This window comes from Crinia signifera, chromosome 11, assembly GCF_055691185.1.
Source record: "Crinia signifera chromosome 11, ASM5569118v1, whole genome shotgun sequence".
In the NCBI taxonomy this organism is placed as follows: Eukaryota; Metazoa; Chordata; class Amphibia; order Anura; family Myobatrachidae; genus Crinia; species Crinia signifera.
Window position 1 is genome coordinate 76,948,717 of NC_139227.1, and position 288,358 is coordinate 77,237,074.

The 288,358-nt window shown below is 45.3% G+C and overlaps 7 protein-coding genes and 1 pseudogene across 21 annotated transcripts in view; 2 read left to right on the forward strand and 6 right to left on the reverse strand.

Moving 5' to 3' along the window:
• Positions 1-849, reverse strand: part of LOC146045063 (kinesin-like protein KIF19 pseudogene) — a 1,290-nt pseudogene extending 441 nt beyond the window's left edge.
• A 17,524-nt stretch (positions 850-18,373) lies between these two features.
• PPP2R5B (protein phosphatase 2 regulatory subunit B'beta) lies at positions 18,374-96,863 on the forward strand. Of its 4 annotated transcripts, none has more exons than XM_083165125.1 (14): positions 18,374-19,509; positions 21,572-21,910; positions 30,492-30,688; positions 57,139-57,240; positions 58,519-58,611; positions 63,878-64,008; positions 67,762-67,821; positions 80,296-80,404; positions 81,274-81,327; positions 84,834-84,884; positions 87,995-88,114; positions 90,213-90,340; positions 92,187-92,288; positions 93,663-96,863. In XM_083165125.1, exons 2-14 carry the CDS (start codon positions 21,718-21,720, stop codon positions 93,796-93,798), a joined length of 1,476 nt encoding a protein of 491 aa, XP_083021251.1. In that variant the 5' UTR covers positions 18,374-19,509; positions 21,572-21,717; the 3' UTR covers positions 93,799-96,863. The 4 variants fall into 4 exon arrangements, with proteins under 4 accessions (XP_083021251.1, XP_083021252.1, XP_083021253.1 ...); XM_083165126.1 differs by having other exon boundaries at positions 18,374-19,242; XM_083165127.1 differs by having other exon boundaries at positions 18,374-18,830.
• A 3,471-nt stretch (positions 96,864-100,334) lies between these two features.
• GPHA2 (glycoprotein hormone subunit alpha 2) lies at positions 100,335-116,145 on the reverse strand. Of its 2 annotated transcripts, XM_083165134.1 has the most exons (4): positions 116,020-116,145; positions 106,380-106,487; positions 105,146-105,330; positions 100,335-101,170 (listed from the first exon to the last, which is right to left on the reverse strand). In XM_083165134.1, the coding sequence occupies exons 2-4, from the start codon at positions 106,474-106,476 to the stop codon at positions 101,069-101,071; spliced, it is 384 nt and encodes a 127-aa protein (XP_083021260.1). In that variant the 5' UTR covers positions 106,477-106,487; positions 116,020-116,145; the 3' UTR covers positions 100,335-101,068. The 2 variants fall into 2 exon arrangements, with proteins under 2 accessions (XP_083021260.1, XP_083021261.1); XM_083165135.1 differs by lacking the exon at positions 116,020-116,145 and having other exon boundaries at positions 106,380-107,161.
• On the reverse strand, positions 115,945-141,052 carry MAJIN (membrane anchored junction protein). 3 transcript variants are annotated; one of them, XM_083165133.1, is made up of 9 exons: positions 140,962-141,052; positions 138,841-138,970; positions 136,824-136,869; positions 135,668-135,743; positions 134,755-134,868; positions 121,971-122,008; positions 119,841-119,886; positions 117,946-118,057; positions 115,945-116,305 (listed from the first exon to the last, which is right to left on the reverse strand). In XM_083165133.1, exons 2-9 carry the CDS (start codon positions 138,951-138,953, stop codon positions 116,260-116,262), a joined length of 591 nt encoding a protein of 196 aa, XP_083021259.1. In that variant the 5' UTR covers positions 138,954-138,970; positions 140,962-141,052; the 3' UTR covers positions 115,945-116,259. The 3 variants fall into 3 exon arrangements, with proteins under 3 accessions (XP_083021259.1, XP_083021258.1, XP_083021257.1); XM_083165132.1 differs by having other exon boundaries at positions 140,898-141,037; XM_083165131.1 differs by having other exon boundaries at positions 140,893-140,968.
• A 19,296-nt stretch (positions 141,053-160,348) lies between these two features.
• BATF2 (basic leucine zipper ATF-like transcription factor 2) lies at positions 160,349-175,517 on the reverse strand. Its single transcript, XM_083165151.1, has 3 exons — positions 174,596-175,517; positions 165,252-165,356; positions 160,349-161,291 (listed from the first exon to the last, which is right to left on the reverse strand). Exons 1-3 carry the CDS (start codon positions 174,662-174,664, stop codon positions 161,091-161,093), a joined length of 375 nt encoding a protein of 124 aa, XP_083021277.1. The 5' UTR covers positions 174,665-175,517; the 3' UTR covers positions 160,349-161,090.
• Positions 175,518-182,232: 6,715 nt separating this feature from the next.
• LOC146045988 (uncharacterized) lies at positions 182,233-222,802 on the reverse strand. Of its 6 annotated transcripts, none has more exons than XR_014465710.1 (4): positions 211,833-212,961; positions 210,510-211,541; positions 198,040-198,159; positions 182,233-182,887 (listed from the first exon to the last, which is right to left on the reverse strand). XR_014465710.1 is itself a non-coding variant. In XM_083165146.1 (2 exons), exon 2 carries the CDS (start codon positions 211,496-211,498, stop codon positions 210,479-210,481), a length of 1,020 nt encoding a protein of 339 aa, XP_083021272.1. In that variant the 5' UTR covers positions 211,499-211,541; positions 222,634-222,802; the 3' UTR covers positions 206,636-210,478. The 6 variants fall into 6 exon arrangements, 4 of the variants coding, with proteins under 4 accessions (XP_083021272.1, XP_083021271.1, XP_083021270.1 ...); XR_014465711.1 differs by lacking the exon at positions 182,233-182,887 and adding an exon at positions 197,651-197,731; XM_083165146.1 differs by lacking the exons at positions 182,233-182,887; positions 198,040-198,159; positions 211,833-212,961 and adding an exon at positions 222,634-222,802 and having other exon boundaries at positions 206,636-211,541.
• Positions 222,803-222,879: 77 nt separating this feature from the next.
• Positions 222,880-251,407, forward strand: SNX15 (sorting nexin 15). 4 transcript variants are annotated; one of them, XM_083165147.1, is made up of 8 exons: positions 222,880-223,088; positions 231,973-232,008; positions 235,602-235,722; positions 239,622-239,737; positions 239,821-240,007; positions 241,943-242,083; positions 249,905-250,150; positions 250,899-251,407. In XM_083165147.1, exons 1-8 carry the CDS (start codon positions 222,990-222,992, stop codon positions 251,003-251,005), a joined length of 1,053 nt encoding a protein of 350 aa, XP_083021273.1. In that variant the 5' UTR covers positions 222,880-222,989; the 3' UTR covers positions 251,006-251,407. The 4 variants fall into 4 exon arrangements, with proteins under 4 accessions (XP_083021273.1, XP_083021274.1, XP_083021275.1 ...); XM_083165148.1 differs by having other exon boundaries at positions 222,881-223,088; positions 239,824-240,007; XM_083165149.1 differs by having other exon boundaries at positions 222,883-223,088; positions 249,926-250,150.
• A 5,013-nt stretch (positions 251,408-256,420) lies between these two features.
• The window catches only part of NAALADL1 (N-acetylated alpha-linked acidic dipeptidase like 1), a 46,100-nt gene continuing 14,162 nt past the window's right edge, over positions 256,421-288,358 (reverse strand). Inside the window, exons 5-19 of the mRNA XM_083165152.1 lie at positions 286,873-287,062; positions 284,242-284,335; positions 278,074-278,175; positions 275,156-275,241; positions 274,160-274,279; positions 271,659-271,744; positions 269,348-269,411; positions 267,685-267,752; positions 264,599-264,693; positions 263,232-263,322; positions 261,281-261,362; positions 260,779-260,952; positions 260,447-260,534; positions 258,347-258,439; positions 256,421-257,358 (exon numbers count right to left, since the gene is read on the reverse strand). Coding sequence (XP_083021278.1) covers positions 257,175-257,358; positions 258,347-258,439; positions 260,447-260,534; positions 260,779-260,952; positions 261,281-261,362; positions 263,232-263,322; positions 264,599-264,693; positions 267,685-267,752; positions 269,348-269,411; positions 271,659-271,744; positions 274,160-274,279; positions 275,156-275,241; positions 278,074-278,175; positions 284,242-284,335; positions 286,873-287,062 — 1,617 coding nt within the window. The 3' untranslated portion in view covers positions 256,421-257,174. The remainder of the gene's footprint in view (positions 257,359-258,346; positions 258,440-260,446; positions 260,535-260,778; positions 260,953-261,280; positions 261,363-263,231; positions 263,323-264,598; positions 264,694-267,684; positions 267,753-269,347; positions 269,412-271,658; positions 271,745-274,159; positions 274,280-275,155; positions 275,242-278,073; positions 278,176-284,241; positions 284,336-286,872; positions 287,063-288,358) is intronic.

Below are 288,358 nucleotides of genomic sequence, written 5' to 3' on the forward strand. Positions count from 1 at the left end.
TCCCATGATGCAGGTTCTTAGAGCGAGAAGGGAGCGGTTGATGTAGCCTCCCTCTTTCATGGTCTGGCGACTGTTTGCAGTCTGGCCTGCCCGCTCTGATCCTGCCAGGTCTACCATGTACAGCCTGGCTGTGCTCACACCATCGATGTCCTCCTGCTGTATGGTGACCTGCAATACTGCATGGGAGCGGGATGAGGTCTTATTAGCGGCAGTGGGAGCTTCAGAGCGCCGCTTATTCCCCTTCTCCAGCAGGGTCATGGCCTCCTCAGGATTGTTAAGGGTGAACTCGGCAATCCCTTCTATTTTGGTGTTGCCATTGGGATCCTCTCTGAGGACCAAAGACCCAGAGGAAGGTCTTAGAAGGTCCCGGACTCTTTCATTGTAGATCTCAGCATATGACAATGATACAGAGAAGTTTTTTCTATTTCCAGTCTCCTCAATGGCATTAAACAGGTCCTTCAGGGTGCGATACATTACTCCGGGCTCACGGGCCTTGCCCATCATAGTAAAGGTCTTCCCGGTGCCTGTTGGGCCGTAGGCAAATATGGCAGCATTGTACCCGGATAGGAGGTCACCCACTAAGGGCCTCACTGTGGAATTATACACAGTCTCCTGGGTCGCTGCCTGGTCAAACACTTGGTTGAATTTGAATGTTGTCTCTTTTGTCCTGGTCGAGCGCCGCAGGACGTATTTAGGGTCCTCACCAGGGTCCTGCAGTAGCACTGTCTGCGGTCCCAGCTGGTGGGCAATGCATTGTGCGCGGTTCTTAGTCTCCATTTTATTAAATGGACGGATGCGCAGAGCGACAGCCACTTGATGATCTGTAGCTTTGTCACTTTTAGTCTCCATCTTATTCAATCGTCAGTCTTCAGAAAAGAATGAGAAATTATATGTGTTGGCTCTAGTCCAGCAATATCAGTTATGAGCCAGGAAGCAGCAAGCGGATGGTTTTATACAGCCCATTGTGACATCACAATCTGCCCACAGCCCATAGTGACATCACAATGTGCACTGTGGCAGAGGGGCCCTGCTGTGTATCTCATCCAGGGCATGCTGGTACATTGGATTCTAACAAAGTTGTATTCCTGTATTACCTATCTGGAGGTGATCCCAGGAACCTAGGGTTAACACCTTATCCCTTAAATTCCGAACACACATTAATTACACAGGTTCTGTGGCTGATTAAAACACAGTTGGAATGAAGTCTGATGGCTGTTTAAAAAAAAAAAAAACAGTTGAAATTGAGTGTTGAAGTGAGCCAGCCACAGAACCTGTGTAATTAATATGTCTCCAGGATTAAAGGGATGAGGTGGTCACCCTACAGGAACCGAATACATAATACTCAAATATAAAATTATTTATACCCAATAAAATAGATGTCACCCGGTCAGCTTCATATATAGAGGAAGTCAAAGTGGTTGCTTATATTTAACGGCAGCATAACTGCAGGTCACAGATGTTGCTGCTAAATTACCTAAATAAGCCACAAAAGTGATTGTTATAGTTCCCTTGAAATCTTACTTGACCCCATCTATGTTACAAAGGTTCATATAAATGGGTTTAACCCTGGTAACAGTTTGCCCTAAAATAGGGCATGTAGAGAAGAGAGTGATGAACTTTCCTATGACTACAAGGCCCATTAATAAAATGGGCTGCGCACGCCTATGACTAGGTAGCACCTGCAGATTACCCTGAGGGGGAAACAACCTGTTCGCAGGGGGGTGGGGGGTGGAGCCGCCGCTCACCTACACCAGTTGGTAATGGTTGATTGGGGGGCGTGTGCTGTAGCCCTAGCTGTGGGTGGGGGGCGGTGTTTTCAAAGGGGGTGGGGATGTGTATAACGCTGGTCTTTTCCCTAGGGGGGGGCGGGTTTGTGTATAACGCTGGGCGGCAGGGCCACGGGGGTGGGTGTGTGTGTGTGTGTCCTAAGGCAGAAGCTATGTGTGTATTAGCCATTCAAGTGTGAATGGGCACCCCCGGCTGTATTTGCCAGCAGGTAACATTTCAAAGGCGCATAACAATTTTAAAACCTTTTTGATTTGTTAAAATACTCTTTTATGATTTAGCAAACCTACATTTATGCAAATGTGCCACTTATAATGGAAGTGCAAAGATTTATGGGAAAACTGTCTACAGGGGTGCAAGGGTTTCCTCCATATGAGGATGGATCCAAAAGTCGGTGCCCTGACCATGAAAACCATAGAAATTTAAGTTCAATGTCATTTATTTTTCAACATAGTCTACATTTACTTTAATAAATTTCTCCTACTGATGCTTCAAGAGAATACATATTGATTATGGGTGGTACACTCAAGAAGGTACATATTGAATATGGGTGGTAGGCCCAAGAAAATACATATTGTTTATGGATAGTAGTTTAAGAAAATAGATATTTTTATTAGAGATGTGCGGCGGCCACTTTTTCGGGTTTTGGTTTTGGATCTGGATCTCCCTTCGTGTTTTGGATCTGGATTGGTTTTGGCAAAACCACCCTTGCGGGTTTTGGTTTTGGATCTTGATTTTTACGAAAAAATGCTAAAAATGGCTAAAATAACAGAATTTGGGACTGTTTTTGCCCCTAAAGTATTATTAACCTCAATGACATTAGTTTCCACTCATTTCTAGTCAATTTTGATCACTTCACAGCTCACAAAATTGTGTTCATTTACTGTAGTTGGGCCAAAAGGTTATACCGAGGTAGCTGGATGACTGAGCTAAGCAACAGCAGTGGGCATCACATACATGTGGACCTTACACTTCCAACCTGGCACATCTTGGAAGCAGAGCGGCACTGCAGGGGCAGACAGGGTGGCAGTTTAATAAATTACCCCAAGAAAAGAGAAATGCTCCAAAGAGCAAAAAATACAAGTATCGGCCTTGTCATGACTGGTGGTAGGAACTTCAGCACTTCTATCAGGTTGCTGATCTCCCACTATTTCCTCCTCCATCATCCTCCAAAAATGTGTTTTTATTTTATTTATTACTTTTATTTATTTTTCTTACTTAACACTGGACACAGCCTGTCACACTGGACACAGCCCCTGGACACTGCCCCTGGACACAGCCCGTCTGCCTGGACACAACCCCTGGACAATGGACACCGCCTCTGGACACCGCCCCTGGACACAGCTCCTGTACACTGGACACAGCCGTTCACACTGGACACAGCCCCTGGACACTGCCCCTGGACACAGCCCGTCACCCTGGACACAGCCCCTGGACAATGGACACAGCCTCTGGACACCACCCCTGGACACAGCTCCTGTACACTGGACACAGCCGTCACACTGGACACTAGATATAGCCCGTCACACGGGACACTGGATATAGGCCGTCACATTGGACACTAGATATAGTCCGTCACACTGGACACTAGATATAGTCCGTCACACTGGACACAGCCCGTTACACTGGACACTGGATATAGGCCGTCACACTGGAACTAGATATAGTCCGTCACCCTGGACACAGCCCGTTACACTGGACACTGGAAATAAGCCGTCACACTGGACACTAGATATATGCCGTCACACTGGACAGTAGATATATGACGTCACACTGCCCAATGGATATATGCCGTCACACTGGACAATGGATATATGCCATCACACTGGACAATGGATATATGCCGTCACACTGGACACTGGATATAGGCAGTCACACTGGACACAGTCCGTTACACTGGACACTGGATATAGTCCGTCACACTGGACACTAGATATATATGCCCTCACACTGGACACTAGATATATGCCGTCACACTGGACAATGGATATATGCCGTCACACTGGCCAATGGATATATGCTGTCACACTGGACAATGGATATAGTCCGTCACACTGGACACTGGACACAGCCCGTTACACTGGATACTGGATATAGGCCATCACACTGGACACTAGATATATATGCCCTCATACTGGACACAGCCCGTTGCACTGGATACAGCCTGTCACCCTGGACACAGCCCCTGGACAATGGACACAGCCCCTGGACAATGGACACAGCCCCTGGACAATGGACACAGCCCCTGGACACAGCCCCTGGACAGTGGACACAGCCCCTGTACACTGGACACAGCCCCTGGACATAGCCCCTGGACAGTGGATACAGCCCCTGGACAGTGGACACCGCCCCTGTACACTGGACACAGCCCCTGGACAGTGGATACAGCCCCTGTACACAGCCCCTGTACACTGGACACAGCCCCTTGTATTATGGACACTGCAGCCCCTGTACACTGAGTGTACAGTCAGCAGCACTGCAGCCCTAGCGTGTGAGCACTGCAGCACCTAGTTTACAACGAAATACAAAATCAGTCACTAAATAAATCACAGCACAGGGCACGGGGCACAGAGCACAGAGCACGGAGCACAGATCCCAACCACCCTCTTCCCTCTCCTATAATGGAGTGAAGATGGCGGGGCGCGCATGCGTCTTATATAGAATCCAGATCCCGTGAGAATCCGACAGCGCGATGATGACCTTTTGCCTTGTTTTCGGTCTGGGAACTCCCAAGCCGACTCGGATCCTGACTCGGATCACCATATTCGTATCTTCCGGACCCGCTCATCTCTAATTTTTATGGGTGGTAGGCTCAGCACCCAATTTTGACCCATTGTCCCTTTTAATTTGCGAGTACATACATACCTGTATGGCACAGTATATATACGTATTATACACTATCGCTCTAAAATTTGGGGTCATCCAGACAATTTTGTGATTTACATGAAAACTGACTTTTATTTATCAAATGATTTGAAAAAATGAATAGAACATTTAGTCAAAATATTGGCAAGGTTAGAATAATGATTTTTATTTGAAATATTAATTTTGTTCTTGAAACTTTGCTTTCGTCAAAGAATGCTTCTTTTGCAGCAATTACAGCATTGCAGACCTTTGGTATTTTAGCTGTTAATTTGTTGAGGTAATCTGAAGAAATTTCACCCCACGGTTCCTGAAGCACCTTCCACAAGTTGGATTGGATTGATGGGCACTTATTGCGTACCATACGGTCAAGATGCTCCCCCAACAGCTCAATGAGGTTGAGATCTGGTGACTGCGCTGGCCCATCCATTACGGAAAACCAGTTGCCTGCTTCTTCCCTAAATAGTTATTGCATAATTTGGAGGTGTGCTTTGGGTTATTGTGCTGTTGGATGGAAATTGGCTCCAATCAAACGCTGTCCACAGGATATGGCATGGAGTTTCAAAATGGAGTGATAAGCTTCCTTATTCAAAATCCATTTTACCTTGTACAAATCTCCCACTTTACCACCATGCTTGACAGATGGCGTCCGACACTCTTCCAGCATCTTTTCATTTGTTCCACGCCTCACAAATGTTCTTCTGTGTGATCCAAGCACCTCAAACTTCAATTTGTCTCTCCATAACACTTTTTTCCAATCTACCTCTGTCCAATGTCGGCATTCTTTTGCCCATATTAATCTTTTACTTTTATTGGCCAGTCTCAGATACGGCTTTTTCTTTGCTACTCTGCCTAGAAAGCCAGCATCCCGGAGGTGCCTCTTCACTTTAGACATCGACACTGGCATTTTGCGGGTACCATTTAATAAAGATGCCAGTTGAGGACCTGTGAGGCATCTATTTCTCAAACTAGAGCCTCTATTGTACTTGTCTTATTGCTCATTTGTACACCGGGGCCTCCCACTTCTCTTTCTACTCTGGTTAGAGCCTGTTTGTGCTGTTCTCTGAAGGGAGAAGTACACACAATTGTAGGAAATGTTCAGTTTCTTGGCAATTTCTCGCATGGAATAACTTTTATTACGAAAACTAAAATAGATTATTGAGTTTCACATGAAAGTTCTCTCCATTTTGAGAGTATAATAGAACCCACAAGTGTGATGCTCCAGATACTCATCTAGCTCAAAGGAAGGCCAGTTTTATAGCTTCTCTAACAAGCAAGCCAGTTTTCAGTTGTGCTAACATAATTGCACAAGGGTTTTCTAATCAAACATTAATCTTCTCACTCAATTAGCAAACACAATGCACAATTAGAACACTGGAGTGATGGTTGCTGGGAATAGGCCTTTATACACCTATGTAAATATACCTTTAAAAACCAGACGTTTACAGCTAGTAAAGTCATTTACCACATTAACAATGTATACACTGTATTTCGGCGGAATATGTTATAGCGGTACGCCGTACCACCCCGTACCGCCACACTTTCACCACTGATGCTACCACAGCATACCTCCCAACAGTCCCGATTTTATCGGGACAGACCCGATTGTCAGGGCCTGTCCCGCTGTCCCACCCGCGGGCGGCAGTGTCCCGCGGTGTGGGGGGGCTGTTGGGAGTCCCCCCTGTCAGCTGCTAAGCAGCGGGGAATAAACAGAGCCTCTGGGTCATGCCCCCATAGCGGCAAAATGGGGGCGTGGCCTCACGGAAGAGCCGCAAGTATAGGCCACGCCCCCAAATTAGGCGACCACCCCCCCCCCCCCCCCCCGAAAATTTCGACGCGCCTCCGGCGCGCAGCAACAGCGTCCCGACTGCTGAAGTGCCAAAGTTCGGAGGTATGCCTCAGTAACTAACACAGACTACAGTATTACCTAACAGAAGCCAGCAGGCCTCAGAGTGATGAGTCATGGACTGTATGACATTGTGCTATACTGGCATCACCCATAGACACTTGTTTGCTACATGACTTTGGCTTCATCTATTTGCTGGAACCCATGACTGCCCTGTCCAGTTTATCAGCACCTGAAAGGAACTATAATACTGTCCCGGTTACACCCCTGTGGCTGGATCCAGTATTGCAGTAGCCATTTATTGTTATAGACAGCAGTTCTCCAAGCCGTTTGCTTGTTTAAAATGCACCTACATAATCAATTGGGCCCCAACGTAATCGTACGATGAAGACTTAGGGACACTGTTCCTGGATGCAGGAATACGGGGGTTAACGCCAATTCATACCATGCACAGTTAAATGTTATTCTATATTTGATCATATATTGTCTTGTAGAGAATTGCTCATATGATAATAGTTTTCACATAAAATGCAAAGTAATTTTTGAATATTTACAGTATTAGCAAAGAATTGAATTGGTTCCTATTTTAGTGAACAGCTTGCTTGTAGCATCCAACAATCAGTATTCATCAAATTGCAATTGTCTATAATAAATCTGTTCTCTGCGGAGGAAACTGTTTAACATACCCCTTGCCTCAACTGATCTTCCTTACCTCTCTGAAGAGTGGAGAGAATCTGAACCAGGCCCGGAAACCCAGGTAACGAGGTAAAGCCACACAGTTGCCATTTCATACCACTCGTGGGTGTCACACTTGAATCACAGTTGTACAAGTACCCAACGCGTTTCGTCTCATGGAGACTTCATCAAGGGTACAACTTGATTTAATACAAGTTGTGATACATTTCACTTAAATACAAGATGACTTCACATACAGTATGTGGAGAAATCAATAACTCCAAAAAATAGGTCCTTTTGAAGATATTTTTAGTATTCGACAATTCAAATATCCAAAAATTCAAATGAATGGTGGTGCTCTAGTACCTTAAAACACTTGGATCATTATGTCCTATAGGGAATGGTGTTCACAAAAGGATGAAAATGTAATACCTCCAAAGCAGTGCACACTAGGCAACCGCCACAGAAATATTACTAGTGTGCACTGCTTTGGGGGTATTACATTGTCACAGTCACTTCTATATCCCTGTCACCCCTGCCTCATCAGTCACCTACTATCTCCCTGTCACCCCTGTCTCCTGAGTCACCTACTACCTCACTGCCAGCCCAGCCTCACCAGTCATCTACTATCTCTCGTTATCTCCTTGTTCCCTTGGGGGTACCATACAGAGACCATGCCCTTTTTTTTTTTTTACAACAAGCCAATGGCGCATATTGCCTCTATAAAGGGACTCCAAAACCTATATTCGCTTACCAATTTTTTGGGGTTAAGGTTATCCTGAGTAGAGTGAGGCATTTAGAAGGGAGTAATGCTGCAGGGTGGGGGTGTAGGTTTGGGAAATGGGGTGTGGGAATTAGAGTTAGGCACTAGCAGGGAGGGTTAGGATCAGGCTGTGGGGGGTGGAGCATTAGATTCAGTTTGCAGGAAGGGAGGGTTAGGGAGGGTATGTATACTTATGCATATGTTGGGATTCCCTCCATCTGTGACTTCTGTGACTTTTTTTCACAATTTATTAAATAAACCCATATGCATGACACATTAAATGAAGCTTTAAAATACTATACCTACATAAAACATTCACATTAATAAATGTAATTTATTTTTATTATTTGCTACAATAAATTAGGGTGTAGTCCACCATATTGCTGTGTGACAGCTCTGACCACTGTAAGTACCTGTACAGTTTACTCTGGACCTTGGTGCAGTCAGCTGTCAAAGTCATTAGTGGGCTGGAAGATGTTCTCCTTGTTGCAGTGAGCCAACGCCTGCTGCTGTGAACCAGAGTGTACCGGTCTAATGTCAATATTGGTACAGAGGTGACAAGCAGAGGTCCCAGGGGACGCAGTTATCAGCACCCATGTAAGGAAAGCCCAGTGTCACATAAGAGGCTGTAGGATAAGAGCTGTAGCAAGTTGCATCCACCAGTATATTAAATGTTAGATGTCTTGCACCTTTTGGATGGTCTTCCACAGGGAGCAATCAGTTTATCAAAAGCAATGTTTTTACCGCTTTGCTATAGAGCAGAGACGGGGAACCTTCGCCCATCCAGCTGTTGTTCAACTGCACATCCCAGCATGCCCTGCAAAAGATTTGCTATTTAGCCATACTAAAACTGTTGTAGGGCATGCTGGGATGTGTAGTTCAACAACATCTGGAGGGCAAAAGGTTCCCCATCCCTGCTATAGAGACACAAAGCATAAAACCTACCATTAACTGTACCTTACTCCTCCCTATAACCAAACTTACCAGTTGGAGATCTCATCCATCTCTCCACCAGCCACATCAGTGATCAGGAAGCAGACAGGTCCTGTCAGGACAGTTAGAAAAGGTCATCAGAAGGCCGGGGGAGACATGGGGCATGCAGCCTATTGCTGCAATATGCTACTGAAAGGGGATAACTATATAGTCAACTGGCCAACTGGGATCATGCTCCAGCTCCCTCGCTGTTATTCCTTGCCCACCCCCAATTGCCCAGCTGGCATCTACTGAAAGCTTTATAGAACTCCAGAAGAGTGAAATGTTCCTGGGTGATACTGTATGTCCTCTACTCTTCCAACACATTTTCCCGTCTCTCCTTCCCTTTTATCATTTTCTTTTCTAATGATTAATATTTCCTTCCCTACAAACAATAAAAACTCCTTACAAAAGCTAATAAAAAAGACTGCATATATAAATGCTTTCAGAATGTACTTTATTTTGATGCGTTTGTTATATTGTTACAATGTCATCTTAAAATAAAACAATTTAAAAAATAACAATAATATAGTGTCTTGGAGACAAAAGCTTGATATATTCATCTGTGGATTTATTTCCGAGAAATGTGTTCCATTGAAAGATACAAAGAAAACAGTAACTGCACATAAAAAAGTTCTGCAAAATGGTAACCAAGAAACAAGACAAAGTGTGATCACAAGATAGAAGTGGTGTAAAATGACCCAAAGATAGTTGAGACTTTGGCCCTTATTCTGATCGGTGCGGCCCGATCAGAAATATGCGGTGATGTCCGTCTTGGCGAATCCCCGCCTTCCATACGGATCGCCACCTCCGTCCGTATGCGGATATGTGGCGGTCCGCATGAATGTGGATGGGGATACGCCTCCTCCATGGTGGGAGCAGCCCCTGCATTCGATGGTCGCCGAACATCGAATGCAGGGCCGCACGCTCCACCAGGTCCCGCAACACAAGACCACACGGACACTTGTCCGTGTGAAATCTTGTATGGGGGCGGGCAGCTGACATCCGGCGATGTCAGATGCCCGCCCCGTACCCACGCGTCACGGCCTCATTACCATGCATACGCCCCGCGTTTGCATGGGAACGCCCATGAAACGCGGGGCGTATGCATAGGGTAATGAGGATAAGTAGCCCCTCACGCCCCTCTACGCCCCCTGTGCGGCGTATAAAGAATCCATGCGGCGAAATCGCCTGCACATGCGCAGAGTGACCTCTGCACATGCGCAGACGATAAACATCGGCGGGCCGTACGCAAGCGGAATATCCGCACCGATCAGAATAAGGGCCTTAAAGACAAAACTGCCAAAGTTATGGGAAAATAGGTGGTGGTAACATTGGACATTGAAGAGGAATGATGATGGGTTCAATTTTGGACATGTTGAGCTTAAACGAAGACCCCCTTGGGGTCCCCAGCTAGGGAATAAGAGACAGTAGGGCACAAGGAATAATATATAAGAAAAGGAAGAGGAAAATCCGGGTAACAATTCTTAGTTTTTTTTGTTTTGTTTTTTAAATCTAACAAAGCCCCAACAAAATATATGGACTACAGTTTTATCTCATTTTACCAGTATTTTATTACAGCTTAGGGGTGTTTGTTAACCCTAGAATTGCCAGCAAAGGGCTCATTTTTCAGTGGGGGGGGGGGGGGGGGCGCAGAAGGGGGTCTGGAGACACAATTTTTTGCAGGTCCAATTCTACTATAGAAAGCATTCCAATTCTGAATAGACTGAGGCTGCTGGGGCTCATAAATTAGGATCAATGCACTGTAAGCTGCTAGCCCAAAGTGCCCTCATGCTTTCTGTCCAGTGTCACATATGAGATTAGGACAAGACGCCAAAGATGTGTGGATTTAAAATCTCCCCACATCACAGGTAGGTGGGTCTCAGCCTTCAAATTACTGGATTTGATATCTGGCGATATTGAGGCCAAACTCACCAGATCACCTGTATACAAAATTTACTCTGGATTTAGGCGCTTCCCTAATAGGCACTATGAGAAAAGGATAACTATAAAATACTCTCCTTTCGTGGTGTTTCAATGATTGATCCTCCGTCTCTACGTTCCGCTTCCTTCCACTCTTTCACTCGAAACCCGTCCAAGAATATATGGGTGAGATGGTATATTCTCTATTTTATAGTTATCCTTTTGTCATAGTGCCCATTAGGGAAGCGCCTAAATCCAGAGTAAATTTTGTATACAGTTGTTCTTGTTGGGGGATTAAGGGTTATATCCCCATACTCTGAACGGGCGAATCCCAATCACAGTAGAGCACAGGAAGTCTTCTACCTTCCACGTCTATATCACCAGATCACCTATTGGTGCTGGATAATTCTTTGTAGATCAAAAAGATGGAGGCTTAACATCAATGTATTGATTTCAGGGGCATAAATCAGATCATTATAATAAGTATATATCCTTTGCCATTGACACCTCAATTGTTTCATCAATTAAAAGGAGCGACCATGTTTTCCATGATTTATCTCTATGCAGTTTATAACGTAACATGAATTTTTTAGGCGTCAGTAATGCTGAGTATTGTATCATGGCTATATTATGCCTCTTCAGTTTTCTGGATTCATTCAGGTGTGTAACTGTGGCACTACTTGGACACATTTCTTATTGTTTATCTCGGTGGTTCCCAAACTTTCTTGAATCACAGTATCCTAGAACAGTGGGCTAAAAATGAAATTCCTGGGGGTAATGGATGGTATTGCTGCTGAGACACAGCCGGGCATGCATATAAAATATATTGTGTCTTGGCAGCATGACCATCCATTACCCCCAGGAATTTTATTTCCCTGCGTTAAGCCGCCTCCAAGACCGCCTGTTTCTTCAGTAGAGTTGACTAGTTGCTGCACCAACTTGGCAGAGCGCAGTCTGTACTGCCGCTGTGGTGCTGAGTTTCTTTGCCTGGTTATAGGCTCCTGTCTAGTCTAGGGGAAAATATATGCACAGACTGTCACTATATCATCTTGAAATACTGACACTAATAGCTGCCTGGACATCACATTATCAATGGCTATAACACACACACAGCCTGGCAGCCATTGATGATGATGATTACCATGTACTTTATGGCGGTGTGTGGTACAAAATTTGTATCACACACCGCTATACACGGTAATCATCTTCACCATCATCAATGGCTGCCAGGCTGTGTACCGTACTAGCAGATATATTATACATTTATGGGGTACAGTGTGTATTACAATTATATGATTTCCTTTCTTTCAAATCAAGGGGGTAACGTTGGCGTATTTCAATATATATTGAGGTAAAAGGTAAAAAGTTCCCTGACCCCTGTCCTAGAATATCAGCATTTTGTTCATGGCACCTTGAGGCCTAGGTCTGATGACAGGATGGGAACAAAGCAAACTCCTATGCAGGGCACTAAAGATCAGGGAAACAAAATATGCCGTCATAGATAGCTTTGAAATTATTCTGGGCCAGATTCTCTAAGTTTCAAAAGTGATAAAATGGAGAGTGATAAACAGCCAGCCAATCAGCTTCTGCCTGACATTTTTCAAACACAGTCTGTGACATGGCAGGCAGTAGCTGATTGGATGGCTGTTTATCACTATCCAATTTATCACTTTTCAAGCTTAGAGAATCTGGCCATTTGTCTGGATGTGGTATAACTCCAGTTCAGACTGCTAAATCAGAGACAATATCTGCCTCCCAGTCAATCCGATTATCTGTGCCTTCCAGAATTGTCAACTCAGTTGCCAAGCTCATATCATCGGTTCCATCCGATTATTCAAATCATCTGTTTAGTCCGATATCCCCAACTCGTTATTCTAGTTCTCTTTCTGTATATAAGCTTCTCTTTGAGTTTCCTAGCTCTCAGCCCAGTCTCATTACTTCTGAGTATCTGAATCCAGTCCAACTTATCGAACCCTGGGCGTGTTTCAGAGTTGATCACTGATGTGCAAATTCACAGACGAAGCGATTATCAAATGACTGTGCATGCGAACAGATTAGAGAGTGCATGCACAAGGGAAAAAAGTGACAGAAAATTCATATGGATCATTATTGCAAACCCCCCGCGTTTGGGTTTGGTTTCAGGGAGTGTCCGAAAAACCACTGTCCAGGCGTTTTAACGGAGGGTCTGTGACATCAGCGACATCAATCAGCCTGTCTCTGTCACAGTTGACTGGTAAGCTGAGCTTTTACGCACATTTGAAAAATCTTTCGATGGTTCGCTGAATTGCATATGGATTTGCAAGTGATTAGCGATAATTTCGCTATTCATTGGCAGATTTACACGGGTCAGTTTTTTTGTCTGGGTGGCAACTATCTATGGCAACTATCTACTTTCATAAGAGCAATAAGGTCTGAATCACGCCCACGAGACGCTGTATCTACTAGTTCCAGTTCTAGGGTGGGATGTACTAAGGGGAAAATGCGTTAAAACCCCTGTTTTACCGCATTTTCCTATGTATTAAAACCCTGCCGCCTCGTTACCGCAGGGAAGGGTATCGCCACCTTTGGGTGGCGATACCCTATAGAAGCCTATGGGCTTCTTTTCGCCGCCCGACGCCTCTGCCGCAAACCTGCCGACCCCCCTCTCCCCCTCTCTCTGGCTTACCTGGTCCAGGTCCTCCTGGACCTGGAAGGTAAGCCCCTCCTCCCCCTAGTAACGCAGCTGGACGTCCTTCCGGCTGCAGGGGGGAGGAGAAGGCATCGGGGACAGTCTCTTTACCTGTCCCCGGCATGAGGGTAGAGCCAGGCGGCAGGGAGATGATGGAGACCCCCGCACACCAGAGTACAGGTATCGCGGGGGGGGCTCCGTCTCCGCATCGCGATGCCAGCCGCACACAGTATGTTAGTATATATGCGCTGGAATCGCGGCGAAGGACGGCGATGTATATTAATACATCCCGCCCCTAGTGCCTCTGTTAATTTCCATCAGTGATTTACTTCTTGGTTTTACGCAACTTATCTTTTGGTTTCAGGGGCTAATTCAGGTTGAAATGCATAAGTGATCCATCCCGCAGCATAAAGATAACAATGAAACTGCTCACACACTGTACCCATTCTACACACGTGCAGGACAGGTCTTGTGACCGCATCTAAAAAATGGCATCACCTTTACCTGATTGACAGAGGCATTCACAATGAAGGGTCAGGAGAGGCTGGCATTCTGGGAAATGTCATCCCCATTTCCCAGATGTGGTGAGGCAAAAGAAAATGCATTCAAGTTCAGACTTACTCAGGCTTTAGTCGCAGATGGACATCGCTCTGTAAAGTAATGCGGAATATGTGTGTGCTATATAAATACCTTGTAATAAGTAATAAAAACACAATCTTCTGTCAAAAGTGAAAAATTACTGTATGCAGAGCCATTCCTAGACATACTGTAGGCATAATAGGAAAATGCTGTGCTGGGAGAGGTGTAAAAGGTGCTGTGATATGGGCTGGGCTGGGAGAGGGGTGCTTTGCTGAGGGAGGGGTGATTGGGTCTGTGCTGGGAGAATGGTGATAGGTGCTGTGAGGGATTCGGTATGAAATCCCGGTGGTCAAAATCCCGAATGGGTCAAAATCCCGACACAAAAAATCCTGACAGGGTCAAAATACCGACATATAGAATGTACAGGTGAAACAGTCAACATGACTTTGTGTCGCGAGGTCGACATGGGTTTTTTTCACAGTTTTTTTGACCCGAATGTCTACACGGTCGACATGGACACAGTTGGAAGTGAACCGCAGCTCCTCGCATCGCTCGTTTAGCTCGCTATGCTTTGGGCACGGTGCCTCGCTACGCCCGGCACACTATTTTATTCTCCCACCACGCCCTAGTGGATGGTAGGGCATGAAAAACCACCTGTCGGCACATGTCGGGTCAAAAAACAGTGACAAAAACCATGTCCCATGTCAACCTAGAACCATGTTGACCTTTCCCCATGTCGACCTAACAATGTCAACCCAATGCTTGTCGACTAACATGCTGTAGACCAAATGATCCCAACCCCTATGGACACCATCTCACCCAGCTATTTCCGGAAGAGCTGTCCTTTGTGATACTAATCGCATATGTTAATCATACCTCCCAAATGTCACGCTTTTTGCGGGACGTCTTGTTTTTTTCGCACAGCTGGGAGACCCTTATATATCAGTCCCTGCAGCCATAGCATTAACACCCCAACTAGTCAGCCCTGGCCGAGGTCCCTGGGGAAATGGGGACCCACCCAATAATGGGGTCCCCCTCTCCAGGGCACCCAAGACTGGAGCTATCCCCAAAACCTCTGGGCGATGGGTGTCAAGTTGAGCTTTTTGGTGTGAAATGATATTGTTTTACTGTAGAACTAAAAGTCCCATCAAGCCTTCCCCACATGCTGGTACTTGGAGAACCACAGGTATCAACATTGTCCTTACTTTAATATATGTTTTACTTTGGAATTACAAGTGCCAGCGAGCCCTTTGATGACTCGTGTGCTGGTACTTGTGGATCTGCAAATACCAGCATGCGGGGAAGGCTTGCTAGGACTTGTAGTTTCACAGTAAAACACAATATTATTTCTAATTTTTCCCCAAAAAGCTATTAACTCAGCACCTAACACTCAAGGATGCCAGGGATAGCCCTGGGCTTCATCCCTTGATGTCCTGGAAGGGGGTCCCTTTTATTGGGGGGTTCCCACTCACACGGGGACCCCGACCAGGGGTGAGTAGTTGTGGGGCTAATGCCACAGCCCCAGGGACAAATATCCTGGCTGTCTACTGACCTTACTGACTACTGGAGCCAGTTGCTGGTTTTAAATTGGAACCAGGACTGGTCAAAGACCCTGGTGCTCGTTCTTCAAATACAGGTAACCCCTATGAAGTTTTTCCCCTTTTTTTGAACCATCACCTGTTCTTACCAAAACATACTGCACATGATCATGTCTCTGGCATAAAAATGTGCCATTTTCCTTGGTCCCCCTAATGCAAGTGCCCCTGGTCACTGCACATTCTCCACCCATTAAAGATATGCCCTCTCTGTGACTTGATGAGCATTAGATATGTTTTGACAACTTCATCTTAATGCCCTAAAAGTCCACAATTAATCTAGATCTACATAGGGAATTTGTGGTGCCACTGCTCAGGTACAGTATGTGAATTTTTGTGAATGATGTATAAGGCACTACTTGTATGTTTGCTGCATTTCCCATACTATAAAGCTACATACACAAACCCTACCAAAGCTTGTACCCAATAGGCAATGCAAATTATAGATGGCATCATAGGTGCCGATTCTGTGGGTGCTTGAGGGCCCGAGCATCCATGGAAATTGATGAGCACCCACCCGCTCAGCAGCGGCCCACCAGCCCATGTCCCACTGCACTCCCCTTTATGTATTTTGCACTGTTGCCATAATTTGAATATTGGAGACAACTGTGCTGTGTAATATAAATCAGTATTATATTACATGACTTTGTGTCGACAGGTCACGAGGTCGACACTGTTTTTTTTTTTTTTCAGTTTTTTTACCCGAATGTCGACACGGTCAACATGGACACAGTTGTAAGTGAACCGCAGCCCGTCGCATCGCTCGCTTCGCTCGCAATGCTTCGGGCATGGTGCCTCGCTGCGCTCGGCACACTATTTTAGTTACTCTTTACCTAGAAGGGCGCCAACCGCGGTGATCGTGGGCATCGCGGGCAGTACATTAACGGCCGCGACGCGATGCCCGCGATCACCGCGATTTCCCATAGGGGTCAATTTCCCATAGGGGTCAATGCGAGCGCAGCGAGCCACCGAGGCCCGAAGCGTGGCGAGCGGACGCGGATACCTTCACAGTTATACGCGTCCCCTCGCGGGCTTCACAGGTGTCCAAGGGACGCGTTTACCTGTGAAGGTATCCGCGTCCCCTCGCGGGGCTCGCTGCGCGCGCCACGCTTCGGGCCTCGGTGGCTCGCTGCGCTCGCCACACTATTCTATTCTCAACTCCACGCCGACGTGGATAGTAGGGCATGAAAAGGTCGGAGGACGCGTACCGCCGCCCCTCGCGGGCTCGCTGCGCTCGCCACGCTTCGGGTTGACGTGGATCGTGGGGTGGCGTTAAAAAATTGGGGGGACATTTAAGGGTTAATTGTGCCTATTTGGGCTCTGTAGCCCATTTAACATTGATTCCTATGTCCAAATCGCGGGCATTGAGGCATTTTACATTAAAATCGCGGTCAATCAGCCTTTTTAACATTGTTCCCTATGGGAAAATCGCGGTCATCGCGGGCACCCGATTTTTATGTACCCGCGATTTACCCGCGATGCCCGCGATGACCACGATTTTTTACCCCCGACACCCGCGATTCCAATCGCGGGCGCCGTTCTAGGTAAAGAGTACCCTATTTTATTCTCCCACCATGCCCTAGTGGATGGTAGGGCATGAAATACCGCCTGTCGGCACATGTCAGGTCAAAAAACAGTGAAAAAAACCATGTCGACCTCGCAACCTGTCGACACAAAGTCATGTTGTCTATTTCACCTGTACATTCTATATGTCGGTAGTTTGACCTTGTCGGGATTTTAAATGTCGGGATTTTGTCCTTGTCGGGATTTTAAATGTCGGGATTTTGACCTTGTTGGGATTTTGTCCTTGTCGGTATTATGACCCATTCGGGATTTTGACCGTCGGGATTTTGACCGTCGGGATTTTGACCGTCGGGATTTTGACTGCATCTCTTCTACACTATCTGCAGAATTCTCCTGAGAGGGATCCCGCTGGTGAGTACTAACCGATACTGGGGGTCGACAAACGATGGTAGCGGCGGGGAAGTGAGGGCCATGCTACATTAACGATACGCTCCATCGTCTGAATGCACAGACAACGGAGGGGGTCATAAATGACCTGTGGGATCGTGCATCAGCCGTCAGGTGCAACATGCACACGGTGCGATAAAATGATCAATTTCGCTCAGAAAGGCTAAAATGTGCTCATTCTATGACACTGTGTGTTCGCACCTTTAGAGTACATATCTAATCCTATGGTTTTCTCTGTTAAAATCCCTATTTTTTTATCAGCTAAATAGACATATATACATAGAATTTTAGTTTGCTAGTTTGCGTATATATGAAGAACTTGAATATACATCTGTAAATGTATATTTATTTGTATAGCTTTTCATATACAAATCAACATATTAATCCAGAAATGCATTTCAGCTGCAGTATTTTGCATATATATTAGTGACTAATAGAAATACCTTTTAATAATGTGCTTTAAGAAGCACAAAATAGTCATTGACAAAAACAAAGGTACATACAGTGTATGTACATGTACTATAAACATATATATATATATATATATATATATATATATATTATTTACACACTCATTCTTCTCTTCATACAGCCTCACTGGCAGCACAGGCAGCTGTCTCTTTAAATCCAGCATGACTGCAACCAATGGTTTTATAGAGAAGTGACATCACCCCCCAGCAGTGACGCAGACCCTATTATTAAAAGGCCAATAGACCTGCTCATTCATGGTCACATGACAATTGGGAGAAGTGCAGGGGGGAGGACTAGGTTTGGGTTTTGTCATTGTACTGATCCTGCAGCTATAGATAAACCCGGGCTGCTGTTACTGAGGGGAAAAAACAGAGAAATCCTACTAATCCCATAGAAGCACTGAATCTGCCTGTTAACCGGAGACACAGAAACTGCAGATCTTTCAAATGAGAGGAAGACGGTTTCCCTAGATCAAGGGCAGGATGACAAAAAGGAGGGTCATGGGGGCCTGATGAAAAACCTATAAAGAAGGAGATCCTAAAACTAGCATCCCATTCTCCGCAGACATCCCAGCTGTGCCGGCTCCTTGCTTAATTGCCATCCTGCAGGATTTTCCATAATTGCAGGTCCCACGAGTGAGTCTGTGTCTAATTTGAATATAATGCTAGAATTATTCCATGTTCTTCCACCTGATCCCATGGGGAAACTAGAAGAGAAAAGGTGATTTTTTTTTTAAATCAATTAAGGAACTGGAGTCAGCCCGGACACATTTCACATTGCGAAAGGACTTTCAGACCGTTGCCTTGGGTTGACAGAAGGCGTAAAGGGTTAATGCAGAGACTACCAGGCCTCACATCCTAATAAATAATAGGAATGCACTGGTCCAGCACACCACACCGCCTGCCAATTTCAATTTCCTGAATATATTATTCTGCTGGATTGTACAGTGCCCTTACGTTCCTCCCACTGTAAGCGCATGTCCTAGAGAGAATTTCTGCTGCTGGGAAGACTGGATGCTGCACACAGCCCGTGGATGTATTATTAACTCTATACGCCAGAGGGGTGATTTTGGAGCCTGGCAACTTTTTATTCCATAACCGGTTTATTGTTCACAGGAGAAATCTAGTACCAGGTGCATGTTGGTGCTTGCTGAAAAAATCAACTGTTACATTACAAATTCTTTTTCTAGCAATCCTGCTAAAAGGTGTAGATGCCCAGTGCCTGCTTTGGGGAGTACTCGGCTGCCTGGATAGTTATTTTGACTCTGTAAAATCTGAATTTGTCGCTGCATGATTGGGAAGGATTGTGGCCTATATTTGCATGGATTATTATAAAGATTGACTAGATTGCATACAAAGAGCGACAGAGGAAGGTGACTTATTAGCGACAGAGCCAATAGGTAAAGCTGGTTCTGTGAGGTCTACCTGTCAGGCGTAAACCGTAATATCATATTTAAGTTGCTTTATGCTAGGGCTCAACATTGCAGGATGCTTTCATGTTATCTTGTAAATGTCACTGTCATTGTTAAAATCATTGGTTAAGAAACATCGCCAGTCTAGATCCCGACCGTTGGAATGAATGAAGTTACACAGAAATTGTGCATGCGCAGCTGCAGTTTCATTCGCAGTAGACTTGTGAAAATATGGCATTAGCTCATACACTATCTTTTGCGCATAGATACCTATTCCCGGCATCTCACATCTGCCGCTCATGTACATTGGTGGAAACATTGGTAACATCTGGCACATCCAGCTATGAAGGAATTCCCAGTACCTGCCTAGGGAGGGCCCTGAAAACGGTCCCAACATTCCTGTGTTTTTCTAGCCACTCCCCTTTACCTCCCCTAATCACTGACTACTTGTCACTCAGTACAGTATGTAAATAAATCCTCTGTGCGTCCACAATCTCTAATCAAACTCCGCATATGCGCAGGGTGGCTTTGGCGCATGTGCAGTGGCAAATAAAAATCACTCCATTGCGCATAACATCGACATTGCATTTGCCTCTGAATCAGGCCCAGTACACACGTTGGAACTGCAGTTACCATGTATAAATATTTAAGCCGGTATACAGTGTTGCTGGTTGTAGCCTGTTATATTTTAAAGGACTAAGGGCCAGATGCACTAAGCTTCAAAAGTGATAAAATGGAGTTTGATAAACAGCCAGCCAATCAGCTCCTGTCTAACATTTTTCAAACACATCCTGTAACATAGCAGGTAGGAGCTGATTGGCTGGCTGTTTATCACTCTCCATTTTATCACTTTTGAAGCTTAGAGAATCTGGCCCTACTGTAATTCTGTGCATGTATATTACATCATAGTAAATGTGAATAATCGGGTGTACTGTACATGGGCCACTTACCACAGACATACTTTAGTGACACAGGCCTTATAATACAATTGTGCAGAGAATAATGTGCATCCATTCTATAGAGAGTAATGCTCTGCACACTGTAAATGACAGCGATATCAAATGTCACAATGGTAACCATATACTGTACAGGAACAAGGCCATAGGCTAAGTGCTTTTCTATACAGGTCACAGAAATCAAATGTAATATATAATTTACAGTAGTAGGTTCATCATATCTTCAAGTGATGACATCAGAATATTACTTGTGTATTACACAGATGTACCGTACATGTTGAATGAACATGATGACCAATAACTGTAACCTCCAGAACTAGTACAAAAGTATGTGAGTGCAGTATCACAGTCCATAGTATAGTCCCAATTCCTGGTCACAAGTTCTCATCATTGAGCTCTGTAGTTCTGATGGCACAGCCAGAGACCATATATTCCTTTCTCCTTTGGGTACAGTGGGGAAGCCGTATTAAGCCTTAACAAGTGATAAAGTGAAGAGTGGTAAAGAGAGATAAAGTACCAGTCAATCAGCCCTTGACTGCCATTTCTCAAACACAGGTGGTATCTTGACAGTTAGGAGCTGATTGGCTGGCACTTAATCACTCTCCACTTTATCACTTATTAAGGAGTAATACATCTTACCCAGTGGTTTTAAATAACTATTCATTTATGATCTGCAATTTTAGGAGGGTATTCAACCCAGGACTCTCAGGCCGTTTCTTTCTGACCCGACAGTAACTCGACAGTCAGAATTCAATGTTCCCACTGTCGAGTGCCGGAAAGTCAGCGAAAACGGGTGCAGATTGTCAAACACAGCCTTGAACTCGACAATCCATGGACATTTCCGACAAAACGGATTCCAAGTCGGATCAGACAGCCTTCAATGCTGTAGTTACCGACAGCATTGAATAGGCGAGTGCCGGCATTTCCCATCGGCAAATATCGACACAGATGAAATACCCCCTTAGACTTCTATCCTTGTACATTCCTTATATAGTCTCGGACAGAATTTTGCTTTGCTTCTGATTACATTTTATTTGGTTAGTTTTATTGTTCCTTCATTGATGAATGACTTCAAATATATCTTATTATTTCAGGCTCTCCACCTGCTGCCCATGGCTGATCCCACTTCCAATAGGACCCACCTGGGCCTAGATTACTAACAATTCCCCAGAGTCCGGCCATCATTTTCTGCAGCACCAACGACAACCGAGAACTTACTGTTGCTGTACCGCATAGACTAATGGAGACCAAACTTCCCGTCACCCCCACCAGTCCGTCCTCCCCGGGCCTCTCCCCTGTCCTGGCAGCCGATAAAGTGGATGGATTTTCTCGACGTTCTCTCCGACGCTCCCGTCAGCGCAGATCACACAGCTCTTCTCAGTTCCGATACCAGAGCAAGCAGCAGGAGCTGACACAGTTGCCCCCGCTCAAAGGTACGCATGAAAGAGTGGGGCAGATGTATTAAGCCTGGTGATAAAGTGGAAGATGAAAATGCAGCGGCCAGTCAGCTCCTAACTGTCATGTTTAAACCCAGCCTGTAACTTGAGAGTTACTGTAGGAGCTGATTGGCTGCTGCGTTATCACCTTCTACTTTATCACCACTTTATCAGGCTGTCCCTGTGTCTCCTCCGAGTGTATTGGATTTTTCATTAGGAGCCTGATTCAGAGGTGGGAGCTGCTGCAGCCGAGGCTGCAACCTTATGCTAATGCAGCAGCTGAAGGGATCCTACTGGGTTGCCCACCAGCTGTGGTGCACCAGCCCTATGGAGTGCAAATGGAGCAAAAGCTGTAACAGTTTGCTGCGACACACCCATATCTGGCTAACCACACCCTTTTAAGTCCCATGAATACCCAATGAAATTGCCTCTTTCTGTGACCATATGTCGTTCTGTACCCCCCCGGTGGTAACCATCAGGACATATATGCAGTGGACTCCGATGCATTGACTAGACTTAGGGGGTATTCAATCTCCCACCACTATTCCCAGGGATGAAAAAGCAGCGAGGCTCTATTCAATGCTGTCTTCCCCTGACAGCATTGAACAGGGATCTCAGCAGTCGGGCACGTTCTGCCGAGAACGGCCAGAAATTTTCAAGCTCCACAATTTCGGGCTGCGTCATGCGGCCACGCCCCCTTCTCGGTGGGACATAGAGGGGACTAGTCAATCCAGTGTCACGCCTGTAGGGCTAGCCGTTCTCGTCTGGCTCTGCGTCAGCATCAATGTCCCGCCTGCCAAAAAAGTTGGCGTGGTTATGAAATGTGTCTGAAAATTGCTGAGCTGCGGCTGGGAGCTTGATGATTCCTGGCCATTCTCGGCAGAACAAGCCCGACTGCTTGTAAAGTCGATCACGTGCTGCCGAAATCCCTGTTCAATCCCTGTTCCCTGCTTTCGGGGAAGACAGCATTGAATAGGGCCCCACTGCTATTTCCTCCGTCGGGAATAGCGGCGGGAGATTGAATATCCCCTCTGAATCCCACCTACACACTCCAGGGAGTGTATAGGCCCAACCAAACCCATAATATAATTATTAACACTTTGAGTGCCAACATCTGTGTGAGAGATGTGCAAAATATATGCTAACAATGCCAGCGTCGCTCACATTTGTTATATGAATTCAAATAAAAAATGGGTACTTATGTAATATCTGGGCTCCCGGTTTTCTTATGAGACCGTGTCCCCTCGCGGGGCTCGCTGCGCTCGCCACGCTTCGGGCACGGTGGCTCGCTGCGCTCGCCACACTATATAAAATCAACTCCATGCGTAGTTGGATAGTAGGGGTATGAAAAAATGGGGTGCATTTAACATGGGAGCCCAGATAATACATAAGTACCAAAAAATGTTGTGTAAAGAAAGACTATGGGCCAAATGTAATAGGGTGAGAGTTTCAGAAAGTGAGAGAGTTTTCCCATATATTTGAAAGCGCCAATCATTTATGTTGCAATACCAGGCTGATTTTGCCATGTAATTGAATGCTGCTTTAAAAATATGAGAGAACTCTCCCAAAATCTTTCCTGAACTCCATGGGGTTGATCCTATGTGGTGCGGATGATTGGCGAGTGCGAATCGTCACACCACCGCGCTGACTTGACGGCGGGCTGAATTTGCGTAAAAGCGCTCGCACCTCCATAGGGATGCAAGTGAATTCGGCCCAGGGAAGAGTGTGAGATCAGGCTGAATCAGGCATTTAAACCCTTGAAAATGGCACCACGCACCCTTCGGATATAATGGGATCGACCCCAAAGGGTTAAACTTGAATTGCTTGTATACTTTACAACCACAGTACACTGAGCTATGATACTGAATGCTCTCCTGTGACGCTCTAGCTGAGAGAGGCTTCAATGAGTAATATCACTGCCCCATTTTCCGACACCTTACTGAATCTGTCTGTATAGGCTGCACCTTCTTCCATTACAGGCATTCTGTACTGCTTCCCTACATATCTCTCTCACATTGCTTTCCCTTTCCAGCTCTCTCATCATCTCTGCCCATCCTTTCTCTCTGTCTCTCTCTCTCTCTCTCTCTCTCTCTCTCTCTGTCTCTCTCGCTGATGCTGGTCCTCAGATCAATAGCTCTAACTGTACAGATAACAGTATAATCTCTTATCATGTCATTATGGAGGATGGTCTTAGATTACCTCTAGTCTGTTATGTTCTCATATTAATACCTGCTGCTGTCCTACTGTATGTATACAGCGCAGCTTTATAGTACACCCCAATATCAGTGAGAAGCAGCATCTGGACATTATTCGTTGTTACACCAGAGATATTGTATACTCACCCTTACACTGAGCAGCCTGTTCAATATTAATGTACTGAATGGATGTTCATTAGTGTATATTCTGCAGATCATCCTATGTTATATGTCAGTGTACAGCACATAGATATGCATTATCTGCAGCTACATTTTATCGGGTACAAGTGAAAACCAGACCGGACAGGCTCCATTCATTAATATATGTAATTCTGGAGCTTGTAGTGTCCGGTCTGGGGGGGGGGGGGTGCATTTCCGGGGGTGTCCTGTCCGGTGGGATTGCTATGACACCTTTCACCAGGGAGAGGAAAAGGGGGAAAATCTCCCCTTCCCAACACTACACTACAAGCTCCGGAATGCAGAGTTTGATGTCCGGTCCGGCGTTCCGTGGTATTGTCCGGGTCCGGTTTTTACTTGGTCCCCATTTTATCAGTATAGACATAACTTTGCTCACTGTCTTTTCTTTAGTGTAATGGCAGTAAGTAACTATACTATGACAAACACGTTTAGATTACAGGACAGTTAGACAGTGCAGTGTGTGATATCACTGCATAGATATTCAGCACCATTATACAAGGCTGCCTATTCTTTATAATTGCTATACTTGCTGTCATCATATTCTGTATTACTGATACGTGCTCATTATCAGAAACTACAGTTATTGTATGATGATGCATGTTATTAGTGTGTATAGCCTGTACTATTAGAGATCATAACTTGTTATTGGTGCTCATGTAGTCATTATTCAGCGTATTGTGCTATTTTATAACATGTACTTGGCAGCGTGAAGCAGATGAGTTGTGTGAGTGAGGCATATGGTGACAGAGGCGCTCTGTGGGTGTCCTTGGTAACGGTCTCTGAAGGCATTCTCCCATGAGTTTCTGTCTCTGCCGTATGTCTCTCAATTCTGTTTTATATCTCTCATTCTCTCTCCATCCCTGCCTGTAACACGTGCGCGCTCTCTCTCTCTCTCTCTCTCTCTCTCTCTCTCTCTCTCTCTCTCTCTCTCTCTCTCTCACACTCACACTCACACTTACACTCACACTCACACACACAAAAGGGATGAGGCAGGGAGTAAGGGGTAGATTATGAAGCAGTGATAAGGGAGGAGAAGTGATACAGTGCCTGGTAATTTATCACTGGCCAATCAGCTCCTATTTAAACCCAGCCTGTAACTTAACAGTCAGAAGCTGATTGGCCAGTGATAAAGTACCTTGCACTTTATCCCTTCTCCTCCCTTATCACTGCTTCATAAATCTACCCCTCAGAACCTCATTTGTGATGTTACCTGCACTGATATGTATTGGTGCTGCTACATTGCTACCAATGTGCAACGGTTTGTTCAGCAAGGTGGCAGCAAATGCAGAACTGCATAAGTCTGTATTGCTGATAGGAGTAAAGTGGAGACGGGATACGGTCATTGGGTCACAACCATGTTGGTCGACACCATTAGGTCGACATAAGTCTAGGTCGACATGGGTTAGGTCGACAGGATCATTAGGTCGACATGGATTAGGTTGACAGTCAAAAGGTCGACATGGTTTTTCTTGTCGACATGTGCCGACAGGCGGTATTTTTTGCCTTACCAGGCGCATACTTCATGCTTCCAGGCGCATATTTACCTGCCCCCCGGGAAGGGTGGACAAGCCTCCTGTATCAGCCCCGGCACCCCCTCCCTCTGCCGGGGCTCAAATACCAGCATTCTTAATTCTTTGGAGAAGGGGAGGGGCTAAAATTATGCAAATCTCATCATTTGGTACCACCCCCTCCCCAAACAGCTACGAATCACGGCATCTACACCGCATCCCCCCCCCCCCCCCCCCCAAGGTGGTACCAGACTGCAAGGTGTATCACACAGGGCCAAAGTGCACCACAGACCCATTAAACACCATTATTACACATGCAGCCACTGGTAAAACTATTCAAATATGTAGGGTTGCTAAAGCTGCATTTCGAGAAGTGTTTCTTAGTTTGCAGAAGGCCATGGACTGGGGACAGTCGCACCAGTGCAGTGTTGGCAGAGATCACAATCACATTTTGTTATGCGGATGTGATCAATATTTTCCACATACTGTAAATTCAAAATAAACATTTTCACGCAAATACTGCTGCCAGGATACAGGCTATGGTAAGAGTCCATCCTGTGATGAGCTGGAAGCAGTGTGATCGCATAAAGCCGACGCCAGGGGGGTGTTGCCAGGGGCAGACGTAGACGCTTCCTCTGTTAAACTTTAAACATGCCATAGGCTGCCATATGGCAATGCCATCTAGAGATGGGATTATCCTATTGGGACCAAGCTTTGTAAATGCAGAAGCTCCTCCAACCCATTGCAACCTATAGGGCTTCAGATTCTGTCAGAAATGGAGGGACTACACAGATAATAGATATATCTGCTGCTAATTCATGCCGACGATCTCTCAAAAATGAGTTTTCAGGGGAATAATCCCAAATATTATTAAAAATTTCGCTTAGTGTGTCCTCAAAATCATTAATGATGTGCACCGCCACACATTGTTAAAGGCCCCAAACCAACGCCCCACCCTGTCCTCATCGTTTTCTGCATTGCATGTGCTTAACATGCTAACAGCAAGGCCAGATAATGGGTTTTTACCACATTTTGATATGCAGCAAAACCCGCACGGCTGGTATTTTGCTCTGGGGGGGTATCGCCAGACCTGTGACCTTCTCCTCCCTGCACTGAAAATCATCTTCTGGGTGCAGGGAGGAGAAGGAGAGCCCGCCTGCAGCAGCATCAAAATAGTCAGGTAAGGGAGGGAGGGGAGAGCCGCCGGGACCGGATACATCTCTGGCTCACCGCAAAGGACAGCTCTTAACGCAAGAGCTGTCCTTTGCCATAATTATATGTCTGCGGTAGCTGGCAATGTGCGGTGGACGAGGGGGAGCGGATGTTAGAGCATCCCGCCCAATGTCACTGAAGATATCATTTACCAATATCGTTCAGTGTGACAGTGCTGCCGATTTGCTTCGAATGTCACAGACCTGCACATACGCAATTCCTTTCCGGCATATGCACAAAGTAACGAACATCGGTACTCTGCAACATGCACCGCAGATTCAACGGGACCTGAATCAGGACATCTGTGCTCCTTCACATTTCCTACTGCCTGCACACTTGAAGTTTACCAAGGTGTCTCCTAAAACTAGAAGGTAGTTACACATCTTATGAATAACCTGGGCAGAATTATGGGGTGCCGGGGTCCCGACAGTCATTTACCCGACGTCGGGATCCCGACTGTTACAACAAAGACAGACAGGTTCCTGGCTATTCTCCCTCATGTGGGTCCACGACCCCCATAGCGGGAGAATAGAATAGGTGGTGACAAAGCCCCTTGTGGGCCCACAAGGGGCTTTGTCGCGCTCGCCATGCTGTCTTAGTCTGTCCAGTCGGGATCCCGATGTCGGGCTAATGACTGTTGGGATCTCGACTGTCTGTCGGAACCCTATACCACACCCGAATAATGTGATGTGCTGTGTGTATCCCAGTGTGCTTTATAAATAACTAAGTCCTCAGTCATACTAATGAATGTGCCCAGGCTGCACTCCCTCCCCTGTCATATCCGCCCCTCCTCTCTGCTCTTTCTCCGGCTCTAAATTTCCCTCTTCTCTTCTCTTGTTTCCATTCACCTTTTCCCCCGAGTATTATTCTAGGCTCATCTCACTCTCATTTCTTTCTGCTGTCAGCAAATCATTATCCAGCCACTCAGGAAATGAAATAAAACACAAACCGCGTCATACAGTCTATGCTATATTAGATTTTCCTCAAATAGATAGATGATTTGGTCTATCTGTAGAATGATGGAAAGACTGGAGAACCGGAGAGCCTGTATCTATGTGTTCTATGTGTATATACAGTATTATAATAACCCCAAGATGTAATGTAGATAGAGAAATGGACTGAAGAAAGGAAGATGGATGCAAGATTGTGAGATATATGTCAGCTGTTTTAGAATTAAAAGCAAAGCAAAAAATAGGATCAACTTTTCCTCTTGGCAAAAACATGTTGCAGGTGGGGCAGATTTAAAATGTGCAAAGGGATTTAGATTTAGGAGGAGCGTATCCAGTGGCGGCTCCAGAGCGAGGGTTGCAGAACAGTCCCAAATTCAAATGGGGAGCCAGTTGCAAATCTTTATTGTATTTTCCCTGCATGCAAAACGAAGAAAAAAATAGATTTTCGCCCCTTGTATTTTTATATTTCAGCATGGTTCACCTGGGTGCAGAGGGCCTTGTAGAAGCGCAGAGCCCTGATTATTGTGTGCATAAAGGGCCTTGCTTTCTTATCCGCACTTCCCCTCTGCCACTGCTTGATTAACAGGCAACAGCATTGAGGGGGGGAGCGGATGGCCTATATTCCCAGAAACTGGGTGGGACTCCTTGGCCATGCAGCCCCAGCTTCCATGGGCCAACTAAGCAAGGAGTTGGAGTTTACTTACAGTAGTTGGCAATTTGGGTGGATCATGATAATTACATTGCTGAGATCACAAGAATATGTAGGAGGCATCTCCTACTGAGACATCTCCTGCAAGTCCCTCCATCAGATCGGAAGGAAATACAATGCTGCTTGCATGCAACACTTCATTTCTGTCCATCTCTGAATCAGGCCCAGAGTTATTTGCTTTTTTTTCCTTACATGGTCACATGTTGTCTTCATCACCTGCATTAGAACAAGTGTCTTATGACTCTTCAGCTAGGGTAATTTTTAATTTGTGGTGCTTATGCTATATAAAAGTTATTATTTATTCAAGTAAACACCCATTTTGGGGGAACCTGTCAATATTAAATATCCTTCAGATGTAACAAAGAGGGACTGATGCTGATATCTCCAGTATGTGCCGCAGTCCCTCTATTGCTGACAGCAACAATAGTCTCCATGGATTTCTATGGGTTGTGCCGTGCTGCTGGATTAACCATGCTGACATCACAATCGATGAGTATGCTGGTAGCGGTAGTGAACGGTGAGGGATGGTTAGATTTGGGCTCTAGTGGGGGGGCTAAGGTTTAGGCTGAAGGGAGAGGAAGGTTAGGCTGCAGGGGTCAGAGTAAGCTTTGTAGGGTCTCCAGAATCTGGGAGGCACCCCTGAACCTATCACAAAATTAAGGATGACTCTGAGAGGCATCCTTCTTGAAATTAATGTAAATGGCAGGTGTTGATCTTCTAAGACAGCGGTTCCCAACCTTTTTTCTCTCACATACCCCTTGTTTCGGCTTTTCATATATGATTACCCCCTCCTTTCAATTTGAAATATCCGATGTACTTACGAGTGGAGTGGAAGTAAGCGGTATGCATGTCCTTATGGGTGTACTTATATTAAGGAGCAGTGGAGGAGTTGTGTCCAGTCAGGAATCAGGTTCCGCTGTATCTGGCCACCCGACTGTGAACTGTCCGCCTCTTCTTCTGCCATTACTTTCGAGTATCCACAACATGTCTGCAGCGTACCCCCAGGGGTACTCCAGCCTTATGTTGGGAACCACTGTTCTAAGACAATGGCCACTTTAAAACATAGGGAAGACTTACATGGAACCTGCCAATGCCCACAGTTTGAACCAGAATAAAGGCCATAGAGTAACCTGTTCAGCGATTAGTTATTATAAAGAGGAATTATCATACAGTAACTGCATCCAAAGCAAGATTTGATTGGCTGATGTGCTTGGTACACACTAGATTACATGCAAACAATATGATGTTGCTCATGGTTTCCCTTGGAACTCCCAGACAAATGATATTGTGCATACACACTGAACGATTTTGTCAGTCGACACTACCAAATTTCTGGATCTCTGCTAGGGGAGTCATGAGGGCCTCCTCCTCTCTACAGGGAGCGCCAAGTGGTGCTGAGAGCAGTAGGTTCCGCGCATGTGCGAACCTCTGCTGCATGGTTGAGTCTGAGAACTTGAGCGGTCAGGCTCCACTGCGCATGGCGCCATTTTTCCAAGATCCTTGCAGCTCCCCATCGTGCCTTCTCTTAGTAACGGGGTTCGGTTTATTTTCAGTGAATCCCCTGCCCGGCTGCCACCACTGTCGCATCTGTAGCTCCTGCTCCCATTAAAAATGTCCCACCCAAAATGGCTGCCTCCACCTTTAGCATCCTTAATAACTGTCTCCTGTGAGGTGATGCCCATTTTGGTAGGGACATTTTCACTGTAAATCCCTGAATCAGGCCCTTAGTAACAATAAAATAAATAGTATGCTCATTTATGTGAACTACATACCTCCTCTAATGGTTGTCTTTGCTTTCCTGTCCAGATGCTCCGGTCTCTGAGCTCCACGACTTGTTCTGTAAGAAGCTGCAACAGTGCTCAGTTATCTTTCATTTTATGGACTGCGTGGCTGACCTCAAAGGAAAGGAGATTAAGAGGGCTGCTCTGAATGAACTTGTTGAGTGTATTGCCACAAACAGGGGAGTCCTCATAGAACCAGTATACCCCGAGGTCATTAAGATGGTGAGTGATGCACATAGGTTGCCTTTATAACATAAGACAAACACCAATGGCACTTGCTGATGACCTTTTTAAATCATGCAAAGTACATTCAATGTAGTATTACTGGAAAGGTTGTTGGGACACCAGAATTGTAGAACAAGGACACAAGGAATGTCACTGCATTATAAATAGCCCAGTCACTGCATTATAAATATTAAGATGTTGTATGATTATGATATTAGAAGCTATATCCGCCTATATATGAAAAACAATACAGCCAGTTACCTTTTATATCCCCTGACCCGTGCCTGGACTATGGGTTTTATCTCATGACTCTTGTGCAGATGCTGTACATTAAGGCTGAGGCCACACATAGCGACCAATCGGGTCTCATTCAGCGCGACCTCCTTGGCTGCAATGAGGGTGTGATTGTCCACACACAGTAGTGTAGCAGGATCCTGCAGAACAGGCTCCAGACACTGCTGACCAGATTTCAAGTGAAACTTGTGAACACATACATATACTGTATGTTTTCACCTTGAAATACGGTCGTCCCGCTGTCCTGTTCTACCACCGCTAATGTGTGGGCGGCCGCATAGGAGCCTGTGCGCAGACTGTGCTGCTATGTGTGGCCCGGCCCTTATGTAACCGTCAACCAAGCTGTAAGGGAGAGGGAACAGTGTGTTCTGGGCAGGGGTGGATTGGCATGCCGGGACCACAGGGCGGTCACTGCTCATCCAAACCTCTTGTCTCTTCAGTGGCAGCACCTTACTATGGGGTGGATGCACTAACATCCGCTGCCCCACTTCGCCGCACATCACTGGCTACCGCATCGAAAATATTCGCATCCATAATAATCGTATATGCACTGAGATATGCGATTATTGTTGCATTAAGAGCTGCCCTTTGCAAAGCAGCCTGCGACATGTCAGCGGGTCCCTTGCAGCTCTCCACCTCCTCCTGTGTCCAGCTGCTTGCTGCGGGGACTCTGCCGGATCCTCCTCCCCTCCTGGAAGGGGAAGTACAGTGCTAGGGAGGAGGTGGTCACTGGTCCGGGCAGCACAGCAGGAGGCTGCCCTGACATCAAGTGAGGAGGAGCGGCGCGGACAGTGCTGGGTGGCAAAGGCTGTGAAAAGAAGCTCATAAGCTTCTATGGGTATCTGCAGCTTTTGATGGCGATACTCCCCGCAGTGGAAACCCGGCGTGCGGGTTTTAGTGCATACGAAAATAATGATAATGGGGGTTTACAGCATTTTCATGTTAGTACATCCCTCCCCCTAACAATATTGGGGGTATGTAAACGCTGTCGAAGTCTTTTATTTGGCGATATGTTTAGTTATATCGCCCGTAAATGTTGTTTTTGATGTCGCATAATCAATGTAATGTTTTCACCACTATCTTTAACACATCAACAGTTTTTGTTTTCATTTCTCTCGCACATTGAAATGTTGTTTTTGCGACTAACCAAGCCGATATGTGCTTGAACTGTCCATCTGTATCTTCACAAACCTATTCAATGTTCACTATTTCAGATGTTTACAACAGCTTACAAACACTTTTACGTCCATTTAATTTAGACAGTTTTGATTGTCGTGACAAGGGTACTTTGCCAAATGTAACTGTAAATTTAGATGTTCATGTTTTTACAGTATATCATGTATTTAGGCGTCTCCTATGTATCCTGCCTCTTTTTTTTTTTTTTGTTAAATTCCCTTCTGGAGCCATTTTATACTTTATCCAATAATATTCCCATTTCTGTCTTGTTTCCCTGATTGGGCTAATTATCCCATGATGCATTGTTGTTTGTTTTTGCCATGTCATGTTTTCCAAACAAATGCGAGTCTGGATCTTCACCTCCACCCTGGTGCTAAGCACGTGCTTATGCCGCTTATGTCGCTTATGTTTTCCAAAAAAACGACTCCAAGTTCTCGAAACTCCACTTCACTCCCAGCCAAATTAAAACTACCTCCTCCAAACTCAAAAAATGGCAGTGTTCCACGCAGTGCAGGCGTTTATGTATTATTATTGTTATTTATTTATTAACAGTTTCTTATATAGCGCACACATATTCCGCAGCACTTTAAAGAGAATGTTTTTTGAACATTCACATCAGTCCCTGCCCCAGTAGAGCTTACAATTTATATTCTTTGCCACAAGTACACGCACACACAGACATTTTTTTTTTTTAGGGTTAATTTTGTTGGGAGCCCATTAACCTACAGCAGTGATTTTCAACCTTTTTACCTTGCGGCACACTAAATAAGACTTTAAAATTGCTAAGGCACACCCTAAGATCCCCACAGGGCAAACACATTGGCCACCACAGGAAAAAAACAAACCTATTGGCCCCACATTAAAATCAATCGCACTGATCCCCACAGGTAACAAAAAAAAAAATACATTGGCCCTTTACATGTAAAGAAGAGACCAGTAAGTAACATTTGAACTGGTGTTGGCTGTAAATGGGTTTGGGCATCTCTAGATGTGGGGGCACACTTGAGAACAGCTCAAGGCACACTAGTGTGCCACGGCACACTGGTTGAAAAACACTGACCTACAGTATATTTTTGGAATGTGGGATTAAACCGGAGCACCCGGAGGAAACCCACGCAAGTAGGTGAGAATATACAATCTCCGCACAGTTAGGGTCTTGGTGGGAATCAAACCTATGACCTCAGTGCTGTGAGGCAGTAATGCTAACCATTTTATTAATTTTGAATTGTAGTACAGATGTGTTTTGGGTAGTACAGATGTGTTTTGGTCCTTCAACACAACATCAATATACTGTAGATCCATTTTCATAGATTTCAGATCAATGGAAATCATTGTACATAACCCCTCAAAAATGTACAATTTAAGGAACTTGTGGAAATTGGCAGCCATGATAGAAATTCCTAACAGTCTCTAAACAATGGCTTTTATATCACCCATCTATAAGAAAAGTATTGATCAGCAATAAAACAAAGAAGTGCCACAAAAATGATTACATTGGTGGCTTACACATCTGTTTGCCTATTTTTCTTACAGATGGTATAATGAAAAAGAGTTTATAAAATTGCCAGTAGAAGTTTTTTAAAGCTGGATCTCACATGTATATGTTTATTGAATATTAGTTTATGACCGGTCTTTGCTTTGGTTTGAGGAATAAGAAGCAGATAAAGATTATTTTATAGCAATTGTGTATTATGTGTTACTTTAACTTTTCTGCTGTAGGGGCAACATTACTCAAATTCTGTTGAGAAAGATGTCAAATAGCACATGATACCCTGTACTCAGACTCCATTTTACGCCAATCCTGATTCAGCCAGCAGTGTGGGCTGTTCGAAATCCATCAATGATGCATATTCCTCTTGGCAGCTTCCTGTTATGTTCCCATCTCTATCTTACTGCATAAGTCAGGCAGAAAGAATAGAGGTACCGCAGCATGGTACACCTCCCACTGCACTCTGACAAATTCTGAAAAGTCTGCGAGTTATATTTTCACATGTAAATGCAGTAGTGAGTGACAGCAACATGTGGCTGCATTCGCATACACCAGGCTCGGTCAACCTGTGGCTCTCAAGCTGTTGTGAAACTACATATCCCCTCATGCACTGCCAGTGTTTTAGCATACCCTAATAGCAATCCTGAGACTGGGCATGCTGGGACTTGTAATTTTACAACAGCTGGAGACGAGCAACAGGTTGGCCAGACCTGGCATACACAATTCCGCCTACCAATGCATACAGTACAAAAGGAGTCTATTTTAGCCGCAAATATTTCATCTCCCCAGATGTATGTAAGAAACTCATAGGTGATTTTTCATTTAAATTGTATTCTGAGAGACAAAATGCTAATTATATGCATGTATGAAGTTAAACCACTAGTCAGACTGCTTTGATGGTTCAAGGGTTAAGCTATTTAGTGGTGTGCTTGGTATGGCCTCATGTTTTTCTATCCTTGGCCATGGCTGTGGAAAGGGTGGTTGTTAAGGTGCCATCTTGGAGTTACAATGTGTGTGCACTCGTGGGAGGGTCGTTTACTTCTGAGGATTTTCCCAATCAACTGCCGCTATGTATTTTGTTAGTTTTCATGTTGGCTTTATACATGGTGGGAAAGAAATCAGCAGATGCTAACCGCCTTAAAGTCTTAGAGAGAGGAAGAGGGTGACAGTGTAAGGTTGGAGGAGGAGTGTAACAGTTACAAAGAGTGGATGACAGGGGAACAAAGTGGGTGACGGGAACAAGCACAATGTCCTGTGTGGTGTGGATAACAGGGGACATGTACCTTGGTGGAGGCAGGAACACAGTGGCCCCTGCTTTGTCTGTGAGAGGCCCCCACCCTTTCGCTTTCCTCAGTATGGCACTCAGTCAGACAAACTCTGACAGTGCCAATTACACCTGTTATGAGCTGCATTTAATCCACAGACAGAAGTAAATAAAAAAACAAATGTACAGCCTGTCTGTTGGTTAGAGGCGGAATGCAGGGGCGGATCCAGAAAAATCTATTTTTAAACCATTCCAGCGCTGCCATGTTGTCCCACAGCACTGCTCCCACCTCTCTCTGCCCCCTAGCACTGCTCCCCTGACCCGTCGTGCCCGCCCCCTAGCACAGCTCCTCTGACCCTGCATGCCCCCCCTCAGAATCAGACCCTCCTTAGCAGCAGCCTGGCTTCAATCAGCTTCAAGTGTAACCCCCACCCCCCATTAATTCCCCCCCGCACAGCTCCTTCCACCCCCCCCCCCCTCCACACATCACTGCTCCTTCCTCCCACCCCAGCACAGCTCATTTAGGCTCCTAGACACATGATCCCCAGCATCTATCCCTGAGCAGGTACTGACAATGAACTCCTGAGTCCTGTATGTCCAGCAGTGGCAGGGTTTAGTCCCTGACTCCCCTAGATGGATGGCGTCCATATGGTTGTTGCTGCTGCAAACTCCTGCACACGTGACCGTGGAGGAGCTCAGCAGCAGCAGCAACTACGCGGACGTCATCCAGTCATGAGCAGAGCTGGATTAAGGCTTTAGGGGGCCCAGAATACTTGAGAGGGGGGCCGTAGGGTATACATTTTAAATTGTGGTATCATCAATTACTAGAAAGAAATTTACAATTGAGTGGTAAATGTATAAGATTCATTCGGACCAATACCTTCTTAAATGGAATAATTAATATTTTTTACAAAAATCATGGCCGGATTAACAATGGGCCTGATGGAGCTACAGCTCCAGGCCCACTCTCCAAATAGGCCCATTTTGTAGATGAGGACTGTGGCTTTCCAACGAGCCCAGCCCCGCGTCGCTAGCACCCCGGGAACCAGAGATACCGCCAGGCAAAGCTGGAACGTTTTCCCCTTAGGATAACATGGGACCCTCTAATTCCAACCCCCACCCGGTTATGACGGCTGCCAGTTCCCCCCCCCCCCTTCCCTGGCATCACAGAAGCTTTGATCTCATTCGAACCCAAATCACTGGGCCTTCAGTCTACCAGGGAGGTCTGTATGGGTCAATTGGTTCCAGAGATATTGCGGGTACACCAATTTTTTTCATTTCATAAATGTAATTTCATGGCTGTTCATGTTCTTTGAGGGCAGATTTCTCTGGACCCAAAAGGCTCAGTTTCATGGGACCAAAATCGTTAGAAGCCCACTTAAAAGCTCTTCAATATGATACTGGTGTCATGTAAATGGGTCAGTTGGTTCTGAAGATATAGCCGGTTAAACAATGTAGCCGGTTAAAGGGGGGGGGGGGAGGTTCTCTCCCTCCACACCAGAAAATGCAGGGTCTAGGCTGGTGTAAAAGGGCCAGACCGGGAACATCCCTGCATGATCCTGGGACCATATTCCCGGATAAAGGGGTATTATTTCAAATAGCCGGGACCAGCAGTGCTCTGAATACAGCCGGGCAGCCCCCGCTCTCTGCCCGGCTGTCAGTGGCTGTCACTTCTGCCCGGCAGTGGCTGTCCCCCAGTTACCGGGAGCATGTATTCCCCTTGGCAATGAGCATGTAACCCCACATGACAATGACCATGGAACTCCTGGCAATGAGCATGTAGGTAAGCAGCACTTATGTAGCATAATTTTGAATAGGCATTATGGTGTTTGACATACTACATAATGGATATTATGGTGTGTGGTTTAAGATGTAATGGGCATTATGGTGTAAATTTTTAATGCGTGCCTTTGGCATGCAATGTCCCTGTTTGTGAAGCATAATGTGTGTATTTTGGCTGAATCCATGTGGAAAAATGTGAATTTTGGCTTAATCTGTGTGGCAGAACGTGAATTTTGGCTCAATCTGTGTGACATAGTGTGAATTTTGGCTCATTCCATGTGGCATAATGTGTAAGAGGCAAGTACAGTATAAGGGGGTTACTATTGTGTTGCATGATATGTATAAGGGGTATATAGTGTGGTAAATTTAGGTCACCAAATCAAAGGTGCTCAAATGTTGTCTACCAAGTTTTGGCTTTCAGTATTTTTTTTTTGACTGGAAAATGCTGCCTCACCCCGCAAGTATCTTAGGACATTGGCGTCCTGCGGGTGCACTTTTGGAGGGCACCTGGCAATATATCTCATACCCAAGAATGAGTTCAGAGTGCGCTAAACCTTAAAAACAAAAACGAAATACGTTCAAAATAGTATTTAATAAAAAAAATGCCCTCTGGGCTTAATAATGTGCATATAGGTTTTTTAGTACAGATTCTGATAAACAAAATAAAAGATCCTCTTATCGAGTGAACAAAATGATCAGTCAAGCAATGTAGTTTCCAATGCATTTCGCCATGTTGTTGACTTCATCAGGGGCAAAAGGGTACATCAGTTGTATAGGATGACCACACAATATTCTTATATGGAATGGGTTCCACAGAAGGATATGATAGTCCTACACACAATAGTCCTTTGGATAATATTGGTAAGTGGGACTGGTAACAGTTTGAGAGATGTCCACCTTCAGTAGATCTTCAAAGTTTAAAGGGGGTTATATTGTTCAGATTGGTGTAGCTGGGCGCTAAGAGGTTCAACTCAGTGGTCCAGTGAGGAAGGTGTGCACAGTTCAACTCCTAAGGCAGCATTCTTAGCGCCCTGGTCATGCCCCCCACATTATTAGGTGCTGGCCACAACCCCTATTATTGCGCATAATAGGCCCTTGATAATTTTCAGCTCCAGGCCCATTTAGGCCTTAGTCTGGAACTGACAAAAATCATTATATATACTGTATAAAGTAAGTAATGTCCAGCCATATAAGATATCTTGAACCGGTGTCCCCAGAACAGAGCTGGTCTGCACAATATAATATCATGTGTGGCCCTCCCATTATCCTCAATCATTTCTCTGACATCAGAATCCCAACGGCTAAATACCCGACAGTCGGGATCCTGACAGTCGAGTCGGAATCACAAAGGGTCTATTTTCCCTCCTGATCCGCCATAGAGGGAGAATAGAACAGGTGGCAACACAGCACGCCACCAAGCCCTCAAGGAGCTTCTATGTGCTCGTCCCCCTGTTGGACTACTGACAGTTGGGATTTTGACCATCAGAAACGCATAGCATGCCCTTTCTAGCAGCCTGACCATAACCCTCCTCCTGGCCTCAGCCTAACCATAACCCTCCCTGCTATTGCCTAACCTTACCTCCTGCACCCTAAACCCAACGCCCCTGCCCTACAGCCTAACTGTACAGTAACTTCTAAGTGCCTGAATATAACGCCCTTTCCTACCACCAACCGTAAATTCCACCACTAGTGCCTAATCCTATCTCTTTAACCCGCACCTCATACTCCTTGATCGGGATGCCAGCTGCCGGAATTCCGGCGTCGGCTCCTACTAGATTGTAAGCTCCTCCGAGTAGGGCCCTCTTCCCTCCTGTTGTCAAAGCCCACTTCTCTTCACATTTCACTCACAGCTCTCCTTTACTCCAACACTCAGTGACCATCTTCATACTCATCTCCATCATTGGCCTCAAGCCTCTAGTTGTATGTTGATTGGGTCCTCACTACTTACATTTAAGCTGTAATGTGTATTGAACTGTGGTGCTCTTTATTTGTACTGTATTTTTGTTATTTATTCAATGTTATGCCAAGTTTTGTCTCCCTGTATTGTTCCTTTGTACGGCGCTGCGAAACACTTGTGGCGCCTTATAAATAAAATTATAATAATAATAATAATTTAAACTGGATTAAGAGTCTCATGGGCCTGAAGCTGAAAATATTTAAGGGCCTATTATGAGAAGTGGAGGACGTGAGGCCAGTGACATGTAGAACCCATACACTGTACACCACAATGTCTAGCTACAGTAAGTATATAACACGTACAAAAATTGCATAAATGTGTAAAATAGGAATGCAATTTTAATACTTCTGATTTATGGCCCACTATGTCACCATCTGGAGATTATTATGTTGTCATGGTGATGGGCCTGGAGCTGCAGCTCCTTTCCGCCCCATTGTTAATCTGGCCCCGCACCCTTGTGAGCTTGGGTGGCGTATACGCTGATCAGCAATGTTTATACAGCAGTATGTTGTTGCTCTATATGGGCCTTATTCTAGTTCACTCTTTCTGACAAAATCCTTCTTAGATGGACAAAACCATGTGCACTGCAGGTGGGGCAGATGTTACTTGTGCAGAGATATTAGATTTGAACATGCTAAGAGAGCGACGAGAGAGAGAGGAGAACAGAACAGAGAGAGGGTGGGAATGGGATTAACAATAAGCCCTGGTGTTTAAATACACAGGCCCACCTTGGCGCTAAAGGCGCGCTCCGGAAAAGGGGGTGTGGACACTCAAAAGGGGGCATGTTCTTGAGTGTAGTGTACAACACCATATACAACTTCTACACATTATGCAACAAAATACTAGACCTCATTATACTTGCCCCTTACACATAATGCCAAATGGAATGAGCCCAAATTCACATAAAGCCACATGGATTGAGCCAAAATTAACAATATGCTTCATAAACAGGGACATTGCGTGCACTAAAGTAAGGGCCAGGTCCCTCAGGCAGTGTGACCCACCCTCCTCTCTCCACGCATTGATCCAACTTTGCCCAAAATGGTCTGCGGGATGGGCAGGGGATAACTTATTGCTGGTTCTGGCATCAGTGGGCTCCTTATACCCCTTTCACACTTGCAAAAATATCCCGGGTTTTTGCACATGAACGTGCATCAACCCGGGATTTAGCTCAGTGTGAAAGGGTCTTGAAAGAATATCCCGTGATGAGCATTCCGGGATTTCTACCCAGGTCCTGACCTGGGTAGATTCTGGAATCGACACGGGATGCGGTCAGTGTGAATGGTCCCGTACCCGGGATCGGGTACACGGGACTTTAAAAAAGCTGCTGATTGGAGATTTCTTGGGCTCTCAAATGCTGATGTCATCTTTCAGAGCCCTGGAGTCCATTTCTAATGACATGCTTATGTATTTGCAAGGATTTCCCGGGATCAATATGAATGGGGCTGTCCCGGTTGGACCCCAGGTCTGAGTGCAGTGTGAAAGGGTAAAAGGTTTTGTCTTTTGGATGAAGTAAAACTCCACCAAAAGTACAAAGTCCTGGCGCTTACTAGATAGTATGAAAAGGAGTATATATTGAGATTACTCTTCAACCAGCTGCAGCATGCATCAGATGAGTTCCCCTGAGCTCACAAAAAGGATAGACAAGAAATGCAACAGAGGGCGGTATTCAATGTGAATACCTGTGAGGTGCAGCGAATACTTTTTAGGATTCGCTGCACATTCGCCACGTTCCGGAGCCTGCGGGCTCCGGTATTCAACGTGTCAGGGGCTCGCTGCCCCTGACTGGCGAATATGAGCTCCTGCGGCGTATGCCGCAGGGAGCCTGAGGACGGTGCCAGGCAGAGAGATGGAAGTCTCTCTGCCTGCCCCAGAACGTTTGTGGGGGGCAGGTGGGCTCCCCGGGTGCCAGGCAGCACAGGCTGCCCCCCGGGGGTGCCAGCAGGGGAGTGTATATTCACTATACCCGATCGTAACATCGGGTGCAGTGAATATATGAATATGTAATGAGCGGCTTGGCTCCGGCGCCCCCTGCTGGCTGCTGTGTAAAAAAAAAAAATATTTTTTTTTTTCAAATTAAATATATATTCATGTGCTTACAGCACATGAATAAAAATAGCATGCCCCTCCTCAGAATAAAATTCCTGATTTTTTTACACCAAATGTAAAAAACAAAAGACTTTATTTTAAAAGTTCACATTCCACTTCTCCATAAAAAGATAGCGATTGCTACTCGGTGAATCATGGCGAAAAAACCTTCAAATGTATTCGCCATGTGGTCATTGAATAGGGTGATTCACCGTTTTTGTCAAAAATTCGCCAAACAGCACAAATTCGCCATAAAAACATGGCGAATCAGGCTCATTGAATACCGCCCAGAGTGATGCTTTACGCTGCTGGTTTAGTCTATTGCTAAATGTATCTGCTGAATAAAAATAGAACTGGACACACTGCTTAAATTGTAACAATTTTATAATGTTAAAAAGATATATCACACAATATAATGTACACATACAGTACATAATCATGAAAAATACAATAAAAATAAAAAATAATAAAAAATGCGTAGAAAAATACACAATTAGTAGGAGTAATCAATCTATATAGAGTGATATTACGAGTATGGGGTCTCCAATTAATAGGATAAGGGGTAATACCGGCAATACTGACAGTTCAATGTCTAGTAATAAGGGCTGCACATTCAGACATTGAGATGACAAGGAGTAATATATCACGATGGTGAAGAAAGCCAATCCTTTTAGCATGTGAGCATAACACGCATATAATGAGTTGGAGGCAGTCTGTTAGCGCTGTAGGCACTGTTTGTAGAAGTATTATCCTTTTAAGGTGGAAATAGGGAGCATAAGAAGTAGTAGATTGCTCACCTAGTATGTGCGGTATCCAGTCCTTAGCAGGCACAGATGATTGGCCCTTATTCTGATCGGTGCGGCCGGATCCGATTATGCGGCCAGGACCGTGCGTGCGAAACCCCGCCTTCCATACGGATCGCCAACTCCGTCCGTACGCGGTAAGAAGCTGGCCGAACGGACCGCACTTGTATTTTTCACGGAATACGCCTCCTCCATCTAAGGGAACCTCCCCCATCATTCGATGGTCGCAGACCATCGAATGCAGGACCGAGTGCTCCACCAGCTCCCGCAACCTCAGACCACACGGACATTTTTCCGTGCAAAAGCTGGGATCTGGGCGGGCAGCTGACATCCGGCGATGTCATATGTCCGCCCCCTACACGTGCGTCACGGCCGCATTACCATGCGTACGCCCAGCGTTTTCATGGGAACGCCCATGAAACGCGGGGCGTATGCATATGGTAATGAGCCCAAATAGCCCTTCACGCCCCTCTCCACCCCCTGTTCGGAGTGTTCACATATCATGCAGGATTTGGCCTTACGCCCCGCTCGCACATGCGCAGAGACGCCTCTGCACATGCGCAGACACAAAACATCGGCGGGCCGAACGCACGCGGATATATCCGCACCGACCAGAATAAGGGCCATTGTTCGGCTGTTGGTGGAAAGGAGCCGGTAAATGGATTTATGCTGCGCTGGTACAGAGTGTCCAGTCGTGTTAGCCGGGCAGTACATGATGTCTGTACTGTTAGTCTGTGAGCCGGCAGCCGCTCCAATTTAGGGCGCAGTAGGTAGCGTGTAGCGTGGTCCGGCTAAGTCTCGTCGGACATTCAGGAGACCCCTGAGGAGACCTCAGCAATCTACCGTGGGGTCTCCTGATTGTCCGACGAGACAAGCTAAGGACTGGATACCGCACATACTAGGTGAGCAATCTACTACTTCTTATGCTCCCTATTTCCACCTTAAAAGGATAATACTTCTACAAACAGTGCCTACAGCGCTAACAGACTGCCTCCAACTCATTATATGCGTGTTATGCTCACATGCTAAAAGGATTGGCTTTCTTCACCATCGTAATATATTACTCCTTGTCATCTCAATGTCTGAATGTGCGGCCCTTATTACTAGACATTGAACTGTCAGTATGGCCGGTATTACCCCTTAGCCTATTAATTGGAGACCCGATACTCGTAATATCACTCTATATAGATTGATTACTCCTACTAATTATTATTAGTATTTTTCTACGCATTTTTTATAATTTTTTCTTTTTATTGTATTTTTCATGATTATGTATGTGTACATTATATTGTGTGATATATCATTTTAACATTATAAAATTGTTACAATTTAAGCAGTGTGTCCAGTTCTATTTTTACTCAGCAGATACATCTAGCAATAGACTAAACCAGCAGCGCAAAGCATCACATTGTTGCATTTGTAGTGTGAAAGGGTACATTCCTGGGTAGTGTCCTGGGAAGCATCCGGGAACACATTCCTGGGTATGACCCGGCTCTGCGAGTGTGAAAGGGGTATTAGTCCTCAGGGGCCTTGGTGCACTGCTTCTGCTGTGCCAATCGAAGTTCTGCCTCTGTACATGACTAGATTCCCTTACTTTCCTTTTTGTTTTAAGAGTTGGAGACTCCTTTTCTGCTTTGACAGATGTCCGTACTATCCCAGCCAAGTACTGCGATCTGTAGATGAAGGACTATTAGCAGTACCTAGAATCTCTCATAATTTGATTGGGGGTCGAGTTTTTAGCCATGCGGGTCCAACTCCATGGAACTCCCATCCCCACACAGTTTGACATGCCCCCACTCTAGAATCCTTCAAAAACAGACTTCCCTGTTTTCTTAAGCATTTTTATAACTACCTAAAGTATCTCCATGCTCTACTATGTAGTTAATGAAAAGCTTTTCTGTACTTCATTGTTCCTGTACTGTATTACATTCATTCTATCTGTTAAGCACCTTGAGTCCTATTAGAGAAAGAGCGCTATATAAATAAAATAAATAATAATAATTTTTATTATTGTCCCTGGAAGTTAAAGAAGCCAGAAATACAGGTTTGTGTTTTATAATGGCCCTTATTCAGATCTGATCGCAGTACAAATTTGTTTTCAAACTGGACAAACCCATGTGCACTGAAGGTGGGGCAGATGTAACGTGTATAGAGAGAGTTAGATTTATGTGAGTTATTTTGTTTCTGTGCAGGGTAAATACTGGCTGCATTATTTTTACACTGCAATATAGATATCAGTTTCAACACACCCCATCCAAATTTACAGATCTGCCCCACCTGCAGTGCACATGGATCTGAATAAGAACCATTATGGGGCCAGATGCACTAAGCTTCAAAAGTGATTCAAATGGTGAGTGATAAACAACCAACCAATCAGCTCCTGTCTGACATTTTTCAAACCCAGCCTGTAACATGGCTGGTAGGAGCTGATTGGCTGGTTGTTTATCACTCTCGATTTTTATCACTTTTGAAGCTTAGTGCATCTGGTCCATGAACTGTAATTTCAGCTCTCGCATTATGAGCACAACACAATGCCATTGCAATTCCATTTACATTCCTTAATAAAAAAAAGTAATTTATCAGTTAAATTGCATTTTCTCTTAAGTGGGTGGCATTCTTAAATAATTATAACTTAGAACATGGTGGGAGATGCATAAAGCAGTAAAAAGAGTGGATAAATGAGCCAATGGAAACCAATCACCTGCTACATATAATTTTATAGAATGCACTTGATAAACATTACTTCAAGATTGGTTGGTTGTCATTGGCAACACTGGCACGTGTTTCCACTATTTATCACTGCCTTATACATCTTCCCCTGTGTGCTTGAACACAAAACAGGATTTATTATTAATAATGGCGATCAAAACATATTATAATAAAAAAATATATGTATTTCTCCTTTATTGCAGGGTAAGATATGTCTTTTGTAGAGTGTTCTGGGTGTTGTGGTGTGCTCAGAACCGACCTTTACCAATTTGATGCCCAGCAGCACAGATCACAGCAGCAGCCAGCAACACCAATCACCCCTCACCCATAGTAATCCTCATCCACAGACTATGATAGACATTTTGGTGCCCTGTGCCAGTAAGAGCATTGGTGCCCCACCACCATATTTTAAATAGGGATAGCATGTGTCATTCAGGTCAGGTGCCCTGCAAATCACCACCAGCCATAGGACTGCCGCACTGCTACCCACTCTTGGCTGCCCATGTGATCTGAGTTCTGATCGCAGATGCGGTAGCAACAGTCTCTGGCACAGAAACAAGTCTGCATACAGCAAGTGCCATACCACAAATGTGCACCTGTCCTAGGCCCTCAGGCATTACAAATACCCTAGGCATTTGCCTAGTTTGACTATGCCTAGTGCTGGCTCTTGGTGTGCTGGGTGGTTGTGGAGCCTCTTGATGATCGTTGTGCCTCATGATTTAGGTGGCGGCCTCCTCTAGCATCCTCAAAAACAATCTGCTGTTAGGGGCAGCCATTTTGTGATTTTCATTAGCAGGAGCCAGCCAGGAGGAGCGCCAGGACCGCAGACAAGTAGATCTGCGGGTCCCGGTGATGCTGGGGTAAGACAGGGTTGGGGGGATTTATTTTATGGGGGTATTGGCGAAATTTTTGGCGGGGGGGGGGCGCACATTATATAGTTACACCACTGGATACATGGGTACGAGCAGTTGAGCGTACACACTGAACAATATGGCTGATATATCAGCCAAAATATCGCTTATTGTGTCCCCGGCCTGAGGAGTGTTTGCACTCTGTTAGCAATCCCAGTTCACGTGGCTAAAAATCCTTGCCAAATTTTTGACAAGTCAGAAGTAGGTCTCATCTTTACTAATTATTTTCACCTTGAATGAACTCCGTTATCCACTCAAGTGACTGGTAAGGTATGTTGCAGATATATAATTTATGTGCATATGAAGCAAGTACGCTAACAAGGGTTTATAATCCAAGTACAACAGCACAAAAAAAGACCTATCTGTCCTTCCAGACTCAAAAGAACTCTGCATTGAGTAAAACACATCAAAGTGTCCAGTCATGCAGTTCTTAATGTAACATTACAGTCTGAGGAGAATAGTGATTACATCCCTCCCAACATTATCATTGTTCCAACAGGGACTACTTCTGAAAAGAGGGCGTGGTCTTGGCAAAAGGGGCATGGCTTTGTTCGATGATGTTCCGGCAATTCACGCAGAATTATTCTGTTCACTCTGGGCCTGATAAAGTGCTGATATGCAGGCCTCCCATCTGTAAAGGTTTTGGAGGTGCAGCCCTGCTTTTCGGGCAGTGGAAGCAGCATAGATGCTAGGATACGGTAATGCAGCAGGAGGCATCTGGTACAAGTACATACCTGTGTAATCCCCTGCTGAGCCTGCGGATGCAGCATCGGAACACTGGCAATCCCATTGAGGCTACACAGACCCTCCGCTGCGACTCCGTCGCTGAGAAAACTATCATAAGATGGAGCCCCAGCCTCCTGGCAACCATTGATTGTCATAGCACTGATGGCCATCCCTATATATATATATATATATATATATATATATATATATATATATATATATATATATATATATATATAATAGAGGAAGAACCGGCACTCGCATCCAGCAAAGCCTCAGCAACCGGGGTGCCTTCCAAGTCCAGAGTATGGAGGATAATAGCGGGGTGCCTCCGCTACACCCCGCTATATATATATATATATATATATATATATATATATATATATATATATATATATATATATATACTCCCGAATAAATTTCTTGACACCTGTCTTACATTAAGTCACATTTATTACTATTTATTTTGGTACTTGTGTATTATAGCGGCGCCCATCGCATCGTATACCATAAGGCATACGATGGTATGCGATGCGATATTGCGCGATTTTGTACAATGGCATACAATTTTAAAATTGTATGACATTGTATATGGCATAGAATGCCATACAATGCGATGGGATGCGATTATAAATTGTATAAGCACCCTAATGGGTGCTTACAATGTTAAATGCACCCTAATGGTTGCTTACAATATTAAATGCACCCCCACGCCACCCTCCACTATAAACGTGAACCCGAAGCGTGGCGAGCGCAGCGAGCCCACGAGGGGCGGCGGTACGCGTCCTACGACCTTTTCATACCCCCACTATCCACGTCGGCGTGGAGTTGATTTCATATAGTGTGACGAGTGCAGCGAGCCACCGAGCCCGAAGCATGGCGAGCCCCGCGAGGGGACGCGCATAACTTCACAGGTATACGCGTCCGCTCGCCACACTTCGGGCTTGGTGGCTCGCTGCACTCGCCACACTATATAAAATCAACTCCACGCCGACGTGGATAGTGGGGGTATGAAAAGGTCGTAGGACGCGTACCGCCGCCCCTCGCGGGCTCGCTGCACTCACCACGCTTCGGGTTCACGTTTATAGTGGGGGGGTGGCGTGGGGGTGCATTTTACATTGTACGCACCCATTAGGGTGCTTAAAATCACCCAATAGGGTGCTTGTACAATTTTTAATCGAATAGTCGTGTAAAATCGCATCGCATCACATGCCATCGGTTGTATGGCATACGATGCGATGCGATAAAAACATTGCACGACCAACATCGGGGGCGCCGCTATAATACACAAATACCTTTATTTTAAATTACACATTTCTTAGCAGTCACGCCCAGGTTTAGAACCCAGGAGGCTGATACCTTACTGATAAAGCTATTTGCCCCTGCATACTGAGCCTGCAGATTCTAACTACTGTATATGAAGCTGCTTACAGCTAGAAGTCAGAATAGATATAATTCTTAAGCTTCTTGTGCAATAGGTCAGGGGTTCTAATACTGAGTGCCACATGGTGGCTTGTGACTCCATTGCCTCCCAGACGTTGGATATATTTTCTGGGTTCGGGACCCCACAACCCAGTTTCTTCGGAGATCCACTAGTCTAAAGGTGGCCATACACTACTCCAACTTCTCAGTAGTGTACCCCCTTTGAGCAGCCCCTGGAATTTTACGGGGTGGCAGGATCGCATACGGTCGTTTTCGCATGTGATATTTTGCATGCGATCCCAGCAAGTGCTGCCGGAGGCTGTCTGAACTGACAGATCCTGTGTGCAGCACTTGCAATCTAGATGCTTCAATCTGAAGTACACGGACAATGCATTGGATTGGTTAGGACTCGGAGCAAACCAATGTAGAATAGGCGCTGGTTTCCTGTTCACTCAATAGTATAACTGTCTAATTGGCTCATATATGTTGAATATGAAAAGGAAACAAATGGACATTAATTAGTTGAAATCTGTGTGTGTGTGTATTGCACAAGAAGATAGTAGAGGGGCCAATTGAACCCAAAGAAAGAACTCCCAAACAAATTTCGTACCCTCACTCACACAGAGAGATGGGTGTACATACACATCAAGGTATCTTTAAGCTTGAGGAACACCTCCGTGTGTAGTAGATGGTAAAGATAAGTTCGTACCGTACTCACATGTACAATCACAGCGGTAATCCTATAAAGGTATCTTTAGGTCCCAAAATGAGGGTGGGGTTACACCAAGTGCCTCCTAGGAGTCCTTTATATGAATGAATGGATCTTCTATAAGGAGAGGCGTCAGTGGAGTCACCAGGCTGCTGCACCTTTTTGTTTATTGAATGCATTGGATTGGAGTGGATCTAAAATACATGCGATTTGCCCAACTTAACCCGATTTCATGGCCACATGTGTCGGAATCGGGTGAAATTCGGCAAAATCACAGAAGTGTATGACCACCTTTAATCTGACCCTGGAAAGCACACACCTAATTGACTTCCTCAAAATGTATCTTTCCTCAGGACAAGACAATGTTTTCGTTGTAGTGAAGGTGACTGTTGTGATTTAGGATTGCTGCCCCTGTGCCAAGACATATAAACCATACTGCACAAATGTGTTTAAATGTTAAGAGGTGTACAAACGGTGCAATTGCCTTGCTATTCAATCCTGGTTCAATCGGGTTCGAATCGCATGGCAAAGCAAACACATCAGATTTGGACCACAGATCTGTACTATATAGGGGTGTATTCACTGTTGGTCGTTAGGTCCATTCTGTCTAAAACAGCATATTTTACGCCTGAAAAAAAAGTCTAGATGAATTGTAGTATTCACTATCATTTTTTCTAGACAGTCTAAAGCATTTCACCTGTCAACTCTTTTCGTTTGCCTCGCCTGTCTAAATGAGTCATTTGGACTTTTTGTTTCACTTTGTCTAAACTCAGCCATGATAATCTGATTTAGCCTATTCAGTGTCTGATTGTCTAAATGGATTCTACAGTTTTCAGGCAGGCTTTAGACAAAGTGAACTAGACAATTTCTTCTGTCGGGACTAGTCTACAAAACATAAAATATTATTTAATTTATGTAGTTTTTTTAATTAATCAATGTAATTTATTGTCATTTTGCTTATAAATATATTATGTATGTTTATTATTGTCTATATGAATACATTTAGATTTTTTTCATTTTTTTTTTTACTCTACCCATGTAGCATTGTGTTTTACTGCAGTGTTGTACCCATGTGATGTTTTTACCCAAGATTCTGTTATCCCTCACTCCCATTTTGAGACTGTCAACCTTTTACGTAACCACCATGCCGACCTAACCACCTGTCATCCTAATGACCATGTCGACCTTCCACCATGTCGACCTAATGACCCTGTCGACCCTCCACCTGTCAACCTAACCCCCATGGTCTACCTAACCATGTCGACCTTCCACCATGTCAACCTTCCACCATGTCGACCTAATCCACATGTCAACCTAATCCACCTGTCAACCTAACCCCCATGGTCAACCTAATGACCCCGTCAACCTTCCACCTATCGACCTAACCACCATGCCGACCTAATGACCATGTCGGCCTTCCACGCGTCGACTGTCAACCTAACCCCCATGGTCGACCTAACCATGTCGACCTTCCACCATGTCAACCTTCCACCATGTCGACCTAATCCACATGTCAACCTAACCCCCATGGTCAACCTAATGACCCCGTCAACCTTCCACCTATCGACCTAACCACCATGCCGACCTAATGACCATGTCGGCCTTCCACACGTCGACCGTCCACCATGTCGACCTAATGACCCTGTCGACCCTCCACCTGTCAACCTAACCCCCATGGTCAACCTAACCATGTCGACCTTCCACCATGTCAACCTTCCACCATGTCGACCTAATCCACATGTCAACCTCACCCCCATGGTCAACCTAACCCCCATGGTCAACCTAACCCCCATGGTCAACCTAATGACCCCATCAACCTTCCACCTATCGACCTAACCACCATGCCGACTTAATGACCATGTCGGCCTTCCCACGCGTCGACCGTCCACCATGTCGACCTAATGACCCTGTCGACCCTCCACCTGTCAACCTAACCCCCATGGTCGACCTAACCATGTCGACCTTCCACCATGTCAACCTTCCCCCATGTCAACCTAATCCACATGTCAACAAAATCAGGTGCAGGTGGTCAGCAGGGGGGGGGGGGTGTGAAGGAGGCCAGCAGGGGGGGTGAAGGGGGCCATCAGGGTGGGGGGGGGATGAAGGAGGCCAGCAAACAGGGGGGGGGGGTGAAGGAGGCAAGCGGGGAGGGGGGGGGGTAGGCAGAGTACACAGATACAAGGGGAGGGAGCATACAGGCGGGCACTCCAGGAGGCATCCATGCCGAGATCGCGGCTGGGCTATCACAACCCCATATCACCTCCGTCCCCATCCACCCACCATGCAATGCCCGCTCTGCATCTAGTAATCCCCCACCTGCCCTGCAGCTTCTAATCCCCCGCAAGGTGTCTGCCCGCTGACCGGCTGCGCACAGCGTGCGGGCACTTCAGGTGGCTGAGATCGCGGCTGTGCTGTCCTCCTGCTGTCCGCCCACAGCGTCTACAATCCCCCGTGAGCTTTCCTCCTGCTGTCCGCCCGCTGCCCGGCGGTGGCAGCCAGGCAGACAGCCGCCGGGCAGCGGGCGGACAGCAGGAGGAAAGCTCACGGGGGGATTGTAGACGCTGTGGGCGGACAGCAGGAGGACAGCACAGCCGCGATCTCAGCCACCTGAAGTGCCCGCACGCTGTGCGCAGCCGGTCAGCGGGCAGACACCTTGCGGGGGATTAGAAGCTGCAGGGCAGGTGGGGGATTACTAGATGCAGAGCGGGCATTGCATGGTGGGTGGATGGGGACGGAGGTGATATGGGATTGTGATAGCACAGCCGCGATCTCGGCATGGATGCCTCCTGGAGTGCCTGCCCGCTGAGCGGCAGCCAGTCAGTGGGCAGACACCTTGCAGAGGGGGATTAGTAGATGCAGGGCGGGTGGGGGATTACTAGATTCAGCGGCATTGCATGGTGGCTGGACGGGAACGGAGGCGGTTGTACCCGGAGACCCAGCAGGGAGGGTGGGATGGAGGGATTGGTGTTAATTGAACTCCCCTGCATGTGCATGAAAAGAAGCAGGGGAGTTAGAAGAAAATAAAAGTTTACATTCACAATAGCACCTCTCCAAAAAAGCAAATGGAGAGTGTGTGTGTGTGTGTGTGTGTGTGTGTGTGTGTGACTGTCCAGGCCTGCAGGCGAATTGGACATGCCCCCTTTCGCCTCATTGGTTTTTAACGCCAGGAGGTGTTCTGAACTGATTTCACCCTGAATACACTAAATGGTGAAAGGGTGAAACACAATTCGCCTGTCTAGCTGATGTAAAAGCTAGAACAGGCGGAACTACATCAGCTAACGACGGACCCTGAATATGCCCCATAGTCTTCCATTTTTCTATTCGTTGTGGATGCTGCGCATTGGGATCAAATGTTGTTCTATTTCCTTTCAAATGTTGATTCGATTTCGAACTGAATAGAAAAATAGACCACATTGAACCGTGTGTACAAAGCATTAGTTATGGGAGGGGTTTCTGAAAATAGCTTTCCCGCAAATAAAATATCAGCTTCCTCTTCAAATGTGCCAAGTGCTGTTGTGTACTTTTGATGAGTATTTATAACAGTTTGCATTCATTATTACACTCTTCCTGCTGTACAGTTTTTAAAACAGGTTGAAAGAAACCATGTAGTAACAGAAACAGATTACGAGGCACCCATCTAGAGATGGTTTCCGGCCAATAGAACAACAGTGCCTAAGTGGCTGTCAAAAGTTCGACACCATATGGCCAACATGCACAAAATGTCGAAATGGCAGATGGGCTCCTTGAAGCAACCTCTAACCCTGTAGAGTTTATAGTGTGCGTCCCAGTCCGAGGGGTGTCTATGACAGCTGTCACCAGGGAGACGAGGAGGGAGAGCTAACAGCCTCTCCATGTGGTCCTGGCTATTCCCATTTTTACCTCATCACTGAGCCATACAGGGGGGCTATAATCTTTCTCTGCCTGGCGGCAGGTCATCAGACTGTCAGTGATTGACAGTCTGATGCCGGGAGGAGGCTGCAATGTATGAGGCCACGGTTGCGGGGAGGGACATGGGACGAGATCTGGATCTCTATCAGAGGATGGAGATTTCCAGGCCTCTTGCTTAGACCTGCGTGGTCTGGTTCAGATCAGTAATACATGCAGGAACTGTGACACCTCCTGCTGTATTACCATATTAGTGTAATTTCTGATGCTTCACTGATAGTGGGTGAGATGCAGGAAAGATTAAACCTTCGAAAATGAAGTGTAAAGGTATCATAATGCCCATTGCATATTATACCACATGCCGTAATGCCCATTGCATATTATACCACGTCGTAAAGCCCAGTACACAATATAACACACACTTTAATGCCTATTACATACTATACAATCTGCCACACGGCCCATTACATATTATTACACACACCATAATATTTATTACATACAGTATTATGTCACATAAGTGCCGCTTACCTACATGCTTGTTGCCAGGGGTTGCATGCTCAATGTCATGGGCTATATACTCATTGGGCAGTATGCAATGAAAATATTCATGGCGTGCAGCGAATCCTGTTAAGGATTCGCTGCACAGTCGCCGTGTTCCGGAGCCTCACTGTCCCACTGCTATCCCCGTAGTCAACGAGGCAGGAGCTCGCTGCCCCTGACAGAGAGTGTGAACCGCTGCAGGAAGCCTGAGGAGGGCGGTAGGCAGGGAGATGGAAGTCTCCCTGCCTACCCAGAACATATGTGGGGGGGAGGTGGGCTCCCCGGAAGCCAGGCAGCACAAGCTGCCCCCCGGGAGAGACAGCAGGGGACCAAATATGCATTGCTTCCGATCGTGCATATGTAATGATCGGGAGCAGTGAATTTAAGAATATGTAATGAGCTGCTCTCTGCTCCCGGCCCCCTGCTGGCTGCTATGTGTAAAAAATATATATGTTTTTTAAAATTAAATATATATTCATGTGCTATAAGCACATGAATAAAAATAGCATGCCCCTTCACAGAATAAAATTCCTGATTTTTTTACACCAAATGTAAAACAACAACTTTATTTGAAAAGTTCACTTTCCACTTCTCCATGAAAAGATGGCGATTTGCTACATGGCGACACACGGCGAAAATCACTTAGAAAGACGTCGAGAAGTGCACGTTGAATAGGGTGATTCGCTTTCTGACCCAAAAAATCACCTTCCAATGCGAAAATAGCACAAATTTGCAGTGAAACAGGGCAAATTATCCTCATTGAATACTGCCCATTGCCAGAAGTTTCTTGTTCAATGTCAGAGGTCACATGCTCATTGCCAAGGGATTACATGTTCCTTACCAGGGATTTCATGCTGGTTGCCATGGGGATTACATGCTCATTGCCAGGGGGACTTTATATGCTCATTGCCCAGGGGGATTACACGTTCACGCCTCAGCGCATTCCCGGCAAGTCTGCCTGATGTATTAAAGGGGCAATATTTTGAAAAGGGTTGTTTAATGTACATTTTCAACACCTGTTGCTATTGATTCTCATCATTTGTCCCTCAATATTTGAGATAAGTGGTGCGTATTGAAATCCATGGTCAGAAATTGTCTGGTTATCTGGGTATCATAAAACAGATTACTGCCCTCTTCATTCTGATGACCTTAAAGTCCAATGCCGAAGATTTTATCCTTGCTTTAGGCTTGTCATAATGTCCAATGAATCCAGACCACCTATGACTTTCATAGGTTGGATTACCGGTAGGGTGAAAATACATACTGGGATCTGTTTGAATTCCGCTGTCCATCTTCTGACTGCCTGTATGCTCTACCAAGCTCATTGACTGCGACTTGGACCCACAACTGCCTGGGACACCTACTATGTTCATTTTGTTTATACCTCTGTTGCGATGACAGACTCTGCTGCTTTCTGCTGTCTTAACTTGTTCCTGTTGGTTATTGTTATTATTGCACATATTATCATGGTATCATAAGGCCATACCATCAGATTAGTCACATCATATAAACTAGTCCTGTGGTCCTAACTGTAATTATTACTTCATGCATTATTGTTGCCTTAAGTTTAAGTATTGAGGGTCTGGAACTATGTAGATAACTTCCAGGATCCTGTTTGTTGGTTGTTTATTTATCACTAAGAGCCCACTTTAGCTTCTTTGAGGCCTTAGGTGGCACTTGGCCAACTGCTTCTAGAAGGGAGATGGACCTCAACAACATAGGCAAATCTAGAATTATGGTAATGGGTGGTCCCGGATCTAGACACAACAGAAGGTGGACCTTTGGGGCGTGGTCTCACAAAAAGGGGTGTGGTATTACACTTTAGACCATACACAGTAATGCCCATTACACATTTTAGCAAACTCCGTAATACCCATTACACATAAGGCCACAAACCATAATGCCCATTACACATTGTGCCACACATCATGATGCCCATTACATACTATATAACAAACCGTAATGCCCATTACATATTTGCCACATAAGTGCTGCTTACCTATGTGGTCATTGCTAGGGGGTTCTTGCTTGATGGCACCACAGTTCCCATTACACATGATGCCGCACACCATAGTACCCATTACACATGATGCCGCACACCATAGTACCCATTACACATGATGCCGCACACCATAGTACCCATTACACATGATGCCGCGCACCATAGTACCCATTACACATGATGCCGCGCACCATAGTACCCATTACACATGATGCCGCGCACCATAGTACCCATTACACATGATGCCGCGCACCATAGTACCCATTACACATGATGCCGCGCACCATAGTACCCATTACACATGATGCCGCGCACCATAGTACCCATTACACATGATGCCGTGCACCATAGTACCCATTACACATGATGCTGCACACATAATGTCCCTTACACATGATGCTGCACACATAATGCCCATTACACATGATGCTGCACACCGTAATGCCCCTTACACATTAAGCCACACATTATGCGCAATGCCCCCACATACCGCCACTTGTAGCGTCCCTTAAGCAATGCCCCCAAAAGTGCCACTTACTGTAAATTTTTATATGAGCCTTCGCTGCTGCTGCAGGGAGAGATGGAGAGCAGTGCAGCTGCTTCTATGGGGAGAGGAGCAGAGCGCAGCACAGAGTACGCTCCCACTCCCCTCCTGGTGTCCCCTCCAGCCAAGTGGACATTTAAAATATTGTGCGCGCTGTTGTTGTGCGCGACGTCGGGGGAGCACGCCGGGCACCGGCACCACATGATTAAAGGGGGGGCGGGCTGAGGTGAAAGCGGGGAGAATAATTGGAGCGGAAGCTGCAGGGGTGACAGTCATTGACAGCTGGGCAGAGAGCAGGGGGCTGCCCGGCTGTAGTCAGAGCACTGCAGGTCACGGCTGTTTGAAATAATACCCCTTTCACAACAGAAAATGCAGGGATTTACCTGGGAATATGGTCCCAGCATCATGCAGGGACATTGCCAGGCTGACCCCTTATACCCCATTCACACCAGAAATGCAGGGACAAACCTGGGAATTCAGTTCCCGGGACAAGCAGGGGCATTCCCGGGTTTGGACCCATTCACACCAGAAATGTCCCTGCATTTTCTGGTGTGAGAAGGGGACGGAAAGGAGGCCGGGAGGAGGTGGGATGGCGGCGGAGGTGGGGAGAATACTCACCCCGGTTGCTGGTCCTCCGTGCAGGCCAGGGATCCACACAGGCGGCGGTGCAAATGACGGGACAGGCTGCGGATGAAGATGACGCAGCTCTCCGGCGTCCTCACTGCTGCCGGAGAGCTGCGTCATCATCATCCACCGGCTGTCCCATCATTTGCGCCAGCCGCCTGCCTTAATTCCCGTTGGACAGGACACGGAGGACACGGCAACCCGGGTAAGTATACCCTGTACCTTTCACACCAGCCAGGTCCCCGGGTTGAACCCGGGAACAACCCTGGTACCTAGCCGGGTTGAAATTTGCCCGAGATTTTGTCCCGGGAACCTTTCACACCAGCGCTAGTACCGGGTTGTTCCCGGACTCAATCTGGGAATTTAGGCTGGTGTGAATGGGGTATTATACACCAGCCTAGTCCCTGCAATTTCTGGTGTGAGGGGGAGAGACAACCACTCCCCTCTCCCTACCCCCCTTTAACCAACCAGCTATATCTTCGGAACCAACTGACCCATTTACATGAGACCAGTATCATATTGAAGAACTTTTGAGTTGGCTTCGAATGATTTTGGTCCCGTGAAACTGGGCTGTTTGGTTCCAGAGAAATCTGCCCTCAAAGAACATAAACAGTCATGAAATTACATTTATGAAATATAAAAAAAAACGGTTTAACCTCAATATCCCTGGAACCAATTAACCCATATGGATCCAGCATGGTATCAGATTGAAGGCCCAGCGATTTGGGTTCGATTGAGATTAACCTTGAGCTTCATTGATGCCGAAGGGGGAACTGGCAGCCGTTGAACTGGGTGGGGGTTGGAATTAGCGGGTCCCATGTTATCCTATAGGGTAAACATTCCAGCTTTGCCTGGCAGTATCTCCGGTTCCCAGGGGGCTAGAGACACAGGGCTGGGCTAGTTGGTAAGCCCCATCCCTCAGCTACAAAATGCACTCCCTAGATTCGCCTATGCTCAACAATTAGGTGCAATTAGGGTTGGTATTGCTAAGTCAGAAATCGTAATCTCTTCAAGTAACTGTGTACTCTGCCTTCTATAGCCATGTACACACCGGGGGGGATTTGGCCAGGCGATTTTGACTAGATAGTTACCATCTCAAAAGGTTAGCCTGTGTGTGACCTGCGTATGATAGTGATGTGCGGCCCCGCTGCATCGCTATCGCCCTGCCAAATAGACTGTGCAGGCAATTCCAATTTTGACTAGATGCCGCACAGTTTATCCAGCTGTACACGCGGGCTGCGGCCTGGGATGGCAGTCGGCTATGTCCGACGGCTGCATCTTGGTAGTCAAAATCTCCCAGCCCGAGCCCATGTGTGCACCCTTTATTAGTGGTTGTACTAGAGAGGATAAACCCCAGTGTTCTCAGATCCTACCACACAGGATAGAGAGCCTACATGAAGCACATCTTTCTGGCTTAGGGGATAGGCCACATGCCCATTTAGCGAGGACCTTTCCCCGAGTGGTGGGCTGTGTCATTATGTTTCTAAATCATTTGATTTTCTGCCTTTTTTATCCACAGATCTCAGTGAATATATTTAGGACTCTGCCTCCCACTGACAATCCAGAGTTTGACCCTGAGGAGGATGAGCCAAATTTTGAGCCTTCTTGGCCACATCTTCAGGTAAAAAAAGAGGGTGGGCATAGCTGCCGTTCAGTAATACATCTCCCCCATATAAGATGAATATTTAGGGCGATATCCAATTAGCTGTGGTAGACTACAGCAGCTAATGGATCGGCATGGGGCTATCCACTTAGTCCCGATAGCCCGGCAGTAATCGTGGATTACGCTGTAGATGCCTCAGATATAGTCCATGATAAGCAGCCCTCGGATCCGCAATAACACATGGGTCCAGGAAGTTATCCCATCCCATGCCAACTCGGCAGGTCAACATTTACCTGCTCGCTGGGCTCTGAACTCTCACAATCCAGTGATCTGGTCTGAATTAGGCCCTTTATTTCTCCACTTTGTCGCTCTCCACAGTGATTAGCTTGTGTGCTTCCTAATGAACCACCTGTGTGGGGAATGTATTAGTGTAGGCACTGCGGAGGGTATGTAAGCAGGATAGTGACTGCCTAGTATATTGGATGGTGGTAATAGACATTTATTGGAGTGGCTTCCTGCTGGTAAGTAAAAACATTGCAGAATACCATTGGACAGTTAGTAAAAGTCCAGAGGCACTAGGCACCTATTCAGTGGCCATGAATTTGGAGTTTTCTGTTTTAAAAGGTTGATAAAGAAAATGTTATTTCATTAGATGTATTGTAATGTTTAGATATATGCTTGTGAATTACTGCATGTTCTTTCATATCAGGGAATATGTATTTTACAGTTACGGGCCCTTTAAGTTATCTTTAATGAGGTTGGCACATGTATACAGGATACATTTATCATGGCAACTGCTAAAGTAGAATCACTTACCTGTAAACTGTGACTAAAAGCATATTTATTTTATACATAAGAACCTTTTACCTCCATTTGATCCCTTCTACATGAACATCCACCGCAACTTGGCCCTTATTCAGATCTGATCGCAGTACAAATTTGTTCTCAAAATGGGCAAAACCATGTGCACTGCAGGTGGGGCAGATGTAACATGTGCAGAGAGAGATAGATCTGTGTGAGTTATTTTGTTTCTGTGCAGGGTAAATACTGGCTGCATTATTTTTACACTGCAATTTAGATTTCAGTTTTAACACACCTCACCCAAATGTCACTCTCTCTGTACATGTTACATCTGCCCCACCTGCAGTGCAGCATTGTTTTACCTATTTTGAGAACAAATTTGTACTGCGATCTGAATAAGGGCCCTTGTTCCAATACCTTTCTCATATCTGCTGCTATTCCTAATGTTGCGCTTCTTACTTACATTACAAATATTCCTTTTATGTCTCTGTCTAGCTGGTATATGAATTCTTCCTCCGCTTCCTGGAGAGTCAAGATTTCCAGCCCTCACTGGCCAAGAGATATGTGGACCAGAAATTTGTCCTCATGGTAAGTGCATCTCTCTATGGATCTTATAAAACTGGGTGACCATACACTGTAGCTTTGCCTACAGTATTTATACCTGTCCTCATACACCGGGAATTCAGTCATGCCAAACAGTGCCTCTCAGTGTGCCAGGTCCCGGGCACTTTGGCTGCACCAAGCATCTTTCTGGCTCAAAATGTAACTTATTCGCATAAATAAAACATATGCATACCTCTTAACATTGAATGGGAGGGAAGAGAGCGTGCATCAATATTTTGGGGCGTGGCCTCATGCCAAGGGTGCGTGACTTATTGCCATGAGGCCACAGACCCCATTATCACCACTGTGGGGGCATGGCTAGTGGCTCTGGGAGCTGCTGGTTATGTCCCCAGCCTGTCAGGCTGCAGGAATAGACCCTGTGCACATGCCCTGTGTCTATTCACAGGGGACAAGGGGAACTCCCAACTTAATTTTGTATTGCTGGATCCATGTGGATAAATGTACTGTGACACCTGATGATGGTCCGGATGGGACCGAAACGTTGCATGCAGTTATGATGCCATGCTAACCTTTGGTTCTGGTAGTAAAATTGCCTTCATTGTACAATATTATCTGGTGAATGCCCCATCAACAAAAACAATAATGCATGACCGCTGGCGTATCTATAATATGGTGGAGTGTGGTGCATGTGCAGCAGGAAATGCAATGGAAAATTTTTGCAGCTGCTACTTTTCTGGAGACCTGCGTATCGAGACTTTGGGACAGCAATGGAGTCTCCTAGTGACCCTAGTGTCCAGAGTATGGACACTGCTGGCTAGAGAGGAGGAGGTCCGAACGGAGACTGCACACTGGCTTCCTCCTTTCTAGAAAAATGACTGAATAATTCAATGTTTGCAAGTACTAGAGATGACAGAAACTAGAGAATGTGTTTTTCTGTAAGATAATAGCGTGCACAGATTGTTCTTCTCTGCTGGAAAAATGTGATCGTACGGTACATTACTAATACTTCTAAACAGGAAAAGTTGAGGTGCCGCTCATGCTGAAGCAGCCAATTAGATTTGAACTAATATTCATAATTTCTAAAATATGATAGTTTCTAGACTATATGTTAGAAAAGGTATTTGAATCCGCACAGACTTAAATCATCAATTAGAACATTTCAAGACGATCCATCTGTAGAACCAATATATTGGACTACCTCTCAACAGTTTTTGTATTCTTGGATTGGTGGTGCGCCCAACACATTTATACCCCTTTTACACCGCCGAAAAATCCGGGTCAGCGGCGGGTCAGACCCGGATCACCAGCGGTGTAATTAGGGTATATCCGTGTCCATTTACACGGGTCCTCTACCCAGGTCCTGACCTGGGTAGAACCCGGATAGGACCCGTGTAAATGCTGGTATAAATGGTCCCGCTGCGGGTCCACAGCGTGCAGCGCTGGGAAAGCTGTGCCCAGCTGCTGTGGGAGGGGGGGTCCCTGCGCCCGCTGAGGGGAGGGGGGTACCTGTCAGACTGAGGTCGATGTGCGGCGCCGCCGCTGCTGTCTCCGGGTGCTGGGAGGAGGGGGGTGTCTGCAGCTGCTGAGGGGAGGTGGGGGTACCGGTCAGCCTGAGGGATAATGTGCGCCGCTGCTGCTGTACCTCCCCCCGGCAGCCGGTCCCTGCGGCGAATGTACAGTCAGTGTCTGCGGTCCCTCCAGCGCATGGGAACTAGTACTAGTTCCCATGCGCTGGAGGGACCCCGGCACTGACTGTACATTCGCTGCAGGAACTTTGCGGCTGCGGGGGGAGCACCCGGGGACAGCAGCGGCGGCGCACATCGACCTCAGTCTGACAGGTACCCCCACCTCCCCTCAGCAGCTGCAGACACCCCCCTCCGACCTCAGGCTGACAGGTACCCCCCCAGCCCCTCAGCAGCTGCAGACACCCCCCTCCGACCTCAGGCTGACAGGTACCCCCCCCCAGCCCCTCAGCAGCCGCAGGGCCCCCCTCCTCCCAGCACCCGGGGTCAGCTTCCCCCATCCACCCCCCTCAAAAATGTTATTCAAGTAGTAGTAATATATATATATATATATATATATATATTTATTTATATAAATATATATATATATATATTATATTTATATAAATATATATATATTTATATAAATATATATATATATTTTTTTAACTCTTTATTTTCTAAGAGAATCAGTACATAGTAAAATCACATTAGATATAAGGAAAAAACCATTCTCTTTTTTTTTTCACATTGAAACAAGAACAAATAAGTAGGAAACGATAAGGGAGGGCACAGACAGGGAATGGGAGGAGTAGGAGGAGGAAAGGGGAGAGAAGGGAGAGACAGGGGTGAGAGAAAAAAAGGGGGGGGGAAGAGAGTCAGGGACAGGTACAAATATACATAATTTTCTTGTTTATATGACATGATTCAGGTAAATACAAGTTGTTGCAGTTTGAGGATACAAAAGCATAGGAAAGAGCTTACTGTGTAGAAAGAGGTGTAGCCCCGCGGGGACGTCGGGGCGGCTCGATACAGCAAAAGCATCCGCATCAGTCACAGAAGCGCACTAGGGGAGGGCAGAGGTTACAGGTGGAAGAGGTCCAGGGGCCATATGTAGGAGCCAACGACCCCAGACAATATCGTATTTATGGGGACAATCGTGGAGGTAATAGGTGATCTTTTCCATTGCAGCTATGGACCAGACATAATTAATTAGGGCGGATTCTGTAGGGGGGCAGGGGACTTCCAGTTTTTAGCAATAAGGGACTTGGTCGCGGTTAGAATATGGGATAGTAGCTTATTCAAGGAGGAGTCTAAGTCTGGGAAAGGACGAGCAAGTAGTAACGACCATGGGTCTAGGGGGAGTGGGATACCTGAGATAGACTTCAAGAGCAGAGCTATCTTAGTCCAGAAAGAGGAGATAGAAGGACACGTCCACCAGATATGGAATAGCGTCCCTCTATGGCCACAGTTTCGCCAGCACATAGGGGTAGAGGAGGGGCACATTTTGGAGAGCCTCACTGGGGTATAGTACCATCTATAGTATAATTTGTAAGATGTTTCTTTGAGTCGGGTGGAGATAGAGCTTTTAGCTATGCCTTCTCGTACTTCACCCCAGCAAGAGTCGTCAGGTGGTGGCCCCAGGTCCAGCTCTCAATCTCTTTCATGGCGGCTGGGAGAAACAGCAGTGGCTGTGAGTGTCATTGAATAAACAGAAGAGATCAAGCCCCTGCGTAGGGGGCAGTTCAGACATAGAGACTCAAATGGGGTGGGGGTTCGGAGCGCGTCAGCCTGGGGGAAAGACAGGAGGAAATGCCGGAGCTGGAAATACTCAAAGAAGGGAGGAGATAGGGAGGGAAATGAGTGTTTGATATCATCTATAGAGGCCCACGTGCCCTGTCCCGTAAGGTCATAAACTACTCGGAGGCCAGCTAAGCTCCATGTTTTAAATAGATGGGGGGAGTTACCTGGGGGAAAAGCGGGATTACTCCATAGGGGGTAATGGGGGAGCAAGCGGAGGAGAGTTTGTAGGGAGAATAAGAGGAATCCCAGATCGCCACACAGAATCTAAGAGATGGGAGGGGGTTAGCCAGTAGGGACCTGTGAGGCCTGGATAGACCCCATATGGAGGCCAGAGAGCGAACCCCTAGATAAGCAGCCTCCAAGTCAACTCAAGAGATAGTTCGTGGGGGGGCAAAGGTGGCCACCACCTGGCTCAAATGGCAGGCTAGGTAATAGTGCTTAACATCGGGGTAGCCCCTACCCCCCTCAGATCTAGGCATTTTAAGAGCAGAAAAGGCAATTCTGGGGGTCTTATCACTCCAAACAAATTTCAAGAGAGCAGAATGAACGTCATTGAGAACTTTAACAGGGATCTTTATAGGTAAGGTTTGGAACATGTACAGTAGTTGGGGTATCACATTCATTTTAATAGCTACGATCCTGCCCAGCCACGAGATAATAAGTGATTTCCACCTAGTAAGGTCCTGTTTAATCTTGGACAAGAGTCGAGGGATATTTTCAGAGTAGAGGAGGTTGTAATGGGAGGTAATATACACTCCTAGATATTTAATCTTATGGGCCTGCCAGTTGAATGGGTGGGTGGCGCTTAAGAGAGATCTCAAGTCAGGGGGGACATGGAGGAGCATAGCCTCTGATTTAGATAAATTGATTTTATAACCTGATAGTTCGCCATATTCTAGGATAATATCAGTAAGGGCAGGGAGTGAAGTTTAGGGGTGGGTAAGGGAGAGGAGGACATCGTCCACAAATAGAGAGACTTTAAACTCTAGGGAACCCACCTCCACTCCGCGAACCTTATCAGAGAGTCTGATCATAGCCGCTAGTGGCTCTATTACTAAGGCAAAAACCAATGGGGAGAGGGGGCAACCTTGTCTCGTAACGTTGGTCAGGGGGAAGGGGTCTGAGAGGAGTCCATTAGTGAGAACCTTAGCTATGGGGGTGGAGTATAGGGCAGATATCCCAGCAAGGAACTCGTCAGATATACCAAATGCTTGTAGGGCATTGAATAGAAAAGGCCAAGAAATGCGATCAAACGCCTTCTCAGCGTCTAGGGAGAGAATAAGAGAAGGGGACTGTCTCTTGTTTAGGATTTGAATCAGGTCAATCGCTCGTCTAGTATTATCCCTAGCTTGGTGGCAAGGGACAAAACTATATATATTATATATTTTATACCCCCTTGGCAACGAGCAAGTATTTTTAAGGAAAGGCAGGGCTGACCCAGGTTAAGTGTAAATGGTGCAGACCCAGGTCCGACCCAGGTTGAAGTGCTGTGTAAATGGGGTATAAAGCAGGGTCAGACCCTGGAAACTCCAGCGTTCAAAGACCAGGGTCCGACCAGGGTTTTTGGTGTAAAAGGGGTATAAGTATTGTGACTGAATAAGAAGGGGTTTGTTTGTAAGAGGCAAACAGAAAGACAAATGTGCCTTTTTAGGCGCACTCTTTTGTATATTAATTATATGATAAGATTAATTACTTAATCAAAAAGGCAAATTTGTCTTTCTGTTTGCCTCTTGCAAACAAACCCCTTCTTATTCAGACTATATTTGTTCACAGATCATGGAACCAGCATCACGCTGGTTCCATGATCTGTGAACATACAGTATATATTCTAGAAACTATCATATTCTAGAATTTATGAATATTAGTTCAAATGGAAATTGGTGAGTTTGGTGCTGAATTGTAAACGACAATCAGTTATCAAACTGGTTTTGACTGTGTGTTATATTTCTCTCATGTTCAACCTAAATATCATTGTGCTTTTGAAGCTCCTGGATCTGTTTGATAGTGAGGACCCCCGTGAGCGGGAATATTTGAAAACCATTCTGCATCGTGTCTATGGAAAATTCCTGGGACTCAGAGCATATATCAGAAAACAGTGCAACAATATTTTCCTCAGGTACAGTTTACAACAGAAATGGTTTATTTTATCATTCGTGGTAGCAGGTGACATGGATGGTTACAGATTGGTATAAAATCACAAGCACTGTCATTTAGGACAGTTGGGCCTCTACGGTACAGGCCAGTGATTTTCAACCTTTTTACCTTGCGGCAAACTAAGTAAGATTTTAAAATTGCCAAGGCACACCATGAGATCCCCACAGGGCAAAACACATTGGCTTCCACAGGAAAAAAAACAAACCTATTGGCCCCCATATAAAAAACAATCACACTGGTCCCCACAGGTAACAAAAATAAAATACATTGGCCCTTTACATGAAAAGAAGAGACCAGTAAATAACAGTTGAACTGATGGTGGCTGTAAACTGGTTTGGGCATCTCTAGATCTGGGGGCACACTTGAGAACAGCTCAAGGCACACTAGTGGTTGGTTCACACAGCCCTTCTCTATCTACCTCCAGGGCCCTATTCCTCCTTGCACAAAGCTCCAGCCCCTACAGTGTGTGGGTAGCAGACTGATTGCTCCTCTGGGACAATCCATGTGCCCATCTAACCACCCACTTCATATGTGCCTCACCTATATCCCATCAGCTCCTCTTTGTCCTACCTCCTCCTTCACTTATATGCCAACCCCCCCCCCCCCCAACCTTACCCTATTAAAACCAGATTAGATAAAATGTACCCTGTAAAGTCTCATTACCTTTCATGCTCAGCCTCAGCTGGGGTGTGAGCTGAGTGGATCCTATCTCTGTCTTCTGCATAAGTCACTCACAAGTTACAGTTATGTTTTTGGAGCATATCTATTATACACATTTTGTAGGAAATCATCTGAAAAATAGAGATACCCCTAAAAGTATTGCAGGGGTTCCGCAGTATAGACTGCCGACAGAGTGGCGGATCCGTCAGTATTTTTTGGCTACCCCTAACCCTAATTCCCGCCCCTCACTATCTCCCTAGCTCCTAAACCTAGGGTAATATGGTCAAGGGAGAGTAGACCATGTGTTACCAATTTAAGGTGTATAGTAAATACCTAATGTCTGCAAGGTACAGGGTCTGTCAAGAAAGTAATTCGACTTATTTTTTCACACCAAGCAGAATAAGTGCATGGCGGTGCTGTGGGGTGGGGTGGGTTGAGTGGAGGCCTTTACAGTGTACGGATCGATTTGTAATTGAAGTGTCCCTTTTTACCTTGGCCAAGGTTCGAGATGGAGCGTACCATCGAGCAATGGTATGCGATCAAGATTTGTGTTACACTCAGGAAATCGGGTACATAGAGGCTCGCCATGCTTTAAAAGGCCTTCAGGGAGGAATCCTTGTCCAAGGCGCAAGTTTACCGCAGGTTAAAATTCTTAAAGGAGAGCAGAGAATATGTTAAGGGTGATCCACACTCTGGACAACCTTCAACAAGCTGAAATGAGCAAAATGTGGACATTGCGAGTCCACCAAACCCTGTCCTGTGAATGCAGGGCCGCCCACCCCCCCTCGCACCACGGGTTAGAGCGCAAGGCATGCAAATGGATGGTTTACATAAACATCCATTCACCAGGGGGAAGCTCCCACATCTTTCCATGGTCACCGACCATGGAAAGATGTGGTGTGTGCACGCATACATAAAGTGACTCTCAGGTCACTTATATATGCGTGCACATTCAGGAGGATCTAGACGAGCAGCTGATATGCGGTGATGTCAGCTGCCTGCCCCCGGCACCCACATCACCCGGTGATTTCCATGGGAACGGCCATCGTTTTCATGGGAACGCCATGGGCACCGGCCTGCAGCCCCGCCCACCACCTGCAATGTTGGGTGCGTGCACCCAACAAACAGTCTGTTCACCATGTCCGCATGCACCCTGCGTCTGCCCATGCACAGAAATGCGTCTGCGCATATGCAGATGCACACCATCAGACCCCTTGCGATCGAAGAGGTCCGAACGAGCAGACCTGAATAAGGTCCAAAGTGCGCATTGTTTTGAACTCTGACCGTCGTTTAGTCTCATTAATTTCTGCACAGACCCTGAATATTAATCCTTACTTCTAAGGTGGCGAAATATTCATATGATACAAATAACGTGTATTTTGTTATATTGCTAACAATAGGCATTTTTGTTAGTTATTCTGATATCGTACTTGCAGCTTAACATGGAATGTATCTAATGTATTGGATTAATGCCTGCTTAATTATGTCACAGAGGTACAATTAAGCAATATTTACGGGAGATAGATAAAATTGGAGGAGATAAAATACCGACCAATCTGTTCCTGTCGTTTTTTTTTAAAACAAAGACTGTAAAATGTTAAGGTGTATACACATGGTGAGATTTTGGCTATGTACGATTTTGACTATGCAATTTCCCTTGAACTCCCCATAGTTCAGAACATACAAAATTGGCTATATTTGTTTGAGATTTTGACCATATTTACTTGAGATTTTGACTATGGTCGATTTTGACTATGCTAGAACCCTAGACTGTGTACAATATAGATAAGATTGTCTTGCCTGCACAGTCTATTTTTTCTTGCAGTGCTGATCCCACCGGGGTCCGTATCGGCTGTTCATATACAAGCTTTATACGCACTGCGAAAAACAGTGAAAAACCCATGTCAACCTTTTCACTGTTGACCTAGCCATTGTCGACCTAATACTTCCATCCATGTCAACCTAAGCCATGTTGACCTTTTAGTGTTCGACCCCAATGAATGTCAACCTTTGGTGTGTCGCCCTAACCAATTGCCCAGGTGTGCCGGTTGACTTTTACTGACAGTTATACATTTCCTTTGCAGAAATATTTTCAATTAAATATATGTTTTCTAGACTATGTCGGTCTCTTTTTCATGGTGAAAACGGAATGCCACATTTTTATGCGCACATACTGTAGTGCAATTTAAATATCTAACATCTTGACACAAACACGCATCAGCTGAAGGTAAAATACAACATAAATATGGATGAATAGCTTCCAATTGGTAACCAGAGATGCAGTAGATTTAGCATATCAGCAACAGAGAATACATGCAGTCTTATGAGAAGCTCGTGCATTTTGGGTGTTGTTTTTCCTCTCTCCATGAAAGTAATCTGAAAAATCATTGATTTCTTTTTCTACTGGTGCCAGTTTTATCAGATGGTTTTGAGTGTGTCAATCTTAAATTGGATCAAATCTATCTTGTTTGATGGCCTTGGATTTGTTCCCAGTACAGTTGTGATTCTTGGCAGTGTGGGCTCACTGGTTGCTTTCCACATTTCAAAGGTCAACTTTGCAACTCAGTTACCGCAAAACATATTAATATAATTTATAACATTTGCCTACTTATGCTTAAATGGATACACTTTATAGTTTTGTTACATTATATTATTTAAATGGTGGTCATTACTTTTATAAGATATATGTTACGGTTAAAGCTCAAACAAGCTCGAACGCAACTTAAGATCCGTACACACTGAGCGATTTTTGGCCCGTACAAGCAATTTTCACGGGGGAGGGGGGGGGGGGGGGGGCTATGGAAAGCCGTCCACCCCGTCACTCACCTGCTGAATACCAGGAGTGGTGGAGGGCACCGGAGGTGGTCAGAGAAGAGCTGTGGGGAGAGGGGATTATTTCTGTCCTGACGCTACCCGTAATAACTGCAGATGTCAGCCACACCTCCCTGCGATCCAGTGCACTGACTGGCACTAGCATCTATGGGTACGATGCATATAATTGTAATATTTCTAATGTTACTAATTGTTACTTTTTCTTGTTTTGTTTACATTATAGATTTATCTATGAGACAGAGAGGTTTAATGGTGTAGCGGAGCTGCTGGAAATCCTGGGCAGGTGAGTGATGGATACATAGACTCATTGATGACCCTGTGATTAGGTCAGGCTGGGCGCATATTGGGAACTTCCGGTAGTGCTGACATCACCTATATAGATAACTTGTGATGCTGGTGGGCGCAGTATGATATCCTGGTATAGCACATCACACTGATGTTATGGAATTGAATTCCCTCCTTCTTGTGCCCTTGTTACATGCACACAACTATCAACACTTAGAGTCTGATTCTGGTTCACTTGCAAAAGCAAATTCTCTCTCTAATGGAAAAAACCATGTGCACTGCAAGGGGGCAGATGTAACATGTGCAGAGAGTGTTAGATTTGTGGGGGGGTTTTACTTCAAACTGATGCAGTTAAAAAGAAAGCAGCCAGTATTTACTCTGCATAGAATCAAAATAACGCATCTAAATCTAACTCTCTCTGCACATTTTACATGAGCTCCCCCCCCCCTGCAGTGCACATGGTTTTGTCCATTAGAGAGAGAACTGTTTTTGCAATTGAACCAGAATCAGGCCCTTAATGTGTTACTGTACAGAATCTGTGACTATGTAGTGCTTCATTGTGTGCACAAATGTGTCTTCCACGTAGTATAGTTTGAGATGAATGACCATTTAACCATTGTTAAATGTAGGGTATGTAGGGTTCCACCGGAATGACCATGATCGTGCAACGATCATGAAACTATTTCCTTGAAATAGTACGATGGTCATACAATGGATTGGAGTATACGATGTGCACACAATCTATACCCAATCCAATATAGATGACGAATCTTTAGCGCAGCAGGTAAAATCTCCAAAGTGACCCAACGACTGCCAGGTACGTGCATCGGATTGAAAATGCATTGGAAACGTGAAATTCTGCTCCTTTTACATGTTACATTTAAGATACGTCAAAATTGGGGGAATTGAGCCCAAATCGTTCTGGTGTGTACCCAGCATTAGACTTGTTTAGAGATTTGCAGATCCAGACAAAATGCAGGTAGGAAGCCCAACCTCTAGCATCCTTAATAACAGTCTGCTGTGAGGGGGCGGCCATTTTGTGAGGGACTGCAGACAGGAAGCTGTGCTGGTCCCGGCAAGCTGGCAGCAAAAGTCTCGGCGGCAGCGGTGGCCCCATTAGCGGCAATAGCTTCCGCAGACCCCACGGCACCTAAACTTACCCAGCACCTCCAAGCCACCGTGGGAGCTATAGTTATGCCAATGGGTGGATCTGTATTTACAAAAGTACTATCCTGCTAATTTGCAGCTGGAAGGTATTGTGATAAGTTACAATCTTTCGGAAACTAAATGGGGTTACACATGATTTTGTCATGTGATTTTCACTAGACAGTCAAAGTCGCCTAGAAGGGTAGCCAAAATCTCAGTGTTTCCCCGCAGCCCAGCTAAGTCAGTATCGCCTAGCATAGAAAGACTGTGCAGGTAAGGCAATTTTAACTAGATCATAAACTATCATTACTTGGACAAAATCACTTAATCAAAATCTCCAGTGCATCTAGCCAAAATTGCTTAGTCAAAATTATCCATTAGCCATGTGTACATGACTTTAGATGTGGCAAAAACTTCAATACTTCAGAAGGAAATAGTCTATGCAACCTCCCATAGAGGAGGGTAAGCCGTCCCTTATTGACCTTTTAATCTCATTTTGGTTACATTGTTTTACACAATCAGATGACATTTTTGTATTCAGTTTGCATCTAGCTGCACAGTGGTTCCCAAGCTTTTATCTCTCCTGTACCCCTTGATTAGGCTTTTCATTTATGAGTACCCCCTCCTTTCAGTACTTACAAGTGATGGGGAAGTTTAACAGTATGCGTGTTCTTATATTAAGGAGTAGATGGATTGCTTGTCAGACAAAAGCGTGAATAGACGCTGATGACGCTGCAAACGGAACCGGAAGTGACACCGGTTAATCTCCACGGCAATGGGAGACTTCTTCCGCCATTACCAATATTATTTTCAAGTACCCCCAACCAGTATGCAGGGTACCCCCAGGGGTACTAGTACCCCAGGTTGGGAACCAGGGCCGGACTGGGACCAGAAATCGTCCCTGGTATTTTGAGCACACAGGCCCAGTCGCAGCAGGTGGGACCCTTGCTCGGCAAAGCCGTGCAGTGAAAAGGGGCGTGGCCTCATGGAAAGAATGCATGGTATCACAAAATGAAGGCATTACACATTATGGAACACACCGTAATGCCCATTACACATTATGAAACACACCTTACACCCCACAGTGCCATATAAATATGCCCCACAGTGCCAGGTACAAATGCCCCACAGTGCCAGGTACAAAGGCCCCACAGTGCCAGGTACATATCTCTGAGGGGCAGTGACTGTACTGGTGCAGGCTGGGATTAAGGTGGAGGGGGGGGGCAGTGGGATGGATGGGGTAATTGGCTGATTAGGGAGGAAAGTGAGCAAGGTAGCAGCTGACACTGGGGTGGTGGGGGACTACTGGGCTGAAAAAGTGGGGGGTTAGTTAGATGTGGAGTAGTATTGTGGGGAAAGGGGTTAGTTACACTGACCTGGAAATTGATTGCCTGGCTTACATACTTTGCAGCTCTGAATGTACCCTCAGCAGCCTCTGAGAGCTAGATGCAGCTGCTGTGATCTGGGTGCTGGTGTGATTCCACAGTCATGCCTCTCCGTGTGGTGTAAAGCCTGTGGCTATGCCAGCCCCAGTGTCAGCTCAAAGATCTCCACAGGCAGAGAAGATGATCAGTGAAGGGGGAGAGAGCCGATCACCACCTGAGGACTCACTGGAGTGTGAGCCTATATGGAAGGGAGCAGATCAGCAGCGCTGTGTTAGGGAGCCGATCAGCAGTGCTGTGTGTAGCCGATCACTGCTGGGGGGGGGGGGTGCTGTAGTAGTGCTCCCCCTGCACCAAGTGACTGGCTGCTGAGGGAGTTGTGAGTGCTGGCGGTGGCAGGTACGCATGCTGAATGCCAGAGTCCTGGCGGCTTCCTGCTTGAAATCTGCTGCCGGTCCGTCAGCCAGTCAAAGTCGGGGTCCGGCAGCTGCTGACGTCATGCCACTGCAGCGTCATGGCGTACATATGCTAATGATGCGGGGGCGGTGCAGCACACATTTGAAGCCCAGGACAGACTGAGGCATCAGCGGCGCTACTACACTGCTGCAGTCTTTACAAAAGATCGTCCCACAAGGCCATCGGCCCTTCTGGCATTTGCCAGAAGTGCCAGATGGCCAGTCCAGCCCTGTTGGGACCCAATGATCTAGCACAAAATTCCTTTGTCTTGTTCAATTCCTTGTTGGGGATTAACCAGGTGGGATTTAAGAAAATGTGAAGCTTAACAACTGATCTATCCTGCTTCTTTAATGCACATTCAGGGCCAATTGTAATAGAGTCTGAGCTCAGCGACCATGCAGGATGTTGGCCAACTCTGATTTTTTTTTTTTTTTAAAGGGGCAATCATTTACAAGGCATGGTTTTACTTGTAAATGATTGCCCCTTTAATAAAATTTGCGAGTTCAGCCGGCATCCTGCACAGCCTCTGAATTTGGACGCTATTACATCCGGACCGCAGTATTTTAGGGAAGAAATGCATTATTAGCTATTGGCCTTAATAATATGCGTCTATTAATTTCTGCCTCCCCCTTATGCACCAGCGTGTGACAGAGTACAAGCCCTCAGACGCTCACTTTCAGAGTCTGTGGGCAATGCAAATGTGTCGGTGGTTCTGAACTCTCCACCATCGGTGCAACTTCACACACCCGTCCATGTATGTGCTGAGAACTGCCAGGGCTTCTGCGTGTGTGCATTTATCATGACCGCAATGCAACGGGGCCATTTACGGTTCCTGGAGAATCCTGCCACAACTACAGGGAATTACATTCTCGATATTAGTAAGGCAACATCTCATCCCCCATAGAAACCAACTATTTTTCTATATTTCTTTTTTCTTTCTTTGATTTTCTTTTTGCTTTTTCTTTCTTTCTTTCTTTCTTTTTTTCAATATTTCCCTTTCTTTTTTGTATCTGTTGCTGTGCTTTTTGTCTTTTTCTTTCTTGTTTCTTTTTTTTCAGGTTTTGTATTTATTTTGCCTTCTTTTTTATTGTTTCTTTCTTTTTCACTCTTTCTTCTTTGTTTCCTTCTTTATTTCTTTGTATCTTTCTTTTTCATTGTTTCTTTTTGTTTTTGCTTTCTTTATCTCTTTTTCTTTTTCTTTTGTTTTCTTCAATTTCTTTCTTTATTTTTGATTGCTTCCTTATTTCTTTTTTTTCTTTATTTGATTTCCCTTTCCTATACTTTATTTATTTTGCTTTCTTTTGCTTTGTTCCTTTCTTTTTTCATTCTTTTCCTTTATTTTCTTACATTTTTCTTTCTCTTTCCTTTTTCTTTCCTTTTATTTTTTTCTTACTTTCTCCCTCTCTCCCTGTGATAAGTGATAAGTGATAATTGTTAAATGGTCCGCAAAGAGAGAGAGAAATAAAGAATTATTTCTCTCTCTCGCTCTCTTTGCGGACCATTTAATAATTAGCACTTTTAAAACGCAATCCTGGGTGCTAATAATGAGCCCAGATCGCATACCTCCCAACTTCTGTCCGGAGGAAATAGGGACACTCGCACGGCGAAGCCGCGCGAGCGCCCGAAAAGGGGGCGGGGGTAGATGCAAATGAGGGCGCGGCTTATGCTAATTAGCCGCGACCTCTTTTTCATACGAGAATAGACGCTGTGCGCATGCGCACAGCGTCTATTCTACTAGATTGGGGGGTCTCCCAACTGCCACCCCCCGCAGCGGGACAATGCCTGCCGCGGGTGGGACAGCGGGACAGGACCTGAAAATCGGGACTGTCCCTCTAAAATCGTGACAGTTGGGAGGTATGAGATCGCATTATATAATGCAGCCATATTAGCTGAATGTATTAGCTAATGTATGTAGCACCCACAAGGACAAATGCTCCTAAAGGTCCTGTCCCTGTATTGTGATGGCCACTGAAGATTCTGCGTAACTACGGTCATTGTGACCACCAAGCACAGGGCACATTTCCGTGTGCGGGTTTCTGGGGATCCCTGCCAGAACTACATCCCGCGATCTGTAGCCCATAGGCTACAATAAATTAATCTGAAGGTTGTGATGGCAGCAGGGGCCAATATTGCACTCCCAATATTGCTATCTAGGGCAGCATTGCAACCGCCATAGAAACCTATGAGAGATGCACCTACCAGCGACAATGGAGGGATCGGAAGTACCTGATGAGAACCCCTTCTTTTTACACTTGTGGGATACCTAATATTTGTGGCTAGATCCTGAAAACTGGTGTTTTGGGGGACATACTGTAGGTGTAAATGGGCTTCTCTCTCCTTTCTATCTATCTTTCTTTCTTTCTCTCTCTCTGGATTATTTAACAATTATCACATTTACAATGCAATCCTGGTGCTAATATTGTCCCTGGTCACATTACATAATACAATCATATCAGCTGAATGTATCACCTGACATAATAAACAGGGACAACGGCTCTGAAAGGAATTTTACCAACGTGTTTCCCCAGAAGTGTTTCTGGAGTTCTTTGGCAATACATTGATTACTATATCCTTTCGCGGTTTTACTTGTTAACCTCAAAGATGCACAGACCCTGCAGAAGACATGGTGTGAACAGTGCATTTATACTACAGTTTTAGCGAGAGCTGCTACCGTAGTCCTAATGGCCACACATCAGAACAAGCTCCAGGCTGCCTGGCCCGAAACACTACACAGTCTCGATGTGCTTGACGAAAAGCAGCTATGCAGTGTTATTTGTTAGTGATGGTAGACAGAAGAGCATATACCATAAAAAACATGCTCAAGGTATACCACAGCTGGAGACTGTAGTAGCTGGATGGTGTCTACCAATGAAAGAAACAGACCAAGATCCATTTTGGGACCTCCCAAAAAATGGCAATGGTGAGTGTTGTGTAGAAGCGGTCTCTGTTACTCTATATTATCTGTAATTTAGCCCACATGCTTGCAAATGGGTACCGGTTCCTACCTCCAGCTTGCATGACTGGCTTCTCAGCAATTGTACCCATCTGATCAGTTTGCTAATGCTTCCCACATACTATGTACTGATCATGCTTATGTATACTTGCCCTACTGTATATTCTATATATGTCCTCAATTAACCATAGAATTATAATAAAATCCTACATTATGTCTATATGTTATATGCAGTACCAGTGGCGTAAGTTCGTCCCAGTTGCCTGGAGGCATGATAAATATTGGTGCCCCCCAAATAGCTTAATCAATAAGGTGTCTGTCTCCAGTAAGAAAGGTCATAAGTACTAATACAGGGTGCGGCACTTGCAAAAACCATGTTAGGAGGTGGAGTCAGCCACAGAAGCGATATCGACAGCTTTCAATTAATTGATTCAGACGAGCAGGGGAGGAAAGGTGCCCCCTTGGGAGCAGGAGCCCGGCGGCAGATGACTCCATTGATTCCCAGAGTTCTGCCTCTGTGCAGTAGAGCATTTGATCGAGAACTGTGGGCTATTAGTTGGGATTTTAGCATCAAACCATTTTTTTTCACTTTTAAATAGCTGAATAAATGCATTCTACTACTATTCATTATTTATTGTTATACGCTACATGGAAGATGCTTTTCAGAGTCAAGTCTCTGTTGTTGAACATCGTCCCTGACCTCTGCCAGGAACCGCTAGCAGAAATTTTCCCTTTAATTATTAAGAAGCCCTGGTACACACACAATGTATTTTCGACTCTTAATGGCATAAGTGTTTTGTATTTGTAGTAACTTTAACTTTATATACCAACATCACAATTCACATGAAGCTGGTCAGATAAAATACATCCACTGGTATAGTGCTTCAACACACACTCCAATCCATAGGTCAACTTACAGCAGATACTGTAGGGCACCTGAACTTGGAGCAGCTCACACCCCCTCAGAGTTCAGAATCCCCTCCACCTCCTCCGCCACACCATGACAATTACCAGTGGCTGCTCTTACTGTTTTGGAGGAGGGGGCTACTGCAATGCCCCCCCCCCCCGCTGCCTCCCCTTCCACTGCCACCACCTCTGCATGGGGCCAGCGCATACGCAGTAGGTTCATGCATACTGCGCATGTGCTGGCCCAAGCATCCATGGAATGCCTTTGCAGCAGCCACTGGAGGCTTAATCTGGTTCCCGCGTCCGGCGCATGCGCAGTATGATCCGTGGTACTGTGCATGCGCGGAACCCATTTTGGGGGCTGCCGTGCATTTGTGCACAGAGAGGCATCCCGGAGGGAGGGAACCCCTCCCAAGGGGACTGCCTTGAGTGACTGGCAGGTCGGACTTCCAATAGGAAGTCACTGCCAGTCACATTGAAGACAGAGCAGTCTCACAGACTGCATCTGGCTTCACTACAGTGGCGGATTTTACCTGGGGGGGCTGCAACCTTGCAGCCCATAGGTAAAAACCACCACTGACAATTACACATTGTCTTTCTAGTTATAAATGAAAAGGCCCTTGTTACAATATTGTATTTTGGAGGTACCTTCCTTGCTGGACAATTTAGCAGCCATCCACAGCATTTGACTTTTGTACTGTCTGTACAAAATAATTTTTTATTTACACACTAAACAAAATATTGTGTGACTGTATGATATATCGTTCACGTCTGCATGCCAATGCATACCATAGTTTTCCGGGCATGACTCAGATCGGCAAGTAAAGGCCCATACACACTAAATAATGCAGGCATCGCAGTCGTTAACAATGGCCTCCATTGTCCGGACGTGCTTGTACAAGGGAGGGATTCATTAACGACGTGCGTGAGTGTGCAACGTTAAGGACAAGGAGCATACAAAGTAGGCAATATTGTCCACAATCTCACTCAGAAAGCCGTTTCTGAACGATATTGTGACCAATATTGTCTAGAGTGTATGGGGCTTAACTTGTGGGAGCATGTAGTAGTGGGTACAAACTAGACGATGTGCTTGATAGTCAGCTGCAGCATGGCCGCCGTTAATGAGAACCTCCCTTGTCTGAACAAGCAGGACAAGGGAGGGGGTCGTTAACAAGATTAAGTGTACACATTGGACAATATTGTGAACAATACTGCTCAGAAAGTGTGTATGGGACTTAAGTTTGCTTGTAAATTTCAGGCCCAAATAGAAAAAAATATTACCAAAAAGAATTACCTCTTATACCCCTTTCACATCGCTAAGCCGGGTTGGACGCTTCCGGCGCTTCCACACTAAACCCAGTTTAACTCTTCTTATCACCCAGGTCAAATTGACGGGTTGAACGACCCGGGTTATAAGCAGTGGTGCTTTTACACCGCACCTCAAACCCAAGTCCATACGTCAGCAACCCAGCAATAACCCAGGTCCGAGGTGTGAAAGTGGCATAATTAAAATGCAGCTCCTAATTTAGGGCGAGATTCTCTATTACAGAAATGCGGTAAAAACCCCGTTATCTGGGTTTTTACCGCATTTCTGTATTCTCTAACCTCCCTCCGCAGTGTCACCGCTGCGGAGGGAATCGCCAGCAAAAGGCGGTTCCCTGCAGAAGCCTATGGGCTTCTTACCGCAGCGGTGTGTGAGGGATCCGTCACGGATCCCTCCCAGCATGCCCTGCGGCCGGCGCGTCAGTCTGCGCATGTGCAGACGGACTTCCGGGTCGTAGACCCGGAAGTCCAGCAACGGCGCCGCATCGCAAGGGACAGCTCTTACCGCAAGAGCTGTCCCTTGCGTTAATGACCGCATATTTTAGAGAATATGCGGTCATTGGAAATGCGATGCCGGGCGAAGAGGGCTGCGGATTTTAGAGAATCCCGCCCTTAGTCTCTGAAACCCTCCACAGAAGCAAACAGCCTGCACATAACTTTCAGAAAGGAGCACGATCATTATGCAACAGCAATATATACTATATTTGAAAATCTATTAATACCTGTAACAGCAATAATCACACTATAGACTAATATATAAATACATACAAGAAAAAGAGAAATCTGCAAAGACCAACAATAAAGTCACATATCGTTTAATCAATAGGACTCTTGGATAATCCGGAAATGATGAATGGCCTCCAGAGCAGATTTCCATCACAGACCATTAAATCAATTCTGATCAGCCAAAGTATCCTTGATATAAAAGAATAGTTCCACGTGAAGGCAATAATAATACTTTTGTGTATCCACTTTTCGTATAGCAATCAAGAGTTAGCAGACACCATCACCAATAATTGGTGTCTTGAATAATTGCCATGGGAGTCTTTAACCCTTTGAGTGCCAACGATGCTGTGAGAGATCCTCAACATATCCGCTAAAAATGCCAGCGCCATCCACAGCGACTGTTCTTTTATTATAAATAAATACAAATACAGCCAAGTCAATTCAGTTCAATGTGAGCGGCACTAGCATTTTTAGTGGATAGTTTGAGGATCTCTCACAGCAATGTTGGCACACAAAGTGTTAAGTAGACACTATGCTCAACTCCTCCCTGTAATTCTGTAGCATAGTGAGGGCAAAGCATACAGGTCCCTTAGCTCTTTCCACTGCTTCTGATCAGTCATTTATATAGGCTGGTGACACATGGTGTGCAGGGGAGGGCGTGCTCCACTGTGAATGGCCTATCTGGCTCCATAACAGGCAGATCACTAGCGCATTTCTTCACTTTACCCTACATTGGCTTCTTCAAAGGGAATGATTGTGTGTGGTCTGGAGTCTGGGGTCGCTCACTCCATATTTAAGGTTCTATTTTCTAATCATATTGTTGCATTAATAATGAACACCTATGCACAGGTACTAGGCAAAAGGTTATTAGAAATTGTGAAAAGTAGGCCAATCCCCATTAACTTGTTAAAGGTTCCATTAAAGAATCCATGTACATATTTAGTATTTATTTTACAGTTTCTTATATAGTGCAGCATATTCCATTGCGGTTTACAATTGGAAAACACAGTGATTAAACAAACTGGGTAGAAACAAACCGACATAGAGGTAGAAGGGCCCTGCTCAGAAGCTTACAATCTATAGAAATAAACAAACATTTATTTATTTATAAAATAGTAAATAAGATTATTGTGCATTAAAAACAAGAAAGGCAGAGGTTCCCAAATACGGTCCTCAAGCCACCCCAACATTCCAGTGATGGCTCAACATAGAGTCAAATCAAATTGACTGAGACACAGTCACCTGTGGCCAAGTATGGCTATGCTTAAAACCTTGAGGACCAAGTTTGGGAAGCACTGAATTAAGCCAATGATATGGAATAGAATTATGGATTGAGAGTGTTATTAGAATTAAATATCCCACCATAGCTAATAAGATTTAATAATCTAGAAAGGTAATGCAGCGATCAAGTACAGATCCAGTTCAGTCCCCACTCAGGGGTAAATGTACTAAGATGTGAGTTCTATGGAAGATGGGATGTCACCCATGGCAACCAATCAGATGGTATCTAATTCCTTTAAGATGTTGCTAAATAAATAAGAAGTAGAATCTAAATTGTTGCTATGGGTAACATTCCATCTTCAATAGAACTCCCATCTTAATAAATTTACCCCTTAGTCTAAAATAATAGGACTTTAAATAGAACAAAATATCACACTAAGGGCCTGATTCAGCAATGCAAGTCCTGAAACGCCGCCTGGCCGAACGTTCCCCTGCCGCCGAATCCCTAGGGGCTATATATACGAAACTGTAAATAATAATAATGTACTCGAACACAACCCAAAGGGAAGAGAAATCCTTCGATGGTCGCCGACCATTGAATGATGTCTGATCTGACTTTTATTTCCACCGGTGTCCGCCAAAGAGGGAGTGGCCGCTGATGTCATGTGACATTAGCCACCCACCCCCGGCAGGTATCGGTCTACCTGTGTTCCAGGGGAACGCATATACGCACATACGCAGACCCCCCCCCCCCCCACTATCGGAACTGGGACAAATTTGGCCTCATCTGAGCCATAGTGAATCGCCCCCTAAAGTCTCGTTAGATAGGCATTAGGCAAGTGAGGAATGCAAAGGGGCAAGAATATTCCATATATTGCTAAATCATTAAACAACTCCCTTTCAGAAACACTTCAACTGAGCTATAATCCTGTGACCTGCAATAGCCTGTGCCTGCTGTGTCCGTCATTCTTACAGGCACAGCAGGTTCGGGGATGGAATCCGATCAACCTACAATTTTCTGCTCATTTGTGCACAAACTCTAGAAATAATCTCTTTAGTTAGATATTTGCGGAAAGATTATGATCTAGCTAAATACACACTGCTGTATACTAAGTCATGGGAATATTATATATTATTATTTATATACAGTTTCTTATATAGCGCAGCATATTCTGTTGCGCTTTATATTATATTCACAAAACATTGGGGCTGTAAGCTTAGTAAGCTGCGAAGATCACAGCCTACCGAGTATCTGAGACGCCACCCATCCAAATGCCCGCCCCCTGCCGTCGCCAGTTCCCCGCATGCCTCCAGTTGCAGGATAAATCGTTTGGCAGTTGCTGACCATCAAATGATTTATCCTACCTTCGCAAATAGAAGTTCGTGGAAAATAAATTTGGGCGTTCCCATGGGCGATCCTTGTCACCACCTTTGTCCATCCCCGGTCCGCCCCAATGCTTGCGAATGGCTCGGGAACTATGCAAGTGGCCAAAGCCATTTGCAAAGGGGAACTGCACATACACATAATAAACCACTCGCCTGTGCAGTGCCCAAAACATCGGGACAGGGTCGAACTCGCTAAATAGCGAGTGAACTAGAATCACCCCCATTGTTATTTTGACTAGCTAATCCAAAAACATCCCTATGCTAATAAACCTCAAACAAAGATAGGTAAAATAAATACGTTATCATTTGTTTTGCTTTCTTGGCAAATCATTTAATTCTTATTTGTGACCATTATCTCACAATGCAATAATTGGGTCATGATCTAGTGGCAGACACTGGTATATACATCAGTACCCAACAGTCTTCAGGATGACTCATGTTGTGGTAGGCAGAATGGAGTGAAGAAAAAATATACAAGTCTGCAATATTTCTAGTAAGAAGTAGATGTGTATGTTCTTTATTTGTACCACTCCTGTTTATTGCCATTGATATTCTTGGCACTCAGGAAGCTAAAGTTTATTGGACTATACCAGGGGTATTCTACCTTAGTCCCCAAAGTACCTCCAACAGTGTTCTAGATTACTGTCTGTGGAAACGGGTGAGTTAATTCAGCAGAATAAATGAATTCACCTGTGTAGTAAACCATGACCTATTGGGGGTACTTAGAATTCACTGTTACCTAATGATGTTAGGTCACACCTTTGGATTCCCTTTCCTGATCTAAACAGTCTCTTTTTGGTTATTCAGGGCAAACATTTTGACCAATTTCAATTAGAAAATATCTCAGATTCACAGGACTTTCTCTTGTATATGTGCATTGGTTTATCTACAGTGTATATGTGATAATACATGCACCTCACCAGTTACGCCTTCATAACACAAACTGATGCTTCGATTCTTTTTCATTTCACAGTATCATCAATGGTTTTGCTTTACCTCTAAAATCTGAACACAAGCAGTTCCTTGTCCGAGTATTGATACCTCTGCACTCTGCAAAATCACTCTCTATATTCCATGCCCAGGTAAGAGCCATCAACGGCAATATTGTTATGTACATGGGAAGGATACTGTATAGGCTGTCATCTCTATTAAGGCTTAGAGGGGTATTCAATATGTGCCAATGATTCCCACCAAATTTTCAGTCAAATTTATTTTCGCCCTATTAAATTAAATTAAAGTGTGTATTAAATGAAAGTGGCATTTTTTTCAACTGTTGGAAAAAAATCAGCAGTAGAAAAACACGTGGATCGGTGAATTACTCACTGATCCTTGTGTTGTCATTGAAATTGGCTCACGTTTCAACTTTTTTTTTTCTGTGGATGCAAATTCCACTGTAAATATAAACAAAGTTGAATCTACATCAGCAAAAAAGCCATCCGAAAACGGCTATCTGAAAAGATTGAATACTCACCTCCTCCTCTTGGTCATAGCAGAGAACCATGAGCACAGCCTTTAAAAACAAGCATAGCTGTAAACATACACAAGCAAAATTAGCTCAAAATAAGCCTTGCCCCAGATCCACATGAACTCTGATTCATCTAGAAGTTGCCATTTTTGAGGGATCCCCAGTGCCGGATTTATCAATAGGCATGTGAGACACGTGCCTAAGGGTGGCACCTACTGGGGGCGGCACGGCAGCTTCCTTCCCTGCATGATACACAGAGAAGCGCAGCTGGAAGAGGTCAATGCATGGAATCTGAAGGCAGCGTGGGTATTCCAATTCTCACTATAGGAGGGGCGGCTCATTATATCGTATACTATGGGGAGGGGAAGACACATTATACTCTATAATATAGGGAAGGGGAGGCTCATTATATTCTTTACTACGGCAAGCGGTGAGGGACATTGTGTCTTGCTTGTAGCATCCTGACCTAATATTTTCTCCGCTCAGCTTGCCTACTGTGCAGTTCAGTTCCTGGAAAAAGACTCCTCCCTCACAGAGCATGTAAGTGACACTGTTTCACCTATAATACCATATACTTACATTGTAAATGTTACTCCCTAATAAACATGAATTTACAGTTATTTAGACTGTGAGAGATTCGGGTAGTATTCAGGGTAGGAGGAATATTGTGCCACGCCATTGGTCAATATATGGAAAGACTCTAGAGAGGCAAATCCTTAAACCTTTGGAGAGTTAAATGAAACTCTCCTTTGTGTTTGCTGCATGCTTTCCACCTCATGCGTTACACTATGATCCATGTTTATGTGTATGCACACTTTTGCTGGATTGGCTTTTATCTGTAAATCAGGTACTCAGTATTTGTTAAGGCAGTAGAGGCAGGCCTGCTGTAGAACTAGCAATAGGCTGTACTGTTATTGTCAGTTACTGTACACAAATTATCCTAACACCCTGTGTACATTACCGATATGTGGTGCTGGTGGGCACATGCAGTATTGCTTCTGCTAAGAATATTATTTTATTATTATGCTACTACTGAGAATGCTATTAGGTACATACCATAAAAATACTATGTACCATACTTGCCTACTTTTGAAAAGCAAAATGACGGAGATTTTAGATGCTAGCAAAATGCACCGAGCGCAGCGTCGCGCACCATTAAAGGGGTGTGTCATGTTTTAACCAAGGGGCGTGTCTAGTGACACATATGGGAGTATCTATTTCCACCCAGGGGTGTGTCCTGCAGTGGCTGGTGAAAAAAATATATGAAGAGTCGCATACCACCAGAGCAAGTTTGTATATGGGCAACCTACAAACATAAACTGTACAATTGAAACCAGCAATCATGTGTGGTTGCAATGTGTTTGATGTCATGAAATATTTTCATATAAATAAGGGCAAGTTTTCAGTTAGGCTTAAAAATATTAATAGAAAAGCACATGGGCACGGAAAGACATAGCAGCATACCTCCCAAGTTTGGTGTGACAGAAGTTGTGATCTGCCACGCCAAAGGCGCGGCCAACTTTAAAGTGGGTTTGGCTCTGACAGTACCGACAGTAATGGCACTGCATAATGCCCGCATCAGTTGCAGACAGTAGTAGCGCTGCATAATGCCAGAACCAGTTGCTGACAGTAGTAGCACTGCGGAACGCCCGCACCAGTAGCTGACAGTATTAGCATTGCGTAACGCCCACACCAGTTACCCACAGTAGTAGCACTGTGTAACGCCCTCACCAGTTACTGACAGTAGCGACGCTGCGTAACGCCCTCACCAGTTACCGACAGTAGCGGCGCTGCGTAACGCCCACACCAGTTACAGACAGTAGCAGCACTGTGTAATGCCCGCACCAGTAGCTGACAGTATTAGCATTGCGGAACGCCCACACCAGTTACCGACAGTAGTAGCACTGTGTAATGCCCGCACCAGTTACTGACAGTAGTAGCACTACGTAATTACCGCACCAGTTGCCGACAGTAGTAGCACTGCTTAATAACCACACTAGTTGCCGACAGTAGTAGCACTGCATAATTACCACACCAGTTGCCAACAGTAGTATCCCTGCGTAAAGCCAGCACCAGTTACCGACAGTAGTAGCACTGTGTAATGCCCTCACCAGTTACTGACAGTAGCGGCGCTGCGTAACGCACGCACGCACCAGTTACTGACAGTAGTAGCACTACGTAATTACCGCACCAGTTGCCGAAAGTAGTAGCACTGCATAATTACCACACTAGTTGCCGACAGTAGTATCCCTGCGTAAAGCCAGCACCAGTTACCGACAGTAGTAGCACTGTGTAACGCCCTCACCAGTTGCTGACAGTAGCGGCGCTGCGTAACGCCCTCACCAGTTACTGACAGTAGTAGCACTATGTAATTACCGCTCCAGTTGCCGACAGTAGTAGCACTGCATAATTACCACACTAGTTGCCGACAGTAGTATCCCTGCGTAAAGCCAGCACCAGTTGCTGACATTAGTAGTGCTGCATAACACCTGCACCAGTTGCTGACAGTATGAACCTCTCTCACAAGTTAGTTACCTTAAAATCAAGCTGGCTGGCACTTCATCTACTTCGTTCTCCTTCCTTTCATTAGATGTGCTCCCATGTAGCTCCGCCCCTTCCACTTGTGTAGCTCCGCCCCTCCACTCCATGTAGCTCCGCCCCCTTTCCAGTACCTGCTGTCATGACTGAATACTGATGACATGAAAGGGGGTTGGAAGACAGGAGGGAGCTCTGTGCTGCCAGCGCTGCTGAGTCTAATGCAGTGTGACAGTGTACTGGCAGCCGGCAGCTACAGAGTCTGAGGACAGAAGCGGCCGGGGATGTACAGCAGGGAAAGAGCCACCCTGCGCAACCATACTCACAGTGCATGCCACACACAGTAGTGAGTGGGGGAGAGAGGCTACAGAGGAGTCAGACAGTTATACTTACTACTGCTGCTCCCGCTGCCCGGCCCACTCACTGCCACAGTGACAGGCTAATGCAGCTGCCTAGTGCGCGTCCCGGCTCCCGCTCACACTGCTGTGACCTCTGGTTTTAGCTGCGCCAGCTGCCGCACGGATACCCACACAGCCCCGCGGTAGCTGGCATGCTCAATGATGTCATGACGTCGTGCATTTAGGCCTCGCCCCCAAAACATGCCGTTCTCGCATGCTCAGTCAAATTTTGTGGGGGAAAGGGGACAAAAACAGGAGAAACGGAGGGATTTGCGGGGGTGCGGGAGGAGAATTGAAAAAACGGGAGACTCCTGCTAAATGCGGGAGGATAGGCAAGTATGCTATGTACTTGACAATGGGTGTGGTATGGTGGTCCGACAATTGGGATACCAACGGTCAGTATCCCAACATCGGAATCCCGACTGCCGGTGCTCTGACAGGGGGGCACAAAGAAGCTCCTTGTAGGCTATCTGCGCTCGCCACGCTGCAGGCTTGGTGGCTCACTTTGCTTGCCACAGGTTATATTCTCCCTCTATGGGGGTCGTAGATCCCCACAAGGGAGAATAACCCCTGTTAGCCGGGAACCCAACTGTCAGGAATTTAAACAGGCGGGATTCCGATGTCAGAGTACTGACCGTCAGAATCCCGACTGTCGGCCAGTCATCTGGCACCCCTTGACAATGGGCCTGATTTAGCTTGGATCGCATATGATAAGCGGCTTGCAGCAGCTTACATATGTGATCCTTACAATGCAAATGCTGGATGAGAGGCATACCACCTCCTGCCTACATTTGCGATTGCTAAAAACTGTGATGCAATGAAAGTTCCAGAGGAATATCATGACCATCGGTCCCAAAGTTCAGAGTTGCAGTCGCAGGAGGTCGTGCGAGGCCAAGGAACCTGCAAATTCAACACAGTCCTTGGCCTCGCCCCGCCAAGGAAACGGGGACAACACACTCCCATTCTCACAAACACCTGCCACCTCCCCACTGACCGTGGCATATGCTCATCTCACTCTGATTACCTGTAATAACAACAGCATTAAACTAAACTACTTGTTATTGCTAATGGGATGTGTATAAATAATGCAATCAACATACAATTTCTTTGCAGGTAATTCGAGGTTTGCTAAAATATTGGCCAAAGACCTGCACCCAGAAAGAGGTAAAACAATGCAATCATTACCGTTAGTATGCTATAAGTATATGGAATGTGAAGATATTCAGCAATTAGTGTTTATGAGCAGCCAATATTGCCAACGGTTGGCGGACAAGATTATTCTTTGAGTTGGAAACACGTGTTCTTGCTTCATTTCAACTCGATAAACACTTACCGGTACTTATGTAATATCTGGGCTCCCGTTTTTCTTATGAGACCGCGTCCCCTCGCGGGGCTCGCTGCGCTCACCACACTATATAAAATCAACTCCATGCGTAGTTGGATAGTAGGGGTATGAAAAAATGGGGTGCATTCAACATGGGAGCCCAGATAATACATAAGTACCCACTTACCTGGCTCAGTTGTATGGAATGTGAGTAGTCAACTGGGCTTTCGCTGACACCGTTGCACCACATGTGACCGTAGTGATCATATTGTTTGCATCCATCCTCTGGCTGTAACTAAGGAAATTGTAATGCCTGTATAATTGTGTATTAAGGTGCCCAGACACGGTACAATTATTGTATACAATATAGCATCGCATAGGTTTTGTGCAGCACATACTTTTTGAGCTGTGTGGTGTGATGGGAGCGCGCATCTCCTCATACCCAGAAATTGTACAGTGTATGGGCACCTTAAGTCTGTAATCTCAATTCACAATTAAAGGGACTACAAGGGTCATGTTCAAAAATATTGGCTGAATTGAAAAAGAATCAATAGCATATGCAGCAAGTTAATGCCAGACGCACTTACCCCCAGATATCCTTACAGACAACATGGACGTGAGCACAAGGGAAGCATCTGCTATTAGGATTCAGCTGCATAAGGGAGCAGAAATACGGATATAGTCATATGGACACTTTTTGTGTATAACTGTCCATATGCCCAACATAGCATGAGTCCCTGTGTGATTATTTTTGCAAGAATGCTCTTGCTTTAAGGTGAAATGCATGGATCTGTTGGCCAAACATTCTGATTGAGCAACTGAACTGCTCCAGGATTGTGCACACTACAGAATCAAACTCATACTTGTCATGCAATGAAGGCATAGCTGGGACGGGCTGTTCCTGCATAGGGGTGGGCATACATACTGTAGTGTTTGTATTCCTCCAACCAAACGTTTTATGTGTCATCTGAGCTAATAAAAAAACAGGCCTTCGTCCATGTATAGCATGAGAGACCTATTATACTTCCCAGGTGATTTCAATATGGTTGTGTACAGAGGCAGAACTACCATTGGTGCAGCAGGTGCAGTGCACTGGGGCCACTGAGGATTAAGGGGCCCACTGCTGCCCCATCACCCTTTTCCTGTCCTCTTTTTCCATGTCACAGTTTGCCTCCCCCTGCCTCTCCCTGTCACACTCTGTTTTTCCCTGTCACACTCTGCCTCTCCCTGTCACCCACTCTTTTTCCATGTCACAGTTTGCCTCCCCCTGCCTCTCCCTGTCACACTCTGTTTTTCCTTGTCACAGTCGGCCTCCCCCTGTTGACAAAATTCCAACACTTGTTGGAAACCAGAGCGCTTAGTACTCACGAGTCACTGCCTTAACTGCAGCTGCTGATTAGGGGATGGTCAGGCCCCTGATAACAAAAAAAAAAAAGAACAAAATGATAGCAGCGCTTAAATGATAGAAAGGGTGAATCAATTAAATTAAAAATAATTTATGAAAACATTAGTGATAGTGTAAACCTATAAATAAAATAGCAATAGCAGCAAAGTTTCCAGATTTTATGGGGAAATGAACTGATCCAAAATATATAACCTGCTCTGTCCACAGCGATAGCAGTCCCAATCTTTAGTGGAGTCCACATGGTGTAAGTTTTCCTGGAAGCTACCGAGGGAGTGGCCGTTTAGATGACTACAGCCCACCTCCAACCTCGCAGCAGAAAGTATTTGTTAGTCCCAGGTAGGTTTAGCCAAAGACATCCAGTATTTGAGGGGGGACCAAGTGGTCAGTCGAATCAGCAGGTAAGTCCAATGTAGGTCAAGAGTAGTCCAAAGGTCTGTAAAACCACTGATGCGTTTCACTGGACCAATGCCAGCTTTATCAAGGCTTTATTATGCCTTGATAAAGCTGGCGTTGGTCCAGTGAAACGCAACGGTTGCTGTCCAGACCTTTGGACTACTCTTGAACTACATTGGACTTACCTGCTGATTCGACTGACCACTTGGTCCCCCCTCAAATACTGGATGTCTTTGGCTAAATCTACATGGGACTAACAAATACTTTGCTGCGAGGTTGGAGGTGGGCTGTAGTCATCTAAGCGGCCACTCCCTCGGCAGCTTCCAGGAAAACTTACGCCGTGTGGATTCCACTAAAGATTGGGACTGCTATCGCTGTGGACAGTGCAGGTTATATATTTTGGATCAGTTCATTCCCCCACAAAATCTGGAAACTGCTATTGCTATTTTATTCATAGGTTTACACTGTCACTAATGTTTTAATAAATTATTTTTAATTTAATTGATTCACCCTTTCTATCATTTAAGAGCTGCTATAATTTTATTCTTTTGTTTTTTGCCTCCCCCTGTTACCCACTGCCATTTTGCATATTGTGAACTCGGGCTGGGGTGGACGAGAGGGGCACAAATAACATTTTTGTAACTGGGCTCACAACCCACAAGTTCCGCCACTGGTTGTGTACATTTCTATGGGCCTTTTGTTCAACTTATTTAAACACACAAAAGTGAGGCATACTAAAAGCAGTCCAAAAGGTTCCCTTATTCTCAGGATGTATCTAAAACACGGTTAAGACTTATCCAAGCAATGTTATAGATGAAAAAAAGGACAAGTTTAAAATCAGTCAACAGAGGTCCTAAATTCCCTGATTTGTCATGTGACATCATTTCAACCTAGTGCAGTTCCAGTCAGACCTCTGCACCCAACAAGGTTGTGCAGTGTCTTTGTAGATGCAACACAAGTGTCAGTAAGGAAGGTCTGCTTCTGATTCCTGTGTTTCTGTTGTGAGAATGTAATTCCAATAGTAGTTTGCAAAACAGCTGCCCATTCAACCTTGTGCATATACTGTATATTAGAAGATCATTTGAATTCAAACTGTTTGGTTAACCAGTGAATATTCCATTTGACTGTGTCATGGGTGATATATTCTTACAGGTGATGTTCCTTGGAGAGTTGGAAGAGATTCTAGATGTTATCGAACCTTCTCAGTTTGTTAAGATTCAGGAACCACTCTTCAAACAGATTGCCCGCTGTGTCTCCAGCCCTCACTTCCAGGTATATATGCTTCTAAGTGTTCTTGAGGGGGGGGGGGGGTGGAAAGAAATGTGCTACGACATAGGCCTTTGGTCATCCAGTACGTGTGGATCTGCCCATTGTTACCTACCAGTTCCAGGGCAACGCTAAGCCATTAGAGGGACCAAGTCATAAATCATGTCAATGGGAAACCTTGTGTCTGTATTATAGAAGCAGGATGCAGCTTGTTTCTTCAGAGTAATACTGTAACATTAGTATGTACAGTATGAGAATTGCAACGCACAGTTTTAGAACATCAGCTGTGACCAGGGACAGAACTTTGTGGAACCCATAGCAGTATTTTACAGGGACTCTCACCATAATATCACTAGGAGATACCTCTCTTTACTACACCCAATAGACGTGCCCTGGTAAATCTTTTACATTATTTGCAGATGATAAAGTGTTGAGTGCTCCATTGTTATTGGAAGGTTTTGAATCTAAAGGCCCCTCATACACTTATGCGATTTGGGCCGATTTCACCAGATTCCGAGGTATTGGACTGAGAAATCACATGACATCAGCCAAAATCACATGTGTTTGACATTAGATCCGATGCGCTGTCCCGTACACATCGGATCGGTGTTGGAGGTCGGACCTGCCTACACTTCCGACCTCCGACTAGGACCACCTCCCAGTGTCTGGAAACGGGACCACATGCGATGTATCCCGGGCTGCTCAATGGGGATTGGATGGCCATACACTGCTGCGAGAAATCAAGTAGTGTATGGTCACTATTAGATGACATCCCCAGGGCTTTAGACTGGGGACCTTATTCTGGTCCATGCGCACTGTTGCAAATTTGCATCGGTAGGTGATGTTTCCTTACACTTTAAAATTTGCAGCGCTGTGTGTCAACCAGAATAACCTCCTGAGAGTATTAGTTTCCAGTGAGTGTAAATACAGGGTAGGATGGAGTAAGGGGTCAGCAAGCTCCTACCAAAGGGGGATACTTCCTAGCACTGAAAACTCTACTTTGATTGGAGATCTTCTTTATTTTAGAACAATGCGCCAGATTGATATATGCGCAAACCTGATGGAATAGGTACATAGCCGATTGTTTTCTGATCAGCTCATGGGCAGGATCTGTGCTGTTCAGCTCTCTGCAGATCACAATCCTCAGTGTAATTTGGGGATGGGAAAGGGACTAGAAAACAGGGTGGTTTTAAGCCCTATATCCATACCATTAACACACCTTAACCGGCCCCAGCTGTGTGAAAACACTGGCCATCCTGAGCAACCTGAATGTCACTCAAATGCTGATTTTAATGCAGAAGTGATCTGATGCTGCATCTTCAGCTGTAGAAGTGGACCATAGAAGCCAGCAGGAGGCTTCCAATTAAACACAACATCTTCTGTAGCATTTGACATATTTTAGTACAGTCACTGCATACATAAAGTAACGGCTGTGCTACTGCATCCATCTTCCAATCAGATACCCTCTCCCTTTATGGGGCAGTCCTCATCTAGGAGCTAAACTTCCCCTCAGCTTACTGCTGCGATCAAGGAGAAGCCTACTCTCCGACAGTGTCATGCTGATTACCTCAGCTGTACCAGTGAGGGGGAGACAGGAGTGAAGGAGAAGGGTCAGCATGGAAGAAGGATCATATCAGTGTAAAGCTTTATTAAGAGCCATAAACAGAGACCACCACCTATATGAATACTAAGTAACCTTTTTCTGACTGGAAACCATTTGCTTAGAAGCCAATACTGTAACTTGATAGTTGGGTCCAGGGTCTCCTAAGCCATTAATAATAGCACCACCTCGCACCCTGGGCTATGCCTATGGTTAGACTTTGACTATAAATGGTGAGATTTAGGGTTTGGGCCAATGCTAAGGCAATGTATTATCTGTATTTATTGCCTTATTGATCACCAACAGTCTAATTAATCCATCCAGACATTATTACTAGAATGTATGCTGGGTGGACCATTGTCCAGGGCAGTTGCCGCTTTTTCCAATGAAAAAAACAGCCCTCCTCATCCATCCACACCCTTTATTTCCTAAAGCCATTTCCTGCTCTTGTTACACTATTTTCTTACATCGCAATCTCTCATTTTTCCTCATATCCTATCTCAGGTTGCAGAGCGAGCACTTTATTTCTGGAACAACGAGTACATCCTTAGTCTGATAGAGGAGAACTGCCACACCATCCTGCCACTGATATTCAGCACCCTCTACCAGGTCTCCAAAGAACACTGGAACCAGTAAGTGTTACATCAGGAAGGATCTGACTGCGGATTGGCTTTCATGTTTTCATTATAGGAAGTGACTGTTACTTCCGCGTGAGTCTTGCCATAACTGATTCCAAGCCGGAACATTTATCAAATTGAAAAAATTGGAAACAAAGGGGTACATTTATGAAGAGAGTTATATTGAAGATGGGATTTTGCCCATAACAACCAATCAGATTCTATCTTCAAGAAAGTGCTAAATAAATAAAAGTCGACTCTGATTGGTTGCTATGGGCAACACTCCATCTTCAATAGAACTCCCATCTTAGTACATTTACCCCAAAGTGTTCCTAAAGAGCATATTGACTATTATGAACAGAATACATTACAGACGTCTACTCTAAATCTAATTCAGTGGCACCACTGGTACTGTTGGCACCCAATGTCGTAAATAGAGACCCCTGCATGGGCCAAATAGGGGATTGGCTACATGGAGAAGGGGGCGTGGTCTCACAGCATGCCCTCCCTTTTTTCTTACCACAGGCAACCACCAGAGCCTTTCCCTGTACTACCAAATTCTCAGTGACATAAGCTGGCGGCTGCACTATAATGTGACTTTCTTGTGGCATTTTGCTGGCACCCCCTGGGAGGGTGACACCCAGCTGCGATCCACACCTCCACACTGTGACGCCTCTGGTTTTATTCAATGTCTACTACAACAAAACTACAATACAACTAAGAATGGAAATGGACATTACAAGGGGTGTACTAGATAGCTGTGTTCTTCTGCATCATGCCAAGGACGCATTTGTATCCATAATATACAACACATGAAAATTGTAGCACACAAAAATGATTCTTTTACATGTTAATTACAGTAAGAGTTGGATGTATCTTAGAATATGTGTAAATCCACATAGACATGGTATTAGGCTAGCACCAGACACATTCAGCATACTGGAGACACCAGATTGGTGTATGTAACAGTTGAAAGCGAAAAAATGAATTTGACCTGATTCTATATGCTGTGGACCCTGGACCTGCATCCTCATTCGGGACCACTCTAATCAAGATGTCAAAACATAGGGACTTCAACTCCCTACTATTCCATATTCCCCTTGACACTCACCACCTACTAAGTGTATGACCTTTTATGCTATCTGTATTTTAATATTGCAATTTTATATTTCTACATATGTCCTTGTTTGCCTGTTTTTTTTACAATAAATCAGGCCTATTTTCCTGTACTGGTTCTCTGCGCTTCTGCAAAATCAAGGCAACCGAAAACTAAACAGAGATGGTTTAAGGATATCATTGATTCCTATAATATACACAAAAAAAAGGTACTTATATGTTAGTTGGGCGCCCAATAAGCTATTTGCTTAGTTTTACGTGTCCCCTCGCGGGGCTCGCTACACGCGCCATGCTTCAGGCTCGGTAGCTCACTGCGCTCGCAACACTATATAAAATCAACTCCATGCCAACGTGGATAGTGGGGGTATGAGCGTACTAACTATAGTGGGCGCCCAACTAACATATAAGTACCAATAAAAATGTATGACGGATCATAATTAATGCTTATTCTATTTTCCATGACTTTCCTTCATGTATTAAGCAAAGGGCAGCCAGTGTCCCTATATCATATTAAACCGAGATCACCGATCCCTATTAAATCTCCATGTGACCTTTAATGGTGTAAGCTGAGAATAACATAAAGGTGACAAAGCAAAAGGAAACCACCTTTATATTATCCTACCCAGTTTTCCACCAAACCAATTTTCTGCGTTCCCGCTGTGACAAGCCAGTTTTCCTCACCTGTTATCCCCACGTTTACCCATTACATGTCTAGTATCGGTGACTCTTTCTGTATTTCCTCCAGGACAATTGTCTCCTTGATATACAACGTCCTTAAAACTTTCATGGAGATGAATGGAAAACTCTTCGATGAACTCACAGCATCCTACAAACTTGACAGACAGCAGTAAGTCACCTAATAGAAAAATTATAATAAAATGTAATTAAAATAAGGATAGATCCATGTGCGTAAAATACTGTGGAAATTGTGCCCTTGCTATTAATTATATTAAGAGTAAACGTATTTTATTTTCCACTGCATTTTCCAAAGGATACACTTGCCTTTTTGTAGTTTATGACCTGTACTTATTGTTATACAGGTTGAGTATCCCTTATCCAAAATGCTCGGGACCACAACCATTTCGGATAAGGGATCTTTACGGTTTTTGGAATAAATGTTTTTTAAACCTACTTACCTTCCCCTGGTGGTGCCCCGATGGTCCCTCGGTGTCCACGTTGTCCCCCGGCGTCCATGGCAGGCCTTCAGCACCGTCTCCAGCGGTCCCAGGAGTGCATTGCGTGAGTTTCCAGGTGTGCCGGTGACATCACCGGCGCGCACGTGCACTCGCTCAATGCACTCCTGGGACCGCTGGAGAGGATGCTGAAGGCCTGCTGTGGAGGGGGAAAAAAAAACAAAGGAAAAAAAATTTGAATTATTCCTAAAAACCACGTTTTTTTAAATAATTCCAATAATAGATATACGGATACGGGATACTCAACCTGTACTGCCACATTGTTAACATATGTTGGCTCTTTTATCATTCAAGCATTGTTTTCGTTTGGTTGTAGTTATAGATTTTTTTTATAAGTATTTATAATAATGTTTGTACTTTTTGTTAGATTTTTTAATTTTTGCAACTAAAAGTTTAATTATAATCTTCAATTTAAGCTGGATACTCAATTAGGCCGATGGACCGGCCGGCTTTTTGGTGCACCCACCTATCTGATGATCCGTAAGTGACTGTGCATACAAACTTACTGATCATCATATGTAGAGCCTGATTTCACCACTGGGCGGGTATTTAAATATGCCTGCCCACTTTTACTGTCAGTCACTAGTGGCCTCTGCAGCCAATGTACGGGTGGTCTGCAGATATATCAGCCATTGGCTGTGCTACAGGGCTGAAGCAATATATCTGTGAATGTTATTCACAGACAGGGTTACACACACGCCAAGCATGTCTGACATATTTGGCCAGTGTGTGCCCGGCATAACATATCACTGTACATGCATGAACCAGCCAGCCAGGCCACATTTACATATTGACAAAGATGAACCGTTCTTACTTCTCCTGGCCAGTGTCACTGATAAGAAATCATTGAGATAGGGGATTTCATATTGCTGCAACAAGTGGCAGTAGAAAACCAACCTTATCTTCATCAACATAAAAGTGTGTAATACATATAACGTTCTACCTGTGTATCAGGGCAAAGAGGACAGTTAATTATAACATATACGTACTGTAGCAATAAATGACGGATATGTTAATTTCTTCTACAGGGAGCTAAAACGAGAAGAAGAACGTCAAGAGCTTTGGAGGCAGCTGGATGACCTCCGTCTAAAAAAGATGAATTGCCTAGAGGAAGCGCAAATGAACCAGCTAAATTTACAGCACAGCCGAGCGAGTAAGAGTTAGGAGACCTCACCACCACCTTCCACTATTTACCAGAAGACCATTGCAGCAAATCCACACTCCCTCCTCCCCGTATTCAACCCTCTCTTTGTTTAGAATTCTCACGTCTTCCCTGTGCGGGAATAGCAGCGGTCTATGCTGTGATCCTGCAACCATCAACAGCACGTGGGATTATAACATTCCAGGAAAGTCTCCTTTTCATGTTGTAGTAGGTGTATTTCTTGTTCCTGGAGGAGCAAAACATGTTAAAGGCTTGTCTACAAATAACCATTTGCCAACTTATGTTAGCAAGAGTAAAAACTTCTGGGAAAAGCCATTGTGCATCTCTGTCACCTCTTATCCAATGACATTGTGAAGTCGTATGAAGATAGTTATCAGGATTCAGGACCAATCACTACAACACTAAAGGCTTCTCGGAACAGAAACACAGAAAAGTTCTATAACTTCCTGTCCAGTGGAAGTAGGGGCTTCTGGGAAGTTCCCTGGATCTGTCACTCCCTGTGAAAGTAAGGCTTCCGGGCAAGCCTGTCACTGATCTTCTTCAGTCATATTCTTCTGACATTGGGAGCTGAGGCTTCTGGGAAAGCCTTCTTAATTGTCAGCAATTCTCACTTTCTGTTTGTGAAACCAGAGGCTTCTGGAAAGGCCTGTGTCTCCTGTCTGTCACCTTCTGTTTGTGAGAGCAGAGACTTCTGGGAAAGTCTCTCTGCCAATCATATTTATCCCGTCAATAAGAGTCAGGGCTTCTGGGAAGCCTGTTCTGAACCACTCTTCTGACCATGACCGCGTCTGCCCTCTACCCACACACACCCCTATTCTATTAAACAAAAGATTCACACCAAAAAAAAAAAAAAAACGTATGAACTACAGTAACACCAGTCTGGAAAATTACCACCGTGCTGGATTCATGGGCGCACAGACTTCTCAGTAAGTCTGACCTGTCCCTATAGTAACCAGAAGCAGGATATCAGATTATGAACATATCAAGTCAGTTAAAAAGGCCGTTGAGTAGAAAATGACTAAGATGGAAATGATATGAACTCAGTTTTGTAGGAGTAAAGGAAAATAGTACGTAAAGGGAAAAGGAGCTTACATCCAATAACTTGCAAAGACTTGTAAAATAATTGACATTAGATACCTAAAATATGTGGCTTTTAAAGGTGTCATGCTGCTAAATAAGTGAAAATGGTTGGGCAATAGGATCCATTGGTGTTGTTCATGGAATACATACTGTAGGGGGCTTTTTTTTTCTTAAGAGCAAAAGTTTTATGTTTACCAGGCTTTCCCTATACTGTAGATTTGAAAAACTTTTCAGTCAGTCCCTTTGACCAGGTCCATCTAACAAATGACAAACTATTCATGGAAGATCACCAAACAAATAGGCATTCAAATTGATGAGTAATATAAACCTGTGGGAGAACCTGCAGGATTCATTTCTTCTTACCTTCAGCCGCTATTTTTTTTGTCTTTGGTTGCCCTCCACGAGGATTCTGGGTATCACAGCAGATAATTGTAAGGTGCTGCTGTCAGCCGGGCTGGCTGGACTGACTGGGAGGGCGCCATGCTGCTAGAAAACGAGGAAATAATGAACAGTGGCATTCTTTGTGAAAGGAAGTGGACCTATGTCAGTCCAGGAGGGTTTTGTTAGTTACAGTATCATTGCAATAAGCTGTTAACCAGGTGTCTATTTGGTTAATTCCTGAGTTAGACTATGTCTGTAATACTGCTTTCAATATCCCATTTTTCGGGTCTAGCAGGTCCGCAAACTCTTGGGTCTCACCGATCCATTGGCTTTCACATACACAAAAATTCCAGGTTGATGAGCGTTCACATGCAAAATCCCAGGATTGTTGTGCTAATGTGGAAGAGACATAAGTCTCACTACAAATGGAAGTGAAGAACATATTTAAAATATACCCTCATATGCGCAAATCCACCCAGAATCCTCTTCTGTGTAAAAATTGTTAAATGAAGCAACATGTGGGCATTGAAAACGTGCACCTTTTAAACCCCTTTCAGGATCTTTTCTTTCCTATTTATTTGCGTGTAGAAAGAAACCTGCCCCCAATACCAATGCAGAGCCCCCAATGCAGTTTTAAGTGTTATTCAAATCAATATAGATGAAAATCCTGGACGTCAACAGATAATGGTATACTGTATCTTACAATTAATGATAAACACAAAATTGATGTAGGCAAAAGAAACATTTTAGTGACGAATGTATGCAGCTGTTTTATGGCATGGTTTCATGGTTTTTGGCAAAGGATTCTGGGACAGAAACACGTGTGACAACTGTAAGCATGATCCAGACTTTGCTATTTCCTTAAAATAGGGTGAAATTAAATTCTGACTGACATCTTGCAACAACCAATGCTAAAAGATCCCAACAATGTCCTGCATATAAGAGAAAATACTTTTTGAGCGAAATGTTGCTCCTTTCATTATCAAGCAGCGAGACTTTGTTCCTCTTCTGTAAGAGAGAAATATCTATTAGCCCAAGTAAATGAGCAGGAGATTAAATATTTCTGCCACTCTTTTCACATATGTGTGTGCGTGGGGGTGGGACAGTGTTCCTCTTCCTAATGGTATGAAATAGCCTATTCTCAAGAAGTATATATAAATATAATGCGTGCAATGTTTTCATTTTTATTTTTTTAAACGATTATTTATGGTATTATTTATTTCGTATTTAATATGGTCAGCGTTTAATTTGTTTAGTTCACTGAGGGAAGGGGGAGGAGTGGGGTGAATATGTTATTTAACTTGTTCACTGCTGAATTAAATGCTGGGTCTCAGAAATATGTCCGGTTTTTCTATCTATACACTTTGATCAAAAAATCTTAGGATCATCGTCATACATGAATTAATATTCTGCTTCTCTCCATGATATGGCTAGCAAGATGCTTTGAAGCCTAGTTATTAAGAAGTCAGATTGTGGTCAGATGTGATCCTGTTAAACCTCATAATACTAGCAGATGTCTTTTTTTTTTGTTTTACTAATCATTGGTGAACATTTATAAGTGATAAGATAACTATGTAGAAAAGTAAAATCACCTTTATGAACCATTTTGGTTCTACCTGTCAATTTCTTTACTAGTTCAGAAAATCAAAGTGCATGTCTGGTTGCTATGGGCAACAAGTGAACACTAGTGACCTGTGAGATGGTATTCATAAATGTTCACAATATATTTTGCATGAATCTTAAGTGAAATAAGAGTCCATATCATGCCTAACGGATGGGTTTTTAATGTCATTATAATGCCAGTTTGCATTTCATACAGTGTTAGTCAACAGTGGTAGAACAACCCGGGTAATAGAAGACAGGCATAGAGGTAGGAACAGGGTTGCCTACCCAGAAATCGGTTTTTACTATTAGTGGGATTGTCACAGGCCTTCAGTAAAATAGTGGTTAGAAAGAATATAGAATATAGAAAGACCAACATAAGACCGGCAAACCTTATATATACGGCTGGGTACTAGGTTGGTGGTGCTCCCAAACAGAGTTCAACTGGGTAACTCATTTATTTGTGTTTGTCTAAGACAGAGGGAGAACAATTCTTTAAAAGTGTGCCCCTTTTTGTTTTCTGCCTCTGTCTTTCTTAGACAAACACAAGTAAATGAGTTACCCAGAAATCGGGTCAACCTCCCGGTCCCCTAGAAAGGTAGGCAAGCCTCCCGGTTCCCCTACCCCCTTGGCAGGGGGGTCCGTGGGAGCTTCTTTGTTGTGTCCCCCTCCCTCCCACTGTGCAATGCCTTAAATATCATCATTGCCGGTGGAGAGCGTGGCCTCGAGGACATGACCACTTTGACCACGCCCCCACCCTGATCGGCCACCCCACCCTGCCCTGTCAGTGGCCCTGCCCCCCATGCCTCACTGAACTGGCTGCCAGGAAGTCGGCAACCCTGGTTAGGAAGGCCCTGCTCATAAGCTTATATTCTATGGAGAGAATAGGCATTGATACACAAGGACAGGGGCCATCTATTGCAAAATGGTCCAGTCAGATTGCAAAGGGCTGTATGATTATAGTACATCACCACAGCATTGGTGGCCAGGGTCAAGAGGAAGTGAAGTAAATAAAGATCTATATGTAAGGTTATGTGTGGACTGTATATGGGGGATGCACTTGATTAGAATAGCTTATGAAGGCTATGTAGGCGGTTCTGGAATTTGATAAGCTTGCCTGAAGAGGTGAGATTTCAGTAAACACATGGAGGGTTGGACAGTGGCTGTTTCTTGAAGAAAGTCCTGCAATCCTGAATGGGAGCAGATAATGATGAGATGAGATATTGTGGAGAGGTCAGGTTGGGAGATAGTATGAGAAAAGAGAAGAGATTTATGATGGTGTACTTTGGTAAATAGTTTTGTGTATAAGTAATAGTATTTATATTGAATAGGGTAGAAAACAGGTAACCAATGCTGGATACATATGCACTTCTGCAATACCTACTAATAAATGTGTTCCAGTTTCCCTTTAAAGTTGGTGAAACAGAAAGCAGTTGTGTTAGGCAAAGTCAATTAGTTCAGACCTTGTTCTATATGCAAGATGACCAGTAATTCCAATGAAATTTTGACCAGTTTATGACAAATGCTAGTCATGTGTGTCATGTTTTGTGTGTTGTCATAGGCCATTCTGGCACCATGTTGATTTGTTGTTTCTTTGGACCTGACCAATTTGATGCCCTAAGCAAGATAGTGGCCATTGCCCAAATGTGTGGGCACCAGCCACTTGGGTAACCCCACATTTTCTTGGGTTTCACAAATGTGTAACCCCAAGAAAACGGCATTGCTCCGACGAAAAGGTCATGGTCACATGACAGTGAATGACTGGGGAGACAGGGATGTCAGTGTCTCCAGCCATGAAATCTCTTCTCCTTGTATCTTCAAACACCAAGTCTCCCCAAACTTGTGTCTCCAGGCATCAAATCTCTCCCCCTTTTGTGTCTGCGAGAATACATTAAATCTTCAGAAATACAATCTACAGGGTCGGATTAAAAGCCAACAAACATTGCCCGAACCGGTCCACTGTGCGCCCTCCCTAGCCAGCTACTAGCAGTATCACAACCTGTAATAGATATTTATTTTTTGGGATGGAGACAGATGTGTCTCCATCCCAAGAGTTAGTGTGCGTGATTGACTGTCAAAGCTATATCTACCCCCTTGCACACATAGGGCCAGATGCAATTAGCTTCAAAAGTGATAAAATGTATAGTGATAAACAACCAACCAATCAGCTCCTGCCTGACATTGTTTAAACACAATCTGTTAAATGGCAGGTAGGAGCTGATTGGCTGGTTGTTTATCAGTCTCCATTTTATCACTTTTGAAGCTTAGTGCATCAATGCTGCAATTCATGGGTGTATTACAAACGGGAAAAGGCCTTATGTAATAAGGTGCCTGCCCCCAGCAGAGACATCCACAGTTCAGACATCCACAGTTCGGCAGGTAGAGCCTCTGTTGCTCCTCCCTCACTTTCTCTTTCTTCACCTCTCTCTCTTGATACTCCCTTCAGTCTCCCTCCTGCTCACTCCCTCTCGTTTCTTTTCCTTTCTTGCTCCTCCCATTTATCTATCTTTCTCTCTCCCCCATTCTCTTCCCTCCCTCTATTGTTCTTCACCCTCTCTATCTCCTGTTCTCTCCACATCCCTCCCCTGGCTATGTCTGATTCTTTCATTCTCTCTATACCTGACACCCTCTTTCTTACCTCTCTCCCTGATGCACTCTCTCCTGCTCACTTCCCCTTTCTCTCGTTATATCCCTGGCACCACCTATCTCTTTCTCACTCCTCCCTCTCTCTAACACCCTCCCCTCTCTCTAACACCCTCTTTCTCTCCCTCTCTCTTCAGGCGCATACACATGGGGCAATATGATCGCTGGTAATATATTGGTAGCAATATATTGCTCAGTGTCCCATTTTCATCTGCGACCAGAGATGGTCACACACTGCCGGGAAAAGAGGCAGGGGAAGTTGCTGATCGATTTATAGCTGGTGCACACTTCAATCACTGGCAATATGGTGGCTCATCGACCATATTTCCAGCGATAAGTGCTCTGGCTCTCTGTCGTATCCTTCTTTACCCCTCTCTTTCTCCCCATGATCCCCTTCTCTCTCCCTCCCTCTTTTGCTCCTCCCCCTCTCTCCTGTTCACTCTCCATCCCTCACCCTCTCTCTTGTTACTCTCACTCTCTCTGTGTATCTTTCTTGCTCTCTCCCTCTCATCGGTTTCATGTTCTCCGCTGTGAATGATGCTGACATGACCTTGGGTCATGCCAACATCACACTGTGCAAAGGCACAGCAGTAGGACAGCCACTGGAGCTTAGAGTACAGCCGGCCCAGATGCCCTTTAGGCATAGACAGTATAGGCAATTGCCTATGGGTTTATGGAAAAGCCTGATGCCAGCTCAGGGACTTCCCATAGCCAGATATGTACATTTAGGCTCTGCACATGTGTCACCAACCTGTACACAGATACAGCAGGAAAGAATAGGGATCAATACGGATTCCTTACATACAAACATAGTTTTATTGTAAACAGAACATTCAACCATATTTATTATAAATACTTAAATAAAATAACAAAAATATTTAAGAGCAGGACTTGAATTTGTCACAAATTCACATATAATATTTTATATAAATATACTTAACATTTTACTTATAAATTAATTGTTCAAACACACTGCGGAAATACCGGGCATTTATGAAAACTGGTGCACATATGAAAGGTGGTGTTACCCATAGCAACAATCCAGGGATCGGCTTTATTTTTTTAAACTGTATTTAGTAAAACAATAGCTAAATCCAAATAGTTGCTATTTATAGATCACCTCTGACTTGTGCTCCGCTTTGTATACATGATTGAATGCCCCCATAGTGCATGGAGGATGGTGCCGCATGGAGGTTGGTGCCGCATGGAGGTTGGTGCCGCATGGAGGATGGTGCCGCATGGAGGATGGTGCCGCATGGAGGATGGTGCCGCATGGAGGATGGTGCCGCATGGAGAATGGTGCCGCATGAAGGATGGTGCCGCATGGAGGATGGTGCCGCATGGAGGATGGTGCCGCATGGAGGATGGTGCCGGCCTAGACTATAATTGTAGTCTAGTAGTGTGAAGAGCGAGGAAACAATAGTGGTTGTGCCTATAGCTTGTTATACTGTGTACTACACGTTCCACTAAGAAAGAGATGCCAGTACTTCTATACGTACTAACTATGCTCTTGGGTACCGGTGAAAGGCAGTCTGGCACTTGTAGCAGCATACAAATGGAAGCACCCTAATAGCGGGACAGCCGGCACATGTCACACTGGCATGCTTGAGCAGAACCAATCTCTATTTCCTCCCAACGAGAAGTGCCACAGAACAGTCGAACCTTTACCTGTAAGACAGAATGGTTATTCTTAAGTATCTTTTCTTTTTGTACACAGGCATAGTGTAAACATCTCTAACCAATAGTATCCCTCCTATTATAAGTAACTGCTTACGGGGAGTCAGCTAGCCTTGGTACTCAACCGGCCGGGGCTATTCAATTGAATATCCCTGATGCTGCACATTGCTGGTGCTGTTATCATGCTAACCCATACAGTAGCTCTGAATATATCCCAGAAACCTCCCCGGCAGGAAACGCTGGCCAACCCCCATTATCTAGCCCCCTGCCCACCTCCATCCCACCATCCCCTGTGCGAACACCTTGGTGACTGTGCAATCTGCCAAAGTGGCCCTACACATATGCGAATATACGCATGCACAGGGCCTAAACATTGGTACACTTTGCAAATACGCCGGGAACCGAGCAAACTAGACTCCCCCCCCCCCCCAGGGATAATGTCAGTAATAAGCTATTACATAATAATATAGTGTTCATTCTAGCATCCTGGCCCATTTACAACCCCTGCAGTTATTCTTTCCTGCCACGCACGCTGCTTCACTGCTTCAAGCACACTCTGGTCTGTATCTCAGTTCCGAAATGCAGAACTGAGATACAAATACTTATTATTTAATTTTTATTTTATTTACAGTTTCTTATATAGAGCAGCACATTCCATTGCACTTTACAATTGGTAAATACTTCACAGAAGGTATCTCCAATGAGATTCTACAAGCTGCAGCAAGGTCCCAGGATTGGCAGTTACTGAGGACCTCTGCTGACCAATCCTCTGTAATCATCTCCGCGGATAAAATATCAGATACAGGACTAGCAGCTCCTGACTGGCAGATACCAAAGGCATTAACGCCTTTATTCTGGTTCACTCGCAAAGGCAAATTCCTTCTCAAATGGACAAAACCATGTGCACTGCAGGGGGGCAGATGTAACATGTGCAGAGAGAATTAGATTTGGGTGAGTTATTTTGTTTCTGTGCAGGGTAAATACTGGCTGCTTTATTTTTTCACTGCAATATAGAACGCACTTTGAAGTAAAACCCCACCCAAATCTAATTCTCTCTGCACATGTTACATCTGCCCCACCTGCAGTGCACATGGTTTTGTCCATTTGAGAAGGAATTTGCCTTTGCGAGTGAACCAGAATAACCTCCTGAGTTTCCACCAGTTGTGATCCTACCAAACCCAGACAAATTCATTATAATTGATATAATTTGTAACCGATCCATCAAGTTCAAACTCTTACACCAATCCTTATCTTGTAAAGCTTTATAAAGTTAAAATAAATACATACATATTTCCTCTGATTAACCGAGGTTTTTTCAGACTGTATAAAAACATTCACCAATTTCAGTATGACATTGTAATCTATTTTGTTGAAAATATATCCAATATACCCTAACAATACATTACCGCTGTCTGATATTGCCTTGTTATTATGTAGAGTCTATTTAATAAAGTGGAAACGTCCTTTGACATAAAAGCAGGACTCCAAAGTGTTAAGTCACATTTCAAAGGTTTATTTACTGGACCAGAAAAATAAAATTGCCCTAAAAAACATTGTTACCCCATTTACAAAAGCATATTGAATGTGCACCACACTGTGCCTTGTATTTGCACCAGTGCCCACTGCACATGTTGGTGTACATGTGCGCTATAAAATGAATAAGCAGCGCAAAGGACAATCAGGACTGTATTACATATCCCTGATACATATCAGGGATATGTAAGGGAAAAATTGGGCACACAGTGCGCCTACCGAGTACTTTGCAATTACCGCCCTCGGGTCACACGCTGGCTGGTACAAAAAACTCTGCCCCTACACAGTCACCCTATGTGGTTTGGATGAATCTTCCAAAGAAGCTATCTTGCTGCTTTGACTATGTTGTGCTTTGTAAATGGGACTCAACATGTGTTACTATTTATGTATAAATTGGTAGAGAATATACAGTACAGGCAGGGGCGTAACCAGACCTTTGGGGACCCTATGGCTACATATTGAAGAGGCCCCTATCCAATAAGTCTTGAAAACACATCTCAGTAGTTATTAATTGTATGCCCCACAGTAGTTCTCTCATTTACTTTTAAGCACATGGTACCAATATTCCTCAGGAAGTGCACACAATCCATCACACGACCCCTCAAGATTGATAGGGCCTGATATTGTTCAGGTGTATGACCAGCTTAAGAATCGTGCTACTGTAATTCCCTAGTTTACATGATGTTACACTGTAGGGCTGCCAGTACACATTATGCCACACTGTATGCCTTATTATGAATTAGTTACTGTATACCGTGTCCCCAGATTCATATTATGCCACATTACAGTGCTCTGTGTTTATACCATGTCACATTGGAGTGAGCACAATTACAAATGATGCAACGGTTCAGATTATGACACACTACACTATAGTGCCTTCACATCATATTGTGTCACATTACAGTGCCCCGGTTCATATTATGACACACTACACTATAGTGCCTTCACATCATATTGTGTCACATTACAGTCCCCCGGTTCATATTATGACACACTACACTATAGTGCCTTCACATCATATTGTGTCACATTACAGTGCCCCGGTTCATATTATGACACACTACACTATAGTGCAGTGGTGGCCAACCTGTGGCTCTTGAGCCTCATGCGGCTCTCCCCCTTGTAAAGTGAGGCTCCTGCTCCCACTGCTGCCCGCCGCCAACCGTCCGTCCCAGTCCCCCCTGCTGCCGGTTCCCTGAATTCCTTCTCCTTCTGAGGGGAGTAGAGCACACATCGCGCATCTCTCCTACCCCTTACTGTGCATCCTTGTGACTGGGCCGTCCGCCAATCAGAGCTCTTGGGCCAGCAGCCAATCAGGAGCCGGCCAGCGAGCTTTGATTGGTGGACAGCCCAGTCACAGGGAAGTGAGGGGGAAGGAGACGCGCGGTGTGCTGTGCTCTCCTCCCATTAGTGACATGACAGGAGGACTGCAGGGGGACACCAGACTGTCCTCTCCCCGCCCGGCAGCAGCAGCAACAACGGTGAGTGCTGCTGCTGGGAAATTTGCACTGTGGGGGCATAGCAGTTTGTGGCACTGTGGGGGCATACCAGCTTTCTGGCACCATAGGGGCATACCCGGCACCGTGTTGGTGCATACCTGGCACCGTGGGGGGCATATGTGTATCTGGCACTATTGGGGGCATATGTATATATGGCACTGCACTATTGGAGGCATATTTGTATCACACCCACCCCAGGGGTCAAAATAAACTACACCCCTTTTTTTGGCGAATGCGCCTTCGGCGCGAGCATGATGTCGGCTCTTTAGCTTGACTACCGATATTTTTCGGCTCTTTACCTCTGACCGGTTGGCCACCCCTGCTATAGTGCCTTCACATCATATTGTGTCACATTACAGTCCTCCGGTTCATATTATGACACACTACACTATAGTGCCTTCACATCATATTGTGTCACATTACAGTGCCCCGGTTCATATTATGACACACTACACTATAGGGCCTTCACATCATATTGTGTCACATTACAGTCCCCCGATTCATATTATGACACACTACACTATAGTGCCTTCACATCATATTGTGTCCCCTTACAGTGCCCCAGATATTATTACGTAACAATATCGTGCCCTCCCCATTGCATTGAGCAGATTATGACACATTACAGTGCCCTCCAGTGCATTTTGTGATAAATTACAGTGGCCCTTACCATTATTACATCCATTATACACAGCTCTCACTGATAAAGGAATGTCTCACAATACAGACTGGGCAGTGGATCAGACCCAATTGCTTAGCAGGCACATCTGGTAAATTGGTCTGCAACTTTATAACCGGCGTCCATGCCTCCATAGCCTTTGTGCCCAATAGCAATGGCAGCTCTCACACCCAGTCTAGGTATGCCCATGAGTACAAGGAATATTAAGATTTCTCCCATGCAGGTTCTGTACTATCCCCTGTATAGGTATCTTACCTTCTGCAGCTTGCTGATAGTGCAGCACTGTGACACAGATGTGATATTGTGCTTGTATCCACTGGCAACTAACACCGAGTATTTGGAAGGGAATGCACTGGATTCGCAGTGTCCCACACATGCACTGATAACTTGGGTCCCTCTGCAAGTCCCTCTGCGATCACTTCTTATAGTAACATTAAATGCTGCAGTGGAATAAGAAAAGAGAAAAAAAAAATCATTTTCCTATATCTATATACACAGTGTATTTTATATATATATATATATATAGCCACAGACTGCAAACTGAAGGCACAATGAAGATGACTTCTTCCTCAATTTTCTCCTGGTCAAGCCAAGGATAATTGTTGTTGGACAAGCTCATAATATAGTGGTGGAATACCACTAATTATGGTACTCCTTAATTTATTGGGGTGCTTCATTCATTTGCGGTGGAGGGATCCATTGTATATGTTGACATATTGCACTAGGAGGCGCCCATCTCACTCTTTTTGTGTGTATATATATATATATATATATATATATATATATATAATGTCAGGGACGGCAATGCTTTTGTATTACACAGTGTACAACTGACCGGGTATAATTTAAAGAGGCATTAACCCTTTGAGATGTGCAAAATATCTTCTAAAAATGCCTGCGTCGCTCACATTTGTTATATAAATAAAAATAAAAAACCCTTGTGTAAAAAAAAAAAAAGATTATATTTCCTATATATATAAGGTGAACATTACAGGTCAAAATGATGAATAAAAATGTTTGCTTGGCAATTTGCACACCTATTTTGACAAATTCCCTTGGCACTCAAAGGGTTACAATAGAATGTAATGCAATAAATAAAATAAATAATAATATAAATAAATTAAAACGGTTACACATTTTATTAACATACTGTAGAAGAATGAGAGGCTTAGTTTTTTACTAATAGACCCTTATTATCATTAAATATGGCTTCAAAAAGATAGCAATTCCAATACACGTTACTTTATGTGACAATGCTAATTAGACAAATGAATAAAGAAACAGAACAGGACAAAAGTCCTTAGAAAAAGTATATTTCCATATTTGGTAACCAATTAAAGGAAGACTACTAATTAGCACAAAATACTGCTCATAATTTCATAGGCGAGAACACTGATAACTTATCTCTTTGGGATTTAGTAGCCTTACAAGTTCATTTCAGGGATACAATCAGTTATACACAGATGATAATACTGCAAAGCTCACTTACGATGAAGGTGACATCCTGGAGTCAAGGACTCGAAGCTCTGAGTTTGTACGATCAACGCGGCAAGTACCAGAAAGACGGAGGCGGATGCAGGGGACATGGTCTTAATATCTAAGGACAAAGAAGAACATTTCTGTTGGGTCTCAAAACTTTTATTGATAGATTATCAAAGTGCAAAATAAAACTTGATCAGCCCTACCCTAGCGCTACCTGTAGCCTAATGTCAAACTCTGGCAATCTTTTAAAACCTAATGATCTTTGTCAGCAACAGATTTCAGGCTCATCTTGTCTAAACTCTACAGACGGCAACATCTAAGGTTGAGAACTGAGTTTTGTTGGGACAGATTGTATTTTCCTGTCTCAGAAATAATAGTCTAAGTCCTACTGTACTGTACGTTGCTGATTTTTCAACTCTTCAGCCTTACCTGGGTGATGGATGAGTATCAGTGTACAGGAAAATCTTTCTTTCTCCTAATCTGGTGTGTATATGTAGGGTATATATATATACACCTAAATGTATTGTGTTCAGACACACCCATCCACACCTGATTCACCCTATTACACCTCCTGCCTGCTGTACCCATTCCACCCCCGGGGCTCTCAGAATGATCCAAGAGAGTGAAAGACATTCATTCATCACCAGTGTAGTGGAAAAGTCTTGGCTATTGTTGTAATGAACACTCTATAAAGTGTTGCTATAATGAAATAAGTGATCTGTTTAAAAAGGCAGCATTATACCATTACAATACCCAAGTGCTGTTAATATTCGTATAAATGCATGTAAAAAATATGTGTCTTCATTTTTGCATTCTATAAAAAACAAACAAAAAAAAACTATTTTTGGAAATACTATAAACCCTACTGCCATGAAGCCGACTGGACCCAATGCCTAAATAATACTTACGTGCTATTTATAGGATGACAAGTAGGTCAGAGGGAAATGGGTTTTTCAGCAGGTGAGCACACAGCCCTCATACAGCCTGCACAGCCCCCGCTCACACCACCGGGATGCACACACAGATGGGGAGGAGACCAGAGGGGATCCCAATGACTGCCCCCAGCTCCGCCACTGCAGTGACAGCACCATCCCGGAGATGAGCTGTCAATGTGCTTTGGTGTGCTATACCATATATTGCCTTAGATCCTTTCTTCAATCTTGCACTATCTTACCCTGTGCTATCATGTTACTGTACCCCCAAATCAGACTGTTCTCCCCATTATACCCACTCACCGCTCGTCTCTCATCTGCTCCCTAACTCTTACCTCTATCTGAACCCTCTGACCTTCCTCTACATGTGACCCTCACTTATCCCTGGGATGTCCCCCTGTCCTCCAACTATATCTGCCCCATATTATCGCTCATTGTACCTCCACCCATGATCCAAGCTAACCACAGCTCTTCCCACCTGCCCCCCACCCCACCCCCCCTCTCACACACACACACACTCCCCATGGGAGTGGGGGGTCCATCTATTTTGCTAGTCCTAGGCCTCACAATTTCTGATAGCAGCCCTGCCGGGTCCCATGCCACTGTGCTGACATGGGACATCTTTGTTTGTACACAGATGTACATGTGTCTTATAGTATATCACATTAATCAGCAGTTTCCTCGTGCGTCTTAAGTCAGTGCATGCAGTCAAACTCTAGTCAATTTGCTTAGCAATTAACTGCAAATCTCTCTGTGTGTACAGAATCAGAGAAACTGATCGCAATCTCTCATTCTGAACCACTACCCGGCCTTTTTTTGCTTAAGCAAAATTGCTTAACAAAATCGCTTAGCACAAATCTCTGCATGTGTTCCCCATGGGAGATCTGGACACCAGTAAATCGCCTATCCTAAATAGCTTAGCAAATCTGCTCAGCACAAATCTCTGTGTGTGTATGTGCTCCCCATGGGAGATCTTGACTCCAGCAAAATTGCTTCGCAAAGTTGCTTAGCACATGTCTCTACGTGTGTATGCCCCTTAAGTTAGCAAGAGATATTTAATCTCTTGGAGCATACACACGGAGAGATTTGTGCTTACTTTCTAAGCAATCTGGTCAGATTGCTTAGAAAATAGCAAAAATTTGCTCCGTGTGTATGCCCCTTATGTCACATCACATTGGGGGTTATTTTGGTTCACTCTTTCTGTCAATTTCCCTCTTAGATGGACAAAACCATGTGCACTGCAGGTGGGGCAGATGTTACTTGTGTAGAGAGAGTTAGATTTGGGTGGGGTTTTATTTCAAAGGGATATCTATATTGCAGTGTAAAAATAAAGCAGGCTGTGTTTTCCCTGCACAGAAACAAAATAACTCACCCAAATCTAATTTTCACTGCACATTTTACATCTGCCCCCCCTGCAGTGCACATGGTTTTGTCCATCTAAGAAGGAATTTGTCAGAAAGAGTGAACCAAAATAACCCTCATTGTGACTAAGACACATTTTTTTTTTAGGAGTAAAAAGGGCAAAATAGTTGCTGGATGCTAGAAGATTCTCATGTGATCTTGACAGGCATGATATGCTTGTGCGCCCCGTTCTGTCGGAACCCTCCGCCGGCTCCTCGATGCTCCCCTGTCGCCGCCCACAGCCCCCACTAACCCTGCCCGTCTCAGCGTAGAAAGGCAGGGAATCTGCTCCCTGCTACCGTGCTGCCGGGACCCGCGAGCATCTCACACACAACCCGTCAGATGGAGCACCTGACCGCCAGCCTGTGCCCGCTCAGGGAATCTGGCAATTGCACAGGCTGGCTGGGAGGCGCTCCTTCTGTATGAGGACATATCTATATTTATCAAAGCTTGGAGAGAGAGATACAAGTGTGAGAGGTAAAGTCCCAGACAATTAGCTTCTGCCATTTAGTAAACACAGTCTGTAAAATGTACGGTGCAGTAGAAGCTGATGAGCAATACTTTAGCTCACAATTGTGACTCTCTCTCCGAGCTTTGATAAATACCTGTGTATTATAACGGGTGACATATCCTATAATAATGCTCTTGTAAGAATAACACAGCTTGCAGAAAATGCTCCACACATTGAATAGACTGCTAACAGGCTATGGGGGGTATTCAATCCCGGGTCACCACTGTCGGGACGTCCCGGCAGCCGTGACCCTGGCCCGTTCTTGGCTCGCTCGCCTGTTTATCGGCAGACGGGATGCAATGTCCCGTCTGCTGATCTGCAAAAAGTGGGCGTGGAATATACAGCACTGAATAGGCGCCCGCCGCTATTTTATGCGTCGGAAATAGCGGCAGGGGATTTAATACCCCCCTAAGGGGCAGATGCCTTATGTGCCTAATTTGTCCTGTCTCCGATGTTTGGGGTTTGTGCATTCTTACAACCCGGGAGCTGGGTGAGCTGTTCACTCAGCAAGGGGAGGGAAGGGGACGGCAGCAGGGGAACGCCCAGTGTTTTATGGGCATTCCCCTAACGGAGGCGTGGCGATGCCTGCTTGGGGCAGACGGCTGACATCACATCAAGGCCAGCCCCAAATTCGGAGAACAGCGGCCATCTGAAAAGTTTCTTTAAACTTTTTGTAAATGTCATATCTGTGCATTACCTGAAACCTCTGCGGAATATGGAGTCAATTTACTAAGATGAGAGTTCTATTGTAGATAGGATGTTATCTTCTAGAAGGTGCTAGTAGAATCTGATTGGTTGCTATGGGCAACATCCCATCTTCAATAGAAGTCCCATCTTAGTAAATGTACCGCTGTGTGTCCAATTACAGGCTTATCACAGACAAATATGCATGGTCCCTGATTTATTCAGGTATAGCAAGAGGTAAAGTGTATGTGGATGAATGACTACATCATCATGTACAACAATGGTCACCACCTCCGCACTGCAGGAAGGAATTACTACCTGATGAGGCACAGAGGGTTTCTGAAAAGATGAGAAGCAGCAGAAGAGGAAACAGCTACAGTGAACAAAAAGCAAGGTCAGTAATCTATTAATCCGGCTGTATTACATCAACTATCATTTTTTCCACTTCCTGATGTCTCATTAATTTAAGGGAAAAATGTTATCACTGCAGAAAAATTCTGCTCGGTAAAATAAATGGCCCCCTGCATCCAGGGAGAGGACTGTACTTGTTCTGGGATAATGTCAGATGAGCAACAAATGCCAACTTCCTGCGGAGAAAAGGCGATACAGGACGTCTTTCCCTCCTTACTGCCGCACTAGTGACATATCTGTCTCCATGATCACATTACCAGGTAGGGCAGAATAGCTAGTGGCAGCCATTGCTTTATCTGTTTTATGGTGCCCACACATGGGGCCTTATTCTGCTCGGTACGGTGGGACCGTATACGGGCAGATCGTTTTTTGTTTCATCTGTGCATGCGTAGGTTTCGCAATGCGCATGTGCGACGACCTCACACCGCTCATGGACGGGTCTCTCCGTGCGAAAAAACCTGTCCGCAAGAGTACGGTCATTGTGGGCGGCATGGGGGCGTTTTTAGGGGAGCGGCCGGAGGAAAACTGGGCGTACACGGGGGTGTGCACCAAAAATGTACAGTGCTACAACCGCTCGATCGGCAAACGCACCGTGCATTTTGGGCCAAAAACAGGCGGATGCCAAAGATAGCTCCAGACCACCCCTAGAGATACCGTATGAGAGCGGACGCCTGGGTCTTCTGATTAACGCTGATTACTACACCTGAATGTAATAAGCAATGCTGCAGCCTATTAAGTGAAAACCATGATTTCACTACCTGCAAGCCACACACAGCCCTCAAACACATTGGAAGCTTATCTTTCTACACTTCTCTACATGTAAAGGTTGGTTTAAATTCAGGTAAGATTCATTCTAAGACCTGCTTATATATGTCAGGTAGTTATTTTATAACCATCTACACCCATTCAGTAAGTGTTTTTGTAAACTTTAAAAAGCAGGACACTTAATTTACAGAAGTCGACATGTGTCAACTTTTTCACTGTAACACCAACTTAACTTTATTTAATAGTAAAACCAATGTGGGGACACATAGACAGTGATTTAAATTCAACATTAGAACATAATAAATATACATGTAATGAGGGTTAAAATGTTGTTTTATTAGGGTGTTTATTATTGTTTTGTGGGCGGACTTATGCTCACCGTCCGCGTACGTGAAACGGACCGTACGTCCGTTGCACCGACCGAACCAGAATAAGGCCCATGGGCCTTTATTCTGATTGAGTCGGACGGCTGCGTGTGGACGGATGGCCGATGTTTTGTGTTTGCAGAGGCTTTTCTGCGCATGTGGGAACACCTCGCTCGTCTGAACACGGCGTGAATTCTGTGCAGAAAATGATCGTATGGAACCACGGGTGTGAAGGTCTGTTTGGGCTCATTACCATATATGTATGCCCCCCGTTTCATGGGCGTTCCCATGAAAACGCTGGGCGTACGTATGGTAATACGGTCGTGACACACGCATGGGGGGCGGACAGCTGACATAGCCGGATGTCAGCTGCCCGCCCATATCCCTGCTTTCACATGGAGAAATGTCCAAGTGGTCTGCAGCACTTGGGGCTGCCTGGCCGCTCGGTCCATCATTCAATGGTTGGCGACCATCGGAGAATGGGGGAGGTTCCCTCAGATGGAGGAGGTGTTCACATAAAACATCCACTCGCGGTCCATTAGCTTGGGGTCTTACCGCATTCGGACGCCATGAGCGATCCGTACGATAGGCGGGGCAAAGCCCACTCGGTGTCCATCCGAAAAATGCATCTGTCCAATTTAACCAGAATAAGGCCCATGGTAAGATGTGTGCTAGGTGGGATGTCAGCTATACAATGGCCCTTATTCAGATCTGATCGCAGTATAAATTTGTTCTCAAAATGGACAAAACCATGTGCACTGCAGATGGGGCAGATGTAACATGTGCAGGGAGAGTTTAATTTAGGTGGAGTGTGTTGAAACTGAAATCTAAATTGCAGTGTAAAATTAATGCTGCCAGTATTTACCCTGCACAGAAACAAAATAACTCACCAAAATCTAACTCTCTCAATACATGCCCATGGATTTGCCCATTTTGAGAACACATTTTTACTGCGATCAGATCTGAATAAAGGCCAATGTGTACTATGCAATTTGAACTACATAAGATTTGGACAAGACTACAATATATAATTTAAAGATGTAAAGTACATAACGCATGTGATTCCCTACACAGAGTGCAATTTGAACTGGACATGATGCGATGTACTACAAAGATTCCTGTCGGCACATACTATTTACCTTGTGATATGAACTACATGGGAGCGCGCATCGCACCATGGTGCTATTTGACCGGAAAAGATCAAATCGCATGTGAGAGCCGCACCATGTGTGGGCACCGTTACAGGAATTTAAAAGTGTTCAGAATTTTTTTTTCTTGATTGATAGCAGTAAATCAAAGAAGCTAGTTCCTGTGTGGAGCACTCTTCTATAGGTGTAATATTTTAAAAAAATAACTTTTAATCCTTTCATTAAAATATATAGGTTTTCAAAAAATATGACATACATAACATTCAAAAATCAGGTGTCTTAATTACACAGTAATACATGTATCCATAGGTGTGACAGCCTGCAGTATAATGGGGAAGCAGTCATCTATTAGAATGAACTTAGGTCTACAGTCATTAGGTCGACCCCACTAGGTCGACTGGCAGGAAGGTCGACATGGGCCAAGGTCGACATGACTTAAGGTCGAATTTGCATAAAGGTCGACATGAGGAAGGTCGACTGGTCATAAGGTCGACATGGGTTTTTCACTGTTTTTTGAGCCGACATGTGCCGACAGGCGGTATTTCATGCCCTACCATCCACTAGGGCGTGGTGGGAGAATAAAACAGTGTGCCGAGCGCAGCGAGGCACTGTGCCCGAAGCATTGCGAGCGAAGCGAGCGATGCGAGGGTCCGATTCTCATTGCCAACTGTGTCCATGTCGACTGTGTCGACATTCGGATAAAAAACAATGAAAAACCCATGTCAACCTTATGACCAGTCGACCTTCCTCATGTCGACCTTTATGCAAATTCGACCTTAAGTCATGTCGACCTTGGCCCATGTCGACCTTAAGTCAGGTCGACCTTCCTGCCAGTCGACCTAGTGGGGTCGACCTAATGACTGTAGACCTAAGTTCATTCTGACAGATGTACCGATTCCGTATAATGTATGCACAAATAGTAAAGGATTGCAATTAGCGACAGATTGATACTGTTTTGTGCCGATGGCTGTAATCACATTTTGGTCACAAACAATAGTCCCTTGTGCTAAAATATAACTGAAATTCTATTGTTGATACAGTAAGTCTCAGCATGTAACCTAAACTTCCTGTATTGCAGATGTGTGCTACAATATACAGGAATTTTAGGTTACATGCTTATATTTATACATACATATATAGGTCCAGCGTTTCATGGCCGTGCCCACAAAAATGGTGGGCGTGCCCATACAAACACTGGGCGGATCCCAGCAAACACAGGCATGCGCAGGGTGGGCGGATGACATCACATGACATCAGCACCCGCCCCCACTTCAGCTTAATGTGTTCAAATGAAAAGTAAATCCTGGCTTACAGAGGAAAAATCATTTAATGGTGAGTAACATCCACTCGCAGCTTTGAGCTGGGATCCGGGTAGCGGAGTAGTCTTGCATTCGGTGGGGTGGTGTTTACCTGCTCGCTAAGCTGTGTATATACAATTGCAGATAAGGCCAAGCTACAGTAGGAAGAGAGCACACAGTAAGTACATATGTGTATCCCAGGGTTGCCTACCCTCCCGGAATGTCCGGGAGGGTCCCGAAAATCGAGTGACCCTCCCGGCCCCCCGGAAAGGTGGGCAACCCTCCCGGATTCTGGTGGGACCCCCGCTCCCCCCCCTGATTGCGGCTTCCCCCACCCCAGCCTTACCTTTTCTGATGATCTCCGGAGAGGGGGCGGGGCCAAAGTGTCATCATCGCGTCGTTTAGCCCCGCCCCCTCCGCGGAGATCGTCAAATTGAGACACTTTCCTTCATGGGGGCGGGGCTTAATGATGGCACGTTTAAGCCCCGCCCCCCGAACGCCTGCTGAAAGTCTGCTCTCCGGGCTTCTCCCGGAGAGGAGCTTTCTAAAGTCGGCAACCCTGGTGTATCCTGGATATTAAATATGCACATGAAAATATATAAGCAGATATAAATCTACCCATAGTTATGGACCAGTGCTGGTGTGTGTGACAAGCAGGGCCGGATTTAGTGGTCAGGCTGCCCCTAGGCACAACATTTTTGGCTGCCCCCCAAACATATACTGTGCAGGGTATAGGGGCACACAGACATACACACACACTCTACATGGTATAGGGGCACACTGACATACATAGACACAGTACAGGGTATAGGGGCACACTGACATACACCCACCCACACACACTTATTGTAAAGGCACACTGACACACACAGGGACCAGAGGTTGGACCCTTCTCTCTCCGAACCAGAACAGTACCTGCTGCTCTGCCCTGTGGGTGCCCCTGGCTGAGGAGCTGGTCTGCGGATGGCCTACAGCTGATTTCATTCTGCAGTGAGGCCCAAGCCAGCAGCATGTCCTTCTGGCTGCGGAGCTGGGGTGGGGAGATGGTAGTTGCTAAATTCTAGTGGGCTAAAAGACATTTCACGCCCAGGGGGAGGAGGCTGGGGGGCTTGCTCCTTCACTATCCACGCCACCACTGGTGTCCTTTAGTAACCGTGCCCGAAGCATGGTGAGCGAAACGAGCCCGCGAGGGTCAGTTTGGGTCCCTTGTTCTGACCTTGCTCCTCCTCTCTCCAAACCCCTCTCCTCCCCTGTCACGTGACAAGGTCCCTTGAATTTAGACTTTACCCAGGGGAGATGGGTGCAGGGGAGAGCGTCTCTGGTGTTTAGGGGGAGTGCTGCATCTCCTGCAGGCAGGGAGTGTCTCCGGCGGGCAGAGGGAGAGTCACCGGCGTGCAGGGAAGACCGTCTCCGGTGCACAGGGGAGACCATCTCTAACGTGCAGGGGAGAGCGCTGGGGGAACGTTTCTGGCGGGCAGGGGGACGAGCGCCAGCAGCCTCTGATGTATCTTCGTTAGTTACCACAGTGACTGCTGTCCGTAACAGGTGCTGCCCCTAGGCCCTGGTGACCAGTGTTGTATGGGTGTGGCCAGTGTTGTGTGGGTGTGGCCAGTGCCATGTAGAAAATAAAATACATTTTAATAGAGTAATTATGATGTGTGGCCGGTTGGGCAGCTGGTCATCATCCTGTTGTCATGATAATGGGCCTATTTCTATTTTTATCTGGGGGACAAGGGCTGCAGTACCACTCGCCCACTGTTCATTCATTGCAAAAGTATAACTGACTTGAATTAGGCCCTTAATCAATTTCTATGATTGGCTAATTCCCTTGTCAAATCAAAGGTACACAAACCATTTGTGATATAGCTACGCAAATATTAAGCTTTCCTATGATAATGGCGTTTACACAATGCAAATATAACATCTGTATTACAGAGCTGGGGTGTCATGACACAACACTATTCTGTTATCAGAAGGCCGCATTGTCTACTTGACCACTTTTCAATTTTTAAACCAATTATACACATGGCAACATATTATGGCTTTTAAGAATACACTTCATCGTGATCATTTTATTTCATTATGGAAATAAACAAGGAAATAATATTAAAAAGTATTGTAGAAGCAATTACCTACAGTATGTTCAGGCAGAGGGAAAATCCATTCTTGACATAGAAAACAACTTCCTGGCACTTTTCCAACTGGCCCAGCCACCAAGAGATAAGTTAGCAAAAAAAAACATCCCGAAAATCTATTTGTTCTAGTTTGTTTAATATATAACGTGAACTTCCAAATGAATGAAGATAAAGTTGAACTGAGTACTCAACGCCCTCAACACCTCATGCAGAACACAAAGGCAAGATGGTAGGTCATTATTCAGAATGGATTCTGCCAAATAGGAACCTGAGTGGAGTAAAGCTAACAGAGAACACAACGTTACTGCTATAGCCATTACATAACTCACTAATTAGGGCCAGATTCTCTGAGCTTCAAAAGTGATAAAATGGAGAGTGATAAACAGCCAGCCAATCAGCTCCTGCCTGCCATGTCACAGATTGTGTTTGAAAAATGTCAGACAGGAGCTGATTGGCTGGCTGTTTATCACTCTCTATTTTATCACTTTTGAAGCTTAGAGAATCTGGCCCTAAAAAAAGATATCTGTTTTCACAAGTCAAGCAAATACTATAGAAAAGCTGATCACACAACTGCCAGTTATACCCCTTTCACATTCACAAGCGCATGCAAGCCGGGTCGCACGCAGGGTACAAAATCTGGGTGTGAGCCGGCTTGAAAGCACTTTCACACTGGCCGCCTGACCCAGCATAACACCAGGTGGGTGACGTCATCTGGGGGCGGGGCCAGGGTGGTGCTGGGAGATGACAGCATCTCCCAGCTGCGCCTTTACAGTGCAGTGAACGGGACCCAGGTCGCGTCAACCCGGGATACCCGGTCACGCTGCGCCTGGGCCAGGTCCAACCCTGGTCAAGACCTGGGTTGAAATCCTTGAATGTTGGATCCGGGATAATGTACCAGGACCCTTTCACACTGACTCATTTCCTGGGTTGGTGCGCGTTCATGTGCAATAACCGGCAAGTATTTGTCAGTGTGAAAGGGGTGTTATTGTTCCAACCAGTCAACTAGTATGGCTATAGTGGCTATAGTATGGGAGCAAACATTATCATTGTGGTTATCACTGTGGGAACCGCTATGCTCAAGATTGTAAAATTGTCCCAATGGGACCACTTTACTGTTTGGGGGACTTTCAGTCAATTTAGTTCATTATGGGACATGCTTGGCCACTTACACAGATTGCGTAAAGATATTTTTATTGTGAACCAGTAGGCTATCAAAAGTATGATTTCATGATTGTTTTGTGCAATAATAAATAAATAAAAATAAGAAATAAAATGTTGCTTTAATAAGTATACAACCCCTGCGCTGTGGAGTCTCAAAGTTTGATAATATGAAAGATCGATTTGACCAGTTTGGACTAGAAATGAAGCACGGATCGGTCCGTGTGTACACCCTATAGCAATGGCGATGCGAGGTCCCACATGTTGCCATCACCCGCAGAGATATGGACCATATGATAACAGCAGGTGCATAAAAGGACTAGCCTTGGAGACTGGCACTGGGGTGGGCTGACTAGCTGGTACATTTATATTTGTACACATTCAAATTACAGACATGTTACTGCTATTTATGATCAGATGCTGTATTAATCGGGCTGCTTTGTAGAGTTTGCAGATACATAATAACTTGCACAGCCCTTTTGAACAAATTAATAGTACAGGATTGCTCAACGCAATTTTCTATATAGGTGCAAATTTGTCTCTTTATGAATCCAGAAACATCAGTACTAATGCTACAGAGAGTAAATTGTCACTATCCAATTTCAATTCAAATTAGCAATACTTGTGCCACTGTACTCTGTATATGTTCATATGGAAAAGTTGCACAGTCATCACGTCTAAACTCAAATACAGCATAAACGGGTTCTGTAGAAGAGGTTACATACTGTATACAGTATGTGAGCACCACAACAGCTGATACTGTACCTCATTAGGAATCCCCATAGGCCACCACGATTGCCAGCATCAGGATCCATAGGTGAGCATGGACTGCTGTATGTTTGCTCTGAGTCATTGGATATCTGACTCACACCATTGTCTACAAGAAGTGATAAAATAAAATGTGCTGGATCTCATTTGGTAGTCAGTACAATTTTGCAAAATGACATTATCACGAGGGAACCTTGGGGGTTATTCTAGTTCATTCTTTCTGACAAAATCCTTCTTAGATGGACAAAACCATGTGCACTGCGGGTGGGGCAGATGTAACTTGTGCAGAGAGAATTAGATTTGGGTGGGGTTTTACTTCAAAGTGAGATCTATATTGCAGTGTAAAATAAAGCAGTCCGTATTTTCCCTGCACAGAAACAAAATAACTCACTCAAATCTAATTCTATCTTCACATGTTACATCTGCCCCCCCCTGCAGTGCACATGGTTTTGTCCATCTAAGAAGGATTTTGTCAGAAAGAATGAACTAGAATAAACCCCCTTGTAAGGTGTTATAATGCAGTTGTAGCACACCAATACACCCTGGTCTGACCACACCTCACATGTGATGCAGGCAGGGCCCCCAGGCGAGTCGGGGTGGGGGCGCCCCGGTGCGGGGGGGGGGGGGTGTACCTGTCCTGCGGCTGTGTATATAAAGCTTGCGGCGGCGGCAGCGAGGGGTCCCTGCAGTCAAGAAATAACGAGCTCTATCCGCCTGGCTACACGGAAGCGCTTCTGTTGTGAAAACACTGGCCGCACGACGCACGCTGATTGGCTGAATCTCAGCCAATCAGCGCGCAGCCAGTGTTTCCACAACAGAAGCGCTTCCGCGTAGCCAGGCGGATAGCGCTCGTTATTTCTTGACTGCAGGGACCCCTCGCTGCCTCCGCCGCAAGCTTTATATACACAGCCGCAGGACAGGTACCCCGCGGCACGGGGGGGATGGGACGAAATGCCGCCCTCCAGTGGCCGGCGCCCTAGGCAAATGCCTAGATTTGCCTAGTGGTGGCGCCGGCCCTGGATGCAGGGACAAATTAAGGCTGATGGGGCCACAAGGCAGGAAGGTGTGAAGGTCCACACCAATAAAATTGATTCAGCCCCCACACGCTGTAACTACTATGGGGGTTTATAGAGTTGATTGATACAAGTTATCAAACGACTGCACATGCGTACTGATTGTAGTGCACATGCACAGTGGTGCTGAGAGAGGGGGGTACTAATTACCCAGGTCTGATGGAGGGTCCCAGTGGGGCCCCCGTAACATGGCAGCAGCTGCAGAAACTCTTCTCAACCCAACACATGCTGCTGTTTTCTGGGATGCAGTGTGGCCAGGGAGGTGCTTAAAGTATTTTATTTCTGTAGTACTCTAAGAGTGCACGAACACGCCTCCTGCGATTAGGCCACACCTACAGAAAGTACCTGGGCCTGGCCAGGCTCTCTGCTGCCCAGCACATGCGCCAGACCAAATAGCAACAGAAATAGCGGAAATACCTAATCACAATCCCACCACAATTGAACAGATAGGAATCTGCTGTTTGTGGGTGGTAACTTTGCAATTTCTGGTGTGGAGTGTCAGGAAAAACACAGGCGTGCCCACTCATTTTCGGGGGGGGGGTGGTGATGTCAGCTCTGGCCTCGATCAGTCTGATGTCTGATTTTTCACAGAGTTGTCTAATTGAATTGCCCTCTATATACAGTAGTTCACTTTTATTATTGTTGCTGATGAGTTGTATATTGCTGCAGTCCTTTGATATCTGTGATCCCATGACAACTTGCAGCGAGATAATCGGAATAATAAATAATTGTCCTTATCTTTTTTAGCTTCTATACTATTTTAAGACCACTCCTCCATCCACACGTCTTGGTAATAAATAATGGAATATAAATCCTCACCGAAATTCCTGCAGTTTGAACTGTCCGTCAATTCTTCCACTACATGCTTCGTAATGAAAAGAAATTATTTCATGTTAACAATTGTGGGCAACATTTGAAGTTAATGTGTGAAAATGTCTACATGTATTCACAACATTAGGAGAGAGAATAAGCCACATCTTTCCTTAACAAAGGGCACTTCTTGTCTGCTTAGGTGCATTCACTCTAATCTTGTATGCTAGAATAATCCTGCACAATGTGTACTGTTTAAGATTCTCCTTCGAGGTGTGTATATAAATCAAAATACAAGTGTGACCTTGTTAAATAGCGTACGTGCTGTAGTTGATGTGTGTGATTCTGTGAAAGCTAAAAACAATGTGGTTATTTGTTATTAATAAACCGATTGTTAAAAATTACATAATTTCACTTTCACCATTCTTACGATGCAAGTGTCATAGGGGGTCACTCTTTCTGACAAAATCCTTCTTAGATGGACAAAACCATGTGCACTGCGGGTGGGGCAGATGTAACTTGTGCAGAGAGAATTAGATTTGGGTGGGGTTTTTCTTCAAAGTGAGATATATATTGCAGTGTAAAATCATGCAGTCAGTATTTTCCCTGCACAGAAACAAAATAACTCACCCAAATCTAATTCTCTCTGCACAAGTTACATCTGCCCCCCTGCAGTGCACATGGTTGTGTCCATCTAAGAAGGATTTTGTCAGAAAGAATGAACTAGAATAAACCCCATAGTATCATTGATGTCCTGCAACCGGCAGAGGGGATCTCCAAGCAGCTGATCACAATGCTTTTAGGGAATCTGGCCATATATACAGATATGTCCAATTACAATTTTCTCAATTTGGCACAACATGCAAAAACACGGCTTAGCTGTTTTTCCAAATGTAGCAAGAAGAATTTGTATAAAGTAATAGATTAGAGAAGCAAATATTTAGAAGAATCACAAAGCGTGACTTTTGCAGGGTCCAAGGTGTGCCATATTGTTCCATACATGGCACAATAAAACAAAGATGTATGTGGACACATCTGTGTATGTATGTATATACACACATGCACACAACATACATTACTCAATCGGCAAGTCCCAAATGTAACTAATCTGCATTATAGTTAATGGACATCTGTACCATGGTTAGACATAGCTGCCTACCATTTAAGTCTCCTATTTCCATATTCAGCGCTTGATTTGTTTTATGTTTATTTCTAGCATTCTCTACCTGCCTCTCAAGTTTAGCCTCACAGTGTATGGCTGTCAGCATGCTGATTGGTGGTTGGCTGGAGCTATCCACCAATCAAAGTCCTGACAGACATTCACTGTATGGAAGCAAATGGAGAGAAGGCATGGAACCACAGGAGGGGTGTGTTATGGGGGGCCTACAATCCTATTAAGATGGTCCTATCTATGGACATCTGCATGTGATCTCGCCCAGTCTTAAAGTTCCCAGGGTACTTGCTTAACATAACGTTTCTAAATCTGTTTTTTTTCCCCTAATAATTTTGATGGACTCAAAAATCAATACAACAAAAACAGATGTATTGTTATAACATAAAATTCATTGACTGAAATACAATCAAAGAAATCATCACATCAGTATTACAAAGTAATAAAAAATCAAAAAGGTGTACAGTACCTCCACATAAAACTTCCAAATGATACCATGTAGTCAACTGAAAGTAATGCTGGGCATACGAAATACCACTTGAACCACCCGGGACCTTCCCAGCGGCAAGATCCCAAACAATATATCGCATGTGATCACAGCCAAGCCTGCACTGGCTCAAATGAGATGCAACAGATAGCATCTGCAGTCGGTGCGACTCGCAGGCTCCAGTGCGATGTGCATGGGCCCACACATCGCATCGGACCTGCTGTCAATCACATGCGACTTGGCGCTTTTCATGCAATTGATTGCCACCCTTCTGTCTTTATTGATGTAGGTGCCCAGTCCATATGGAACAGAAACAATGAATCTATTGTAAGTGAAATATAACATTCTCATTCCACATGAGTTTGATCTGCAAAATGTTACTTTGCAATCTACCTGATAGCGAACAGTTCTAAAAGCGAACAAACATATGTTTATGACACAGAAACACACTTGCTATATAAGGCTCTATATGGGGACATACCCGATTTGTTTTTTCCATGCTCTTTCCAGGTAAACTCTCTGTTGGAATAAATGTGAATTAGACAAGTCATATAATATCATATGAACTACACACTGGAGGTTATTCTGATCGGTGCGGCCAAACGTGCGTACGTACGCGATTACCGTACGCTAGCCGTACGCGGCCGTTGGGGTTAGGTCCACCCACAAATCTGCCGCTTACGTACGGCCAGAAACAACGTAGAAGGGGAGTGGCGTTCAAATGAGCGTACGGCAACGTACGCGGCCGGCCCAGCCCTTACACTCCGACAACTGGCGTACAACTGAGCGTACGGCAACGTACGCGGACGTCTTTCGTCCGTCTTCCCACCGACTTCTTGCGGAGATCTGAGCGTACGCCAGCTTGCACGCACGGGTCCCTATTGTTTTCAATGGAAAACACAAGTTATGTCACCGCTCGTGAGAGTGAGCGTACGTCCGTGTACGCTGGCATACCCTTCACATATATGGACCTGCAAATCTTCCCTTTCAACTACAAATCTCACAATTGATTAATTAATCTATTTGTTATTCAATTATTGTTTTCTATTAACTCAATTGTCTACCTCAATAAAGACCTAATAAAACTACATTTGAACCCTCATTACATGTATATTTGTGATGTTCTAATGTGGCATTTTAATCACTATCTATGTGTCCCCATATTGCTGTTATTTTTACATCAAGTAATGTTGGTGTTTCTGTATATGTACTAAATTATGTCCATAATTACTTTGTCCACAATGTGTAACATGTATACCTACCCTGATGTTATGTGTGATGTTGTAATCGAACAACATTAAAAATTCATGCATTTTTACTATGTGTTATTTTATTCAAAAACACACACATTCACACATCAATCATTACCCCTCACCTCAAATTACAAGTATAACTTACAGTACACATCTGTATGTACCTACCCTTACAAGCCCTCTAACATATTTCTGATTAAAAACAAAGGCAATTTCGAACTGTACATAAACGTTTATTTGGCACAAAAATAATAAGGGGGGGGGATAAAAAAAAATTAAATTCGGGCCTCCAGAAGGCCAAACAGGATCTGGAGGTACAGGAGGGTGAGGACAATCTCCCGCATTAGGGCTGCCACCTCCTCCTGCTGCTGTCCAGTGTCTGTAGGGAAGGGATAAAAATAAAAAATTAATATATAACATACACAAATGTTTGTTGTATTTGTACCTAAAAATAAGTTGAGAGTTATGTGTGAAGGCCACATACATTTTTAAACTACATTAAAGATGGGTCTGCTGTAAACACAGTACTACAAAATAATATACTCAGTCACAGCGTCCTTGTCTCCCAGCAACCTGAGATGGCTACGTCACAGCTGCCGGAAACCCCGGAGGCTTGTGCGGTCCATCTATGCGTGTCACTAGCTGACACTTCCGTATCCCTGAACTTCCGGTTTAGCCGGAAGCTCGCTACAGCTGTTTAGGAGGCGGCGTCCTCATTTACTAGCGCTATGTGCAGGGTATAAATGCCGGGCCCGGGCAGTGTCAGGTAGCTGCTGCTCCTCTCACCATGGGTCTCCTGCTGCTGCATCGTTGATTGCTGTAACCTCTACATAACCAAGTAATGCATTATGCTAAAAAAAATTTTGTATTTACAATGTTTTGTATTGCATTTTTGGACCTTGTTTGTGGGTTTCTAAAATGCTTTTTTCCATATATCTATAGGCTCCTTGATAAAGGTCCGCCATATGGACCGAAACGTCGGGGCATATGTGGATGTACAAACAAAATGATTGCTGTTTAATTGATTGAAAATTCTTTGGATGAAATTAAAAATACCCGAATTGGATTTTATAATCAGTCTTCTGTCTGAATTATAAAGGAGAGTGCCCGACATCCTCTGCAAACAACTGTAGAGGATACCCTCGGACTACAATTGGGGCTGTGTGTCAAAACACATTTCCCCTTGTCTGGCACCCCAGATTGTTGTATTAAGACATAGTGCGAGTGCGGTCTTTCCCACGAACTATATATATATATATATATATATATAACAGCGTAGGTTATCCGGCACTCAAACGACCAGCGGTAGAAGCTTGCACGGGTGCCTTCATAAAACCCCAGATCTCGTTCAGGAGATGAGGTCCAGATATATATGTAATCACTTGATGCGGCACTCACGTGTCTTCACAAAATAAGACAAATGACAACTGTCTTGATCAACGTTTCGGTCCTTTTTATTCGAACCTTCCTCAGGATACAGTAAAGCATACACAATACCTTCCTTAAATACCAGTACACCCAGTGACTGAGTGCACGTAATGACGCTGCTCCCAGCTGCCGCAAATTGCAGGGGAGTGTGCTAAGTACGGATAGTCTGATGTATCAAAAATGTTCACAGGTAGTAGTTGCTATAGATCAACATCACCACCTTTGGCGCAAAAGAGCGCCCTAAAACATATTGAATGATATTACTTGCGTCAATGCGTGCAATCAAAAAATTTATAACAAGCAAATATACAAAAAGTTACATAAAACTACATAAAAATACACACAATACCTGCACAAAATACACCAAAAGAAATAAATATACACACCAAAAATAGCTAACTATATATTCAAAATTAGATTACATTAAATTTGTTATTTATTTATTTCATTACATTGTTATGCTCCGCTAAAATAATAGTCTCACCTAATTTCCTTAGAGGGCAATTAAATATCTTAGCTCCGCTATATCAAATCCAATATAGTGCAATATATATAGTATTATCAAACCACCTATAACCGGACATTCTACAAGATGATTTAAAAGGAGGACAGTTTATAAAAAGCAAGCTAATGATAGATTCTCATTTAATCCCCGTGGACTAATTGTATCAAGTTGCATTATCCAAAAGCTTTCCCTTTTAAGTAAAGCAAGATTCCGATCACCCCCACGTTTAAGGGGTGGGATACAGTCAATCATGCGATATTTCAGACTGTTTAGAGGGTGTCTAAATGCAGCAAAGTGCCGTGCAACGGGTTGTTCACTAGACCCGCTCTCTATTGCAGATTTAATTGCTGAACGATGTGCACCCATGCGTTCCTTAAACTTACATTGGGTTTTCCCAATATAAGAGAGGCCGCATGGGCACAAAATCTGATATACAGTGTGGGTACTGTTACAATCCAAGCGATGTCTGATTTTATAAATTTTACCTGAATGTGGGTGATTGAATTGATCACCGGCAATTAGAAATTTGCATGTAGCACATTGACACCTAAAACATCCCAATTTATTGCTGAACAATCTACCCATTGTGGCTTTATTGTAGTTAGTAATATCTGTCTTTACTAAGTAATCACGCAGATTTTTATTTCTTTTAAAGCAGGGCTTATTTTGTGAAGACACGTGAGTGCCGCATCAAGTGATTACATATATATATATATATATATATATATATATATATATATACACACACACACACCACATGAAAAGCCTGTGTTTGTCCCTCTGCCCCTTACTCTGGTGGAGACCTCACAGTCCTAGTGCTGCCTCTGATTAAAATCCCTCCCATGACTAAGCTGCTGCTGCTGTTCTCCATGGACCTGAGAAGCATGTAATGAGCTCCACCAATCAGAGCTCAGCACAAACTTCTCAGCCTCTGTCCTCTGGTGCAAAGTGTCATGGGACTTAGTCACCTCCCAGAAATGCACTGCACACTTGTGCAATCAGTGTGCCTTGGCTCCCGATGCTCAGCACCATAAATCATTGTCACATTGGCAGATAGGTGAAGCTGCAGCACTACCCCACCCATGCACAAAACATTTAGCTAAAAAAGAAAAAAAACAACTTACACATTTTTTTGGTCAAAAATACATGACAACCACAGTGGGCCCCTAGCTAGAGGGGGGCCCAGGGGCACTGACCCCTTGTGCCTCCATTATAATCCGGCCCTGTGTTGCACATCATGCTGGGAACTGGAGTTACCCAACACCTGGAGCCACATAACTACCACACAACTAATGTCGGATATCTCATTGGATGTACTGTTATGTCAATTATTCAAGGGGTGAGGCATGGCCACACTCAAAAAAACCACCAAGGGGACCCTTGTTCCTGGAGAAGGACAGGACACACCTCATGGTCGCCCTGCAGTGATATGTTGCAACTAATGTTGATGTTGGATACACATATGTGGTTGTTGTGATTGTTGATGTGTAGAAATGTGTAGGTAAACATTAGACAAATTATTTACTTACGGCTACTTGAGCCATCCTGGTCACCGCTGGTTGGCTGTGCGGTGGTTGGGGGGGTCTGGAGCAACGACAATGATGGTCCCGGAGTCTGGACCACGGTAGTGGCTGTTACTGGGGAGTGGAGAGGTTTGGGGGTGGGTGGTGGAGAGGTATAGGGGGGTTGGAAATGGGGTGGGGAGGGGGGGGGGTGGGGGTTGGGGAGGTGGTGGGGGTGGGGGTTGTGGAGGGGGAAGGGGATGGGGAAATTGTGTGGGTCCAAACAGCACCCTGTGTCTCTTCCTCTTCCTCCTCCTCCTCTTCCTCCTCCTCCTCTTTCTTCTCCTCCTCTTCCTCTTCCTCCTCCTCCTCTTCCTCCTCCTCTTTCTTCTCCTCCTCTTCCTCCTCCTCTGGCTGCTCTGGGGCTGCCTGGTCCCGGCGTGCCTGCTCCCGGGCTTCTCTGGCGGCTCTTGCCCGTGCTGCAATGTTCATGTTGATGGCATAGAAATCGAAGATTGGGATTCATAAAAAAGGGGGAAAGAAAAATTCACATTAGTCATGCTCATAACCTTCCAAATGATCATTGCTGTGATATTTCAGACATTTATCATGCTAACTATTTGATATCCTACACCAAAAAACTGAGCAACTACTTAAACCCCCCCCCTATACCCCCCATATACACCCATATACACCCCCCTATACCCCCCATATACACCCCATATACACCCCCCTATACCCCCATATACACCCATATACACCCCCCTATACCCCCCATATACACCCCCCTATACCCCCCATATACACCCATATACACCCCCCTATACCCCCCATATACACCCCATATACACCCCCCTATACCCCCCATATACACCCCCCTATACCCCCCATATACACCCATATACACCCCCTATACCCCCCCCTATACCCCCCATATACACCCATATACACCCATATACACCCATATACACCCCCCTATACCCCCCATATACACCCCATATACACCCATATACACCCTCATACTCAGCAACCTATTTTTAAAAAGTACACACAACATTGCTAAAAAACGCAGACATACTAGTAATCAAAACTTACATCGGGCAATATGGCGGCGAAGGCTGCACAGTAGAACGGGCTGCCGCCGGCGCAGGTCTGACCAGCGCCGCTCAACCTGCCCCAGGCTTCTGCGGACGCCGGTCGTGGAAAATATCAGGCGGCGGGCAGCATTATACGCCCGCCGCTTGTCCGCATTTGAAACATATGGGCCCCTGGGCCCCAGGTGACGGTCCATGACGTGGACCAGGGCCAACAGCTCAGAGTTCGAGAATGGCCTAGCTCTGTTTGCTGTCATGGTGGCAATGGCGCAGTTATTAATTGCAGGTACATATATCACTTTTGGTGCTTGCTGATTGGTTGAAAAAATTGTTTGTTTGGTATTAACTTTATTAATCTCTCTTACATTAACAAACTGGATGCGAATAGAAACTTACGCGGACCGTTCCGATATACACACCACAACCAACAGCATGCATTCAATGTATAGAGAGGAACTGTATATATACAGTGTGCGGAAAATAATACACGCACCCCGTCTACTCATAACTACGCTGCTTAAAGGGGGCTCAATACACCGATTGCCATGAAGAGAAAAGTACTGTATATATAGTATGCAGAAATTAATACACGAAACCGTCTACTTAGAACTACGCTGCTTAAAGGGCCACAATGCAACATGTTGCTGTATGACAATTGCATAGACATTACATATGCAAGGCAAGCATTATAACGTGATGTTTTGAAATGTGACTCACAAAGCATACACGAACTCCAACAGATACCAGCTGACAACACTCATCATTGGAATGACAGGTGCACACATTTCACGATGTAGCCCACAATGCTCCACAACCTGTGTATATACATATACGGGTGATTGATCAGGTGCATTGAGACCTGCGTAATTTAAGCGGCAATTATCGGGGGGAAATATCGGCGTAAATTTGCATCTACCTTGCGGGGAAAAATATACGCCCCCTTGTTCGTGGCGGGAGATTAACATATAAATATTCAGTCAGATGCAGCCCACAATTGCTGCAAACATGTCTGACTCTGACGATTCAGCAGCAGAGGACGCTCTGCAGAGAGCACAAGCAGAATCCCTGCTTGAAGCATTACAGAAGAGGGAACAGGAGCGGAGAAGGAGGGCCCAAGAGAGGAGTAGCCTGCAAGATCAAGCGGGCCCCTCAGTAACAGGCCCTGGTGAACCTCCACCAGCTCCACAAGGGCCAAGCAACCAGCCAGAACAAGGTTGCATCTCTCCAAACAGGTGTGACCCAGCAGGTGCATGGTGAGAGAACTGGGGCCACCAGAAAACGAGCTGCAACATCTAGGGTGAGGACTGAGCAGGATACCACCTCCAAAAGGAGAAACCCTGCATTTGTAGAGGCCGAAATGCGAATTCTAGTGCCCAGGGCACGCGAATGGATTGAATTGGCAACCAGGAAGCCGGGTGCCAGTGCAAGGAGAAACCTTTGGGAGAAGATCACAGAGGAAGTGAACCAGGTGTCACCAGTGGTCAGAACTTGGGACGCGGTGAAGAAAAGGTTAGTGTGTTTGTCAGGGCAATTTTTCAGCAGTCTCCAGCAGGAACTGAGGCCCTTATTCTAGTTCACTCTTTCTGCCCAAATATTTCTTAGATGGACAAAACCATGTGCACTGCAGGTGAGGCAGGTGTTACTTGTGCAGAGATAATCAGATTTGGGTGGGGTTTTACACCTGCCTCACCTGCAGTGCACATGGTTTTGTCCATCAAAGAAATATTTGGCCACACATGGCAAAAAAACATAAGATCACCCACACTAGGAAATGTCACGTAGCTAGGGGTACCACATAGTCCCTTTAATTCCGGACACATATTAATTACACAGGTTCTGTGGCTGGCTGACTTCAAGACTCCACTTCACCTAATTTTAAACTGCCACAGAACCTGTGTAAGTAACATGTGTCCGGAATTAAAGGGACTAGGTGGTAACCCTACACGTAGCACAGTGGTGCACATATCTCATGGTGATATTTGTATTTTTAAACTTGTAGGTGGACTGACTTCAAAAGTGCACTGAAGAGGAAGATGACTGACCGGTACAACCACAGCATGTCCACCGGGAGCGGTCCTATGCCTGACCATTTGGAGTATACCCCCCTGGAGCTGGACTCCTGTGACGTGATCGATGTGGGGGAGATCAGGGGGATCTCCAATATGGACAGTGAGCTCCCGGCGGAGGTCTTTGCTGCTGCTTTTGATGGTAAGTCACAGTAATGCATTGTATTTAGAAAGATATTTTTTATTGCGTATGTGATGGTGACATTGTTTTCAATTCTTATCCTAGCAGAAGCAGAAAGTCAGGATGTACCGGCAGCATCTTCCTCTGCAGAGCCACAGGTGGAGCAGGTGGTCCAGCCTCCACCAAGACGTCGCCCCCAGCCCCAGCCACAGGAGACATGGAGTGAGAGCCTGTTGGTGACGCTGGACAGGATCGAGCAGCAAGGGGTGGATGCTGGGATCCGTCAGCAGCAGGTGGCGGATTTTCTGGCGGAGTGGAAGGCCACAAACCAGCTGCAGGTTGAGGCGTTGAACCGCATTAATGAAACTCTGGCGGCTGGCATGCTAAGCATTGGCCAACACCTCAGCCGCCAGAATGAACTTCTTGCGGAGCAGCTGTCCACCGCCAGGTCCCTAAGGGACAATCCCCCATCTGCTGCCCCACCCCAAGCTGCTCCCCAACCTTCCACCTCGGCTGACCCTCCTGTGTCGACTAGGGGAAGACGCCGAAAGCCAGCTGAGCCAAAGGCCCCTGTCCCCAAGGCCCCATCTAAAAGGGGCAAAAAAGGGCCCAAATGAGACCTGGTTCACTTCCTCTGTGGTTGTAGCCCAAAGGTTTAAATTGCACTGGACATCCGCTTCCTGAGTTGCCCATCGATCCATTTGCGTGCCATGGGCATGAAAGTTCGTATTTTGACCTCGACAAATGCAGGATTTTTTTTTTTGGTGGTGTGTATCTTGCTTAGTATTCACCCTGGTTGTTGCAGTACGTATTCTGGCGTCCCCATTTCTTTCACCATTGCATTTGCAGGGTAACACATGTTTGGAGATATGCAACCTCTTGTTCTGGCTGTTTTATTATTTGTGTGTCTATTTTATTTGTTTATTTGATTTCTCACATTAAAGTGTCAAGCTGTGATGCTGAACAGCAAATAAATTTATTTTACAAATTAAATCTAAATTGTGGTATGTGTCATTTCTTGTGTGAAACAAATACTAGATTTATGTGTACTTACTGACCAGGGTATTTTTGAACATTTGTGGAAGTGTGGTCGAAGTTTCCCATTTGTAACCCTCTCCATGGCCATTCCCATGTTCCTATCCAACTTTTCCCTGCTAATTAGTTTGTGTCAGCACATGTGCAGAGCAACTTAATAGGTGAGAAAGCAGTTTGTGTGCAGGTGAGGTAGCTCCTACAGTAGTAGGTAAAAGCAGGTCCAGAACAATGCTTTCCTCATGGAGTGGGTGAGGCAGACAAACAAGGGTGAAAAGGTACATTTGTGTAGGAATGCATATGTGTCCTCCCTAAAAAAAGATGTGTGAATGGGCCAAACATGATAAATTAGCTTGTGAACAAACATGCATAACTTTTTAAATATATATGATTTGACAGTGTCATAAGCAGATGTAGGAATCCTTTGTTAGAGAGATGAGAGTGCAATAATGTGATTGGTGGCATCTTACATCCAGAGTGTAGTCAAATCCAAATCATAGCAGATGAGATAGTGGTACAGGTCATTATTTTGGGTACTATACAAAGATTGTGTGGAAAATAGTGGTCATGGGCTTAAAACATTGCTGAAACATCCTTTGTAGGTGTTAGATGTGGTTTATGTTATTGTATCCTAAATACAAAACCTATGTTAGTATTAGAGTGAACACGTTGACACATGTCGACTTGTGTAGATTGAGTGTGCTACTGCGTAAAGTCTATGAAAGCAGGTAGTGAATGTGTCTGTTTAGCAAATACCTACCTTAGCGTATAAAAAGATTCTTACCTTAAATTAAACAAACCTTTAAATGTGGAGAAGTATAGAAACATAAGCTTCCAATGTGTTTGCGTGCTGTATGTGTGGCTTGCAGGCAGTGAAATCATGGTTTGGAGTTAATAGACTGCAGCATTGCTTATTACATTCAGGTGTATGTGTTTGAGTAGTAATCAGCGTAAATTAGCCAACTCAGGCGCACGCTGGCATGCGGTATCTGTAGGGGTGGTTTGAGCTGGCGGTTGGCGGCCGCCTGTTTGGTGTCCGAAATGAACGGTGCCTTAGTCGATCGTGCGGTAGTAGCACCGCTCATTTTTGGTGCACACCCCCGTGTACGCCCATATTTACGCCCATTTTCCCTCATTATTTCGGCCGCTCCCATTAACACGCCCCTATGCCGCCCCATTACCCGTACGCTCGCGTACAGGTTTTTTCGCACGTTGAGAGCCCGGCCGTAAGCGTTGTGGAGTGTTCGCGCCGGCGCATTAGCGTATCTGCACATGCGCAGATCATGAAAAACCCCGGGACGTACGCGTACGGCCCGGCCGCTCCAACCAGAATAAGGCCCACTGTGTATAGGCTTCCTGTCAGTCAAGCTCGGGCCACATTGCATTTACGATCCATATGCATTTTCTGTTACTAATTTCCCTCTCGCAAGTGGAACGCATGGGCAGTCCTTCTATTATCGCTCCATTAGCAAATTCTCTGATTAGTAATCCATATGCGCGCTACTCACACACAATATCTCATATTGAAACAATGCTTCGGAAGTTAATTCCCCTTTTAAAAAAAGACAGAGTTCGGTGGACGTCCGGCACTGCGACCGAACTCGGGCGGCATTACATTCCGCCCTGAAGGATTTAAGCATCCCTTTATTTGTCAAAAACACAGTTTCATACAATTGCCCCGAAGTGCAATGACAGACTAATACTATATATTAACTAGGTATGTGCACCGGCCACTTTTCAGGTTTTGGGTTCTGATTACCTTGAGGTTTTGGGTTCTAATAGGTTTTGGCAAAACACCTCCTAAGTGTTTTGTGTTTGGATTTTTTGTGTTTTGGGTTCTGATTTTTTTGTTAAAAAAGCATAAAAACTGCTAAAATGGCAGAATTTAGGGGTTTTTTTTTGCACCTACGCTATATTAACCTGAATGACATTCATTTCCACTCATTTCCAGTCTATTCTGAACACCTCACAATATTGTTTTTAGGGCAAAAGGTTGCACCGAGGTAGCTGGATAACTATGCTAAGCCACACAAGTGTGCGGCACAAACACGTGGCTCATGTAAGAGTGGCACTGCAGCGGTAGATACGGCAGTATTAGGCACCAGACAGGTAGATACGGCAGTACTAGGCACCAGACAGGTAGATACGGCAGTACTAGGCACCAGACAGGTAGATACGGCAGTACTAGGCACCAGACAGGTAGATACGGCAGTACTAGGCAGTGGGCCCCAGACCAGACAGGTAGATACTGCAGTATTAGGCAGTGAGTCCCAGACCAGACAGGTAGATACGGCAGTATTAGGCAGTGGGCTCCAGACCAGACAGGTAGATACGGCAGTACTAGGCACCAGACAGGTAGATAAGACAGTACTAGGCACAAGACAGGTAGATACGTCAGCAATACTAGTATTGTGCACCAGCAGAATTTATAATAATTAATTTTATTATTAGGTACTGCTTGGCAGTGGCACTCAGTGGCACACGTCAGTGCACCAGCAGCATGGAATTATTTTTTACAGTCCCACACAGCACAAATATCATTTTTTAATTAAATTAGATATAGCAGCCTAGTAGCCTAGTATGTAGTTGTACTACTAGGTAGGTACACTTAGGCAGTAACACTGTCAGTGGCAACAGTGGACTGAGTAAATAGTACTGGCAACCTCTATTCACAGTATTCAGTGCAGGCAGCACCAGTGGACTATATATAATTAAATTAATTATTAATAATATAGCAGCCTAGTAGGTAGAGAAAATAAACTACTAGGTACAGTAGGTAGGCAGGCAGGCAGGCAGTAGCACTGCCAGTGGTCACCACAAAAGGTAGTTATATTACACACCACCAGTAGCTTTATGCAGTGCACCAGCAGAATTTATAATAATTAATTTTATTATTAGGTACTGCTTGGCAGTGGCACTCAGTGGCACACGTCAGTGCACCAGCAGCATGGAATTATTTTTTACAGTCCCAAACAGCACAAGTATTATTTTTTTATTAAATTAGATATAGCAGCCTAGTATGTAGTTGTACTACTAGGTAGGTACACTTAGGGAGTAACACTGCCAGTGGCAACAGTGGACTGAGTAAATAATACTGGAAACCTCTATTCACAGTATTCAGTGCAGGCAGTACCAGTGGACTGTATATAATTCAATTAATTATTAATAATATAGCAGCCTAGTAGGTAGAGAAAATAAACTACTAGGTAGGTAGGCAGGCAGGCAGTAGCACTGCCAGTGGTCACCACAAAAGGTAGTTAATTACACACCACCAGTAGCTTTATGCAGTGCACCAGCAGAATTTATAATAATTAATTTTAGTATTAGGTACTGCTTGGCAGTGGCACTCAGTGGCACTCAGTGGCACACGTCAGTGCACCAGCAGCATGGAATTATTTTTTACAGTCCCACACAGCACAAGTATTATTTTTTAATTAAATTAGATATAGCAGCCTAATATGTACTAGTTAGGTACACTAGGTAGGCAGTTGCACTGCCAGTGGCAACAGTGGACTGAGTAACTAAATAATACTGGCAGATTCAGTGCAGGCAGCACCAGTGGACTATATATATAATATAATTAATTAATTATTAATATATAATATAATATTACAGGCACAGCACAGCACCAGAGGTAGGCCCCAGCACAGAGGAGACAGTAGTATTACAGGTACACAGTTAGACTGTTCTCCTAAGCAGAGAGGAGAACAGAGTACACAGCAGCACTGAGGGAGACAGCCCCAGCGAATACAATAATTAATTACAGCACAGCACACCAGAGGTAGACCGCACAGAGGAGACAGTAGTACTACAAGTACACAGTTAGACTACACAGCAGCACTGAGAGACAGCCCCAGCGATTAAAAAATATTGCGTTCAAGGTCAAGGTCAAGCTCAAGTTTAAGCCCCAGCAGCAGCATCAACACACCCTCTCCCAACCCACTACTAGACTGGAGTGAAGATGGCGGGCGCAGCAGCCGCTTTTGAAGCCTCGCGAAATCCGGCGCCGGGAGATGACGTTCTGACCACGCGGACGGACCGGAGTCAGGCGGGAATCTCTGAGCGCTGCTCGGAACCGGGCTCGGAATGATGATGTCTGTGGGGGCTCGGATCTCTGGAATCCGAGTCTGCACATCTCTAATATTAACTACAATATACACATTGGTTACAGGATCATCAAAGCATGTACCAATTTATGGTGATAACTACAGTGTAATTCTGTTCTTACAACCAGTCCAGTAATCAAAGTGTTAACTTCACTCACCATAGACCATAGAGTGGGGCTCTATATATATCGTAAAGACATACGGAAATGGAAGGAGGAACTTATGTCCGTGTTTAAACTTCAGACGAGAAGAACTCTGCCATTTGTTCTTGTCTAAGAGATACCAGTTAAGATTATCGTAACAGACCTGATTTATGTATTCTTTAGTAATAAATACCCATAATTATAAGGATAACGTAAGTGATGGCTAACATGCAGATTCATACCAGTATCCAACATTTCTGCCACCTGGGCATTGGTATGAAGCCTACACCTGCTGTGGATGAGCAAGAGGCATTTTCTGAGACCACAAAACATGCAGGCTTTCCTTGGCAGCACAGATCCTGTGACCCCTGACATCACGTGATGCTGTGTAGCACAGCTGTCGCCATGCCTGTGTGCACAGCACACTGTCTCGAACCCGGTCACCAGGCAACCCGCCTGCTGTGCTGCTCCCAGCCGCCTGCCCGCTGGAGATGGTCAGACGGTCCTGCTGCTGCCTGTCACCACCGCAGTGCATGGGGAGGACTGGCGGGGGGTAGCAGAGTAGTGACATTTGGGGGGCGGGTCATATTTTTTTTTGATTATTGAGGCCAATCCTGGGAGTGCGTTTTTTAATTCAGAATCCCTACTGATGACCTCTCTAATCTCTCAGTCAGTGATCCAAGGAGTCTGAAAAAATCAGTTGCATTGTCTGTTACTTCAGAGTGACTCCTTGCATCATTCTGCTTCTCTACAATGCTGCCATGCATGTGCTGACCACATGTGTGTGGCAGCCATTCTGCAGTAACTTGCTGGGGGTCTTATAATCGTTTTTATTATCTGGCGGGGTTATATATATATATATATATATATATATATATATATATATTCATTCGCACACACTCGCATATTCATTCCATTGAAAGGATACAAGGAAAAATAATGAAATGCTTTGTAGAGAAAGGATGTAAATCATCATGATTGGCCAGTATGGCTCGGATGGAATCCTATAGAGATAAACAATGGAACATTACCTAAGCGGAAAAGCAAGAACAATGTAAATGTAGCTGTACTGTATTATTTTGGAATCGAGACATTGGGTCGATATGCATTTGGTCAACAGTCAACATAGACAATAGGTTGACACACGCAAAACTGACACAGTAATGCCTGACACATGAAAAGGTCGACATGCGTTTGTCGTGGTTTTTGTTTTCATTTTTTGAACATTTTCATACTTTACCATCTACGTGGACTACAAATAGTAAATTGTGCTGAATGCCGTGGTATGGGAGTAAGGCACCTGGCCCAAAGCATAGAATGTATGCTCTCATGAGCAGGGCCCTCTCTACTTATGTGCTTTTATTAGAATATAATATATATATTTCTGCCACCCTAATAATTGCTGCACTGTCCTGTCCCCTGATGCGACTCTCTGCCTTGTTTTCTTGGTTGATCCCTTTTCCACTGAAAACCTAAATCCGGGAAAGCAGGGCAGCAGAGGCGGTCACCAGCAGATGGTCAGTGGCAAGGGGGTTTGTGTTGGGAGGTCAGCATCGGTGGGCAGTGATGGGGAGTTTGGGGCAAGAGGTCAATGTTTGGGTCAGCGACGGGAGGTCAGTGTCGATGGTCAGCAACGGTGGGGTGTCAGCGGCAGATGGGCACCGGCGGGGACTGTAAGCGACATGTGGGCACTGGCGTGGAAGGACTGTCAGCAGACGGGCAGCAAGCAGGCAGGCAGTGGGAGGCGCCAGCACAATAGCAGCCTCCCCTGCCCGGTTTGAAAAACTTGGGTAAGAGCCATTTTCATGGCTCGTCACCCATGTTTTACTCGCTAAAAACCCTGCTTGAGTCCCGTAAGGATTTTTACCTTGTCATCTTTTCTAGTGACAAAAATCCTGGGTTGGTGCGCGTTCACATGCAAAAACCCAGGATTTCTAGGTGGGTGGTAAAGCCGTATTAGGCACTGTCAGCGTAATTACTGTGGACCCTACACTCCATACCCATTGTAATCTCATTCATACAGTACATGGAACTTTCCTTCGTTTTTCCATAAAAATCATTAGTTAAATCCTTATTATACTCACCAATAATTCTTTAACAGTATTCTCATAGCTTCGTGCATCTTCTGAGCTAATAAAGAAGTAAAATATAGCTTTAAAAAATATATATTTTATTCATAGTTTTGGAACGTCACATGTAACTACAGAGCTGCCATCAGATACTTGGGAAGAAATCACATTCTCATTTCATATAGGTAATTTTTTCTAAAATCCTGCTGCTGTGAACTTTGGCAAATCCTTAAGGCCCCCATACATGAGGCGATTTGGTCCGATTTCGGCCGATTGCGACCAATCGGCCCGTTAAATCTGACCAAATTGTCCCTCCCTGACATGCCGTCGGGTCCGATGCGCGCTCCTGTGCGCATCGGACCCGACCAACTGGTCGGACCGGCAGGCCGTCTTACCACCCATTCCTCCTGGCAGTGAGGCGGGCGGGAAGCAGGGACGCATGCGATCCATCACAATGGCAGGCTGTCGGGTGTCTGTACACTGCTGCGAGACATCGCGGGCAGTGTATGGGCACCTTTAGTCTAAGTGACAGTTTAATTTACTTTAGTTATTTAAATTAGAATAAATTATTTATGAAAATAATACAATACAGGTCGGGTATCCCATATCCGGGCATCCCGTATCCGAATTATTCCAAAAACCGTGGTTTTTTGGAATAATTCAAATTTTTTTTTGTTTTTTTTTCTCCCCCCTAACCCTCTTTTAATACTTGCCAAGTCCTCCGTCGTCCATAGCAGGCCTTCAGCATCCTCTCCGGCGTCTCCAGCGGTCCCAGGAGTGCTTTGCACGAGTGCGCGCGCGTGCGCCGGTGAACTTGCGCAAAGCACTCCTGGGACCGCTGGAGATGCTGGAGACGGTGCTGGTGGCCTGCCATGGATGCCGGAGGACTCCATGGATGCCGAGGGACCATCGGGGACCCACCAGGGGCAGGTAAGTATGGCTAAAAAAAATTATTCCAAAAAACGGAATATTCCCTTATCCGGAATGCTCGTGGTCCCGAGCATTTCGGATAAGGGATACTCAACCTGTAGTGGGTAGTTGTAATGGTTAGCATTACTGCCTCACAGCACTGAGGTCATGGGTTTGATTCCCACCATGGCCCTAACTGTGCAGAGTTTGTATATTCTCCCCATACTTGCGTGGGTTTCCTCAGGGTGCTCCGCTTTCCTCCCACAATCCAAAAATATACTGGTAGGTTATTTGGCTCCTAACAAAATTCACCATAGAATGTCTGTGTGTGCATGTATATGTAGTAGAGACTATATAGATTGTAAGCTCCACTGGGGCAGGGACTGATGTGAATGTTTAAATATTCTCTGTAAAGCGCTGCGGAATATGTGTGCGCTATATAAGACACTGTTAATAAATAAATAATAGTAGATACAAGGTGTTTCAGTCAGACCTGCCTGATGTGTGGGTAGGGCTAGCGAGTGCCATTTTCCTAAGAGCCTAATAGTATGATAACTCTAAATGAGTCTATGGGCCCTGATATAACGTTCTTGACTCTAGCTATGCCGGAAGCACTGATAGTCAGTACTTTTATAGCTGAATTCTGTGAGATATGGGCCTGATTCAGAGTTGATCAATACTTGTTGGCCTTGGCATGTTCCACTCTGGGAGAGGGAGGTCCTGACAGACATGTTGGAAGAGGTATGCTGGCAAACCTTATCAAAATGGCCCCCCAGACCCATTTTACTGTGGGACTTCCTACCACATTCAGGAGTTTTCAATAAATTCCAGAAAAGTGAGAATAATGTATAGTTCAATATATTGTACACTGATTTGTGGGCCGTATCTTAGCCTGAATTTGCTTCGAGCATCTCAGAAAATGTGTTAACACCAATACAGGCGACAGTGATTTTGGATTACCTCCAGTCCTCTCATTACAATATAGTAAGTATTGTTCTCATGTGCAAGTCTATTTACCATATTTCTGTTCAGTCTCTGCCCACTTCCACCTGTATAAACCCACATATAAATGACCTGCCGGATGGAATGACTGTTCCATAACTTACATGCAGCATGAACTTACCTAAACTGGATGCCATATCTGATTTTGAACTTGTACACATACTTTGTGGTATGCAAGAATCGTGTTTCGGGGAGAGGGAAGGAGAAAGGCTTTATGGGCATGTTATCGCTCATATACACAAATGACGATTCTGTAGACAAACAAAAATTCATATATTATTCAACAATCTACATAACTGTAATTGAATGATGTTTGTGTGTGTATGTGTGTGTGTGTGTGTGTGTGTGTGTGTGTATGGATGTTTCATGATAACTCTTTCAAGCTTCAACTAATCATTTTCAAACTTTGCACACTACCTTATCATCTTAAGGGATGATCTAAGTTCGAAGATGGGTTAAATCGGACGACCCCTTAACGGTGCTGTCACAAGGCCCATGCTATTTCTGTTGTTTTCATGTATTGTCATATGTTGTTGGAAAGCTTATGACTTTCTGAATACAACCAGTGCTGGTAAAAAAGAGGCTTGGGCAACATGAGGGGCGTGGCCAATGGAAGGGGCATGGTCACGCCCCGTAAGAAATTGCAGGGGGCTCGGGCTGTGTACCACTGCGCAGCGTGTGCTGAGCAGGGGAGAGAGGCTGTGCTGCTGCGGCCGCGTCTGCTCTCTACTCCAACTACCCAGTGGGGAAGGTAAAAAGTACCCTCACCCCCCTTTTCCACGGCAATTAATACAACACAATAAACAGACTCCCTTAAGTGGACCCTTAACCCCTTGAGTGGTGGGTTTTCCTGGGGCAGTACAAACCTACCAGGGTACGGTCCTACCCCAGAAATACTCACCCCAGAAGGGGCAGCCGTTGCCTTCTGCAGCAGCTCCTGCTCCTCTGGTGCTGCTGCTGGTGGCTTCCTATTTTTGCAGCCGTTTGGAGAAGTTCGGGGCCGTTTGGGTGGCTCGGGAGCTCTTGGCTGTTCATCTGTTGGGGCATTCCGGTGTTTGGATGCCTGAACACAAAAATGAGCACGGCCGAACCTCCCTGAGTGGCCCCGATCCTCCCTAAACGGCGACGTGGAGGACTGGTGATGGGGGCAGTGACAGTGAGGATCAGCAATGGGGAGGGGGAATCAGCAACAGGGGGGATGGTGGTGTGCCAATGGTTCACCCCTGGAGGTACCACTGGCACATCCTTTCTTTACAGTGGCATGCACGGAAACTTCTCGGTAGAACCCGCTCCTGCAGTGCAGCTCAGCCCGAGAAATTTCCGGGCATACCACCGAAGGGGTTAAAGGCCTATAAGGGTCCGTCAAATGAAAAAAATTTCACTTTACAAAACTTTTGAGAACTGCATACGCCCATCTGTCGGACGGCCCTTGAGACTAGTAACAAATGCATTGTCCAGGTGAACAGTCTATGGACCTTATTCCCGTCCATACGCTTTCCTGCGCATTTGCACTGGGGAGTGATGTATAGCAACTGAGCATGCGCATTTATGTGCATATGCAACCAGTTCTGGCGAGAATTGCGTATTCGCCGTCTCATTCCCACCTAACAGTGCGGGTAGGAGGTGGCGATGGGCTGCACCCATGAAAACTCTGGGAGTTCCCATAATGATTCGGCAATGACACAGGTGCCGGGCGGCAACTGACATTTTCTGACGTCAGCTGGCCGCCCCCGTGTCACCAGCCCATTTGAATGGGAAGCCCAGTGTTTACATAGGAATGGCCATGAAGCACTGGGCATTCCCATGGGCTGTGCCCCCCGCCACCACCCCATGCCCGCACTGCCATGTGTGAGAATTACCACCATTATTCCATTTCATCTTACTGCTCATTACTTTATGAGTCATTCTCCTCCAATCACACGGCACGCTGCTGGTAATGCCTCAGCCACACTACTGCTCAGAGCAGTAACAGCCAGTCAGAGGTCCCATACCAGTCCAAAAGATCTGCAGTGTGACTTTAGTCAATAACTACAATAATCATAAGCAGCAAAATACTGACATTGTCCAAGATTTATATTTTCCACATGTGCTGTATGACAGCTTCCTCTGACCAAAGACACACACACACACACACACACACTGACATAATATACTTGCAAATATTTCTTGTCACCTCACCAGTGAGTGCTGCTCTCAAAACAGCAGCACAGCAGTATACACCACTAGTCACACAGTCACTCACACATCAGACTGCACTGCACTATGATGAAGCTGCTGCTGCTGCTTCTACTGAAGCTGTTGCTGCTGCTCTGTTCTCTGGGTTTCTCTGAGAGACTGGGATAGCCTATAAGAAGATTCCAAGAAGTTCCTGCTGTCTTCTGATAGGCTCTTTCAGACGCCACTCAGAGAATCTAAGTTTTCCACTTGTTCACTTACTACAGTGCAGCAGAAAGAGCCTCCAATCAGCAGGGATTCTGTGGAACACTACTACTGTAGTAAATAGCCTTCTACAATCTACAGGCAATAAGTGGCCCTCTAGCTGTTGTAGAACCACACATCCCATCATGCCCTGCAACTGCTTAAGCATTTATTTATTTATCTACCATTTCTTATATAGCGCAGCAGATTCCTTTTACAATTTGCATGTCTAATAGCAAAACTATGACAGGTCATGCTGGGATTTGTAGATCTACAACAATGGAGGGCCGCCTATTGCCCACCCCTGCATCGAATCCATGATATAATGGGAATAGTGTATAAAAATATATATAAAGTACATATTTATACCCTGGGATTAAAATATATAAAGCGAGGTTATGGCATACCTCCCAACTGTCCCACTTTTGCGGGAATGTCCCAAATTTTTGAGGCGTTCCCACATCCCGCCGGGGGCCAGCAGTGTCCTGCGGCAGGGGGGGCAGTTGGCAGATCCTCCAACTGTACCGAATATGCCGGTACAGTACCGTTCTTTAAAGGTCTGTACTGGCAAACAACAATTGTACCGAATGTACCGGTTTTTAACATTCTTCTGGCTGTGTCTCTGCGCTCGCATACCCTCCAACATGACCCCTTCCAGTAGGTACAAAATGCTCTATTCTTGGACTTCCCTGCCAGTGGCAGTTAAAGAGGTGGGACTCCAGCACAGTCCAAATTTCAAAGAGGGGGGGTCACATCAACTGCCAGTGAGTCCAGGACAGTGATGTTTGAGGTCGCAGTAGGTGTGGCTCCCCTTTTGAATATTTGACAGTGGTCATAGGTGTGCGCACATTGAGTGTTAGGGGCACCCCCTAATGCTGTGCCCACCCTTATGAACACCTCCTACCGCTAGCAATACTGTTTACCAAAGACTCTTTAGAAATGTATTCCATTAAAAGCGGCCATGAATAAATTACAGTATGTGTGATTTGCATTATTAATTGTACTACACCATTGTGATATCACTACATACCATATATGTTTATGACTTTATTTGCATGTACTGCTACACAGAGTAATTAGAAGTATAAAACTGAAATAGGCAGGAGATTATGGTGTGGCTGAGAGATATTATATATTGTAACGAGCACCAATAGATGATGGTAGACACGCCTGATTGGTGGTGTTAGACACACCCAATGGGCGGTGTTAGACATGCCCAATAGGTGGTGCTAGGCACACTCCTTTGACGGTGCACACCCTAATAAAATGTGCTGCGCACGCATATGACAGTGGTGCAGTCCCACCTCTGTAACTGTCACTGGCAAGGAAGTCCAGAAACAGAGCATTTTGTACCTAATAGAATGGATCATGCGCTCAGAGTCACTGCGCCGGTCTTTCCCGGGCCAGCGTGTGATGTGCCTGTGTTGGATAAACATTTATTGGTTAAAAACATCCATGGATACAAATAAGTAACATAATCTGTATTTAAAATATCAGAACATACTATACAACAAGGGATAAACTATTATAAACATAGGTTGAACTAGATAAACGCAATTCTTTATTCAGCCTCACCTACTATGTAACTATGTAACTATATGACATCACGCCGCCGTGCTGGCACTGCAGACCCGGCGCATGCACAGTATCACACAGCTAGGGCTGACCCAGCCACTTCCCCCCTTACTGTGTCAGTCACATTACATTACCAGTCAGTCCTGCCCCCAACCACCTCCTACTGTATACACGTTGGTCTCCGGAAGCCAAGGCCAGTCCCGGGTGAGTCTCACTGTGCGGAGCTGAAACACTGCGCTACCTTCCCGTGTGAGTCATTCAGCAGTAATATAGCTGCCTGGGGGGTAATTGCATTCCAAGGTGCAGGTTACACAGCGCTAAGTGAGCAGATTGCAGGTTGACAAGGTCAGGGGTGAGTGCATTATACTGGATGACAGAGTGTGCATCAGTATGCAGGGTGACATTTGCAGCAATAATGCAGGGGATGACAGGGTCAGAATCTAGTATCTTGTGATGTCATCCAGATAGTAGTGGGTGGCCACGCCCACTTTACCTGTGGCCCTTCAGATGTTGGAGGGTATGCAGTTGGGAGTCCCCCCTGTCACCAGTGAATAGACGCTGTGTGCACATGCGCATAGCATCTATTCCTGCAGCCAGAGGGTCTGCGGGCCTAGCTAGCAGCTCACAGAGCCGCTGGCCAGGCCCCCACAGAGACGAAAATGGGGTGTGGGAGCATTGCAAGTATAAGCCACGCCACCCCTTGCCACTAGGCCATGCCCCCAAAATTTCAGCAGGGGCAGTGTCCCTCTTTCCATTGCTCAGATGTTGGGAGGTATGTTGGTTCCTTATAGTGTCAGTATTGTTCCACTGCGTCACTAGGCCAAATCAGGCCTGTTCGGCCATGTCCAAATTCTGACACTGGCCGATGTTTAGCTACTGCGCATACGCATTGGATGCAATGCGCATGCGTGAGGCCCGGCTGCGATCGGCTTCAGCAGATAGTTCCATTTGCGAGCTGATCGCAGTGTGATTGACAGGGAGTGGGGGTGGATCCTGGCCATTTCATGGGCGTGCCCGCAAAAACGGTGGACGTGCCCAATGAAATGCTGGGAGTGTCCAGGAAAACGCAGGCGCATGTATAACTGTACACATTCATTCACAAGCATTGCAAACCTATCCGCAAGGCGGGATTTCGAAGGGCAGGCAGGCGGACAAATTCGGTGGACCAATTCGTACAAACACACTAAGCGATTTTACAAATGATATCACCAGTGAACACATCCAGGAGTTATGCTGTCCTTGATGATATTCTCCAATTGAGACAAAGGACATCGCTAATGACTTGTTGGAGTGAGCGTCACTAATAATATAGTGCGTACACACAGAACGATAAGTACGAAAATAACGTTATGACTGGTCGATACTGTGCACATCATTTACATTGTCAAATGTCATGGTGAAAATGTCAGTGTAGCCAGTTTAAATAAAAAGAACCAAAGTATTCTGTCATTTTTCAAACACAGGCTGGTGACAGAATCTGATTGGTTAGTACTTTATCTCTCTCCAAGTTGATAAATCTCCCCTAAAATATCTTATTCCTTGCTTGGAGGCTGAATAACACAAGTCCCTTAATTACAGCAAGTTATACTGTAGGTCTAGCCCAGTTTCCAGGAGATGAAAGCAAATGATTGTTCTAGTTCCTTTGTGACAGCATGTTCTTCAGTCAAATATGCAAGTCCTGGAATAGGAGTACATTGCACTAAAGACATATTTACAAATGAATTATAAGAGGCAGAAATTAACCTGTAAACGCCTGCGTGACGTAAATGTGTGGGATGAGCCTTTATTGTTTGTGGACATGCTGGGCCCAGGCCCCCAGGGCAAAGCCTCCCACAGACAGAAAAAACGACAGCCCACTGAACTAAAGACATTTGGCAACAACAGTTTTTATATGAGTATTTGCCACCTGACTGGTGGGAGTTATCTGGTCCTGCTCATAACCATCGGCGCCGAAACCGTGGGTGCTCCGTGGGGGGGGGGGGGGGGCTGAGTAGTCTGTGGGGGGGGGGGGGGGTACAGACTACTCAGATTGGTTGGGTACAGGATGCTGTCGGTTAGAAGACCTACAGCGGCATACCTCCCAACTGTCCCCTTTTTGCGGCGGGGGCAGTTGGAAGTCCCACCCTGTCACCAATCTATTTAGCGGCAGGGGGGGGGGGCAGTTGGAAGTCCCCCCTGTCATCAGCATCTATTAGCAGCCTGAGGGGCTGGGGACATAGCCAGCAGTTCACAGAGCCACTAGCCATGCCCCACAGCGGCAAAACGGGGCGTTGCCCCACACTTATGGTGTCCCTCTTTACGCCTGTCTGATGTTGGGAGGTATACAGAGGCATTCTGATGTGCACAATCCCGACACTTACTAGGTAAGTATTGTAACCCTCTACTCCTACCTCCCTAACCATACCCATTCTCTCTGCAGCCTATCCCTAACCCTCTGCTCCTGCAGCCTAATCCCCTTAGTGCCTTGCCCTAACTTTTTAGTGCCTCACCACAACTCCCACTGCCAATAGTAAGAATTCTGCGTCGGTATTGTGAATGGTGTCCAGCAGGGATACGGTCATTGGGTCACAAGCATTAGGTCGATACCATTAGGTCGACATGCATTTAGGTTAGGGATGTGCACCGGCCACTTTTCGTGTTTTGTGTTTTGGGTTCTGATTACCTTCAGGTTTTGGGTTCTAATGGGTTTTGCCAAAACACCCCCTAAACGTTTTGTGTTTGGATTTTTGGGTTTTGGGTTCTGTTTTTTTTATTTTGGGGATTTTTTTTTGCTCCTACTTCTATTATTAACCTCAATAGCATTCATCTCCACTCATTTCCAGTCTATTCTGAACACCTCACACCTCACAATATTGTTTTTAGGCCAAAAGGTTGCACAGAAGTAGTTGGATAACTATGCTCAGCCACACAAGTGTGCGGCACAAACACTAGACTGATACGGCACACTTAATAGCACCCCTGGACTTATATGGCACACTTAGCATCACCACTGGACTGATATGGCACACTTAGCATCACCCCTGGACTAATACAGTACACTTGGCAGCACCCCATGAATTATACGGCAGACTTGGCTCACCCCAGGAATTATTTGGCAGACTTGGCTCACCCCTGGACTGAAATGGCACACTTATCATCACCCCTGGACTAATACAGCACACTTGGCAGCACCCCATGAATTATACGGCAGACTTGGCTCACCCCAGAAATTATTTGGCAGACTTGGCTCACCCCAGAAATTATTTGGCAGACTTGGCTCACCCCTTGACTGATATGGCACAGTTAGCATCACCCCTGGACTGATATGGCACACTTAGCATCACCTCTGGACTTATACAGCACACTTGGCAGCACCCCATGAATTATGCGGCAGACTTGGCTTACCCCAGGAATTATACGGCACAGATGGTGGCACCCCTGACCTGATACCACACATGGTACCCCTGGACTGACACAGCACACATGGAATTATACGGCACACAGTGACACTCCTGCAGTAAAAAGAGTTATTCTTTTAATAAAAAAATGGCAGCACCCCTGGATTGATACAGCAAATTTAGCAGCACTCCATAAATTATACAGCACACTTGGCTCACCCCTGGACTGTGACGGCACAATTAGCAGTACCCCATGAATTATACAGCAGACTTTGCAGCAACCCATGAATCATATGACACACTTGGCTCACCCCAGGAAATATGCGTCACACATGCGGGCACCCCTGACCTGATACAGCACACATGGAATTATACGGCACAGATGGCGGCACCACTGGACTGATACGGCACACATGGCGGCAGGCATGGAATTATACGGCAGACAAATTCCTGCAGTAAAAATAAAAATTATTATTCTTTTAATTATAAAAAAGAGTAGCACACCTGGAATTATACGGCAGACTTAGCAGCACCCCATGAATTATACAGCACTCTTGGCTCACCCCTGGACTACAGCGCATTTAACATTTTCATTAAACATTTTCATTAAAAAAAGGGCAGCTCACCTGGTCTGATACGGGACACATGGGGGCACCCCTGGAATTATATGGCACACATGCAGGCACCCCAGGACTGATACAGGACACATGGGGGCACCCATGGAATTATATGGCACACATGCGGGCACCATCGGACTGATACAGGACACATAGGGGCACCCATAGAATTATACGGCACACATGGGGACATCCATGGAATTATACGGCACACATGGGGGCACCCATAGACTTATATGGCACACATGTGGGTACCCTTGGACTAATATGGGACACATGGGGGCACCGCTGGACTGATACGGGACACATGCTGGCAACCCTGGACTGATACAGTACACATGAAGGCACCCCTGGACTTGTACAGCACACATGTGGGAACCCCAGAACTGATACAGCACACATGTAGGCACCCCTGGACAGATACAGCACACATGTGGGCAGAGGCGGATTGGTCCACCGGGAAACCGGGCCATTTCCCGGTGGGCCGGACCAGATGTCTCTCCGGCTGGGCCACCTACCTTGGTTCCAGGGCTGCCGGAACCAAGCGGCCGCAGCCTTGTCACAAACGGCACCATTGGCCAAAACAAATATGGCCGCTGCATCTATAAATATATATTACATTTACATATGCGGCAGCCATATTTATTTTGGGCGATGCTGTACTCTGTGTGACCAGCTGCAGCACACCCCCCTTCCCCGGGCTGTGTCATCAGCACCACCGCAACCCCCCACCCCCCCAGGCTGCAGCGTCAGCACCTCCCCCCCCCCGGGCTGTATCGTCAGGGGCGCCCACAGTGGGCGCCCAACTAACATATAAGTACCCATGATAACAATTGTATTTGTATATAATTTTTTTACCACAGTGTGCTTAGAAAGCTTAGTTCTGTCTTCTCATGGTGATACGTCTATCTTCTACTGGTCAAAGTTGGCACTAGGCATAGGCTAACTAGGCAAATGCCTAGGGGCATGCAGCTCATATGTGTAAGCGGCATTACTGTGTGGCATTATGTGTATAAGAACATTACTTATGTGTGGTATAATGTGCAAGAGGCATTACTGTGTGGCATTATGTGTATAAGGGTCACTATTACTATGTTGCATTATGTGTATAAGATGCACAACTGTGTGGTGCAGTGTGAATAAGGAGCAATGGGTCAGGGGCGGAACTAGTGTTAGGGGACACCAACTAAAATCTTGCCTATGGCATCAAATTAGCTAGGAATGGCTCTGCTACTGGTTATCCTATATACAGCATGTATATTTATATATTTGTTTATTATATGTGTATATATACATGAATTAGGATCTATGGAATGCAACATGCACTGGGGCATGGACTGAGTTCATTGACTAAAATATTGCCTGTAATGTGCTGCAGAATACGTGTCACCTTATAATTGTTAATGAATAAAGGAAATGCCCAATTTCTAGATGAGAAAACACTCCTAGATTGGAGAATATTCTCATATAACCAATTTGTACTGTAACATCTGTCTCCTTAGCCTTATTACCCCAAATTACATGCAGAAATAACATTTTTAGTTCACATTTAGTGTTATAGCTGGGGTTGTATGGAAATTCTTGCTCATGATGTGGGGTGTGTATGGTGGCAGCCGGATGACGTTTGTGACATGCTGTAGGCTTCGTCTAAAGTCCTTGGAAAGTATGTGCTAATGGAAAGCTGGAGGAAGGATTACGTAGATTAGGAAAGTTCAAAAAAGATTAAGAATGTTCCAAAAATCTATCTTGAGAAGTAAGGGAGGGGAGAAAGTTCATTAGTAAAAAAGACAAAAAAAAAAAAAAAAAAAAAGTAGCAAGAAAGCTATAAAGAGGAAACTCAGATCTGAAATAGATATATATATATATAATTTTTTAAGGGAATAGGTAAAAAAAACAACAACAGTAAAACAAGATGCTCTGTAACACAACAAAACACACGTGTAATAAAATTAGCCGTCATGTACAATCTTGCCCAATAGTTATAGTTTTTTTTTTATCAAGGTGTTTTTAAAAAGTAAGGGTATGTTACAGGATTGGACACCGACTGCATGAAGCATAACATTTAATAGCATGGAATGATTCAAGAAATGTGCGTAATGCCCCATTAAAGCCTCTAATTCTTTCATTCAAGATCAAGTGATTGATGTGTGAAAACGAACAGCCCAGTTTTCATGTTAGATGACAGCACGTAGAACATCCTTAGTTTAAATCACTCTTCCCAAAGACAATGTGCTAACTTTTGTAAATATGCTAAATACTGCAGATATTAGTGGCTGTGCTCTTTTTTTATATGTGTTCCCATTGTATTAAAACAAAACAACAAAATGAGTATACAAATATTAATTATGGTTTGAAAGAAATCCTGTGTTTTATTAGTCAGAGGGCGGGATGCTCTAACATCCACCGCCCCTTAATGCACCCCCCCCCCTCCGCCGGATACCACATTAATACTAATCGCATATACTCAAACATCCACCACCCCTTACCGCCGCCCCCTCCGCCGGATACCGCATGGATACTAATCGCATATGCTCAAACATCCACCACCCCTTACCGCCGCACCCTCCGCCAGATACCGCATCAAGACTAATCGCATATACTCAAACATCCACCACCCCTTACCGCCGCCCCCTCCGCCGGATACCACATCGATACTAATCGCATATGCTCAAACATCCACCACCCCTTACCGCCGCCCCCTCCGCCGGATACCACATCGATACTAATCGCATATACTCAAACATCCACCACCCCTTACCGCCGCACCCTCCGCTAGATACCACATCAATACTAATCGCATATACTCAAACATCCACCACCCCTTACCGCCGCCCCCTCCGCCGGATACCACATCGATACTAATCGCATATACTCAAACATCCACCACCCCTTACCGCCGCCCCCTCCGCCGGATACCGCATCGATACTAATTGCATATGCTCAAACATCCACCACCCCTTACCGCCGCACCCTCCGCCGGATACCGCATCAAGACTAATCGCATATACTCAAACATCCACCACCCCTTACCGCCGCCCCCTCTGCCGGATACCACATCAATACTAATGGCATACGCTCTAACATATACGATTAGTCAAGCAAAGGACGGCTCTTGCGTTAAGACCTGTCCTTTGCACATATATATATATGTGTTTGCATAGATGTATTTCACATATTTTGAACTAAATATTACTGGGGTAGATGTAATAGGGTGTGGGATTCCGGGCGAGAATTCCTGTATTGTTAAAGTCTTAATCCTTTAGGGAGATCATAACAATTGTATTTAAGGCTAGACTTGACCCAAAGTTGTATCAACATACCCTCTATTTCATTAGTTCCTAACCAGGATACTTGTACACCCATGAGGCTCAAAGCAATTAAGCTGGGGATACAAGCCCTGCCGCCCGGTTATTTGTACTTGTACATGGGTGTTCAATACATGTTCCGTTTCTACAACAATAATGTAGGAGCCGGACTGGAGGCAAAGCCTGGGGGTAGGCTCCCCTGACAGGGTTTGTAGGGAGCTGACTAGCTGGACAGTCATAGAAGGGGTGTCTAAGGAGAGGGTCATAAGGGGGAGGGGCTTAACGGGGTGTTGTAAGGGTATATAAGCAGGGTTCAGGCGGGAAATAGGGGTCACTGGGAGATTTTCTTAACAGCTACGCAGCACTGCATCTCCCATGGCTTCCCCAAACGCTGATGCTGAGGTATCTGCGGCGCTGGCTGCCCTCAGGGAGGCAGCAGGCACCAGAGGGGCTGAGTGGCTGCAGCAGCAGATGTCAGGTCTGCTGGGGGGACTGGGAGCAGCAACGCAGGAGGCTGCTCCAGCGGGCGCACGGCCTCGGAGGTCCAGGCCTCCGGAGCGCTTCAGCCCATCTGTGTCCCCCAGGGTTCAGCGCCGTTCAAGGAGCCCCGTCAGGGACCCTCCAGGCCAGGCTGCGGGCTGGGCACTTTCCGCCCGCAGGACCAGGTCTGGGAGGAATCCAACCAGCAGGCGGAACCCTCCGCGCGGGGGGGATCCCCCCCACGTGCAAGAAGATCCGGCGGTGCGTGGTACTGGACCTGGAGCGGCGGGGCATGCGGGGCATGCTGCTGCCCAGCGCGGGGTGAGTCGTGCCAGGGGGGCAGAAGTACAGGCTGAGGACCGCAGGCCTGGTACACGGAGCGAGAGACGCACAGCTGGCTCTGCCTCCAACGAGGTCACGCCGGCTGGTGCTATACCTGAGGGTCGGGATGACAGGAGAAGAGAGATGGCAGCGTCAGCAGATGATGGAGAAATACCTGGTCCCTCTTCATTGGCTGGGTCTCGTCAGGACACTGGACCTGCGGCTGCTGGGTTCACAGCCCCCAGGCAGCCTGGTGAGTCTGTTTCTATGTCTGTTAATGCTTTAGCACAGAGTCAGGGGGGGGAGGGTTAGCCCTCCAAGGGGAAATGAGTAGGGGCTTTACTGAATTATTGAGTGGTTTTGCAGATTGGTTGGTGGGTTTGCGGCAGGGGGCGGGGCCGTCCCCGGCGGCAGCATGGGTGCCGCAGAATTCGGGCACACCAGCTAGCATTAGTGTGCCAGTCAGTAATAGTGTGCCGGTTAGCAGTGGGGTGCCGGTTAGCAGTGGGGTGCCAGTTAGCAGTGGGGTGCCGGTTAGCAGTGGGGTACCGGCCGGCAGTGGGGTGCCGGGGAGCAGCGGAGTGCCGGTATCCGGCGGTGAGCAAAGTAGCAGTAGTGCGGGGGCTGATGGGGGCAGCGTGGGGACGCAGGAGGAGAGTGGGAGGCTTAGTGACACCGCAAAAGGGGAGGTGTATGTATGTTTTGAGGGGCCATTGGGGGCCCATCTGAGGCAGGAGGTGAGGGAGAAGATTTGGAAAGGGGAATACGTGGATATATTTTCATTGCTCCCTTTAGAGCGTTTTAATCTGGATAGGCCCCGCAAGGAGGAGAAAAAAGAGGAGGAGGAACGGCGGCGGTATCGGCTGATACCGCGGTCATTCACGAATTGGTTACAAGCATTTGCTATTTTAGCTAGTGTGATTGGGGAGAGGGTACGTGACAATTGTTCAGGCTTATTTTGTTACATGGATGCGATAGGAGAGGCGTACCGGGTGTATGGGGGTTTGGCTTGGCTCCGGTACGACGAGCAATTTAGACAGAGGAAGGCGGTGCGCCCCAACATTCGTTGGGACCATAAGGATATTGCTTTATGGTTAAAGGTAACGGCCCCCATAAAAAGTGGGCAGCCCTTTCGTGGGGACGGGGGGGGGGGCCGAGGGAGGCCACAAGCGGGACGGCCATGCGGAAGGGACTCTGCTTTGCCTTTAATGACGGATCATGCCGGTTTGGGGCAAAATGCAAATTCAAGCATGAATGTTCCTCATGTGGAGGGAACCACGGTGCAAATAAATGCTTCAGAGGGAAGTCACGAGACGGTAGTTCAAAAGGGGGTGACACCAGTTCGGCTGGAAAGGATGCTGGGCTATCTGCGTAGGTATCCCGACCAGCAGACAGCCGCCTTGTTGGAGGAGGGGTTTAGGGAAGGTTTTAAGATACCTTCTGACGTGCAGGTGTCAGGGAGTTTTAGGAGGAATTTGAAGTCTGCTAGAGAGCATCCAGAAGTGGTGCAGGAAAAACTGCTTAAGGAGGTGCAACTGGGTCGTATGGCTGGACCTTTTAGGGCGGCACCATGGCCAGATTTGATAGTCTCTCCTTTGAGGGTGGTGCCAAAAAAGGAGGCAAACAAGTTTCGGCTTATACACCATTTGTCCTTTCCAAAAGGGGCGTCGGTCAATGATGGCATTGACCCCGACATCTGCTCGGTGGTTTATACATCGTTTGACGCGGCTGTTCAGTGGGTGAAGCGGTTTGGGAATGGGGCCATGTTGGCAAAGACTGATATTGAATCAGCATTTCGTTTGCTGCCAGTTCACCCAACCAGTTTGCATTTGTTGGGATGTTGTTGGGATGGGGAGTTTTTTGTTGATCGATGTTTGCCGATGGGCTGCTCCTTGTCGTGTGCTTATTTTGAGGCCTTTAGTTCTTTTTTGGAGTGGGTGGTTAAGGATGTCTCTGGGTGCAATTCAGTTATTCATTACCTGGATGACTTCTTATGTATTGGTCCTGGGGAGACCGGGGTATGTGATTTATTGTTGAGGACTGTTGAAAGGGTGTCGGCAGACTTTGGGGTCCCGCTTGCTCCAGGTAAGACGGAGGGCCCTGCGACTGTGATCAGTTTTTTGGGTATTGTCATTGATACTGTGAATATGGAGTGCCGTTTGCCCGAGGAAAAATTGCTGGGTTTGAAGGCCGAGGTGGGGAGGGCGTTGCAGCTGAAGAAAATTAGATTGAGGGAATTGCAGTCCTTGCTGGGTAAGTTGAATTTTGCGTGTTGCATTATGCCGATGGGCCGCATTTTCAGCAGGAGGCTGGCAGCAGCGACAGCAGGGGTGGTTCTTCCTCATCATTTTGTCAGATTAGGTAGTGAGTTGAAAGGGGACTTGCGGGTGTGGGCAACTTTTCTGGAAACTTTCAACGGCAGGGCGTTGTGGATGTCAGACACATGCGTGGCTACAGAGCTAGACCTTTTCACAGACGCGGCTGGGAGTGGCGGTTTTGGGGCTTATTGCCAGGGACATTGGTGTGTGGGCCGGTGGCCGGAGACTTGGGTGCAGAGAGGCTTGGTCAAAAACTTAGCACTGTTGGAGTTGTTTCCTATTTTGGTTGCAGTAGTTGTTTGGGGTGAGCTGTTCCGGGATAGGAAGATTTGTTTTCACTGCGATAATTTGGGGGTTGTCATGGCTATTAACCAATTGTCGGCATCTTCACCGCCAGTGGTCACCATTTTGCAGCAGTTAGTATTGGAATGTCTGGCTTTGAATTTGTGGGTTGTGGCTAGGCACGTTCCCGGTGTCAAAAATAAAGGGGAAGGATATGTCAATCGCACAGTATAGTAGGAATTGGTTGATATGCTACCGGACCCTCCTCATATCTCATGTATAATAGTTATATATCTACAAATGAGGGTGTGCTACCACAGGCATTGGGATTACAGATATAAAACAAAAAGATAGAATGCCTTTTGCTGGTGCACCAAGAAATTAAAGATTAGACTTAATACATAACGTTTATTTCATTTTATTTAAAAATTCAGCGAAATAAAACCACACATACAATATATGACAACATTTAATAAAAAAGGGGAAGATGTTTCCCTTGACTCAGTGTGGCCCCTCTTGTTCTCTACCCAATATGTACATGTATTTTCAGCGCAATGAGTACCCACAAGAGAATAAATGCTCTTGATAAGGCAGAGAACCTGTGATTAGCAGTGAAATATCATAATGTTTGAATACATGTAACTATTTATTAATTCATATACATAGTGTCATCATATGGATATGATATTTCAATTGCAATGCGTAAGATCAATATTATTCACAGGAACCGGCTCTTTGAGGCTAATAGTTTGATGTGCACATATAGACCGGACAATTCCGTCTGGTGTCGATAGCCGCCTCAGGGACTAGTCTGTTCCCTGAGCGCCGGTGATTTCGTTACAGAGGTGTGCAGGCGTGCACTCGCCTCTTTTGACTGTATCGTCTGGTGCCGATAGCCGCCTAAGGGACTAGTCCGTCTCCTGGGCGCCGGTGATCTCGTGGCAGAGGTGTGCACGCCTGCACACCTCTGCCACGAGATCACCGGCGCCCAGGAGACGGACTAGTCCCTTAGGCGGCTATCGGCACCAGACGATACAGTCAAAAGAGGCGAGTGCACGCCTGCACACCTCTGTAACGAAATCACCGGCGCTCAGGGAACAGACTAGTCCCTGAGGCGGCTATCGACACCAGACGGAATTGTCCGGTCTATATGTGCACATCAAACTATTAGCCTCAAAGAGCCGGTTCCTGTGAATAATATTGATCTTACGCATTGCAATTGAAATATCATATCCATATGATGACACTATGTATATGAATTAATAAATAGTTACATGTATTCAAACATTATGATATTTCACTGCTAATCACAGGTTCTCTGCCTTATCAAGAGCATTTATTCTCTTGTGGGTACTCATTGCGCTGAAAATACATGTACATATTGGGTAGAGAACAAGAGGGGCCACACTGAGTCAAGGGAAACATCTTCCCCTTTTTTATTAAATGTTGTCATATATTGTATGTGTGGTTTTATTTCGCTGAATTTTTAAATAAAATGAAATAAACGTTATGTATTAAGTCTAATCTTTAATTTCTTGGTGCACCAGCAAAAGGCATTCTATCTTTTTGTTTTATACACGTTCCCGGTGTCTCTAACGGCATTGCGGATTCTTTATCTCGTTCACAGTGGGAACGTTTCCGGGAGTTGGCACCAGAGGCGGACAGGGAGGGGACCGGGTTCCCGAGTCGGCTCTGGGCTCTGCTGGACGGGTAGTCGATCAGCTCATCAGGGAATCCTTGGCCCCGAATACATGGTCGGCATACAATCAGGAATGGCGGAGTTGGTTAGAATGGCGTGAGGTAGTAGGTTTGAAGGAGGATGATGACGAGTTGGCGGTCTTGCTATATATAGGCCATTGTAAGGAGATTGGTTGGTCAGTGGCAAAAATCACGCGCTGCATGGCGGGCTTGGCTTTTGGGTTTCGTGCAGGTGGGAGGCCTGATGTCACCAAGAATTTCCTGATTGCGCAGGCTTTAAAAGGTTGGAGGAGAGGACATGTAGTACAGGATCAGAGAAGGCCGGTGTCCTTCCAGTTGTTGCAGAATATGGGTAGGAAGTTAGGGGAGGTCTGTAGTTCCAATTTCGAGGAAAGGTTGTTCGGGGTAGCCTTTTCGCTTGCCTTCTTCGGGGCATTGCGGATTGGTGAGCTCGTGAGTCCTAGTGTCTCCAGGCCGGGAGGTTTGTTAGGAGAGGATGTGGATTTATACTCGGATAGGGTGGAGCTAGTGGTGAGGAGGTCTAAGACGGATCAATTAGGGAGGGGGAAGAAGGTAGTTCTCTTCTCTGTACCAGGCTCGGATATGTGTCCGGTAGCACGGCTGAGGATATTTAAAGAAGTCAGAGTGGGCAGGGAAAGGGATCCTTTGCTGATGCATGCGAATGGGTCCTTTTTATCACGGTTCCAGTTCACAAGTGTGTTTAGAGCAGTCCTGTGGACGTTGGGCCTCAAGGGGGAGGAATACGCGGGTCACTCTTTCCGCATTGGGGCCGCAACTGAGGCTGCTAGAATGGGATTTGGAGATGAGCTAATTAAGCGTATTGGGCGGTGGGAATCGTCTCGTTTTCGCTCCTATGTTCGTTTAGGGGATTGTTGAGGCTGACTGTGTTTTTTCTATTTTAGGGCATTCCCCGTGCCTGATTTGGATTTTAGGACATTCATATGTCTTTTGGGGAGCTTTGCGGGCTGATGTCAGACCGAACGGCCGCCAGCTAGGTTTGGATAGAGAGGAGGCATTGGTTCGCTGGCTGGGGAAGCGCGGTATGGTATGGAGTGGAGTGTTACAGGAATTTCACCGTTTTGTTCGGCTCGATAGGGCTCCCGACATATTGGTGTTGCACGTGGGAGGGAATGACCTCGGGAGCAGACCATTTAGGGAGTTGATACGGGATATCAAGTTTGATCTCCTACGTTTATGGGCAATGTTTCCGGAAGTGATCACGGTTTGGTCGGATATTGTGCCGCGCCGTTATTGGAGGGATGTAAGGTCGGCTGACAAGATCAATAAGGCACGGATAAAAGTCAACAGGGCAATTGGGCGTTTTATGGCCAGAAACGGCGCGGTAGTGGTGAGGCACAGGGAACTCGAGTCTGGTGCCGGTGCCTTTTGGAGAGGGGACGGTGTGCACTTGAACGCTGTAGGGATAGATGTTTGGTCTTTGGGACTACAAGAGGGAATAGAAACAGCCTTCCGGATGTGGGGGGGTCGCTCGGGGTCAAGGGTTTAACCCCGTGCTTGGTAGCGGAGGGGGGTCCTCGAGGTTAGTGGCATTGAGGCTTAATTATGCGGCGGGGAGGGCCCCATGAGGGGGCTGGACTCCCCTGGGTGAGGTTTAATTAATGAGCACTGGGTGTTGACAATTGGTGCCCTCGAGCCAATCGCTATCGGCTGGGGGTAACAACTCCTGGAAGTGCTTAGAGGTGTGGATAGATTTATTGAGGGCCTCGGGGACCACCTTCCGTGGGAAATGTTTTTGATTATTGTTAAATTTGTATTGTTTCAATAAAGATGGCTGCTGGGGCCAATTTTATCCAACAACAGAGTTATGTCATTTTTGGGGGAATAATTGGGCACAGCGATTAGACAATACCCTGTCATGTAGGAGCCGGACTGGAGGCAAAGCCTGGGGGTAGGCTCCCCTGACAGGGTTTGTAGGGAGCTGACTAGCTGGACAGTCATAAAAGGGGTGTCTAAGGAGAGGGTCATAATGGGGAGGGGCTTAACGGGGTGTTGTAAGGGTATATAAGCAGGGTTCAGGCGGGAAATAGGGGTCACTGGGAGATTTTCTTAACAGCTCCCACCCACCCTCCCTAATTTTTATAGTTTTAGGAAGACTTATTTGTTAGGTTGTCTTTTGTCACAGTGGCCTGTGCGGAGGGGGGTCCTCGAGGTTAGTGGCATTGAGGCTTAATTATGCGGCGGGGAGGGCCCCATGAGGGGGCTGGACTCCCCTGGGTGAGGTTTAATTAATGAGCACTGGGTGTTGACAATTGGTGCCCTCGAGCCAATCGCTATCGGCTGGGGGTAACAACTCCTGGAAGTGCTTAGAGGTGTGGATAGATTTATTGAGGGCCTCGGGGACCACCTTCCGTGGGAAATGTTTTTGATTATTGTTAAATTTGTATTGTTTCAATAAAGATGGCTGCTGTGGCCAATTTTATCCAACAAGAGAGTTATGTCATTTTTGGGGGAATAATTGGGCACAGCGATTAGACAATACCCTGTCAAGAGGTTCTAGCAATGTACTTGTGTGTTGTGGGGATATAGAGAACATAATGCAGATCAAACAGGTAAGGTGGGGAAAGCATAATGCAGGATATACTGATCAGGAGGAAAACAATGCAGCAGGGACACAATATAGGAGATTCAAATTAAGGGCACAAACAGTGTAAAATGGTGCCGCCCCCGGTTACCCCTACACAGTGATGGATGTCAATCTGGATTCAGGGCAGTGCCGTGTGGCAGCCCCCGCCGCTGCTTGGAGGAGCAGCGCCAGTGGGGTCTGTGGTGGGCACCTTTACTCCACAGCCACCAGCCACCATTACTCCCACACCCCCCCCCCTCTGCCAGCAGAACTCCCCCCCCCCCCCCCCGAACACTCGCGATCAACCTCCTGCGATTTGCGGATCCCCCACGATCCCCCCTCCCGCGATCCGCAGGTCCCCGGCGACCTCCCGCGATTCACAGGGCCCCGGCGCCCCCCTTCCGTGATTCACGCTCCCGTGATTTGCGGCACCCCCCGCGAGCCCCCTCCCACTATTCGCGGGACCCCAGTGACCCCCCCACCGCGATTCTCGGGCCCCCCGCGACCCCCCCTCCAGTGATTCACGGCACCCCCGCGCCCTCCCGCGATTCACGGCCCCCATGTGCCCCCCTCCTGCGATTTGCAGACCCAAGCCCCCTCCCGTGATTCGCGCCCCCCCCTCCCGCTATTCACGGCACCCCCCGCGGACCCCCCGCGATTTGCAGCCTCCTGCAACCCCCCTCCCGCGATTCGCGTCATCCCCGCGATTTGCCACGCCCCTTCCCGCGATTCACGGCCCCCCTGCGACACACACCCCCCGATTTGCAGCACCACCCGCGACCCCCCTCCCACGATTCGCGGCACCCCCCGCGATTCGCAGGCCCCCCGCGACCCTCCTGCAATTCGTTTCACTCCCGCACCCCCCTTCCAGCGATTCACGGCGCACCCCCCTCCCGCTATTCATGCCCCCCCCCTGTGCCCCCTCCCACGATTCACGCACCCCTCCCTCAATTCATGACACCCCCCCCCGCGCGGCCCCCTCCCGCGATTTGCGTGACCCACCTCCTGAGATTCGCCGGCCCACCGCTATTCGCGGCAACCCCCCTGCGATTCGCAGGCCCCCCCGCGACCCTCCCGCAATTCGTGGCACCCCCGCACCCCCCTTCCAGCGATTCACGGCGCACCACCCTCTCGTGATTCATGCCCCACCCTCCCACGATTCACACACCCCCTCCCGCGATTCACGGCACCCCCCCTCCCGCAATTCGCGGCCCCCCACGACCCCCCCTCCCTCGATTCATGACACCCCCCGCGCGCCCCCCTCCCGCGATTCGTGGCCCCCCACGCCCCCCCCTCTCTTCATTCACGGCACCCCTACGCCCCTCCTGCGATTCACGGACCCCCACAACCCCCCCCTCCTGCAATTCACTGACCCCCTCAATCCTGCAATTTGCGGATCCCTCCTTCCTGCGATTCAAGGCCCCCCCGTGCCCCCTCGCGCTAATCGCAGATCCTCGCACCCCCCTCCCGCAATTTGCAGACCCCCCTGACCCCTTTCCGGCAATTCCCCCCCCCCCAGCAGACTCCCGCTCGTGCATTTCACATACCCCCGTGGGAATGGGGGATCCTGTACCGCCACAAGCAGGTGCCGCCCATAGTTGGGAAATCCGGCTGCATGTTCCCCCACTGCCAGAAGTGTCCCCACGGTCCTCTGCACCAGCACCACAACTTTCCAAATCATATGCTCTCTATTTAACACATTTCACCTGTAACTCAAGTTGCAATACAGGGCATCTTTCATACAATTCTAACCATATGTCTCACAATACAAACGTTCACAAATTAAGGGGACGCAGCCCCTTACGACGGGGTGAAGAGCGCCCGTAGATGAATCGCCTAATTACACATATTCGTATTGTGGCAGACATAGGAACAACCAACTGTCCCACTACAGAATCCCATCTCTTTACAATACTGCTTAATATTAAACATCTTGTATCTTGCTAATCAGCACCATTGTCTCATTCTGCACCCATCTTTTTAGCCGTATCCCTTTTAGCCACGCATAATATAAAATGTGTCATTGCACATAGGGATGCCAAACCCCGGAATTGGGATTGGTAGGATCCTGGGATTTAGGCCAATTTTTGCTGGGAACTCGGGATTGAAATGCACATTTCATCCCTTTCTGCCGGGGCTGAGCACCAGCAGTGATTGGCTCAGATGCTGCCCAGAAACATATTGTGCGTGATGTTAGAGGTCACCCTGCACAGCCACGGACCTGTCCCCGACCGCCCTTTCCACTGAGTCTTACAGCCCTCAGGCGTCCTCTCTGGTTTGTTATCTTGCACCCACCTGTGCGTCCACCGGCATTTCCTGTTGCGCTTGTCCACTCTCCCAGTCGCGTCCACCCAGCCTGCCTTCTCCACCAACCGGCTGAAGAACTGCTACTAAGCAGTTTTCAGCGCTGTGCCACGTCAGGAGGTCAATCTCATGATCCCGGGTCTCCTGGAATTGAGAGTCTTTCAATCCAGAATCCCGGTATTGAAAAAATTGTCCTGGGATTGGCCTCCCTAATTGCACAGGTTCAGGTGCAAAAAATAATTAATACACACATTCCAACCATTAAGCTGTGAGTTCAGTCACAGCAGCAAATTTACTGCAAGACTCTCACAATATCATCCAGTCCTGTGTGACGCAAAACTGTTTATTGTTTATTTGATTTCCATATTGCATTCATTTATATTTTATATCAGATCCTTAGGTGAACAAGCCATTGGCTGTGCACTTCTCTGTGATACGGTTTCTTGGCTACAGCAATTCTATCATCATCCTTCTTCAGTCTTCTTACCTTTTGTGACCTTAACGAATTCTTATACTTGCTGACGTTTAACCCATAATAAATATGTAGCAGTATCCCCATCAATTATTTGAATAGGTTTACTGTGGGATATCACCACCACAGAATGGACATTTACTCTAAGGAGTACTCAGGACATGGAATTCATTGGGTTTACAAATAAATGAGATATCTGCTGCTATAGCTGGCTGGTGTAACTAGAGAATATTGAGCTGAAAGCTACATCTATGACCCATTTTTTTTTAGAAAACAATGAACTCAGTGGTGGTCAATCAATCAGAGGTTGAGTGTACTAACCCTATGGGAGATTGTGACCTCTCCACCTGTGTTATGAAGAAGGGAGAAAACAAGATATAACACATAGACAATTACATAGTTGAAGAAACAGGATCCTCCTCCAGCACAGAACAGTGATGTGATGCTCCTATCAGACTGATACAGGAAGATTGTGATGTGAAACACCCCTCTATGTCAGACACAGCTCAAAATATCCACTGTTCCACCAAGGGAATGAGTCTGTTTTATTCCCATTTTGAAGTGACTGCATTTTCATAGACAGTTTAGAAATAAGAGATTTAAATGCCAAAAACTTGTCCTATCTCTTTTGGGGACAGTGGTGGTCCTGGTTTTAGGAGTTCCATAATGATGTCAGGAGAGAGCAGTAAGCAGGTGTCTTCATGTTGCTTTAAGACCTTTTCCCAGTACATGTGTTCTTGCTGCAGCTTCTGGATCTCTTTACGCAGGGCAGCGTTATCCTTCTCTAGCCTCTCAAACTCCTGCAGAGAGAAGATATGGATGAGGCTAACATGAGTTACTGCAGGCTACGTAAGACATCAGGAACATGTAAATATATTAGTACATATACTGTATATGTACTGCCTTTTGTTGGACGTGTGATTGTATGATGGTCTGTACAATATGTTGTACGAGATGAATCTATGAGCAGGCAAACACTTCATGATGGTTTAATGTAGGATACAGAATACAGTTCTAGAACCCTGGGAGTGTGCACTTTGCTTCCAGACACAAAGCACTTCTGGAATGACATAACTTTATCTGTGGTAGAAGGAGTCCATCATATGCACACTATAGTGCTGGGAGCACTGACATCATAAACATGAAGTGGTTTCCATGACATCACAGTTACAAGTTTTCCAGGAGAGCGGATGGTTGGTTGGCTATAAAATATCAGAACAAGACGGGACAACTAACACAGCTCAAACTGTCATCACCCACAATGGTTCTCCATGTTGCTAACTAATGGTGTAATCCATCTCACATGTAAAAGAACAGGACAAGGTTCCAATTAAAAAAATTGAGTTGTTTTGTTGCCAAATAATTATAATATACTGAAGCCATGGCATAAGTTAGAGAACAACTGGGGGCCACAGCAGATCCAGACTACAGCAGCCATTGGTGTAACTAAAATATGTAAGCCTTCCGCCATAAAAATGTTCAACGCCCACCTCACCACTGCATCTGCCACCGCTGGGTCCAGCAGATCTTACTGTCTGTGGTCCTGGCGCTCCTCCTGATACAATGAAAAATGACCCGTCTCCCTCTTGTGAGGTGCTTTTATAATGGAAACCGGAGGAGTGGCGGTACCGCAGACAGGAAGTTCTGCTGGTCCTTGTGGGTTGCAGAGGAGCAGCAACAGACACGGCGATGGTGGCGGCCCCATTAGCGAAGCAGCAATATCCCCTGCAGACCCCATCGCCCATTTACCAAGCGCCTCCAAGCCACTGCGGGGTCTGTGGAGCTACTGTAACGCCACTGATAGCAGCCCCATGAAGTCGGGCCCTGGTAGCTGTCGGTAGCCATTGTAACATATAGGCTACACTCTGCAAAAAGTGCCGGGAGAGGGATTTGTAGGATCCTCCCTCATGTACTAATATGGTCACTTTACTTTTACATATCACATATATTCGCTGACTAGCAAGCTTGTAAATGCCACCCTGCCGAACGCCTTCCCCCCTCGTTACCAGAATCCCTGCACTAGCATGTGAGTGGGTGTGTATCCTTACACATCCACTCGCATGCGGCCGCACGGAGGAAAAATAATATCATATACTTACTTTTATCCTAGATGAAGATGGCCGAAATGGGGGCGGGCCCTGTAGTCATGTGACATCAGCCACCTGCCCACCCATCCTAGAGCGAAAGCCCCGGTAAGTGTAAAACTTGCCGAAGGGGTTTGCTCCCACGGCTTACACATGCGCAATTTCTAAACATGTAAAATTAATAAAATCATTTCCTACGCTTGTTTAACGTTGCTTATATACATGATCATTTGTGGTCTACACTTTCGGTCAGCAACTTTATAGTGCACATAACTAATAAACTCCAGAAGAAAATAAGAATAATTTAATAACAGTCTATAACACATGTTTAGTAGGTATAGTTCGATAAGTTAGCCACAAGAGGGAGCTCTGAGTTCAGGCACACACTGTTTCACTGATAGCAATTATGTGTGCACCAATGATTTATTTGTACTTACAGCACTGAGGATACTGCGGGTGGGCTGTAAGGGCTGCAGTGTGCAATTCTGGAACACCCAAATCAGGCTCAGGCATTACTCTTCTGGCTCCAGGCACACTGCTGGCTAGATGCAGAGTCTGGGGGTGAGCTGGTGCTGGTCCCAGGGCTATGTACGCTGGTTGGGATCATTGGGACAACCTAATGATGGTCGACAGTCATTAGGTCAACCCCCGTTGGGTCAACATACAGCAAGGTTGACAGGTGTCTAGGTCAACACGGGTTAGGTCGACGTGGGGTTTTTCACTGTGTTTGACCCGAATGTCGACACAGTCAACATGGACACAGTTTTAAGTGCACTGCGTCCCCTCGCGTTCGGCACCGTGCCTCGCTACACTTGATGCACTATTTTATTCTTCCTCTATGGGTGTCCTGGACACCCATAGAGGGACAAAGTGCCGGCATTGTGGCGGTCAGGATTCCGTCGTCATACATTAATAGGGAAGTCCAGAGACAGAGTATAGTGTCCCTCCCGGAATGGGTCATGTTGGGAGGTATGATGCTGATTGTGGTTGTGACTAGCCACATGTGCTAGTTAGTGTGATGCTCTTGCACACCGGTGTGTGCGGGGTATATTCGCACATACAGTAGGATCCATAGGCAGTACAATGCCTAGTCATGGGGAAAATAGTTACAAGCTGGCACAGCTGGTCATTGCTGCAAAGTGCAAGCATGTGCATATGCATCGCTGCAACAATAAACGCTGCTACATGTGTAGTACAGTATTAGGAGCAAAAAAAAATAATGTGGATTGGATACCTTTAGAATGCACGTTCCCCATAGCTGTGGGATCCAATTAAAATAAATTGGTCACAGGTTTTTTGTGGGCCCTGTCCTGTAGTTTCACTGTGAAGGAGTATGCTGAGAGTATAGGAGATGTAGTTCTCCCTGCTGCCACCGAACACACTTGGGAGCGTTACACATGTGGGAACCCACACACAAACTGGGGGGCAAACACACACTTGCCGACTTTCGCATACTCCTTTCCGGGAGAAGCCCGGAGAGGAGTGAAAGGGGGCGGGTAGAGGCTTCGTTTTGGGGGTGGGGCACGGATGATGTCATCAAGCCCCACCCCCATGACGGGCTGAAGCCTCAATTTGCGGGTCCGTGGGTGGGGGAGGGGCTAAAAATGCAGCGAAATGCCGCGAATTGCGTCATTTAGCCCCGCTCCCTCCCCGCAGACCCGCGAAAGTCATAGTTTTTAGACCGCGGGAGAGGGGGAGCCGGGGCTGTAGGGAAATGCGGGAGACTTGCCCCCCTTCCAAGTATGGGCAAACATCTGACAGGTGGTCACAGGGGGTCTAACACACACACACCGCTCCTGAAGAAGATCAGAGTGTCAGGATCCAGAGGAAGACAGTGCTGCAGAAGGTGAATGATTAATCTAAAGGTGCCCATACACGTACTGATTACCCTGTACTTTTTGTGCTAAAATAGCATTGTTGTGCATGCGATGCAAGGCTATTTTAGCACAAAAAGTACCGGGTAGTTGGTACGTGTATGGGCACCTTAACTCTGGGGTAGCCAACCCTAGTCCTCGAGAGCTACGAACTGTGCATGTTTTGCAGGTCTCCTCACAGAATCACAAGTGAGCTAATTAGCTCCATCTGTGTATCTTTTAAAATGTGTCAGTGATTAATGAGTGCAGCTGTGCAGCAGCTAGGTTGCCTGGAAAATGTGAACTGTTGGTAGCTCTCGAGGGCTAGGGTTGGCTACCACTGAAACTGGATACTCACACTTGCTTCATTATTCATTATTAAGGTTGGGGGTAGGGGTGGGGTGGTTTGGGTTTCTGAAGAAAGCCAAGGTAATTTTCCCAAAAACTGAAGCTGGGTACACAACTACAGATTTATCTGGCCGATCTATCTGGTGGGAACAAAAACCTGGAAATGTATGGGAACAAATGACCATCAAAAATTTGCTCCCACACACTGGAAAACAAACAATGGTCAGTTAGACAATTTGGTTAAATCAATATGATAACAAATGTATCCAGTCATGTGTTTTGTCTGTTTTCCAATATTTGGGAGAAAATGGTTTTGTCCATTTGAGAAAAAAAGCAGCTATGGGATCTGGTCTGAATCTATTTTCTGGGGCCATAGCTTTGACTAGTAATTCCATGATGCACTTGCACATTACAGAACACAAGAACTACATTAAAGCACTTTCATATAATCTTACACAGGCTGATAATCCTGTACCTGGTGTAGCACATCTGCACGCTGTGTGTGCCTTTGCCGGCTCTTGCAAGCTGCAGCCCGACTTCTCTCTCTCTTTTTCAGGGAATTTATTTCAGCATGTGCACCCTGCTGGGAGAATACATGTCAGACATAACAACAGTGTGAGGAGCAATCTATTTAGCCATTATCAAAACAACCTACAGTATTAGCAAGCCAGTAACAACAGATTTTTCCTTTGAGCTGCAGTACACTCCCCCCCCCCCCCCCCCCCAATAAGAAAAAAGGGGTTAGCCAAACCTGTGCCACACCTACCTTTGGACATTACCCATACCTCACAATTGTCCCATTTTTCACAGGAGCGTTGTCTATTCAGCGGCACAGAGGGTGGAAAATGGGGGCGTGGCCAGATGGCACCCTCATTTGCATAATCCATGCCACATTTGCATAGTCCCTTTTCAGCATGCGCGCAGCTACGACTTGCAAGTGTTCCTCTTTAGAGGATGCAGAAGTTGGGAGGTATGGATTAGCTACACCCCTAAACCATACTTGCTTACCTAATCCTCTCTATGAGGGAGAAAATGCTCTGTTCCTGGACTTCCCTGGTAATGTAGGATTGCCATCACCTGTGTGGAGCTAGGTAATTAATAAGAAAGGTGCTTCACCATAGTTGATGGCAATCCTACATTACCAGGGAAGTCCAGGAACAGAGCATTATCTCCCTGAAGGAGAGGGTCAGGTAAACAAGGGACCCTTCACCGTATTTCCCCAGTGGGCCCTTGAAGTCCCAGTCTGACGCTGAATACAGGTAACTTGATGATGCAAACACAAGATTAATGCTGTAGCACAATGGCTTTGGACACTTGCAAAGGTGCCTTGGATTGGTGGTCCACATTAGTCCATACTTGCCTACTTTTGAAAACTAGTTTCAGGGAAATTATAGTCGATAGTAGAATTTTCCACAGCGCCCCAATGTGTCATGCTCCACCCAAAGGGTGTGTCTATGTCCATATATGGAGAGACTGTGAAAAGAGATTGTGAACATGGCACCTAGAAGCGTGGGTGTGTACTGCTACATCTGAGAGAAATCTTTTAAAATGACTTATATCCAAATGTATATGAGCCCCAAAGCAGTTAGTAAGGGCTACTATACTTGGTAAAGTGCTAGGAAATGGCGCTGATGATTCAATGTACAGTAAATGTATCTATCTCCCATTACTTTTTTTTTTCAAAAATGTAATGTGGGCTAGGTGAAATGAGGGAGATTGCTAGACCAATGAGGGACTTATTTCCTAGCATGGCGCCAGCGATTTTTTTCTCAAGCATCGGGACCTAAAAAAATCGCGTTGATCGCATCGCATGCAACCAAATCCCATGCGATTGACGCAATTTTTTTCATTGCAATCAATGTAAAATGGTCCCTGAGACCCAATTTTACATTGGGCCCAATGTAAAAAGCCCCCGAAACCCCAATTTTAATTGCATACCCACCTCATGGGTGAAATGGCCCCCCATTGTTAACGCCACCCGACGATGAACGCATCCTCCGACCTTTTCATACCCCCACTATCCACGTCGGCGTGGAGTTGATTTTATAAAGTGTGGCGAGCGCAGCGAGCCACCGAGCCTGAAGCGTGGCGAGCGGACGCGCATAACTTCACAGTTATATGTGTCCGCTCGCCACGCTTCGGGCTCGCCACACTTTATAAAATCAACTCCACGCCGACGTGGATAGTGGGGGTATGAAAGGTTGGAGGACGCATACCGCCGCTGCTCGCCACGCTTCGGGTTGACGTCAATAGTTGTTGTCCATGTCCCTCATTAGAATGCATCTAGTGCATATCTGTATGTGTGATGTATATCTGTACTGCCATTGTTGCCCGTTTTGACAACCCTTTGTATTACAGTATGTGCATTATTTTTTATTTTTATTATTATTTTTAATGTCTGTAAAGCGCCTTGAGTCCTGTTGGAGAAAGTGCGCTATATAAATAAAACTTACTTACTTACTTACAATAGTGGAGTGGCGTTAACAATGGGGGGACACTTCACATACTTAAAACCCATGACGGTGCATATACAATCAAAAATAGGGCCCATTGGCCCATTTCCCATTGTTACCTATGTAAGATCGCGTCGATCGCATTGCATGCCATTATAATGGCATGCGATGGTCGCGATCAACGTGATTTTATCATTGAAAGCTAATTTAACATTGAGCCCTATTTAAAATCGCGTTGATCGCGTTGGTCGCATCGCATGCCATTATAATGGCATGCGATGGACGCAAATTTCTCCTTGCCGGCAATTAAAACACTTATTTGACAGAAAATCGCGTCCATCGCATACCTTAAGTTACCTTAACTTAAGGTATGCAATCTACCACGACGGGTGCCGTGCTAGGAAACAAGTACCGAATTATCTATTCCTGCACTTCTCTCTTAATTTATGATTGCCATCACCTTTGTTGAAACGCCTTTCTTATTCAACAACCTGTTTAACATACAGTAAATGATGGTAATCATAAATTATGAGGGAAGTCCAGGAACAGAGCATTGTGTCCCTCTTGGAATGGTTCATGTTGGGAGCTATGGGTCACCAATTTAAATTATTTATGGTCAATTTATTAGGCAAATCCAGATATGGTGGCTGCCAATCTTATCCTTCACCACATAACTGAATCTAAGGACATAAAAACACAATTTACTTAATTTAATTTTTTTTCTAAATTTCTCAATAAGAAACGTTTGGCCTAGTAATGCAGTGAAAATAATTCTGATACTCTAGTGCTGGGGTAGCCAACCCTAGTCCTCGAGAGCTACCAACAGTGCATGTTTTGCAGGTCTCCTCACAGTATCACAAGTGAGCAAATTAGTTCCATCTGTGTATCTTTTAAAATGTGTCAGTGATTAATGAGTGCAGCTGTGCAGCAGCTAGGTTGTCTGGAAAATGTGAACTGTTGGTAGCTCTCGAGGGCTAGGGTTGGCTACCACTGCTCTAGTGTGCCGTGATTAAAAAAAAAGTTTGGAAACCACTGTTGTAGCATGTTAACATCACACGCAGGTACTTGTATATTGCAACATAGGAATCAGTCTGAAAACAGGTTACCAGATACAATAATATTATAGCATGGGTCTCTGCAGAGTATAATGTTGAAGCTGGGTACAGATGAGGCAGAGAGAGGACTAAATGCAGAACAAGATTCAGACTGGATACATACAAGACAGGGTATTCAGGATTCCAGTTGAGTACAATTAATGATGCCCATACACATGTGATCGGAAGCGATCCCATCACGTCTGATGGTGCCCAAGTGCTTTTTTTCCAGCACCTGACATGGCATGCCACCTGCAATGCCACATTGGATGCTGGAAGAGGGCTGGCTGTGGTTGGTGGTGTAGCGGTGCACTGTGCAGGAGGGCTGGCGGGCAGCAATAGTGAGCGCAGGCAGCAGAATTTGAAAAACATTTCAAAACACTGGGCAGCCCTCTGATTGGCTGAGAAAGCTCTTTTTCAAATTCTGCCACAGCGCTCTGCTACATCGCCGCCCGCGCTTCTGCCGTCCGCTCTCAAAACTGTGCTCCTACCAACTGCTCCACTACACCACCGCCATCGCTCCTGCCGCCCGTCGATCGCATTGCGAGCGATTGCATATGGTTAAAAACCATATGCGATCTCTCATGCAATTCAATAAATATTATGTGCAGCACATATCTCTCAACAAGACATTCAACCAGTGGGCCCGCACATCACGTCGGGAGACACATTCCACGTGCATACTATCCTTTGTTTTAACGCACAGATGTGGTCTAATGCGGGAAACCCAGATGCAGAATGTTGTCCCAGTTCTGTGTGTGCAGTGGTAGAAGAGTGAGAAGACTTGGCTGCGTGGAGTGCAGAGGGGCTGTCAGTGTGGTCTACTGAGAGAAATGTGCTGGAAGTGCCAGAGTATAGGAGTGGAAGCTAAGGGCAGTGACCAGGGGTCCCCGGCATCAATGGGAGTGCCAACCAGCCAGCAGGTCGAGGGAGAGAAGGAATAGTCCCAGACCCGTGGGACTGTGGCGGCCCTGACAACTGGATGCGCATTCCAGACCATAGACAGAGCGGGAGCGGCCAGAGCAGACCTGTGTCCCCTGTGTCCCGCTGGACAGCGATGATTCAGGCAACTGCTGGGAAGTAGGGATGGCCATCGACCATGGATGATTTGAAATCATTGATGGTTTATGGCTGATGTCTAATACTTTTGTCGTCAATGGGAAAGAACCAGATAGTTTCCCTCCATCGATGGCACAGCAAAACTAAGGTTTTGCTTTTGTTTGTTTTTTTCAAAGTGCCGGGACACAGAGCATAGCTTCACCCCCCAACACCTGTGAAGCCCTGCCCCTATAATATGATTGGCCCACAGGCCTGGCTGTCAGTCAAATAAAATGGGTGACCATCGATAGGTCATTACATAGTTTATTACTATCGATGGCTGGTTGCAGTATCATCAGCCTTCTTGGTTTCATTGGTAAAAATAAAAAAAAAACACAATAATGCATACCTAGCTAAAGTAGGATATCTATATGTTCACACATAGGTATCCTTGCCAGAATTTTGTCCTTCACTTGTGCATCACTAGTAGAGCCGCCATCCAATCAGCAGCTACTACCATAGCAAATGCCTGCTGATTGGCTGTGTGTGGCCAGGCTGTCAATAATTGCTTCCCCATTGAAGTCTATGGAACAGCTGCACTCCATACAGTTCAATGATGAACTATTAATCCTGGGGTTAGTAATGGAAACCACAAGGTTAACAATCAATCTTTCAACTTTAGCCCTACCAAGGACCTCATGTCCTTTTAGCTTCAGCTGGTTAATACCTCATTCTATAGAATGCTCATACTTATTGTGGGATGTATAGGTCTTAAAATGGTCACAAAACCTTTGAAAAATGCCATTTTCCAAGGTCTGCAGATTTTATGGGACTAAGAAGTGCAGCAAGCTCCAGAAAGCGTAACTTTCCAGAGCTTGTGACCACCAGCCAACACCATCAAAGATAGCATCACTATAGAAGTCTATGGACTTATTATTGGCTTAAATTTCTGGGGCTCCTGCATGAACATTTGGACTCCTGGGTCAAAAATAGAATTAATGTCTTCAAGCTTCTATAATACAATGCAAACTTTACCTTGGCCAAAGCAATACACTGCAGTTAGGGTCTGGGTATTGCAGTGACCATCAGCTGTGGAGGACTGGAGATTCATTATGCATCTTGGCTCACTTAACTACAGCTCCAACTGATGATGTCATCAACACTGCACAAATCCATCTGTGGACACCGCAGCAGTGTGGGGTACCTTGAGGGACAGTTTGTTGATAGGGGCAGTTTGAGAGAGCATTGTATAGTGGGATATATCTCCTAATTGCTCCTGTAGTCCTGAGAGTTCCCCCAAAATCGAGAACTGTTCTCTTGATTACTCGTCCTGAAGTCTGGACTACTTGCTGCTGCTACAGGTGTGTTTACCTCTGTTGCTGCTGGGCTGGATCTTGGCACATTGGTGCTATATAACAAAAATATATAAATAATGCTCCCCTCCTGGAAAGCCGAGTAACAATTGAAAACCGTGAGCCTGATTCAAAATCGCACATGAAGCAGTGGGTAAACCATACTAAAGTCAGCCTCATCTTTGTGACCGCACCATCCCCAGCACTGCGCTTGTGAGAGCAGCCGTCATTACTGTTTCTGACATCAGGGCCGGCGCTACCCACTCAGCAGCTCCTGCAAAGCAGGGAGGCGCCATGCTGAAAAGGCGCTGTCTCCCTCCCTGCTCTGCTAAAGCTGCCTCAGCCCTCACTGTCACTGCCTCCTGCACGCCGCCCGTAGCGCCTGTCTGACAGCGGGCGGCAGTATAAAGAGCTGCTCCCTGCATCGCGCACACACTGTCCTCCTCCTGCCACCTGCCCCCTCTTCCTCACGGACACTTGCACTGAGGCATGTAGCGCTGTCTGTGAGTGCCTGGATGACATGTCATGTCCGGATCATCCCCCTACCCATTGCTCCCTGCGCCTGTCAGCTGTCAATCAAATGACGAACATGCAGCAGCGCCGCCTCCCCTTCCTTCCCTCTTCTCAGTGTGCTGTGCCAGTGCCGCTGCCAGTCCTCAACACTCCGCCCCCTCTATCTTCTCCCTTCTTCTTCCATCTCCTCCTTCTCTCCCTCTCAGTCACAAGTGGTGCACATACTTTTTGTACTGCTTTCGGATCGCATCGCACACACATTGCATGCATGCCGTGCGATTTAGCCCATAACATATGCGATTCTCGCAGCGTGTATGGGCACCTTTAGTGCCTGCAACATTTTGCAGACACAGCACTGAGATGGTGTATGCATACATGTACATGCACCCGAGATCCTCCATAGGATCGCATGTTGCATACGCTCCCACAATAGGGCTGCAGCTTGTTGCAATGGCAATGTGAAAGGGCGCAAAATGTATGGTTTGCAGGAGGGCGCCGGACACCCTAGCACCGGCCCTGTCTGACATCCAGCCATCCCTATGTTTTTTCTGATGTTGGATGGATCTCTGCATACACACAACTCTGAGCAGCCTACAGTTCTGTGTACATGTTCATGGGACAATTATACTACTTGCCCAGTTACCAGCTGTTTGCATCCCAACAATGCCTGATCTGCTGCAAGTGAGATGCGATCGAGGTTTACCCAACTGAATTGCTGATAGTTACTCTAAGTTGCATTTGTTTCCTATGAATCTATTATAAGGCATAACATTAGCTGAGGCACTACTATGGTCCACATGCTGTGGGAAGGAGTCTCTCTGGAAGCATTGGGACAGAAACCCTTTCAAAAGGTTGCTATGGGGCCCACAAAGTTCTGCCTATGCCCCTGTGGGTAGTCCATGGCAAGTTGTAAAGAATTTTATCATAAAATTGGTGCTATGGAACAAAAATATAAATGAATGGGCATATTTGACACATACTTTGTATCTAGTTACACTGTATTTATTGTCTTAGGCAGCACCCCCACATTGGGCCTTATTCAGATCTGAGCTCAGTACAAATTTGTTTGGAAAATGGGCAGAACCATGTGCACTGCAGGTGGGGCAGATGGGTACTTATGTATTAGCAGGGCGCCCATTACGTAGTTTGTGTAGTGATGTATTGAGAATACCAATACACCACTATGCTGGCTACGTAAACTATATAACTTACGTAGTTGGAGCTGTGCTAATACATAAAGGTTCATATCCCCACTATCCACTTCATATCGCATTATCCACGCCCACTTTCATTTTATAATGTGTGGCAAGCCCAAAGCCCCCACGTGGATAGTGGGGATATGATTGTTTTAGAGGGTGTTGTGTGTGTAGTGCATTATACTTACCCTCAACGATGTCACCGGCGCCAGCGTTGCCCTCCTCCGGCACTCGGCTCCCCGCACTCGCGTCTGCCATGATAGTCCCTGGCGGCAGCAATGTACGCAATTAGCATAGTGCCGCTGGGGGAGCAGGGAAACCATGTGATGCTCCCCCAGCAGCAGTACACTGAATTACGGGTGCTGCCTGGATCTCCGCCCGTCACTGAAGTACCGCCGCCCGCCCTTCCTCCCACAGGGATCTCCCCCCTCCAGCCGCCCGTCGCTGAAGTCCCGCCGCCCGCCCTTCAGGCCGAGGAGCCTGAGTTACATATTAGCAGGGCGCCCGGCAATGTCTACGCTGACAACGTAGCCTAAGGTACATTGTCAGCGTAGCGTAGCCGGGCGCCCTGCTAATACATAAGTACCGGCAGATGTAACATGTATAGAGAGTTAAATTTGGGTGGGGTGTGCTGAAACTGAAATCTAAATTGCAGTGTAAAAATAATGCAGCCAGTATTTACCCTGCACAGAAACAAAATAACTCACACTAATCTAACTCTCTCTATACATGTTACATCTGCCCCACCTGCAGTGCACATGGTTTTACCCATTTTCCAAACAAATTTGTACTGAGCTCAGATCTGAATAAGGCCCTTTGTACCATGTTTAACTAATACTACTGGAGGATATTATCTACCTAAATATATAAAAGGCTATCTATAGATTGCAAGCGTGCGAGCAGGGCCCTCCTACCTCTATGTCATTTTGTTGCTACCCAGTTTGTTGTATCATTGCTTCCAATTGTGAAGCTCAATGGAATATGCTGCGCTTTATAAAAAAAGGAAAATAAACTACTTCTCACCTCTGAGGTGAAGTACCACCAGTGACCACTAGAGGCCACTCGACAGACCAAATTACTCCTTAACAAAGTGAAAGCAAAATTATGTTTCAAACTTGCAAGCTATAGAGGGGGGTGTTGCTATGGGCAACCAATCAGAATCTACTTCTTATTTAGCTCCTCGTAGAAGACAATTGTAAAGCGCAACGGAATATGCTGCACTATATTAGAAACTGCAAATAAATAATAATAGATAGTATCTGATTGGTTACCCATAGCAACATCCCATGTGAAATAGAACTCACCTATTAGTAAATCTCCTGCAGAGAGAAGGAGCTTTGAAGACAGAGATTAGAGACAGGAGCATATTGGGACCTAGCTGTCATTTTGACATTCTTTTAACTAGTAATGGTATAAAAACACCTACTGGCCCTTATTCTGGTTGACTCCCTCTTGCACGAATTTGCAAGGGGGACCGATGTTTTGTTTATGCGCATGTGCAGCAGCATTTCTACTCATGTGCATACGCTGGGAGCGTGCCAACTCAGCGCAAAGTCTGTCCGCCAAGTACATGCTCCATGCCTTTCGAGTGTGTGGGGGGGGGGGGGGGGTGGAGAGGGGCATGGGGTGCCGGGCAGGGCTATTAGCATATGTGAACGCCCAGCATTTCATGAAAACGCTGGGCGTACACATGCTAACGCGTTCGTGACGCACGTGCGGAGGGCGGACAGCTGACATAATCGGATGTCAGCTGCCCGCCCAATTGCCTTTAACATCATTTGATGATCGGTGACCATCGAAAGAGGGGGAGGTTCCCGCTGGCATGAGAATATATGTTAATGTAAAACATCAAAATGAACAAAATGAACCCGGCGTACGAAGGGGGACGGGCGTACCACCATTCGCAGGGCAGCTTCTGGATGAAGGGTGCCAATTTGTGCCGAGCGAATCAACCAGAATAAGGGCCACTGAGTAGAAGTTTCTTGCCCATTTCTCTTAACCCTTTGTGATTAAACTATTGTATTATACATTTGGTGATAATGAAGAAAAATATAAATTAACTGACATGATAATATTCAATACTAACTGCAGTTTTCTTAAAAGACTTGTGATCATTCTAAAAATACATAAACGACTAAGGGGCACAATCTATACATTATATAGCCAGACTTACCTTTTCCGGGGTCTCAAACGCCGTGGCGGTTTTCTCTGCTTCATAGAAATTGTCCAACTTGATTTTCATATTTATAATTAATACTCATATATTCTTTCAAGATAAAATCATCTTTTTTTTTATTCTGCTTTGCAATAGAGCCTATTAATTAGGGCTGTGCTGTGAAAAGCATCTGTGGTCCGTAGCAACAATCATATACCAAGGAATAAATAGCGATTTGCTCTACATTGCTACAGTATAAACGTTGTTGATGTTAAAAAGGTTCAAATATGTTTTTTGCTGCCTGTTGGATAACACACCCACATTGAGTAACAATGGAATTGGAGATGTGCAATATTAGAATCTAAAAAGATGACCTAATTTCCATAAAGCTTCAATTTAAGTATAATATAAAAAATTCTTTCATTTAAGTATTGAGTAGTGTTCCTGCTGTGTTAGATCCTGCGCTGGTATAGGGATGCAGCACCAGCTACAAGTAGCTGTTCCTGTCCAGGTAGTTTTGCTTTACTCTAAGCACTCTCTCCAGTGGGAAGTCACATGTGTCCAGCCACACTCACACCTCACTGGCTTCTGACTGGCTGGCTAGCCGTATGGAATGCAATAGGAAGGAAGATGAATTACAGACATTACATGAAGCAATATAAAGACAGTTGTTACTGGAATCCTGTGTGGGCGCACAGATAAGATCATGCACAAGTATAGCAAGAGATAGATTTATTGATAGTGTAAATAGCGATTTACTGTCACCAGAGAGCAAAGTCTATGTGGTCAATTCAATTCAGCATGCTGTGAATACTGTCAGAAGAGAGCTCCCAGAGATACAGTATTTATATCAGTGCGCTGTTATGTTGGAGAATGGCGGTACTGGGAGGTGTTTAGTTGTGGGAACCGTAATTTTCCGACTCAATGCTGTTTGCGCTGCGCTAGGGGCCCTAGCGCAGCGCAAACAGCATTGAGTCTGAAAATTACGGTTCCCACAACTAAACACCTCCCAGTACCGCCATTCTCCAACATAACAGTGATCTGATTTAAATACTGTATCTCTAGGGCACAAAACAGCATTGCTGACCTAGTTCTGTCAGATTTATAGTCGCACCCCATGAAGGGTACGTGCAGAAATCCTCTAGTTGGACCTAACAGAGCGCTAATTTGCGTTCTGTAGCTCTTTGAGCACCCTCCAGGCGCTATTCACAGCATGTTAAATTAACCCTCATGATTAATAGAGTGTTAGCCTGCTGACCAATGTTTTAGACAGTATCCCATTACTGTCAGTAGGCCACTTACATGAGTATGAATCTTTAAATAACAGCAACCTATGCTTTTTTCCTCTTTCCGAGATGAGGCATGGGGATTTTGCGCAATCTGCCAATCAGGAATGCTGTGGTTGGCATAAGATGCACGGGATACAGTTATTGGGTCACCGGCATGATGGTCAACAAGCATTAGGTCTACACCATTAGGTTGACAAGGATAAGGTTGACAGGGTTATTAGGTCGACAAGGTTTTTTTTACTGTTTTTTTGAGCTGACATGTGCCGACAGGTGGTATTTCATGCCCTACCTTCCACTAGGGCGTGGTGGGAGAATAAAATAGTGTGCCGAGCACAGCGAGCCATGCAAGGGGACCCGGTGCTACGTTTTAGTGTTTATGTTGACTGTGTTGACATTCTGGTAAAAAAAAAAAAACATGTCGTCTTTTTCAATGTCGACCTTACCCATGTCGACCTAATGTCCCTGTCGACCATCCTGCATGTCGACCATAATGCTGGTGACCTAATGATCCATACCCAGATGCACTTGGGGATGTTTTTTGAAAATAGATGAAATAAGTCATGATTTTTAGGCGTGGAACACATTAGGATGACGGCACTCTGGCTGATGGTTGGGACGATTTTCCTTTATCTCGAATCATGCCAGATCATACCTCCTAACATTGGTGTTCTTTAAACCAGGACCTGCATGGCCATCCTAAAAAGGGGGCTGACATGGCAATCCCAAAAAGAGATCTGAGGCACGGGAGGATGGATGTGGCATTGGGTAGAGGGCAAGGTGTAGAACTGCGCCCCCCCCCCCCCCCCCCCCATATTTTGGTAGTGTGCCCAACTCTCCCAGAGCAGCTGGGCAGCCCCGGATTCCCTCCTGCACTTATAGAGCAGCATCGATAACCAGCTCCCCCAACTTGACACGCCCCCCCAACCGTGGGACACTGGGACCTGCGAGGGGGGAGTGAGGTGCAGCAAGACATGGAGGTATGCCAGATTGACTGTACACACTGTCCGATGTAATAAACCACTGAATGTTCATTCTGTCCTTCATTACACAGCACCGGGTCGCATCCAGTATATTCTGGTTGGCCATGTAGCACGGGAGAGCAGATAATGCTGTATGCGCCCCGCACGATCGTAGGATACAATATGTCAAATTGTGCCAATATCATCCTAGTGTGTACCCGGCCTTAATTTTATGATCTAAACACAAACAGTCTGAATTGGATAGGAGAACTAAAAAGGTAGTATAGTCTCCAGCAGTTATTTAGATCAATTCCTTTCTAGACAAAGGTTAGTTAGGATCTGGCTGGCTAATGTGGGCAACATACATTATATTTTTCTTTTGTGAAGATTTTGGGAATATTTCCCATGTTAGCAAAGGAAATAAGATGTACTGTAGCCTTTCAATTCTCACATATAAATTAATTAGTTAATTAAATAAATAGTAGCCTGTAAAAAAGACAAAGCACCATAGTTTCCAACGTGTGTGTCTCCGTTGTGGTATATCCCAGATGAAACTAATTTGGGGCCTGTTGTGATGAATTACAGCATCATGGTCAGGTGATCTGCTCTCCAGCGAGAGCTCCACCATAGACCATACCTAGCAATATACAAGGACACACTGCGATATATATACCATGGAATATATACCATGGAATGGTTGCTGGGGGTGTACCTGCACACTGAGGGCGGTATTCAATGTGAATACCGGCGACGTGCAGCGAATCCTGTTTAGGATTCACTGCACATTCGCCACTGCTCGCTGCGTTCCGGAGCCTCGCCGGCTCCGGTATTCAACGAGTCAGGGGCTCGCTGCCCCTGACTGGCGAATTTGAGCTCCTGCGGCGGACGCCGCAGGGAGCCTGAGGACGGTGGCAGGCAGGGAGATGGAAGTCTCCCTGCCTGCCCCAGAACGTTTGTGGGGGGGAGGTGGGCTCCCCGGGAGCCAGGCAGCACAGGCTGCCCCCCGGGGGTGCCAGCAGGGGATCGGGTATATTCACTACACCCGATCATGCATATGTAATGATCGGGTAAAGTAAATATATGAATATCTAATGAGCGGCTCGGCTCCGGCCCCCTGCTGGCTGGTCTGTGTAAAAAATATATATATATATTTTTTTTTAAATTAAATATATATTCATGTGCTTACAGCACATGAATAAAAATAGCATGCCCCTCCTCAGAATAAAATTCCAGATTTTTTTACACCAATTGTAAAAAACAAAACACTTTATTTTAAAAGTTCACCTTCCACTTAACCATAAAAAGATAGCGATTGCTACTCGGTGAATCATGGCGAAAAAAACCTTGAAATGTATTCGCCATCTGGTCATTGAATAGGGTGATTCACCGTTTTAGTCAGAAATTCGCCTTACAGCACAAAATCGCCATAAAGACCTGGCGAATCAGCCTCATTGAATACCGCCCTGAGTGTTCCCTGATCGGACTAGCTTCAAAGCACTTTAATATAGTCTGACTCAAACTATACTAATATTGGTAGTCATAGGAAAACATTGGGGGTTAGTGCTGAGCTTTGCCCTGGTGTGTGTAAAATTAAACATAAATTGTGTCTGACACGGTGATGCAATATAACAATGCTTTTACTGAGAAGAATTGCTTGGGTACTTATGTAGTAACTGGGCTGCCGATTTCTAAATCGGGTCGGATCGGGAGATCGCATCGCATCGCATGCGACCATGCGATTCGATGCGATGCGATGCGATGCGATGACCCGATTTTTCCATAGGAATCAATGTTAAAATGGACTGAGTCCATTTTAACATGGAATTCAATGGGAAAAATGGGTCCTTTTCATACCCCTACTATCCAAGTGGGCATGGAGTTGGATATAAACCTGTGGCGAGCGTAGCGAGCCACCGAGCCCGAAGCGTGGCGAGCGAAGCGAGCCCCGCGAGGGGACGAATACCGTCCCCTCGCGGGGCTCGCTTCGCTCGCCACGCTTCGGGCTCGGTGGCTCGCTACGCTCGCCACAGGTTTATATCCAACTCCATGCCCACTTGGATAGTAGGGGTATGAAAAGGACCCATTTTTCCATAGGAATCATTTTAACATTGATTCCTATGGAAAAATCGGGTCATCGCATCCGATATCGCATCCGATATCGGATGCGATGCGATGCGATATCGCATCGCATCGCATCTGATTGTATGCCTTAACTTAAGGCATACAATCAAAAAATCGGCAGCCCAGATACTACATAAGTACCATTGCTTGTATTTTATTCATTTTCGATACTTATCAGTAAAAGCATTGTTATATTGCATCACTGTGTCAGACACAATTTATGTTTAATTTTACACGCACCAGGGCAAAGCTCAGCACTAACCCCCAATATTTTAGTATATACCATGGGTCTTCAAGCTGTGGCCCTCCAGATGTTATGAAACTACAAATCCCAGCATGCCTTGCCACAGTTTTAACACTGCCTTATAGTAAAACTGTGGCAAGGCATGCTGGGATTTGCAGTTTCACAACATCTGGAGGGCCACAGTTTGAAGACCCCTGGTATATACCATAGTTGCCTACCCTCCTGCATTGCAGTGACGTCGGCGGCAGGCTCGGGTATTTTCGGCGGGGCTCGGGGGGACTCGGGAGCGCTCAGGCACACGAGCCCCCCCGAGCCGCGCCGAAAACACCCGAGCCTGCCGCCGATGTCAATGCGCAATATGACAGGCCGTTAGGCTGAAGAAAGCGCTGAAGTGAAATACTGCTATCTTTTATTATTAAGGTACCGTATGCATAAGAAGGGGGAGGTACCCTTTAATGAATCAATGCTCAATACTTTATGCCTGGGGGGAGGACAGCGGCATCACTGCAGGGAAGCTGCAGATGAGGGGGTCTTAAAACTTTATGTGGTGGGTTTTGCTAGGGCAGGACAAACCTGCCCTGATAGGTTTGTCCTGCCCCAGCAAAACCCACCACTCAAGGGGTTAATACTGGTGCTACAGGTATCCATAATATGGATTCAAGGGAGGACCAGACAGCTGCTAGTGACATGGAGTGTGGAAGGTGTGCAGAAGAGGGGGTAGTCTTATATGGCGAGTATATAACAAACTCTATATTTTGAGTGGAAATGTCGGTGCTCGTCTTATACGCCAAGTCGTCTTATACGCCGGCAAAGACGGTATATATATATATATATATATATATATATATATATATATATATATATAGTAGGCTGGATTGTGGCACTCAGAGGCTTCAAGTTACTATTAGACTTTATTAACATGAAAGTTTTTGGTTATACACACACACACACACACACACACACACACACATATATATATTCCTATTCTGAATGCAGAGCAAGGAGGTCATTAACAGAAAGCGTGTCCTGATATTCTTCCTAGCAAGGATCCATTTAAATTATAGCAGAAGCCCATCTATCTACTAAGTCCAGAAAAAGTATTTTCCAAAATTGGATCATATAAAAAAAAATTACATTGTGATGTTTTTTTATTGAATGATCAGCAGATATTCCTACCAGGATCAGCTGCAAAAATGTAATTCTTCCAATGGTTTTTACCCCTGATGAAGTCTTATAGACGAAACGTGTCGGGTTTTGTTCATCTTTAATAAATGCCTATTTATCCAGACATGGATTGGGCCTAATCATTGTGGATGTCTTCAAAATACAAGGAAACGAATTTCTGAAATGTCATATTGATTTTATTATGCTATATTGGGAGGTACACATTCTGTATTAGTTAGCGCACCCCAATCCCCCCCCCCCCCCTTTCTTCGAGATATATATATGCATACATACATACATACACACACACACACACACAATGCTGGTTCTACTCACACAAAAAAACACTAACTTATTTATACACTAACAGTGACGTTGCTTAAAAGAATAACACTGACTGGTCTTCCTCACATTAAAAAATACATACACATTTAAACATCTGCAATCACTGGTCCTCACGCACCTTTGCTGCTGACTATCCTCCTCCTCTGCTGCACAGCTCCTGAGTACATGCTGCACATCTCCTTTTGCTCCCAGCTGCCCCCCCTGCATCGCTGCCAATTAGTCGCTGGTGGCCCAGCAGTGCCCAACAATGCAGAAGAACTGCAGGTCATGGCTCCCTCCTCCCGTGCTGCTTCCTGCTGTCTTCCTCCCCCCGTGGTGCCAAATAATAACTTCCGCCAAGGTCACGCAACTTCCAGAGCTGCGCGATTTCTGAAGCTGAATATGGACAAAACCGAACTTATTATCTTTCCCCCACCCAGAGCTATGCCCCCTACTAATATCTCTATCACTGTTAACAACACCATCATCTCCCCTGTTCCCCAACTCCGCTGCCTGGGTGTCACTCTTGACTCCTCCCTCTCCTTTGCATCCCACATCCAAGCCCTGGCCCATTCTTGCCGGTTCCAGTAACGCAACATTGCTCGCATCAGGCCCTTTCTCTCACAGAGTGCAACTAAGCTGATCATCCACTCATTGGTCATCTCACGGCTTGACTACTGTAATGCTCTTCTCACCGGCCTCGCTCAATCCCAACTAGCTCCTCTCCAATCTGTCCTCAATGCTGCAGCCAGGCTTATCTTCCTCTCCCGCCGCTCTAATTCTGCCACTCCCCTTCAACAAAATCTGCACTGGCTTCCATTCCCCTACAGAATCCTCTTCAAACACCTCACACTCACATACAGGGCCATCTCTAATTCCATTGCTCCATATATCTCTAACCTCATCTCCATTCATACACCCTCACGCCCTCTACGGTCAGCTGACGACTGTCGTCTCTCCTCCACCCTGATCACTGCTTCCCATGCTAGAGTACAGGACTTTGCCCGTGCTGCACCCCTTCAGTGGAACGCACTCCCTCGCTCCATTAGACTCTCCCCGACCTTGCAAAGCTTCAAACGGGCACTAAAAACTCACGTATTCATCAAAGCGTACCCTTCCACTGCATAAACCAGCTGGTTCTCCGACCCCTTACCTGTTTACATCCTGCTATCTAACCACCACCCCCTCGCTTGCACCTCTTGTAATCTGTCTGTCTCCCCTTCCTACTAGATTGTAAGCTCCTCCGAGTAGGGCCCTCTACCCTCCTGTTGTCAAAGCCAACTTCTCTTCACATTTCACTCACAGCTCTCCTTTACTCCAACACTCAGTGACCATCTTCGTCTGCATACTCATCTCCATCATTGGCCTCAAGCCTCTAGTTGTATGTTGATTGAGTCCTCACTACTTACATTTAAGCTGTAATGTGTATTGAACTGTGGTGCTCTTTATTTGTACTGTATTTTTGTTATTTATTCAATGTTATGCCAAGCTTTGTCTCCCTGTATTGTTCCTTTGTACAGCGCTGCGAAACACTTGTGGCGCCTTATAAATAAAATTATAATAATAATAATAAATGCTCCGCCACTCTTCCCCACCCAATATTGCCTGTTCGCTAAAGGGACCAGAAAGTGTCAAATGCAGGGTCGCATTGGGACTGAACTGTTTCAAAGTCCCGGTGCGACCCTGCATTTTGCAATGTGAAAGCAGTATAACTGTAAAAGGTAATAAAGATAAGTGCACTCTGATCTTACCATGTATGATCTGCCTTTTACAACTTGGGTTATTGTCCCTCCTACCCATGCTTATATATCCCAATATGACCTATGTCACATGAACTACCGCTAAAAAGATGCAAGAAATATACAGAACAGAAGAGCTGTACAGGTAGTCAATACTTAAAAATAGGGAACAAGCCAGGAACAGGCCTACAAAACCTGTGACAGTCCGTATAAATTATGAAGTTTGTAACTATGCAATATAGATGTGTTGTTTCTCATCTAGCCTCCTTACATATTAAGTTGCAGCACGCAGGGCACCTGAGAGCATCTTTTTGTGGATTTTGCACTTAAAAGGGGCTTATTTGCAGCATTATGCAAATCAGATGTATGAGCAGACTTTTCTGATGTCGTAGCCATTCGTATTTGGCAGCCGTAAATTACATATGATGCGGTATCATCGTATGGATCAGTCAGATCTGTGCAATGTTGTCCTGTGTAAAAAAAATTTATAGATTGATAATTTTAAAAAATTATGTGGGGTATCCCCGCACAGCTATAACCAGCCCAGGGCTTATTGAACCGGTCCTGGTTGTAGAAATCCAGAGGAACAAAAAAGTGGAGTCCCCCTGTATTTCTATAACCAGCACCAGGCTCATGGGCCAGTCCTGGTTTCCAAAATACTGTATGGGGGGACAAAGAGTAGGGGTTTTATTTCGAAAACCAGCACCGGGTCCAAACAGTCAGCGGGCTTATGCCACAACAGGGGGAAACTTTTTACATAAGCTCCCCCAGTCAAAGCATTAATTCCTGACTGGTCAGTCCTGCCCCCTCCAGGGGACCCCATGTCTGGGCCCAGGCTATCCCCGGTGTCCCTGGGCAGTGGGCAACGGGCTGTTAACCAAAATGTGTAAAAATTAGATTAAAAACTATTGGGTTAAGTTGTGGAGCTACAGGTCCCAGCAAGCTTCCACCGCAACCAGGAGCCATTGCCATGAGCGAAATGAGATGTTCTAGGGCGGAGTCACAGATGTTAAGTCCTGTTTGGGGGTGTGGCTAGAGTGGTTGCATCATTTTAGCCCCAGCCCCCCAAGTGCAATGGCAATATTTCATGATGCGATCGGGTCATTTGACCGACACCCCCCCTGCCGAGGAGCGGTTTGCGGGAGATGGAGGGCTATGCGGGAGGGTTGCCCGGGACCCTCCTAGCCGTTCTGGGAGGGTAGGCAACCGTGATTCAATCATGATTCGATCAGGATCGAATAGCAAGGCAATAGTAACGTGTGTACAAGCCTTAAATGAATGCGAAGGGTTACTGGTTATTCAGCTAGTGATAGATTAGGGGAAATGTTGCAACGCAATGTGGGCTGATAAGCTCATTTACTGGAGACATTAAAGAGAAAGTGAAAGTTAGAAGTCTGTCAGTATTGCAGATATAACACAATAGTTCCATACTTGATCAACTGAAAATATGTAGCAAAGCAGACTGTGCCCTGTCTACAAAGTAGGTGGGAGTTGGTTTAAGGCCTGGTGTGGACATCTGGAACTTTTGATGATACATTTATAATGGCAAAGCTAAATTACTATAAGAAAGGGGCCCCATACACAGGTCACTTTCACCAGATCAAGCCGATATATCAGATGAAAATAGGCCAAATCGGATGTGTTTGACATCCGATCCAAACCATTCCGCACAGGAACACACAATGGACCCTACGGATCATATGTGATATGATCTGTAGGATCGGATGCATCAGTGACACATCGCAGATGCTTCTTAGACCCCCTCCCACCCAACAGCCCGAACGCGCCCAATCACCTTCCAACACGCATTCAAACAGGCCCGAACGCAATCGAACACCTGAATATCTGAGTGCCCGAACATCCAAGTGCCTAAACATGCCTGGATGCCCGAACACTCAAACTCCACAGTGATCAAACTCGCCCGAGCATGGGAATGAACACCCGAGCGCACGAAGCCGCCTGAACACCCAAATCCCTGAGTGCCCGAACTTGCCTGAGCATGTGAACAAACACCCAAGCGCATAAACGCACCTGAACACCCGAATCCCTGAGCGCCCGAATGCACCCAAACATCCTGGTGCGTGAGCACGCCCAAACACACCCAAATCCCTGAACTCGCCCGAGTGCACAAATATGCCCAAACTCGCCAGAGCGCACGAACGAGCCCAAATGACAAAATCCATGAGTGTCCCATTTTGCCCAAACACCTGATCGCATGAACGCGGCCTAACGCACCCGAACACCTAAACGTGCGAACGCGCCTGAGCATACCAACTCCAAATACCCTACTGCGCAAACGTGCCCAAATATCCAAGCATCAGAACGCGTCAGAACACCTGAGCGCACGATCGCAGCCGGATGCACTAGAACGAACCCAAACACCTGAGCAACTGAGCGCCCAAACTCCAAATACACAAATGCACAACGACCTGAATAACCGAGTCTCACAGTACTTTAGTTGCATCTTCTGCAGCAGGTAAGATCAAAAGATCCAGCTGAAGATACACGGGATTGCGCATAAGATTGTTAATGCGAACAATTTGAGGTAAAAATCTGCCAATCAGATAATAAATCGTTGTAGTGTGTGGGCACCATAAGGGGTGTACTTACTAAGATGGGAGTGTTACTAGGAGCACATAGCAACCAATCAAATTTGATCTTTTATCTTCTAAAAGGTGCTAAATAAATACAGCTAATCTGATTGGTTGCAATGGGCAACATCTCATCTTCAAAAGAACTCCTAATAAATGTACTCCACTGTATCTGGATATATGGGGCAAACTATAATAAAGGATTTTTGTGTAGGACAGATCAGAGCCGGCCCTAGGCATAGGCAGACTAGGCAATGGCCTAGGGCATTGGCCTATGCCTAGGGGCGAACACCTCCTTTAACACTGGTGATCAGTGGGGCATCAGTTTTTCTGCGCCACCTCCACTTCTGCGCTGAACTGACCACCCGGCACCCGCCAGCAGTATCGCCGGAGCAAGTGCTGGCTTATAGTTGGAGTGCTGCGGCTGCCGGTGGGTCTGCGCCACCTACACTTCCGAGCTGAACTGGCCGTCCGGCACCTGCCAACGAAAAGTTTTACTGGTAGTGCAAAGAAACTAAGGGTGACATTTAATAGGATGAGAGATTCAGAAAGTGAGAGATTCGATGCCGAAAAGGTGTTTGATAGACTTCACTGGGGATACCTTCGATCTGTGCTGCTTCAGTTTGGCTTTGGTGGCAGATTTATAGACTCTATATTTGCCCTCTACTCCACCCCATCTGCGAGGGTGTTTGTGAATGGCTGTTTATCCATAGGTTTTAACATAACAAATGGCACCAGACAGGGCTGTCCCATGTCCCCACTTATTTTCGCTCTGGCTATTGAGCCCCTTCCTGAGAAAATCAGGTCCACTGAGCTCATCAAGGGTCCCATGGAATTCAGTCCAAAAAGTTTAAGCTTGGCCTCATCTGACTACAACCTTTTGCCACATCAGATTCTTCCAATTTTTAACATGCAAACATGTATCACTTTTACATAAGATACTTCTTTCTTGCCTGACATTGCTTTGGGTAAAGGGGCAGGGTCTAGCGCCGTGACCCCGGTTTTCTAATTTAGGGGCGTGCCCATCGCTCTCCTAGCGAGTGGGCAGCCCCGCCCCCTTCCTCCCTCTTTACTGCACTGAAGAGATGCCATGTGCAGATGCACGGTATCTCTTCAGCAATCACTGCGGATCAGCGGTGATCTCCTGCTCCTCCCCAAATGCCCCCGCCCGAGGGACATTGGCACCCATGGGAGGGAGAGCAGGACAGTCTCCAAATAGCGGGACCGTCCTGCTGTTATCAGGATAGTTGGGAGGTATGCACTGGTGCCATAGGCTTTCCACTTCTTAACAATGCTTTGAACAGAACTTAGGGAGTGATTCAAAATCGCTCGTTGTGGGTCAAATTAATTCCCCGGGACGATGTTTGGGGTTTACGCATCTGTCGAATATGCACACGTGCAAACCCCTGGAGCAAATGCCTTTGGCGAGTTTCACACTCAGCGGGGCGGCATTTACCTGTTCCCTATGCAGCGTATATACACTGCCTAGCTATCAGTTCTGAATCAGGCCCTTAGAGAGAGCTAAAGCCATAGGACTCTTTTTGTATCCTTCTCCTAACTCCCTAGGGGGATGATGGGACTGATGGTGTTAAATGTGTGTAAAACGTGACTTAAACAGCTCTGGGCCCCATAGCAGCTGCACCCCTTGCACCTATGGTAGTTATGCCCTTGTGTGTAAGAGTAGACCTATCTCCCATGTCCAGCTGGGTACACACTGGAACGAAACGTAGGTGGCCCCAGATCAGGCTGACAGATTGGCCATTCTATGTAAATCATACTTGCCTACTTTTGAAAAAGCATGTCAGAGCATGTATGAGCACGGACGTGTACTGCTACATATGACAGGGGTGTCATAACATGATTTACATCCAGAAGTAGATGAGCCATGAAGCAGTTAGTAAGATCTAATGTACTTGTTGAAGAAAAGACTCTGATACTTGTCAGGGCTTGTTCATGTATTGTGTTTTACAAGAGGCCACAAGAAACCTTATTTAAAATGCACGTAGTCATAAGGATCATTGTGCTTTACAAACAATGCAGGGAAATGTCAATGATGATTCCATTTCAACGTATACAGTATATCTCAGATATTTTTTTCTAACAAAAATGGAACCTCTGCATAATGTGGGATAGATGAAAGCAGGGAGATTGCTATGTTCTTCAGGGAGTCAGGGAGATTGCTGTTATTTCCGGGAGTCTCCTGCAGAATGCAGACAACTATGAGGTAAATATACCCATGATATATTGTATCTAGGTGGGCCTTTAAATTTGTCCCTGCAGCAAGTGTACAGGCGGGTGGTGTAGACCACAGGTCTTCAACCTGTGGCCCTCCAGATGTTGTGGAACTACATGTCCCAGCATGCCCTGACAGTTTTGGCATGCTCTTATAGGAAAAAAATGTGGCAATGCATGTCGGAAAATGTAGTTTCACAACATCTGGGGGCAGGGCCGGTTCTAGGGGGTTTGCCGCCCTCCTGCAAACTATAAATTTGCACCCACCCAAACTTTACAAAGGGAGGGGTGTGGCCACACAATAATGCTCCCACTCCAAATGACACCACACAGTAGCACAATCTTATTCACCTAACACAGCACCAGTGCCGTAACTAGCCATTTTAGTGAGATGTGTGAAAAAACAGGGACAGTGCGCAAAATTGTAGGAGTGTGGCTTCATGGGGAATTGGCGTGGTCACATAAAATTACCAATAATACCATAATCCCCATAACACATTATGCTTCTCACTTCAAAGCCCATAACACATTATAGTAACCACACACAGTAATGCACATTATTTGTAATGCCACACATCATGATGCCCATTGCACAATATGCAGAACACCATAATGCCCATTACACATTATGCCACACACTGTAATTCCCCTTTCATATTATGCCATGCACTATAATGCCCATATGACATTGACACACATTATGCTACACATAGTGCCCCGAGTACTCCTGCATATGCACACATTTGTAGCATTGCTTATTCATAACACCCACAGCAGTTGCGAAAAGTAGTTGCTCTGCTTACAAGTAGTGCCCACAGCAGTTGCCGACATTAGTAGTGCTGCCTCTACACGTGCCTACACCAGTTGCCGACATTAGTAGTGCTGCCTCTACACGTGCCCAAACCAGTTGCCGACATTAGTAGCGCTGCATATAGATGTGCCCACACCAGTTGCCGACATTAGTAGTGCTGCCTCTACACTTGCCTACACCAGTTGCCGACATTAGTAGTGCTGCCTCTACACTTGCCCACACCAGTTGCCGACATTAGTAGTGCTGTCTATACACGTGCCCACACCAGTTGCTGACATTAGTAGTGCTGCATATAGATGTGCCCACACCAGTTGCCGACATTAGTAGTGCTGCCTCTACACTTGCCTACACCAGTTGCCGACATTAGTAGTGCTGCCTCTACACTTGCCCACACCAGTTGCCGACATTAGTAGTGCTGTCTATACACGTGCCCACACCAGTTGCTGACATTAGTAGTGCTGCCTACACACGTTCCCACACCAGTTGCCGATATTAGTAGTGCTGCCTACACATGTGCTCACACCAGTTGCCGACAGTAGTACCGCTGCCTACACACGTGCCCACACCAGTTGCCGACATTAGTAGCGCTGCATATAGATGTGCCCACGCCAGTTGCCGTCATTAGTAGCGCTGCCTATACACGTGCCCACACCAGTTGCCGATGTCAGTAGTGCTGCCTATACACGTGCCCACATCAGCTGCCAACATTAGTAGCGTTGCCTATATGCGTGCCCACACCAGTTGCCGACATTAGCAGCACTGCCTATATACGTGCCCACACCAGTTGCCGACATTAGTAGCACTGCCTACACATGTGCCCACACCAGTTGCCGACATTAGTAGTGCTACCTACACATGTGCCCACACCAGTTGCTGACATTAGTAGTGCTGCCACGTGCCCACATCAGTTGCCGACATTATTACACTCACACTTTACAATGGTGGCAGCTCATCCTGTCCTGTTTCCTGTTGTCTTCAGGCTAGGGATGGTCATCGACCATCGATGATTCGAAATCATCGATGGTTCATGCCCGATGTTGAATACTTTTGCCATCAATGGGGGAGTACCAGATGGTTTCCCTCCATTGATGGAATAGCAAAACGATGTTTTGCTTTTTTTTTCCCAAAGTGCTGGGACACGGAGCATAGCTCCGCCCCCCGACACCTGCGAAGCCCCACCCCCGTGTTTTAATTGGCCCACAGGCCAATCAATCAAACACAATGGATGACCATCGATATGTAAAAATATCGATGGTCATCCATTGCATAGTTAAGCACTATCGATGGCCAGTTGCCGAATTGCCATCGATGGCAACCATCGATGGCAATGGCAACGATGGCCATCCGTACTTCAGGCAGTCTTGCTCCCTTGTAGCTCCGCCCCTTCTGGTCCATGTAGCCACGCCCCCTCCATCCGTGTAGCTCCGCCCCCTTTCGGCCCCTGCCGATGACCAGCTGATAATGAGCCAGGAGGGATCTCTGTGCCTCCGGCGCTGCTGCCTGTGATGAAATGTGACAGGCGCAGCAGCAGCCGGTAGGCACGGAGGACAGCAGAGGTTGTACAGCAGGGAGGGCGCCTCTCCTGCCTGGCGCCTACCTGCTTTGCATCCTCTGCTGAGTGGGTAGCGCCGGCCCTGTCTGGGGGGGCCATAGGTTGAAGACTCATGGTGTAGACACACAGCAAGATGTCCCAATATAGGGGCTAATTCAGCTTCAGGCTCGGAGATTAATGAAAATCACCATCAGACATTTAATGCGAATAGAATCATAATTTCCATTTCCCTGCGTTGTTAATCACATGGTAGAGCACAAGCGCAAGCCCTAAAACTGCGGTTGCATTAAAAAAAATACAATCGCAGACTTAGGGCCGGCAACACAAAATTTAGTAGTAGCAACGCAGCGTTGGGGGGGGGTGCAGACTAGACACACAGTCCAGTTTATTTGTGGGGCAGTGCCGAGGCGGCTGCGTGACATCACAGGCAGCCGTCTACCTTCGCAGCTAGATTGGGCTACCCTTAGCATGTGGGCGCTTCACTGTATAGCAAAGTGTTCGCAGGATAGTGATGCAATTGTAAAACTTTGAAATTGTAGCATGGGGGGGGGGGGGGTATCTGGTGGTCTTGCCCTGTGCTTGGTGGCCCCCTGCATGCTGGATTAGGCCCATAGCTCCATATGTATCGGCTGTGGGAGACACATTATGACTTTGAATGACGTTGTTCACAGATATATCGTTTTTACCCTCCTTCCAACTTGCATGCGATATATCGGCTGTTCGATCAAACAGACGATATATCGCTGTGTACCAGCATAACTCTCACCTCAAAATCAGGACCATCATAACAGGTATTAGTGAAAAACTCATGTTGACCTTTGGACTGTTGACCTTCCCATTGTTGGTCTAATGCTTGTGTTGACTTTCCAACCCTGTAGACCGTAGCCATATTGACCTATTTCATGTGTTGGCCTAAGCCATACTGACCTTCAGTGGTCGACCCAATGCATGTCGCCCTAGTGATCGTAGGAGCAGATTGGGATGAAAAACCAACCTGGGAAATCTCTGGAAGCAGCCCTCATGGAGGTGGGTTAGGTTGAGGGGGTGGGGTCTGTTCAAGGGGCTGTATCCCTGCATGTAGGTCTTCATTCGGAATTGGGAGAAAGTTTCCTGCAGTTGTGCCTGATACTTTATGCCAGGGCCGGATTAACAATGGGCCCGATGGAGCTACAGCTCCAGGCCCATTTTGTAGATGAGGACTGGGGCTTTCCAACAAGCCCAGCTCCATGTCGCTAGTCCCCCGGGAACCGGAGATATCGCCGGGCAAACCTGGAACATTTTCTCCATAGGATAACATGGGACCCGCTAATTCCAACCCCAACCCAGTTACAACGGCTGCCAGTTCCTCCCTGGCATAACAGAAGCTCGAGGTTGATCTCATTTGAATCTTCAATCTGATACCTTGATAGTTCATATCAATAATTGGTCCCAGTCCAGAGATATTGCAGGTAAACCGATTTTTATTTCTGAGAGAGAAGCTTGCAGACTAAAGTGAAGCTTGAATACTTAAGTGACTTGTGAGTTTGAAATATTTATAATATTAATATTTTACATTTATAATATTAATACAGTATTTTACATTTATTGCACTCTGTTTCCATCTTCACGGCTGCTTACATTTTCCTCACTTCTGACCTTCTCTGTTCCTTTCATCCTCACACTTGTTGTTGTTTCATACTTAATTGGATTATTCAATCAACCTGACTTTACCCACTTGTCTCCTCTCTGACAATGTTCCTTGCCTGTTATCTTCTCTCCTCTTTCATATCCCAAGCTATCTCACTCTGTTATCTACCATATCCTCGCAATCTACTACAGACGCTATCTGTCTTCCAAAATCCATGCTCTCTGTCTGCTTTCACTAATCTACCCTCTCACCTCTGGTCCTCATGGCTGTTAATCTCTCAACTTCACTTTCTCCTACCGCTCCTCCCCCCCTCCCATCCCATGCCTATCCTGACCCCTCGCCCCCGCTCCTCCACCCTCCCAAGGACCCCCCCCTCGCTTCTGCAATCCCAAAAACCTTATCCACATAAATACACAACCCACCCACCCTCTTTCCTGTGCCCTATGGAACGCCAGATCCATCTGCAACAAACTCCCTGCCATTCATGACCTATTCATCTCTAGCGCATTCCACCTCCTTGCTATCACTGAGACCTGGCTCTCCAAATCTGATTCTGTCTCTCCAGCTGCTCTCTCCAACGGTGGCCTCTCTTTCTCTCACACCCCCAGGCCTGACAATCGCCAAGGTGGCGGCGTGGGTTTTCTCCTCTCAGCCTCCTGCACCTACAGTGTCATTCACCCTGAACCCTCTCTCCTCTCCTCCTCCTTTGAGTCTCACTCCATCCATCTGTACTACCCCTACCACCTCCGTGTCACTGCAATCTACCGTCCCCCTGGCCCTATTTCCCAAATTCTTGACAACTTCGCCGCCTGGCTCCCACACTTCCTCTCCTCTGACCTACCTTCTGTCATTCTTGGTGACTTTAATATCCCCTTGGATAACCCCGCTGATTTTGGCACTTCCAAACTCCTCTCTCTCTGCTCCTCTCTTGGCCTATCTCAGTGGACTACCTCTCCCACCCACATCCAAGGACACTCCCTCGATCTCGTCTTCTCCCGCTCTTGTTCCCTTACTGACTACACTATCTCAGCTTTTCCTCTTTCTGACCATCACCTCATCTCTTTCTCCCTCACTGCTTCCCCCTCTCCCACCCCCCCTCCCAAGCGCATTGTCTCACGGCATAACTTCACCACAATTGATATTGCCGCCTTCTCGGACACGCTGTGTCCTCTTCTCGCCCCAATCGCCGCCATGTCATGCCCGAACCTCGCCGCATCCCTCTATAACGACACCCTATCTTTGGCATTGGACTCTGCCTGCCCTCCCTCCTCTATCCCCCTTCAATGCTCCAACCCCCAACCGTGGCACTCGCCTATCACCCGATTCCTTAAAAAGTGCCTCACCCCGTAAGTATCTTAGGACATCGGCATCCTGCGTGTGCACGTTTGACGGGCACCCGGCAATATATAACCCTGCATCCTGTGAGTGTCTGAATTTGTTTTATATATGGGTATATATATATATATATATATTTATATTTATTATATGCCATTGCACTCTTTGGCTGGAGGGAGTGTGCATATATATATATATATCATCCGATGCTCTTAGTGCTGGCGATACATTGTTGGCACTGAAGCCCAAAGTCTGCAGCCACCGCTGGAAGGCAAGTATATTCTATTTTCCCTCTTTTCTGTGCCACGCCCTTGCATATGCCAACCTCTTTGCCATTTTCCACCCTACACTAAAGCCTTTGCATATTTCCTATACCAGCCCCCTGCCTTTTCCAGCACACACATTTTATTTATAAATATATAATTTATTTATATATATTATTAGCTGAAAGTATTTACACAAATAGACACACCCATGAGCAGAACACCCAGCCAGAACACTGGTCACGCCCCCCGACACCCCCCCCCCCCCCCCCCACATTAGGTGCTCGCCACAACCCCTATTATTGCACATAATAGGCCCTTGATAATTTTCAGCTCCAGGCCCATTTAGACCTTAATCTGGCACTGGCTAATGCCACTACAATCCCCTTCTATGGTGTCATCGGCAGATTTTTGTCATGGGCAAAATTTTCCAAATATTGTCCCCCTTACATGCCCACATCTCCAGCTTCACACCTTCTACCCCCTAACACACACACACTCCACCAGTCTGTCACCCTCTCACCACCAGAGGTGACCCTGCAAGCGCAGCGGCCCACCGTGGCTCTTCCTAATAGCTTTTATTGACAATCCGCCCCTGGAGGAGCATTTTCCTCATTATGAAATCAATAAGTTTCTTTCTCCCCTGCCAGACCGAAGTATCAGCCTGTGATCAATAGCCTGGTCTCATATTAGGCCAGTACGGATGGTGTAATGGTCAGCATTACTGCATCACAGCACTGTGGTCACAGGTTCGATTGCCAACATGTTCCTAACTGTGCAGAGAGAACAGTAAAGATACTGCCAATGAAATCCCACCAGCATTTAATCCTCAACAATGTAAAATGCAATAACGGGTGATCTTACACATTAAAATGAAAACACTTTGTTTGATCTATTGATTTCAAAACATGCTTGCCATTAAGTCCCATACACAATAGACAATACTGTTCACAATATCGCTCAGGAAGGGCTTTCTGGGCGATATTGTAAATAATATTGCCAAGTGAGAACACTCAATGGCGTTAATGATGCGGGCCCTGTGTGTCATTAACGGCCCCATCCCTCATCTGCACGTGTTCAGTCGAGGGAGGTCCCCGTTAACGATGGCCACGCTGACCTTCGCTCCCCCTTCCGCCGCCCCCCTTGCGCCCGGCATCGCCAAGTGTGTATGCACTTGCCAATGCCAGCCCCCTATCGAGTCCTCAGGTAATGTGTATGGGGGCCGTCCTCCAATTCTACATTTCTTTATCCCCTACTGTACATGGGACTTCACTCAGCCGCACTCACAGACCTAAGTCAGATACAGTGATGGAGGGGACACTGGGCCTGATTCAGCAGTTGTAGTTTTGCTAATATAGAAAAACATGGCACAGGGCAGGTCTGTAAAGTCCCTTCCTGCAATTATATTGCAATCACGTTGCTGAAATCAGGCAGTCACAGAGGTAAGGGGAACCCCCTGCCTTTGCTGCCTAGCTGTGAAGGCATGTTTGAGCTTTGCGCATGAGCACTGCACAGAAGTGTAAAAATCGCCCGATTGTGATTTTAGCACTTCTGCGGGGCATACTGAATGAGCCCCATTGTACTTTCTTCATACTGCACCGTTCTGAGTCATTCCTGCGATGATCTCTCTTTTTCCTTCTCTTACCTAATCTACCTTATACTCCAAGCCCTCGGTTTCTGTCACCCTGATGCTTATGTCAGTGTCAGCAGAACCCCTGAGGCCCATATAAATAAAGGATAATAATAATAATACGACTAGCATTTTATGTTTTTTTAAACCTTTTCCTGCAACAAAACTCAGTTCAGCATTTGACGTTATTGCTGCAACCAATACATATACAGGGAAATGTAATAGGGTCCGATTTGTGTGTTGGAATATCGGACAAAATTGCCCATATTTTTAAAATGGCAACCATTGACTAGTAAATGATCCTGTACAGTAATTCCAACAAAAAAGTCCGCTAATAAGTTTGGTGATATGACATTTTCCAGTCAGAAACATCAAATTTCTCCACTCATGAAGACAGCTTACTATCATCATTTTGGCATCAAGTTAGGGGAACATGACAAACCCCGGGAACATCATATTTGCTGCAATACATGTTCTGCAAAACTAGTACCCCTTTTCCACTAGCCTAAATATCCCGTGTTTTTGCACGGGAGCGCGCAAAACTCGGGATTACACGTTGAAACAGGGTTGCCGACTTTAAGATTCTCTCCTCTCCGGGAGATGCCCGGAGAGGAGAGATTCAGCAGCCACTCAGGGGGAGGGGCTTGCGAGTGACATCACTAAGCCACGCCCCCATGCTGTTAAAGCAGCTAATTCACAGATCTCCATAGAGGGGGCGGGGCTAAAATGACGCGATTGTGCCATTTTAGCTCCGCCCCCTCCTCTGAGACCCGAGGATTGCGGCATTTTAATGCCGCGATCCGGGGGTCAGCGGGGGTCCCCCCTGAATCCGGGAGGGTTGCCCACCCTTCCAGGGGGCCGGGAGGGGGACCCGATTTTCTGGAGACTCCCGGAAATTCCGGGAGGGTCGGCAACCCTGCGTTGAAATGACCTGGGTTGGAAGACCCAGCATTTCAACCCTGGTAGCGAGTAGCGTTGAACATGGGTTCAACCTGGCTCACTGTGCAGTGTAAATGGGTAACGACCTGGCACCCATTTACTACAATGCAATAGCCGGCGCTTCTCCCAGTGCCGGCTCAGGACCCGCCTCCGGTGACGTCATCCACCCGGTGGGACGCTAGTGGAAACAAGCTTGTTGGTGGAACAGGGGTCTAGGTGGACAGCTGTTCAGTGACCAAACACACAAATGAGTAAAGTATGAGTAAATTGACCAGGGCAAGCCCCCGCGCGCCCCCCCCCCCCCTCAGACCCGGTCCACAGGGGAGGCTCACAGGGTGAGGGGGGTTGACTAGCAAAGGGGGGGCAGCGGGCACCTGCAGCGGATTGCTGCTGTCTAGCGCCTGCCACTGATTGCCAACCAGCTCCAGGACGGGGGGGGGGGGGGAGGGTTGTGCGGGCGCTACCCCCGCAGAAGATTTACTCTGATGACCAGCACAGGGGGAGGGCAGCGGGCATAACACTGCGAGGGGCGTACAGCTCACCTGCTCCCTGCTGGTATGAACTCCTGGGTCAGGTGCCGTACTTGGCAGCGCAGAGCTTTCTTCTTCCTGCTCTCCTGCAGCTCTTTACCGCCCTCTAGTGGCCGGAGCCCTATGCAAATGCCTAAAGCTGCCTAGAGGTGGCGCCGGCCCTGAGTATAACTACATAATGTGTCCTATGTTACATTAATCAGCACAGTCTCCTTGTGCATCCTCGTTGCAATTAAGATGGATTTTCAGCAAAAAAGATTTGTTTGTTTTAGCAGGTCTACAATGTCTAGGTCAACCTAAAAGGACGACATACATGAGGTTGACACTGGAACAAGTTTGACACATGGAAAAGGCCAACGTGGAAAAGGTCCACACATGAAGTGGTCGACATGAGTTTTTCCACTGTTTTTGGTCGACAGTGTCGACACCTGAGCACTTGGGTCCCCAATCAGTGTGCTGTGTCCCTTTGCATGTCTCGCAAACTATGTGCCTTTCCCAGTCGGAGTCTACGGGGATGAAAATCTCCCAAAAAATTAAGAAAACAATTGGGAAAAATCATGTCGACCTTTTTGTGTCAACCACTGCCATGATGACCTTTTGTGTCGACTTATTAACTGTCAATCTAGACCTTGTTTGTTAGCCATCTGGATACCATAAGAGATGCCCAGTGCTCTAACATTCTCACATTACTGGGCTTATTGGCTAAGATGGGAATGGAACGTACGTGTGTGTGTGTGTGTGTGTGTGTGTGTGTGTGTATAGATATTGCTATGGACAGATTCTATATACTATCTTCTAGAAGCTGCTAAATAAATAAGTAGATTGTGATTGGTTGCTATGGGCAACATCCCATCTTCAATAGAACTCCCATCTTAGTAAATAAATCCCTACATGCTGTTCCAAGAGTTGCTGTTCGAAAAATTGTATGATGACAGGGAATCTCGTGGGACCACACATTATACATGATCACATTATAATGAGAAACACATTAATGAGCCGGATTTGACCTCACTTGGCCATGCACATTATCAGTCCACTTTGCAGCATATAGTTGAACGAACATTAATGAACAATGGGCCTTATTCTGGTTTGCAAGGGGCCCCGGTATTTTGCATATGCGCAGCTGCATTTTTGCACATGTGCATACGAAGGGAGCGTGTGAACATGACATAAAATCTGTCATGTTCAGGGCGGGGGTGGAGAGGGGCGTGGTGTGCTGGCCATTAGCATATGTGAACACCCAACGTTTCATGGGCGTTTCCAAGAAAACACTGGGCGTACATATGGTATTGCGGTCGTGACGCACATGCAGGGGGCGGGCAGCTGACATAACCGGATGTCAGCTGCCCGCCCATATCACTGCATTTCTCTGCTCATATGTACGAGTGGTCTGGACCACTCGTACATACATATGCGTGTGCCTTTCACATCATTCGATGGTCAGTGATTCGATGGTCAGATGGGTGAGGTTTCCACTGACATGCAAATGGGTGTTTATGTAAAACATCCATTCACGTGCCAGACGAACGAACCCGGCGTATGAATGGGGGTGGGCGTACCACAATTCACGCCCGAGCGAGTCAACCAGAATAAGGCCCAGTGTACGCACTTACTGATGTATCTAGAAGAACAGAGCAGGACACAGGACAACAGAGCATGGTGTAGTAGAAAGCAAATCACAGAGTCCTTACTGATCTGTGTATAGGGGTACAGGGCAGGACAACAGAGCTGTATACAGTGGAAAGGCAGAGACGGAGCAGGATAGTGATACAGGAATCACAGGGCAGCATTCTGTAGTGCAGAGCTGTGGATAGTGAAAATCACCAGAGTATCTAAGAGCAGTATAGAATGGAGCCAAATAAAATATAATAGCACATAACTTGGGCCAATATTTACATTTATCTATGAACCAAGGTGTTTTTCATATACTATATAAATGTGGTGCTGTGACGTGTACAAGGTGGTGCTTGGCAGTGCACTTGCTTACACATATTGCAATGCAACACAATTATGGTATAGGCAGACATTACAGCGCGCTGCACCTGTGCTAACACAACTAACACGTGTGATTAACAGAAGCTTTAGTAACAGTGTAGTGACCTGTTCACTCACCTTTCAGAGACTCCAACATACTCTCCCCCTCTTGTTAGAACTCAACTTTATCTGTTGTCTATTTCACGTATTCAACCATGATTTTTGGGGGGACAAAGGGGCTAAAAGTTCGAGATTTGTCTGCAAAAGAAGACAAAGGTGTAGGTTTTTTTCATCCATCTTTTCAAGCGAAGAAAGCGTGGACGAGGCGGAATAACAGCGGAAGGGTGTGGGTGAGGAGCGTCACGGATTCTTCAAACAAAGTTCAGCACACAACGCAACTATTTCATTTATCACATTTTACTTGAAATTCAACATAGGATAATTATCGGCCAATTCATTTTGCCAAGGTCCATTCATTCTTAATCTATAATGTATATAAACAAATCTATAGTCGGATATTTGTGTATAGCTTGTAAAAAGAATTGTGTTTTAATGCTGTGTGAAATATGGCTTCACAACTAATACTTTACTTTCTAGGGGTTATGCCAAATGCCAAATTATTTGTAGGTCAAAAACTCAGTCTCCTCAATGAAATATAACACTGGTAAAAAAATATTTGGGTGGCTCAATTTGGTACTAGGTGACTGAAGAGATTTATCACAGCCAAGAGAGAGATAAAGTAAAAAGAGATAAAGGTCTGAATTCTACCCCGTCCCTGATGGTGGTAGCCTGCTCAAGCGCAATGGTCTACATTGAATGTTGAACGATGTTAATGTTCTTATTTTAAAGTGGCTCTCCATTGGATCTGCTACTAGCGCTAGGGCTGTTGAGCCTGACTAGACGTTGGACCTGAAAGGGTTAAATATTTATTAAGCACAAAAGGTACCTTCTTTCAGTGTATGTGGGCGACACATACTCTGTCATGCGTGACAAGTACAACAATTAACTTGGCAATGGCAACCCTTGTGTAAGGTATATAAGAATTTATAGCGTTGAGAATAAGAATGAATATCCTTGTGTACTTTACATTCACAAGCAGAAGGAAGGGTGGAAAACAGTTATAAGGAGAAACGGTGAAGAAAGTTCGACAAAGATCGGATGCAACGTCATATTCAAACATGGTAACGTCACGGGTGAGGAAAATCACTGTGTGGTATCCTCCAGAAATATGTTTATTGCATCTTATCGTCAGAGTCTTGTGATTTATGGATAACGTTCGTTCAAATGGAAGAGAGAACTAAAGGTGAGGAAAGGGAAGGAACATGGTTTTGCAGACGGAGGGTAGCAAACAATTTGTCGGCAATAAGGATAGAGGGAACTGTTAGTTCAGACTTATAGCCAACCAGGATGCAGCTTGATAGAAACGGTGTTCGAGAACGAAAGCATGCAGGATATACATATAACCGATAAAATACGTGGTACAATCACAGTCACTTTATATGAAAAGCATCACACATGATATCATCCTTGTTACATTTTATATTACTGTCTATTTGTTCAATGAGAATACTTTCAAGAAATACAGTGGCTTGATACTGCTTTTATTATTTGACATCTGTAAAGTCAATTAAAGAGGTTGTACACTTTTGGGGCAGTTGCCATGTTAGCCGCAACCCATATTGCAGGTGTAAAATGTTTGTATAGGTCGGCACCTGCCACCTTTACGGATATTGGTTGCAGCACTATGTTACTGCACATGAGTAGAAACAGGATTTCTAATGGATCCAAGCTGTCCTAGGTATTTGATCCTTAAAGGTGCCCATACACGGTACGATTATTGTATACAATATCGCATCTCATCACATGGCATAGGTTTTGCAATGCAATGAGATGAGATATAGTAAAAAAATCTATGTGCAGCACATACTTTTTGTACTAGATCTTATCTCATTGCATTGCAAAACCTATGCAATGCGATGAGATGCGATATTGTATACAATAATTGTAACGTGTATGAGCACCTTAAGAACAGAAGTGTGTGTTGAATGCACCACCTGATATGATGGCTGCAATATCTGTCCAATCGGGTTCCACATTCAGCTTTTAATTTCTATCCTGTCAAATCTCCCACCCAATCCTGCTCTTGGCACTGACAGCTCCCTCCTCTTGTTACCACAATGTTTTGGGGAGGGTAATTCAATTACCAGTCTCTTTGCATTTGTTTTTGCATAAACACACAGGATCCGGTATACGTTCTTGTGTGTTTTTCTCATCGCGGCTGAGAAACATTCTCCTGCTTCAGGGCAGGCAAACAAAATCCCCAATAGTTCCAGCTATCTGGTAACTGAGTTACCTTCCTGTGGATCAATTTACCACAGCTAATTGAATTCCCTTTGTATCAAAGTAAACAATCTCTTTAAATAAAACTATAGAGGCCGTTATTATTATTATTTTAAGAAGATATAAATCACACAAATGATAAGAACCAGCCAATTGCACCATATAAACTACTTATTAATAATGCATTCAAGTATATTAATTGAAATCTGATACAAAATTAACTTATGTCTTACGTAATATTGGGGCAGATGTATTAAGCCTGGAGAAGAGATAAACTGGAGATAAAGTGGAAGGAGTTAACGCACCAGCCAATCAGCTGTGTTTGAAATATGACAGTTGGGATCTGATTGGCTGGTGCGTTATCTCCTTCCACTTTATCTCCAGTTTATCTCTTCACCAGGCTTAATACATCTGCCCCATAATCAGTAAACTGGTAATGTGCACATCAAAAACAGTGATATAAATACGTAGTATTTAAAAATAGGTAAGCCTACCTCACATATTTTTAATATATTTATATTTCAATACATCTATGCATTCTGTATCCTATATTGTTTTATGAATAAGATAATCTTAACGGCACATTTCAACTTTGTACAACTAACTATACAACACTTGAAATCTACACAATTATTGAATTACAATAAATCAAAAACTATGAAGGAAATGTTAATTCTACCCTTTGAATTGTATTTTGTACATGTTTTTGTGTGTCTGTGTGTGTTTATGAAAAATTGACAGGCCTGTGTGAGGATGTGAGCTTACGGGCCAAGTGTTAGAATTAGAAAGTGACAGACTTTTTTTTTAAGGGGCAATCATTTACTTGGCAAATTCAACCTGTTTTTTTTTTTCGTGTAGATGATTGGCGCTTTAAAAAACTCTCCCAAAAGCGCTCACTTTCTGATTCCCCCTCCCTATTACCTTTAGCCCTACATGTAGTCACAATAGTGCTGCCTCAGTAATTATCCCTGTGTAATATACATCGTGTTTCACTATTGGCTCCAAAATTTAGCTTATAACTTTTAAATTAATTGATGTCATTTTGTGAAAATTGACACAAACATAACTTGGTCTATGAGACAGATGAGGAAGTCATAGCAAGTGTTGAAAGTGCTCACTATTATCATCCAAGCCAGCTGTTCACATGTGCGAGGTGAAGGGCAGTTGTTTACCACCCTAGTCAGTAGGTGTTCCCGCTTCTTTTTATTCACTGTGTCTGTGCGTTACGCGCCAACATAAATAAATGCACAGTTGAACAACACGTTGTTAAGACGTATTGGATAACTGAGTCAATAAAGGCAAACAAAAGTGAATTTATTGAACCGTTTGAGGGTCGGAAACCACCGTCAAAATTCGCCATTCAGTAAAAAACTGGAAACCACTGGATTTTTTTCTATGGTCCAACAGAGAAAGTGTAGCACAACAGGCCAGACACACTCATGGCACTGAAAGACAACATTCAGCAGGAAATTAAGACTGTGGCTCCCAATATGTTGATTGAAACCTTCCATAATATGAAGTGATGTCTTCAACTTTGCCTAGATGTTAATGGCGAATACTTTCAGCACTTACTATGACTTCCTCATGGTTTTTATAGACAAATATCTGTGTTGAATTGCAATAAATTACGCCAATTACTTTAAAGATTGTATGAACGTTTTGTTACCAATGGCAAGTGGAACACCCTGTACATTCACACTTTTTTGTGTAATTGCTTCTAGGTACACACTAGGCAATATGTTGTCAGATCCAGCACATTCGACCTGCATATCGGCCATGTCGTCTAGTGTGGTATCCGTACTTACGATAGATTGACTCTAGGTCGACAGTCATAAGGTCGACCACTATTGGTCGACAGTCAAAAGGTCAACATGGAAAAGGTCAATGTGAGGGTTTTTAATTTGAGCCGTCATGTGCTGACAGGTGGTATTTCACGCCCTACCATCCACTACGGCGTGGAAGGAGAATATAATAGTGTGCCGAATGCAACAAGGCACCATGCCCGCATCATGGCGAGCGCAGAGAGACATGCGAGGGGATGCGGTAAACTTAGACGGTGTCCATACCAACCTATGTCGACACCAAAAACATGAAAACCACATGTCGAGCTTTTGAATGTCGAGCTTTTTACTGTAGACCTTTTGACCCTGTGGACCTATAGTGGCCAACCTTTTGACTGTAGACCTAGACATTGTAGACCTAATATACCGTAACCGTCTAGTGTGTAACCACTACAGCACGACCTGGCAAACCACAGCGCGCATGGGAATAGCCATAAATGATCAATTGTGCCATAGCACGATATATCATTCCATTTGTATAAGACGTCTGATGTATTATTACTTAGGCTGTCCTGCCGGATAGGCACACACATCAATATGTGTGTACCCAGCTACTTGAGGACTTAAAAGTCTGCTGAACTGTATGTGCTTTAAATAATCTTGTTCTCCTGAGGGGCAGGTTATTAAAATCATCTCAAGATCCAAAAGTGCTCAGAAAAGAAAACATATCAAACAGAGACTGCAGTCCAGGTCATGCAGCTGGGACTAGGCTGCTAAGTGGATTTGCAGGATAATTTTGAGCAATCACTCCCTAATATACTGTACTGCAAATCTTCCTTTATTACTCTTCTATGCAGTGCTAATAAGAAAGTTCTGTGAGTCTCCCAGACACATGAGCTGGCTCCCTGTTTTAGATGGGTTCCTGGGTATCACCCATAACATAATTCTATATTGGGGGCATTTTACAGTGATAAAATTCCAATTTATGCAGGGAAATTTGTAATCTAGGTCCAGCATGTTTTATATTTGGAGATGTGAATTGTGAATGCAAAAATTACGATAGATTGTAAACTTGTGAGCAGGGCCCTCCTACCTCCATGTCGGTGTGTATCTACCCAGTTTGTTTAATCACTGTGGTCTCCAATTGTAAAGCGCAATGAAATATGCTGCGCTATATAAGAAACTGTAAATAATACTAAGGCGTCATTGCAGCGGCAAACGCATATACCAGTAAACCATGTATTTTGTCATCGCAAGATATGTGCTGTATAAAGTCCTATTAACTTAATTAGACACTCCAAAAGAGCCAGGTTATATATGCAAATGAGAAATGTTGTTGCTGAATGGTAATAGACTAGTTGCTAATCGTGAAATATGTTTGCTCTTAGCTTTGTCATTTTCTTACTAAGAAAACTTACTAAGAAAACCAGGTAGCTGTATATCATGCCAATATGTTAATGATTTTTACATTGATCAACATATCAAGTTGATTTATGCGCACAGTAAATAATCAAATTAATTCTCCCAGGTGAGTATTTGAAGTTTATGACTTTAATTTCAATGCTACAAACTGTTTGTAATTACTAAGTGATGTTGCCACATTTTTATTCTTCTAGAATTCTTTCAAGCAAGAAACCTTAAGGTGCCCACACACTAGAAAGATCAGCGATCTTAAGATCTGCGCATAAGTTTGCCTTGAAATCTTTTATCCGTCCTGGACAAAAGATTTCAGGCAAATGCACATCTTCACCAAAGATTTATCTTAAGATCCCATGTGCGTTCCTATTGCTAATGCTGTGTACACACGGTGAGATTTGACATTAGATTTTGACTATATAGTCAAAATCGCATGCAGATCGTATGCATATCGCACAGGTTTTTTACCTTGCGATCCCAATGCGCGCTCCCCTAACAGCACAAATCGAAACCCAGATAGACAGGGCAGCAATGACTATATAGTGCAAATCTAATGCAGATTGTATGAATTGTATGTAAAAAGTACAGAGATAGCAAAGATTGCATAGCACTCGAAGTCGAATAGCAAGGGAATCTCACCCTGTGTACACAGCATAACTCTTCTGATCTTTCATTTAGCATGTAAGATCAGAAGATTTAGCAAAAGATCAGCGGGATCGGCCGATTTGTGGTTAGAATCTGGTCGGTCGGAAATCAGACGACTGGCAAAAAATCATTCTAGAGTCTGGGCACCTTTAGAGTGCGGTGATCCAAATTCTTAAGGTGCCCACACACTAGAAAGATCTGCGATCATAAGATGTGCGCATAAATTAGCCTTCAAATCTTTTGTCCGATCTGGACAAAAGATTTCAGGCAAGCGCACATCTTCACCAAAGATTTTTCTTAAGATCCCGTGTGCGTTCCTATGGATCTTTTGTTAAATCTTCTGATCTTTTGTGCAGCACGTAAGATCAGAAGATTTAGCAAAAGATCCACGGGAGCGAGCATCGGCCGATTTTCGACCGATTATCGGTAAATATCGGCCGATGTATCGGCCGATTTATCGAAAATCGGCCAATCGGCCCAAAAATCGTTCTAGTGTGTGGGCACCTTTAGGTTTTTTTAGGAATTGAGGACGAGAGGATTATCCAATTAGGCAAGAGCGTAACTACCATAGTTGCAAGGGGTGCAGCTGCTATGGGGCCAAAAGCTGAAGGGGACCCATCTTTACTGTATAAGTAATATGTTTTACATACATTTATCACCATCAGTTGCTAAAAAAGGGGGCCCTTACAAACTTTTGCTATGGGGCCTATGAATATCTAGTTATGCCCCTGCAATTAGGAGTGCAAGTTTTTCAGCTGAAAAAACCAGACTGACAGCGCAATTTAATACAGGTGTTAGCCTGCATGTTTAGTCACGGTTCTAAGGGTATAATCCCTAAAAGTGCTACTTATTAGTATTGGATACTCCCTGGCAAATCCACTAGCCACAGTCAATGATTGCAGCTAACTGGAGACCACCAAATGTAAGATGTTACATTTGATGAGGGATTAAGGGGAAACAGGACACGTTTTAAATGCAAGTAATGCAAATTTCTAATTTACTAGTGCAATTACTGAGAGAGGTGCATTGTGTTTATTGGCATTGTGTGTTTTTCTATTCTCATAAACAATAAAAGAATATTACAGAACGTTCCCACTTACAAATGCAGGACGCTGCAATATAAACTTTGTAAACATTTATTTTACCACATTAGGGTGTATATGGTGCTTGTTTAGTTTCACGGCGCCACTGCCCCCAGATCGCATTGTATGCAAATCGCACGCGATTTGCATGCAATGTGATTTAGCACATTCCCACTATCCACGTCAGCCCGAAGTGTGGCGACCATAGCGAGCCCCAAGGTACGCGTCCTCCCGACCTGTTCATACCCCCACTATCCACGTTGGTGTGGAGTTGATTTTATAAAGTGTAGTGAGCGCAGCGAGCCTGAAGAGTGGCAAGGGGACGTGGAAAATGAGCCCGAAGCGTGGTGAGCCGCCGCGGATTATTTGATGTGTATTCCGCATCCGCTCGACATGCTTCGGGCTCGGTGGCTCACCACACTTTATAAAATCAACTCCACGCTGACGTGGCTAGTGGGGGTATAAACAGGTCAGGAGGACATGTACAACGTCCCCTTGCGGGGCACGCTGCACTTGCCACACTTCGGGCTGACGTGGATAGTGGGGATGTGCTAAATCGCATCATATGCAAATCGCATGTGATTTGCATACAATGCATTCCTGGGGCAGTGGCGCCGTAAAACTACACAAGTACCGGGTATACTTACTAAACAGCATATTTTTAATAATGATGATTTCTGGTAGTTTTGTCTGCAGGATTTAAAATGCCAATAATACTGAATACACAATGAGTCGTGTTTGGAAAACCTGATGCTAATTAAAAGATACTACTATTTCTTTATGTACACTACTGTTTGCACAAAAGCAGTGGCATCACTAGATCGGTGTATTACGTGCAGAACCCAGCTACATTGACGTGAAGAAGCCTATCTAGTCTCCTGGTGCAGCCCAGCAGCTCCAGACACCCACAGTGATGAAAACAAGGGTTCAGGCTGTGAGGCCACTCCCCACTGGCTCTGTAGCCACTCCCCTACTTACAAGGCCACGCCCCTTCATATGAGAGGCCACATCTCTTTTGAGACGGTGTGCGGTAAGGCCGTGCAAACTGTATTTGGCTGCACCCGGAACATTTAAAGTTAGGGATGTGCTAAACATGAGCATTTTGGTATTTAGAAAGGATTCTGTTATATAGTTCAGGTCTGACCAACATTTGGCTCTCCAGCATGCTTTACCATCTGATTGGTGGGAGATTATGCTGGAACTTGTAGTTTTGCAACAGCAGAAAGCCACAGGTTGGTCAGGTCTGCAATTGTTATTTGTGGATCCAATCTTATATTGTGGGGAGAAGATGCCTTTGAACACTTCACAATTATCTATATTTATTACATTTGACAAACCAAAATATAATTTGATCCTTATATAAGTCCTAATATTACGTAAAGAGTATCCAATTAAACAATATGACATGAAAATTGCACTTTTCATATTGACTTTATCAAATATTCACTGTCTTTTTTGGGGGGGGGGGGGGCAAATATATGTACCTAATGGTGCTGTCTGGCCATCTTACTGTCTATGCCTCAATATGGTGCACTGTCCACCCGTCTGTCTGTCCTTGTCCCCCGTCTTCCCATGCCCAATCCGTTGTCTGTCTGTCTGTCTGTCTATGCTCCCCTGCCCCCATTCTGTGCTGTAATCGTGAAGTAGATCTCCTGCTTGCTCTCCCTCCCTTTCTCTCTTCCCCTTGCTCAGTTATGGTTTCTCTCTCCCTGATGCTCTCCCTCCCCCTGAACGGTACATTTACTAAGATCTTAGCTCTATTGAAGATGGGATGTTGCCCATAGCAACCAATCAGATTCAATCTATTATTTTCTAGAAGGGATTAAATAAATAAGTAGAATCTGATCGGTTGCTATCTTCAACAGAACTCCTATCTTTGTAAATTCACCCCGACAGTCTATTGCTCTCTCTCTCTCTTTCTCCCTGACTCTCCCCTTTCTCCGTCATTCTCGCTCTCATTGCCTGTCTCTCTCCTTGATACTCTCTCACTATCACTTGCTCCCCTCTTTCTCTCACCCTCCCTCTCTGATATTCTCTCTCAATTCCAGTAGCACCTCACTCGCTTTCTGCACCCCTCCCTTTCTCATGCTCACTCATTTTCTGTAATTTCCTTTTTACATGAAGCGTCCTCTTTCTCCCTGACCACCTCTCTCTCTCTCTTGTCTAGCTCCACCTTTCCCCCTACACCCTCTTTGTCTCTCACTCCCATCACTCTTTTCTTCTCCCCCAGTAAGGGGCATTGTATTGACAGCAGTGGTGGTGCTGGGGGGTGATGCGGAAGGAACCCTTTGAAAATGTTGCTATGGGGCCCACAAAACTCTTGCTATGCCCCTGATATGGAGTATATTTACTGAAGTTTGATTTTGGCCAGTGTCAGACAATTATTGATCGCTATTGATAGTTTTTAAAATCAGTCTTAATCAATGTTGGGCTTCCAGGGTAGAACACACACATTTTCTACCATTAATACATTTATATAGAGAGCTTAGGGACAATCCACTATTTACAGCACCCCAGTCAATTTAACATCCTTACAATCTCCTAGCTCTAAATAGAGTTAATGAAAGTTACTTGGCACCTAATATATATTATTTCTAGCCTACTAATTTATGCATTATCGACATTCTTGATTAGATATATTTTTTGGCTGCATATTACTATTTTCTATTTGATTTAGTTGATTGTGATTTTTTTTGTGTAGTTTTATTGTGTGTAATACACCTGGCACTCCCTCTGTCTGCCCCGTTTTGTCTCTATTTTATTACATTTCCTTCTTGTGATTATATATAATATATTTTCATGGATATGAAAATGACCAATAAAATAAATTAATATGTTAGTAAAAATGTGTTTTAGCCCTGGAAGAATCAAACAACATATGCCAAAAAAAAAAAAAAATCGTCTCAGCTAAAATCAACCTTTTGTAAATGTATACCTATGTGTTCTTGCCCGAAAATGTGGTCTATGGGGGGTGCAAATAACGAGCTGCAAATGAATGGTCTGAAAAGAATATTGAATTGACTGAAATAAGCCAAATTCCCCCCCCCAATGGAAAAAAAAACAATTTCAGGCACAATGAATTCCCTCTATAATTTGGGACTGAGACAGAATTTGGTGATAAAAACATAGGGAACACGGTTTCAAGATAATTGAAAAAAAAAAGGCATTACAAAACTGTTTTGACTGAGTATTGTATAAAGGTGTATATCTGTTCCATTTAACATTTTTCCAATTCCTCCAATTGTGTAAAATACCCCTTACTCAGAATCGTGTCAGTGCATGCACCTATTCCGTTGTGCTTTCCCCCGACATTTATGTGCGTCTTAATTTAAAAAAAATCCTATCTGTCATTGCAGGCTAAAAACAAATGCTGCACATGTGTAGTGATAAATTAAATATGCATAAATCTTGTCTATGCTCGCTGTAAAGGACAGCCATGGGTGAATAAGTCTCTTATACATATTCATGAGCTGCAATCCACATGGTGCATTGGGAAGTCTTGCACAACAAAGAAATGTTATCTTTGGAACATTAAACAATAAATTCCTAATAGTCTACCTAACAGTGTTATAGGGAATGCCTTACATGAAGATCAGATCACATGATAAATGAGACTGCAGGAACAGATTATATTAAGAATTTCAAAATCACGCTCTCCCCTGCTGTTACTGTATATGCTAATGCAGTGGTTCCCAAACTGTGTGCCTAGGCTCCCTGGGGTGCCTCAGGACACTTGCAGGGGTGCCTTGGGTTGGTGCACCAGGATCAATTCATATTATTAATGGTCAATGTAACAGGCAAAGCTAGTGCTTGTGGCTGCCAATCATAATATATATGGATAAACTGGAGCAAATCCTGTCCCTCACCACATAACTGTGACATATACACACAATGCACTTCATTTAATTTTTTTTTCTCTAAATTTCTCAATAAGAAACATTTGGCCTCGGGGTGCCTTGAAAACATTTTGATTGCTCTAGGGTGCTGTGATTCAAAAAAGTTTGGGAACCACTGTGCTAATGTATTACATAGATTGCCACTTCTGCATCCATTATAAAGTAGCCGCTATATTTCGGTATATACCCTAAAAGATAAAAGACGCCCACCTCACCCATACCTTACTGGAGTATTCAGTATTCCCATTTCCTACACAGTTTATGAAACAAAAGGGTGTACTACGACCTTTGAATCAATATATATATATATATATATATATATATATATATGTATATAATAAAAACATTAATGACCTATGTTCAGCACTACAATATGTACATTATTGATCTCATAATTAGCTATTGTAAAATGTCACAAAACCCTACATTTCCTGTTCAAGTGTGTTGCTGCTTGTCAATTAGGAAGCTGCCCCAGCTTTTACCCTCTCTATTGTGCAGTTTCCTACGGATGATGGTCTGTCTGCCCCAGCTTTTACCCTCTCTATTGTGCAGTATCCTACGGATGATGGTCTGCCCCAGCTTTTACCCTGTTTATTGTGCAGTTTCCTACAGATGATGGTCTGTCTGCCCCAGCTTTAACCCTCTCTACTGTGCAGTTTCCTACAGATGATGGTCTGTCTGCCCCATCTTTTACCCTGTGTATTGTGCAGTTTCTTACAGATGATTGGTCTGTCTGCCCCACCTTTTACCCTGTGTATTGTGCATTTTCCTACAGATGACGGTCTAGTGTGTTTTCTTACATTCCTCCTGTCTTATTATAGAAAAAAAATATGTATTCCAGTATGATGGCTGCTATGTGCTAGCTTTATACAACCTTGAATACTATGTTAAAATCAACTACGTCATACTAACCAGTCAGTAGTTAACAAAGCATGTTTGCAAGGCTGCTTAACGCTGATGCAGTGTATGGAATCTCTTGTTTCATAGTTACCGGGTTAATTATCTAAACTTTCAGGGCTGGTGCTTGTTTTTAATATAATGTATAATCAAAAAAAACCTAATGAACCTAATACTTTTTTGAATGTGACCGTTATAGTTTACAAACATAAGTGACTGTTTAGTTTACAAACATAACACCAAGACAATTACCCCAATCATTGATCGGAGGCAAAGGAATATTGGCCATTGATTTAGGTCAAGTGCTGAATTTGTGTGTGTATATTTTTTCATCATTAAGACAGTATATTAAACATATTCCCATTCGCTGCTTCCCTTTCTCCCGCTGTCTATGTTTACTACAGTTGATAGAGGTCTAAATCCCACCAGTCATTTAACTATGAACACAATTCTCTCACCACTCTCTACAAACTCTGTGGAGAGGTAAAGAACCAAGTGTACATTGGTGGATTTGTGTGGCTTAATAAGTTTGGCTGTAATGGCCTGCATACCCGTTAGCATATTTCTCGTAGTACTCAGCGGGACTGTAGCCTGCTGCTCCCAAGCTATACTGAGAGAAAGCAGAGGCGTAGGCTTGGCTGTAACTCTGGCTGTAGGCTTGAGAAGCACCATATGGATCAGCGTACTGTGCCATTACTGCTGCCGCCGCTGCTGTTCTTCTCCCTACTGGGCTTCTGTCCCTGTATGCTGGAGCCAAAGCTGCACTTAAGGACGGTGGAGCTGGAGGGGCTGCAGCTACAGGAGCTGCAGGCAGGGCGGCAGCGGCTGCAGCCACCACCGCTGCTGGATTGAGGGCTCTATCATATGTAGCACGAGCTCCAAGTCCACTTCTGTCATAGAAGTCATATGTGTACCTCTCATAGTACTCCCTCTCATACCAAGATCGAGGTGGAAATGGTGAGAAAGGAGCAGGTGGTGGTGGAAGACGTCCACGGTGAAAGTAATACGCTGGTGGTGGAGGATGTGGAGGTGGTGGAGCTGTTGGGGCTGCCACCACAGATCCAGAGCCTAGCTTGGAGTTCTTTGGTGCATTGTTGCTCTTGGACAGTGTCACGAAAATCTTCTGGTCCTCTAGAGGCGTGTCATTAAGGTGCAAAATGGCATCCATGGCTTCCCGCTCTTTGGCCATGTGCACAAAGGCATAATTTTTGACAATGTCACACTCTACCACTTTGCCAAACTTCTCAAACAACTCCTTCACTTGTGATGTAGTAGCCCTGCTTGAGACATTCCCCACATATATTTTGGTGGCATTGCGTATCTTTGATGTTGCATATTCCACAGTGAGATGGGAGCCATAAAACTCCTGTTTGTGCAGCTCACCTATAGCGCGGTGGGCATCTTGCTCACGTTCCATATGGACAAAGGCATAGTTTTTGAGGATATCACACTCATTTACCTGACCATACCTTTCAAAAAGCTTCTTTAACTCCTCAGGGGAAGCAGATGGTGACACACCACCAACAAAAATCTTCACCATGGCTCGGGGGTAGTGTCTGAAGTTACACCAATGCTTTCTTCCCCTTTCAGTCAAAACAAGAAATACAATAACTAAATCTTTTATAAATACATTTTGTTCTTTTTAATTAAAGGATTTGTTTTCTTTTTTTAGGCCAATATTTAATTTAGCACATGAACAAAGCAGAAGCAGATAATAATTATGATTATCAAAAACACAAAAAAGTATTTCAGGGAAACTGTGAAAGTAACACCTAGAAATGCGGACGTGTGCTGCTACATCTGAGTCATGTTTTACAAAGGACATATAGTACATCCAAATATAAATCAGCCCCAAAGCAGTTAGTAGGATCTACATCTTGAAGAACAGACATAGACACTTGTAGGGCTTGTTCCTGTATTGTGCATCCCTGCAAGTTGCCCAGCTCCAATCCTCTCACGGCATCCCTGCAAGCTACCCAGCGCCCATCCTTTAACGGCATCCCCGCCAGCTGTCCAGCTCCCATCCTCTCACAGCATCTCTGCAAGCTGCCCCACTCCCATCCTCGCACGGCATCCCTGCAAGCTGCCCCGCTCCCATCCTCTCATGGAATCCCTGCAAGCTGCCCAGCACCCATCCTCTCATATATCCCTTGCCCAGCTCCCATACTCATACAGCATCCCTGCAAACTGCCAAGCTCCCATCCTCTCATATATCCCTTGCCCAGCTCCCTTCCTCTCATGGCATCCCTGCCAGCTACCCAGCTGCCATCCTCTCATGTCAACCCTGAAAGCTGCCCAGCTTCCATCCTATTATTGCATCCCTTGCCCAGCTCCTTTTTTTTTATAGCATCCCTGCACCCATCCTCTCATGACATCCTTGCAAGCTGAACAGCTCCCAACCATTTATAGCATCCCTGCATGCTGCCCAGATCCCATCCTCTCATTGCATCCATTCAAGCTGCCCAGTGCCCATCCTTTCACGGCATCCCTGACAGCTGTCCAGTGTCCATCCTCTTATGTCAACCCTGACAGCTGCCCAGCTCCCATCCCCTCATGGCATCCCTTGCCCAGCTCTGATCCTCTTATAGCATCGCTGCAAGCCCCCTGGCTCCCATTCTCTCACGGAAATCCCTGCCAGCTGCCAAGCGACCATCCTCTCACAGCATCCCTGCAAGCTGCCCAGCTCTCATCCTCTCATTGCATCCCTTGCCCAGCTCCAATCCTCTTATAGCATTCCCTGCAAGCCACCCGGCTCCCATTCTCTCATGGCATCCCTGCAAGCTCCCCAGCTCCCATCCTCGCCAGGCATCCTTGCCAGCTGCCCAGCTCCCATCCTTTTATAGCATCCTGCAAGCTGCCCGGCTCCCATCCTCTCGCAGCATCTCAGCAAGCTGCCCAGCTCCCATCCTCTCATGGCATCCTTTCAATCTGCCCAGCGTCCATCCTTTTCTGCACTGTGTACCGTCCAGTTGTCTCCCCGCCCTCCTTTGTTCTGATCCTGTCTGTAACCTAAGTTTTGCTATTTGTTTCTCAATCCTGAATCCCCCTCTCTCCCCCCCCCCCTCATTTGTCTCCTTCTACATGTCACCCTTCCCACCACGTTTACTCTCTGCAGCCCATACCCACACATCAGTCACAATTATGTCTCCCGCAGCACTGTCCTAGCAGCCAAGTCTCCTCAGTCACACACTCACCCGCTTCGCTTCTTACCGTCAGCTCGCCGCCTCCAAACAAATCCGACACACCAAAGATGGCCGGTCCGCCCTGCCACACGCCGGCAAGGCTACCGTCCCCTGGCAACGGCTACCCAATCACAACCTGCGGATACCCGGCTGCTCCGTCGGGGCCCCGCTTGCGTGATCACTGTTTTCCCTTCTCCCAGACACACACACACATGCATTACTGACTGTCCGCAGTGCTGTCAGCAGTGTCACTGCATAAGGGAAACTGGGACTATTCCTTTACATTATGTTACTGGATAAATGCCAGTATAAAAATCCCCCAATACAATAAGTGATTTGAATATTAATGTTCCCACATTGCTCTTTAATACATAATCTTTTACACAGAATAAATAAGGTCTTGTGACCAGTGTTCTTAACAATATTAAAATGTTGCAATTGCTATAAATTCTGAGGGTGGTTTTATAAATAAGGTAACAAGTCCTCTCGTGTGTAAACTCAATTTTATTATAATTTCCCACCAGGTCAGAGCAGGTAGACCACTATATGTAACACATATAGCTCCCAACTTTCAAGACCACCGCAACAGGATGCCTGCTAGGGATGGCCATCGACCATCAATGATTCAAAATCATTGATGTATTTTGCCTCGGGATGCCAAATGGGGGGGGCGAGCTGATGGAGCCAGGCTGATGGTGGGTGGGCCCAGGACGGAGACGGATGAAGCCAGGGTGGGCGGGCGGCCCCTGGACGGAGGCGGATGGAGCCAGGATGGACGAAGCCAGGACGGAGGCGGGCTGTGTGTGCAGCCTGCGCAGTGTGACCTCTGACCTCGTCACGCTGCGCAGAGTCAAAATCCCAGGATTGGAAACTCCAATCCAGGGATTGAAATCCCAGTGTTTTGGCGGCCAGGATTGGCCACCCTAATTATGACCAATGTAGAAAAGTTTTGCTATTGATGGGAGCGAACCCTCCATTGATGGCAAAGCATAACCAATTTTTTTTTAATCCAAAATAAATGGATGAGGCACTAGTTAAAGCCATCGATGGTCATACATCACATAGTATCAGGGGCGGATTCAGGATAAAATGACAGGGGGGGCACCATGATAAAAAAGTGTTTGGGTGGGGGAGGGGCGGTGTTAGTGGTGCCAGTGTACATGCTAAGAGAGCGGTAGGAGAGGGTGGGAATGGAATTAAAAATAGGCCCTGGCATTTAAAGTACGCAGGCCCACTATGGCGACAAAAGTGAAGGATGTAGTTGTGCGCGCGCTCCGGAAAAGGGTGTGTGGCTACTCAACAGGGGGCGTGTCAACACCATATACAACTTCTACACATTATGCAACAAAATACTAGACACCATTATACTTGCCCCTTACACATGATGCCAAATGGAATGAGCCAAAATTGACATAATGCCACACGGATTAAGCCAAAATTCACATAATGCCAAATGGATTGTGTCAAAATTCACATAATGCCACACGGATTGAGCCAAATGCATAAAATGCCATACGGATTGAGCCAAAATTCACATAATGCCACATGGATTTAGACAAAATTCACATAATGCCACACGGATTGAGCCAAAATTCACATAATGCCACATGGATTGGGAAAAAATTCACATAATGCCACACGGATTGAGCCAAAATTCGCATAATGCCACATGGATTGAGCCAAAATTCACATAATGCCACACGGATTGAGACAAAATTCACATAATGCCACATGGATTGAGCCAGAATTCATATAATGCCACACAGATTAAGCCAAAATTCACAATACGCTTCATAAACAGGGACATTGTCCACCAAAGGCGCACATTAAACATTTACACCATAATGTCCATTACACGTTAAGTTACACGCCATTATGTCCATTATGTGTTATGCCAAACACCATAATGCCTATTAAAAATTATGCTACATAAGTGCTGCTTCTCTACATGCTCATCGCCAAGGGTTCCATGCTCATTGCCAGAGGTTCCATGCTCGTTGCCATGTGGGATTACATGCTCATTGCCAAGGGGGAATACATGCTCGTGGTAAATAAGGGACAGCCGCCGCCAGGCAGAAGTGATAGCCACTGACAGTGGCAGAGCCTGGCTGTATTTAGAGCACTGCAGGTCCCGGCTATTTGAAATAATACCCCTTTCACACCAGAAAATGCATTCCCAGGTTGGCCCCTTTTACACCAGCCTAGTCCCTGCCTTTTCTGGTGTGAGGGGGAGAGAAAACCACCCATTCCCCCTTTAACCAGTTATCTCATTTAGGGGCAGATGTATCATAGCAGCGCTTATCGCGCCGCTATGATACTTCCTGCTTTGCCTCAATAGCGAGGCGAAGCAGGAAGGGACATCGACAAGATGTATTAACATCTTGTCTGCCGAAGCGGGGGAGCGTTAACTCCCCCCTTCAGCGATGTCCCTTTCTGGAGATAGCGCATCAGTTAATACTGATGCGCTATCTCCTGTCCCCTGGCCGGCCGCACTGGGCATGCGCGGGATCTCGCTGTTCACGCAAGATCCCCAGCGCAGCCCAGACCTAACAGCAGGGACAGCGCTGTCCCTGCTGTTTAGATAGGGCTTCGCCAGCCTGATGCTGGCGAAGCCAAACCCGGCTTCGTGCGGAACGGTCAGCGATGCTGACCGTTCATACATTCGGCCTACTATCATTTTGATAGCAGCGCCGATCTGGACAGGGGCGCATAGCGCCCCTGTCTATTACCGCATCCCGGCCGCTTCATACATGGGGGAGAAGCGGTATCAGTGCACATAACGTGCGCTGATACCCTTCTCCCCCATATCGACACATCATACATCTGCCCCTTAACCGGCTATATCTTCGGAACCAACTGATCCATTTACATGAGACAAGTATTATATTGAAGAACTTTTGAGTGGGCTTTGAATGATTTTGGTCCAGTGAAACTGGAACGTTTGGTTCCAGAGTAATCTGTCCTCAAAAAACATGAACAGCCATGAAATTACATTTCAAAAATAAAAAAATCGGTTTACACGCAATATCTCTGGAACTGATTGACCGATTTGGACCAGCCTGGTATCATATTGAAGGCCCAGCGATTTGGAATTAAAAGAAATCAACCCCAAGCTTCTGTGATGCCAGGGCGGGAACTGGCAGCCGTTGGAATCGGGTGGGGGTCGGAATTGACGGGTCCCATATTATCCTATGGGGAAAAAACGTTACAGGTTTGCCAGGCGATATCTCCGGTTCCCGGGGGGCTAGAGACACAGGGCTGGGCTCGTTGGAAAGCCCTGGTCCTCAGCTACAAAATAAATGACAGGGGGGGCACGTGCCCGGGTGCCCCCCCCCTGAATCGCCACTGCATAGTATGCTATTATCGATGGACATTTGCACTATCACCATCAATGGCAACCATCAATGTCAATAGTGTCGATTGCCATCCCTAACGCCTGCTTGCCCCGAAGCGGGGATAAGGGGTGTGGCTTGTCAGATAGAAATGAGGCATATCAGAAAGAGCATGGTCTCAAGGTGTACGGTGATAACGTTATGTCATGGAGACAGATTTGGGTTTGGCCTTTGATAACAGCAAGACAGATGTTCAAGATGAGCAGCGACCATGCACGTTGACAACAGATTTAAATTTGTACTGCATTAAAGGTCTGATTTCAGGAGCTGTGACGGTACAAGGGGTGCAGGATTGAAGAGATGCCCACAGGGCCAAATTAAGGCTTGGTGAGGACCAGGCCACTTAACAAAGGTGGACCCATGGGGAATTGGGGTGTATAGAAGGTTTTTCCAGACCTCCAAAAATGCTCTCTATCTGGACTTCACTCTTAAGGTCCCCATACACTATACGATTTGGGCATGATTCCACTCAATTTGGATGAATCGGCCCCTGAAATCGGCCCAAATCGCACATATAGACATCCCCTTTGACCCGGTGCGCGATCCCGTACGCATCGGATCGGAGTCGGGAGGTCAGATTAAGGTCTTATTCTAGTTCACTCTTTCTGACAAATACCTTCTTAGATGGACAAAACCATGTGCACTGCAGGGGGCAGATGTTACTTGTGCAGAGAGAATTAGATTTGGGTGGGGTTTTACTTCAAAGTGAGATCTATATTGCAGTGTAAAAATAAAGCGGCCAGTATTTACACTGCAAAGAAACAAAATAACTCACCCAAATCTAATTCTCTCTGCACATTTTACATCTGCCCCACCTGCAGTGCACATGGTTTTGTCCATCTAAGAAGAATTTTGTCAGAAAGAGTGAACTAGAGAAAGGCCTTAAATCTTATGTGCAGCACAGAGCCGTTCGGGAAGGGGAGGAATCTGCTGCCATCAGCGCACCAGCGGGAGCAGGAGGCAGCGCAGGAAACCGGGCAGGAGAAGAGAAGACGCTGCTGGGCAGGGAAGTAGCGCCAACGGTGGGAGAACAGGACTTAAAGAAAAAAGCCCATATAAATGAATGGGAAGCGATTGGCTGAGAGAGGTCTGTGGGTGCCCATTCATTTGTATGGGCTTTTTTTTTTTTAAGTCCTCTGCTGGTGCTGCGGTGCGCCGCTGGCAAAGTCTTCTCTTCTACAGCCCAGTTCCTTCAGACAAGTCGTCCTAATGTATGGGGGCCTTTAGGGCCAGATGTATCAAGCTTCAAAGAGTGATAATGTCTATGAGTGATAAACAACCAGCTCCTACCTGTCATTTTTCAAACCCAGTCTGTAACATTGAAGTTCGCAGCTGATTGGCTGGCTGTTTATCATTCTCCATTGTATCACTTTTTGATGCTTGATACATCTGGCCCTTAATAAATATTTGGTGTCACCTATGTTGAACTATTTCATTTATAATAACATGATTTCAACACAGGAGAATGCAATCATAAATTGGCCATTATTCTGGTTCACTCACAGAGGTAAATTCCTTCTTAAATGGACAAAGAACATGTGACAAGTGCAGAGAGAATTAGATTTGGTGTGGGTTTTACTTCAAAGTGAGATCTATATTGCAGTGTAAAAATAAAGCAGCCAGTATTTACCCTGCACATAAACAAAATAACTCACCCAAATCTAAAGGTGCGAACAGACGGGATATAATTGCTGGCAATATGGTCGCTGAGCGACCATATTGCCAGCGAGTGGAGTGTGCACCAGCGATAAATCGCCAGGTGCGTGCTCACGTTTTTATCCCCCTTATGATCGCTGGTCCAGCGACCAGCTGATTCCCTCTGCGGCTCCCCCGGCAGAGGTTCCTTTTCATCAATGATGAAAAGGAGACACTGAGCAATATATTTATCAGTAATATATCGCCCCCGTGTGTACACAGCTTTACTCTCTCTTCACATGTTACATCTTCTCCACCTGAAATGTATGGGAGCGAATGACAATCAAAAAATTGTTTCGAAACGCTTGAAAACAGACAGTGATCAGTCAAATTGTTTAAATCATTCTGATATAACAAATGTATCAAAGCATATTTTTTTTTCTGTTTTCCTGCATTTGGGTTGAAATTTTTGATTGTCATATGCTCCCATACATTTCCAGGTTTTTGTTCTCAACAGATAGATTGGACAGATAAAATCTTTTGTGTTACAGTCTCATAATATTGAATCTATAGTTCTGGCTGTCATAATACTACTTATATAAAGATAGTTAGCTATTACTATACTTATTTATAAAAGACACCAGCATTACTTCTTATATACATTATTGCTTTGAAATCCTATTAGGACTAATAAAATCAGCATATATTGTAAATGTTATATGTGATTAGAGACTTGCATAAGGTCTAACAGGACCTAGGGGTTTATTCTGATTCACTCGGAAAGGCACAAACACTCTCTAATGGACAAAACCATATGCACTGCAGGTGGGCTGATGTAACATGTGCAGAGAGAGTTATACCCCTTTCACACTGCACTAGTTAAAAGGTATATTGCCTTTTTTTTCCATTTTAAAACGTTTAAGGCTGTAGTGGGAAAGCACCAGTGTTAATTTACCGGTTAAAGATAACCGGTATTTCAAAACTTTAAAAAGCAGAGTCCTACACTTTTCAGAGACGGTTTTTATGCAGTTAGAATGGCTCTGAAACGGTATTTAGTAAAAAAAAAAACAGACTAAAGACCTGTGATAGGCTGTCCCCTGCATTCTGCCTTGAAACATGTTCAGGGAATTAAACGGGTTGACTGATGTGAATGGTACTTAAACGGTATTTAAAACGGTAATCTACTGAAGTGTGAAGGCTCAGACCCGTTTTAAATACCGTTTTAAAATACCGTTTTTTAAAATGTTTTGGCAATGTGAAAGCTGTATTAGATTGTATAGGTGTGTCTTGTCCGTCCATACTCGGTCGGTCGAAGGTTCATTGCTGTTTAATCTTCATCCGACTGGCCGGGTCCATATCGGAACAAAAGTGCAGTGTGTACGCACGGTCGATCGATATGCTGGACGTTCTTGCAACTATACGTTCCAAAGCTGCATGACCTCTCCTACAGCACAGCATGTAGTCACTCTCTCGATTGTCATTGTTATTGCATGATGGCTGTACAGTACTTGTAGTGCCACGTAAAAAGTTAAGTCCGGTAAACCGCTCTGAAGAACGGTGTATCTGGCCGTCAAGATGTAGTCAGCCGGCAGGGTGACTAGAGACAGACATATGGCAAATAGCCGGGGTGCGCGTCTAGATGTAGTCACCCTGCCGGCTGACTACATCTTTTTACGTGGCACTATAAGTACCTGTGCAACAGGGGTGCACCATCATGCAATGACAATGACAATCGAGAGAGTGAATACAGTGGTACAATCTTTTTCTTGCGACTGTTTGGACGGGAGTACATCGGACGTCGCAAGTAAAATTGTACAGGTGTGTACGCGTGTCGGCTGTTGTTTGTGGACGGTCCAACGCCTCTACGGTCGGTCGAATGGTCGCAAGAAAACAGGGATTGTATAGATGTGTACCCAGCTTAAGGAAGTTACAGGACTATAATATTGCACCAAGGGGTTATAAATGCTGCGTTATATTATACTATAAAAAAGCATCCTTTATAAATAAAGATTACACCAAGGGGGTTATTCTAGTTCACTTGCAAAGACACAATCACTCTCTTATGGACAAAACCATGTGCACTGCAGGTGGGGCTGATGTAACAGTGCAGAGAGAATTGGATTTGGGTGGGGTTTGTACTTCAAATTAATATCTATGTTGCAGTGTAAAAATAAAGCGGACAGTATTTACCCTGCACAAAAACAATAAAACACCCAAATGTAACTCTCTCTGCACATGTTATCAGCTCCACCTGCAGTGCACATGGTTTTGTCAATAAGAGAGTGATTGTGCCTTTGCGAGTGAACTAGAATAACCCCCCAAGTAAACTGGATGACATGATACATTCACCTCTGTGATAATAAATTGCATAAATTAAATATCCCTCATATTGTTTCAATAAATTCTGACAATAAAACTTTCTAGAAAGGAGATGTGTTTATACCTAGACAAATAAGACATGAATCTTTTCTACTTTAACCATTCATTATAAACATTGCTACATAATTGACAAAAATTGGTTACAAACAAGTATCAAAACAGGGCTATTCAAAAGCATGTAGAGATACATTAGAGCAGGGGTCCTCAAACTATTTTGCTCTGGGACCCCATTAGACAATAAAAATAATTACAGTACAAGACCCCAGCAAGTTACTGCAGAAGGCCATCACATCACATGTGTACATGCAGGGCTGCCATCAGGAGAGTGCTATGGGTAAAACTGTCCCAAGGGGAGGGTCCAGGCAGTCTGTTGCACATTCCACCCTCCCTGCTGGTGGTCTCCTGCCACCTTCATTTAACAGCAGTGGGCCACGGGTCACTCGCTGCCGCAGCCCGCTGTGCACCCCCTGCCACCTCCTTCATTTAATAGCAGTGGGTTGCCTGCTGCTGCCCAGCCTTGGGAGGGGGACAATGACTATTTTGTCAGTCCCAGGCCCTGCAATTTCTGATGGCAGCCTTGTGTACATGCATGGCAGCATTGTGGAGGCACAACATGATGGGAGGAGTCTAAAATAATAGACAATCCAACCGATTTTTCGGTACTTGTGTAGTTTCACAGCGCCGATATATCGGATGCGATATCAGCCGATATATCAGATGCAATATTGGCCGATATATAGATGCGACCCAAAGTGATTTTTGACCTGTTCATAACCCCACTATCCACTACGCATGCAGTTGATTGTATATAGTGTGGAGAGCGCAGTAATCCGCTATGCTCTCCACGCTTTGGGCTCGGTGGCTCGCCACACTATATAAAATCAACTCCATGCGTAGTGGATAGTGGGGTTATGAACAGGTCAAAAATCCCTTCGGATCGCATCGATATATCGGTCGATATCTCATCCGATATATCGGTCGATATCTCATCCGATATATCGGCCGATATCACATTTGATATATCGGGCGGCGATTACTGATTTTTCAGACTCCTTGAATCACTGACTGAAATTAGAAAAGTCATCAGCCTGATGGTCAGTAACATGGAGTTGCGACCCACTTTGGGGTTAGGACCCACAGTTTGAGAACCGCTGCATTAGAGTGATGTCCACAAATATACCAGATTAAGACGATACATAACACATTTATAGTAGCTAATTTACCCATACTAAAGGTGCGTACACACAGGGGCGATTTTGTGCAAAATTGCGGGAAATATGGTCGCTGAGCGACCATATTGCCCGCAATGGGAGTGTGCACCGGCGATATATCGCCAGTGCGCTCCCGTTTTTGCCCCTGTGGTGATCGCTGGTCGCAGGAACATGCTCCTGCGACCAGCTGATTACCACTGCCGGGCTCCCCCTGGCAGTTTCTTTTTCATCAGCGACCATCTCTGGTCGCTGATGTAAAGTAGAAACTGAGCAATATATTGCTCAGCCATATATGGCTGAGCAATATATCTCCCCCGTGTGTACACAGCATAAGGGCCTGATTCTGGTTGACTCCTTAAACTGCAAAGATTGCAGTTTACAGAGTGCCAGAGAGCCCACCCTGCGGAATACCAGCCCCCTCGCATGTCTCCGCAGCAGTAGAAATGTCGACACAGTCAAAAGGTCATTAGGTCAACATGGTCAAAATGCTGACAGTCAGAATGTCAACATGGTCAGAAGGTCGACATGAGTTTTTCTTAGAAATTACAGTGTTCCTGAAGCCAGGCGACCCGACCTATGTTGACATAGACACAAAAAAACATGAAAAACTCATGTCCACCTTTTGACTGGCCAGCTTTTGACCCTGTCGACCAATAGCCGTAAACCTTGTGACTGTAGACCTAGAAATTGAAGATCTAATATACCGTAATCGGAAATCAGAGTGACCTAGAGTGACAAGCAGTGGCCATATATATTTTAACTCCTGATTCTTCTAATCTTCACTTAATATATTTTAATATTTCACCAATTGTAATAAATTAATAATAAAAGTTATCATTTTTGTGGGCGCCTCAGTGTACCTGCCATACTACTTACTTTTCTTTACTTGCGGGCGTTTTACAACAGATCCTGACCCTACAAAGTGTAAAAAGCCGAAACTGCTATGCGACTGCTTCCACCACTAATCAGGCCCTTGATTACTAGAGGTAACTGGCGTTACTGCTATAGTAGCAGTAGTGTGTAGAAGTCCCAGCCACGGCTATTGCGCCGATGGCATTGACCGCATGCGCACAGCGGTTGGCAGGCGGTCGCTTCCGGCTTGCGGATGTCGCTGTGTAAGCCGGCGTTGGTTGGCAATAGTAGTACACTGCGCCTGCTCACAGCGATCACCTGAAGCGTGAGATGTCTTAAAGGGACAGCTGCCAGACAGCCCCACGAAGACAGCCCTGATAATGTCCCGGGCTGTCCGGGACCAGTATGACCGGCGGTATCACGTGACCGAGACCCGGACTAATCCCAAAGGCTTTACAGAGTACAAGGTCATTGCTGAGGTAAGTGTTATGCTGCAGTAGGACAGTAGTTACACATTGGTGTGTGTACTAGCTATGGCAGACTAATGTGTCTCTGAATTTCTGAATTACGTTCATGTGCCAATGCATTAATATTTTCATATATATGTCTGGCTACCGTGTGGGGTGGTGGGGCATGGAATCTATCCCTCATCTGTAGTCTGTCTTGTACCAGTTTGTGGTGTTTTGCTTTAAATATATAATGATTGGTAGACAGATGTGTTTAGATCATTTACGTATTTATATTCAATACTAGTAATACACCTTTTAGACATACTACCCGGGATTTTCAACCCAGGTCACTCCCAGGATTTTAGTAACAGACCCCCTTTCACACTACACCTCAAATCCGGGAAAAACCCGGGTATACCCTTTTCACACATAAGCCAGGCTTTTCAAGCATTTCAGTGTTTCATCATTAAAATGGGACACGCCCCGGCAGCAAAAAAAGCAACATCACATGTTTAAAACTGAAAAACCCGGGTAAACCCATTCAGACATAAGCCGGGTAGGGTTACCACCTCTCCCCTTTAATTCCGGACACATATTAATTACACAGGTTCTGTGGCTGGCTGACTTCAAGACTCCATTTCACCTGATTTTAAACTTCCACAGAACCTGTGTAATTAATATGTGTCCGGAATTAAAGGGGAAAGGTGGTAACCCTAAAGCCGGGTATTATACCCGGGAGTTAAATACCGGGAAAAACCCTGGTCAATTGCAGGTGCTCAGTATCCGGGAGTGAAATCCCGGGTATACACTTTCAGACATACACTAGTCCCGGGTTTGGGCGCGTTCATGTGAAAAAACCCGGGATTTTCGCGTATGTCTGAAAGGGGTATAAGTAAGCCTGTTTGAAGCAAATGCTTCGAAAGCTAGTCTGCTACTTTGTGATTGCCTCTGTGCATGTGTGAGAAAGAAAGAGATGTAATTTCACTCTTTGCCAGCAGGTGGCAGTGTTTGGGGTTAGTTTAATGTCATGTTTTCTAGCAATAATTCACTCTATTTAATCAGCAAGGGATATTTCTGAGTGTGTAGAGTTATGGCATAATGTTAGCCATCAGAGGGATATTGGTGTCACTGTCTGTATGACGTGGGCTGTATATCAGGAATTATCTATGTATTGCTCTCAAACTAACTGCACTCGAGTTTTTAGATGGTCATGTGAACCCCATTCTCTCTGCTAGGCAAATTCCTGAGTCTAGCATGTCGACCTGGTAATTTGCCTTTTAACACGTTTTTTTTTTTTTTTTTTCAGTGTGAATGGGTCAAACCGTGTTAAAATTCCCGGGTCTCCAACTCTGCTTTTGACTCGTGTTTGAGATCTGGGTATCCAGACAGGGGTTGACCCGTTCACACTGCAAAAAAAAACCCTGTGTTTAAAGGTAGAACTTCATCACCCAGGAATTTGCCTTAGCAGTGAGAACGGGGTCTTAAAATGCCGGGTAAAAGCCGTGTTGTTCACACTCGTGAACACGGCATTAGTTTTTAGTAATCCCTTCTATTGAAACATAGATGTACATCTTCCCTGACTTTAAAATATCCTATATGCTTTTAGATATGAGGGCTCTTGATTTATACACTATTTTGATCCCAAATATTCTATTACATGTATATCTTGCTGTAGGGAATCATCGCTAACCCATGACCTATCCCATGACCCATCCCATTCATAGACCAGTAAACGATCTGTTTCATGATCATTCTTGCATTGTTAAAATCATCTGCAGAAGTACCCTGTGCTGATCACAAGTCTGGAAGTAAGCATATCTGTGTTAAGGCGCCCATACACTAGTCCAGGGGTTCCCTATCTTTTTCGAATCACGGCACCCCTAGAGTATCAGAATTTTTTCACGGCACCCCATGGCTCCCAAAAATATATATAAAAGTAAGTAAATTGTGTTTATATGTGCTTCTTAGGTTCAGTTACGTGGTAAAGGGCTTGATTTACTTCTGATGGTACATATATTTTTTCTTGGTAGCCACCAGCACTGGTTTTGTCCATAAATAATTGATCATAAATAATTTGAATTAGTCCTGGACCGCCAACCCGTGGCACCCCTGCATGTGTCCCGTGGCACCCCTGCATGTGTCCCGTGGCACCCCAGGGAGCCACGGCACACAGTTTGGGAACCACTTCACTAGTCTGATGTCGGGTGTGTGATCACTTTATACAGTAGGAGACTGTGGAAAGTGGTTCACTCTGCTTGTAAATCAGACCGAGGTATGGTAATGATGCGAGAGTGCGCATCAGTGCTAATCGACCGCCTATAAACACTAGGCAATTTTTAGCTTTAAAGTAGCTTAAAATGCCAAAAGCAATCTAATCTGTGCTCTGTTTTTCAATTATTGTAATGTTAAGTTCTGTGTACCCAGTATGGGTAAGTACAGTGCTGCGTACCACTTGTGGTGCCTTATGAATAAAATGTAATTCCGGATTCTAGTCTTCTCCTTACATCCGGCTGGGTTCCATATCAATTGGAACCGGCCGCCTGCGTGCATCCGCCGCCTGCAGAGAGCGAATCACCAGTACGTATAGACGCAACCTAATGGAACGCATAGTGCATTACAACTGCCGGAAAGGCGGGCCTGCATTTTGGAATGCATGGTGGTGTAATCATGCGTTCCACGACTAACTTATTAAATAAACACCTGTTCTGCTTATCTTTTGGTCCCGCTTTTTAGCTTGATAGTTCAGAGTAATCTAAGCGCCACTTGTATAATAAATAAGACTTCACTTCATACACTTAGGGCCTTATTCTGGTTAGGTCGGTGAAACGGACGTACGGTCCATTTCACCGTACGTTTCCCGTACGCGGACGGTGAGCGTAAGTCCGCCCACAGAACAGCCGCATACGGACGGTCACAAACACCGACAATGGGGAGCGGCGTACACTTGAGCGTACGCCACCGTATACGGACGGGTCTCCGCTTAGACACCATTAACTGGCGTTCAACAGAGCGTACGCCACCGTATACGGACGGGTCTCGTCGGTTTTCACACCGACATCTTCCGTATATCTGAGCGTACGCCACAGTGCACGGACGGGTCTCGTCTTTTTTCAATGGAAAACTCAGCGTGTGTCACCGATCGTGCGAGGGAGCGTACGTCCGTGCACAGTGGCATACCCTTTACATAAATGGGCCTGCAAATCTTGCCTTTCAACTATAATTAAGACAATTAATTATTCTAACTGTTAATTTAATTGTTTTAAAATTGTTTTAATAATTGTTTTCTATTAACTCCATTGTTTTCTATTAACTCCATTGTCTACCTTAATAAACACCCTAAAAAAAAAACTTTTTAACCCTCATTACATGTATATTTATTATGTTCTAATGTGGCATTTTAATCACTATCTATGTGTCCCCACATTGTATTAACTTTTAAATAAAGTCATGTTGGTGTTACAGTGAAAAAGTTGACACATGTCGACTTCTGTGAATTGAGTGTCCTGCTTTTTAAAGTATACAAAAACACTTTCTGAATGGGTGCGGATGGTTATAAAATAACTACGTTGACATATATAAGCAGGTCTTAAGAATGAATCTTACCTAAAATGAAACCAACCTTTACATGTTGAAGTGTAGAAAGATATGCTTTCAATGTGTTTGAGGGCTGAGTGTGGCTTGCAGGTAATAAAATAATGGTTTTCACTTAATAGCCTGTAGCATTGCTTATTACATTCAGGTGTATGTGTTTGTGTAGTAATCAGCGTTAATTAGCAGACCCAGGCGTCCGCTCTCATACGGTATCTCTAGGGGTGGTCTGGAGCTATCTTTGGCGTCTGCCTGTTTTTGGGCCAAAACGCATGGCACGTTCGCCGATCGAGCGGTTGTAGCACGGTACTTTTTTGGTGCACACCCATGTTTACGCCCAGTTTTCCTCATTATTCCAGCCACTCCCCTAAAAACGCCCCCATGCCGCCCACAATGACCTACTCTTGCGGACAGGTTTTTTCGCACAGAGAGACCCGTCCGTGAGCGGTGTGAGGTCGCCGCACCTGCGCAGATGAAAAAGAAACCGATCTGCCCATATACGGTCCCTCCGTACCGAGCAGAATAAGGCCCTTAGTTAGGGCCGGACTGGCCATCTGGCAGTTCTGGCAAATGCCAGAATGGGCCGATGGCTGTGTGGGCCAATTTTGCTCAAAAACTTCACCCTGAGCCCGCTGCCTCCCTGTCTGTCTGTCACTGTAAAGTGGAAAAAAATGGTTGTAGTGACAACCAATTTAGGCGCTTGTGATGGGGTGTGTTGTGAAACAGCTACTAGGGAAAGGAGTGAGAATCCCTTCAGCAAGAAAAAATACAGAAAAAAATACTTCGCTGCGCGGCATCATTTGCAAATTGACGCCGGTGTCATGAAGCAGCGGCGGAAGCTCCTGAGCCTGCTGCCTCCCATCCTTCCCGCCTGTCACTCTGCGCCTCCCCACTCTGCCCTTCATTAGTCGCACCTGACCGGCCGGCGCTGCTACATCAGGTGACAGTCCTGATGAGGGGGGAGCTGAGTCATCAATGCATCATTTCCCCCAGACGGGAGAATCTTCAGCACGGCGTTATGGCGGCGTTAAGCAGAGGGCCAGTGACTGTAGTCAAATCCATCCTGCAGTGCCAGTGCCACAGTGAAAGCCAAGACTAGTAAGTGTCCTGCTCTTTTTGTCTATGGGCATAACTGTGTGCAGCATATTGTGTAATGGGCAACATGATGTGCAGCATTTTGTGTAATGGGCATCACAGTGTGAAACATTTTGTGGAATGGGCATTATGGTGAGCGGTGGAATGGGCATTGCGGCGTAAAGTTGAAATGTGCATTACGCTGTGTGGCATAATGTGGAATGGGCATAATGGTGTGTTCTATAATGTGTAATGCCTTCTTTCCATGAGGCCACACCCCCTTTTTGCCGCACAAAGGTACCGCCTGATGTGGTGGGCCTGTCTGCTCAAAATGCCAGGGCCGATTTCTGGTCCCAGTCCGGCCCTGCACTTGGTTCATCACTTTAAACACATATATTATAAATCGAGACAGGACGAGAGGTAATGTTATCAGCCCTATATAATGCCCTTTAGCTGATCACTAACTCATTCCAGAATTTGGATCTTCACTGTGCACATCACTCCCACTAAGGAGATAGTAAGTACTTGATCATCTTTGTTCACTATTTAGGCAGCCAAATCACTTTTATATAGATGGATTGCTAAATGATAATTTGTTCTTATACGATTTGTATTTTATTTGAAATTTGAACATACGTTCTTGATGTTTATAATTTTTACATATGATCTGTATAAATTAGGACATTCACTTAAATAAGGTCACGTAAGTTATATTTGTTAGGTCTGGTCTTTGATTAATATTCAACATCTTTGAGCTCATTAAGCCCATACAGTGAGGACTCACTATCAGTGGTGTGTATTGTTACACCATTTAACCTTATGTGCAGATGTAACGTGCAGCGATTTGGGTGGGGTGTGTTGAAACTGAAATCTAAATAATGCAGCCAGTATTTACCCTGCACAGAAACAAAATAACTCACACAACCCTAACTCTCTCTATACATGTTACATCTGCCAAACCTGCAAGAACAAGACTAGTATACACCTTGGGATGCCAATCCCGGGATCGGCGGGATTTATTGGGCATTTTTGGCCGGGATTTGAATCCCAGGATTGGAGGCTCCAATCCCGGGATTACGGGATTCAAATGCGCATCCCCTTCTCATGTGTACCGCTGAGCGGCCAGGGAGGAGGCGGTTAACTTGAAGTCCGGGCCACAAGGTTGTGTGGCTGCGCAGCGTGATGTGAGAGATCACATCACGCTGCGCAGCCACACACTGATTGCCACTGCATCTGCCCAGACAACAAGCTACCCGCCTCCTCCCCAGCCCGCCGAGTGACAGCCACCTCGCCTCCTCCACCGTGTCTGCCCGGACACAGTGTCACCTCGCCTCAAATGCTGCCAGCCTGCCGCACATTTCCTCTATGCTTAGAGGTAATTTATTAATTATTGGGCATATCAGGAGGCCAATCCGGGGAATCCCGGGATTGAAAAAATCGCCCGAGATTGGACTCCCTACATACAACGGACCTAGCCAGAAGTATTGGCATTTACTTAAACAGATAAAATTACATTAGAACATGAAAACATTTATTTGTGATCATCACAGAAGTAAATAAAGAAGGTTGTGTTTCATCAAAAAAGACCATCTCTAGATGGATTAGAGACCTGATTATATTCATATAAAAATGAGGTTCGAGAGGATCAGGTGTTAATCAAGGCACACTCAACCAGAGCTGTGGAGACTTCATGACCTAGGAAGACTCCGGTTTCCAGAAACGACATTTGTGAAGCAGCACCTTGGTCGTCTATTCATACGTTCTCTAAACATTATGCTTTAAATGTTGATACCACCCAATTGGGGATCCTGTCTCGCAAGGTCACTTGCTAAGTAAATTATATTGCATTTATTGTTTCCCTCCCTTTATTCTTCTTTGGTGTGTCTCTAGGTTATGGCTGCCATGGGGATTATAGAAGAATGCAGCGAATTATACTGACCGATAATTACATTTTGTCTTAGAGATCCCATGGCAGCCATCAGAATACCCTCTCCTTGTAATGTTTTCCCAGGGACCTATATACGGAAACACTGGAAAGACAAGGAGGAAGGGGAGGAGTGAGGTTTATATAGGTTATTTGGGTAGCAGTACAGTGTACTGCTACCCAAATATCACACCCCCCCCCTTTTGTAGCTGTGATTTGCTGCCAGGGATATAAAAAAAAATTTTCCTCAATGGTGTCACAAACCCCAGTAAGCATCCCCATTTGAGACATGCCGGCTCCGGGCGGCATGGACGCCGCAATGACACTTCTACTCACCTTACTAGTTCGACCAATCCCGCTGACCATCAGCCTGACCCTTGACCCACTCACACCTGTGCAGTAATCAGGTGTGCCTGTCTTTCTTCAGTGTTGATTGGTGCTGCGTCTGGCAGCCAATCACAAACCGGCAAGGGGGATATAGCTCAGGCCCTGAGCCTTCCTTCCTTGCCTTGAACAATTGCTTTACCTGTTCCAGAGTTCTCCTGTGTTCAGAGAAAGTTCCCAAGGCTCCGGGATATCCAGGTTCTCCTGTGTCTCAGTCTCCAGCGTTTCTCCCAGCTGCTTTACTTACCTGGTTCTTATCATCTCCAGAAGACTCCTGCAAATACCATCCTTGCAGTCGAGTATCCGGTGTCTCGCTGAGCACCTCTCTGGCTCTCACGCCAGCTACCATCATCAGAGACTTATACCATCTTGTCCTGATCCTGTCGACAGTCCCCGTCAACACCAGGGTTGACTTACAGCTATTGTGCTCCATAGAGACTATTCCATCTTTGTCCTATCCAGCCAATACACCTGAGTACCTACCACGCTACATCCCAAGTCGTCACTCCCGCAGTTCCCAGACTGCCCACCAGTCACCCTGGTCTCTCAAGGCCGTTCCAGGGTCTAGTTTCCCAAGTCCCAGCCTGCGTACAGAGGACCAGGGCAGGGGGCCGCGACCTGCCTGTCAGACGCAGCTAAGTCCAAGTCCCTTGCGGGACTCCCTGGTGAACACCGCTGGCAGGTTAGACTCCGCGCCCCTGTTCCTGGTCTCCGCCAACACTCTGGTTCGCTGTGCTCCTGTCCCTTTGTGTATGTCATACATCAAACCCCCAGCATTCCGCTACACAGCGCCCTCCACTGGTCCACCACGGTCACAGCTGGGAACACAACAAACCCCAGAGCTGACAAATGGTCTGAAATCTTTATGTATACATCCTCAGTAATTTGCCATCTGCAGGAGCTAAAAACATACCAGTTAAGGTGCTGGTGTAGTGTAGTGAGTGCTAAGTGCACCATTCCAAAGGCGTGAACACAAAAATGGGGTGTGGCCTTGTGGGAGCTAGGCCATGCCCATTTCTGCACGGTATCGGCTCTTTGTCTTACATAACAACATAATTTTTGTCTCATTGCCTCCGATTTTATAAGACAAGCTTTGCTGTAAGATGGACTATCATTCTGTCAACCCCGTATGGCAGAAGTTGCCAAGCGTGGTCCGCAACGCACCCCGACATTCCATGTTTTAAGGATAGAAACAATAGAATAATCTAGAGCTCTGGGATGTTACCCTAGCAGCCCCACCTGAGGGGTATCTGGAACCCCGAAGTCAATAAGGGAAATCTGAAATTATGTGGTGGCTCCCTGGGGTTTAGTGTTGGTAGGTGTGAGTACAAAAAGTGGGGATGAATGGACTTCCATATATGTACTCTACATTGCTGTTGTTGGGTTTTCCCCACAAAGTACATGCTACAAGGGCAGATGAGCACATAGATGACAAACTTTGAAGTACACGTGAGGGGTGGAAATTAAATTAATGGTATATTTCTTACCTGTGCGCCTAATGTAACCTCCAGCTAGCAAAGTGACAAGTGACTGCTCCACAACGAATTACAACACTAGGGAGTTTGTTACTCTATAGAAGCTGGATAAACGGACACAATATGTTTTGATATAAGCTTTTTAAATAACGCCACAAGATTTACTATCTAAAAGTGACTCATTAGAGGCATTCGTTTTTACAACCTTCCTATTGTTTTATAAATGTGAAATCCGCATATGGTGGATAAAGCTAATCAGCGCAGCGTTTTCCATTTGTTTAAATATCAACATGTCCTACATCCCAGCCATTCATAACAGCCCCATTTTTTAGTCAATAAAGTGTTGGGGCTTAACCGGTTTCTATAAGTCCATGACCTCTAATTTCACAAGATCCTCAGATACTTCTGAAATATATATTTTTCTTCCTGGTAATTGATCATTTGTTTTTATTTTTTGTTCTTTCTACAGTTTATACCAAAGAAGAACCCCCAGGATGTTAAAGAGGTAATGTTTTATTCACTATAATGGTGATACTGCTAGTGTGTGTGTGTGTGTGTGTGTGTGTGTGTGTGTGTTTGTGTGTGTGTGTGTGTGTGTGTGTTTTAAGACCTAACCCAAGATTTGTACTGTATCTTTCAGTTTATTTAGCAAAATTTGTTATAAACTATTTTGAAACCACTTTGGGGTATATTCAATGGCGTTTAGGTGAGCGATGATGGCGAGCAGTGCCTGTTGGCCCACCGTCATAGCCCACCCTCAGTATTCAACCCACCCCCTTCACTTACCGTTTCCACCTCGCTGTTGTAAAAAGCAAGGCAGAAACGGCGAGTGTGCGGACATCAAAACTGCGAGGCTCGCATCTATGTGCACCTGTATTTGCGGAGAACCTCGCTGTTCGGGGGAATTTTCCCCAGAACATAGAATACGGCGAGGGGTCAAGCCATCCTTGCCATGCAAACCAACTCACCAGACGTATTGAATATAACTCTCAAATAGGCTGTATTCTTATGAATATTTATCAGTGACCTCAATAAGGCCCTTATTCTGGTTCGCTTGCAAAGGCAAATTCCTTCTCAAATGGACAAAAGCCATGTGCACTACAGGTGGGGCAGATGTAACGTGCAGAGAGATTTAGATTTGGGTGAGTTATTTTGTTTCTGTGCAGGGAAAATACTGACTGGCTGTATTTTTACACTGCAATATAGATCTCACTTTGAAGTAAAACCCCACCCAAATCTAACTCTCTCTGCACATGTTACATCTGCCCCACCTGCAGTGCACATGGTTTTGTCAATTTAAGAAGGAATTTGCCTTTGCAAGTGAACCAGAATGAGGGCCTAATTCATGTTCCTAGTGAATTGATTAATAGAAAAATGTTGAAACTGACAAAATAGCTTCCTTCAGTGTGCATGGAGCGATAGTGATTGAAGTGCTCGTAGCTTCTTTCAGCATCCGTTAATAGACTTGCAGACAAAGGGGTTTATTTATTAAATCAGTGATTCCCAACCTGGAGGTCTTGTACCCCTGGGGGTATGCTGCAGACGGGTTAGGGTTACATGAAAATAATATTGATAATGGCAGAAGAAGAAGTAGTTGCCTCCCGATGGTGGAAGAAGTCTCCCATTGCCGTTTAGAGGAACCATGTTGCGTCATTTCCGGTTCCGTCTGCAGCATCATCAGCGTCTCCTCGTAATTTTGGCAAACTAGCAATCCACTGGTAGCTACCCACTCTGCCCTCAGGCATCAGCGATCATCTGCTCCGTGCTGACAATAGACCGCCCATCGTGTCTTTTGGGCAAATTTGGTATGTCTTTCAAGTAAACTATAAGGATGTATTTGAATGGTTAATATACGTAAAACAAATAAACCCAAATGGTCGAAAATTCTTGATTTTTCATTACAATCAAATATTTTGCGTTACGACCCGATTTTTAATTGTAAAGGCACCCTGATGCCTGATTCCTATGTTAAATGCAACCCCAGACCCGATTTTTAATTGTACACCCACCCTGGTAATTACTATGTGAAATGCCCCCCCCCCCCCCCCCCCCTACATTGTTAACGCCAAGCCGAAGCGTGGCGAGCGCAGCGGTACGCGTCCTCCGACCTTTTCATACCCCCACTATCTACGTCGGCGTGGTGTTGATTTTAGATAGTGTGGCGAGCCCGAAGCGGGGCGAGCGCAGCGGATTACTTCACATTTATTCCGCGTCCCCTCGCGGTGCTCGCCACGCTTCGGGCTCGGTGGCTCGCCGACGTGGATAGTGGGGGTATGAAAAGGTCGGAGGGCTTGCTGCACTCGCCACGCTTCGGGTTGGCGTTGATACTGGGGTGGCATTAACAATGGGGGGGGGGCCATTTCACATAGTAATTACCCATCAGGGTGGGTGTACAATTGAAAATCGGGTCTGTGGGTGCATTTAACATAGGAATCAGGCATCAGGGTGCCTGTACAATGTAAAATTGCGTTGCATTGCATGCCATTATAATGGAATGCGATGGAACGCAATATTAAAATTGTATAGTCGGCCCTGGAAATCCTCAAATCTGATGCCATCGCATACCTTAACTAGTGGTATGCGATGCGATGCGATGGGTGCCCGGATAATACACAAGTACCCACTTTGGTTTCCTTACCATTTTATTGAGCTAATTCTAGACTTATTTTGATATTAAATGTGGATATGAAATATTTTAAATATTACATATATATATATTAAAAGACCACAAAAACCTTTCCCTCTTACTTTTTTAGAAAAATAAATAATAAAAGTTTTAAATTAATAATTGGTGTGCATCCATAGTGCAAATACTTTTTTTCCTTTTACCAGTAATGTACCCTGATTGCCAGGATAACATCCGCGCCGCATTATTGTAATAAAATGCAGTCCTAATATGTCCTGAATATGATGGTATAAGGATAGTACCTTTCACAGCTCCTGGCCCAGGGATGATGTTAATTGAATGGATCTCCAAAGATGAGGTGTCCAATACCAGTCAAAGTAGTCCCAACAGAATAAAATCAACAGGTGCTGTTGATTTTATTCTGTTGGACTACTTTGACTGGTATTGGACACCTCATCTTTGGAGATTCATTCAATTACCATCATCCCTGGGCCAGGAGCTGTGAAAGGTACTATCCTTATACCATCATCTTGGGACTCCACCACCTACCAACTGCGAATTACAAATACGTGCAATTGTTGAGGACACCCCTATTCCAATCTGGGGTTCATCCACGTCTTCCAGCGTAATTCAAATCCAGCAAGGTTTATGGACCCAATACTTATCCAGCCCTAAATTCAGCCCAAGGGAAGCCAACATCTCCAGGAATTTCCTATTGAGACTCCATACCACTAAGTATACAACCTACAAATATTGTGAGTTCGTAAGCAAGTAGACAACTTTTTATCATAAATGTTTTCATACCATATTAATTGATAATTCATATAATAAATTACACTTATTATTTTTTTTTTATTTTTTTTTTTACAATTAACCAATTGATCCATAATTCTTAGCGCTCCACCTTTTGCTATTTGTATCCATTCTTTAGGGGTTGACTCCCCCCAGTAGGAGCAGCTTGGCACAACACCCTATCAGACGCCCGTCCACTTTGGTCGTAAGACCATTAGTTAATCTTCTTGCATTAGTGCAGGACCAATAACCCTTCAATGTACATATGTGTCCAGGATGCTATACGTATACATCATGCTATGTTGCACTGCAGGCCACAGTAGCAACACAAGAGGACACATTGGTACAGTTGTTGCTGTTTAGATCTTGGTGTACTTGTGTGTTGATGTCCTACTCATACCCTTCCTTGTATACAAGCGTTCTATCTGGAAACAGGAGTCGGCATTGATAGAGCAAGAACAATCCCAAAAATGTAGTGTTCTAGAATTGCACCTGGAAAAGGCTGAGGGTTCAGTCTCCCTGGATAGAATGAGTTTTACATTTCACATCTTATTACAGTCTGATGGTAATTTACAAAGGCGCTACTAAGAAGCATACATTGAACACAACCAGTCTGGAAGTGGACCTATATGATGATTTTAGTTGTTTCCTAGTCTAGATCATTGAATATCCTCTTTCAGATCATTGTGTGGAAACGTTACAGCGACTTTAAGAAACTTCATGGAGAGCTCTCGTATACACACAGAAATCTCTTCCAGCGCACTCAGGAATTCCCACCGTTTCCCCGGGCTCAGGTTTTTGGTGAGTGATGAGAAAAACATTTCCTTTCATTCTTACTGATTCATGAAAATTGTGCCAATTGTTTTTCCAGTGTGTCCTTCCTAAGCGAAAAGAGCCTTAAACCGTGCCATTGTGCATTGATCTGTCCCGAGCTGACCATACGGAGAAGTAATGGGTGTAATCTGTGCTACCCAGGGGGGGGGGGTCGGGTGCTACGTCAGGGCCGTAACTAGGGGGGGGGCTGGGGGGTCACGCGCACCGGGCGCTGGAGGGGGGGGGGGGCGCTGTCAGGTCCGGGAGAGTGACAGCCAGCAGGGTTTCGGGGACTGATGTAGCCCGAGTCCCGCTGCTGTTAGCTAACCCGTCGCTTTTTCACTGCTGCTGCCGACGCCGTTAGTGCCCGTCTGTGCCTGTCGCGCACAGCATTACTGGGAGCTTGGGAGGGGACGTGATGACGCGGCAGCCACCTCCTCGCCATTGGTTGGCGCAGCCGCGTCCCCTCCCACGCTCCCAGAGAAATGCTGTGCGCGGCAAACACAGACGGGCATTAACGGCGGCGGCGGCAGTGAAAAAGTAAGCCTAATGCAAAGCTTATGTTATGATGTCTAGACCTCATCAATAGAGTGGCAGGGGGAGGCTGGATGTTTTACACGATGAGGGAACATTAAATATCCCACCACCCGTCTCCACTCTGATTCTCCCTACTTGTTGCCTTTATACAGTGCAGCACAACTTCCTTTGGTAAAACATCTCCACCCATGATCCACCCACTCATTAATAAGGAGCATCAAGGTGTGTGGCATATGTATAATGGGCATCATGTGTGTGACATATATGTTTAATGGAGCATCACGGTGTGCGGCATATGTATAATGGAGCATCACGGTGTGCGGCATATGTATAATGGCGCATCACGGTGTGCGGCATATGTATAATGGAGCATCACGGTGTGCAGCATATGTATAATGGAGCATCACAGTGTGCGGCATATGTATAATGGCGCATCACGGTGTGCGGCATATGTATAATGGAGCATCACGGTGTGCGGCATATGTATAATGGAGCATCACGGTGCGGATCATATTTATAATGGGCATCACAGTATGCGGCATAGGTATATTGGGCATCACGGACTGCACTTTTGGGGTCATGTGTATCTGGCACTGCACTATTGTGGGCATATGTGTATCACACCTCCATTTTCTATGGCCGCACCCCATGTGGCTACAGCTCTTAGAGAGCTGACCATGCCCTCATAGCGGAAAAAATGGGGGATGTAGTCTCGCAGGAGTACCACGGTAGTAGGTGAACGCTCTAATTTTGGGCGTGTGCCTTCGGCACGCGCAGATGTCTCCTCTACTCTGCCTCCTCTCCTCTGCCTCCAGTGTTGGGAGGTATGTTTGTGACATATTGGACATTGCAGTGTGTGGCACATTGTGTATCATTCAGGGACAGGTTCTATCCAGTGGCAGCAGCAATTAACCATTGCTTATAATGTGTACTGGGGGGGCATTACGGTTTGTGGTGTAATGTGCTCTGGGCATTACGGTGTGTGCTGGAATGTGTACTGGGCATTACGGTGTGTGCTGGAATGTGTACTGGGCATAACGGTGTGTGCTGTAATGTGTACTGGGCATTACGGTGTGTGCTATAATGTGAATTGATACTACTATGTGACCACACCACTTCTCCCCCCCCCCCAAAAAAAAAACATGCCCTAAATTTTTAGCGAGCGCCTTCGGCGCGCATTGTCCCTGTTTTCAGGTTCATATAGTTTCTAGAGGGATCATTTATAAATATATATTTCATTTCAGAATACAGTGTAAAATATGGGGGGGGGGGCACTAAATGAATGTCTTGCCCCGGGCACCAGAAACCCTAGTTTCGGCCCTGGCTACGTACACTACTGCTGGGGCATGGGAGGGCGGGCCGCCACCTCTACTGCCCGGGAGTGGGAGGGAGAGCGCTACCCACCGATGCCGAGTCCTGCCACACAGGGTCTCCTTGGCCCGGCCAGCTTCAGGTCCCCGCTGATGCAGGAGTCGGGTGACGTCATGCTATGCGGCCTCATTATAGCCGCATAGGATGACACCAGCACCTGCCCTGATAGCAGGGTCGGCGGCCCGGCCAGGTGGCCATCTGGACCGGCCCACCAGGGAAATGGCCCCCCCTCTTACATGCTTTTAACTAGCTACTGAACTTCTTATCCCACCACCCTCCAAAGCTGGGCTACAATCAGCAGTATCTTAACTAAAGAAGTTGTGGCTATCCCTATAGTAAATTTTTTGTATCCTATCAAACTGCAGCTTTGTACCTATCACACAAACTGAGGTATAAATGTATTCTACCCGCACATCTCATTTGGGTATAATGCTTCCTACTTTGCCTCTTTATCGTAGTGAAGAAGCAGTGCCGATTATGTATCATCTCATAGCCAATGGGGGAGGTGAAAGCTTCCTCTTCCAGCAATCCTTTCTAGACGCTACACTGGGGTGGGGAACCTCAGGCCCAGGGGCCGTATGCGGCCCCTTTAGCCGGTTTGAGTGGCCTCCCCACCCTTTGCCAGGAGTCAAGTACAGGGGAATTCTCGTGAGAAGTTGGTAGTTCTTGCGAGATTCCTCTTAATTAACAGCAGCCGGAGACTGTCCGTCCTATTCAGCGGCCGCCGTCAGAGCGTGAAACGGCTGCAGTAGGACAATTTGTAAGAGAAATTTTTACATATGGCTCCCGACGGATTTTTTCTCCATACAAACGGCCCATGGCACAAAAAAGGTTCCCCACCCCTGCGTTACACAGTGCATCAGCCTAGTGCCTATGTGCTGTGTCTGTCTTCCGGCTGGCTCCCTGGGCATGCGCAAGATCTCGCTAGTTGCACAAGATCTCCTCTGCAGCCCGCAGCTGCCACAGTCAGGGTCAGCGCTGTCCCTGCTGTGGTGTATGGGCAATGACAACTGCAGCTGTGGAAATCTATAACTGCAGTTGTTGGAATGATCAGTGCTCCTCACCATTCATACATTCTTCTCTCATATTGACATGCTGTCTTGTAAATAGTAGTGCCGGTAATGAAAGGGGTGCTGTGTCATATAGCACACTTCTGCTTGGCGTGGATACCGCTCCCCATTTACACAGTTTGTGAACGACCACTAAATGTGCGTGATTGATTTATATGAATCATCCATCTTTGTTTAATCCCTAATCACCTTGTTTTAGTAGCAACCAAAAATATTTTTAATATAAAATGTATTGTTTTGTTTTCTAAAAACTAACACTCTTCGCTTGCCCATTGTTTCAGTAGTGCGACCTTGAACTGTCTTTCTAATCCTTAAGCAGCCCATACACGCTGCTATGAGGGCGTGCTTTCCGTGCTGTACTAGCACAGATCACATTGCATTGCATTGCATGTTCATCCGTTGTGCATGCAATTTGATGCAATTTGATGAAACCTAAGTACAAAAAGTATGTGCAAGCACATACTTTTTGTACTTAGTTTTCATCAAATTGCATCAAATTGCATGCACAACGGATGAACATGCAATGCAATGCAATGTGATCTGTGCTAGTACAGCACGCCCACAAAGCAGCGTGTATGGGCAGCTTTAAACCTACATTCACTAGACTGATACCTTGGTCACTGTTGCAATTGATCACGCCATTACAAAAAAAAGTTGTAGCCATCTAAAAATGTTGCAAAATTCTAAAATCTCAGTCCACTATATATTTTATTGCTGTACTAAAAACAAAAAATGAAATGAGCCCATCAGTCATTGCTCCAACATAGACCATGTTGTATATTTGACATGGCATATACATTGCCTACCCTGACAGACTCCTCCTGTACACATATATCCTGTGGTGTTGCACTAATGTTGTGGATAACACATGTTGAGTTCGATCTTAGACCAGCATTTTCCTCTTATCAGGACGTTTTGAGGCTCCCGTTATAGAAGAACGGAGACAAGCTGCAGAAGATATGCTGAGGTTCACTGTGACCATACCAGCTCTCAATAATAGCCCGCAGCTAAAGGACTTCTTCAGGGTAAGACGCCTGAATCTAGAACAGAGGTTTGCTCTTTTCTGTCTGCCCCTATGCACTGAATGGTGTTGTGTGTATGATATCAGCAGACAGGAGAAGCTTTGCAGCGCTCAGATGGTCCGGACTCTGCAGATGCACTTGTTCTGCCTCCGCCATTAATCCCTGAACCAGTTAGATGCTCTTCTATTGAAATAAAAGAAGAAGATGTAAATGGTGCAGGTGTGGCCGTACCAGAAGCGGTGACCGAAGTCATTGAGGACTGTATCAATAATGGTAAGTTATTGCATCGATAAGGAAAGGATGTGGAATTGAAAAACAGATTGGAAAATAAATTATATATGAGCTGTTCAGAGCGGTCACTTCACACTGTCATTTCGGTATACGGTCATTAAGCCAAAACTATTAAGGTCAACCACTGAATGTTGACAGGCCTTGGGTCGACACCTGAAATAGGTTGACAGAGTCTGAAGGTCGACACAAGCATTGGGCTGACAATGGGAAGGTCGACAGTGAAACGTCACTTTTTGTGTGTGTGTGTGTGCAGGCCGACATAAAGTTGGTCGACTCATGCCGGTCATTTTCCCTGTCACTATTTCCACTACTTCCATTTGTAGAGTCACTTACTTTACCAGTAGTATCTCACACTGGTACTGATGCAAGCGTATGCATTCCCCAGCACAGTCAGAATGCTCAGTGTTATGGTGTCAACATGATGTTAATGTCGGAATGGACAATATGTTGACATTGGGGATGGGGTTGACCTTTTTATAGCATTATGGTTGTGTTGGCATTTTACAAGTCGACATGTACTCTGTTGCTATACAGTGTTGCCATTTTATATACAGAATTACCATATGTATCCTAATGCAAGTTGACCACAATTGCGAACATATAGCCGACATGGAGGAAGAAAGGCGTTTACATGCGCTCACTGGACACCCCTTCAGCCTCAAGTGGAGATGCAACTGAGTTAGATACAACACTTCACCAGCCTGTACTGATCTGGAGCATGCCCAGTGCCAGACACACGTGGGGCCTGATTCAGGATCAGAAGCAATCTTTCACTGCTTAGTGAGCAGCTAAATGCCACCCCGCCAAACACCACCCCCCTCCCTGCCACCAGCATCCCCTCGGTAACATGCAAAGGGGTATATCTGAAAACACACACCCTTGTATGCGGCCGAAGGGAAGTTAAATCATTCGATGGTCGCCGACCATCGAATAATTTCTCTCCCCTTTTATAAATAAATCAGTGAAAACTGATCATGTGACATCAGCGGCCCGCCCTGATCAGGGATCGCCATGCCATGAAACGCTGGGCGTTCCCCTCTATCCCCTACTCATGTTAACGCCTCGGCGACTGTGATTCTCGCCGAAGCCGTTCTTACCATCGGAACGGGGACGAATTTGGCCCTGTCCGATCCAAGTAGAATCGCCCCCGCAGTCTGTTGACCATAGCAACTCTTGGTCAGATCTGCATCAGCCTCACAGTATTTGTAGTATCCTAACCGATGTTTCCATTATTATTGTTAGGATTATTTTTAACGATCGCTGCTTCTCAATGTTTGTATTGTATTGTTACCTATAATTGGTGTCATGTGGATTTAACTATGCAATGTGTCCCTACAAGAACATCAGAATACATTGCTAGTCTGGCTGCAGCAATCTGATGCTCATATGACACCGGTCTTATCATATAGTGGATACCAATGTGATGTGGTTAAAATATCGGCATTCAGGATTGCGACATATACTAGAGCAGGGGTAGGCAATAAGCATCCCCCCAGCTGTTGATGAACTACACATCCCAGCATGCCTTGCATCAGTTTCACAAGAAAAAAAACAAGTATGTACCATCGCTGGCTATTGAGTTCTAGCAAGTAAGATGCAATTGTTGTTGTTGTTTTTTTTTTTTTTATTAGTTCTGCTTAGTCACACGATATTAGAACTGCAGTATATTAGCCATTTGGGAATGATTCAAAATAGCATTATTATACTAAAAGAACAGTCACTATGAGCAACGCTGGCATTTTAATGGATGTCTGGAGGATCGTTCACAGCAACATTGGCACTCAAAGGGTTAAATTACAAAACCAGACAGGTTTTGCCTTTTTAAAATATTGCCATGTTAAATCTAGCGGCATGGATGAGGAGAGAAGAGCTTCTGTACGCTGAAACAGTTAATGACACAGTTGTTCCTTTCTACAGAACCAACTGCCTTTGATTTACTCTTTGATCTAAGTGAAGATTTGTGCCAGGTAGAAGCTGATGAGGCCGACCATCCTCTTCCATCTACGAAAACGCTGGCCCCTACGGACTTGGCTTTGTTTGACCCTTGTTATACTGAAGGTAAGCAAGTGTTACATTTCCTGGTAGGATACATAGTTCTCCATAATCAGTGGGTGGAACTACCATCATTGCAGGGAATGCAGTGGCAGCAGTGCTTGAGGTGACAGGGGCCAGTATATGATCATTAGGTCAACCTAACCCCATGTTGACCTTTGGAGGGTGTCGACCTTCATGTGGTTGACCTAATGAGCCACGCCCACAGGATGTTACAGCCATTGCAAACGGCTGCATGTATTATCAGCTGATGCCGGCATTAGTAGCAAGTACAGACTCCTGTGAAATGAGCTGCGTGGACCGGCAGGAGGATGGGCTGCATTGCTGCCTACTATCTATTTACACTGGGGCCTTGAGATATTGTGTTCTGCCCTTTCCAAAGTGGATAATGGTTATCCACATAAAATGGCACAATGCCCATCTTTTTCTATTGTCAAAGGTGATTCAGTTTTAAAATGTTTTGTAGGTGGTGGATTAAACGATCAACAGTATATCGATAGACCATCAGTAGGTCGTCCTATCTCTCAGCTCCCATGCCTCTCCAAGCTACTGGAGAGACTTGTCTACTCTCGCCTCACAAACTTTCTTAACTCTCACACCCTATTAGACCCGCTTCAGTCAGGCTTTCACTCTCAACACTCCACTGAGACAGCACTGACTAAAGTGGTGAATGATTTGGTAACTGCTAAGTCTAAAGGCCATTACTCACTACTTATTCTTCTCGAGCTTTCTGGTGCGTTTGACACTGTGGATCACTCTCTTCTCTTACATACACTACACTCCCTAGGTCTTAATGATACAGCCCTTTCCTGGTTCACATCTTACCTATCTGAACGCTCTTTCAGTGTTCGCTTCTCTGACTCTACTTCCTCTTCACTACCTCTGTCAGTCAGAGTTCCGCAAGGCTCAGTCTTCTGCTTTTCTCAATCTACACTTCCTCTCTTGGCAAACTAATCCGCTCTTACAGATTTCAGTATCACTTATATGCGGATGATACTCAAATCTATCTATCAACCCCAGAGTTGTCACCAGTGGTTTTGGGCCGAGTCTCTGAATGTCTCTCTGCCATCTCAATTTGGATGTCTTCTCGCCAACTCAAACTCAATATTTCCAAAAGAGAATTACTTATATTCCCGTCAACTAAGAACAGTTACCATCCTGACATCTCCATCACTGTTGACAACTCTACAATCTACCCTACCCCACAAGCTCGTTACTTAGGGGTCATCCTCAACTCTGAACTATCCTTTCTTCCTCACATTCAATCTGTCTCCAAATCATGTTACATGCTTCTAAAAAACATACCCAGAATACGACCCTATCTCACACAAGACACTACTAAATCTCTTATCCATGCACTCATTATATCCCGCATTGATTATTGCAAAAGTCTCCTAACTGCCAATAACAAAAATTGGAATAAGACTTAGCCGGCGCTTGGAATATTCACAGGTAGTCACAGATTTTTCTCCCATGCAGCGGGTAACATGTGAGGATAAGAAATGATATATGATAGTGAAGTACGTTCAAACAACTTCATTTAATACACATAAAATTCATACACGGCATATGCTTATGCTAAAAAACAATGTGAGCACATCAATGAGTGCTTCCACTTTAAAATAGTTCAATCCTTGCAAGCAACAATGGAGGGTAATTACCGGATCCAGAGGGAACTAGCTGTTTAGGCAGTTCCACAAACGCATGTGAGAGTCACAATCCAACGTGTATAACTGCTGGGCTCATCACCACAAGTTTCTCCCGGTCCCTTCTTGCTTCAAGGTGATCTGCACTAGAGCTACCTCTTGTGGTGATGAGCCCAGCAGTTATACACGTTGGATTGTGACTCTCACATGCGTTTGTGGAACTGCCTAAACAGCTAGTTCCCTCTGGATCCGGTAATTACCCTCCATTGTTGCTTGCAAGGATTGAACTATTTTAAAGTGGAAGCACTCATTGATGTGCTCACATTTTTTTTTAGCATAAGCATATGCCGTGTATGAATTTTATGTGTATTAAATGAAGTTGTTTGAACGTACTTCACTATCATATATCATTTCTTATCCTCACATGTTACCCGCTGCATGGGAGAAAAATCTGTGACTACCTGTGAATATTCCAAGCGCCGGCTAAGTCTTATTCCAATTTTTGTTATTGGTGTTTGGTGAAGGTTTAGAGGAAACCTATAGGAGTATTTAGACTATCTGGCCGCTGGAGGCGCAAATTACTTGTTTACTTATCCTTTGTTACATATTTAGTGTTGAGTCTCCTAACTGGTCTTCCCAAGAACAGACTCCTCACTGCAATCCATTTGAAATGCTGCTGCTAGGCTGATCTTCCTACCAAGACACTCATCATCTGCTGATCCGCTCTGCCAGTCCCTCCATTGGTTGCCTATATCTTACCGTATTCAATATAAAACACTTCTACTCGCATATAAAGCTATTAACCTTACTGCACCAGCTTATATATCCTTACTTATCACAAAATATCTCCCATCTCGACCACTTCGCTCTGCACATAATCTGCGTCTCTCTTCTGCACGGATCACTAGCTCCCATTCACTATTACAGGACTTTCATCGGGCTGCTCCCATCCTATGGAATGCCCTTCCATGCACTCTCCGCTAGCCTCCAAATTTTTTCAAGCGTTCCCTGAAAACTCACTTCTTCAGGCAAGCATATTATATTTAAGTTCTACACGCATAACTCTCTGAGGCACTTATGTATTATATAGCTTCCCTTCTGGACTTGATGGGACTGCTATGCTATTACTGGTGCCTGTCCTTGTGTTTCCCTCCTATGCCCCTATAGATTGTTAGCTTGCAGCAGGTCCTTCTAACCTCCAAGTCTGTCTGTTGTTACCCAGTTTGTTTTATTACGGTCTACTATTGTAATGCGCAACGGAATCTGCTGCGCTATATAAGAAACTGTAAATAATAATAATAGGCTGACACGGACTTAGGTCAACAGGGACAAAATTACAGCGAACGGGGAATACATGTGAAGTAATGCTCGCTGCGCTCGCCACACTATATAACATCAACTCCACGCCGACGTGGATAGTGGGGGTATGAAAAGGTCGGAGGACGCGGGCTGGCTGCGCTCGCCACGCTTCGGGCTGGCGTTGATAGTGGCGTGGGGGTGCATTTAACATTGTAAGCGCCTATTAAGGTGCTTATACAATTAAAGATTGTATATACAATTTAAAATTGCAATTTGTATAAGCACCTTAATAGGTGCTTACAATGTTAAATCCACTGCCACTATCAACGCCAACCCGAAGCGTGGCGAGCGCAGCGTGCCCGCGAGGGGCGGCGGTACGCGTCCTCCGAACTTTTCATACCCCCACTATCCACGTCAGCGTGGAGTTGATTTTATATAGTGTGGCGAGCGCAGTGAGCCACCGAGCCCGAAGCGTGGCAAGCATTACTTCACATGTATTCCGCATGCGCTCGCCACACTATATAAAGTCAACTCCACGTGCATAGTGGGGGTATGAAAAGGTCGGAGGACGCGTACCGCCGCCCCTCGCGGGCTCGCCATGCTTCAGGTTGGCGTTGATAGCACAGGTGGCGTGGGGGTGCTTTTAACATTGTAAGCACCTATTACGGTGCTTATACAATTATAGGGGGCACATTTAACATTGAAAACACCCATTAGGGTGCTTATACAATTTCAAATCTTATACCATTGTATATGCCATACAATGGCATACAATTCGATGGTATACAATTTGAAATTGTATAACATTTGCTAACATTGTATCGCATCGCATACCATCGTATGCCTTATGGTATGCGATGGGCGCCGTGATAATACACAAGTACCATTTTCTGTTTACGGTCTATCTTCCATCTGCATTCTATCCATGGTTTTATTTTTTATTTTTTTATTTATTTATATAAAATCATAAAAAAAAAACAACTAGCAGTCTTTTTTGCTTTTATAAAACTAAAATATGAAAGCTCCCTCTGCGGACAGCTATTAGCCACCAGCATGACTACAAACAGTCCTGTTGGTTATACCAGAACTGATGCACAGCTTTACATAATTAAAAAGGTGGCTGCTTTATGGACTAAGAAAGATTGTTCACTCCTGGGACTCCCCTGATATAGTAGTCCAAATGATTTATTACCATCTTTTTTTATATAGCGCACACACATTTCACAGTGCTCTACAGAGAATATTTGGCCTTTAACATTAATTCCTTTTCCAGTGGAGATTACAATCTGTATTCCCTACCACATGTACATGTACACATTAACGCTAGAGTTAATTTTGTAGGGTGCCAATTAACCGGCCAGTATATGGATTGTGGGAGGAAACTGGAGTGCCCGGAGTAAACCCATGCAAGCACTGGGAGAATATACAAACTCCATACAGTTAGGGCCATGGTTGGGAAGCAAACCCATGACCTCGTAGCTCTGAGGCAGCAATGCTGGGATGACCTCAGAGCCTTGAGGCAGCAATGCTGAGATGACCTCGGCGCTGTGAGGCGGCAATGCTGAGATGACCTCGGCGGCAATGCTGAGATGACCTCGGCGCTGTGAGGCGGCAATGCTGGGATGACCTCGGCGCTGTGAGGCGGCAATGCTGAGGTGACCTCGGCGCTGTGAGGCGGCAATGCTGAGGTGACCTCGGCGCTGTGAGGCAGCAATGCTGAGAAGTTCATAAATTTGTGTAAATATTTCTGGTTTACATAAAATAATAACTCGAAACTGGTTCCAAGTTCATAATGACTATACTGTACGGCGGATATTCTCGTTCCCGTGTAGTACTGACATCTAGTGGCAGTCACTGGTGATAGTCTGCTTCTCTTTTAAGCATTGATTCCTAATCGCTGTAGTAAGTAACCCAGTCTGGTTCACTTTAAAGGCAGCAGGTCAAAAAAGCACAAAGGGCGAACTCTGGGCTGAGCATATAGAACGCCCATTTTTTAAAAGCTATATAAACTTTGCTGTAAAAATACCTTTTGAAAATAACATGAATGTAACGTCCTACCCCTTATGTATTTTTTTAAATTCTCGCTGCTAGTCCAAACAGGGTAGTCACCTGGAAAGAGGTAAAATCACTAGGGGAGGGGGACAGCCGGGAAATGGTCAGGTCTATCTATTGATATTGATATCATTAGTGTATAGGTATGGTGGCATGACCAAGCTTTTGGCAGATTAAGAATTATTTAAGAAACTATAAGGCAACAATAAAAGGGAATATCACACCTGTGGGTGAGTACAGTGTACACTATAAATTTTTTTTATTAAAATGACCTGATCTAAATAAGCATCATATAAAAAGACATATTGAATAATATGAGAATTATTGCTGGTCACCTGGACGGGTAAAGTTTTTCCCTGAAATGTATAAAGTCTCTTAGGGGGAGGAATGATTAGATAATATTACCAGTTCAGAGTGCAGAACGAAGTAGCAGTCCTGTATAAAGTCTCAGGGGCTGATAAATAGAGTTTTCAGAAATGATCGCATGAGCTGTTGCAAAAAAAATCACTCAAAGTAATGCCATTGCTTGTGGATTGCATGCCACGGAAACCCACAGTGTGGTCCAGCGAATGACTTTGAGATGAAATTGTCTCTACCTTCAGCTCCTGTCGGACGTGTAGATTGGGGATGCCACAATACTTTGCCATCACTTTCAGATTTTCTTTACCCGGGTGCAGCAGAAGACTAGGTACTTGTTTCCTAGCACGGCGCCCATCGCATACCGTACTTAGTGGTGTGCGATGCGATATTCCTGTTAAATTAACAGGAGTGCTTGTACAATGAAATATCGCATAGCATTGCATGCCAGCAAATGGCATTCGATGCAATGCGATTTTTAATTGTACAAGCACCCTGATGGGTGCTTACAATGTTAGATGCATCCCCATTGTCAACGCCACCCCCACTATCAACGGCAACCCGAAGCGTGGCGGTACGCGTCCTCCGACCTTTTTACACCCCCACTATCCACTATACGTGGAGTTGATTTTAGAAAGTGTGGCGAGGGGACGCGGAATACATGTAGAGTAATCCGTGTCCCCTCGCGGGGCTCGCCACACTGTCTAAAAACAACTCCACGCCGACGTGGATAGTGGGGGTATGAAAAGGTCGGAGGACTCATACTGCCGCCGCGCTTCGGGTTCGCGTTGATAGTGGTGGGTGGCATTGACAATGGGGGTGCATTTAACATTGTAAGCACCCATCAGGGTGCTTGTACAATTAAAAATCGAATCTCATCGCATGCCGCTATATTGCATGCGATGCGATTGTATAAGATGCACTTCGATCAAAATTGGGGGCGCCGTGCTAGGAAACAAGTACCGAAGACTACATTACCTTGGCACTTATTCAGAGAATGGACATTACTAATGCCTCTTTCAGGCATATGCAAAAATCCCGGGATTTTTTTACATGCACACATAATCCCGGGACTAGCGTATGTCTGAAAGGCTATTCCTGGGATTTTAGTCGACTAAAATCCGGGGTCCTGCGCACCTGCAATTCATTTTTAAAAACCCAAGATTGTACCGGGTTTAAAATCCTAGGTGGTATGTCTGAAAGGCGTATTCAGTACCTGCTAGTCTGCCACCATTTTTCTCACTGCAGTGGAAGGGAGTCCTATCCCAGCAGGGATTATCATGCACCAAACCACTGCGATCAGACTTTGAGTAGGAGTTCTTTATTCAAAAATTTTAAAATTCTACATTATGCCAGAGTCCTCTCCTCATTTTTGTATTGCTGGAATATCCATTGCACTATTCCTTATGGCTTGTCCCCAACTGCCCAGATTCCACATGGCCTTCCAAACATTGATTCTGGATGATGGCATTTCTGAAGATATAGCACGGCTTAGATGCTGCCATGTTGCCTCTCATCACATGAATAGCTCCTATCCCCGTGAACTCAACTTTCACACGGCTGTCCCAGCCTATCGAAGCACTGAGTGCCTTATTTACATATTCCAGGTTTACTAGCACATGACCAGTACAACTTGTCTCACCAGTAGTTCCTGGTCAGTTTACTTCATCTTCCTGTCACTATTTGCGTGTGTCCACCGTTCCGGAACAAATCATTCAGCACTGTGTTAGTGCTCTTCTCTGGTGCTCAGCCTTGCCATACAGCAGCCTGCTCCTACCTACAATAATCAAAGGCCTTATGGAAGCCTTGTTGCCTTTGTATGCCCACCTGTACCAACATATCCCAGAACTTCCTTCCAACTTACTCATTTCCTGTGCGTGCTTCTTTTCCACTATATTCCTGAAATCCGTTATAATCGTCTGCTCAAGCAGCATTTCCTGTGATTCTATTTCAGCTATAAATCGGTTTGATTTCAACATGCCAACTGTGCTGTATAGGACATCCCAGCTTCCATTCTAGATCTTACCTGCAGATGGCGCATTTAATAGAGTGTATACAGTTCCTCCAAGTTATGACACCGTTTTTAAAGCACCACATCCTTCCAGTATTCTAGTTTTTATCAGTGATCATCCACAGTCAGGCAGTCCACTTCCACTAGCGCTCTACCTAAGTTTCATCTGTACTGCTTCCGTGAATACTGAACAATGAGTAAAGACCTCATCCTTGCACACAGATTTATTCACAACCGTTTCTGTGCCCACAACAAATACAAAATCTGACAAACACTATTGGTTTGGTCCCAAAAAAGGGGCCATCCAGGAAGAGGGTCGTGTCCTTGGATGGCAACACTGGTTGCACAGCCCTAGTTATAGACCTATTCGGTTTTATGGTTCTACAGGAGCTCTAGAAAGACCAGATTCCTACCTCCTACTGTACTGTATAATTAGGGTGCATGATTCCATTAAGAGTGCAGTATATTTTGTTACAAATATAGATGGTGCATCTGTGGAATTGGATACCTCTTTGAATCTGCTGTCTTTGAAGTGCGAAGGGGAGGAGTTGACCTCTACCCTTTCTCTTGGTGAAGAAGAAGTGTCTTACATCTCAGAAGCTACTTATGAGGTGAAGAAAGCAATGGAAAGCGAGTTAGCTGGAGATTACCAAGATGCCTTCAAGCTTTTCCGAAATGCAGTGGATATCTTATTAAAAGGAGTGAAAGGTAAAATTGTAATTATTTCTGGTTTACTATTCTTCTAGGAGATTAAATCATCTCCATGTGCCCTGTCACACAGCCTATAGGAACATCATCCTACTGGCTAATTGCCCCTATTGTTTCCCATGCTTCTTGCCTACTCAGTTACAGAAGAGGACATTAATAGCTATATTTCCATTTACACACTTCATAAAGGTGAATTATAATAATTTCAAGGTAAATTATGAACATCCTTCAAATATTTGTATACAGTAGACTTTGGAACGTTTAAATGTATGTTTATTGTAAGGTGTACAGCTCGAAGTTATCATGGTGTTCCAGTATTCCAGTGCATTCTAATGGGGCCTAAACACTGGCTAGAATCCTTAGAAAATAACCTAATATCGCTCCTGGTGTAGGAGCCATAGAATCGCTATCACCGGGCTATTAAGATCCTGCATGCAGGATAACTCTAGTCAGAACGCCAGACAGGGCCAGTGTTCTCACCGGAGAACACTGGCCCTGACCGATCGCTCAGCACACAGCGCTGTGTGCTGAGCGATCTTGCGGACTGATCTAGCATGTGTAGGCCCTCATAAGATTGCAAGTGTCAGGAGAGGGTCATCTCTGTTTATGTAAAGTATCTCCTGGCTGCATGAAACCCGTTGTCGTTTTACAATAATTTATAACTGAAAGACTTCTAATTTTGCGGTACAATGTAACATTAATCCAATGCACTTTGCATTATAGAGTATATATTATTTTTTTCCACCAGATGACACTTGCCAAGACAGACGAGATGCTGTGACTCGCAGAACAGCAGAATATCTCCACCATGCGGAAAAGATCTTTCTAGAGCACATAGATGGGAGCACCGAGTGATCCCAAATCAGCACAGAAAAGTTGCTGGATCTGTTATAAAAGGCATTTTCAGTTGTTATTTTAATTCAGAATTGGAACTGTAACAAGAGGACTACTGCACGCTATGCTTTATATACAAATATGAGACACAAGGATTTTTGCACCTTCTCCGTATAGGTGGCCCATGGAACCTCCAATCACGTGCTTCCTTTTAAAGTTTGTATGTTTTCTTTTCTCTGTAATCTCCTCAGCAGAGTTGGGCAAAGTGTTGGACGCCTGACGAGACGTTCGTTTCTAGAATGAGTTCCCAGATTTTTATTTACTAGATTTTGTTCATTTACCAGTTGTGTAAACGTCCGAACTGAGAACCTTTGTTTTATAAGAGAATTATTCTGTGATAAATGCACCATTTGAGTGTGTAAAGGAAGTATTGTGTTTTTTTTCCTAATATTCTGCTGCTTTCTAGTGGGAAACATCTGTTGCTTGAATCTGACTTAGGAAGGACAGACTTTCTCAGTGTATCATTACACAAACCCATACAACGTCATGCTGGTTCATAAGGACTGAATTCTCTGTGTGTAATAAGAATAGATGGGAAGATCTGTAAATGTGCTATACAGTTATGTTACCTGAAAGCTTTCCTGCTGGTCTCAGGCTACAGAGAATTACAAATCTCAAAGATGAGGTTCTGGACTAACCAGCATACCCCTAATGTTACCCCACTTCTCTACATTTAGCGGCAGACTCTGATGACGCCGCCTATTTATGAAACCGTATATGCATGGAATGCAGTTTTGAGGGGATAAACTGAAATATTAAGTATCCACTGGATGACTATGGAGGCAGTAAAGCAAATATCTTAATATATACTTCGATCCTTCCATTTCTGACAGTAGCTCTGTAGGGCTGCAAAGTTGTCAGATTTACCTCCATCAATGTATTCTGGAGTTCGTCCCCGGCAACTAATTGCCATACAAAGATGGAGTTAGCCAGTTGTACCCAGGGCTATTTTTCAGTAGGCTCCAGCAGGAACTGAGGCCCTTATTCTAGTTCACTCTTTCTGACAAAATATTTCTTAGATGGATAAAACCATGTGCACTGCAGGTGGGGCAGATGTTACTTGTGCAGAGATAATTAGATTTGGGTGGGGTTTTACTTCAACGTGAGATCTATATTGCAGTGTAAAAATAAAGCAGCCAGTATTTACCCTGCACGGAAACAAAATGACTCACCCAAATCTAATTCTCTCTGCACATTTTAAATCTGCCCCCCTGCAGTGCACATGGTTTTGTCCATCTAAGAAAGATTTTGTCAGAAAGAGTGAACTAGAATAAGGGCCTCAGTTCCTGCTGGAGCCTACTGAAAAATAGCCCTGGTTGTACCTATGGGCTACATTTTACAAAAACTATTGGTGAAAGTTTCCAAAGGAACTTCTTCCCAGCAATAGCCGCCACCTGTGCATGGTTAGTAGAACGCCCATGTGTGGGTGTCTCCACCCACTGGTGTGACCCATCTAACCACCATCTACTTTTCTTCATCTCATCTCATCCTCCCCTCTCACAGTCCCGCCATCACCAGACGCGATCTATGTTTTCTTGATGCTGCTATTTTATCCCCACTTAATACTCTTCTATTTACTTTATCCACCATAACCAAACAGATAGCCTCCTTCTATAACTCCACCCTTATCTCTGAATTAGATTCTGTTCCCCCCTCCACCATTCTAAACCCTAACCCTGGCACTCAAATCTGGCCCACTGCCTGTAAAAATGCTCACTCACCTCTCAGGGACTCTTGGAGAAATCTCGCCCTCCTTTGGACTTCCTCCGTTTCAAGTTTATTTTCTCTTCCTATATCTCTGTTATCGTCAAATAACACTTTTTGCGATCACTCATCTCTTGTCCGTCCTCCAGTCATCGCCACCTCTTTGATACTGTCAACACTCTCATTGTCTCCTCCCCTCCCTCACTGCCACTTTTCCTCCTCCTCTGAAATTGAGGCAACTCGAAATTTAATCTCCTCTGTAGTCCCGCCCCTTCCATAATTTCCCTCCAGCCAAACCACCTTGGGCTCCTTCCTCCCTACCAAATAGAAGGCAGTCCAATCACATGTATTATCCTCTCCAACCTCTACCTGCCCCAGGACCCCCTGCCCTCCTGCTTCCACCACTCCCTCATGGCCTGCAGGCCCTTTATGGGACACTGCGTGACTGGGATCTGTAAGAGTAATGTAATGAGGAGAGGAAGAATAATATCTTGTTTCTCCTTATAGTTTACTTTCTGCTGTCGGTCATTGTGCTTCCTATACACTACAGTGACTGCCAAAGTTGATGCTGCAAGTGTGATTTAGCAAACCTTGAAGAGTGAAAAAATTATAGGAGCTGATTGGTTGCTAGTTTATCAAACACAGGCTGTAACATTGTAGTTAGCTACTGATTGGTTAGTACTTTCTCTTTTTAATTTATCTTTCTCCAAGCTTTGATAATTCCGCCCTCTGGGAATGAGACTGGTGTAGAGCTGGGAAAATGTCTCGCACTGGTGAAATGTTCTCTTCACTTGTCCACAGAAAGGAATAACAAACAATTTTATTTTCCAGCAAATATTCAAAACAAGTCTTTAGAAAATAGCCATTTTAAAAATAGTTTTATTAACTGTATATGGTACTTTATTTTTTATTTTTTTAATGAATTCATCACTGTACATTCTATTGAGTAGAACAAATGAAAAGTGCTAGCGGCCTGTCTTTCTGAATGGGACTGCCTAACAGTGACAGTCACTTCTAATTGGAAGCGATCACTGTTAATCAAACATTTACTTCCAGGGTGAGGTCTTTTCTGCCCCTGGGACTGCCAGTCCGGACAGATTCCCATGAAAAGCTATTCCTCCGTTAAACTGTCAGGACTATCCGGCTTCTATGGGTTGGCTGCAGCTGATGCAGTCCATAGAAGCAAGCCTGTTCAGCAGTGCTGGAGTTAAGCCACACCCAATGTTGCCTGACCTATACCACTCCTCACTGTGAGGTCTAAGACTGCACCTGGGAAGAGATCAGACAGGTAAGCAGTTGCTGCATCACAGGTTTGCTTGCTAATGTTCGGTGCCATAGCAGCCAAGGGATTCGGTATGAAATCCCGACATGGACAAAATCCCGACATTTATAATCCCGACAGGGTCAAAATCCCAACATATAGAATGTACAGGTGAAACAGTCTACATGACGTTCGGTTGACAGGTGCGAGTTCGACATGGGTTTTTTTACCTTTTTTTTTTTTTTTTTTTTACCCGAATGTCGACACAGTCGACATGGACACAGTTGCAAGTGAACCGCAGCCCCTTGCATCACTCGCGATGCTTCGGGCACACTATTTTATTCTCCCACCACGCTGTAGTGGATGGTAGGGCATGAAATACCGCCTGTCGGCACATGTCGGTTAAAAAAACAGTGAAAAAACCCATGTTGACCCAAAGTCATGTAGACTGTTTCACTTGTACATTCTATATGTCGGGATTTTGTCCTTGTCCGGATTTTGACCCATTCGGGATTTTGACTGCATCCCAAGCCAAGACTATTGTTATTATTGTCAGACTTTATTTTTCAGGCATTTTCCACCTGGGTAACCCCTGGCACCTAATTCCTGCTGGGGTTTTTTTCCACTAACATTTGCATGTTAAACATTACAAATATGTAGTAAATAAATATAGTTTAGCCACTGATATATTATTGTTCTATAAGCAAGATTTCAAAAACATTTGCAAAATAGTGAGTTTTACATATACTTCTCATATATTGCAATTTACACTGACAAAACTGTAGTCTGCATTTGCTTTCTATTTATCGGGCACCTGTGATGGGTGTGGTAAAGTTCTTTAGGACACTGGTTTCCCTATATTACATGCCTGAACATCACTGTGCATAATATCAGGGGAACTAAGATTGGGAACTACTGACACATACAGATAAAAAGGGGGAAAAAATCTAGAATAGTTGCTATGGACTATAGCATACAGAGCAATGCTGGCAAATAAACCTCATAGACCTTTGTGTGACATTCAGGGGTAGATGTACGAAGCAGGGATAAGTGAGTCAGAGGAGAAGTGGCCCATAGCAACCAATCAGCACTGAAGTAACATCTATAATTTGCATAATATAAAATTATAGAGAGCATCTGATTGGTTGCCATGGGCCACTTCTCCTCTGGTTCACTTCTCTTCCCTTATCACTGTTTCATACATCTGCCCCTCAGTGGCATTTGCATGTGCCTTAATAATACTTAGCCACTGTGAGCATGATCAGATCCTTTACACCAGGCATGTCCAAACTATGGCCCTCCAGCTGTTGTGAAACTACACATCCCATCATGCCTTGCCATAGTATTAGCATTTCCTAATGGCAAAACTGTGGCAAGGCATGATGGGACTTGTAGTTTTACAACAGCTGGAGAGCCATAGTTTGTACATGGCTGCTTTACACTGAGGGTGAAATACTTAGGGCCAGATGTACTAAAGTAGAAAAGTGATAAAGCGGAGAGTGAAAAAGTACCAGACAATCAGCTCCTTCCTACCATGTTACAGGCTGTGTGTGGAAAAAATTACAGCTCTGGCTGGTTTATCACTCTCCATTTTTTAACTTTTCAAGGCTTAGTACATCTGGCCCTTTAAGGGAGATGTGTGAAGGAGACAATGGTGAAGTTGCCATGGGCCCATTGTGTTTGGGTCTATGAGCATGTTCAGTCATTTTGTTTCCACCCAAGGCCATGTACATAGAGCACTCAGTCTTGTTACCAGATATTCTGTGTAATAAAACCAATGGAGAGAAGCATGATGTACCAGGATCCCTGCATAACTGTACTTCACTTTTACATTAAACTATTATCCTTCATTTCATCTTCCCCTCATGATCTTCACATCCCATGAAAAATGAATACTCTTCTTTTGCACCTATTGTCATTTTGGTTTGTAACCATGCTGTCATATGTGAACTCTTCATAAAGGGTCAGGAAGTGGGTACTAGATAACAACCAGAATGGACTCCGGAAGGCCGGTACAGACAGGCACCCCCTGGACTGGACACTTCCTGTCTTGGCTGTCACCTGATAGATGGGGAAGGAGATATTGCAGCCTCCCAGCATGGTCCGGATCATTCTGGCTTTTACTACGTCCCCAGACCATACAGGGAGGCTGTATTTTCTCCCTTCCCGTCTCTGGTCACAGGTGTCACGGCATCCCCACCAGACCCTGGACAGACAATACCTGGACAGGACATTACTAGCTTCCGGAGTTTGATGACAGGGGTCTGTCTGTTCTGGTTTTTACCCGTTCCCAAGGAAATGGAATACTAGTCCTTCACCAGGAATGAAGTGACAACATTTTCCTTGCTTTTTGTACAACTAGCTTGGAAGGAAATGAAAACACAGAAGCAAGAATTGAGTAAAAACAAAAGTCTAGAAAATGATGGGATGTTATTGCTGATGTAGACAAAGCCATTGTGAGCCTGAGCCTGGGTCCAGCTCTTCTGCGAAATCACTCTACTCACCCAACATGTTATATACTTCAATGTTCTTACAGAGTTTTGTGTGATACTAATAATCATTAGATGTGCTTGCTGCCCCCAGGGAGCATTTTTTTCTGTGAAATTGGACAGTGTAGACATGGAATTGGACCCTTGATGGTCTCCCACATGAGATTATATTGGCCCACAGACCTATACATGGGGCAACTTGGTGAGAACTAAAATAGAGGAATGGACAGAAGCCCGATTCTGGTTCACTCGCAAAAGCAAATTCTCTATCTAATGGATCAAATCATGTGCACTGCAGGAGGGCAGATGTAATGTACACAGAGAGTTAGATTTGGGTTCTTTTGAGTTATTTTTTTTCTGTGCAGGGTAAATACTGGTTGCTTTATTTTTACACTGCAATATAGCTATCAGTTTGAAGTACAAATCCCATCCTATTCTAATTCTCTCTGCACATGTTACATCTGCCCCACCTGCAGTGCACATGGTTTTGTCCATTAGATATATCATTTGCTTTTGCGAGTGAACGAGAATCAGGCCCAGATTTTGGAAAGTACATTTTCAAGATATAAAATATCTGACCAAATCATTTGGGGCTCTCTATCAAATCTGACCTGATACCAGCTTTAGAAGTGCGCACCGACGGTATAATAAAAATATATATACTTTAAGGCATGTATTAAATAGAGGCTGCAGTCTGCAGAGTTGATGCTGCGTTATCCACAGCGGTGGCAGCAACTGTGATGTGATGGTGGACCTGATGCCAATCTTCTGTCAGCTGAGTGGAAATTGCCTTTGCGTAAGCATCTGCAAGGCCTGGGAATGTGACCACTCCGGAACTTCGAGATGCCCATATCACGTGACTGCAGGAAAGAATGATTCACATGTTAACTGCATGTATAACGCTTTGGTTGTAGTCTTATGCAGGGTACACACCAGAACGACAAGGGCCCAATCCCATCAATCTAGATCCAATCCCGACCGATTGGATGTAGATTGTAGGTAGATTTGGGCCCTTTTTTGCCTGTTCTGGTCCGATCCTCTTGCACCACATATCAGGCCACGCAACTGTGCGCTGGTAGGGATGGCGGCTATTTGCACCAGCAGACTGATATAGGCGGTGCAGCTGCATGGATGTGGTCATCTCTGAAATTTATTAAGATGTGATGTTGTTATGGGCAACCAATCAGAATCGACTTCTTATTTATTTAGCACCCTCTAGAAGATAGTAGACAGAATCTGATTGGTTGCCCATAGCAACATCACATGTGAAGTAGAATACACATCTTAGTAAATTTCTCCCAATCTGTCCAAGTTGTTTGTGTCTGGTAAGCAGCCCACATGAGGCATATTACATAGATTTCGATAGGTCTGAAGATTTAGGCTTCTCTGAATACATCTAATGCCCGGTACACACCAGGCCGACCCCGCTTACGATGTCGTCCGACCCTCTCACAATCACGCGGAGCGCACGACTCGCTGACGATGTGCACTGTGAGCGGGTTCCGATCCGATGTTCAATTATTCCCTGTAAAGCGCTGCGTAATAAGTGTACGCTATATAAGAAACTGTTAATAAATAAATATATGTGTTCTCATGGCTGCTTCCAATTAAGGTTCTATAAAGTCTAGTCATTGTTGTGCAAATTCATGACGTCCGTGGACATATATTTTTTTTTTTATTAAAAGCTGGAAAAATGGCCAACATCAATAAGCCTAGTTGCCTGTGGATCACACGCTAGCCCTTCTATAAATGTTACCCCCTGTCTGAGATTTTAATGGATTTAACTGCAATTAAACAGAACCTGAAAATGGGATTGATCTATTTTATATCGGATGAACAACGTTGTACCTGTAATAAAGTTTATCCGGGAATGCATAATGGTTGATGAAGGCTCGCTCCAGAAGCATTAACTGGTCATTGATCATCCGAATTCTAAGAGGCCTGGAGAAAAAGGTATTTAATTAATAACAAGGTCTTACAGTAAAAGCCATATAATAAAATCTGTTGGACAACCAACCAACCACAGATTATGTTAAATGTACACATCTTATATGTGTGGCCTTTCTGACAACCGTAGTGTAGTCACTAAGCTATACACCCGACATTTGTGTACTAGTGTTTTTAGAGAGGATTCTAGTGTTTATTAGCATAAAACAGAGTAATCACAGAAATGGAACAAGTAGAGTTCCAAAAACATTGCTACATATCCTATACCTCTTTCACAATGCTGCCAAAACCCGGTATTTTGCCGATTTGAAAACGGTAATAACTGCGATGTGAAAGCTCCCTAGTAAATTTACCGGTTCCAGAAAACCGGTATTTTAAAACGTTAAAAAAGAAGGATCCTACATGGTTCACACCCATTTTTTGGTGTAGTGTGAACGGGTCTGAACCGGTATTTAGTACCCAGGCAGTCCCGCTCCGTGCATATCTAATGAGCGGGGACCCAAGCGCAGTGCTTATTTAATGAGCTGGCCCCCGCCCCCTGCATATGTAATGAGCAGGTGCCGTAATGGGAGGGGTGTTCGGGGTACACCAGTAAAATTGCAGTGTGCAGACCTGTACACAGGGCTATTTTTCAGCCGGAAACGCCGTTCCTGAAGCTCAAATTAAAAATGACGTCATCAGGAACGGCATTCCGGAACCTGCTCCAGGCCGCCCAGCACCCGCATCGCCTGCCCGCTCCCCGCATTCCTCTCCCCGCTCCCCTGCCCGCTGAGTCCAGGAGAGAGACGTGCAGCAGTAACATTCACGTCTCACGCTGGACCGCTAGCCAATCAACTGGTGGCTGCTGGACCGCGAGCGCCTATTGGCTAGCGGTCCAGCTGGAGATAGGAATTTTAGCAGCACGTCTCTCTCCTGTAGTCCGGGCCGGGGAGCCGGCCAGCTCCAGGCGCCAGGACATCAAATGGCGCCAGAGCCGTGAAGCCCGCTCCCCCCGATCTCTCCCCCGCCTATTCGCCGCCAGCCAGGGAGAAGTGGCAGCCGGGCAGAGAGCCCGGCTGTCCTCAGAGCAGGTCTGTGACCCCCCTCCACCCTGCAAACGCCACCCCCCCATCTGATCTCAGAGCGGGGTCGCAGACCCCTTGATCCGCTCCACCCCCCTTGTAGGCGCTGCTCTGCTCTCTCGGCGCTGCTGCAGATGTGACAGGCAGTGCAGCGCCTATCAGGCGGCAGAGACAGGGAGAGTGGCTCTGGTGCCCTAGGCTCAGGGCACACCGGCAAGGAGATATAGGAGAGGACTTCTGCCCTAACCTGTGGTGAGGACATCTTCCCCTGCCAGAGGCTGGTGAGAGGGCATCTACCCCTACGAGCTAGACAGCACAGTATAAAGGTATGTGCTATGTGCTGGAGAAAGGTGTCATATGTTTGCTGGGGGGTCATGTACATATGGGGAGAGGCATTGAGCATGTAGGTAAGTGGCACTTATGTGTCAAATGTGTAATGGGCATCTCTGTGTGAGCCATATGTTTAATGGGCATCTCTGTGTGTGGCATATGTTTAATGGGCATCTCTGTATGTGGCATATGTATAATGGCCATCACGGTGTGTGGCATATGTATAATGGCCATCACGGTGTGTGGCATATAATGGCCATCACGGTGTGTGGCATATGTATAATGGACATCACGGTGTGTGGCATATGTATAATGGGAATCTCTGTGTGTGGCATATGTATAATAAGCGTGACGGAGTGAGGAATTATGTTTTTTTTCTTTTTTTTTAATGTAATGCCCTGCCCCTTTTGTAGCTCCTCCCACATCACCGCCCACTTTCTGCCCCCGCCCACAGTTCCTGAACCTATTTTCCTACAAAAATAGCACTGCCAGTACACAATATTCTTATCTTTATGTCCAGCTGTAATGTGGCCCTGAGCTCATCAGCATTTGTTTCCAATGCCGGATATGAGGGAAAGAAAGCACAATGTACTCTTCTGATCTAACTTACGTCTCATCTGTCTTCTTAAGCCCATTAATTGTTTCAGTAAGTGCCTCAGAATACTGCTTGTATCTGGCCACAGCTTGCCTCAATGGCTCTGAAATACAGAACATTTGCATAAAGCATCAGATTTGTTATTGATAAACTAATCCTAGAATTCTCCCCAATACATCAGAAATGGCATGTATTCATCTGGGCATGTTCAATGTTACATACAAGATCATAAACTCTGGAATAGACTGACATGTACACGGGCCCTGTAGTTATCTGATCTAGAACACAGCCACATTTGACATGGTATGCAGGGTGAGTAAGTGGTAAGCAATGTGCAGTCATATTACCCAAAGAAATTCCTCTGTCTTGAAGTGCAGGAGAAAAGATTGTTGCAGCAGTATTGTAATAGTCCTCCAGTGTCTCTGTGTAATCTCTTGCTCCTAATGGGAGGATGAGACTGTCCGCCAGTCGCACCAGGATATTCCCAGCAGTACGGGCTACAGCCTGGTGGCTGGTAAATCCTGAAAGGAAATTAAAAAAGGCCAAAACTTAATTTGACATAAATAGAAATGTACAATTGTGATCAGTTATGTAGTATACGTATGACTGATTATACGGGGTACTTGGAACTATATAAAGGTTTCTTTACCTTAATTTGCTAAATCAAATAGCTAAGACATACTAAATGATGGAATTCTTATCCTGAATATTTTGTAATGCATGTGCTGTGCTGATAGCAGGCTCAGCATGAGTGTCTCACTGACAGCGTTAGAGCTCATGCTGAACCTGCTGTCAGCATCTTATCAATATTTATAGTGATGTCACACAAAGCGAAATGCTTATAGTTACCTGGATCAATATGTTTAGCCGTATAATCAAATGTGTCAAATGCAGTGTGATAAGCAGGATAGATTCTTGCTTTTGTTTTACTCTGTTGGATGAAGAGATACATACATACATTGGTATATAATCTGTGTCATACATAACATTAGAATGTAGATTTTTCCAACTAAACAGAAGCGGGCATCATTTGCTTCAATTTCCAGTGGAACACTGCACTTAGGGCCAGATGCACTAAGCTTCAAAAGTGATAAAATGCAGAGTGATAAACAACCAACCAATCAGCTCCTGTCTGACATTTTTCAAACACAGTCTGATTGGTTGGCAGTTTATCACTCTTTATTTTATCACTTTTGAAGCTTAGTGCATCTGGCCCATAGGGCCCAATTCAGACTTGTTCACATGGCCTTGCCCTGTGCTGTGTCTGTGTGTGAATCACACAAACAGAGCGACCAGGCCGCATTCTCCTCCTGCTTCCAGCCTGCAGCCAGACAGTAAATTGCTGTCAGCATGCTGATTGGTGGTGGCTGGAGCTATCCACCAGAGTCCAGCAGGGCCGCCGACAGGGGGGGTGCTGTGGGTACAGCTGTCCCAGGCCCCAGCCTCCGGAGGGGCCCGGGCAGCTGCCCACATTGGTACGGCACCACCCCCCGCACCCGCACAATGCATCCCCCACCCGGCACCCCCCAGCCAGGCACACACAATACACAGTGCAGCCTGCAGAGCACGGAGCCCAGGAGTCTGGCGCTCTGCAGGCTGCACTGTGCAGTGAGTGCTTCCCAACTGCAGCCAAACAGTGAATGTTTGTCAGCAATCTGATTGGTGGATGGTTGGAGCTATCCACCAATCAGAGTGCTGAAAGCCATTAACTGTATGGAAGCAAGGTTTACTTGCAAAACAAATCCTCTCTCTCATGGACAAAACAATGTTCACTGCAGGATGTAACAGAGAGTTAGATTTGTGTGTTATTTTGTAAATAGTGGCTGCTTTATTTTTACACTGCAATATAGAAATCAGTTTGAAGTACAAACCCCACCCAAATCTAACTCTCCCTGCGCATGTTACATCTGCCCCATCTGCAGTGCACATGATTTTGTCCATTAGATAAAAAATTGGCTTTTGCAAGTGAACCAGAATCAGGCCCCAAGTGTAGAGATGGCATGGGACCACAGCAGAGGCATGTTCAATTTTTTCCCATAAATGGGTATGGAGGGGCCCCAAATGCATTGCTTTGCCCAGGGCCTACAATGCTGTTAAGACAGCCCTGGAGACAATGGGAGAAATTTACTAAGACGTGTATTCTACTTCACATGTGATGTTGCTATGGGCAACCAATCAGATCCTGCCTACTATCTTCTAGAGGGTGCTAAATAAATAAGAAGTAGATTCTGATTGGTTGCCCATAACAACTACTACTGTGAAGTAGAATACACATCTTAGTAAATTTCCCCCCAATGACTGCATCTATGTATGCAGTCTGTCTGGAATGCAGCATTGGACACACAGCAGTTGCACAGTAGATGTACCGTGGTATTAGCATCATTCTCTGTTCTGCTCAATATAGATTTTCATCCCTCCATGCGTCCGGCCCTCTCTCACTCAATGCTATTGAGTTTTCTTAATGAGATGTTTTAATACAGCCACACACATTATATATATATATATATATATATATATATATATATATATATATAACCACAGATTCTAAATGTTGTTTATTAGTAGAACACTTTATTTACAAAATTTTGGGCCTGATTCAGACGTGTTTGGTAGGCTGCATATACCCAGCTGAATGGCCGCCACCCGCATCTCCTTGCTAGCATATCACTATGTCACATCCCCCTGCATGCGGCTGAAGGGGAGAGAAATCATTTGACATTCAGATCCGTACGAGCGGGTCTGAATTGGACCCATTGTTTTAACTATGTGTCTCCTACTATTTATTTTAAAAGTCCTTTACAGTGTCATAGGTGTATGCGAGGTCCATGCAAGTAATCCCCAGATAGTGCAGGAAAGGGGCATAGTCACTGCCTGCCCCAAGTGTTCCCAGCCTGCGGGGAAACAGAGAAACAAGGGGTCAATGTAAATGCTTCGTTACTCTCTCACCACAGCGCATGACATCATAAAGCAGCAGCACCCTATGGAGTGATAGGAAATCACTTTTATGGAAGTTTATATATTCATATATAAAACATGAAAGTAAAAAAAAAACATTGGGCCTGATTCAGTAAGCGATGGTGGCGAGAAAGCGTTGGGTGGGTGCGATCCAGACAAACACAGTCATGTCTGGCCCGGTTTCAGGGCGTTTAGCGGCAACTGCCTGTGAAGTCATGCAGCCGACGTGAACCGTCCCAATAACTGGTACTTTGAAGCTGATACCTTAAATGATGGCCCTGCGTCTGCCTTCACAGCTAGGCGGTGCAGGCAAGGTGCTACCATAGAAATGCATCGTGTTTCTGCGATGCGCTTGCAATCTGCAATACAGTTGCAACTATTTTGCAATAGCATCACGAGAAGAGACTCTGCATACTGGGGGCCTTGTCCTGTGCTGGGTGGTCACCAGCATGCAAGAGACACCAACCACAGTTTTTTTTTTTTTGGACAATAAACGCATAACCACCTTCACCATTGCCCACCGCCACATGGTGGGGTTATTCTGGTTGATTCACAAGGCTGCAAATTTGCAGCCTTGTGAGTTCACCAAACTCCGCCTTGCGAATGGTGGCCGGGCCGACACTCATTTGCAGCATGTGTTCACACATAAACATCCATTCACAGCCTGTGGGGGAACACCCACATCATTCCATGGTCACCGACCACCGTATGATGTGGAAAGCACACGCACATCTAAGGTTGCTCAGAGCAATCTTAGATGTGCATGAACATTCTGAAGAAAGTGGACAGGCAGCTGACATCCGGTGATGTCAGCTGCCTGCCCATGTCACCGGGCGATTACCATGGGAAAGCCCAGCATTTTCATGGGAACGCCTATGGAACCTAATGGTACACACAGTGAGATTCCCTTGCTATTCGACTTCGAATGCTATGCAATCTTTGCTATCTAACTACTTTTTACATACAATTCATACAATCAGCATTAGATTTGCACTACTGTATATAGTCATTGCTGTCCTGTCTATCTGGGTTTCGATTTGTGCTGTCACAGGAGAGGGCCTCGGGATCGCAAGGTAAAAAAACCTGTGCGATCTGCATACGATCTGCATGCAATTTTGACTATATAGTCAAAATCCAATGTCAAATCTCACCGTGTGTACACAGCATATGACAGAGGTGGAACTATTATAATGAAATGAACAGGTGGTTTACCTGGGTATTATTCCTCCATACAGTGGGCTGGATCTATTAAAGTGCTTGACCCAGTTGTCGTATACACTCAGAGACGAACTTACAGGTGTTTGCACCTATAAAATAAGATATTGGGGGCACAAGATCATTGCTTTGACAATTAATGGATGAAGGCCCTCATTCAGTGCTGGTGCGCAAGGCCTTAAACGGTGGTCATGTTGCAAAGATTAACATAAATAAAATACAGAAGCTAGTGTATTATAAAAATAAATTGGGAATAAAGTATATTTACTTTAAATTAAAGAAAGAGGTGTTATGTTAGGCCCCGGTTAATTGTTACAGATTGCAATCTACTAGTAAAATACACAATTGTATGTGCAATAGCATAATTATACTCTATACGGTAAGTAATAATGTAAACGTGTAGGTTATCAGATTATCATTGTAAGTGACATTAAAGAGGGGCAATTGTAGAGGGGGGTGTCTGTATTTCTAAATACACACGGGTTTAATGCACAGATATCCAACATAGTTTAAGGCTGGCATGTCCAAACTATGGCCCTCCAGCATTGGTGAAACTACAAGTCCCATCATGCCTTGCCACAGTTTTGCTATTAGGGAATACTAAAACTATGGCAAGGCATGCTGGGATGTGTAGCTTCACAACAGCTGGAGGACCACACTTTGGACATGCCTGGTTTAAGGGATCTAACATACTGTAGATACACACACACACACATATATTATGCTGGCCAGACAAGCTCCGATAACAGCAAATTACCCAGTATCTTTGTATGTAATGCCCATATGGCAGATGACCACAGTACTGACAAACGCTTATTTGATGCAGACATTTAGCCAGATTCATCCAGTCTGGCTAAACTCAGGCTCACTGGTAAGATTGGCCTCAGTTTGCTAGATGTTCTAATGAGCTTCAAAAAGTGATAAAGTACCAGCCAACCAGCTCCTAAATGTCCTTTACAAACACAGACTGTTAGGAGCTGGTTGTCTGGTACATTATCACTCTCCACTTTATACATTATTGAACCTTAGTACATCTGGCCCAGAATGTGATTCTTTGGTACTTATGTAATATCTGGGCTCCCGTTTTTCTTATGAGACCGCGTCACCTCGCGGGGCTCGCTGCGCTTGCCACGCTTCGGGCATGGTGGCTCGCTGCGCTCGCCACACTATATAAAATCAACTCCATGTGTAGTTGGATAGTAGGGGTATGAAAAAATGGGGTGCATTTAACATGGGAGCCCAGATAATACATAAGTACCGATTCTCTTGTTGGCTAGTTGTGGCACCAGATACAGTATTGCAATTGAGGTTAGCCCAGTGGTTCCCAAACTATGTGCCATGGCACCCTGGGGTGCCTTAAGACACTTGCATGGGTGCCCTGGGTTGGTGGTCCAGGACCAATTCAAATTATTTGACCAATGAAATAGGTAAAACCAGCGCTTGTGGCTTCCAATCATAACATATGTGGGCAATCAGAAGTGAATCCTGTCCCTCACCACGTAACTGACCCTAAGAAAAACATATAAACACAATTTACTATATTTATATATTTTTTCTAAATTTCTCAATAAGAAACCTTTGGCCTAGGGGTGCCGGAAAGACAATTCTGAAACTTTATGGTGCCTTGCTTCAAAAAAGTTTGGGAACCCCTGGGTTAGCCTGTTACAGCCTGGAGCCTACTCACCATCCTGCTCCTTGCAAGGTACAATACTGTGCTGTAATTAATTTACTCTTGTGGAACTGAGCCTTGCTGTTTATACTTGGTGGTGCCTTTGACCCTTCTTTACAGGGGATACCTAAACTATTTCTGTCATCTGTGCATTAAACCTGGACTGGACTGTGATGGGTGCCGGACGGGTTCCCGACAGTCATTTACCCGACGTCGGGATCCCGACTGTCAAAACGCCGACAGCCGGGTGCCCGACGGCCACCCGCTATTTTCCCTCATGGGGGTCCACGACCCCCATAGAGGGAGAAAAGAATAGGTGGCTCGCATATGCCCGCAGCGTGGCGAGCGCAGCGAGCCCGCAAGGGGCTTTTTTGCGTTCGCCATGCTCATACCACACCCACTGTGATTACTTCCTTTCCTTGCTTCTTTAACCCTTTTTCTGCTGGATCTCTGGACTTGGGGGGTGGCGTTAACATGCTCGCTAGACTCCAAATATATGCAGCCTAGTGAGCAGGTCTGAATTAGGGCCCTTGGTCTGCATTCTGACTTCAGCCTTTCCCTTATCCTTCCAAACATGTTTCTTGTGTACTTGATCCTCGACTGTTTTTGGCTGAGTCAGACCTGAGTCAGCTGAGCATTTTATTCAGTTATTATTTGGTTGCTTGCTACCATTGCCATAAAAATGAGAATGTCTATCATGTGGTTATTTCTATTTTATTTAGATTAACTCATTGCTAACTGTTCTTCAACTAGGGGCCTAATTCATGTTTGTACAGAAAAGCTTACGCAATTGCGGTTTTGCCTCACAACAAAGGCCTGGTCTCACAACAAGGAGCTGGGCATCCATGGGAATGCGATTCTGTATAATGGGGAGGGTAATAGGAGGGAGAGATAGTGATGCAGGGGATCATCAATGACCAACGGTCCAGCACCAGTGCACCACGCCTGCCCCCAGCAGCGGAATTTGTGGGTTGTGGGCCTGGTGCAAAAATATTATTAAGGCCCCCCCGCCTCCACCCCAACCCAAGTTCACAATATGCAACATTGCAGTGGGTGACAGGGAGGCAGAGTATAACGGAAAAACAGTAGGTGACAGGGGCAGCATTGGGCCCCTGAGGACTAGCCCCGGTTCATTGCACCTGCTGCACCAATGGTAGTTCCGCCTCTGCCTGCCCCTGCCGCCCGTGAATGAGTTTGTGTGGGCATCAATGCTGTGTAATGTCACCACTCAAGCCCAGTGCTGCCTGATCTATCCTGGCTAGCTGTAGTGTTACAGGGTGTGTCGTATGGAGGGTCCGGGCACGGATTCAGCACTGAAACAGCTTAAACAATATCTATGCATCATTTGTCAAGTAGACGGGTGTTTTTTTTTCTCGTTTCGACCATGTTACCAGCCAAATATCGAGTATTATACCTGTTTTGCTGCAGTGAAGATAACATTCTGAACGGGAGGTGTCCCTTGTGCCCTCAGTGATGCATTTGCTGGTGGATGAAAGAAATATGTATTCAGAAGATTGACCAATGACACGCTCACATAAAGTTGAAGTTACATTTTTGTTTAGAGTAGATTGGAGATTAATTACAGTGTTACACCCTGAAACTATAATAAAAGACATGTTGCCTTTGTATGTACTACAGACTGCCTATATATGTGTATGTGCTACAGTTTGCATATGTACATGTGTGTTATAGTCTGTATATGTACATGTGTGCTATAGTCATTCTGCAGGAGACTCCCTGAAATAACAACAATCTCCCTCTCTCCCTCATTAGTCTAGCAATCTCCCTCATTTCACCTAGCCCACATTACACTGTTACATTTTTTTGGGGGGAAAAAGGAATGAGAGACAGATACATTTACATTGAATTATCACCACCATTTCCCAACACCTTACAGAGTATAGTAGCTCTTACTAACTGCTTTGGGGCTCATCTACATTTGGATATAAGTCATTTTAAAAGATTCCTCTCAGATGTAGTAGTACACACCCACGCTTCTAAGTGCCACGTTCACAATATCTGTTCACAATCTCTCCATATATGGAACTAGACACGCCCCTTAAGTGGAGCATGACACGTCTCCTCAATGGGGAGCTGTGCAAAATTTTACTACCAACTATAATCTTCCTGAAACTAATTTTCAAAAGTAGGCAAGTATGGCTATAGTGTATATATATATGTACGTGTGTTATTATCTGTCTATATGTGTGTACGTACTACAGACTATGCCTAGACTGTAGCAAATATACACGTACCAGTATATTTTTGAATTGTGGGAGGAAACCGGAGTACCCAGAGGAAACCCATGCAAACATGGAGAGAATATACAAACTCAACACAATGGGACTTGAACCCATGACCTCAGTGCTGTAAGGCAGTAATGCTAACCATTACACTATTTTATAGGGAAACACCGATATTTTAAATGCTGCCTCCACTAATTAAAATAGGGATAATAAAATTCAGGTGCATTGCGTTTATGTTTGAAAGTATTTTACATAGCAAGTGCAATCGTGACACATTTAGGTTACGGGACTGAACTAAAGGTCGAGTATTCTTTATCTGAATTGCTTGGGACCAGGAGCATTTTGGATGAGGGATTATTCCGGATATTGGAATATTTTTTTTGTTTTTCATACTCACCTGGTCCCACAGTGTTCATCCTCAGAGGCACCCCGGTCCCAACGATGCATTGTGGGGGTGATGTCAAAAACAAAATGTTTTTGAAATATATGAATAATGGATACTCAACCTGTATATGTTTGTTATGGGCTTTCTTATCCATTGACATATGATGGCTCTGAACCCTTACAAACAGTAATATGCAGGAATTTAGCATTTGTAGAATGTTTAAATTACTTTGCAATAACCTTGAACCTATACAGTAAAACAGCAGCTGATCAGAACTTCTGGAACATATCTGAACACCGTACACTAAATATAAAAAAAGGCAATAAAGGAAGTAAATTCCCAACATTTATTTAAATAAAATAAACCACAGATTAGAAAATATTTCAGGAAAACCCTTCTGAATACAAAAGTAACTAATGTAAAATAATGATTTAGCATGGCCTTACCGAATACTGATATGTCCACATTAATATATGTGGCTGTTCTGTCTCTCAGTTTGCTGTAGTACTCCTAAAGGAAAGAAAGGGGAAATGTAGTTGCTATTATTATTGTCATAATATCAATGCAGAAATACAATTCATAACCATGTAGTCCAAAGAAAAAAGTATTTGGCCTTTTAGTATTTGCAAGATGCTTAGCAAAATTCACCAACCGATTTTCTCCTAGTGTTGAGTACTTAAAGCTAACAGTGCTACTGCCTTACTGGTGATTGTGTATAAGTTTTAGATAAATGGCATCAGGCCAGTGGAATAACCACACCAATAATTCACACCCCAAATGCTGGGTCGCAATTGGGATTTCAACACGGGTCCATCTTGGGGGCAACCTACCACTGCAACCCAGCAATAAGCGGGTCGCTAACGTCAGATGGGGTGGGGGAGAAGACAGCGTTTGTTTGGAGCTGCTACTGTCTCCAAGCGCTGCCTCCTCACTAGTGTGAACAGGAACCGAGTCACTCGACCCGGGTTACCAGTTCACGTCGCACATCAACCAGTGACCAGGGTTGAAATGCCGGGTTGTTTGACCTGGGAATTTGGTCAGTGGTGCTTTCAAACTACGGATCAACCCAGGTTGACACGGAAATAACCCAGGTTGCTTTTGGCAGTCTGAAAGGGGTATAAACTATTACCAAGCATCACCCATGACCAGTGGCGGCTGCAGCACAGTTGACAATTCACCTATTCCCCTATTTTCATTTTGAATGGTTTAGGAGCCCCTCCTCTGGAACTTCCATTGTCCATGATCCTGGTCTATGCCAACCCATGAAAGTAGTGTGTAAGATGTTTCTCTGACAGGTAAGTTAGGTTAATGAGGTGGCCAATGGCCTCGGGCGCAGTAAAAATGTCTCCAGTGTCTCCATTCCAGTGGCCGTTTTGAGCACCATAGAACTTTGATAATAATAACTACACTATAACTACACTATAACTATACTAATCTGAGATTAACGGTAGAAGTTCTGTGTATGCAGTCACATGGCTTTGCAAAGATGCCAGTGGGTGTCTCAATACAAATCCCGGTGGCTGTGACATTTGCATATTTGTATCCACTGCTTACAAATTCTCAGTAGCAGCAGCATTAGCGTAGAACCCTGAATCAGGCTCCATATTCATCCGCTGCTCTGATAGTGGACATGGGAACGTATAGATGGCCGATAATCAGGGCCGTCTTAACATTAGGAAGGGCCCCTGGGCAACCTAGTTCAATGGTCTGGCTCCGTGCGGCAGCCAGTCAGCTTCCGGCGGCCGGGGATCCGATCATCTTCGCTGGGGGATCCGGCCAGCGGGATCAGGGCAGCGGCGGTAGCTAGGAGCCTGCCCTGAAGTGGCAAAGCGCTATTAACTGGCGGGGCGGGAAGCGCTGTTGCATTTGAAAAGACTGGCCAGACGCTGATTGGCTGAATTCAGCCAATCAGCGTTCGGCCAGTCTTTTCAAATGCAGCAGCGCTTCCCGCCCCACCGGCAAATAGCGCTAATGGGAAAGATGGTGGCCGGGTGGCGGGGATCCGACCATCCTCGCTGGGGAAGGGGATCAGGGCGGCGGTGGCGGTAGCTAGGAGCCTGAAGCGGCGAAGCACTATTTGTCGGCGGGGGCGGGAAGCGCTGTTGAATTTGAAAAGACTGGCCGGATGCTGATTGGCTGAATTCAGCCAATCAGCATTCAGCCAGTCATTTTAAATGCAGCAGCGCTTCTCGCCCCCCCTGCCGGCAAATAGCGCTTCGCCGCTTCGGGCTCCTAGCTACCGCCACCAATGCCCTGATCCCCCTGCCGGATCACCCAGTGAGGGTGATCAGAACCCCGGCACACGGACCCCCGAAATTAAATTCACTGCTAGCTAGGAGGTAAAGCGCTATTTGCCGGCGGGGTGGGAAGCGCTGTTGCCTTTTCAAAGACTGGCCGGATGCTGATTTTCTGAATTCAGCCAATCAGCGTCCGGCCAGTCTATTCAAATGCAACAGTGCTTCCCGCCCCGCCGGCAAATAGAGCTTCGCCGAATCAGGCTTCTAGCTACCGCCACCGCCCTGATCCCCCTGCCCGGATCCCCCAGCGAGGGTGAGCGGATTCCCGGACCCCGGCCACCATCTTTCCCATTGGGCTGGGCCGGGGGCCCCTAGGTCCTAGGGCCCCCGGGCAACTGCCCATCGTGCCCAATGGGAAAGACGTCACTGCCGATAATATAGTGCCAGCATATCACACAGCACAGTACCAGAGAAGTATTAACTTTGGCAATACTGCAAAGCAAGACTTAATTATTCTTACCTCTGAAAATTCAGTAGATCCAATTAAACCAAATTCCTCTGCTCCCCAGCTTCCAAAAATAATTGTTCTACGTGGACGCCATTTACCTGTTTATAACGTATTACATTAAAATGATTTCTGATTGATAACATTTAATAACTTTATGGTTTTTGGGTAAATTTGTCTCGCTTTGCGTCCAGATACTGATTAGGTGAGACAATGCAGAGGCCAGGAAATACTGTATTATTATTGTTTAGATATATATAGGCATCACATGTGTTCTGTAGCAACAGGAAATATAAGTAATACAGACAGTATATCAATTTGCATAGATATAATATAAGTTCTAAAGGACTCAGTTGAGGATGATTGATAGTCTAACGGAGCTTGGGAGTGCATGCCAGAGGTTAGTAGGCGCCCAGCAGAAATTCCAAATATGATGATAGGAAGAGGGAATCATTAGTAGAGTGAACAGTGTGAGAGGAGTATGTGAGGACATTGGGCTTGGGACATAGCGAGGAATGGTATAAGAAGCCAGTAGAGTGACTAGCAGAGAATTGTAGGTAAAGTGACAAGATAGGAAATTAGGTGACATGGGAGAGGACAAAGTGGGAGGTCTGGGAAAGAGATGTACATTTAGGTATCAATAGTTGAAAGGCTAAAGGAACAGAGAGTCTTCCAAAGGAAGAAGAGAAAGGAGCGAAGGATAGTGCCTTAAGGGAACCTGAGGGATAGAAGACATGGAGGGGAGTTAGAGTTCTGTGTAGATACAGGTAAGGACAAGCAGAAAGTGAACCAGGAGAGAGCTGTCACACAACCCAATTGAATGGAATGATGCCAAATAGTAGAGTATAGAGAATACAGTAGTCATTTGTGGCGTCTGCTTCGATGGAACTAAGTGGCCAAAAGTCAGGTTGAAGAATGTCAAGCAGGCAGTTAGAAAAAAGAAAAGAGGTGAAGAAGTGGTACACCACCCATTTAAGTAGTTTGGAGGCAAAAGGGAGAATGGAGCTTGGACAGCAGTTATTGATTTAGGAGTGGTCATGAGAAGGTTTCTTATGAATGGGGGAGACCAGGGCAAGCTTGAAGGGAAGGTGCCAGATACGTAGTATAATGTGGGAGTATTCCACACAAGAGAGGGATTGGAGAAGTTTGTAGGGAATGAGCTCAGTGGGGCAGGTGGTACGGAGAGCATGAACTATATGCCAGAGACCAGGGTGAACTACAACAAAGATGTCAGTCCCAGTAGAAAGAAAGCTGGATATGAAGGTGAAGTCTGAAGTGATACAATACAATGGTGGAAACACTATGTTGGAGGTGAAAGGGAGTAGGGATGAAGGTAGTAAATAGGCAGAAAAGGTTTGAGGTCTGGCAGGATAGGTGGCAAGAGAGTTTCAATCCATCCATAGAAGCTTGGAGGGTGAGAGCTCTATTGTAGAAAGTGGGTCAGAGAAGAGTAACAGAGTTAGGCTAAGGGCCATAAAATGTTTATGGTAATAGCCGGAGCTGGATCATCAAGGACAGATGCAATGGCATGGTCATACCTGGGGACAGCTTAGTAAAGGCAGATTAGAGTTGAAATGGGGGAGAAAAAGGAGTTCACTTAGAATAGTTGTAGGGTAGGGGGATGGAGTGGGGGAAAGGATATTAGGTGAGAGTGGAAGAGGAGAGGTTTTGAAATACGAAACAGTAAATATAAGAGAAGGTGTGAAGTAAGGTCAGGTTCCTGTCGGAGACGGAAGCTAAAGTGGTGGTCTAAGTCAGTACTTAGGTTTCTGTAATAGCGAGGAGTTTGAGGTACTGTAGTAATAGATGAGGGGGACATGGGTGGAGTGTTGCAAAGTACATGCGCAATGAACAGGGTGCATGAGAATTGGATGGCCTGAAGATGAAAGAAGTAAAAGGAAAATTGGGGAGTCTTTGGTTTGGAGTGATCAGAGTAAAATTAGAAGAGGTTGCTAATAGGGTATGATTTGGTGAATGGGGGTTAAGAGAGGAAATGGTCAAGGGAAGAAGAGTGAGAGGTGTTGTCCTAATAAGTCATCAAAAATGTATGACAGTGGCAGCATTACACTGTAGATATGACAGTAATAGGGGAGGGGGTCCATGTGCATTCTCCACATGGGTCTTCTTTTACAGCACAGTTGCTTAGTCTCTGAGCACGTGGACTCCCAACTAGTGTACCACTTCGCTCACTGTGCTTCCAGGCCAGTGTCATATTCCCAATCAGAGTTCACGTGGAGGCAGTTAATCACGTGGACTAAATTTAGGAATGATATTAGCTTAGTCAATAGGCCGCTAAAAAATTCACAAAAATGGCAGTTAAAATGACCATCCCTGTTCATGTGCCACGGGCTGAAGCCCCAATTGAGCTTTTACTGCATATGAAGTGGCCCCTGCCCAAGCTCTGAAGACTACAGTGTGGTCCTTTTTTAAAATGAACAAATGAGAATTGCTGGGTTCCCCTCCCTCCAAGGCCGCGTCGCTGTATTATTGAATACAGTAAATAGAAGTTACATTACCTTGTTTGACCTTCCTTCCAAGAACCCTAGAGATCTCCAGCATGACTGCAGTTCCACTGCTGGGGTCTATTGCTCCATGGACCCAGCTGTCTCTGTGATTACCATACATTATATACCTGTCTGCAAATAAACTGCATTAAGTCTTTGTAACAATTGAATAGCTGGTCGTCTATGATTTAAAGTCCTGAGGTCTCATTCAAGTAAATAATCAGAGCTGATAATGGGAATGAGGTAATGGGGCCAGCGAATAATGGGGGTGGTTCACGTTGGCTCTGTAAGTGAACGGCCCCATTTGCATGCACATGGATGTGTATGCTCACACATCCATTTGCATGCAAGTGTACGGGGAAAAAAAACAGTTGATGACCATCGAATGATTGTTCCAGGTGGTTTGCTAACTAAAGGCAGTATAGGCTGACTTTTATTTTCGAGCACCTGGACAAAGGCGGGGCAGGCGGCTGACGTCCTGTGGCATCAGCCGCCCACCCCGAGCATGCTTCAGCACACCTGCATTTGCATGGGGGCACCCAGCGTTTTTCTAGGTGCACCCATCGTTTTTGTGGGAATGCCCAGGAAATGCTGGGCTTCCCCATACTCCAGCCCCCTGCCTGCCTCCTGTACACACCGCTGTGTGCAAATGCCTCGGTGAGTGTGATACTCACCAAAGGCATTTGCACTGCGGGTCTGCACAAGCGTATTTTTGCCGATATGCATAGGCAGACCCGCACCATTGGACCCCGGACTGAATTCGGCTCTTTACGCGCCAAACTGAATCACCCCCAATATGTTTATAAAAAGTACATTTCAGAGCCCAGACTACTATCTTTTCAAACATGCCAGCTAAAATACATGCCAGCTGAAATCTCCAACTCACAAGTAGATTTGTTAGAAACTTAGAATAAAAAGTTAAATCATTTTAATATAATTTGTGAAATCTGAGTTTCAAATAATAAGTTTGTAGTTCCAATTTTACTATCTACTAACACTATCACTCACCAGGCTCCACACTGCCTCTTATAATCCCCATCACATTTGCAGAAGGCTTAATTTCTTCATGGTTGTCTACATTCACCTGAACTTCGCTGGAGGAAAAGTGGTGAATTAGAAATCATTGACTATTAAATGAGTATTGTACTAAGAATAGAATTATACACTTCTGCACTTTAGTGACTTAAATGGCTATCAGGGAAATCAACTGGCCCTGAAAAACTGTGGGCGAAAAACAGGTTTTGCAGTATTTTTCACAATTTTTTATTGCCGGCTTTTGTGTGTAATTGGATAGCATCAATTACTGTGGCTGATGTCTTGGATAAATCTTAACTCTTCCTCCTGTATTAGCCCTTGGTATTTCCCAGTCCTATGAGCTTTTGACTTGTATAGTGGCTTTGGCGTATCTGCTTCAGTTGCCTTACCCGCAGGGGCAGATCGGGAACTAAAAGTGGCCCTGGAAAACTTTGTAGAATTGATTTCACATGGGCGACACCAAATTAAATGTAGGCAGAACCAACACCAAAATGGATAATGCCGGCGAAACGCGTCAGTGGTTGCTGCCCCAACTTCTTTTATTGGACCTAGCCGAACCAGCCTCAGATGATATTGCTCTGCTGCATTTGCATCCATTTGAATTTGGACATCTCCGCCACCCTGCCCAGTTCCAGCTGTGGATCAAGACTCCCTCATTTTGGATAATATTCCAGCACTTTATGCCCAGCTTCCAAGCTTTTGGGAGGTATATGGATCCCCTGGCCTACTAAGGTGGACGATAATTACAATTTACATTGACTCCATATTGACTCTTACTCACCTGAGGCATTATAAGAACAGACGGTCCCATCATTGTTTTTTCCTGTGTGAGGATTTATCCCATATTTTACTTATTTAGTTTATTGTGTGCACTATCTTATATACCAGAGATATGATCATGATTATTTTTTCACAAGTGTGATGTAATAAATTGTATTTTATTGTAAAATCAGTCCAATCTTTTACTTACAATCCAAATTATTGATTGGTTTCAGCCCCAAAAGGAATGTTGTCTTAAGTAAAAGTAGACAGTGCTGCTATCCCTACAATTTCTTCTAGGTGGAATAATGTGTAGCAGTTCAGTGGCCCCCAGACCCATAAGCTGTTGTGACAAACTACAAACCTCCACATTTCAAATATTGGGGCAGATGTATTAAGCCTTAGCAAGAGATAAATGCAAGGGTGATAAGGAGAGATAAACGTCCAGCCAATCAGCTCCTTACTGACTTTTTTCAAACACAGCCTGTAACATGGCAGTTAGCAGGTGATTGGCTGGACTTTTATCTCTCCTTATCACCCTTGCATTTATCTCTTGTTAAGGCTTAATACATCTGCCCCAATAACCCAACTCCCCCCCCCCGCAATTTTTTTCTCAAATGGGCAAAACCATGTGCACTGCAGATGAGGCAGATGTAAACTGCGCAGATATGGTTAGATTTGGGTTTGGTGAGTTCAAACTGAAATCTAAATTGCAGTGTAAAATTAAAGCAGCCAGTATTTACTCTTTACAAAAAAAAAAACCGTACCCAAATCTAACTCTCTCTGCACGTGTCACATCTGCCCCACCTGCAGTGTCCATAGATTTGTCCATTTTAGAAAGATTTTGGGTACTTATTTCCTAGAACGGCGCCCACTAAGCTATTTGCTTAGTGGGGTATTCTGCGTAGGGAAATCGCATCGCATGGGCCATTGTAGTGCCGTGCGATGCAATTTTTTTTCATGCAATATTAGCTATACAATAATATTATTGAACATCATAAAATTATGTTTTACGCACCCCCACCCCCCCACTATCCACGCCACCACGAAGCGTGGCAAGCGGCGGTGGTACGCGTCTTACGACTTTTTCATACCCCACTATCCACGACGACATGGAGTTGATTTTATATAGTGTGGAAAGCGCAGCGAGCCACCGAGCCCGAAGCGTGGCGAGCGGACGCGGAATACATGTAAAGTGCTCGCCACACTATATAACATCAACTCCATGCCGACGTGGATAGTGGGGGTATCCGCCGCCACTCGCCACGCTTCGGGGTGGGGGGGGGGGGGGTGCGTAAAACAGCATTGTATGTCATACAATCATATGATTGTATCGCTAATGTAATTGCATCGCACACCCTATAAAATCGTATGCGATTGCATGCGATTTTGCGGGAGGTGCAATGAGATGCGTTGCGTTCCCATGGGGCACACAGACCAGTGAATACATTACATTAAAAAAATCGCATTGCATCGCATCACATCGCACGCCACTAAAATGGCCCATGCGATGCGATGCAATTTCCCTACGTTTGCGTACGTAGAAAATCTGGGCGCCGTTCTAGGAAACAAGTACCAGATGTTGCATTTGCGGGATGCTGGGCCCCTCACATCCGCCCTAGAAACTTCCACATGCAGGGTGGTCATGGATGCAGAGGAAAATGTATACCTCATAACAAATCCTACATGTTTGATCTTACATGAAAACTGACATATGCAAACACTGACAGTACAGACCATACACATCTACATTGTGTCTCTAGCTATGACTTAAGAAGTTTAACTGGGTTGTCACGGGGTGTCCTCATGTAAGCAAAGTACACAGAGGACATGTCAATCTAACCATGGGCAGTGCAGAGTTGGATGCAAGTGGAAATGCCCCTGTTCCCAGCAGCATCTTTTGGACCATGTATATGCTGGTAAAAGTATTTGATGATTATTAGTAAATCAAGCATGTAAATATGGGGCAGGTGCAAGAGGCACACAAGTCACTTATGGACGAATACACACATTTATTTCCATGCACATTTATTTATGCACTATTTATGTTCAAGTCAGCAGCAGGTCCATTATCACAATCCATTATTTTTTTATAGCACTCACAAATAAACATTAAAAAATTAAATTCTCACCAGCCACCGTATGGTCCATTTGCTTCAAAACCAGGTCCCTTTCTGTACTTACAGGGCAAAGACCCCTGCCAGTCCGTTTCAACTTCTGTACCCTGCAGCTGGCTGAGACAATAGAAGTATGGTACATTAGTTATCAGCTGTGCACTTATATCAGTTTGTGTACAGCATACGTCCACCCTTGTGGAGAATTACAGGATTTTCCAATAGTAAACCCAAAAGGTTCTCTTGTGTAAATACCTATTGTGTTTTGCTGTTGGTTAGATACACTCCGTGGAGCTGAGGGTGTGTGTGTGTGTGTGTGTGTGTGTGTGTGGTGGTGGGGGGGGGGGGGTGTACAAATTACCTGGGCTTGTTTAAGGGGTCTGGTGGGGGTCCAGGTCCGTGCTCCCCTCATCCCCCCCCCCACACACACACACATACACTTACCTGTCAGCTAGTCATAACCGCTCTCCCTAACCCAGCAAATGCTGCTAAGCTGCTGCTAAGCTGCTTCCACTAAGTGCAGAAGTATCCTCTGCAGGGAGGTTAGTGATTGATAGAGCTGCTGAGAGGGGGGGGGGGGGGGGGGGGGAAGCGGGTACTAATTTTCCAGGCCCTGGCTTGCTGATGGGGCCCAGCAGGGGCCCTGGTCTGACAACCCCCCCTTCCCCCTCCGTCCCTCCCAGGCAGCAGCAGCACACACCTACAGCCTGTGCTGTGCTGACAGCAGGCTCAGCATGAGCGTCTCACTGACAATGTGAGAGAACAGCACATGCTGTAGGTGTGTGCTGCTGCTGCTGCTGCTAAGGGGCGCAATAACACTCCCCCCTTGACTTTAGAATGTTTTTTCACAACCCTAAACATTTTGAGGGTAATCGCAGGAGGTGGCCAAGCCTCTGCAGTTAGGCCACGCCCACAACATTTTACCGGGCCCGGCATACCTCTCAGCGGCCCTGGTGGTTGAACTTTTAAAAAAGCCATAGCCATATAATTTGTTATTATGCCCCAACCCTGACTTTACCTGGGCCCAGGCAATAAAGCCCTGCATACACTTGTGCTAGTAGATACACAAGATGGTGAGTGTATGCAGGGCTTTACTGCCCGGGCCCTGGTAAAGTCAGGGTTGGCACTTAATCACAGATTTATGTCATGAGCCATTGTTGTGGCTCATTTGTTTTTGGTCAGTTCTGTGGTGTTTCCAGCCTGTTTCTGGTAATGGACTCTCTGGTGGCCTCCGGTGGTGAGCCTGTGCCTTTGCTACTCAATCCTCTGTGGGATGCTCTATGCACAAGGCTGTGGTTTAATGACCTCATTATCTCAGTCTCAGCTGGATCTTTCCCAGGTGATTGATCACCTGAGCCCTTTTTAAGGCATTGTCCCCAGCAGTGCCCCGAAATTGATAGTTTCCTGTTTCCTGCAGGTCACCTGTCAGCTTACTACAGTATGTTATCCTCTGTTCCTGGATCACCAGTTATTTGTTCCAGAGGTCTTCTGTGGCCCACCTTTGTCAGTCCTGGTTCTGTAAACATCCATTTTGGGGCAGTCACCAGCCTTGCTTGCTCCTGGTTCTTGTGGTCCTAGTTCCTGTGGTCCTGGTCCGGGTTCCTATGGTCCTGGTTCCTGCCATGCTCCTTTTGGGTATGCCCAGTGTCTCATCTCATGGGTCCACATGTGTCCTTCTCGGTCCGGTTCTGGTACCGTAAGTGCTCCACCTGGAGCCTTTGGGTTACTTTTTTTACTTTGCCTGTTTCTGTGCCCTATTGCTGTGGTACATGTCTGTGGTTTGTCATTGTTCTGTCTTAGGGGTTTATTCTGCTCGGTACGTTGGGACCGTATACGGGTGGATCGGGTTTTTTTTCATCTGCGCATGCGTAGCTTTTGCAATGCGCATTTGTGGCGACCTCACACCGCTCACGGACGGGTCTCATCATGCGAAAAAAACTGTCCGCAAGAACACGGTCATTGTGGGCGGCATGTGGGTGTTTTTATGGGAGCGTCCGGAATAATGAGGAAAACTGGGCGTAAACATGGGCGTACACGGGGGTGTACACACAAAATGCATGGTGCCACAACCGCCTCGATCGGCGAACGCACTGTGCATTTTGGCCCAAAAACAGACGGACGCCAAAGATAGCTCCAAACCACCCCTAGAGATACCGTATGAGAGCGGACGCCTGGGTCTGCTAATTAACGCTGATTACTAGTCACACACATACACCTGAATGTAATAAGCAATGCTGCACGCTATTAAGTGAAAACCATTATTTCACTACCTGCAAGACACACACAGCCCTCAAACACATTGGAAGCATATCTTTCTACACTTCTCAACCTGTAAAGGTTGGTTTAATTTTAGGTAATAATCATTCTATGGCCTGGTTATATATGTCAAGGTAGTTATTTTATAACCATCTACACCCATGCAGAAAGTGTTTTTGTATACTTTAAAAAGCAGGACACTCAATTCACAGGAGTCGACATGTGTCAACTTTTTCACTGTAACACAAACATACCAGTTTTTTATTATGAAAAATACACATAAACCACGTCTAAGAGCAACAAGGATGTTTTTGGACTCAATTTCTAATTGCAATGGTGGAGCAATGTCCTAAGGCCATGGCCACTATTTTGCACACAATCTGTATATTTTTCCCCAACAACATACATTATGCACTTTCATATCTGCTATGAATTTTATGTAGCACCCTCTGTATGTAAGATGCCACCAAGCACATTATTGCAATCACATATCTCTAACAAATGATCCCAACATCTGCCTATCACACTCTAAAGTCTTATTTTGAACAATATTAGAACATGTTTGCATGTGGCGTACGCTCAGATATACGGAAGGTGTCGGTGGGAAAACGGACGAGATCCGTCCGTGCACTGTGGCGTATGCTCTGATGTACGCCAGGTATCGGTGGCTAAGAGGGAGATTCGTCCTTACACGGTGGCGTACGCTCAAGTGTACGCCACTCCCCATTGTCGGTGTCTGTGACAGTCCGTGTGCGGCTGTTCTGTGGGCGGACTTACGCTCACTGTGAGCGTACGGGAAACGTACGGTGTGACGGACTGTATGTACGTTTCACCGTACCAACCAGAATAACCCCCTTAGTGTGGTTTACTGTGCATTGTGTGGTGTTATTTTATATTGCCTTGCTTTCCTGTATTTACGACTCGGTCGTGTGTGGTCTGTGATATGGTCGCCAACTGATTTCTGTTTCCACTGTATTGGCTCAGGAGCTAGTGGCATCTCAGTGAGGGCCTGTTAGCCAGTTTCTCCATAAAACCTGGTTGTACCAAAGTTGCAACGGACGTAATTCGCCCCTTCAAACATGGCAATTATAGGAGAAGCCTAGCATACGCAGGTACAGATCATTCCTTGGGGTGAACCAACAGAGTCAGAGTACACTCGCTGTGGCTGACCTAAACAGCGGTCACGGCTGTGGGTTCACACCCGTAACAAGTTATGGCCACGGCTTTTTTTTTCAACATTTAATCTGAATAGTGGCTCTGCTGTGAGCCCATAAGCAAGCTGCAAATGTGGGGGATGGTGGGATACTCTTCAAGTATCTAGGTGTTTATTTTTTCTCAGTATTCACTACAGAAGGAGAGGGGAATGAGCTACAGTTAAATTGCAAGGAAGGACATTCATAAAATTAAGTTACAGTAGATGAAAGAAGATTTACAGAGGAAAGGTCCTAACATAACAATAGAAATTAAAAGTGGATATATTAGGCCAGATGGGATATATCCAAGGATTCTAAAAGAGATTTAAGAAGTGGTAGCACAATTAACAGAATTATTCAACTAGTCACTAGCTACAGGTGCAATTCCAGAGGGCAGGAAAAAAAAGAAAATGTTATACCAATGCACAAAAGTGGAAACAAGGAAGAAGCAAGTAACTATAGGGAAAGTAATGTAAACACTAAAAAATAATGAGTTGTGGAATATCTTAAAAAAGCCAACTTAGTTTCCCAAACAGCATGGATTTACTGGTGGAATATCATGTCAATAATATTGACTTTTTGGACTAAAATACTAGATCCAGGAAGGATGTAGATGTACAGTAGCATATCTAAGCATTAGTAAGGTGCTTGACATGATTCCACATCACACAAAATTCAAAATAAACTTGAAAATGTAGGAGTGGTTTAAAAAACCATTGACTCAAAGATATGCAACAGGGTAGACACATTGGGAGGGGTAACACAGATGATTGATGACCTAGGTAGACTAGGCAAGAATATGGTAACTACAGTTTAATGCTAAAACAAGGAAAAATCATGCACTTGAGTCCCAAAAACCCAAAGACTAAATATAGTATCAAGGATATAATAATAAAATCTGCTAGGGAGAAAAGGGATTTATGATTCACTATTTCAAGTGACAAAGGCACTGAAGCAATGCAACAAAGCAACGAGAAAGGCAAGTCAGATGTTTGTTACAAACAGTAGGGAGAGACATCAGTAGCAGCAAAAAAGTAGTAATGTCACTGAAAAGGTCATTGGTAAAGTCTCATCTGGAATACTGTGTACAGTTCTAGAGGCCATAGGTACAGAAGTTTAGAAATACAATAGAGAGCTTACAAAGAAGCAACTAAAATGGTACATGGTCAATATCACAAAACTAAAGGGCCCCTTACACTTTGAGTCAATTTATCTGACAAAATCTGATGTGCCTGTCTGACAAAATCTGATGTGCCTGATGTGTAGGACACAATCCACAATCCCGTGCCATTGGGTATAACCAAGAGATTGGATGAGATTGAACCTCCTGCACATAGGATAAATCTCGAGTCAATCAGGTTCAATTTGTTGAACAATAATTTGAACAAGTGTAAGGGGGCCTTTATCATGTACAACTTGGAGCATTTATTAGTAAATATTAAAATTCTCTGGCATTTTCTGGGGAAAATCTTCACAAACAGTATGTTCATGGCTTTCACTGCATCCTCTTAGCACGTATATATTTGCAACTATTCGTGTGGATAACAAACCTACTAAACTGAACAAGTTGTTTCTCCTGCTTTCCTCACCTACATCCATATTTCTGAAGCTCCGCAAACCCCTCTCTCTGGTGAAACCAGTTGTTTTCACTAGAAATAATGGGTTGCTATTCTACCAGTGGTTCTAACCATAAGAAGCAAAGGAAAAATGCTTTATTATAACCAGAAGATAAAAATATATCAAAATATTTATATAATTTTGTAGCCCGCAACTCAGAGTGCCGGACTGCGCCAGGCTGCGGGCTAATAGGTTGCTAATCGATTGTGAGCACGTGTCACGGTATCTATCACACCCCATGCCTTAACAGGGCTACATTGAGCGTGGCTCCATCCACACATACGTTTTTAGGGGGAGGTTTTGCCAATAGAAAGCAAACAGATTCTAGGTATCATTTACATAAATAACTGGTCTCTATGCACAATGCCTTCACTTTATTACAACAACAATAATAATAATAATAATAATAATAATAATAATAATAATAATAATGATGATACAGGTTGAGTATCCCTTATCCATATATCCGTTATCCAAATTATTCCAAAAAAAACAGTCTCCAAAATTTACTTTTATTTTTTTTATTTTTTGCTAAAAGCCAACTGGCTACATCTGTAACTGGCACTACTGGGGAAATAACATGTAACTGGCACTACTGGGGAAATAACATGTAACTGGCACTACTGGGGAAATAACATGTAACTGGCACTACTGGGGAAATAACATGTAACTGGCACTAAACATGTGCAAGGACATGATTGCCTGGCATTCAGATCCAGTGTCTGATATAGGACGCAAACTTGGTTTCATGTTTTAAAACCTTGTTTCATGCACAAATAAAATAGATTTGTGTGTATTTATGTGTTTGATGCGCTTATACATGCAAGATACCTCAAAATACCTCATTCAAATATAAAAATATTCCAAAATACGGAATAAACCGTTATCAAAAATTCTTCTGGTCCCGAGCATTTTGAATAAGGGATACTCAACCTGGAATTGTTTATCTTTTGTGAATATACCCATTAATGGAGGAGGATTAATCACTTTTCTGTGTTTCCTTTATTCTGTTAATAGAAATCAAATCTTTGAATTTGGCTTTGAACAGTAAGGTATATAACAAACCCCTAACCTTCCAAACGACATGTTAATGAGGTATAGCTTTTACATTTTCTCTTACCAAATTATTTTCGCTGCATCTTCAAATCCTATTGGTTGAGTTGGAATTGGTGGAAGTCCTTTAATATCAGTCGCATTTTTCCTATAGGTGAAATCTATAAATATATATTATAAAGTTAACAATGTGATTGTAATATGATATGCAAAACACAGATATTGCTGAAGAAATAGAGATTGTAATATAATAACTTGCAGGACTATTACAGAAATGAAAACACCTGCTAGGAGTCAGTCAGGCAGTGGGCCATGGCCATAGCAGGGATCATGTCTTTACTGATATCGCTACTTGGAAAAACCGGTGTTCTCTGATTATCATTAAAAACGTCTCACATTTATTCATGCATAAAAACAAATACATCAGATCATATCACTTATTACAAATTCAGATCTATACAAGCCTGCATTATATTCTAGGAAATTAATCTATGTACATTTAGATCTCCAATATGGGGTACACACTGTAAACATCAGATTACTTTCTGTACGTTTAGCCTTAAAAGACTGCTCAAATGTTGAAGACAAAAACAATCAAATGGCAGATATGGCCTCCAATCCAATAATGGATAAATTAACAATGTCAAAACTGAGAGTATACAATGGATTAAATATATATACACACACACACTATATTTATTTATTTACAGTTTCTTATATAGCGCACACATATTCCGCAGCGCTTTACAGAGCATAGTTGAACATTCACATCAGTCCCTGCCCCAGTGGAGCTTACAATCTATATTCCCTACCACATGTACACGCACACACAGACATTCTAGGGTTAATTTGGTGGGAGCCAATTAACCTACCAGTATAGTTTTGGATTGTGGGAGGAAACCGGATTACCCGGAGGAAACCCACGCAAGTACGGGGAGAATATACAAACTCTGCACAGTTAGGGCCATGGTGGGAATCAAACCCATGACCTCAGCGCTGTGAGGCAGTAATGCTAACCATTAATTGATGATTTTGCAATGTACAAAATGATCCTACAAGAAGAACAGCTAGCTACAGTAGCAGCAAGGTGTGGATGTTCCTGAGCATAGCCCATCACTGCTGCAGCAGCCTCTGACTATGTAAGGATCATTCATATTAGTCTAAGCCAGTGTGATATGTCCCTCAGTCATTACTGTAGGTAACTGTGAGCCTGAATAGGGATACAAAAAGATCTTCCTATAGCCATGGCTGGGTGAGGAGGAATTCACTGTGGCTGGAGGATGGAACAGAGGAGGGAGCAGGGAGCCCAGTAACTGCTGGAAAATCAGCTTCCAGCAGCGACAGTGGACAATTCTGACACTGTTGCATCAGATGCGTCCATGTCAGGGAAAGCCCAGCTTGGAGTGGTTGCATCTGTGACAATGCCAGGCAAGTGGTTAAAGAGAATATGAAATGGGGATTCATTCATCCTATTAACTCTTCACCAGGTGCAGGGTTTTACTTTGTTAAGAAAAAGGATGGTAGTCTATGGCTGTGTATTGATTATTGATACCTGAATGGTATCACAATTAAAAATTAGTATGCTTGTCACTGATATCAGAATTAATTGATATATTCAAAGTAGCAACTGGATCTCAGAAGAGCATGCGACCTTGTCAGGATTCGATAACATGATGAATATAAAATGTCTTTCATTATTTGTCAAAACTTTGTAAATGAGTTCTGCCAACACTTGCTATGGTTGTGTACCTGAACAGCATCCTCATGTTTGACCAAAAATATTAAGAATTACTGCAGACATAAAAGAGATGGTTCTTTTGCCCTTAAAACCAAACAATCTGTAATCCAAGTTTTTTTTTTTAAAGTGTCTTTGACGTCAACATAATATTTGGTTCAGGTCTAAAGATGGATCCAGAGGGTCCCGGCTATCCTTAATTGACCACATCCCACAAGCCTGAAGCTTGAAAGCCATATTGCAGTTATTGGGGATTGCTGTATCTTACTGCACATTGACACAAGGAAATTCCTCAGTTGTATTTCATATCACAGCCTTCACCAGGAAGAGTACCAACCTACAGGATTGGCCTTAAATATCTATACTTAACATGGGGAAGATATTGATGTCAATTCTTGGTTTCATAATGGAGGCATTGACCCAGAGAGCCTGGGTCAATGCCGGCAATGTGCACACGTTAGCATTAGTAAGAATATTCCATCATCAATTTTCTAAGAAGACTCAAGCCAAATGTCTACTGGGTTCGGTCACAAGCTGGACCCCGGGGATGCATTACTGCCCAGCCGTGTCACTTCAATTCTTCCTCTGCCCCGCTGTGCTGCCTCAAGGCACGTAGCTGAAAAGTGGCTAGAGTCCACCATGATGACCTTCAGTCATGTCAACCTTGATGCATGTTGACCTTCAGTGGTCGACCTAATGACTGTCAACCTTGTTCTTGTCGACCCTATGACCCATACTTACTGTGTACTAATTCCCAAGCCCATAATGGTGTGGATATTGCAAACTCATACATATATACTTAAATGGAGAAAGATAAAGGTGCGGTTGGAACAAAAATTTGTGGTCTGCCACCGATGAGGTGGAGCTGCACTGATACGTGAAATGAATGTAAATTTGGACAACAGCATCAAATAGAAATAAAGCAGAACATGGTAATATGAGTGCAGAGGCGATAATGCTTACCTTTAGCTGGGTAATACGGAGTGAGCAGGTCTCCAAAGTCTTCAACGTAGCCCCCTCGCTCTACCCCTGATTGGGGCATGTACCACGAGTTAGGGTATGTTTTAGAAGGATCATAATTACCATCATTAATATCTTTTGGGTCTGTATAAACCAAGACACCAACCACTCCAAATCGGGCAGCATTTATTGCCTAAAAATTATACAAAAGAACTAGTGTAACTCATAATGAATTGGCAACATACAACCTAAATGATTCAGGAACCTAATAAAACATATGCAAGAGAATATCCAATTACTATTACAAGTGGAAAACATAAAATGCTTCCACTGCTATCTGTAGATAAATGGATTCTATTATTGTTTAAAAAGGTCTGATGGTATATCATCTCAGTTTTTCTTGCAATAGTATGAAGAATGGTTTTACACTGAGGGGTGAATGTATGAAGCAGTGATAACGGCGGAGGAGTGTTAAAGTTACTGGTACTCTATCACTAGCCAATCAGCTCCTGACTATTAAGTTACAGGCTGGGTTTAAAAAGGCATAGTTAGGAGCTGATTGGCCGATGATAAAGTACCATGTATTGTATCACTTCTCCTCCCTTATCACTGCTTCACACATCTGCCCCTGAGTATGACCACTATACATAGCACAGGGTTGCCTACCCTCCTGCTTTCAGCGGGAGTCTCCCGATTTTTGAAGGAGCCTCCCGCTGCCCCGCAAATCCTCCTGATTCTCCCGGTTTTGCTGTACTGCTCCCCAGAAATATTGCACATGTGCAACTCCGGAATGGACGCAGACGGCGCCTGAACTGGCAACATCAGGATGTTGCCATAAAGCTATGCTTGCCACCGCAGTGTTGTGACAAGGGTAGCCTCAGCATATGGGAGTGGTTTTGGTAATGCAGAGCAGCAGCAGTACCATTCCAATGGCGGAGAGGTGCCGTAGGCGGACCACTCGGTGGCAGTATTGGCACGGCAGCAGTATCTGTGATGCGGAGGGGGCCAGCGGCAGTGACTGAGACAGACGGACCACCCGGTAGCAGTATCTGTGATGAGGAGGGGGCCAGCGGCAGTGACTGAGATGGACGGACCACCCGGTAGCAGTATCTGTGATGAGGAGGGGGCCAGTGGCAGTGAGATGGGCGAATCAGCCGGAGGCAGCGTCTGCAATGGCAGGGAGGCGGGTGTCACCACTGCCAGTATAGGCAGGCACAGTAGTGGTGTTCAAGTAAGAACAGTATATTCAATATGTTGCTCTGCACATCCCACTCTCTCTACCCCCTCTCCATCCGGTTTGCAGTCTCTCTCTCTCTCTCTCTCTCTCTCTCTCTATCTATCCCTGGCAAACTGTCTCTGTCTATCCCTGGCACACTTACTCTTTCTCTCTCTGTCCCTGGTGCACTGTCTCTCTCTCTCTGTGTTAGTCCCTGGCGCACTGTCTCTTTCTCTCTCTGTCCTGGTGTGATGTCTCTCTCTCTCTGTCCCT

Excerpts from the sequence above, each read along its gene's own strand:
- PPP2R5B (XM_083165125.1), top strand. The coding sequence starts at position 21,718 with ATGGAGACCAAACTTCCCGTCACCCCCACCAGTCCGTCCTCCCCGGGC. Across the intron at positions 57,241-58,518 it reads CTTCTTGGCCACATCTTCAG|CTGGTATATGAATTCTTCCT; the intron begins GTAAAAAAAGAG and ends GTCTCTGTCTAG. Across the intron at positions 88,115-90,212 it reads TCTCCAGCCCTCACTTCCAG|GTTGCAGAGCGAGCACTTTA; the intron begins GTATATATGCTT and ends ATCCTATCTCAG.
- GPHA2 (XM_083165134.1), bottom strand. The coding sequence starts at position 106,476 with ATGTCCCCTGCATCCGCCTCCGTCTTTCTGGTACTTGCCGCGTTGATC. Across the intron at positions 105,331-106,379 it reads TCCAGGATGTCACCTTCATC|CATTTAATGTTACTATAAGA; the intron begins GTAAGTGAGCTT and ends ATTCCACTGCAG. Across the intron at positions 101,171-105,145 it reads CTATCAGCAAGCTGCAGAAG|GTAAAGGTTCGACTGTTCTG; the intron begins GTAAGATACCTA and ends TCTGTCTTACAG.
- MAJIN (XM_083165133.1), bottom strand. The coding sequence starts at position 138,953 with ATGAGCGATAACATGCCCATAAAGCCTTTCTCCTTCCCTCTCCCCGAA. Across the intron at positions 134,869-135,667 it reads GCATTTCATTATTTTTCCTT|ACAAGAACAAATGGCAGAGT; the intron begins GTATCCTTTCAA and ends GGTATCTCTTAG. Across the intron at positions 116,306-117,945 it reads CTATGGGGATTCCTAATGAG|CTTTACTCCACTCAGGTTCC; the intron begins GTACAGTATCAG and ends GTTCTCTGTTAG.
- BATF2 (XM_083165151.1), bottom strand. The coding sequence starts at position 174,664 with ATGAAAATCAAGTTGGACAATTTCTATGAAGCAGAGAAAACCGCCACG. Across the intron at positions 165,357-174,595 it reads CGTTTGAGACCCCGGAAAAG|GGTGCACATGCTGAAATAAA; the intron begins GTAAGTCTGGCT and ends TTCTCCCAGCAG. Across the intron at positions 161,292-165,251 it reads GTGCAGATGTGCTACACCAG|GAGTTTGAGAGGCTAGAGAA; the intron begins GTACAGGATTAT and ends TTCTCTCTGCAG.
- SNX15 (XM_083165147.1), top strand. The coding sequence starts at position 222,990 with ATGTCCCGGGCTGTCCGGGACCAGTATGACCGGCGGTATCACGTGACC. Across the intron at positions 223,089-231,972 it reads AGTACAAGGTCATTGCTGAG|TTTATACCAAAGAAGAACCC; the intron begins GTAAGTGTTATG and ends TTCTTTCTACAG. Across the intron at positions 239,738-239,820 it reads AGCTAAAGGACTTCTTCAGG|CAGACAGGAGAAGCTTTGCA; the intron begins GTAAGACGCCTG and ends GTATGATATCAG.